At 42.3% G+C, this 288,358-nt stretch overlaps 4 protein-coding genes and 1 pseudogene across 17 annotated transcripts in view; 1 reads left to right on the plus strand and 4 right to left on the minus strand.

Moving 5' to 3' along the window:
* Window positions 1–19,538: 19,538 nt before the first annotated feature.
* On the plus strand, window positions 19,539–125,141 carry YEATS2 (YEATS domain containing 2). 8 transcript variants are annotated; one of them, XM_044383782.3, is made up of 32 exons: window positions 19,544–19,740; window positions 42,951–43,068; window positions 46,790–46,887; window positions 47,591–47,683; window positions 51,250–51,495; window positions 53,440–53,555; window positions 63,855–64,016; window positions 67,487–67,598; window positions 72,292–72,336; window positions 74,725–74,905; window positions 79,986–80,225; window positions 81,625–81,783; window positions 83,209–83,312; window positions 84,890–84,997; window positions 85,505–85,687; window positions 92,862–93,120; window positions 95,459–95,620; window positions 97,031–97,230; window positions 98,020–98,178; window positions 102,063–102,239; window positions 104,404–104,587; window positions 109,512–109,640; window positions 109,911–110,000; window positions 110,131–110,229; window positions 114,712–114,814; window positions 115,630–115,703; window positions 117,024–117,103; window positions 117,777–117,978; window positions 119,629–119,855; window positions 120,720–120,794; window positions 121,762–121,835; window positions 123,387–125,141. In XM_044383782.3, the coding sequence occupies exons 2-32, from the start codon at window positions 42,969–42,971 to the stop codon at window positions 123,493–123,495; spliced, it is 4,350 nt and encodes a 1,449-aa protein (XP_044239717.1). In that variant the 5' UTR covers window positions 19,544–19,740; window positions 42,951–42,968; the 3' UTR covers window positions 123,496–125,141. The 8 variants fall into 8 exon arrangements, with proteins under 8 accessions (XP_026353473.1, XP_044239717.1, XP_044239727.1 ...); XM_044383792.3 differs by having other exon boundaries at window positions 19,733–19,936; XM_044383795.3 differs by lacking the exon at window positions 19,544–19,740 and adding an exon at window positions 29,927–30,238.
* LOC113244229 (40S ribosomal protein S27-like) lies at window positions 38,406–39,421 on the minus strand (annotated as a pseudogene).
* Window positions 125,142–127,906: 2,765 nt separating the features above from the next.
* MAP6D1 (MAP6 domain containing 1) lies at window positions 127,907–134,124 on the minus strand. The gene is made up of 3 exons (XM_026497696.4): window positions 133,717–134,124; window positions 129,478–129,595; window positions 127,907–128,871 (listed from the first exon to the last, which is right to left on the minus strand). Exons 1-3 carry the CDS (start codon window positions 134,091–134,093, stop codon window positions 128,791–128,793), a joined length of 576 nt encoding a protein of 191 aa, XP_026353481.1. The 5' UTR covers window positions 134,094–134,124; the 3' UTR covers window positions 127,907–128,790.
* Window positions 134,125–137,476: 3,352 nt separating this feature from the next.
* On the minus strand, window positions 137,477–186,017 carry PARL (presenilin associated rhomboid like). The gene is made up of 10 exons (XM_026497675.4): window positions 185,850–186,017; window positions 176,002–176,197; window positions 175,161–175,301; window positions 172,789–172,837; window positions 157,140–157,235; window positions 156,396–156,545; window positions 154,453–154,523; window positions 141,877–141,978; window positions 141,649–141,746; window positions 137,477–137,806 (listed from the first exon to the last, which is right to left on the minus strand). The coding sequence occupies exons 1-10, from the start codon at window positions 185,972–185,974 to the stop codon at window positions 137,695–137,697; spliced, it is 1,140 nt and encodes a 379-aa protein (XP_026353460.1). The 5' UTR covers window positions 185,975–186,017; the 3' UTR covers window positions 137,477–137,694.
* Window positions 186,018–200,418: 14,401 nt separating this feature from the next.
* The window catches only part of ABCC5 (ATP binding cassette subfamily C member 5), a 167,328-nt gene continuing 79,388 nt past the window's right edge, over window positions 200,419–288,358 (minus strand). The window contains exons 1-30 of one of the 7 annotated variants that reach the window (XM_026497622.4): window positions 285,675–285,806; window positions 282,066–282,249; window positions 260,515–260,672; window positions 260,177–260,332; window positions 259,358–259,505; window positions 254,235–254,468; window positions 253,909–254,082; window positions 253,138–253,285; window positions 250,898–251,046; window positions 250,150–250,257; window positions 246,469–246,825; window positions 243,495–243,566; window positions 241,196–241,320; window positions 240,999–241,071; window positions 238,891–239,094; window positions 237,881–238,024; window positions 234,744–234,846; window positions 232,191–232,375; window positions 231,648–231,794; window positions 231,246–231,375; window positions 229,687–229,840; window positions 229,474–229,602; window positions 226,260–226,446; window positions 224,836–224,925; window positions 222,701–222,890; window positions 218,423–218,582; window positions 206,735–206,813; window positions 205,622–205,735; window positions 204,857–205,021; window positions 200,419–201,873 (exon numbers count right to left, since the gene is read on the minus strand). In XM_026497622.4, the coding sequence (XP_026353407.1) occupies window positions 201,772–201,873; window positions 204,857–205,021; window positions 205,622–205,735; window positions 206,735–206,813; window positions 218,423–218,582; window positions 222,701–222,890; window positions 224,836–224,925; window positions 226,260–226,446; window positions 229,474–229,602; window positions 229,687–229,840; window positions 231,246–231,375; window positions 231,648–231,794; window positions 232,191–232,375; window positions 234,744–234,846; window positions 237,881–238,024; window positions 238,891–239,094; window positions 240,999–241,071; window positions 241,196–241,320; window positions 243,495–243,566; window positions 246,469–246,825; window positions 250,150–250,257; window positions 250,898–251,046; window positions 253,138–253,285; window positions 253,909–254,082; window positions 254,235–254,468; window positions 259,358–259,505; window positions 260,177–260,332; window positions 260,515–260,672; window positions 282,066–282,194 (4,314 nt within the window). In that variant the 5' untranslated portion in view covers window positions 282,195–282,249; window positions 285,675–285,806 and the 3' untranslated portion in view covers window positions 200,419–201,771. Of the gene's footprint in view, window positions 201,874–204,856; window positions 205,022–205,621; window positions 205,736–206,734; window positions 206,814–218,422; window positions 218,583–222,700; window positions 222,891–224,835; window positions 224,926–226,259; window positions 226,447–229,473; window positions 229,603–229,686; window positions 229,841–231,245; window positions 231,376–231,647; window positions 231,795–232,190; window positions 232,376–234,743; window positions 234,847–237,880; window positions 238,025–238,890; window positions 239,095–240,998; window positions 241,072–241,195; window positions 241,321–243,494; window positions 243,567–246,468; window positions 246,826–250,149; window positions 250,258–250,897; window positions 251,047–253,137; window positions 253,286–253,908; window positions 254,083–254,234; window positions 254,469–255,229; window positions 256,916–259,357; window positions 259,506–260,176; window positions 260,333–260,514; window positions 260,673–282,065; window positions 282,250–283,802; window positions 285,317–285,674; window positions 285,856–288,358 lie in introns of those variants that run through there. The other 6 variants (XM_057306516.1, XM_057306515.1, XM_057306519.1 and 3 more) reach the window with 6 other exon arrangements.

Here is a 288,358-nt window from a genome sequence, read left to right on the forward strand (position 1 = left end):
CATCCATTCTCCTTCATGATTTAGGTATCCGTCCTCCATCTAAACTCTGAATCCCAATTGTGTAGCATTGTAGGGACATCCCTCTACTTCCCTTTCGGATTTTCAACCTCTTTCTCTATGAGTACTCTCCCATAGCATTTAAACATACTCCAGCCCCTCTCATCTTTAATCCTTTCTGCAGCTCTAAGTTCCCTTCTAACGCCACCTTATTTTTAAAAAATCTCTCCCAGGACGCCCGGGTGGCTCCATTGGTTAAGCTTCTGTCTCTTCATTTCAGCTCAGGTCATGATCTCATGGGTTGTGAAATCGAGCCCCGCGGTGGTCTCCAAGCTCAGTGTGGAGTCAGCTTGAAGATTCTCTCCCTCTGCCCCTCCCCCCATTTGTGCACGTGCACTCTCTCTTTCTCTCTCTAAAATAAATAAATAAATCTTTTTAAAAAAATCTCTCCTTGGGTGATGGTATTAAGGAGGGCACTTGTCATGTTGAGCACTGGATGTTATGTGTAAGCGATGAATCACTAAATGCTACTCCTGAAAACAATATTACACTATATGTTAACTAACTAGAATTTAAATAAAATTTTGAAAATAAAACAAAACACCTATGCTTAATAAAAATAAAAATAAATTTAAATAAATTTAAAAATCTCTTCTTTTGGGGTGTCTGCTCAGTTGGTAGAGCATGGGACTCTTGATCTCGGAATGTGAGTTTGAGCCCCACCTTGGGCATAGAGATTACTAAAAAAAAAAAAAAAAAAAAAAAAAAAATCAAATATCTCCTTTGCCTCACTTCTAACTAAAGTGCAATCTGGCTCACATACGCCATTACAGAAATCACACTTGCTAAGAGTGCCGATTGCATCTTTGTTGCTAAATCCAAAGCCCTTATTTTATTCAACTCCCTATAAATTTGATGCTCTTGATTACATTTTTTCTATATTGGCTGTAGTCATACTTTCCCTTTTCTCTTTCATATTTTCTTCCTCCACCTGTGCCCTAAATCCCCAATCAACAGGTTTTCTTTTTACCTTGCAGATACTTATCCTGGGTAATTTTATCTACTTCTGTGGCTCCAGTTATAATTGTATTTGATGACTCCTAAATAAATATTCAGTCAATATACTTGTATCCAAATGTCTTTTAGAAATCTCTTCCTGAGTCTTTACTATGGGACTACTAGCACCTGAAACTCTAGAATCTCTTTCTCCAAAAATACTCACTTACCTTGTATACTCTCTTCTGCAACAAACAGCAACAAAATTGCTTATCAAAGACAGAAATCTAGAAGTATTTTTTTTCTGTTATTCAATCATGCATTCAAATATTTATTGAGTACTTGCCTTGTGCCAGGAACTCTTCCTTTTTGATATCTAAATCTGCCTATCTATCTGTCTGTCCATCTATCTATCTTTCCATCCTCCCTCCCAATGTCTTAGTTCAGGCCTTCATCATCTGTTGTGTGGAAGAGCCTCCCAAATGGTTTGCCTAAGATCAGAGTTGGCACGCAACTGAAACCAAATATATCTGAATAAGGAATTGACTGGAAGGCAGCAAAGGCTCACAGAATTGATGACAGAGCCAAGTATCAGACCTGGAAAACAGGCAGAAACTGGGGCAGCTCCAAAGAGCCATGAAGAAGGACACACAACAGTGATCTTTAAGCAGAAATAATCTGGATAGAACACCCCTGCCAATCTACCATAACTGCTAATGAATTTATCTTTACCTCATTTATTCCTTGATTGAAATCCCTGGTGGAAACAATCAATTGATTGACACTAGTTCATACACCTAGCTGGCTGCTAAGGGCCAGGGAGAGAGATTGGAATTCTTTAGGGAAAGGAAGGCTTTGCTTCTTGCCAAAATAAATACAATATGGAATTCCCCAAATCCTGATGGGGGGGGTCTAGGGGGCTGGAATGCTTCATGGGCTTACGCATCTCTGTGCCATGGCTTTCTTCTTGAATGCCTGGCCTCCAGCCGTCTCTCCCATTCTCTGAAAGAGCTTAGAATTCATTTCCTCAGGGGAACTCCCATGACCACTCTCTTCCCACCCCAGTCTGAGTTAGATGAGCTCTTGCGTATCCCCATTACCCCTTTATATACCTCTGTCATGGTACTTTTCTGTTTATTTGACTCTTCACCTCCTTCTCCCAGGTTATGGACTCTTTCATAGGAACCATTTCTTACTTAGTGAGATCCAAGGATCTAGCCAAGAATCCAGTCCAAGGGAAACGACCAGCTGGAGTAAGATGCCTTAGTGGATAGTATCGGAAAGCCCCAGGTCACTGAAAAGTGAAAAGAGAGAGAAGAGAAGGTAGAGTGCCAGCGACAAATGACCTATTTTGAATTTGCTTAGAATTGGAAAATCTCATCAATATGTGTTAAATTATATTCCTAATGATTTGCTAGCATCTTACATAACAGTGACTTCCCCTGACCTTATCATTAGGTTTTGGGTTTCTGTCTAAATTTAGGTTTAGAGCAACCCTTTCTTTGCTCCTGAGTCCAACTCAAATGCTGCCTGTTCTGTAAAACCTTTCCTGATTTTCCGAATGGATTTATTCTTCACTCCTTGAGGGCAAGGACTAAGTCTGTCTTATTAACCTAACTCTATTCCTAGGACCTGACAAAGTGCCTGGCACAGAGTAGGTAATGAATATTTGTTTGACTGATAATCACTATGGGAAGCATAAGAGGTATGTTGAAAAACAAAGGAATAGGGAAGTTCTAAAGCCTCCAAAACTCTTTAGTGGTCCCTGGTTTGGTTCACAGCTACTGCCCCTCTCTTGCGCTAACTGGAAGTCTTAATTGACTGCTACCCGATTTTCTATTCCTGACTTACTCTGCTACAGCTCTCCCCCCCACCTATTAACCCTACCCCAACAGCTGCAATGATCCTGTTTTTATCAAAATGTTATAAATTACTCCTAGAATAATGGTGTGAAGAGTTTTGTGGACCCACACCCCAGCAAAACGATTGTAACTGGTAAAAATGATTTTAAAAAAGAAAACAAACAAAAAAGCAAACAAACAAAAATCCCCAAAAAAACCCAAAAATAAATAAATAAAAAGAAAAAAGAAAACAAACCTTTTAAAGTCTCTAGAAATTGCCCTAAGGGCCTATAGTAAGTGAAAAGACATTTATTCAAGAAAATCTACTAAAATTTAGTAAGAACAGAGTCTTAAGTAGCACTTAAGCCACTGCACGTTCTCAGCCTCACCCTCCCACGTAACTCAATGTGACAGAAGCTACACTCTAAACCAGCGTGATCAAGAAGGTGATGCCCCAGGGGCGCCTGGGTGGCTCAGTCCTTAAGCATCTGCCTTTGGCTCAGGGCGTGATCCCAGAGTTCTGCTTCTTCCTCTCCCACTCCCCCTGCTGGTGTTCCCTCTCTCACTGGCTGTCTCTCTCTGTCAAATAAATAAATAAAATCTTTTTTAAAAAAAGAGGTGAGGCTCACCCCAGGTGCTAGTCAAGGATATCTCCTTGGAAAGGACAGGCCACTAGCATTCCTTATCCCCCACATCTCTGTGCTGTCTAGGCTAATTTCCAGGTGAGCATCTCTGAGAGATGAAGATACCCTTCCTCCAGCCCCCTTTCCTGCCTTATATGTTAGAAGTTCCACCCCAAAAAAGACAGACCAAGCAGACTAGAGGCTACCACCCCAACCCAGCACTCTGCTTGTAAAGCTGACCGACTTTATTTTAAACAGGTGCGGGGAAGTTCAAGCCTAAGGGAGGTCTTGAAAATAATGGTGGTGGGCCATGGAGAAGGTCCTGTAGCTCCAAGGGACCAACGAACATCGTAGGCAAGCAAGCTTATCGGCGGGAACCAGGGAAAGAAACCAGCTAAGAAGACCCTTCCTAAGATCAGAATAAAGCTCAAAGACTGGCCTCAAAAATTAACCCTGTGGGGGCACCTGGCTGGCTCAATGGGAAGAACATGTGACTCTTGATCTTAGGGTCATGAGTTTGAGCCCTATGTGGGGTGTAGAGATTACTTAAATAAAAAAGCTTAAAAAAGAAAATTAACCCTGCAAAGGAGTAAAAATTAAATTGAGCATCATGAAAATTAAAAACTTCTGTGCTCCAAAGGATACCATCAAGGAATTGAAAAGACAATCCAGAGAATTAGAGAATATATTTTCAAATCATATGATCTGATAAGGGACTTGTATCTAGAATATATAGTGTACTAGTTTCCTAGGGCTGCCACAACAAAGTTCTATGGACTGGGTGGTTTCAACAACAAAAATGTATTGTGCCCCAGTTCGAGAGGTTAGAAGTCTGAGATCAAAGTGTCAGCAGGGTTGGTTTCTTCTGGGTGCTGTGAGGAAGAGTATGTTCCATGCTTCTCTTCTAGCTTCTGGTATTTTCTGGCAATCTCTGGTGTTTCTTAGCTTCTGCTATATCATCCTGATCTCTGCCTTCATTTTCATAATATGATCTACCTGTGTGCATGTCTGTGTCTAGGTTTCCCCCTTTTCATAAGGATACCAGTCATATTGGATTAGGGCCCACCTGAAGACCTCATTTTAACTTGGTTATATCTGTAAAGACCCTATCTCCATAAAGTCACATTCTGAAGCCTTGGGGTTTAGGACTTCATATCTTTGGAGGGAAGGGAGGACACAAGTCAACTCATAACTTATAGAGAATACTTAGAACTAAAACTAAAAATAAAGTAGGGGAGGGGCACCTGGTTGGCTCAGTCAGTACAGCGTGTGTCTCTTGATCTTGGGGTCATGAGTTCCAACCCCACTTTGGGAGTAGAGTTTACTTAAAAAAATAGAATAAAACTAAGAATCACCTGGCAGGCTACATCAATAGAGCATGCAACTCTTGATCTCAGAGTCATGAGTTTGAGCCCCACATTGGGCATGGAACCTACTTATAAATAAATTAAATTAAATTAAAAATAAAATGAAATAACCTAGTTCAAAAATGGACAAAAGATCTGAGTAGACATTTTTCCAAGGAGATATACAAATGGCCAACAAGCACATGAAAAGATGCTCAATATCATTCATTGTCAGGGAAATGCGCATCAAAACTATCATGACGTAACACTTCATACTCACTAGAGTATGACCATAATAAAAAAGATAAGTTCTTTTTAGTTTAAATAAACTGAATTTTTTAAAAAGGCAAATAATGACAAACGTCGGTAAGGATGTGGAAAAAATGGGTGCTGCCAAATATTTAAAATCACGTAGCTCCTTTAGAAAATAGTCCTCAAACACTTAAACTCAGAATTACCACGTGACCCAGCAATTCCACTCCTAGGTATATAACCAGAGAACTGAAAACGTATGTCCACACAAGAACGTATACATCAATGTTTGTAATAGTGTTATTTATAACAGCCAAAGGTGGAAACAACTCAAGTGTCTTATCAACTGATGAATGGAGAAATAAAAAGTGGTGTATCCATATAATGGAATTTTAGTCAGCAATAAAGAGAAAGGAAGCTGATACATGCTACAGCATGGCTGAATTTTTAAAACATTATACCAAGTGAAAGAAGCCAATCACAAAAGGCTACCTATTGTGTAATTCCATTCATGCGAAACATCCAGAATCGACAAATCTACAGAGACAGAGGTAGGTTGGTGGTTGCCTGGAGTTGGGGTGCTGGGGGGAAATGGAGAGTGACTGCTGAAGGGCCTGCAGTTTGTTTTAGGTGATGATATGTTTGAAAATTGAAAATTGATCGTGGTGCGCAGGGCGCCTGGGTGGTTCAGTCGTTAGGCGTCTGCCTTCAGCTCAGGTCATGATCAGGGATTGAGTCCCACATGGAGCCCCGCCTAGAGCCCCGCATTGGGCTCCCTGCTCAGCGGGAATCCTGCTTCTCCCGCTCCCCCTGCTTGTGTTCTCTTTCTCACTGTCTCTCTCTGTTTCAAATAAATAAATAAAATCTTTGAAAAAAAATTGATGGCAGTGATGGTTGCACAGTTCTGTGAATATATTAAAAAACACTGAATTCCGTACTTTAATGGGTTAATGCTGTGGTGTTTGAATTATATCTCAATAAAAATCTGTTAGATTTTTAAAATTCATGTAAACTCTTTCCTTCAAGAAGTCCATCCTAGCCAAAGTTGCTATCAGAACTGGAGTTGACAGTGAGAAAGAACAAAGATTCTTCCTTGTTTTTATCCTTGAAGACCAGAGGCTTTGCCCAGCACAGCATTTCCCTACACGGACAGGGAGCCAGATCTATGGTTAGATCATTAAACGATGCTATGTGCGAAGACCTGTCGTAGGGAAACAATAGGTATAGTACAGCAAGCACAGGGGTTTTCTTAAGTTCTGCTACTACCAACCTCTACTTCCTTTATAAATTGTGGGCAATAATAATGAGCCAAGGGACTCCTGAAGGAATCAAAGGAGATATTGTCATCAAACCATCTATCACAATGCCTAGCATGAGGCCGTGCACAACAGTGCTTCTCACACTTGTTTTGTGCAGGAATCACCTGGGGATCCTGTTAAATTGCAGATTCTGATCCAGTTAGATCTGCGGTAAAGCCTGAGTCTGCATTTCTAACAAACTCCTAGGTGATATCTCTGGTGTTAGTTGAGGACCACAGTTTAAGTAACAAGACTATAAAGTACCCTATGTATGAAGCGCTAAGGAGTATAGAAGAGGAAACAGTAAATTAATTCTTCGAGAGAATGGAAGGTCGGAGCTGGACTTTCCTTGAAGAATTGGTAAGGGAGCTTGCCAGGAATGAGAAGGATGACATGATTCCAGGCAGAGGGAAGAGAATGAGTCCAGACCTTGAGTTTCCATAGAAATGGAATGTGACTTTGGAAATAACTTCAGGAATGTAGGGAGCAGCAGCCAGAAACTGGGAAGATAGATTGTAAATGATCTTAAACCTGATATTAATGAGTTTTAATTTTAGCCTAGGCCAGTGGTTCTCAAAGTATGGTCCCTGATCAGCATCATCCCCAAATTTGACAGAAATGCACATTTTAGGGGACTCCTGGCTGGCTCAGTTGGTAGAGCATATGACTCTTGACCTCAAGGTCATGAGTTTAAGCCCCACGTTGGGCGTGGAGCCTACTTCAAAAAAAAAAAAATGCACATTTTAGGACCCACTCCAGACCTACAGAATCAAAAACATGGGAGGAGGACCCAGGAATCTGTTTGAACAAGTCCTTCAGGTAATGCAGATGCTAAGATTTGAGAACCGCTGGCCCTAGACAATGGGGGTGGGGCACTGGAAGGCATCTTAAATGGCAGAGGTGGTCAGATTTGTGTTGGAGGAAGTTGGCCTGGCAGCTGAGATGCATTAGAAGGCAAGAACAGGAAGGCAACACAACCAGTTAGGAGGTGAGTGAATCCAGGTGTGAGAGAGTGGGCATCTGGCCCAGGGCAATGGCTGAGCGAGGAGAGGAGACAGAGTTGCCTAAGAATTAAGAAGGTAGACTAAGTAACACCTGGAGACCAATTAATTGGATGAGACTTGTGAGGGTAAATGCAGAGTAGAAGATTCCAAAGTTTCTATCTTAGATAACTGAGTGGATGGTGGAACTGCTAACCAAAATAGGTGAGAAAGAAAGAAGAGTAAGCTGTGGATGGGAGAAAAATGAGTTTAACTGCAGATAGGCTGAATTTGCTTCAGGGCCACGCAAGGAGAAATGTCTTAAAGGTACTTAAAAATAGTGGTCCATGGGGCGCCTGGGTGGCTCAGTCGTTAAGCGTCTGCCTTCGGCTCAGGGCGTGATCCCGGCGTTCTGGGATAGAGCCCCACATCGGGCTCCTCTGCTGGGAGCCTGCTTCTTCCTCTCCTACTCCCCCTGCTTGTGTTCCCTCTCTCACTGGCTGTCTCTCTGTCAAATAAATAAATAAAATCTTTTTTAAAAAATAAAATAAAAATAATGGTCCACATTCAGGGTAGAGGCCTAAATTCATGGTCTAGATTGGAAACTCATTGGTATGTAAGGGGCAGTTCAAGTTGTACACCTGGAGAAAATTATTCAAGAAATGAGAACAGAACAATGACAGAAGACATAGAAACCTCAGTATCTAGGCATTGGCAGAGAAAGAGGAGGCTGGGAGAGAGATTGAGAAAGAACCATCAGAGAAGTTGAGGAAAATCAGGAAAGAAACACATTGAAGAAATCTCATGTGTCATACAGGAATGTCCTTGGCTAGAAATAATAGAAAACCTGGCTACAAGTTGTTTAAACAAAGGATATTTTTCTTACATAGCAAGTTGGCGGTCTAGACCTGATACGGAGGCTCAGTACCATCATTACACACCCAGACTCCCACTTTCTTTCTGCACCACTATTTTTAAGGTGTTGGCTTGTAATCTTATTGTTGAAGGATGGCTGCTGGACCTTCAGGAATCACCTCCAAATTCAAGGGGACAGAGGGGCAAAGGCAGGACTAGCTACAACTCTCTTCCTTCTTTGGGAGTTCTTTTCATTCGTTGAACTGTCGTTTCATCTTGGATACTGAGTCACATGTTTACTCCTGGCTGCAGGGGAGGGTAGGAAATTGAGTGTTCAACCATCCAGCTTCTATAGAAGGAGGCAAGGGAGAACAGGTCGGGAACGGATGTGAAGTCTGCCAAGTTGCTGTGCATGCCATGTCTAAAAGGAAAGAGTTCAGGGCGCCTGGGTGGCTCAGTCGGTTGGGTGTCTGCCTTCAGCTCTGGTCATGATCTCAGGGTCCTGGGATAGAAACTCTGCATCAGAGGCACCTGGGTGGCTCAGTCATTAAGTGTCTGCCTTCAGCTCAGGGCGTGATCCCAGGGTGCTGGGATCGAGCCTCACATCGGGCTACTCTGCTGGGAGCCTGCTTCTTCCTCTCCCACTCCCCCTGCTTGTGTTCCCTCTCTCCCTGGCTGTCTCTCTGTCAAATAAATAAATAGAATCTGAATGAAAGAAAGAAAGAAAGAAAGAAAGAAAGAAAGAAAGAAAGGGAAAAGAAAAAAAGAAAAGAAACCCTGGATCAGGCTTTCTGCTCGGCGGGGAGTCTGCTTCTCCCTCTCCCTCTGTGCTTTCCCACTCTCTCTCTTTCTATCAAATAAATAAATAAAATCCTAAAAAAAAAAAAAAAGAAAGAGTTCAAGAAGGAGAGAGACAAGGTGACCTAAGGGGAAGAGGAGAGGCACAGCTACTTATGCCTTCGTTGTTGCATAAATGTCAACATTGGGATGTCTGGGTGGCCCAGTTGGTTAAGTGTCTGACTCTTGATCTCAGCTCAGGTCTTGATCTCAGGGTCATGAGTTCAAGCCCCATGTTGGGCTCCACGCTGGGTGTGGAGCCTACTTAAAGTAAAAAAAAGAAAAAAAAAAAGTTAACATTGTACAAGCAGTATACAGTCACAGAAAAGTTTTCCGAGCTATTATACCCAATATTATGGGGCTTTGTTTCTTGCTTTGTTTTTTTACTTTAAAACAGACTGCCCGCATTTGGAGCCATGAAGACACAGACTCATTCTGTACACAAACTTTGACTGCCCAGATTCTCCACCGGGTCTTATCTGCAATGATTACAATACAAAACAGCAGGGAAAATTCCCGGGCAGTTTCTCCTCCTTTTGTTCCTTTCATAATGTGAACAATTCTTCTCTAGGCACATTTATGACTGTTCTGACATTATCTGCTGCTCAGTTGGGGAACACCAAATCTGGATGAACAAATGAATGAGGCATTTTATAAGCATAGAAGGAGAAACATAATGGTCATACAAAGTATAGGAGTCTCAAGACGTTTGGAGAATAAAAGTTATTACCCATGTGGTTTGACTCTGTGCCAAGGCCAATTTGTAGAAGATTGCTCTTACCAACTACAATCCCCTGCTCACTTGCACTGGAGGAACTGAGATCTGATTACAGGGGCAACATCCCCAAATCTGCCATTGTGAAGGCTGAGTAAGTCTTCCAAAATCAGAGTCAACAGGATAGCACTCTCCGCAGCAACTGATTTTTGAAACCTGATATATGCGACATTCTTTGTTTCGGCTGCCTCCGTTGATGCCCCCAGAGGCCTCTTCCTATATTTGGGAATGAGGGCTATTTACAGTCAGGATTATACCTCTTGAGGAAGGGCATTTGTGGGCATTTCTAGAACAAATGGATCATAAAATAGGAAGCCAGGAAACCATCATGATAAAAACTAGCAGACGATCATACAAGTCAATACCATCAAGGAAATTAAAGGATATTAAAAATTCTGTCAACAAATAAGCTTAGCACTTATATTTCATAACAGAGAGCTGTAGTGTGAAAGTTCAATTGAAAAACAATAAATAAAGAAAACATCTCAGTACTGATTCACTGGACACCTAAAAGCTAACTAAAGATACAGGAAAATGTAACCAAATTAAAACCAGAGGTCAAACAAATAAACAAATCAAAAAATGGGCAGAAGATATGAACAGACACTTTTCCAATGAAGACATACAAATGGCTAACAGACACATGAAAAAATGTTCAAAATCATTAGCCATCAAGGAAATTCAAATCAAAACCACACTGAGATACCACCTTACGCCAGTTAGAATGGCAAAAATAGACAAGGCAAGAAACAACAATTGTTGGAGAGGATGTGGAGAAAGGGGATCCCTCCTACATTGTTGGTGGGAATGCAAGTTGGTACAGCCACTCTGGAAAACAGTGTGGAGGTCCCTTAAAAAGTTAAAAATTGAGCTACCCTATGATCCAGCCATTGCACTACTGGGTATTTACCCCAAAGATACAGACGTAGTGAAGAGAAGGGCCATATGCACCCCAATGTTCATAGCAGCAATGTCCACAATAGCTAAATTGTGGAAGGAGCCGAGATGCCCTTCAACAGATGACTGGATTAAGAAGTTGTGGTCCATATATACAATGGAATATTACTCAGCTATCAGAAAGAACGAGTTCTCAACATTTGCTACAACATGGACAGCACTGGAGGAGATAATGCTAAGTGAAATAAGTCAAGCAGAGAAAGACAACTATCATATGATTTCTCTCATCTATGAAACATAAGAACTAGGATGATCGGTAGGGGAAGAAAGGGATAAAGAAAGGGGGGGTAATCAGAAGGGGGAATGAAACATGAGAGACTATGGACTATGAGAAACAAACTGAGGGCTTCAGAGGGGAGGGGGGTGGGGGAATGGGATAGGCCGGTGATGGGTAGTAAGGAGGGCACGTATTGCATGGTGCACTGGGTGTTATACACAACTAATGAATCATCGAGCCTTACATCGGAAACCGGGGATGTACTGTATGGTGACTAACATAATATAATAAAAAATCATTAAAAAATAAAAAATAAAGGGGCGCCTGGGTGGCACAGCGGTTAAGCATCTGCCTTCGGCTCAGGGCGTGATCCCGGTGTTATGGGATCGAGCCCCACATCAGGCTCTTCCACTATGAGCCTGCTTCTTCCTCTCCCACTCCCCCTGCTTGTGTTCCCTCTCTCGCTGGCTGTCTCTATCTCTGTCGAATAAATAAATAAAATCTTTAAAAAAATAAAAAATAAAAAATAAAAATAAAAAATAAAAAATAAAAAAAATAAAACCAGAGGTCTTCAGGCTTTAAAAACGTGACCCAGAAGTTTAAGTAGAACTGCTTTGTACGTTCCCCTTTTGACATTGTCTAGGTTCCACCAGAACCAACACATATTGATTGGTTGGAAATTTTATATGTATTTTACCTTACCTTTACAAGTAATTTTAGGACATTTTTAGCCTATGTTCAGGGACTTCTTTTCTTCTCTTTTTTTTTCCCCCAGAGACTTCTTTTCTTAAAAATCAACTGCAGGGGCGCCTGGGTGGCACAGCGGTTAAGCGTCTGCCTTCGGCTCAGGGCGTGATCCCGGCGTTCTGGGATCGAGCCCCACATCGGGCTCCTCTGCTATGAGCCTGCTTCTTCCTCTCCCACTCCCCCTGCTTGTGTTCCCTCTCTCGCTGGCTGTCTCTATCTCTGTCAAATAAATAAATAAAATCTTTTTAAAAAAATAAAAATAAAAAAATAAAAATCAACTGCAATTGGGGGATCCCTGGCTGGCTCCGTGGGAAGAGGAGGTGACTCTTAAACTCGGAGTCATGAGTTCAAGCCTCCTGTTGGGTGTAGAGATTGCTAAAAAAATAAATACCCTTAAAAAAAACAACAATACAACAACTTCATTAAGATACACATTTTTGCAATGAACATTTGCATACAAATTTTGTGTAGACATATGCTTTCATTTCTTTCCGGGATTTGCTGGGTCACAGGGTAACTCTGTGTTTAACATTTTGAGCAACCGCCAAGCTGTTTGCCAAAGCGGCTACACCCTTCTACACTCCCATCAGCAATGCATGAGAATTACAATTTCTCCACATCTAAAGGCTTTATTTTTCTATGAAGTAAACACAGAGGACCCCACCAGTTCCAGTCATAGAAAGTTTCCTTTCAGGGCAAATAAATCTTCTCCTTCTTCTTCTTCTTCTTCTTCTTCTTCTTCTTCTTCTTCTTCTTCTTCCTCTTCTTCTTCTTCCTCTTCTTCTTCTTCTTCTTCTTTTTCTTCTTCTTCTCCTTCTTCTTCTTCCTCTTCTTCTTCTTCTTCTTCTTCTTCTTCTTCTTCTTCTTTCTCTTCCTCTTCCTCTTCTGCATGAATGAAAACATGTCTTGCATCATCTTCCCCAATCCCAGAGTTCGTGTTCCGTGGTGACTGCACAATCCACACAGAGTAGAACTAGTAGCGCCTGGCTGGCTCAGTCAGTGGAGCATGCGACTCTTGGTCCCAGGGTTGTGAGTTCAAGCTTCATGTTGGGTATAGACTTTACTTAAAAATAAAATCTTTAAAAAAAAACTGTAGCTGGCTACTTTCAGGTTATGATAGGATCCAGCAAGACCTACAAAGGTGGGATATAGTTTTGCCAAAATTCAGATAGGCCAATCAGACATTTGGTTTCTTGTTTGGAGGTGGTTGGGAATAATCTATTTATTTATTTATTTATTTATTTATGGTTTTTTTAATTCTTTTTTTAAAAGATCTTATTTATTTATCTGAGAGAGATTGAGAGAGGGAAAGCATGAGCTGGGAGGAGAGGAAGAAGCAGGCTCTCAGGGAGCCTGGGGCTGAGAGCCCAATGCAGTGGGACCCCGGGATCAGGATGTGGATCAGGATCTGCGCTGAAGGCAGGTGCTTAACAGACTGGGCCACCCAGGCGCCTCTAAAGGTTTTTTTATTCTTTAAGTACCCTCTACACCCAATGTGGGGCTTGAACTCTCAACCCCAAGACCAAGAGTCGCCCGCTCCACTGACTGAGCCAGCCAGGCACCTCAATAATTACTTATTTTTAACTGCCTGTGTGTAATTCCCAGGCACTAACTACAGTTTGCTTGGGGCTGTAAATAAGTGAGATTCTCATTTAAGAAGTCTAATTAGTATTGCAACCTGATAAGGGCACGTCATTACTTTAAGGGCTCTGAGGTCCCACTCAGGTTAACTTTAAGAAGGGTGGATGGGTTTCCCAGGGAACAGACCAGGACACTTCAATCCCTGGGTCAGAGATTAGCAACAATTTTCCATTTGAACCAGTCTCTGCCTCAGGCAGAACTTTGAGCTCACCATCCTCCTCAGGCTGTCCTAGTTTCCCTGATGGCTGCTTTCAGTTAGCCTGCAGGGCCCCTCACCACTGGAGCTCTGCAAGGAGCTGTTTCGCACAGCTCCCAGAGTGAAGCCTCTCCCAACTACAGACTCCTTTTCCTAGGTCAGGTCAGCATCTCTACTCCTGGAACCTTCTTGACCAATGTTAATGACAGTTGCTTTTTTTTTCCCATTAACATTGTACATTTAACTTCCATATCTGCCTCTTTCCTCCGACACATTTACTAAGGAAGACACTGGTAAGCAATCTAGCCCACCCATCCTGGGGCGCTTGGGTGGCTCAGTCAGATAAGCGTCCGACTCTTGATTTTGGCTCAGGTCATGATCTCAGGGTCGTGGAATCAAGCCCCACATTGGGCTCTGTGCTCAGTGGGGAGTCTGCCCTCTCCATCTCCCTCTGCCCCTCCCCGCACCCCTCTCCGTGCTCTCTTTGGCTCGCAAATAAATAAATACATCTTTAAATCACTCATCCCCCTTTCCCACTTGAGAGGCTATAAGTGATTACGTAAACTATATTTTTTTCCCAAGAGTTGAAACTAAGCATATTGTCAAAATCTCCCTGACCTCAGTCTAAGATCAACCTTATTTAAATAAAACTGTTCCAAATTTAGAAGTTATTTAACATTTTAGTTGCCTTGGCTCTATCATTTTAATCTTACATACTTGGGAATGAGAGACCACCTCAGAAGTATGATTGTATTAGAAGCATGGAAACATAGTTAAGAGTTTCTCATACATATTTAATCTGAATACTAATGTTTTTACTAGTTTTATCTGATCAGATAATGTACAAACAGAAATTTCTCAAATTATTTTAAAATTCTTACCCATAGAAGTTAGACATGTCAATTTAATTTCTTTTTCTTTTTAGAGAGAGAGAGAGTGCACACGAGGGGATTTGGGGGGAGGGGCGGCAGGGAGAGAGAATCTTGAGAATCTCAAGCAAGCTATTGGCCCAGCGCAGAGCCCCACACAGGGCTCAGTCTCACCACCCTGAGATCCTGACGTGAGCCGAAATCAGGAGTGGGACGCTCAAGAACTGAGCCAGCCAGGCGCCCCTCAATTTAGTTTATTTTTAACTTTCTACTTGGTACGGGGAAATAATTCTCCAACGTTGGAAAACAGCAATGTGAGTAAAGCAATACACGGGAACTGCTGCTCTGTATGGAAACGGAGGGGGGCGGAGGACCCCAGGGAGGGGGTGGGGCCACCTGCTGCACGCAGTAGGGCCTCTCGAAATGGGACTGCAGCTTTGCAGCTGCCTCGGTGGTGCGGCCGGAGCTACGACCCTGGTGCCAGCCTGCCCTGCTGTGCGACCCAGCGCCACCACTTCTTGGCTGTCTGACAAGTTCCTCAACCTTTCTGTGCTTTCGTGCTCTCTATCTTAAAGAATAGAGAAGAAAGAAGTTGTTATTTAGATTTAGTTTGTGAAGTGCCTGGAACACTGCCTGATAGGTACGTGGTGTTGGCCAGTATCTAATTATAGCAAGGTGGGTCCCGGTTACCACAGCTTCTGACGTTTCATCGAAGGAGAAATCCAGGTTATAACGTGAAATTTCTCGATGTTTGGAGTGTTGGCTTTTTTTTTTTTTTTAAGATTTTTTAAATTGATTTGAGAGAGAGAAAGAGAGAGCCTGCGGGCCTAGGTGAGCAGGGGGAGGAGCAGAGGAAGAGGGAGAGAGAGAATCTCAAGCAGACTTCTCGCTGAGCCCAGAGCCCAACTCGGGGCTCCGCGTCAGGACCCTGAGATTCCTGACCTGAGCCCAAACCAAAAGCGGACGCTCAGCCTGCTGAGCCACCCAGGCTTCCCGGGAGGGTTGGCTTGTCTAAAGCAAGGTGTGACCTTGGAGGCTGTGGCTCTGAACTGTGCTGTCATTCACTGCAGCCCCGCCGGCTCCCACCGACTGCCTGGGAAAGACACGTTGACAGCGCCACCCACCAGTTCCCCCCTGAGTCCCAGGGTCGTATGGGCAGATGTCTCATACTTAGAATGTCCCAAAGGGGATTCTTGATTCACCCAACCCCCAACACACAAAAATCTGTTCTTCCTTCACACTCCCCCTCTCCCCCCTCAGGAAAGGGCACCACGATCCCCCATTTGCCAGTGCCAGAAACCTGGGGGATCAGCCTCAGTTCTTCTCCCTCCTAATCTTCTCCTCCCAGGCCTACCTCCCCTCACTGTGCGGGTGAATGCTGGCCGAGGAGGCCTGGCTGAGGCCTGAAATCCCCCCTCCGGCCGGGCAGGACTGTGTCTGCTCAAAGGACGGTGATTTTGTCTACATGCATCTCACTTAGCAGGGTCAGTCCCCTCCCAGTTCATTACCAAGTCTCTTGGTATTTTCTCCACAACCCTTGAATCTATCTACTTCCCTCCACCTCCACTGTCCAGGGCAAGCCATCCTCATTTTTCGTCTGGGAGATCAGATTGCTTTCCAACTGTCCGGCTACCGCTTTGTTCACACACCCCTCCAGTCATTCCCCACCCATTCGCCAAGGTAAGCAATCTTTTTAAAAGGGCAAATAAAATACATGACACCCCTGCTCAAAACCCTTTAATGACTTCCTGTTGTTCTTACGGCAAAGATCAAAATCTTAACACCACCTCCATGCGATCTTGCTCCCAGCCTCTTCCCCAGCCACTCTGCTTTCCTGGAAGTTACCCTGGGCTTCTTTTTCACCTTGCCTTAGGCATTATCATGCCCCAGCGGCTTCTACTACCTTCAGGTTTCACTTCATGTTTTTTCAGGGAGGCCTTTTCCACCTCCGTATTAAATGTGCTGGGCTGTCTTTACTCTGCCACAGAGCTTATCTCTGTTATGGAAATGTGCGCACTGTGTGCATATGTGTAAAAATCCGTAGCTATGTTATATCTCATTAAATGAGGCACACTTTTCAGAGGCTCTCATTGCTATCACGGACTGGGCTAAACTCAAACTTGCCAATTAAAGTTACCTGGTCTTAAAAGGTCTCATTTGGGGTAAACATTCAGTCAGTTTAAAGTTACAGTCCTGTCAGTCCTGCCAGAACTCTCCCTTCCCCACCTTGACTTCCCAAGATGGTCTGTGAGGTCAAAGGGAAGCTTAGAGGCAGCGGCCAGAGGGGTCCCAGATCTGTGTGCACAGCTGTGAGCTGCAGTCTGGGTCCTCACTGGCTTCTGCTCCCTAGTCGCTCCTGGTCACCACAGCCCTGCTGGCATCAGCTACTAGGGTTGTTGGCTGGCAGACTCACTATGTTGCTTCAGCACCTTGAGATTCAGATGTCTGACTCTCACTCACCCCCATCCCTCCATCTCTGCTCCTCTCGCCGGCTGACTTGGGAGCACTTTGGCTCTTGCTGGGGGCTTCAGCTCTGTTCATCCTTGGGGTCTTTGTCACATTCTCCAGCCATTCCCTGCCAATCAGTCCACCACTGCCCCTGGTTTAAGATCACCTGGTCCCTGGCACAATACCCATTGTCCCATCCATGGCTCTCAACCGTGCTACTGTGCTGGCAGGCAGCATACAGAGAACTCTGGGTTTCTGGCACACCATCTGTAAGTTGAGGACAACTAGCAGCGGCATCCTCTCTCTCCCCACTGCCACTCTCTGCTCCTGAGCCCTGCTCAGTGTGAGATATCTGCCAGAATTGGGCAGCCAACCAAGCTGGGCTAGAGGAAGTGGGTTTCTAGCCCCACCCCTACTCCCAGTTAGCAGGACACTTCTATGTGGTGTCTGTCCAATCAGATGGGGACCTCCAGATGTGGGGCAATAATCAGGTGGCATGGGCAGTGAAAGGATTCACCTGAGGCAGAACAAAGGAGATAGAATTTTATTGAAAACACTGCAAGGGAGCTGCAGGCGGGACAGCAAAGAACAGGCTGGCTGCCACGAGGCAGTGGGTGGGGACTGTGCTTTTTTTTTTTTTTTTAAGATTTTATATATTTATTTGACAGAGAGACACACAGCGAGAGAAGAAACACAAGCAGGGGGAGTGGGAGAGGAAGAAGCAAGCTTCCCGCTGAGGAGGGAGCCCAATGTGGGGGAGGGCTGTTTTTAAAGAGGGACGGTGAAGAGGTATGGCCACATATGGAATTTTCCCTTTTTTGTTGTTGTGCCTGGTTGTAAGTAGCCCATGAGTCAGTTAAGGCCCAGTGATATTTTGAGATGGGTTGCCTAATGGGCCCATCTGTACTCAGCCAGGTGGTTGCTGTGGGCCCTTTCTTCATTCCATTGCTCAAGCCTGTTTGCCTAAAAGCAGTCTCTACCTCAGCGTTAGATCTCAAAAGTAGGGGAACACTGACACAGTCATGCTGACCTCTTACCCTACCTCTTTCTCCATGAAATTTGTTACCTCCCCAGTTCCTATTCTCTCTTTGGGTCTTAGCTTCAGGATCAGGGAGGACTTTCCTGGCCTTTCAGATCACATTGTCTGTACATTTCACAAGGGCAGGAGCTGTTTTGTTCCTTTCTGATCCTTAGTGCCTAACACAGTGCTTGGCACACAGTGCCAGAACAAAGAACAGAAACGCAATAAAAATTTGCTGAATAAATATTATTAATCTGTCTTTACCCATAATAGACCCTAAGGTCAGGAGGCCTTATATGTGTGTGATATATTATAAATACTTAAATTCCCTTATCATACAGAATTTTAGAGTCAGTTCCTGAGCCCTACCATTCATTCATTCATTCAACAAATACTTTTTTTTTTTAAGATTATTTATTGAGAGAGAGAGCGCAGGTGGGGGGTGGTGGGGGGGGACAGAGTGAAAGGGAGAGAGAATCTCAAGCTGACTCCCTGCTTAGTGGAGCCTGAGGAGGGGCTCCATTCCACACCCTGAGATCAGGACCTGAGTGGAAACCAAGAGTAGGAGGCTCAACCGACTGTGCCACCCAGGTGCTCCCAACAAATGCTTTCTGAGTGCACGTTGTGCAGTACACTGGGCTTTCTGTCGGAGATAAAGATGTAAATGCTTTAAAACATTTTTATTAAACATTAAATACATCCAAAAAATTGATAACATATGTAAAGCATAAAAAATTATGGAGTGAACGCTCTCTAAACCTACTTCTCAGCTCCAGTGGTAAATCTTTGTTTTTGTTTTTTAAAGTTTACTTGTCAGAGAGAGACAGTGAGTACAGGCATGCACACACAAGCAACACAAGCAGGGGGAGCAGCAGGCAGAGGGAGAAGTACACTTCTTACTAAGCAGGGAGCCCGGTGGAGAGCTCAATTCCAGGACCCTAGGATCATGATCAGAGTGGAAGGCAGATGCTTAACCAACTGAGCCACCCAGGCATTCTAGTGTATCTTTACATAGTGAGTTGAACAGAGTGAAGGGGGACAGAAACAGATCCCTGGAGAGCTACAGCAGTTTTGGGCATATAGATGGTAGGGCCTGAGGTACGGTGTTACAGGAAGAAAGAAAGGGGAAGGTGGGCTGAAAAGATATTTAGGAGGTAAATTGCATTTGATGGATTGTCACTCACTAGATGTGAAAACTAGTTAAGCCCCAACCTTTCGGAGCCTCAACTTCTGCATCTGTATATTAGGTTAGTAATAACTACTGTTATATGTACCCCTAGCACCTAACACAACGCTTGGCACAAGATGGTAAACACACAAATCATAACTACTGCTGTTATTACTGTGGAAGCTTCATATATGCTGGCAGAATGAATATTCTCTCAAACTTGAGGCTGGAACTCGCCATTTCTAGGGAGGAAAATGATAAATGACGGTGCCTTTGCCAGAACGGACATCCATACTCCCCAGGCAGTGCGGCAGCACGGGCCGGGATCAGAGTCTGGGCCACCGCCAACCCCAGCTCCAGCCTGGACCGCGCCACAGCACCAGCTGGAGCCCTGGCCCCGCCCACATCCCTGCAAGTCCCGCCCCCGGGGCCGCGCGCGCGGCCGCCGCCGCCGCCGCCGCCGCCGCCGCGCGCGTCCCGCCCCGCCCCTGCTGCTGACGTGCAGGGCAGAAAGGGACGGGCGGGCTCCGCCGAGCCGTGTGCTTCCGCGGGCTCCGGGGTCGCTGGGGCCTCGTGGCGGGGCGGCTCCGCGGGGCTTCGCCTGCTCCCGCACCGCCCTCGTGCCCTCTCGCGGCGCCCGGCGAGCCCTGCGCTTCGGCTGGAGACCCGGGAAAGGGTGAGTGTTGGCGGGAGCGGGATCGGACCGCCCGGGCGCGCGCGCTCCGCTCTCCGGGGCATTGTCTGGGCGGGGGCGGCGCGGGCACGTGCGCTCCCCTCCCCCACCCTGCCAGCAGCGCGGCCCCGGCGGAGCAGAGGGAGGGAGCCGGTGACTGCAGAGAGCAGAGGACCGGGAGGAGGAGGCTGGTTCCGGGGTGAGTGTGTCCGTCGGGGGAGTCTCTGAAGCGGGAGCCTGGAATTTGGGTGTATTGGAGGGTCCTTCTAAGGCGCACAGCGCTCCCTGAGGGGATGGGGGGTCCCTTGAGCCCTAATGGCTGGAGCTTTCATGATGTTAAGCTTGGTGGCCTGTGATGGGATTGGAGACGAGATTTGGCTCCAGCACCAGCAAGTTATGGGTTTACCAACAAGAACCGTGGAATCTGCCTCCAACCTGTCGCCATCCTTATTGTCGCCCTCCCTCGTGAAGGATGAGTGGGATTTAGAAAGGTTGGGGGATATTCCAGGGATATGCCCGAGTTAAAGCACCAGAGGTGTGACACAGTGCGGGGTTAGAGTAGAAAGCTTGGGAAAGTGAGTACTTGGAAGAAAGGCTGGTTTGGTGGGTTGTGGCCAGATTGCAGAAGACAATGAATGAGGTTTATATCATAACCTTTTTTTTCTGTCATGAGTGTAATTAGGTTACAAAATAGAAAGTAGAGGAGGAAAATATGACCAATAATCTCACAGCCCTGACATCTCATTCTTAGAGTGTTTATATGTGTTTGCTAGTATTTTCATCTAAGCTTATAACAGAGTTTACCTACAATTTTCATTCTCTTTTCTTCTTAAGGTGTAAAAATGCGATGTAATATACAGTACTCAGCAATATCCTTTCTTCTTAATAAGCAAGTAGCAAGTATTCATCATAGAAAAATTAAAAAATATAGACCAGCAAAATGAGGAAGAGTATTGTTGTACTGCCTAGAGATATTATGTATTTTTGGTGTCTATATTCTTTTAAAGATAGGAGCAGATGATGCCCTGATTAGGAATTTAGTTTTCATAGGAATCCTTTGAAGGTTTAAAGAAGGCAGGTAGCATAATCTGACAGCTATGTGGAGGAAGGGGTCAAGAGTGGGAGCTGGGAGGTCAGTTAGGATGCTGTTTGCTGTACCTTGGACTAGGTCCATGGCAGTAAAGATCAAGAGTACACAGATTTAAAAATATTTTGGAGGTAGAATGAACAAGACTTGGGAATGGGTTAGTGAGGGAATGGGAGAATTCTTTGCCTTTTTTTTTAATACATATGTATTTTTAGCGATTTATTTATTTTAGAGAGAGAGAAAGAGAGCGCGTGAGCTGGAGCGAGCAGGGGGAGGGGCAGAGGAAGAGAGAATCTCCAGCAGACTCCCTGCTGAGCGCGGAGCTGAAGTGGGGCTCCATCGGATGGCCCTGAGATCATGACCTGAGCTGAAGTCAAAAGTCAGATGTTTAACCTACTCAGCCACCCACGCGCCCCTTAATATATTTTTTTAAATTAAGTTAAACTCTGTGCCCAACGTGGGCCTCGAACTCACGATCCTGAGATGAAGAGTTGCATGCTTTACTGACTGAGCCAGCCAGATGCCCTGAGAATTCTTTGCTTTTTGGTATTTGTTTTGAGCAATTATGAGTAGATTGTGACATTTGCCAAGAGGAAGAAGAAAGGAAGAGAAATTTGAGGTGGGAAAAGTCATGAGTTCTGTTTTGGGTGTATTAAATGTGAGATGCGTATCAGTTATGAAGTTGGTATATTGAGGAGGCAGTTGGATGTACAGGTTTGGAACTCATGGAGGAGAGAGCCAAGAACTATTAGATAAAAATTTGGAGTTCATTCCATAGATAATATTGGAAGGTATGGGACTGTATGAGATCACCAAGGGAGAGTATAGAGAAGTGAAAATTGGTGCTCGGGCACTAATACTTCGAGGTGCAGTATGGGAAGATTGAACACAGGACAGAAGAAACAGCCAGTGAAGTAGGGAAAAAAAGCAGAAGACTGGTGTCATGGAAGCCAAGAAAAATAAGTTCTTGGAGAATAGAGTGTTGGTCCATCCATGCTTCTGAGATGTTTAGTGAGATGCTCAGTTGGGTTTGGAGGTTGTTATAGTTTTGTCATTGGTATTACTATTATTTTTTTTTTAATTTAAAAAATTTTAAGTAATCTCTCAACCCAGTGTGCGGCTTGAACTCACAACTTGGAAATCAAGAGTTGCACGTGCCACCAGCTGAGCCAGCCAGGCACCCCTGATCATTGGTATAATTATCCAGAGTTCTAGAAATGGGAGGTGGAAACCAGATTGGAGTAATTGGTTGGGGCTTGAGGAACTGAAGATAAAGAGTGTGGATTAGAAAAAGCTGGGCCTTTTTTGGGATGTCTGAGTGGCTTAATTGGTTACCTGTCTGCCTTTGGCTCAGGTGGTGATTCCAGGAACCTCGGGTCGAGCCCCACAGCGGGCTCCTTGCTCAGTGGAAATTCTCCTTCTCTCTCTGCCTGCCACTTCCCCTACTTGTGCACTTGCTCGCTCTCTAACAAGTAAATAAAATCTTTAAAAAAAAGAAAAAGGAAAACCTCGGCCTTTTTTGAGATGCCTTATTTCCATTTGCTCCAAAACTAAATTTGGTAGGATAAAAAATGGTGTCTTGTTTAATTTTTCATTCCTTGATTACTAGTGTGTTTGAACATTTTTTCACGTATGTTGGCCATTGGTGAATTTCTGTTTCTGTCCTTTGTATATCTTTTTGTGTTTATCACTTTTGGGAATTGATTGTCAAGAGTTCTTTTAGATATTGAAAACATGTAGCTTGACATAGAGCTTGCATAATTTCCCCCATTAAATATTCTGGGAATAAATGAGTTTATTACATAGGCTCCATCAAGAAGGACATGGTTAATAATGGAAAGGCCATATTTAACATTTAACTCCTACATATGCTTTTTTTCCAATTATAGTAGGATACACCTAAAATTTACCACCTGACCATTTTTAAGTGCGCAGTTCAATGGCGGTAGATATGTTTGTAACATTGTGCAGCCATACCACCGTCCATCTCCATGGCTCTTTCATCTTCTAAAACTGCAAATCTATACCCATTGAGCAACACTCCCATTCCCCCTTTCCCCTAGACCCTGGCGACCTACCATTCTTTCTGTCTCTGTGATTGATTTTGCCTACATTAAGTACCTCATATAAGGAGAATCCTACTGTATTTGTCTTTTTTGGAGGGTTTATTTCACTTAGTATAATGTTTTCAAGGTTCATCCATGTTGTAGCATGTGTCAGAATTTACTTTTTTAAAAAATTTTATTTTTTAAGTTTTTATTTTAATTCCAGTTAGTTAACTTACAGTGTTATATTAGTTTCAGGGGTATGATGTAGTAATTCACCACTTCCATACATTACCCTGTGCTCATCACAAGTGCACTCACCTATTTCACCCATCTCCCCACCTTTCCTCTGGTAACCATCAGTTCGTTCTCTGTATAATTAAGAGTCTGTTTTCTTGGTTTGTCTCTCTTTCCCCCTTTGCTCATTTGTTTCTTAAATTCCACATGTGAGTGAAATCATATGGTATTTGTGTTTCTCTGACCGATTTCACCTAGCGTTATACTCTCTAGCTCCACCCATGTGGTTGCAAATGGTACAATTTCATTCTTTTAAATGGCTGAATAATATTCCATTGTGTATATATTCCACATCTTCTTTATCCATTCATTAATCAGTGGACACTTGGGCTGCTTCCATATCTTGGCTGTTGTAAATAGTGCTGCTATAAACATAGGGGCGCATGTATCCCTTTGAATTAGTGTTTTCGTATTCTTTGAGTAAAGAACTTTCCTTTTTAAGGTTTGTTTGTTTTTTTTTTTTTAAGATTTTATTTATTTATGTGAAAGAGAGACAGCCAGCGAGAGAGGGAACAGAGCAGGCGAGTGAGAGAGGAAGAAGCAGGCTCCTAGCAGAGGAGCCCGATGTGGGACTCGATCCCGGAACGCCGGGATCACGCCCTGAGCCGAAAGCAGACGCTTTAACGACTGCGCTACCCAGGCGCCCCTCCTTTTTAAGGTTGAATAATATTTCAGTGTATGTATATATCACATTTTGTTTACCCATTCATCTGTTGATGAACACTTGGGTTGTTTCCATCTTCTGGCTATTGCAAATAATGCTGCTCAGAACACAGGTGTACAGATATCTCTTCACGTCCCTGCTTTTAGTTCTTTTAGTATGTATATACCCAGAAGTGGAATTGTTAGATCATACAGTAATTCTATTTTTAGTTTTTTGAGGAACTGCCACACTGTTTTCCAGAGTGGATTGCACATATATTCCCTCCCACATTGTCCAGTTTCTTCACATCCTCACGAACACTTGTTTTCTGGTGTTTTTTTGTTTTTTTGGTTTTTTTTTTTTTGATAGCCATCCTAATGGGTGTGAGGTGATAATCTCACTGTGGTTTTGATTTGTATTTCCCTTATATTAGTGATGTTGAGCATCTTTTCAAGTGCTTATTTGGTCATTTGTATACCATTGGAGAAAAGTTTATTCAAATCTTTTGCCTACTTTGAGTCAAGTTTTTTGTTGCTTTGAGTTTTAGAAGTTCTCTCTATATATTCTGGATAGGAATCTCTTATTGGATATATGATTTGCAAATATTTTCTCCTTTTGTGACTTGCCTTTTTACTCTGTTGATAGTGTTTTTTGATGCACAAAGTTTTAAAATTTTCATGAAGTCCAATTTCTTTTTTATTACCTGTGCCTTTGGGGTCATATCTAAGAAATCTTTGCAAATCCAATGTTGTGAAGCTTTTAAGAGTTTAAGTTTACACTTAAGCCTTTGATCCATCTTGAGTTAATGTTGTATATGTTGTTAGGTAAGGGTCCAACTTCATTCTTCTGCACGTAGATACTCAGTTTTTCCAGCACCATTTGTTGAAAAGACTGTCCCTTCCCAGTTGAATGGTCTTGGCATTCTTGTAAAAATTCATCTGACCATATATACAAAGCTTAATTCTGGGTTCTCTATTCTGTTCCATTGGTCTGTATATTTCTGTTTATGGCAATAACCCACTGTTTTGATTACTATAGCTTCTAGTACATTTTGAAATCAGGAGGTGTGAGTCCTTCAGTTTTGTTCTTTTTCAAGATTGTTTTGGTCAGAGTCCCTTGATATTCCATATGACTTTTAGGATGGGTTTTTCTATTTCTACAAAAAAAAGTCATTGGGATTGTGATAGGGATTGCATCAATTTATAGATGGCTTTGGGTAGTACTGATTTTTAAGCAATATTTTCCAATCTGTAAGCATGAGATGTATTTCCATTTAGTTAGCTATATTGTTTTTAATTTCTTTCAGCAGTGTTTTGTAGTTTTCATTGCATAAGTCTTTCACCTCCTTGGTTAAATTAATTCCTAAGTACAGTTGACCTCTGAACCACACAGGTTTGAATTGTGTGGCTCCACTTATATGTGGAGTTTTTTTGATGCAGTACTCTAAATGTGTTTTCTCTTCATGATTTTAATATTTTCTCTAGCTTATTTTATTGTAAGAATACAGTATATAATATAACATACAAAATATTTGTTCATTGTTTGTGTTACTGGTAAGGCTTCTGGTCAACTGTAGCCTATTAGTAGTTAAATTTGGGGGGAGATTTTTGACTGTGTGGGGGTAGTGCCCCCAATCCTTGCATTATTGAAAGGTCAACTGTATTTTATTCATTTCAATGCTATTATAAGTGGAATTGTTTTTGTAATTTCCTTTTCAGATTTTTCACTATGTATAGAAATGTAACTGATTTTTGTGTGTTGACGATCCCGCTACTTTTCTGAATTCATTTATTCTTAGTTTCTTAGGATAGATTCTCAGAGGATTCTCGTTTAACCAGAGATTTTTATCTGAATTTTCATTGCCAATCCTTGAATTGACCCCCATCTCCCTGCCTTTTATCCTGCCCCCCCCTTTTTTTTTTGAGATTTTATTTATTTGACAGAAAGAGAGCCAGCAAGAGAGGGAACACAAGCAGGGGGAGTGGGAGAGGAAGAAGCAGGCTCCCAGCGGAGCAGGGAGCCCGATGCGGGGCTCAATCCCAGGACCCTGGGATCACGCCCTGAGCGGAAGGCAGACGCTTAACAACTGAGCCACCCAGGCGCCCCTGTCTTGCTCCCCTTTTATTCCTGTTTTCTACACTGCTACCAAATAGAGGGTAAGGGTCAGTGCATTTTTCCCTCATAGAAAATAAGACGTAGGAAGCAAATTGTTTCTATAACATCTGTTCTGTAAGTTAGAAAAAAAGTTTTTGCAGACCGGAGTGTACTTTGTGGATGAGTTGGAATTTGATTTGATTCTTGAAAGATGAATAGCATTTCAGGAAGCAAGAGAGAAGGTAGAGGTGAAATATGAATCCATTGAAAGATAATTGTGTTCAGGCATGTGAACTTTGATGACTGCAGACAAAGAGAGATAGAACTAGTTCTCCAGCCAAGAATTGTTTATTCTGTTTACCTGAAGAATGAGCTATAAGGGTGTGTGTGGGGAGACCTGTTATGTGTTGGTAGTGAAGGCTGAGGGTGAGGAGAATGCCAGGGAGTAAAGAGAATGCCAGGTACTTCAGCTTGATTTATATGTTTTTGTTCATTTAGTTATGGACACATTAGTGATTGTTATCTTTTTGTTTCTTAAAAATTAGTTTCAGAGGTGCCTGGCTGGTGCAGTCGGTTAAGCGTCCGACTCTTGGTTTTGGCTCAGGTCATGATCTCAGAGCCCTGGGGTGCAGCCCTGCATCGGGCTTCATGCTCAGCGTGGAGATTGAGATTCTCTCTCCCTCTCCCTCTGCCCCTACCACTCGGGCCATCTCTCTCTTTCTCTCTCTAAAATAAAGAAATAAATTCTTAAAAAAAAAAAAAAAAAGAGCATGCGTACTTTTTTTTTTTTTTTTTTAAGATTTGTGTATTTATTAGAGAGCACTAGAGTGTGTGCGCATGCATGAGCAGTGGGGAGAGAGAGGGAATGAGAAACCCAGGCTGACTCCACACTGAGTGCAGAGCCTGATGCAGGGCTCCATTGCAAGAGCCAGAGTTCATGACCCCAGCAGAAACCAAGAGTCAGATGCCCAAGTGATGCACCACCTAGTGCCACTAGAGTGTGTATACTTTTTTTTTTTTTTTTTTTTTAAGATTTATTTACTGGGGCAACTGGGTGGCTTGGTCGGTTAAACGTCAGCCTTTGGCTAAGGTCATGATCCCAGAGTCCCAGGATTGAGCCCTGTGTCAGGCTCCCTGCTCAGCGGAGAGCCTACTTCTCTCCCTGCCCCTCACCCCTCTCATGCTCTCTCTCTCTCATAAATAAAATTCTTTAAAAATTATTTATTTATTTTAGAGAGAGAGCACATGAGCACAAGCTGAGGGGCAGGGGGCAGAGGGAGAGGGAGAGAGAGTCTCAAGCTGACTCTGCATTGAGTGTGGACCAGCGGTGGGCCTTGAGCTCATGACTGTGAGATCACCACCCCAGCTGAAACCAAGAGTTGAATACTCAACTGCCTGTGCTACCCAGGTGCTCCAAGAGTGTGTATATTTTTTAAAATTGAGATATAATTCACATAATGTAAAGTTCATCTAATGCATAATTTATTGGTTTTTAGTATATTTACAAGGTTATGCAACCATTTCTACCATCTAATTCCAAAATATTTCCGTTACCCCAAAAGGAAACCCCATACCTATTAGCAGGCAGTTCTGATTCCCCCCTCTCCCCACATTTCATGTAAATAGGATCGTATAACATGTGGCCTTTAGTATCTGGCTTCTTTCACTTAGCATGCTGTATTCAGTCCATCTGTGGTGTAGCATGTGTCAGTACCTTATTATTTTTTATTGCTTAATAATATTCTGTGTACATATATACCATTTTGTCTAGTCATCAGTTGATAGATATTTGGGTTGTTCATACTTTTTCACTATTGCGAATAATGCTGTTATGAGCATTTACATGTAGGTTTTTATGTGGACATGTCTTTCAGTTCTCTTGGATATATAACTAGCGACGGAATTGCTAGGTCATATGGTAAATCTGTTTAACTTTTTTTTTTAAGTTGTTTAGTGTTTTGTTTTGTTTTGTTTTGTTTTGTAATATCTCTACACCCAACGTGGAGCTCAAATTCACAACCCTTCTATCAAGAGTTGCAAGCACTTCCAACTGAGCCTGCCAGGCACCCCGATTCTGTTTAACGTTTTAAGGAACTGCCAAACTTTTCCACAGCAGCTGCACCATTTTACATTTTCACCAACAATGTATGAGGTTCCCATTGTGTATTCTTTATATTTTTTTTTGGCAGACTATTCAATAGTTGTGTGTGTCTGTCTGTATGTTGTTTTTGAAGATTTTATTTATTTATTAGCATGCAGGGAGAAGGGGAGAATGGTGGAGGGGGAGGGAGAGGGAAGAGAGAAAGAGGGAGCAAGAGAATCTCCAGCGGACTCCGTGCTGCGGAGCCAATGCTGAGCTCTATCTCACAACCCAAGCCGAAACCAAGAGCTGGATGTTCAAGTCGTGAGCCACCCAGGCACCCCAGTTGTGTGTGTTTGTAAATAGTGTCATCAAGGTACAATTGGCATCCACAAATGCACAAAGCGTGCAATTTAGAAAGTTTCAACAGATTTATACGCCTATGAAACCATCACCACAATCAAGGTAGTAAACATATGTATCATCCCACAAATTTTTCTTATGCCCTTTTATAATCTCTCTCCCCTCTTCCTGTCATTGTCCCTTCCCCTGGCAACCAGTGATGAGCTTTCTGTCACTGCAGACTAGTTTGCATTTTATATAAATGGAATGATTCTAGTATGTACTTTTTCGTAAACTGGCTTCTTTCACTCAGCATCATTTTGAGATTAACTCAGATTAACTTGCTCCATGTATGAGTTCATTCCTTTTTATTGATGAATGATATTCTGTTGTATGGATATATCACAATTTGTTTATCTGTTCACCTATTAAGGGACATTTGGATTGTTTCTAATTTTTGACTCCCGAAAATAAACTTGCTGTGAATATGTGCTTACAAGTTTTTGTGTGGACATATGCTTTTATTTCTCTTGGGTAAACATCTAGGAGTGGAATGGCTGGGTCATGTGGTAGGGTATCTTTAACTTTTTAAGAAACTGCCAAACAGTTTTCCAAAATGGTTGTAGTACTTTACATTCCCGGCAGCAATGAATGAGCGTTCCAGTTGTTCCACACTCTGTAGTTGTGTTCTTTTGAACATTTAGTGAAGAAGAAAACAAAGACATAAAGACCTCTGTATAGGTACCCCTGCTTTCTGAAAGTTCATGTTATGCCACTTGGGTTTTACAAAGAAAGATGGTCATGGCTTTTTTCATAAAAGCAAAAATCCTCTTCTGATTTCTTCCAGTTAAAGAATCAGGTACTGATGTTGGTTTTTGAAAAAGTGAGGTAGTGTAATGTGAACTTCCAGAAAGTGGGGGATACACCATTTTAATTTAGGAAAGGTTTCATAGGAATGCTGCACTTTCAGATAGCAGGGTAAAACTATAATCCATCTCCCAGATTAGTCCTTTGGCCATTTTCCTCCCTAAAGTAATGCATGAACAGAGTTAGAAAATTCAAGTGTTGTAGTCAGGAATAACATAAAAACCAAAATACACTACCCAGGGGCAGCTGTTGTTAATCATTTTTAAATATTTTTAATATTTTCTTCCAGGAAAACCTACACAGGCATATACCAGCATTTTTTTTTAGATCTTTTTTTCTTACCTAGTTTACACAGAAGGAATCAAAGTACACATATTCTTCTTCTTTTTTTTTTTTTTTAAGATTTTATTTATTTATGTGACAGAGAGACAGCCAGCGAGAGAGGGAACACAAGCAGGGGGAGTGGGAGAGGAAGAAGCAGGCTCCCAGCAGAGGAGCCCGACGTGGGACTCGATCCCAGAACGCCGGGATCACGCCCTGAGCCGAAGGCAGACGCTTTAACGACTGCACTACCCAGGCGCCCAAAGTACACATATTATTCTATACCTTGCTTTTTTTCATTTCACAGTGCATTTTGGAGGTACTTCCATATTGGCACATTCTTTTTCATGGCTGCGTTTCAGTCTGTCAGTTTTGCTTTAAGAAAACATGAATTTGCTCCAATGCAATTAATATATTAGGGAACTATTTGAGTATAATGTGAATTTCACATTTGCTTATATGATTTCTTCTGCAAGAAATGCTAGGTGAATGCAGAAAACTGAAGTTTCCTGAACTGAGCCACAGAAGGGACTACACAGCCACACGCAGGCGCAGCCTTGCAGATACCTTCCTGCGACCTCCACTTAACTTCTCTGTTCTGAGCCACATCTGGTGCTGCAGCTTTCTGTTGATTTCAGATTACTTCCTTCTACCACTTCACAGTAACACACAAGCTGTAACCTTTCAGTGCCCACTTCCACAAGCAAACTGATGTCTTTTTCAAGGTGAAGTGCCATATATTGTAGCATTTATGTATTTTGTAACCATTTAATGTGTGAAACTGTGCTACTGTTTTTATTAGATTCCCTTTTTTATGTCACTCATGACATTTTTGAATGTTGTGTCCTTAACCCCATTTTCCCTTGCTTTGTGGTTTTATTGTTTTACACAGCATGGTGATTTTTAGGAATGTTATCTGTCACATTGTAGTGGAACTGATTTATTCCATAGTATGAATGTACATAATTTCTTTTTTTTTTTTTTAGATTTTATTTATTTGAGAGAGAGAGTGAACAATCAGTGGGGGGGGGGAGAAGCAGACTCCCTGCTGAGCAGGGAACCTGATGCAGGGGCTTGATCCCAGGTCCTGGGGCTCAATCCCAGGACCTGGAGGTCATGACCTGAGCTGAAGGCAGACACTTAACCGACTGAGCCACCCAGGCGCCCCTCATTATTTAAGTTTAATTTTTAAAACATCATATATACTAAATAGCATATATAAGGAGGTATTTTTTTTAACATTTTATATATTTGAGAGAGAGAGCATGGGAGAGAGAGCACGAGTTGGGGGGAGGGGCAGAGGGAGAAGGAGAAGCAGACCCCCCCCCCTCACCTGACATGGGGCTCTATCCTGGGACCCTGGGATCGTTACTGAGACATCCAGGCTCTCCAGGAAGTAAAAGAATAATAATGAAGCTGTAAAAACCTGCTTAGCTACCACTCAGCTTAAGAAATAGGAAATTACTTACACTTTTAAATGTTTTCCAGTACTCCCCTCACTGATCATTTTATATTTTTTGAATATCTGAACTATTTTTTGATAAAATCAAATTTAAAAGTATTACCAATCCATGCCCTCCCCACCCCAGACCAGTCTTTCTAATGTTGATTACCCAACTGACTTCTCTGCCCCCTTGCAAATGTACATATAGCGTGCACTCACATTCTTGGGGAGGGACAATGTGTAAATAGATTTGTTTAAGGTTAATGTGTATTGGGTTTATAATTTTTTTTTTTTAATATTTGAGAGAAAGAGAGCACGAGCAGGGGGAGGGGCAGAGGGAGAGAGAGAAGCAGACTCCCTGCTGAGCACAGAGCTGGACATGGGGCTTGATTCCAGGACTCTTGAGATCATGACCTGAGCCAAAGGCAGACACTCAACTGACTGAGCCACCTAAGTGCCCCAGGGTTTATCATTTTTTCTTAATATTTAATTTTTTAAGTAATTTCTACACCCATTGTGGGACTTGAACCTACAACTCGAAGATCAAGAGTTGCACCCTCTGACTCTCGGTTTCAGCTCAGGTTGTGATCTCAGGGTTGTGAGGTTGAGCCCTGCTTTGGACTCTGTGCTCAGCATGGAGTCGGCTTAAGGGTCTCTCTCCCTCTCCTGTGCTTTGCATTCCCCCCGCACCCCCCGCATGCTCTCACTCTTGCAAAATAAATAAATCTTTGGGGGAAAAAAGAGTTGCATGCTCTACCAACTGAGCCAGCCAGGCACCTCTATCATTGTTATTTTTTGTAATGACTTAAAAAAATTTATTGGATGGAAAGGGAGGATATTATGCTAAGCAAAATAAGTCAGAGAAAGACAGTTATCATTTGATTTCACTCATATGTGGAATTTAAGAAATAAAAGAGGGGCATAGTGGAAAGGAGGAAAAAATAAAACAAGATGAAATCAGAGGGGGAGACAAAACATAAGAGATTCTTAATCATAGGAAACAAACAGGGTTGCTGGTGAGGGGGGAGTAGGGAGATGGGGTAATTGGGTGATGGACATTAAGGAGGGCACTTGATGTAATGAGCACTGGGTGTTACATAAGACTGATGAATCACTGAACTCTACCTCTGAAACTAATAATACTCTATATGTTTAATTAATTGTATTTAAACTTAAAAAGGAAAAAATTTATATTAAGTAATCTCTGCACCCAGCGTGGGGCTTGAACTCATGACCCTGAGATCAGGAGTCACATGCTCCTCTGACTAAGCCAGACAGGTGCCCCTATTTTGTCTTTTGAGGTCTAATTCACATACTGTAAAATTCACTCTTTTAAAGTACAAAACTCAGTGTTTTTGTTTTTATTTTAGTAGATTCACAACTTTGTGCAACCATTACTATTCCATCTAATTCCAGAAAATTTTTATCAATAGCTGGTTTTTTAGACTAGGGAGTGTTGATTTAAAGAACAACCAATTTTTTTTTTTTTTAAGATTTTATTTATTTATTTGACAGAGAGAGAGAGAGCCAGTGAGAGAGGGAACACAAGCAGGGGGAGTGAGAGAGGAAGAAGCAGGCTCATAGCGGAGGAGCCTGATCTGGGGCTCGATCCCATAATGCCGGGATCACGCCCTGAGCCAAAGGCAGATGCTTAACCGCTGTGCCACCCAGGCGCCCCAAGAACAACCAATTTTCTAAAAAATGTTTCATGTTCGGGTACCTGGGTGGCCCAATTGGTTGGGCTTCCAGCTCTTGATTTCTGCTTGGGTCCTCATCTCAGGGTTGTGGGATTGAGCCCTGGGTTGGGCTTACAAGCTGGGTGTGGAGGCTGCTTGGGATTCTCTCTTTCTCTCCCTCTGGCGCTCTTTCTCTCTCTCAAAAAAAAGAAAAAGTCTCATGTTTTAAGGTACTTGTTTCCTTTTTAGAATCTCAGCTTCACATAGAAAAGCATGAGGCTTATCCCCATAGAATTTATTGTTCATTTGAAAGCTCCAGCGAAAAATCCCTACTTAGTGAAGTGTGCAAGATTTGGCTCAATTTATATATTCTCAGTGACTGTGTCCAAGAATTTGACACAATCTTGATCTCGTCCAGTTTCTTCCTGTCCCTTTCAACCTGGATTTGTAGACAAGCTTTGTTTTCTTTTGCTTCTCTTGGAAAAAAGACTTCACTCAGTGATCTTTGTCTGAAAGTGCCACCGGGGAAATCACTGGAAGGTTATATGGCCTCCCTTCTTTCTCTCTTTTCTTTTTGTAAAGTTTGCTTATTTATTTATTTATTCATTCATTCAAGCAATCTACACCCAACATGGGGCTTGAACCCATTACCCTGAGATCAAGAGTCACGTGCTCCTTCAACTGAGCCAGCCAGGTGCCTCTATATGTCCTTCCTTCTGTCACCTTCAGATTTTGCCTTAAATATCGCGAAACTCTTAAACATTTCAAATAGCTCACTCTGTTCAGAGAGAAGGTATGTTGAAGTGGTGGGGTAAAGGAAGAGTAAAATTTACCTGAGGCCAGCTGTCTCCAGTTTTTGCACTAATGCATAGAAGCAGTGGCGTGGATAATTTAGAATAGCTGTTTTATTCTAAAGTCTTTTACATGTTGCTTTGCAGATTGGAGGGAAAGTACTGGCCTGAGTGGATTTTGGGGCTGACCTTATATAGCAACTTGTACGGTCTTTAGCAATTTCATTTATAATGGGAAAGTGTGTATTTTTGACCTGGAAATATGTAATACTTAAATCATAACACAATCTTTTTTTTTTTAAGAGAGAGAGAGAGAGAAAGTGGGGGGGAGGGGCAGAGGGCGAGAATGTTCAAGCGGACTCCCCACTGAGCGCTGAGCCCAACCTGGGACTTGATTCCATGATCCATGAGATCATGACATGAACCAGAACCAAGAGTCAGATGCTTAACTGACTAAGCCACCCAGGCACCCCAGTAACACAATTTTTTTGAGCTCAGCTATCTAGTTTTTCTGTTCTGCTCAGCTCTTTACATGTCATACTGGGAATAGCCCACATCAGATGCTAACTACCGTCCTCTGGTCAGCTCCCCACCATTCTGGTCCAGTGTAAAATTGTGAGTATTTTTACTTAAAGGCCTATTTTTTTCCTATACCAGATGAGTTGAAGAAATAGTGATTATGTTGATCAACAAATGAGAGTATATTCAAATGGTTTTGTGTATAAAATCTGGCTTAGAATAATTAGGATACGGAGTTTTTGTCAGTACCAACTTAAAATCAAAACAGAATCTTCTCCCTTTTAGATTTCCCTTGATCTGAATCTTTTGTATAATACCCTACTTGTATTGTGAAAAAAAGCATGATTTGGGGGAGAAAATTACCCGTGTATATTTTCAGTTACCTGTGTCAATGGGAGATGACAGTTCTATGACTAATCTTCAAATAGATGAAAAAATTTAAATTGACATTGAAATATATTTTGATTTTTTTTTTTAAAGTTTTTTTTTTTTTAGTAACCTCTGCACCCAATGTGGGGCTCAAACTCACAACCATGAGATCAAGAGTCACACGACTCTTCCAACTGAGCAAGCCAGCACCCCTATATTTTGATTTTTTTTTGATAGGACTCTTAATGCCAAATGATTTTTCTCAGTATAATATTAAAATGGATGTTTTTTCTTATAATACACATTGGGCAGTCTTCAGGAAGCCTTAGATGGTGTTGGGGTAAAAGCTGCTATTTTAAATTTCCAATATGTAAATTACGAAATGGATCGTATATAGTTGGATTGCTGAAAGTCAGTTGCGTTAATATATTCCTAAAGGTTCAACATTAGACAAGTGCAGTGCAAGTCAGCTTGCTTCTAGATCTCCCTAATACTTTGTTGCTGGTAATAAAAGCTTCTAGTTACTTTTCTATTTTTCTAATACCCTGCTGGATTGGGGGCACTTGGGTGGCTCAGTTGGTTGAACATCTGAGTTTGGCTCAGGTCCTGATCTCAGTGTCTTTGGATCGCCCCATGTGGAGCTTTGCCCTCAGTGGGGTGTCTGCTTCTCCCTTTCCCTCACTCTGCCCCTCCCCCTGCTCATTCTCTCTCTCTCTCCCTCAAATAAATAAATAAAACCTTTAAAAAAATTACGCTGCTGGATTGGATTTGTATCTGTATTCACAAATGAAAACTGGTTTGTCATTTTTCTCTGCCGATGCCTTTGACCACATCTTCATAGGTTTAGAAATAGTGTTCTCTTTGTTGATAATTTTAAAATAGTCTTATTTTAATTTTCTCTTTGAGCCAAGAGTTATTTAGAAATATTTATGGGGCGCCTGGGTGGCGCAGTCGTTAAGCATCTGCCTTCGGCTCAGGGCGTGATCCCAGCATTCTGGGATCGAGCCCCACATCAGGCTCCTCCGCTAGGAGCCTGCTTCTTTCTCTCCCACTCCCCCTGCTTGTGTTCCCTCTCTCGCTGGCTGTCTCTGTTAAATAAATAAATAAAATCTTTAAAAAAAAAAAAAAAAAAGAAATATTTTGTTTTTCATATCAAGGTGAGTTCTTGTTAATGATTTCCTATTTAATTTTATTAGGATCAGATGTTATATGGCCATAACATTTCCATGTTTTGTAATAATCGTGACTTCATATTCCATCTTATGATTTAATTTTTTTTTAAGATTTTATTTTTTTCAGAGAGAGAGAGAGAGAGAGTACAAGCAGGGGGAGCAGCAGAGGGAGAGGGAGAAACAGGCTTACCACTGAGCAGGGAGCCCAATGCGGGGTTCTATCCCAGGACCCTGGGATCATGACCTGAGCTGAAGGCAGACGCTTAACCGACTGAGCCACCCAGGCCCCCTGATTTCATTTTAATGACTTTTATAGATATTTTAAACAGTATTCTCTGTTGCGTTCAGAGAATGCTCTGTTGTATGTAGCTGTCTTTTTTTTAAAATTTTTAAATTTTTTTTAATTGGGCTCCACACCCAATGTGGGGCGTGAACTCACAACCCTGAGTTCAAGAGTCGTGCTCTGTACTGCCTGAGCCAGCCAGGCGCCTCTGTATGTAGCTGTTAAATCTGGCTTGTAAATTGCATTATCTATACTCTCTGTATTTTTATCTGTTGTCTCCTTGATCTTTTAAATTTCTGAGAGACATATGTTCAAATTCCCCTGTAGTGATTGTGATTTCCTTAAATGTTCCTTGTATTTCTGGTTTATTTCTTATGTTTTGACATGTTGTTTGATGTCTAGTTTATGGCATATCTTTGTGTCCTTTAATAGTAACATAATCTTTATTAAATGTGTGTGTGAGATTATCCTATTTGTTATTAATCATACCATGCCAGCTATGTCATCTACATGTAACTGTATATAACAACTTTGCATATCCTGGAGCACCTGGGTGGCTCTTGGGGCACCTGGGTGGCTCAGCCCTTTAAGTGTCTGACTCTTGATTTCAGCTCAGGTCTTGGTCTCAGCGTCATGAGTTCAAGCCCCACGTTGGAATCCACCATGGAACCTACTTAAAAAAATTTTTAAAAACCACAAACTTTGACTATCCCTTTATTTTAAACATTTAGCTATCATACCTTTGAAAATGTAATAATATCAAATAGACTTACAAGTATTAGGAGTGATAAAAGTTACCATAAGCTAGTAGTTATGTTCCCTGTGGGTATTTATATTTTGGCATGTAGTTAAGTTATCCCTTCATTTATTTGTTCAACAAATAATTTTTTGAGAGCTTGCAGGAACATTGGAGGGGAAGATAGGGAAAGCTATGTGGGATAGTATAAACACGGAAGGCCTTCTTTAATAAGGTAGGCATTTGAGCTGTGATCCAGTAACGCTAATCTGGGGAAAGCATTCCAGGTAGAGGGAACCTTAAGTTCAAAAACCCTAAGGAGGGGTGCCTGGTTGGCTCAGGTGGTAGAGCATATGGCTCTTGATCTTGGGATTGTGAGTTCAAGCCCCAAGTTGGGCGTAGAGCTTACTTAAAAACAAACAAAACCAAAACCCTATGGAAAGACTGAGATGTATTTGAGGAAAAGAAAGAAAACCAATGTGTCTGCATTTTAATCGATTAAGGATGGTGAGGAAGGCAGGACCCAATTCAAGTAAGATCTTGTAGGGCATTTTAAAGAGTATGATTTTATTCTTAAGTGTTATGGGAAGCCATGGGCAGATTTTGAGCAGGGGATGACATGATTAGATAAATATCTTTACAGTCCTTATATAAATTGAAATGTACAGATTTTAGCTGTACAGTTGGAAAACTTTCACAATTGCCTATGTGAAATGCACCCTTAAGGTAAAAAGTTTTCTCTCACCCCAGAAAGTTCCTTTATTCTTCTTCCCAGTCTGTCCTCATCACCAGCACCTGAAGTACTATTCTTTTTTCTTTCACCTAATTTGTCTGTTCTAGAACTTCATATAAATGGAATCATTCATGTACATACTCTTGCGTCTGGCTTCTTTTACTTACTAAGATGAGTTGTTTTTTGTTTGTTTTTAAGATTTATTTATTTTAGAGAGAGAGAGGGAAAGAGAGAGCACCCGTGTGTGTGGGGGGGGGGGGCAGATCAATGCCTGCGGGGTTTCCCTGCTGAGTCTGCTTCTCCCTCTGACTCTCCCCCCCCCTCATGTGCACGCGCATGCGCACACGCACGCTCTCTCTCTCTCTCTCATTCTCATTCTCTCTCTCAAATAAATAAATAAAATCTTGGGATGCCTGTGTGGCTCAGGCTGTTAAGCATCTGCCTTCAGCTCAGGTCATGATCCCAGGGTCCTGGGATCAAGTCACACATCGGGCTGCCTGCTCAGCGGGGAGCCTGCTTCGCCCTCTGCCTGCAGTTCTCCCTTCTTGCGCTCTCTCTCTGACAGACAAATAAATAAATAAAATCTCTAAAATAAAAAAAGAAGAGTGGGACTCTTTGAGCCTCCCAGTGCCCCTACAATTGTATTTTTTATTATACAATTTCCTTTTAAAATTATTTTTTTCTTGAGGTTTATTTCAAAGTATAGAACACTACAAGGTTTTGTTTTGCTTTTGGACTTGAACTTTTTTCAAAAACTCTAACTTGTTTATGTTATTTGAATGGGTATGATGGGGTAATTTTGCTTTCTTACATTGTAGGTAGGGGAAACTGTACTTTTTGAGTTTAAATTGACAATATTTGCTTTTTTTTTTAACGTGAGCTCTACATCCAGTATGGGGCTTGAACTGACAACCCCAGGATCATGAGTCACATGCCCTACTGACTGAGCCAGCCAAGTGCTCCCATACTGTTTCGTTTCTTTTCTTCTTTCTTTCTTTCTTTCTTTCTTTCTTTCTTTCTTTCTTTCTCTCTCTCTCTCTTTTTTTTTTTTTTTTGGATCCTTTCTTTCTTTCTTTCTTTCTCTCTCTCTCTCTCTCTTTTTTTTTTTTTTTTGGATCCAAAATGTGTTTATTGGGATAGTTTCCTACTCCTCTTGATTCAGGATGCTTTTAGTGCTGCTTCCATCTGAAGGAACACCGTTCTGTAAGCCTGGTTTTTCTCCCGTAGACTGGCAAAGGACAGTGGAGCAGCCAACACACAAAACTACTCTTTGTGCATGGCTGAACAGGATGGTGATTTTGTAGCATCCTAGGCACCTCACACATCCATGAGGTAGGAGTTGGGGCTCTGCACCAGGCACTTCTTCATGTGCTTCCTCTTCTCCTTTTCCAGGTGAATGGTGGAAGAGGTCCTTCGTGAGGGTATGTTCTTTCTCATGAAGAGGTTATCACCACCGGAAAGCTGTTTACTTTTTTATTTATATATATAAAATATATATAAAGCCCAGTGTGGGGCTTGAACTAACAACCCCAAGATCAAGAGTCACACACTCCATTGACTGAGCCAGCCGGGTGCCCCAAGCCGTTTATTTTTTATAATGAGTCTGTTTAAATGACATAAAAATTTTATTTTTTTTTATTTATTTATGTTTTTAAAAGATTTTATTTATTTATTTGACAGAAATAGAGACAGCCAGCGAGAGAGGGAACACAAGCAGGGGGAGTGGGAGAGGAAGAAGCAGGCTCATAGTGGAGGAGCCTGACATGGGGCTCGATCCCATAACGCCGGGGTCACGCCCGGAGCGGAAGGCAAATGCTTAACCGCTGTGCCACCCAGGCGCCCCAAATGACATAAAAATTTTAAATTAGAGGAATCAGCATTACATATGCTTTTGAATATGGATTTGGTCCCATGGTATGGAGAAAATCCTTTCTTACAGACTAATTATAAACAGTAACAGACTTTTTTTTTTTTTTTAGCCATTTACGTTTACCATCTCTGTGTTCTTTTGTTTCATCTGATTCAAAACCTAAAGAGGATTAATAGGACATTTTGTTTCAAAGTTGAATCTGACAATATCTAGCAACTGTTCATACTTCCTTTTCATAGACCTCAAAGTCAGACAAGAACCTGAAACTTAAAATGACCATGGGTCATTTGTTACACATTCCATTCCCTTACTCATTACGTCATGATGAGAGCATGCCCCAGCAGTTGTTCCTAGCCTTCGCTGGTGTATGCTTGAATGTGGCATGTGTATACTTTAGTGTTCTTGCTAGACTGAAGCAGACCTGAGTTATTACAAAGTGACAGTATAGATCTAAATCTTCCTAAACATGTTTATCAGAAGCTCAATCTATGCCCAAAGATGACAGGAAAAGCTTTATTATAAGGGCTGCATGAATTATGAATGACCTTGGCAGTACAAGTTAACTCATTGGTGGTTTCTTCCTTACCTACCCCAACCCCTCTACAACCAAATTCTTTTTCTTCCCTTCTGTTTGCCTAGTTTTAGAGCAAAAAGAGCAAAAGAGAGTTTTGCTTTATCCCTTAAGTGAGGGTGAAACAAAGTACTCTTTTCTTCAAGGATCCCCAGCCTTCCTGGAGAGGAGCTACCATTACCCTTGGAAGGTAGAAGGAGAATATTCAACTTATGAGGTCCATGGAATGGATGAGTGGAGGTGATGCTGAACTCACTCATCTGTACAGATAATCTCATAAGACTCTGGCAAGCTGTAGGAGCTGGGGGTCACGGAGGAAATGGTGTTGCGCAGAAACAGATTTGGAGATCTGCTAGGATGTGTCTACCTTTGATTCTAGGTTTATTGGAGAATAGGAGGTATGTTTTTTCCCATCTGCATTAAAGAAGGAATGAGGTTTGATTTTTTAAGGAAAGTATTCTTGATGTACTGGCCCAAGATTTTTTCATGTTGTCTAAAACTAGTTGCAGACCAAATGGAGAAGGCAAGACCTTACTCTCACTTTTTTAAAAAAAATTTTATTTTTTATCTATTTTTAGTAAGCTCTACACTCAACATGGGGCTTGAACTCACGACCCTGAGATCAAGAGTTGCATGCTCTACCAGCTGAGCCTGCCAGGTGTCCCATTACTCTCTCTTTTTATAAGCTTTAGAAACAGAAAATAACAGTTGGATTCAGGGCCTCTGTGAAAGTAAAGACTCATTTATATTCTAAATTAGAGCAGGTATGTAATGATGGTGTAGAAACATTTAAATGATTTGATTCTGGATGTTTATAAGTGCTGGAGTTTTTAGAACATTTTTGAGCTTATTACACAGGTAACAGTAATGGGAAAAAATGATCTCTTAGATCTAGGATTTAAGTATATATCACACATAATGGGTCCTTCTCCCAGCTGAATCATGTGAGCTTATCTCAGGGATGGGTGATAGAACTGGACTAAGCCAAGAAACTTGTTATTTCTTTTTTTAACTTTGAATAAAAAATATTTTTGAGTTAACTTTTTTTTTTTTAAAGATTTTATTTATTTATCTGACAGAGAGAGAGATAGCCAGCGAGAGAGGGAACACAAGCAGGGGGAGTGGGAGAGGAAGAAGCAGGCTCCCAGCGGAGGAGCCTGATGTGGGGCTCGATCCCAGGACTCCGGGATCACACCCTGAGCTGAAGGCAGACACTCAACGACGGAGCCACCCAGATGCCCCAAGTTAATGTTTTTTTAATTAATTTTATTTTAAAACTTTTAATTACCTCAGTAAATACATATTGTGTATTTTTGCCTTTGGTTAGATAAATAACCATTAGTGGTAGAATAGAGGTTTGGAAATCAGGGAGCTCTTCTTGTCTTTTCTGTGTCATAGATTAATGCTCTAAGGGATAACTCATATAACTACCCTGAGACTGTCCTCTTATCTGTATATAGTATCAGTAGGCCCTCACTGCCCAGTAAGGGAGTCACTAGCCACAGGTGGTTACTGAGCCTTTGAAGCGTGGCTGGTCCAAATTGAGATGTGCTCTTAAGTGTAAAATACGCACTGGATTTTAAAGACTTAGCCCAGAGATAAGAATGTAAAATATTTTATTGCTTATTTGTTCATATTGATTACATTGTTGGAATGATAATATTTTGGGTACATTGGTTAAGTAAAAATATTATTAAAATTAATCTCACCCATTTCTTTTTCCTTTCTTTTTTTTTTTTTTTAAGTCATCTCTATGCGTGGAGCTCAAGCTCATGACCTTGAGATGAAGAGTCTCATGCTTTACCAACTGAGCCACACAGGTGTCCCTTGTTTTCTTTTTTTTTAATGTGGCTGCTAGAGAATTTTAAATTCCATACATGGGTCACGTTATACGTCTTTTGGACAGTGCTGGTTTGGGAAGCATTTCCTAAACTCATGAAATATTAATAAGTGCTCAATGAAACACAGTTTGGAAGAGCAACAGTGTCCAGTAGAACTTTTTGCAATGATATAAATGTTCTGTATCTGCGCCATCCAATATGGTAGCTACTAGCCACTGATGGCTGTTGAGCACTTGAAATGTGGCTAGTTCTGAAATTGAAAAATTGAAATGTGGGGCACCTGGGTGACTTAGTCGCTTAGGCTTCTGCCTTCTACTCAGGTCATGATTCCAGGGTCCTGGGATCAAGTCCTGCCTGGCCCTCTCTGCTTGGCAGAGGGTCTGCTTCTCCCTCTGCCCAACCCCCTGCTCGTGTGTGCTCGAGCACTCTCTCCTCTCTCTCTTGCAAAAATAAATAAAATTAAAAAAAAGAAAAATTGAAATGTGGAAGAAAGGAACTGAATTTTGAATTAACTTTTTTTATTTTAATTTTTTAATATTTTAATTAAATAGCCACACATGGGTAGTTGCTAATGTATCAGGACAGTACTGATCTAGAAGATTTATAGGATTGTTTTATTCAAGACCTGTATACATAGGACTTGTTTACTATATTGCAAACTTGCTTAATATGTCTGATTTGGGTCTATTATGAGTAATGATAAGTGATCAGTAACAATAATAGTTATTGAGTACCTGTTATGTAGCAGGCACTGTAAGTACCAGAAAGGGGATTTGTATGATAAATTATTTATTAAGAGCTTAGCTATATATATTGCTCATGTTTTGTAATATGCTAGATGCATTGTGAATTCCAAGGTGCTATTTGGGCTTTACCATGTTTTCATCAAGGTCTGGTTTCTTTCCTTTCCTTACGAGTGCCCTTCTGTGAAAGCCTGGCTCCTTTTGAAAAGTCTGAGCGATGTGCTGCCTTGTTAAAGGATTTTTTCTTGAAAGGGAAACCTAACACTTTCTGACAGATGATGATGGTTTTTGTTTTCAGTAAACTTTTTAAAAAAAAATTTATTAATTTATTAGAGAGCGTGTGCACGCATCGGGTGGGAGGTGAGTGATAGAGGGAGAGGGAGAGAATCTCAAGCAGACTCCCCGCTGTGTGGGGAGCCTGATGCCAGGCTCAGTCTCAAGACCCTGAGATCATGACCTGAGCCGAAATCAAGTGTTGGACACTTAACCAACTAAGCCACCCAGGCGCCCCTGTTTTTAGTAAGTTAATGCTTTTCACTTTAACAGGGGTATGAACATGTTTATACGGAGACTTAAGACTTATGTATTATGCAATATTTATTTCTCTTTATGTGTACACATATGTTTATAAGTACTAGCATTGAGCGGTGTGTGTTTGTTTATTTATTTATTTATTTATTACTTCACAGTGAAGAACGAATGTCATCATGTCTGGAATCAAGCGAACAATCAAAGAAACCGACCCTGATTATGAGGATGTATCTGTGGCCCTTCCAAATAAGCGTCATAAAGCAATTGAAAATTCAGGTAAAAATTCACCTACCTTAGGAAATTATTTCTTTGTTGAGATATGCTTCCTTGTAAGATTTATAGGCACTAAAACAAAGTGCATTTCCACTGTTTTGTATAATTTGAAGAGGGGTTAGTTAAGTGCTCTGGTAATAACAGTACACCGTGTGTGGTGAAAAAGGCCAGAAGACAGTTGTGTAGACAGTGAAAGTGTCTGGCTGTAAGTTTTAGCTATCGTAGGTTAGGCATAACCATAAAGTCTTACAATATGTATACTGCAGTTATTAGATATTTCATATGGTTCTCAGATGTGGTGTAGGTAACTTAAAGGTGGTATATGAATGACATAAATTTGGAAAATATTGATTTAGTTTAACCCCTGCACTTAGCCGTTAGTAGTTTAGGCTCAGAGGCACTAAATTACTTGCCCAGGATCATATAATTAGTTGAAGAGCAAATCATCAACTATGTAGCTACCCAGAATATTTTAATCTATCTCAGGAAAAGGTGCTAAATTTGAGTTTTTAAAACAAATTATTGCTGAAATTCACTACCATTAATTTAAATAATAAATCTATGAAAGTTAACACTTACAGCTGGGTAAAGAAGGCAGGCATCCAAGTCATAGAGTGTTGTAGCCCCAACAAAAATTAGTGCCCCTAGAGTTGAAGTGGTGAAAGGAAATTCCTGTCCCTAAATGCAGTCAAGTCATATGTACCCCCCGAAAGTCTTTGTGGACCAGAAATTATCAAATTGAATTCCAAATAATGAAAACATTTCATTGCAACCTTTCCCCTCATTCAGTTATAATTTTATTTATAAGGAAATTACTTCCTTTCAGTAATAAACCAAATAAATGTGAAACTTATATCCATTACTCAAATGCATCAAATGGCATAACTTTTTAAAAGTAAGAGTAGGGTAAACTGATTGTTTTGGTAAACATAATAATTTCAGTTTAAATCTGTAAGTTCCCAGATACTCAGCCTAAGCAAGAACAGTTTTTCCTACTGAGGGATAATTTGTTGTTCTTCCTCTTGGTGTTCATACTGTGCCTAATCCCAAACCATATTTTTATTTTTCAGATATTTGCTCAAAGTAGATTTAGTAAGATGCTTCGTTTTGCTTATATTGTTTTGTTTGTTGTTTTTGTTTTTATTCCATGAAAGATATAAATAATGTAGACGAGTTTCTCTCTAAGGAGCTTATGCTAAAACAGCCTTCAGTGAACATGGTCTTTGACTTCAGTCTCTCCCTATCTCCTGGTTTCTACAGACAAGGATATATATAGTAATCCTAGAAAATACTCTTTTTTTCATTATGACAAAAACCAGTCATTTCCCTCCATGCAGACGTATCCACAAGAACGCTCACTTATACCATTATTGGTTTGAACTTGCCAATTTAATGGCATACTTTACAGGGAGAGAATGACATGGGTCATCAAAAGGTCCAAATTTTCTCTGCAATTTTTCATGTACTCCAAGCATGAGTGACCATCGTTTTTTTCATATTACAAATACAGGATCATTTTGCAAAATTCCAGGTTTTTCTTTTTACTTTTTTAAAGATTTTTAAAAAGATTTTATTTATTTATTTGACAGAGAGCACAAGTAGGGGGAACACCAGGCAGAGGGAGAGGGAGAAGCAGGCTTCCTACTGAGCAGGGAGCCGGGTGCGGGGCTCAATCCCAGGACCCTGGGATCATGACGGGAGAGGAAGGCAGCCGCTTAACCAACCGAGCCACCCAGGCGCCCGTTAAAGATTTTATTTTTAAGTAATCTCTACACCTAATGTGGGGCTTGAACTTAGAACCCCAGGATCAAGAGTCACATGCTCTACTGACTGAGCTGGCCAGATGCCCCTAAATTTCAGGGTTTTCTAGCAGTCATTTGGCTCTTTTTTCCCCCTTGTAGCTAATATCTTAAACTCTGAGTTGCATATTACTTTGAGTAGTCATCATCTGAATTCTGTCACCTTTAGAGGCATTTTCTTTTTTCCCTTTTTTTTTTTTTTTTGGTTTCAAGTTTGTTTTTTTTTTAAGATTTATTTATTTATTTATTTGGTAGGGAGAGAAAGCGTGTAGGGGATGGGGGGAGAGAGGGAGAGAGAATCTCAAGCAGACACTGTGACACCAGGCTCTTCTCATGACCCTAAGATCATGATCTGAGCTGAAACCAAGAGTCAGACGCTTAACCTGACTGTGCCACCCAGGTGTCCCTCTTGAGGTTTTATTTATTTATTTATTTAAAGATTTTATTTATTTATTTGACAGAGAGAGAGAGAGAGACAGCAAGAGAGGGAACACAAGCAGGGGGAGTGGGAGAGGGAGAAGCAGGCTTCTTGCCGAGCAGGGAGCCGGACATGGGGGCTTGATCCCAGGACCCTGGGATCACGACCTGAGCCGAAGGCAGACGCTTAATGACTGAGCCACCCAGGCACCCCTTGAGGTTTTATTTAAATTCTAGTTATCATATAGTATAATACTACTTTCAAGAGTAGAAGCTTTTTTTTTTTTTTTTTTTAGAGCGACAGTGTAGGGAGGGGCAGAGAGAGAGAGAATCCCAAGCAGGCTCCATGTCTAGGGCAGAGCCTGACTTGCAGCTTGATCTCTTGACCCTGAGATCCTGACTTGGGCTAAAGAAATCAAGAGTCAGAAGGACGCTTAACCGACTGTGCCACCCAGGTGCCCCAGAGGCATTTTCTTTACTTCTGAATTCTTTATTTGCTCGTTCCTTTAGGTAGTTGTGATCAAGAACTGCTGAATTACTTCCTAGATTCTTCTCTACAGAAGCAAGCTTCCTGCCTTATGAACTGCTCTTATGTCACAGACTACCTCCCCTCTAGCTAACTCTTTCTTTTCTTTGTCCTTGGGACTGTGGTTTTTCACAGGTCACCAAATATATCTTTCAGAATCTTAATGGATTTCTTTTTCTTTTTCAGGAATTTTATTTTGGTATAATTCCAAACAAAAATTGCAAAAAATACTTGTATGTCTTTTATCCAGATTAATTTGCCAGTTGTTTATATTTTGCCTCATTTGATTTATCAGTCTTTTTCCCTACCCCTAAACACTGTCTCTCTCTCAAATACATGCATGTATGCATGCAGGGTGTATGCACATCATGCTTTTTAAATCGTTGGAAAATAAATTGGATACCTGTAAACACAAGTGTATTTCATAAGGAGATTCTCTTATGTAATCACAGTACTATTATCAGAAGCAAGAAATTTTAACATTCATCCATTACATTATGTAACGTCCAGTCCATATTCAGGTGTTACCAGTTCCTCAGTATTGTGTTTTATAACTATTTCCCCTCTCTAGGCTCCGGTCCAGGATCACACAGTGCATTTTGTTGTCCTATCTCTGTAGTCTCTTTTAAGCTCCTCAACCTTTCTGCCTTTCTTGACTCTAATGTTTGAATCATGAAAGCCAGTTATTTTTAGAATGTCCTTCAGTTTAGGTTTGTTTGATGTTCTCTGTAATTAGATTTAGCATTTTGGCCAGAATGCCTTAGAGTGATGTAGACTTCTCAGTGCATTATGTCAGAAACACATGAAGTCAGTTTGCCCCCATATTAGTGATGTTAACTTTTCATCATTGGTTAAGGTGGAGGCTACTAGGTTTCTCCATGTAGGAGTTACTATTTCCTGGGTTTCTTCTATTGCATACTGACTTAAATCAAGACAGTCACTGAGTAATTAGACTGTGGATTATTTTATGTTCTTTATGCAGCTCGAGATGCTGCTGTGCAGAAGATTGAGACTATTATTAAGGAACAATTTGCACTTGAAATGAAGAATAAGGAACATGAAATTGAAGTCATTGACCAGGTATAATGGTGATAAATTAAAAAAACAACAAAGCTGTTGCAAAAAAGTTAATTGAGATGAATCATGGTTTTTCCCCTTTGCTGTTCTTTTATTTATTTATTAAAGATTTATTTGAGAGCACGTGAGCAGCGGGGAGGGGCAGAGGGAGAGGGAGAAGCAGACTTCCCACTCAGTGGGGAGCCTGATGCAGATGTGCAGCTCAATCCCAGGACCCTGAGATCATGATCTGAAACGAAATCAAGAGTCAGTTGCTTAACTGAGCCATGCAGGTGCCCCCCCGCCCCGCCACTTGCTGTTCTTTTAAAAAAGAGTGTTCTCATTTTGGAAAAAAAAAGGCATGTGCCTTTTTTTATATATATAAATGAAATTGCAGAAAAAATTACTTGAAATTCCATCCCAAAAGATAATTTGTTTTTGCTCTTGTGCCCAGGATCTTTGTGACATTTCTCAATGAATATGCATATATACATATAAATATACATCCTCACATGTCTGTATATTCCTGTAAACATTGGCTTTTGCTGTTTTTTAAAAAAGTCTTTTGCAATTTGACAGGTGGAGATGGTCATTTTTATTTGCCTTTCTTTGATTATTAGAGAATTGAGCTTTTGGTCATTTGTATTTCTTATTTTATGAATTTTTTATAGTATATCTTTTCTGTCATTTCTGTTTTTTAAAGTAACAAGTTAACATTTGTTTTTAGCGACTGATTGAGGCAAGAAGGATGATGGATAAACTTCGTGCCTGCATTGTTGCAAACTACTATGCTTCTGCAGGACTTCTAAAAGTCTCTGAGGTAAGTCTTCCTCATATACAGTCATTCTGGCTATCCATATTTATTGTGTGAAGAGGAGATTAGTGTTGATATGAAATTCCTGCCTTTGAAATGTTTCTTATATTGACCTTTGGAATTCAAGAAGCCTAGCCTGCCTTCCTGGGAAAATACATAAACTGTCAATAATTCTAGGAATCATGTTTCCCTTCTTTATTTTTAATTTTTGAATTTTTTATTTAGAGAGAGCATGCGTGCTTGCGTGTGGGGTGGGCGAGGGGCAGAGGGAGAGGGAGAGAGAGAATCTTAAGCAGGCTCCATGCCCAGCCCAGAGCCTGACACAGGGCTCAGTCTCATGACCCTGAGATCATGACCTGAGCTGAAACCAAGAGTCATATACTTAACTGAATTAGTCATCAGGCACCCCAACATTTTTTCCTTTATATTAAATCCTTCTCCAACTAATATTTAGCATTATTCCTAGGCTTTGTAGATACAAAGTTGAGTGAGACCCTGTTCTAACTTGCCTTATTCTTCCTTTGATTGTGATTGGCTTTGGAATAAGTTATAGATAGATTGATTTTCCTAATGAATAGCAGTTTGTAGTTTCAGTAGATATACCCTATTCAGGAAGCCCTGATTTTTTTCCCTCACTTTCTATGAAAAATTTCAGATACACAGAAAAGATGAAATAAGTACCTGTTTATGCATCACTTAGATTCACCATCTTAACATTTTATCATCTTTGCTTTATCTTATTTTTTTGTAAAACATTTGAAAACAAGTTCCAGGCATCATGACATCTCACCCATAAGTACTTAAATCTTGTATTTCCTAAAGGATATTCTTCTGTGACTTCCTGATATTATTTGATAACCAGTCCATATTCAGATCTTCCCAGTCCTCCCCCAAATATTTTTTAAAGCTGGTTTTTTGACATAGGATCTAATTAATCAAGGTTCATGGACTACATTTGGTTGTTTTGTTTCTCTAGACTCATTTTATCTAAAATAGTTCACCTTCCCCCCCCCCATTATATTGACTTATGTAAAGAGATCAGACCATTTATCTTTATAGAATATCCCACACTTTGGGTTTATTTTTTTTCCCCTTGGGTTATTCCTTCATTCCCTCTCTTTTTCTGCAAACTGGTAGTTGGGTCTAAAGGTCTGATTAAAGTTAGAGGGTTTTGGCAATAATACTTTATAGGTGATGCTGTATGCCTCATATTGTTGCACATCAGGAGACCTAGTAATTAGGTTGTCCTGCTGTTTGGAATATTAAGTTTATTTATTCATTTATTCATTCATTCATTCATTCATTCATTCATTTATTTTAAAGATTTTGTTTATTTATTTGACAGAGCACAAGCAGGGGGAGCAGTAGAAGGAGAGAGAGAAGCAGGCCCGTCACTGAGCAGGGAGCCTGATGCGAGGCTTGATCCCAGGACCCTGGGATCATGATCTGAGCCAAAGGCAGACAGTTAACCATCTGAGCCACCCAGGCGCCCCTGGAATATTAAGTTTAATTACTTAATTAATGTGATTGCCACTGGATTGCTGCAATTATAAAGGAATGGGGATAGGATTAAACTGAAACAGAAGTGTTTCTTCTTGTTTGACATTTTGATAATTTCATATAACTTGTTCATTTTTCATTCTAAAATTTCTTTTTCTTAAGTTTTCTCCATTAGAATTAGATAATTCTCGTGGATAGTACGTGGGTAGTTGAGAGTGGCAGGGCTAGGGAAGGTGTGATGCCATACTGGTTTGCATTGTCCCCCATGGTTTTTACAAATAAGAGATAACCATGTTTTGGCTTTTATGTCATCCTTTGTTGCTTGAGGGTGCCTGGCATTGGTCATACTCCCAGTTGTCTTAGAGAAATCTAATCTTAGATGTTAGATAGTCGTTTTTTCTACTACAGGAGTTTCCATAATACACACTAGAGTCTGAACTATTTTTTAGAGCTCCCATAACAAATTACCACAAGCTTGGTGGCTTAAAACAAGAGGAATTTATTATCTCATGATTCAGGAGGCTAACAGTCCAAAATCAAGGTGTTGCTGGACCATGTTCTCTCTGAAGGCTCTAGGAAAGAATCCTTCCTCACCTTCTCCTACCTTCTGACACTTGCTGGCAAACCTTGGTATTCCTTGGCTTGTGGCCACATCACTCCATTTTCTGCCCCTATCTGCACATGGATGTTTTCCCTCTTGTGTGTCTTCACAGTTTCTCTCTCCCCACATTTCCCTCTTATTAGTTAAGCCCTAATCCAGTATGACATTATCTTAACTTGATTATATCTGCAAAGACCCTATTTCCAAATAAAGTCATATTCACAGGTTCAGGGTGGACATGAAGTTTTGGGAGATACTCTTCAACCCAGGGCAGATTTTACTGTCACCTGTTACATGGCTTGCTATTGATCCAACAAGGTGGACATTGCAAGCTAGCATCTGCATGACATGGGACTTGTAGCTACTCTGTTTGAAGAGCTGGTTGTCCATTTAATGTTTTCCTGTTTTTTAAGATTGATTTATTTGAGAGAGAGAGCGTGTGCGTGAGTGAGCACGGTGGAAATGGGGAACAGAGGGAGAGAGAAACTTAAGCTGACTCCGTGCTGGGTGGGGGCCCGATGTGGGGATTGATCTCCTGACCCTGAGATCACGACCTGAGCTGAAACGAAGAGTTGGATGCTTAACCGACTATGCTACCCAGGCAGCATCCCTCCCCCATTAGCAGTTCTGAACTGTTATTTGGTATTCTAGAAATGCACTGATTTTTTTTTTCCTGTTATACTCTGATTAGAATTTATTCAAGGATATTTAGGTGTATTTTTGTCTATTATGATCTGCCATTTAGTTGTTTTTAGTTTGCTGTAACAAAATACATCACAGCTCTAAAAAATACCCTTTATTATTGAGATGCAATAATTTTGTTGCTTTGAAGTACTAGGCCCTGGCTCCTTTCTTCTCCCTAAATTATGTTAATTGCACAGTTTTTAAAAGCTGGGCTTCCTAGGAACTGTAGAGTGTATCGCATTATAACAGAATGCACTGTATTTTGTATCCAAGTAACAAGATACACAAAAATACTCCAGACTTCAGTACTAGACTGATGACAAATTTTATATGTAAGTATTAATCATTTTAAAGCATTCTATACTACATTTTACTCCTACATGGGAGCCATTTTACGTATACGTTTTTTTAAAATCTTTATATATTTTACAGGAATATTTAGAGCAGTTAATGTGTTCGTGTTAAAGCAGCGTGAGGCTTATTTTTCTTAAGAGTCAAATCTTACTTTCCATATGTTACTATATACTTACTTCTATTTTTCGTTTAGTTTCAGAGAACTTGCACCTTTAGATTTTAGTGTTAGGACCTTCACATAATTATCGCTTTCTAGCTTTTGTTGCTTCAGACCATGTTAAGGAGTTTGGACTTCATTTTATGGGTGTGGGGAGATTTTGAAGGATTTTAAGCATGATCCCTAAATAGATGAGGGTTTTTGGAAAGATTGAAATTTTACCTACTTTTGGTGCATTTGATTAAAAGTTTGTTTTGTTTGCTTTCATTTTTGCAGGGATCAAAGACATGTGATACAATGGTTTTTAATCATCCTGCTATCAAGAAGTTTTTGGAGTCACCATCTAGGTCATCCTCTCCTGCCAATCAGAGATCAGAGACACCATCAGCCAATCATTCAGAAAGTGATTCTTTATCTCAACATAATGACTTCTTATCTGATAAAGACAATAACAGCAATATGGATATAGAAGAAAGACTCTCAAACAACATGGAACAGAGACCAAGCCGAAATACTGGAAGGGTATAGTTCGTTGGGTGGGAGGGAGAGGAGAAGGGAACTAGTATTTATTAAGTATGTACATTTATTCCATTTCACCTTCATAGGAACCCTAGGAAATAGATTAATTATATCCCCTTTGGAGATGGGGAAACTGAGTCTTAGAGAGCTTACAGTTACATTTGTCCACAAGTATCAGAACTGAGAATTAAACTGAATTAAGCTGAGAATTAAACTGAAACAGAACTGTGCATGGCACAACTCCTAGATGCCATCCACATTGATGAGAGAGAAACCTTGAGGAATTGGCAGTTCTATGACCTTATGCAAGGTCTTTCCATTCTGTCATGTTTGTTCTCTCTTCAGCATTTTTCTTTATGAAAGTTTAATGCTTTAATAAGATGCTTTAATAACTAGGGGAAACTTGGCAATAATAATAAATAGAATTAAAAACTGTTTATTCCTCTTTGATCCTGCCATTTTCTTACTTGAGTTTCTACCTCACGCTGCTCTGAACTTCTTGATATAATATTTGGCTATGGAGCCCTTATTGGATGATTTTTCTCAGCCAGGTGTTCTGTGGTAGAGGAAATCTCCAGGTTGCTTTTCACATATTCAGACATCAAAGATTTGATTTATTTTTGATAAAAATCAAATTTAAAAAATTTTCTGATTATAAATTCATATGTGTTCATTGTTGAAAATTTTAAACTACAGGAAAGTAAAAAGGAATAGAAAAGTCATTCACAATGCCACCACCCAAAAATTAAAACTCGTTTGGATTTACTTGTTTCTTACCAGTAATAATGCTTTTTTTTGGCGGGGGGGGTTGTGTTTTAAGATTTTAAAGTAATATCTGCACTCAGTGTGGGGCTCAAACTTAACAGCCCCCGGATCAAGAGGTTGCATGTTCTACCAAAGAAGCCAGCCAGGCACCCGTTTTTGTTTTTGTTTTTAATTAAAAAGAATTTAGGCAATACTGGTCAAAGGATTTAGAAACTTACCATCTTGTGTATAATATGCTCATGTTTATGGAACAAATATTTAGTACTATGTACCAGGCACTTCTCTGAGAACTGTAGAAAATAATCATGTAAAACAGGTACTGTTATCCTTATTTTATTTTTAATTTTTTTTAGAGAAAGTGGCAGAGAGGGGCAGAGGGTGGGGGGGAGAGAGAATCTTAAGCAGGTTTCATTCTCAGTGTGGAGACTGGCGCAGGGCTCAATCCCAGGACCCTGAGATCATGCCCTGAGCTGAAATCAGGAGTCGGATGTTTAACCGACTGAGCTACCCAGGTGCCCCTAGGGTTTTTTTTTAATTTTTAAGTAATCTGTACACCCAAGGTGGGGCTCGAACTCACAACCCAGAGATCAGCTGTCATATGCTCCACCGACAGAGCCAGCCAGATAACAATAATAAAATTGTTATCCTTATTTTATAGATGAGGAAATTGAGACAGAGAAGTCAAGTAATTACACAAAATTTCACATCTAGTAAGTTGAAGAACCAGGATTTAAACCCTGGCAGTCTATCTCCATAGTCAAACTTTAAGTTAATCATTTGTCTACATTACTTCTCATTGAAAAATTTTTAATAATACAGAAGGTTGAAAAGAAGGTAATTCCATTGACCTCTTCCCCCATTCCCATTTCCCAGAGGTTGCTACTGTAATAGTTTCTTGTATATCCTTCCATATCCTATTTGTATCTACAGCACAGATGTGTATGATTGTTAAAAACACATGTATACACGTGGAGTTACAGTGAGTAAACATTTTATGTAAACTAAAGGAAAAGATACAGTAAAATTACTTTTAGGCTCTGAGAGTTGTCACAGAGCCAGAGGATTTTGTAATTAAAAAAAAAAAATCTGAATTGCTCCATTCATACCTTGAATGATTTTGTGGTTTCTGCCTATTGGAAATTGTCCAAATTGAAAGTGAAAATTGATTATGATTTCTTTCAGGACACTGCTAGTATTACTGGCTCTCATAAAACAGAGCAGCGGAATGCTGATCTTGCAGGAGATGAGACTTCACGACTTTTTGTAAAGAAAACAATAGTAGTGGGCAATGTGTCCAAGTGAGTATCCAGTTGAATTCTCTCATTTTCAGTTTTCCATTTATGTTAATACTCTGGCATAGTTTTATTATCGTAGTATTATTGTAGGAAGAGGCCTTAAGGATTTTATCTCTCAAACTCTTAGTTGTTTTAAAAGTAAACTAAGGTCCAGAGACTTGGAACTGCCTCAGTATGTCTGCTAATCTTTGACATAGAGTAAAATTGTGCTTGGTAAAAGTTTCTAAGATATGAGTTTTACAAACAGTATTTTTTTTTTTAAGATTTAGTTTTAAGTAACCTCTATACCCAACATAGGGCTGGAACACAATCAAGAGTCTCGCACAGTCCACTGACTGGCCAGCCAGGCACCCGATATGCAAATGGTGTATTTTGTCAAGCGTATTAGTGTGGATAAGTTTAGAAGAACTTTTGACTTTTTCTGACCTAGGTCTGTCCTTCAGGGCCTTAGCTAATAGCTAAAAAGTGTTTGTTGTCCAAATTGAAATGTTTTAAATTTTTAACAAAAAGGTGCAGGGCATGTCTTGAAGGCAGAATTTCTCCCAGCTGAAGGGCTAGCTCTTTAACGATATGATCTCATGGTGGCTTGTGGGAGCGCCGTCATTTTGCCAAGTATCTAGAAATGGATAAAGATATAAATCTTCCAACTAGCGTTAAGAGTGTTATTTTCTCACAAGGTCTTTATTTGCGTTTCTCCTCCCTCACTGGTATATTTTCTCTGTGCTCTCATCATCTTTATATAGTCATTTCCTGTTTTTATGTATTTTTCCCAAATCACACTGGAATCTCCTTAGGGTAGAAAGTATGTTGTTTGTTTTGTATCTTACAGTAGTTGGTATTCACTAAATATTTGATTGTTGAATATGTGAATATATTTATGAAAATTGTAATTAGATTCAGTTATTGAAAATAAAGGACTGGGGCAGACAGTAATTATTTGAGGGGAAAAATCAGGTTTTGGGGAATCTTCCAAGCCCCAGTTAATGGACCAAAAATAACAAACAAGAAGTACATTTAAAAATCTCAGATAATGAAAGCAAAGATTTCTAATGGTCTGTGTGATAGTATTTAAATGGAAGCATATAAAATGTGATTAAAGCAATTAGATTTCTATTTTATAGATTATTTTAGAGTTAGCATGCATTTAGCTAAGGGGACTGTTAGACCATGTGAAGTATTAAGAGTTGGGGTCTTAACAATAGTATAAAACCTGTCCGCTCAGAAAGTCCAAAACTTGAGGGGCACCTGGGTGGCACAGCGGTTAAGCGTCTGCCTTCAGCTCAGGGCGTGATCCCGGCGTTGTGGGATTGAGCCCCACATCAGGCTCCTCCGCTATGAGCCTGCTTCTTCCTCTCCCACTCCCCCTGCTTGTGTTCCCTCTCTCGCTGGCTGTCTCTATCTCTGTCAAATAAATAAATAAAATCTTTAAAAAAAAAAAAAGAAAGTCCAAAACTTGAAATCTAGATGTATCCACCAGACGACTGGGGAGAAACCGTCATTGACATTTTCAAACAATTATATTTAATTTGTAGGTGTTTGGGTTTTTTGAAGACCAGCTAGAACTAAAATAATGGTTAATCATGGATTTTAGGGAGGGAATGATTGGCATTAGAGTTGTAAAGTCCTTGTTTGTTCTGGAAGAGGGAAAAATTATTGATTTACTTTAGACTTGTTAAGAATGTTAGAGTATCTAAGATAATAAAAGGATAGACCTAGAGATTTAAACTTCAAAAGTAGTAAGAGGAAGGTAGGGAAATTGAATGAAAAAAGGCGAGGGGGGAAACTCTTGATTCCAAAAGAAAGCAAGCAGGGACGGGGGAGGGATGTGAAAAAGAAAAAAAAAACAAGACAAATAGTATAAAATGATTTAGTAACAACAAATCTAAATATATTAATAATCATAAAAGTTGCCTAGGGATTTAGTTAGCTAGTTAAAAGAAATTATTATCTTGAGATAAAATAATCTAAAATTTAGTTCTCTGTTGTTTATCAGTGACACATCTAAATATAGGAAGACTGAAAGCAAGCAAATAAGTGAGATATAGCTGGCAGATACTAACCACCAGAAAACCAGTGTAGCATACTGATAACAGGTAAAATAGAATTTTAAACTAAAAGCATTCATAAAGGAAAAGAGTTACATAAGGTTAAGAAGTTCTGTTCACTGGGGAGAGAGAAAATTTCTAAACTTCTTTGTACTAGATAACACTCTTAAAGTGTCTAAACCAAAATTGACAGTACTGTAGGAGAAATTTCTAAATGCACTAGTAAGTTTACTGAGAGATTTTATGTACCTCAGTAATTGATGGATTAAGCAAAATACCTGTATGAATGTAAAAGATCTGAACATCAATTAACAAAGGTGATCTAATATATACATATAGACTATTAGATGTAATAGTTAAGGATTTTTTTAGAAGATATTATTTAAATTTATTCGAAAGAGAGAGAAAGCAAGAGTGAGTGGGGGGAGGAGAGGAGGGAGAAGCAGAAGCATGCCCAACGCCCGACTTGATCCCACGACCCAGAGATCATGACCTGAGCTGAAGTCAAGAGTCGGATGCTTAACTGACTGAGCCCCCTCAGGTGCCCCAGTTAAACATTTTTAAGCACTGAAGGAACATTTATGAAAATGGACTACACAATAAGCCATAAAGCAAGCTTCAACAAATATCAAAGGACTTCTATCATACAGACTACTTTTTTAAAAATATTGTTAAGCAATCTCTACACCCAACTTGGGCTTGAACCCACAACCCTGAAATCAGGAGTCACACACTCCACTTACTGAGCCAGCCAGGCATTCCCAGACTATGTTTTGTTTTTGCTTTTTTTGTTTTTTTGTTTTTTTGAAGATTGATTTATTTATTTGACAGAGTATACTTGAGTATGTGGGGGAGGGGCAGAGGGAGAGAGAATCTCATGCAGGTTTTGCTCTGAGCACGGAGGCTGATGTGGGGCTCTGTCTCACAACCTTAAGACCATGACCCAAAACCACGAGTTGGATACTCAACCGATGGTGCCACCCAGGCCCTCCCAACCAGACTACTTTTTTGACTACTGTTACAGTAAAGTTAATAATGACAGTGGGAAAACTAGAAAACTTTCTCTTTTTTAAAGATTTTATTTATTTATTTGAGAGAGACAGTGCACAAGTTGGGGGTCGGGGAGGGGGAAAAGCAGACAATGTGGGGCTCGATTCCAGGACCCTGAGATCGTGACCCAAGCCAAAGTTAGGCACTCAACTGACTGAGCCACCCAGGAGCCCCTAGAAAACTTCTTTATGTCTAGAAATTCGAACTACTTCTAAACAATGTGTAAGTCAATGAAAAATCACATTAAAATATCCAAAACTAAATAATAAAATCAAAATTTGAAAGGTAACACAAAAGGGATATTTAAAAGGAAATGTCTACAGTAGAAGAAAAGCTTAAAATTAGTGAACGAAACATCTCAATTAGACAAAATAATTCAGTGGGGGAAGCAAAGGAATTAGGGGAAAAAAGTATACACAAACCTGGTGAAATGAAGGAGAAAAGACAAAAATATTAAAAATGAAAAAAGACGTAGCTACAGATACTGTATTATTAAAGAGATAAAAAAAAATAACATCTTTATGCCAGTACATTTGAAAATTTAGGTGAAATAGTTCCTAGAAAAATACAACTTAGGACTTAAGGAAAAACCTTGAATAGTCTTAGAACTACTAAGTAAGTGTAATTACTGATTTTTAAAACATTGCCATCACAAAACCAAACCAAACTACTAGGCTTAGTTTGCTTTAAAGGCTGAGTGAGCACATAATTTCAGTTGTATACAAAATCTTCTGGGGAGGGGCGCCTTGCTGGCTCAGTTGGTAGAGATTCTTGATCTGGGGGTTGTGAGTTTGAGTCCCACGTTGGGTGTAGAGATTACTTAAAAAAAAAAAAAAAAAGTAACCAAAACCCCCAAAATCTTCTGGAGAAAAAGAGACAACACTTCTCAGTTTATGTTATGAGGGTAGCCTAACTTTTTAAATAAAGCCAGGCAGTTTGTAAGAAAAGGAAAATTGTAGGACATGCACAATTGTGAATATAGGTGCAGAAATACTGAACAAAATCATTAGGAAACTGAATTCATTAAATACAGAAACGATGATACTTCATGACCAAGACATGCAAGTCTGGGTTAACATTAGAAATCAATATAACTTGGCCCACTGCATTATTAAGGGTAACAATAGGTATAGATAAATGTAGAGATGGCCATGACCATATTTTTCAGCAGAATGTAATAAGGAGGCCTCATGAAATAAAGGGAGAGCTAAAGATGCTATTTTTATCATGGTCAGGACTGAAGGGAATGGTTTAGTTTGCTTTTAAAGGGTAAGAGACCAGTTGTAACCTTCCTGTCAGCAGTGGGTAGGAACCAGAAGAGTTCAGAGTTCTAGCACCCTGAAACCTGAATGAAATCAGCCCAAACGCTAGAGTGTCCCTAACCCATTAATATGCCAGTTTATTTCGATCTCATGTATGGCCTTGGAAAAGCAAGGTTGATTTTTTTTTTTAATTGCATTGTGGTAATCAGAAAATAAAACAAACTTTAAGGGAATGTTCCTGGGGGCGCCTGGGTGGCTCAGTCGTTAAGCATCTGCCTTTGGCTCAGGTCATGATCCCAGGGTACTGGGATCGAGCCCCTCATCGGGCTCCCTGCTCATTGGGAAGCCTGCTTCTCCCTCTCCCACTCCGCCTGCTGGTGTTCCCTCTCTCGCTGTGTCTCTCTCTGTCCAATAAATAAATAAAATCTTTAAAAAAAAAAAAGTTTAAAAGGAAAGGGTTAACTGCAAAGACTCACTTTGCTTAGTTAGGTGATAGAGCTGTTAAATCTTGATGAGATTAAATTTTTTAAGTAAAAAATTTTTTAGGGGAGTGGGGTATAAGCTTCCAGTTATGGAATGAATAAGTCATGGGGATGAAAGGGAATATTCTAGTCAGTGGTATTGTAATAGCGTTGTATGGGAACAGATATGATGAGCATAGCATAATGTATTGTTGAATCACTATTGTACATCTGAAACTAATGTAACATTGTGTCAACTATACTTCAATAAAAACCTTTTTCAGCCTTGACATATAATTGACAAAATTAAAAGATTTAAAGTGTATATTATGATTTGATGCATGTGTACATTTTGAAGGGATTCCTGCCATCAAGTTAATTAAGAACACATCCCTTATCACCTCACTTTTTTTAAGATTTTATTTTTAAGTAATCCCTACACCCAGTGTGGGGCTTGAACTCACAGTCCTGAGATCAGGAGTCTCAAGTCCCATCAGTTGAGCCAGCCAGGTGCCCTGTCACCTATTTATCGTGTGTGTGTGTGTGTGTGTGTGTGTGTGTGTGTGTGTGAAGTTCTGTTGTCTCAGCAAATTGTACAGTGTTATCTACTGTAGTCACCATGTTATACATTAGATCCTCAGACGTTATTCATCTCAAAGCTGAAGATTTATACCCTTTACCAACCTCTCTATTTCCCCTACCTCTAGCCTCTGGAAACTGTCTTTCTGCTCGGTTTCTATGAGTTCGACTTTTTTTAATATTTCATGTGTAAGTGATGTCATGTAGTATTTGTCTTTCTCTGTCTGGCTTATTTCACTTAGCATGAAGCCCTCCACATTCATCTATATTCTCACCAATGTCAGAATTTCCTTCTTATGGCTGAAGAATATTCCATTACACACACACACACACCACGCACACACACACTCAGTTGACCTTTGAGCAATCTTGAGCAATGTGAGGGTTAGGGCCACCAACCTCCTGCACAGTTAAAAATCCATGTATGAAGGCACCTGGGTGGCTCAGTTGGTTAAGCATCCAACTCTTTTTTTTTTTTTTTTAAGATTTATTTATTTGAGAGAGAGGGGAGGGGGAGGGACAGTGGGAGAGGGAGAAAGCCAATACTCAAGCAGACTCCCCCACTGAGCATGGAACCTGATGCAGGGCTTAGTCCCAGGACCCCAAGATCATGACCTGAACCAAGATCAAGAGTCAGAGACTTAACTGACTGAGCCACCCAGGCACCCCAGCATCCAACTCTTGATTTCGGCTCAGGTCATGATCTCAGGGTTGTGAGATTGAGCCCCGTGTCAGGCTCTGCACTGAGCATGGAGCCTGCTTAAGATTCTCTCTCTCCCTCTCTCTTTGCCCCCCCCACCTCCACCTCCCACTCACTTGTGTACTCGTTCTCTCTCCTAATAAAAAAAATTACCAAAAAAAAGCCATGTATAACTTTTGACTCCCTAAAAACTTTTTTTTTTTAAAGATTTTATTTATTTATTCGACAGAGATAGAGACAGCCAGCGAGAGAGGGAACACAAGCAGGAGGAGTGGGAGAGGAAGAAGCAGGCTCATAGTGGAAGAGCCTGATGTGGGGCTCGATCCCATAACGCTGGGATCACGCCCTGAGCCGAAGGCAGACACTTAACCGCTGTGCCACCCAGGCGCCCCATCGACTCCCTAAAAACTTAACTACTAATAGCCTACTGTTGACTGGAAGCCTTACCGATAACATTAACAATTGATCAACACATATTTTGTATGTTATATATAATATATAACGTATTCTTACAATGAAGTAAGCTAGAGAAAAGAAAATGTTACTAAGAAAATCATAAGGGGGGGGCTCTTGGCTGGCTCAGTCAGTAGAACATGTGACTCTTGGTCTCAGGGTTGGGGGGTCAAGCCCCACATTGGGTGTAGAGCTTACTTTAAAAAAGAAAAAAAAATTACACAAAAGTGGATCTGCACAGTTCAAAACCATGTTGTGCGAGGGTCAGCTAGATATGTATGTACGTACATCTTTATCCATTCACGTCTTTATTCATTTATCTGTTAATGGACATTTACGTTTCCATATCTTGGCTATTATAATAATGCTGCTGTGAACATGGGAGTGCAGATAGCACTTTGATAACCCATTTTCATTGTCTTTGCCTATATACACAGCAGTAGGGTGATTCTGTTTTTAATTTTTTGAGGAACCTCTTATTTTCTGTAATAGTTGCACCAATTTATGCTCCTACCAGTAGTGCACCAGGGGTTCCTTTTCTCCATGTTCTTGCCACCACTCGTTATCTCATATTTTTGATGATAGCCATTCTCACAGGTGTAAGGTAATACCTCATTGTGGTTTTGATTTGCATTTTTTCTCATTATTAGTAATGTTGACCACCTTTTCATGAACCTGTTGACCATTTGTATGTTTTGTTTGGAAAAATGTATATTTAGTTCCTCTGCCTGTCTTTAAATCAGATTTTTTTTGGCTTGTTTTTTGTTTTGGCTCTTGAACTTTGTGTGAATTCTTTATATATTTTGAATATTAACCTTTTATCTGATACGTGATTTGTAAATATTTTTTCTCATTCCTTAGGTTGCCTTTTCCTTTTGTTGGTGGTGTCCTTTCCTGTGTACTTTTTGGTTTGATGTAAACTCACTTGTTTATTTTTGCTTTTGTTGCCTTTGCTTTTGGTGTGAAATCCAAAAAGTCATTTCCCAGACCGGTGTCATGGAGCTTACCTCTATGTTTTCTTCTAGGAGTTTTATGGTTTCAGGTCTTAAATTTTAAGTCATTCATGTGTTTTGAGTTTATTTTTGTGTGTGGTGTAGGATAGAGGTCTATTTTCATTCTTTTGCACGTAGCTGTTCAGTTTTCCCAAACCATTTATTGAAGAGACCGTCCTTTCCCTATTGTATATCTTAGCTGCTTTGTCATAAATTAATTGATCATATATGTATGGGTTTATTTCTGTGCTCTCTTCTGTTCCGTTGATATTTGTGTCTGTTTTTATGCCAATACCATACTGTTTTATTACTGTAGCTTTGTAATATAGTTTGAAATCAGGAAGTATGATGCCTCCTATGTTGTTTTTTTTTTTTTCTCAAAAAAGAGGTTATATGGGGGTCATTTATGATTCCATACAGATTTTAGGGTTGTTTTTTCTTTTTCTGTGAAAAATGCTGTTAGGATTTTGAAAGGGATTGCACTGAATCTATAGATTGCTTTAGGTAGTATGGACATTTTAACAATATTAATTCTTCCAGTCCATGAGCATGGAATATTTTTTATTTATTTGTGTCTTCTTCGGTTTCTTTCATCAGTATCTTATAGTTTTCAGTGTGCAGGCCTTCCTCTTCCTTGGTTAAGTTTATTGCTAAGTATTTCATTGTTTTTGATGCAATTATAAATGGGATTATTTTCTTAATTTTCTTTCTGATAGCTGTTAGTTTTAGAAACACAGTTCATTTTTTATGTTGACTTTATATCCTGCACTTTTACGGAATTTGTTTATTAGTTTTATTTTCATTTATTTTTTAAAGATTTTATTTATTTATTAGAGAGAGAGTTGGGGGGAAAGGACAGAGGGAGATGGAAAGGGACAAGCAGACTCCCTGCTGAATGTGGAGCCCAACATGGAGCTTGATTTCAGGACCCTGAGATCATGACCTGAGATGAAATTGAGTCAGACACTTAACCAACTGAGCCACCCAAACATTCCTGTTTATTAATTTTAACTGTTTTGGGGTGGAATCTTTAGGATTTTCTTGCTTTGCAATTTGGATACTGTTCATTTCTTTTTCTTGCCTAATTGCTATGGCTAGAATTTCCAGTACTATGTTGAATAAAAGTGGAGAGAGTGAGTATCCTTGTCTTGGTCTTGATCTTAGAGGAAAAGCTTTCAGTTTTTCACCATTAAGATGTTAGCTGTGGGCTTGTCATATATGGCCTTTATTATTTTGAGGTATACCCCCTCTATACCCAGTTTGTTGAGAGCTATCAAGAATAGATGTTGAATTTTGTCAAGTGTCTTTTTCTACATCTGTTGAGATGATCATACAATTTTTATCTTTCATTTTATTGTGATCACACTGATTGTTTTGCAGATGTTGAACCATCCTTGCATACCTGGAGTAACTACTGCCTGATCATTGTATATGATCCTTTTAATGTACTGTTGAATTCTGCTTGCTAATATTTTGTTGGGGATTTTTACATCTATTATAAGTGTTCCCTCCTATTTTTTTTGGATGAGTTTGAGAAAGATTTGTATCAATTCTTCAGATATTTAGTAGAAATCACCCTTTATGCCATCTGATCCTGGAATTTTCTTTGTTGAGAGGTCTTTGATTACTGATTCAGTCTCCTTACTAGTAATAGTTCTGTTCACATTTTCTATTTCTTCATGATGCAGTCTTGGTAGCATGTATGTTTCTAGGAATTTATCCATTTCTTCTAGGTTGTTCACTTTGTTGGCATATAATTATTCATAGTTTTTTTCTTAAGCATTTTACTTATTTATTTTTAAGATTTTATTTATTATTTCTTTTTGAGAGAGCTTTTTTTAAAGGTTTTATTTATTTATTTGACAGAGAGACCAAGAGAGCTCAAACAGGGGGAGCAGCAGAAGGAGAGGGAGAAACAAGCTCTCTGCTGAACAGGGAGCCCCATGCGGGGCTCAATCCCAGGACCCTGGGGTCATGACCTGAGCTGAAAGCAGACGCTTAACCTTCTGAGTCACCCAGGCGCCCCTAAGATTTTATTTTTAAGTAATCTTTATACCCAACATGGGGCTCAAGCTTACAACCCTGAAAAGTGGAGTACATGCTCTACCGACTGAGCCAGCTGGGTGCCTCTATAGTGGTTCATAGTTCTATGATCCTTTGTATTTGTGTGGTGTTAGTTGTAATGTGTCCTCTTTATTTATAATTTTATTACTTGGGTCCTTTCTCTTTTTCCTTGTTAAGTCGAGGCAAAGATTTGTCTGTTTTGCTTATCTTTTCAGCAAAACAGCTCTTTAGTTTCTTCAATCTTTTCTTTTGTCTTTTTGTCTCTATTTCATTTATTTTCACTCTCATCTTTGTTCTTTCCTTTTTTCTACTAATTTTGGGCTTAGTTTGTTCTTTTTCTAGTTCCTTGTGGTATAAAGTTAGATTAAGATCTTAATGTAGGCATTTATTGCTATAAATTTCCTTCTTAAAACCTCTTGCTGTATTCCTTAAGTTTTGGTATGTTGTATTTCTATTTTCACTTATCTTTTTTTTTTTTTTTTCATTTTCACTCATCTTAAGATATTTTTTTATTTCTCTTTGATTTTGTGTTTGACTCATTGGTTGTTTAGTAGTGAGTTGTTTAATCTTCACATATTTGTGAATTCCCAGTTTTCTTGTAATTGATTTTTAATCTTGTTTTAAGTAGGAGTTAATTGTTCTGTTGGGTTTTTGAAGAAAAAAAGAATTCAGGTTTCTTTCTTTTTTCTCCTTTAGGTACATACCTCCTGATAAGAGAGAAGAAAATGACCAGTCAACCCACAAGTGGATGGTATATGTCCGAGGGTCTCGTAGAGAACCCAGCATTAATCATTTTGTCAAGAAAGTTTGGTTCTTTCTTCATCCCAGCTATAAGCCAAATGACCTTGTGGAAGTTAGGTAAGCACGGTTGAGTTATTTGCTTTAAGAAGTATAGATTTACTGAAGTGGAAGAAGAGTGATTTAACTTGAGAACATTCCCTTTAATGATTATATTATTAATAATTTACTTACTAGCTTTGGGTTTGAGTCACAATAGAGTTTTAACTGTGGTTCCCTCTTGCAGATTATTGTCTCCCCTGAAAAGGCAGTATTTTCTCCTGTCAGAATTATATTAGTGGATTTTTCTCCCCCTGGAAATAGCTGAACTTATATATAGATACAGATAAATATAAAAGTGTTCTTATTTTTTATGAATATCAGAACATAGCAGAATTAAACATAGGATTCTAACATTACAGAAATATTTAATGTTGAAAGTTCCCCATGATCTCATCCTCTCAGAAGTAACCCTAGTGATATTTCCCTACGTATATGAACCTAGTTTAGTTGCTGTTTGTTGTTGGTGGTGTTATTATTTCACAAAGATGGAATGATTATATATACTATTCTGAAATTTGTTTTATTCAGGTGTATTCTTTTTTTTAAAAAATTTATTCATTTATTTTAAAGATTTATTTAATTTTACTTTAGAGAGAGAGCAGGAGTGTGCGAGAGCAGGGGGGGGCAAAAGGAGAGGGGGAGAGAGAATCCCTAAGCAGATTTCCCGCTGAGCCTAGAACCCAATGCAGAGCTTGATCCCAAGACCCTGAGACCATAACGGAGCCAAAATCAAGAGTCAGATGCTTAACCAACTGAGCCACCTGGGCACCCCTATTTTATTTATTTATTTGAGAGAGAGAGAGAGAATGTGTGTGTGAGAGTTGGGGGAGGGGCAGAGGGTGAGGATCTCAAGCAGACTCCACACTGAGCATAGAGCTCAGTGCAGGGCTCCGTCTCACTACCAGTGAGATCATGACCTGTGCCACCCACGCATCCCTTATGTGTATTCTTTACATCTTTATATGATGTTACATATCAGATACACATTCATTGTATGAATGTATTGTAGAAGTGGTTTTGGTTTATTATCAGTGAAATTTCCTATATCCTCAGCTCTCTTCAGAGCACTCCCTCCACTCCTGACTCTTAAATAAAACATGGCTGTCTTCTGAGAACACTGCTTCTGAGAACAGCTTTCAAGTGGCAGTTGTTTTTTTCTCTCACACTGTGTGCCATTGGGTCGGGGGTGGGTGTCTTCCTTGCACATATTTGTGGCTTCTAGACCGTCTTTTCCCTTTCTCTGCCTAAAAACCTTTAGCTCCTTTGAAGCATTGTATGACCCTCCTTGTTGCAGACATCTACTAATTTCCTGGTTACTCCCTTCTTTCAAAAACTGTTTTTAGCACCTATTGTCCTGATGTTTCCTCTTGATGTCATTCTTAAGGACTTTGACGTGGATGTAGACAACTCACCCAAAACTCTAATTTCTCAGTTCACTGGTTTCCTCACTTTTATAATGAGGTTATTGTGGTAGTGATACACCATAGAATCTAAGCTAAGGAGAGAAGGAAATTATATAAAGAGCAGTGAGAGATAGTGAAAATTGGTGTGGATAATAAGTGGCATTTCCAGTGGGTCAAAGAATAGTTGGATTAGGAATGGAGCTGGAAAGATAGGAACTGATAGATGGTCTGAAAGTGAAATACTTGGAAATGGGATTTTTTGTCCTCTTCATGTGGATGACAGTTGTCCCAGTATCAGTTTATCAGCTGATCCATCTTTTCCTTATATTCAGTACGCGCTAAAGTACCACATAAATATGGATCAAATGCTAGACTCTGTTAATGTTTATTTATGTACCAGGATTAATACTGTTTTAATTCTTTTGCTTTATAGCGTATTCTGTTTGGCAGGGTATGTTCCCTTGATGATGATGGTGATGATTATTCTAAAAATTTTCTCTTTTTCCAAGCCTTAGATTTTTTTTTTGCTTCCAAAAATATGGTTAGGGAGAAATTTCCTGTTAAAACCATTGTTCTTTTTTCCTGGCCTTTATGCTATTTGTCTTCTCTGGCAGCAGTCCTTCCTGTTCATTCATTAGAGTTTAGCCATTGTACATAAATTGAGGAACACAGCTGATTTACTATATCCATTCTAAGAGAAATCCAGCATACAAATAAGATAATTGATGCATATTGCAGAACGAATGTAGACTCTCTACTTTATTGGAATTTAAATGACCAAATGTGTCATCAGTAGAACTTTAATTATTCTTCTAAAGTTCAGCATGCCTTTAGGCCCCACTGCATGCCTTTTCAAACGGCTATCTCAAGTCGACCTTCTCATTTGACCCTAAGCCTGTCTTTTAATTTCTGTCTAAACCTATACCAGCATCATGGCTCCTTCTCTTACTAACTCAGTCAGTGTTCAGCTGGTTTCTCCCATCCAGGGCACTCTGGTTTTGCTTTCTTTTCTTTCTGGTCTAGAACATAGCTATTGCTTTTTCTCCTTTCCAGCCTACTCTTGTAACTCAGGGATTTTTCCTGGCTTGAGCCTTCCTGGTAGCCTCTGGCTCTGTTCTTGATAATTCAGATCCGTTGTTAGATTCCTCTCAGGTTGTGTTCTTGGACTCTGTCTTTATGAATTCATGTCTTCTCTTTTGCAAAAACACATCCTGCTGAATGTTCCTTCCTCCCTGCCATCTTGGCATCTTCTCTCATTTCAGTAATTCCAAGCCACTGATTCATAATGAACATTTTCATTTTAAAGCATTCTCTCTCCCCCATTAACTTAAACCATATTATTTTTGAGTACATGACGTTCTCTCAGTTAAATTTAAAATGTTTTTATTATGGAAAATTCCAAACATATTCAGAAGTAGAGTAACTTGAACCCTCCTATACCAAACATCATTAACAATTTGCTAGTCTTTTTTTCATCAACTTTCCTTTTTCTTCCCTTCACAAATTATGTTTTGACTGAAAATTCTCTAGTCCAGTTAGCATTCACACACATTCTTCCTTTATCCACTAAAATCATAGTCACTGTTTGGGGAAGATCATATGGTGAACATATGTTCTTTTAAGTCCTGTTGGCGAATAGTTTCAAATAAATTGTCACTTTCAGATTGAGCATTTATGATTTACTCTGTTTTTGCCAGAGTGGAGGAATAAATATGGGTGTCTGGGTAGGGAACATATACCATACAGCCTGTGTCTGTCAAGTAGCAGTCAAGGATTCTGGCTTCTAATATGTGACATCCATCAAATCACCTAAGTTCCCTGCCTGTGAAAATAATTACATTGGATTATATACTATAAGTCTCTTAGCTCTAAGTATTCAGTAACTGAAAGTTTAACGTAGGTTTGAGTTGAATTTTTGTTGTAGCATTTCAGCAAAATTCAGCGTATCGATTGAGCTTCAGTAGAGAAAATGTAAATGATTGTCAGAAGCTGTGAATTTCTCGCTTACCCAGTATGAGAAAACGTTTCCTCTGTAGAATGAGAGTGTGACTGTGGCTTAATGTGTTAATATATGCTTTTCCCTAGAGAGCCTCCTTTTCACCTGACCAGAAGAGGCTGGGGTGAGTTTCCTGTCAGAGTTCAAGTTCATTTTAAGGACAGCCAGAACAAGCGGATAGATATCATACATAATCTGAAGGTATTGTAACAACATGTTGCTACCCCGAAGTGAAGTACCTCTTTTTATCTGGTTACTTAAAGCCGTGGGTTAGGCCTTCTGAGAGAGGTGGCCAGGGACCGTGGAAGCAGGATTAATCTTTTTGATTTTTGATTGTGTTCTGCAGACTGCTACGACACTCTTTTGTTCTCTGAAGGTTGGGGGAAGGGTTGCATTATGGCAGAATGTATATTCTTTAAAAAGATGAACTGGTCAGATTATGGGAAGACTTGAATCTCTGATTAAAGCTCGCTGTTACTGTGTTACCTGAGACTAAGTGACTGAACTTTTAAAAACAAAATCTTACTTTTCTGTAAAATGAGGCAAATAATAAGCCTTGTCTGTTTATCTCATAAGGATATAGATATGTTTATCTTGTAAGGATAAAGACAGAAGTGAACATGTTTTAGGAAATTGAAAGTACTGTACAAAGTTGTAATTCTTTTGATTTGTATTTTAAGACATTCTTCATTGATATATCCACGTCGTTTATTATGTAGCCATAATATGAAGTGTTTTCTGTACATGGGGAAAAACTACCAGCCATAGTAAGTGAAAAGCACAGAGTACAAAACCGTATGTTATAGTATGAAGTCAACTGTGATTTTAAATAGGTGGAGAAAAACACAAAAGAAATACACCAAAATGTTGGAGTAATTAAAGTAATGACATTGTGGGCAATTTCTCCTACTCCTACCCTTGTTGTCTGTTTTTTTTTTTTTCCTTCTAATTTTATATAATAAACATGTTTAACTTTTATAATTGAAAGGCCATTTTTAAAATGTTTTCCTAGTTCCTCTCTAGATAGTCTTATGTAGATCTTATCTACATAAGATAAATTTCTAATATTAAACTTACCCCCAAACACCCTTACTTTGTGGTTTACCACATTGTTCCCATGAATGGCTCCCAAAATTGAACTAAATGAATCTCAGTACATCTGTAGAATTCCCATTTTGTTCCCTTTGTTCTACCAATACAGCCTTTCAACCTTAAGGCTGAAATTTGCCCTCCATTGGTAATAGACGGCGCTGCTCAACTTTGTGTTGAAGTTGTTTTTTTAGAGATTCCTCTAAGACTAGATGGCTTTATGACCTCAGAAAAGAACTGGAACAAACTAAAGAATATGCAGCCACTTTGTTCAGAGGGGCAGGATATGGTCCTGCTTAATTAGAGGAAGGTCTAAAATAATTCGCTTTCCTTTTATCTTATATTAAGCACTGCACATACCATCTTATATCACACTGGGCCCAGCCCTAATTTCTAAAATAAAAGGAATTGTTTACATAGTTCTCATATTATTATTTGTCCATATCACTTAGAGTGCCTGGTGGAAGATTGAGACAGTTTTTTATGTTTTATTTTTTTATTTTTTCAAGTGTATTTATTTAAGCAATCTCTACACCCAGCGTGGGGCTTGAACTCATGATCCTGAGATCAAGAGCCACATGCTCTGCTGGCTGAGCGCGCCAGGCACCCCGAGGCACACTGTTTTAAAAATGACAGTATTTAAGCTTTCTTACTAGCTTTTCTGGAAAACTTAATTTTACTGTTTGTTATGTGTTGGTTGGCCTTGAGGCCTTAGACACCTGTGTTGTACTTATGTGATCTTTGTTGGTACTGGAGTATTCATTTGCCTGTTCTTTCTGTGTTAACTCTGAGAGCCATCTTGGATTCTTGCCTCTTTGTTCTAAATATCTGTTCAGTTGCTGACTATTACTCTTTCTTCATCATCTTCCTTACTCTTTGCCCTTCCCACTCTTGCTTAGGCCATTTATTCCACTGTCTCCTGATGAGCTTCTTTCATTCTAATCTGTCTTCTTTACCCTCAGTCCATTCTGCACACCACCATCCAATTAGTATTCCTGAAATAGAACCATTATGCTGTTCCTCTCTGAGAAACCTTTCTGAATTCCCTTTACTCAAGTTCAGACTTCCCTGCCTACTGTTCAGGGCTTTTCACGGTTTGACTCAACACACTTGCCCTAAATTATCTCGCACTAATCCCCTGCATGAATGTACTACTCCAGCCAGGTCACTTACTCATGTCCCAGAAGTGCTTTGGGCCTTCTTCTCTTGTGTCTTTTTTTTATGCTCTTGCCCTCCTAAAATGCCTGTTTGAATTCTTTCCATTCTTCAAGTTCCTATGTACTTTTCCTGATGATTTAAGCCCATAGTGACCTCTCAGTATTCTGAAATGCTGAAATACTTAATCTGTATTTGATGCTGTATAATTATATTGAATATTGAATACTGAAGTGTTAGAAGTATGTACAATTTAAAGTTCCCAGAATGTATGAAATTCCTACGTCGTGCATTCATGATCAGCCATCACCATGGAGCATAGTAATTCCCAAAACAACCATTTATCTGTTTAGTAAATAAACTTCTGGAAGGTTCTTTAATAAATTTAACTGAAACTGTGCTTTTTTTTTTTTTTTCCTTGATCTTATTTGTGCTAGTTTGATTTCTGGAGTAGCACAGGACAGGACTTTGTTTTGTTTTATAAGAACCCTAAAAATGTTTAATGACAGCCTTCATGTCTTTCCTTAAATCATCTCCAGGCAGAACCTATTCTTGTAAAATTCCTTGTATGCTGTGCTTTCTAATTCCTCTTGCCATTTTGATAACAGTTCTCCTTTATCAATATCTCTCTTAAAGTGTGGTCCCAAGAATGATACGTAAGCCAGTGCACATTACGGAGAGACTATTATTTCCATGCTCTGAAGAGTATGGAAATATAGCCTGAAATTGCCCACATCCTTTTAATAGTCATATTGTTGGCTAAGGTTTAAGTATTAAAACTAGATCTCTTCCACGGAACTAGTATGAATCCCCCTGGCATTGTCTTTCTGTTATGAAGCTAGATCTCATGACTGAGTTGTCATGTCTGTGTTGGCTGCTAAGGAGCTCAGCCAGACTTGAAATCTATTTATTGCAAGTCTTAGAGTTTTCTCTTTACTGATTAGTAAATCATCTTTCCTTTTTACCCAACTTAATAGTTTTTCCCTGTTAATCTTACTGTGTAATGTTTATTTAAAAAAAAAAAGATTTATTTATTTATTTTTGAGAGACGGAGAGGAGGGAGGGAGAAGGGGAGGGAGCATGAGCTGGTGGGGGTGGGGGTGGGGAGAGGGAGAGAGAATTTCAAGCAGACTCCCTGCTGAGCAAGGAGCCAGACTTGAGCTTGATCTCAAGACCCTGAGATCACGAGCTGAGCCAAAATCAAGAGTCCGTTGCTTAACCAGCTGAGCTATCCAGGTGCCCCTGTGTAATGTTTATATTGATAAGCTCCACAGATCCTTTTTTTTTTTCTTTTTGAGAATGGTTTATTGCTTCAAACAAAGCAAAAATGCTGTCAAATAACAAGTTGTTTTCTGTACTTTTCATCCCTGTGACTTATTTATTATATGACTGGAAGTTTGTACCTCTTAATCCCCTTCACTTATTTTGCCCAACACCCTACCCTGTCCTCTCTGGCAGCTACCAGTTCTGTGTGTTTATAGATCTGTTTCTGGTTTTTGTTTGTTCGTGTGTTTTGTTTTTTAGATTCTACATATGAGAATTTGTCTTTTTCTGACTGAATTCAGTTATCACAATAGCCTCTGGCTCCATCCATTGTTGCAAATGGCAAGATTTCATTTTTTTTAAATGGCTGTATATAATTATGTCATCACACTATATGTGTATTTTTATAGCCACTCTCTTTTTTAAAAAAAAAAAAGATTGAAAATTTTTTTTTACTTATTGGAGGTTTTTTTGTTGTTTTTTTGAGAGGGAGAGAGAGAATCTTAGGCAGGCTACGTGCCCAGTGTGGAGCCCGACTCCAGGGCTTGATCTCAAAACCCTGAGATTATGACCTGAGCCAAAATCAAGAGTCGGACGTTTAACTGACTAAGCCACTCAGGTACCCCTAAAAAAAAAAAGATTTCATTTTTTAAAGTAATCTGTCTACCCTACGTGGGGCTCAAACCTACAACCCCAAGATCAAGAGTCATATGTTCTACCGACTGAGCCAGCCAGGTACTATCGTAGCCTGTCTTTTAAAAATATTTTTTACATCGTCTTTGTAAACATTTAAGTGCTTGTGTAATACTTTAAAATTGATGGTTCAAGATTTACTTAAGGGGTGCTTGGGTGGCTCAGTCGGTTAAGTGTCTGCCTTCTACTCAGGTCATGATCTCAGGGTCCTGGGATTGAGCTCCACATTGGGCTCCCTGCTCAGTGGGGAGTCCGCTTCTCTCTCTGTGCTCTCCCTCTCTCTGTCTCTCAAATAAATAAATAAAATCTTAAAAAAAAAAGAAGATTTACTTAAGCAGTCCTCTGTTGCTGGATGTTCACATTTTCAGTTTGTGGCTGTAGATAATGCTGTAGTAAATACCTTTTTGTATAAAACTTCCTCCATTGTTAGATTGTCCTTAGTATGTTTTTAGAACTGTATAGTTTATATTAAAAGTACAATACCTATATATTTGAGGTTGTTTTTATTAATTTTACTCATTCCACCTCAAGTAAGAGGGTTTTTATTTAAGCGATGAATTGATAGTTTATATTATGAAGAAGTGGATTCTATGTTCTGAAGACTTGTGGTTAAAGGGGTTTTAGATGAGATTGTATCCTAAGATTTATAAGTAAGCTCAGTGAAACTTTATTCTCTTCTTTTGTCTTTCAATAGCTGGATAGAACTTACACTGGCTTGCAGACTCTTGGAGCAGAGACGGTAGGTTTTTTCCTCCAGTATTATTTGGGAATAAGTAGAATGAAAATAGATCTTCATTTTTAATTAGGAAAAAAAATGAGTGCTTAATTTTTTTAAAAAGTTTATTTTCCCCTTTTTAATAAAAAAAAAGATAAAATGCACCATTTTATCAATTTACCATTTTAACAATTTTTAATTGTATAGTTAAGAGGTATTGAATATATTCACATTTTTGTGCAGCTATTGCTAGCATCCATCTCTAGAACTTTTTCATCTTGGAAAATTGAAATGGTACCCATTTACAATAACTTCCATTCCCCTCTCCCTTCAGCCCCTGATAGCCACCCTTCTACTTTCTATCTCTATGAATTTTTGACTACTCTAGGTACCATATAAGTAGAATTATACAGTGTGGGGGTTTTTTTGGTGTTGTGGGGTTTTTTTGGGGGGGGGGTTGGTATATTTTGCTTAGCATAATGCTCTCAAGGTTCATCCATGTTGTAGCATGCATCAGAACTTCCTTCCTAAAAAAGGCTGAATAATACTCCATTGTATGTATAGACCACATTTTGTTTATTTATCTGTTAATGAACACTTGAGTTGTTTGCATCTTTTGGCTATTGTGAATAATCCTGCTAACAACATGGATGTACAGGTATCCGTTTGAGTCTGTGTTTTCAGTTCTTTTAGGTGTATACCCAAGAAAGTGGAATTGCTGGATCATACAGTAGCTCTATTTTTTTTTTTTGAAGTAATCTCTACATCCAGTGGGGGGCTTGAACCCACGATCCCAAGATCAAGAGTCGCACACTCTACCAACTAAGCCAGCCAGGTGCCCCATGGTAGCTCTATCTTTAATTTTTGAGGGACTGCCACGCTATTTCCACAGCAGCTGCACCATTTTACATTCCTCCAAACCGTGCACAGGAGTTCCAGTTTCCCCACACCTTTGTCAACACTTACTGTTCTCTATTTTTTTGATAGTAGCCAAACTAATGAGTGTGAGGTGGTATTTCATTGTGGTTTTGGTTATGCATTTCCCTAATGATTATTGATGTCGAGTATCTTTTCATATGTTTATTGGCTGTTTGTGAATCTTCTTTGGAGAAATATCTTGTCATATCCTTTGTCCATCGTGAATCATGTGTTTGGGTTTTTGTTGTTGAGTTTTCGGAGTTCTCTTTATATTCTTGATATTCATCTCTTATCAGATCATTCGTGGGTTGCCTTTTCACTCTGCTGATTATGTCCTTTGATACACAGAAGTTTTTAATTTTGACGTAGTCCAGTTTATGTATTTTTTCTTTGGTTGCCTATGCTTTTAGTGTCGTATCCAAGAAGTCATTGCCAAATTCACCCTCATGAAATTTTGCCCTATATTTCCTTCTAAGAGTTTTATTGTTTTAGGTCTTATGTTTGGGTCTTTGATCCATTTTGAGTTAATTTTTATAAATGGTGTAAGGTAAAGATCCACCTTCATTCTAATGCATGTGGGTACCCAGTTTTCCCCAGCACCATCTGTTGAAAAGACTGCTTTTCCCAGTGGTCCTGGCACCCTGGTCAAAAATAATTTTACCATATACATATTTGAGGGGCTATTTTATTCCAGTAGCCTGTATGTCTTCTCGATGCCAGTGCCACACCATTTTGATTACTATAGTTTTGTAATAATCAGTTTTGAAGTCAGGAAATGAGACCTCCAACTTTGTTTTCCTTCCCCATACTCCTCCTCCCACTTTTTTTTTTTTTTTTTTGTATTCATGATAAATCAGCAATAGCCGTTATAGTGAGAATTAGCTAGTTAAAACTTATTCTGTTTAGGGAAGTATGCTGTGTTGTATCAAAAGATATTTATTGAGCATATACCGTATACTAGACACTGGTCCTGGTACTGGGGATACAGAGATGAATAAGATAGCTATTGCTTTTAAGGAGTTGTATTCTTGGTTGTGTTGAAAATGGGGAGAAAGTATGTAGTAAACAAAAGCAAATGAACAAACTTCACTTAAAATCAGTGCTATAAAGAAGAGAGTAGGTGGGGGACAAGGGAGTTGCCTTAGCTAGGTTGGTTAGAGATGGCGTCTCTGAGAAAGTGACATTTGATTGAGACCTAATGATGAGAAAGAGTCATCCAAAGATTGGGGGGGGGGGGGTAGTGTTCTAAGGCATAGAAGCAGCAGGTGGAAAGGCCCCAGTTATATGATTGGTTTCACTGAGTTATCTATCTGTTAAACCAAACTAGATTACATTCTGGGGTAAATCCTTTAGTTCTTAGATTGAAATTGCCTTTGAAGTATGATTAGAAATCATTTGTCTCATCTCTTGGAGTGCCACGTTCTTGGACAGGTTTGGGGGTTTCTGTGACATGGATGACGGATTCATGAGCCCAATTGTTGCCCGACTGTGTAGGTAGTGGATGTTGAGCTCCACCGACACTCTCTTGGAGAAGACTCCATTCATCCTCAGTCCTCCGAGTCAGACATCTCTGATGCCCCACCATCTTTGCCTTTGACCATTCCAGCCCCAGTGAAAGCTTCCTCACCGATAAAGCAGTCACATGAGCCAGTACCTGATACATGTGTGGAGAAAGGTAATATATTTTTCCTTGTGTGGAAATGAATTTTTCCTTGTACAGAGGAGTCACTCTGGGGCATTCCTTTCTCTCATTTGCATAATATGATTTTGAACTGCTGCCTATAAAGATTGAAGAGTGTATGGAAAATAAATTTTCCATAAGTAGGCATCCTGCCTCTACTATATAGTCCAACTATGAAAGTAGTCAAATCTTTATTCTTCTTAGAAGATTTTTTTCATGACATTCTACTGACATTTTATAGAACATTAAATTCACAAAAAGGCATTAAATGTTTATTTTTTTTGATGATCCTAATGGTTTTTTTTCTAACATGTTACAGGAAGACTTTTTGGTTTGGTCCCTAGTGTGAACAAGAAACTGAATGTAAAGTATCTAATCTTATTTAAAATACAATATAACGACTGACACCACAGAAATACAAAGAATTATGAGAATATTGTGAAAAATTATATGCCAACAAATTGGACAACCTAGACAAAATGGATAAATTCCTAAAAACATATAGCCTCCCAAAACTGAATCAGGAAGAAATAGAAAATTTGAACAGACTGATTACCAGCAATGAAATTGAATCTGTACAAACAAAACTCCTGGGGTGCCTGGGTGCCTCAGTTGGTTGAGCATCTGACTCTTTGTTTTGGCTCAGGTTGTGATCTCAGGGTCGTGGGATCAAGCCCCACATCAGGCACCATGCTCAGCAGGGAGTTTGCTTGAGATTCTCGCTCTCTAAAATAAATAATTAAATCTAAAAAACGAAAACAAAAGCCTCCCAACAAACAAAAGTCCAGGACCAAATGGTTTCACAGGTGGAATTCTACCAAACATTTAAAGAAGAGTTAATACCTATTCTCAAATTATTCTAAAAAAATAGAAGAGGAAGGAATGCTTCCTAATTCATTCTCTGAGGCCAGTGTTACCCTGATATTGAAACCGGATAAAGATACTACAAAAAAAAGGGAACTACAGGCCAATATTTCTGATGAATGTAGATGTAAAAATCCTCAACGAAATAGTAGCTAACTGAATCCAACAATAAATTAAAAAAAAATCACCATGATCAAATGGGATTTATTCCTGGAATGCAAGAATGGTTTGGTATTCAAAAATCAATCAGCATGATAGGTCACATCAATAACAAAGGATAAAAGCCATATGATCATTTCAGTAGATGCAGAAAAAGCACTTGACAAAGTACACCAATCCTGATGAAAACCTTCAACAAAGTAGGTTTAAAGGAATATACCTTGACATAATAAAGGCTATATATGAAAAATTCACAACTAACATCATAATCAGTTTCCCCTAAGGTCAAGAACAAGACAAGGATGTCCACTCTCACCACTTTCATCAACAAAGTACTGGAAGTCCCAGCCAAAGCAGTTAGACAAGAAAAAGAAATAAAAAGCATCCAGATTGGTAAGGAGGAAGTAAAACTGTCACTGTTTGCAGATGACATGATACTATATATAGAAAACTCTAAAAATGCCACCAAAAAACTACTAGAATTGATAAATGAATTTTAGTAATGTCAGGAAATCTGTTGCATTTCTATATACTAATAATGAAGCAGCAGAAAGAGAAATTCAGAAAACAATCACATTTACAGTTGCACCAAAAAGAATAAAATACCTAGGAATAAACTTAATCAAGGAGGTGAAAGACTTATACTCTGAAAACCATAAAACATTGATGAAAGAGATTGAAGGTGACACAAACAAATGGAAAGATATTCCATACTCATGGATTGGAACAACAAATATTGTTAACATGTCCAGGCTACTCAAAGCAATCCACAGATTTAATGCAATCCTTATCAAAATTAAAACAGCATTTTTCACAGACTAGAACAAATGATCTTTAAATTTATATGGAACCACAAATGACCCTAAGGGGCACCAGGTGGTGTAATCGGTTGAGCATCTGACTCTTGGTTTTGGGTTGGGTCGTGGTCTCAGGGTAGTGGGATCAATCCCTATGTCACGCTCCATGCTCAGTAGATCTGCTTGGGATTCTGTCTCCCTCTCCTGTCCTCCTGCTCTCTCTCTCTCTCTCTCTCTCTCTCTGTCTCTCAAGTAAGGTAAATCTTTTCTTTTTTAGACTACCTTATGTCTCCCTTTCCTGTCCTCCTGCTCTCTCTCTCTCTCTAAAATAAGTAAAATAAATCCTGTCTTTTTTAGACTACCTTATTTATTTATTCATTCATTCATTCATTCATTTTAGAGGGGCCTTGTGTGAATGTGAGTCGGGGGAAGGGCGCAGGCAAAGAGAGAATCTCAAGCAGACTCCTCGCTTAGCTCGGAGTCTGATACAGAGCTCGATCCCATGACCCTGAGATCATGACCTGAGCCAAAATCAAGACTCAGGCACTTAACTGACTCAGCCACCCAGGCACTCCATAAATAAGATAAATCTTAAAAAAAAAAAAAAAAAAAAGTAAATAGCCGAAGTCTTGAAAAAGAAAAATAAAACTGGAGGTATCACAATCCCAGATTGTAAGATAATACTACAAAGCTGGAGTAATCAAAGCAGTATGGTATGGTACTGGCACAAAAAAAGACATGTAGATCAATGGAACAGAATAGAAAACCCAAAAATAAACCCATGCTTATATGGTCAATTAATCTTTGGTAAAGGAGGCAGGAAAATGCAATGGGAAAAAGTCTTTTCAGCAAATGGTGTTGGGAAAACGGAACAGCAACATGCGAAAGTATAAAACTGGGCCACTGTCTTACACCATACACAAAAATAAATTCAAAATGGGTTAAGGATCTAAATGTGAAACCTGAACCATAAAAATCCTAGAAGAGATTCCAGGCAATAATTTCTGTGACGTCGACAGTAGCAACACTTTTCTAGATATGTCTCCCAAGGCAAGGGAAACAAAAACAAAAACAAACTCCTGGGACTACAGCAAAACAAAAAGCTTCTGCACAGCAAGGGAAACAATCAACAGAACTAAAAGACAGCCTACTGAATGGGGGAAGATATTTGCAAATGACAGATCCAAAATATATGAAGACCTTCTACAACTCAACACCAAAAAATAAATAATCCAACTAAAAAAATAGGCAGAAGACATGAACAGACATTTCTCTAAAAAAGACATACAGATGGCCAAGAGATGCATGAAAAGTTGTTCCACATCACCCATCATCAGGGAAAGACAAATCAAAACCACAATGAGATATCACCTCACACCTGTCAGAATGGCTAAAATCAGAAACAGAAGGAAGAGCAAGTGTTGATGAGGATGTGGAGAAAAGGGAACCCTTGTGTACTGTGGGTGAGAATGCAAACTGGTGCAGCCACTGTGGAACACAGTGTGCAGATTCCTAAAAAATTAAAAATAGATGTATTACATGTATGATACAGTAATTCTAATACTGGGTATTTACCCAGAGAATACAAAAACATGAATTCGAAAAGGTACACACACCCCTGTGTTCATTGCAGCATTATTTACAATAGCCAAATTGTGGAAGTAGCCCAGGTGTACACTGACAGATGATATATGTGTATACACACACACACGCATACACACACACACAATGGAATATTACTAAGCCACAAAAAATGAATCTTGCCATTTGCAGTAACATGGATGGATCTAGAGAGTATAATTCTAAATGAAATAAGTCAGAAAAAGACAAATACCGTATGATTTTACTCATATGTGGAGTTTACAAATCAAACTAACAAAAGAACAGACTCTTAACTGTAGAGAATAAACTGATGGTTACCAAAGAGGAGGTGGGCAGGGGAATGGGTGAAATAGGTGAAGGGGATTAAGAATACACTTGTGATGAGCATTGAGTCATGTATTAGTTGTTGAATCACTGTGTTATACACCTGAAACTAATACAACACTCTTATGTTAACTGTACTGGAATTAAGAATACAATATAAGGGGCGCCTGGGTTTCTCAGTTTGTTAAGCATCCGACTCTTGATCTCAGCTCAGGTCTTGATCTCAGGGTCCTTGGCTCGAGCCCTTTTTTGGGCTCCACGCTGAGCATGGAACCTACTTTAAAAAAACAACAACAAAACCAAAAAACCAATATAAGGTTCACCATCAGGGCGCCTGGGTGTCTCAGTTGGTTAAGCATCCTGCTCTTGAGTTCCATTTAGGTCATGATCTCACGGTCCTGGGATTGAGCCCCGCATCAGGCTCCTTGTGCTCAGCAGGGAGTCTGCTTGAGATTCCCTCTCTCCCTCTCCTTCTGCCCCTCCCCCCAAATAAATAAATTAATTTAAAAAAGGTTAATCAACAAATGTATTTTGACTATGGCATTTTTTCATTTAGTAAGTATATAAGCGTATAATTAAATCATTTCTGTGACCTATACGTATAAGATATAAAACTCTTTCTAAATGGCATCAATTTAATCTCTAAACCTACCTTTTTATTTTTATTTATTTATTTATGTTTTGAGAGAGAGCGGAGGGAGGGGCAGAGGGGAAGAGAGAGAGAATCTCAAGCAGGTTCCATGTTCAGTGTAGAGCCCAGTGTGAGGCTGTCTTACACAACCCTGAGATCATGACCTGAACCGAAGTCAGCAGTCCGGACACTTAACCAATTGAGCCACCCAGGTGTCCCTCTAAGCCTACATTTTTATGTGATGTTAATATTTTAGTCCTTTTATAAATCTCAATTTTATTCCGCTTTAAATTGCTGTTGTATCTTCTTCATGGGCATTTAATAAAATAGGACATTATTAGATTAAGTGAATGCTTTGAGTTTTTCTTCCTTTCTGATTTAAACAGTTTTTCAATTCAGAACATAATACACTTGTGTACTCTTTATATTGTACATGCTTTATAGTTAATATATTTTCTAATTTTTTGAAAGAAGCATTTTAATAAAATGATTCTAAACATGATTATTTACATTTCACCCAATTATGTATAAAGGGCTTATAAATACTGTCAATTGTATGTGTTTTACTGGGAAGTGGTTTAAATGGTTGTTGAAATGATAAGGGATTTTTATTGTTTCATTCTTTCCCCATGTTGGAAAGGTTTTATTATTTCTAGGTGATTCATGACTTATCATTTACCCTTTTCATTTCAAATAGGCTTCCCAACCAACACTGAAGCTGAGAGACACACTACATTTTATTCTTTGCCATCTTCATTGGAACGAACACCCACCAAAATGACAACATCCCAGAAAGTTACCTTTTGTTCTCATGGCAATTCAGCTTTTCAGCCAATAGCATCAAGCTGCAAAATTGTGCCGCAAAGTCAGGTTCCTAATCCTGAGTCACCTGGAAAATCCTTCCAACCCATCACCATGAGCTGCAAGATTGTTTCAGGTATACAGTTTTAAGTTCCTAAGTATTTTTGTTAAACAAGTAATGACTGTTGATTAGCAAAGCTGTCAACAAAGCAAAACCAGAAGTCATTTCATATGCAGACAGTTTTTGAATAAGAAAAGAAATGAAATTCAAAGCAGTCAAGTTTTTATCTCCAAGAAGTGATGCGGGTAAAATGTTTGCTGGGATGTATGGTTGAACCTAAGGTAGGAATTCAGTTTTTGACTTCTGTATGGCAACCAGAGTGGCTAGTAATAACGTAAACTTGGAGGCCTTTTGGTGTGGAGTTAAAGCTTGAAAGGTGAGAATTGGTTTGGGATTGAACGTCTTTCATACTGACCACGCTAGAAAATTACTCATTCTGTTAACAGTAGGTAGTTCTGAGCCTTCATTTTCACTGGGATTGAATTGTCTACTGTGTCATGACAGTTTCACATTCATGTTAGGTAGACTTCTGGTAGGAATATACTTTATGGTGTAGGTTGCACCACTTCAGAAAAGACTTGAAAGAGAGTCAGTAGAAATATCTAGGCAGTGGGAGGCCTCTATGTATGAAGGGGGGGAGAAAAGGAGTCTTCAGTGCTAAAACTAGACAACTAAGCAGAAATATGATCCAAGTCTTTGAAATGGATGGAAGGTGAGGAACATGTAATTTTACCTCCCAGTTAGAAGCATCGTGGAACTTGCTGATTCATAGGTGAATAGGCTGAACATTACAGATTGGTTGGAAGTTTAGAGAAATTCATGGATGACAAATTTGATCGATAAAAAACCTTTGAGGATGTTGAATGATACATGGGTAATCTTCGAGAGTGTTCTGTGGGAACAGGAACCTCTGGATTGTAGCTGTGACTTAGTATTGACAGACTTTTGTTTTGGGTGGGTGAATTTCATGTTTTCCAAAAGGAAATTAATTGTAAATCAGGACTCCTGGTTTTTAAGTCTATCTGTGCACTTACTGATTTCCTGTAATTTTAGTGTCTTTGAGTTCAACCATTATTACAACAATTTGCCCAAGTTGTGAAGGGTTTGATTTAGGGATTCAGGAGTTCCACGCTGTTATGTAAAGCTCTGCTTTTTTAACTTCAGTGCACTTACGGGATGGGTGTGTGTGGGGGGGATCTTGTTAAAGTACAGATTTATATTTAGTAGGTCTGGGCTAGCACCTCAGAATCTGTTCCTCAAGAGCTCGCTGCTGATGCTGAGATAAGGATGCAGCGAGGGAAGCACACCAGGCCCCGCCTCAGCTACACCGCTGCTGTTGCTCCAGACCCAGAACATAGAGCCCCATTCTCTTTTCCCCATTTGTCATCTTTGTCCTCCAGTACCATCAGCATTTTCTTAGATGGGTTGAGTATATGTCTTTTGTTTACTTTGTTTCTCTTTTTTATTAATAAAGGTTCCCCCATATCAACTCCAAGTCCATCACCACTGCCTCGAACCCCAACTTCCACTCCTGTCCATGTGAAGCAAGGCCCTGCCAGCTCCGTCATTAATAATCCTTATGTTATCCTGGATAAGCCAGGGCAGGTCATTGGAGCCACCACTCCCACTACAGGTATGCATTTGATCAATATTTGTGCGATCCAAAAGGTTTGATCTTTTGTAAAGATGAAATCCTAGTGTGACTTCATAGCCATATAATCTTCATCTCTAAACAAGAGGAGGAGCTCTAAACAGTAAATCCAGTGCTGTTTCTCTGAGAGAAGATGTCCTTATGTAAAAGTTCTATTTTTTAGGAATTTACTTATGTTTTCTTTTTAATTTCTAAAGATTAAAAGTGAGCCATAATTAGTTTTCTTAAAAAAAAAAAGTTGATTTTGTTTTCATTTGGAAGACATTCTTTTTGGGCCTGCAAGCAAGGTGGTTATTTTCCAAATTAAGCTTCAGAACAAGAATACCTTTGTGGCCCACATATGTTTCTCACCAGTCAAATAAAAAAAATGATCTTTGCTTTTCTGTGAATAAAGTAAATTTTTTGTGTGTGGAAGAGAAATTGAACTCTGCAGTTAAAAAAAGGGTCTTGATAGGAAGAATAACAGGATTTATTACGTTTGTCATCATAATTTCCTGTAACTACAGAGTGCTTTTAAAAGGTTTTTCCAAGTATTTTCACTAAATTATTTTATGTATTTATTTCATTTAAACTATGTGAACACATCTAAGTGTAAACTTTTCTGTAGCTCTCACTTCTAATTAAGAGAAATAGTGAAAAGAGAAATGACTATAAGATACTAAGACTGATTTTTTTTTTTAACATAATTAATTTTAACACATGAATGTATGCTGGATTTTTCCAAGTAGCTTTTTGGAAGTTAGGTCCTTCAACAGTGATTATAATTGTGGAACTCCTTTTAAAAATTCTGCTTTCAGAAATTACTTAGTAACCTTTTGAATGCATTTATGGATGTCAAATAGGTTTCCTTTGAGGATGGTTAGTTTTAGGAATTAGTCTTTGCAGGCAAGTTTGGTAAATGGAGCAGGTAATCAAATACCATTTTTGGTCTTGACTTAGTTTTGACTATAGGTGGTGGAACTTATTTTTTATCAGACCCTAAAGGCAGTTATACACATGGAGTAAAAATTGCTTAATGTCAGCAGCACTTTGGAATAGGTATAACCTCCTGGTGAAACTACTTTGAGGGAGTTAGCGTTCACTTAGATTCATACATGTGGTACGTCATTACATAACCAGTACCCTTAGTTCTGGTATCTGTCTGTATACAGGTAGCAGAGTGTGTGATGTCTACGTACTTATTCTTCTGCATGTCCTTACTAGCTTCTTGTCTATTTTTAGGTTAGTGAGGTAGTCAGCTTCGTAGGAGGAATCCTTAAGTATTTTTTCTATAATAATTTCATGATTGTAAGTTTCAACACTTAAAAATGAAAAATAGTGAGGGAAAGGGGAAGCGTGGTGGAAAAGTTCCATTTTGCAAATTTTACTTTGTTTATACTTTATTTTAAAATCTGCCTTTCTTATCAGGAAGTCCTACAAACAAGCTCCCTACTGCCTCCCAGGCCTCCCAAGGAACAGGTTCCCCTATTCCTAAAATTCATGGAAGTAGTTTTGTAACGTCTACTGTCAAGGTAACACTCTTACTGCATTGTTGCACTTTCCTAGTTTGTGAAGACACTAAGTTCAAGCCCAGCAAGAATTTGTCAGTTGATAATGCAAATTTCATTAAGTAGAATCTTCAAGCTAAAAAGTGTCTTGAAGATCATCTACTCCAGACTCCTCTACCTTACTCTTGATCTTTTCCTGGTGTGGAAGATGTTTCTCAACGCTTCCTTAGTTGGACAGTCGGTATCTATTTGAAAACTTACTATGATGAGAAGGCAGCTATTTTTAGAAGCGGGGGGTGGTCAGCTTTGTTACAAATTTTTCCTTATAAAAATATTCATCTGGCAGCATACTTTTCTTCCTATAGTTGCCCTAATAATGAGTAAATATTTATTTATTTATTATTTATTTATATATATATATATATATTTTTTTTTTTTCCCCTCTATGTCAGCCATGTAGTTACTTGAAAATAATTCTTTCCACAATTTTTCTTTTTTTTTTTTTTTTCCTTCAGGGTAAGAAAACCTTTAAAATTAGAACTTCAAATATGATCTGACTTGTTACAGCTAAGAGTGCTAGGTATCTGCTCACTGATCGGCAGTGACAGCCCCTGCTGTTTTGGTTAGTTAGTTAGTTACTTGTCATTGTCATGGCTGCCTAGAGCCTTTGAGGTATAAACCCGTGTGTGAGAACTGAGAATTCAGAAATCATCTCCTACATGACGAGTGCTAATGCATTTCTTACATATAGGTACTTAACAGTGATGATATTGAATAGCTTTCTGGTCCAGGGTGAGGTTTTTCTCTGAGTTCAGTGCTGCCTGTGAGCACCATGTTATATGAATGCCTAAATTGTAATAATTGCCTTGAAGGTCTTAATTCTCTAGTCCGTTTTTAGTGTTTGTTGATCTTTTCGTTATGTGATTAAGCAGTATTAACTTTGTTGCTTGTCCCTATTTTATGGCAAATTGGCTCTGAGATTTACATTTTGTATTTGAGAATTAGAGACAAATGTCAGTAATTTTGAATGTTGACCTTTGTTGGTTTTGCATTTATTGTTTTAAGTTCTTTTTGTTGTTTTGTTCTTTAAATCCTTATTGAAAAACTTCCCTGTGTGTTGGGTATTTATTTGGAGTAAAGATAACAAATCAAGTTGTGTGAATACTATTGAAAGGGTGTATATACTGAAACACTCTAGCTGTTTCATTTATTTATTTAGTGCCTAGGCTCTAGGGATAGAAAATAAGTAAAATACAGAGCCAGGCCTTTAGTGGCTTATCAACAGGCAGGGGACTAGACGTGCAAACCAGTGAGTCAGCCAAATGTTAGAGGTGTGTAATAGTCTTTCCAGCATACACCGGGGCACAGATGAGTAGGTTCTTGCCAGGGTATAGCCTTTCCGTGCATTTGGTTTCTAAAACAGTATTAAGATGCTAGTGAGGGGGGTTGGAAGACTGCAAAGTTTTGAGCTTTCAGTTTTCTTTTGTTTTTCAGTTATGTTGCTAGAGGATATCACAGGTTTATATTAAATATAAGGGCTTAGAATATCTGATGTCAGTTATTTTATCCAAATTGTACACTGTATATTTTTGCATACGCAGCAAGAGGACTCTTTGTTTGCATCTATGCCACCTCTTTGTCCTATTGGGAGTCACCCTAAGGTTCAAAGTCCCAAACCTATAACTGGAGGACTTGGAGCTTTCACAAAAGTGAGTATTTATTAGGGCATTATCCCACAGGTCAATATGGGTTTGTTACCTAATTGTTTCTGTGGCATGTTGGAGTCGATTGACATTACCCCATAACATGTAACTTTTTAGTATGTCTTAATTCTAAGACCAGATCCTATGTCTGCAACATGCTTCCATTTATTTAGTGGTGTCCACAGGGCAGCTGTTGGTAGCCAGCAAGATGGTAACTCCTGAGAGCACAAACTATATGTGTGTTTCTTTCTGCTGCCATATGCCACCAAAATCTAAAACAAATGGACTAGGTCGAGTTTGCAGAAACACAGGATCAAATCCAGATCCTACTTTTGGTCCCTTTGATAGCTGATATGGGCTGTATTTAAGCAGTATTTCTACCCTTCTGGTGGAGTCATTTTTTATAGACCAAGCTTCATTAATTCATTAATTCCTGCAAGCAGAATAGATTCAGATATTAGTGGCTTTTTTCACGGGATGATTATTCAGCATCGTTATCATGTTTGTTGCCAGGTAATCATCAAACAGGAACCTGGTGAAGCCTCTCACGTGCCTGCAACAGGAGCTGCGAGCCAGTCACCTCTCCCTCAGTACGTGACTGTGAAAGGGGGTCACATGATAGCTGTGTCCCCTCAAAAACAGGTCCTAACTGCTGGAGAAGGGACTTCCCAGTCACCAAAGATTCAGCCCTCCAAGGTTTGTGTTGGGTAGGGTTGGGGAGGTCAGTATGTCAGTGAACGTTATTTACCTAAGTAACAGGCAGGTGCTGACAGAATTCACATGACAGGTTGCTGATCCCAGAAAATCCTGTAGATGGAAGCCGTGTTGGAAAGCAAGTTAGTCAGTGTTAAACCCATCTGCTCTTGCAGTAATCATTGACAAGAGCAGGGCCTGTGTTACAGAGGGCCCAGGAACAGTCGAACAGGCAGAGGGACGCTATGTTATCTCTGGCAGTGAAGATGATAGACTTCACGGACACAGCTTCCAGTTGATTCAAGTGTAAAATGGGTAGCTGACAGGACCAAGGTCTGCTGTTTTATTTATTTCTGGTAGGTGAGTGCTGTAGTTTACATCTCTGATGTCCAGGCTGTGTCATCTGTTTACTGATTCTTGACTCTTCAGAGAATTTATTTGCTTTATAATTTGAAAGTGTGGGGAGCTTAATATATCAAGAAAACTGTAAAATGACATATAGGTCCATATTTTCCTGCATCGGTTGTGCTTATGAGTGCGTGTGTCTGTGTTCTGTTTTCATTTACACGCTATCTGTAATCCTCATGTATCCAGCCTTGCATGGTGGATACTCTCAACCCCATTTTACAAATGAGGAAACTGTCCTCCGAGGTCAGGCAACTTCCTTGAGAGCATTTAGCTAATGAGTGACACAGGATTTGAACCCAGGTCTGCTGACTCTACAGAGCTAGTTAAAATTTGTGAGCCATTGTCTGGAGCCTAAGCATACTTTTAGAACCTGCAGAGTTAAATTATCTCATTCGGGGGGCAGATATATTCTAAAGCTATCAAGAATATTATGTGAAGTGTTTGTTTTTCAACTTGAAAGCCAGCGTATCTAGAGATAGATGAATTGCTCTGAGAGGAGTACTTTAAAATAGAAAAATGGTTTTAGATATTTTGGTTTAGGCTAGACAGCTGCACATGGATTGTGACAAAAATTCATATGTTACAGTTCTCAAGTCTGTAAGAGTCCATTAATCACTTTCCCAAACTTAACCTGGTCATGACTCATCTGATGATTAAAAATATATAGATACCGAGACCCCCATCTCACACTTTCTGAATCAGAACCTTCTCGAGCTCCCTGGGAACTGGATTTTTATCAAGCTCTCCTGCCGACTCCTCTGATTTGGCAAATTTAGAAACCACTTAAGCTACAGCATCAAATTTGACTTTGGGGCTTCCTTAGCCCGAATCACTAAGACAGGTACCCCCAACTGCTTCCACATGCTCTCATTATTGTTTTGGCCTTAGGAGTAAGCCTTTGTCAAAGTCCTTCCATAAATCAGTTAATGTTATCTGGACTTCCTACTCAGACACATCATAATTCTTTAGAGTCTATTTTGCTTCACCAAAGATACATGGAATCGCTGATTTGGGTTTTTGAGTCAATATAGCATTGCTGTTTATGCCCAGAAGCTCTGGACAAAATGCAGGTCCCTTTTTTACACTTCGCATTTTGCAAATCCACTCCTCTGTAATGCTGAACAACCATATTGGCTTTCTTGTCACATTGCTACCTACCTCATGGCATTGTAGGACTAAGAAAAAGTGGATGGTTTTGTGCTAGAATGCCCTTAAACTTTATTAAGGGCACCTGAAAAAAGCCTCAGAAGAGTGTGAAAGAAATGTACAGAAGCAGAAGAGCATGAGAAAAGACATTTCCTGTTTATCCAGGAAATTTAGTACATGCTTTGAACTCCAGATAAGGAGCTGTCTGCCAGTACAGACAGTCCCTGGTTACCGCCGAAGTGCATTCCTAGAAACTCTGCCAGAAAACAGAAGGGTGAACAAAACGATACTGTTTTACCTTCCATTCAACTTTGGCTTATCTTTTTTCATGAAAGTAAAGAAGGGGTGCTGCTTTTGCCATAAAATGGGACCTCTGAGCACTTAGTGGATTCAGGGGGGAAGGAAGCAGTGTGGCATAGTAAAAAGAGTGTGAGCTTTGGAATGAGAGCTTGTTACAGATCTCAGCCACTCATTACTTGTGTGACCTGGGCGGGTTTGTCTTTCTGAACCTTGTGTTTTTCCATCTAGTAAAAGGGAATAATACCCTGTCTTTCAGTGCTGTTGGAGAATTAGAAATCATTGGATGGAAAGGACTTAGCACAGAGCAAGTACTCAATAAATGATAGCAGCTAATGTTACACAGCTAAGGACAAGTCCTGTGTAAATATTCAGGGTACCATGATCATTCTTCTCATTGGAATACTAAATTGTAATTGGCTATATTTTTCAGTGTGTGGAGGGAAAATTACATACATAGAATCCTCACTTTCTGGTTGTTAAAGTAAATTCTGACTTGCAGAAGTCTGTACAGGGCACAAACAAAAACAATTGAATCAAAGCGTGAGTCAAAGGGAAGTATTTATACCAATAGAGAACAAAGGGTGTCTGTTTTGTGAAACTAGAAGGAAATTAGGAACGCAGAGAGAAGTGCTATGGAATAGGAAGAGTTCAGGTTCTAGGCTAAAATGTCTTGTTAAAAAAAGAAAAACTAATTTGGGGTTGTAGTGTCCTACTTAAGAGTCTTCCTTATGATGTCCATAGACAGCTGTGCGTAGGATTTTCCCCAGGAGAATGCCAGACTTCCTCATTCTCCCTTTTTTCAAACAGAGGAGGCGGGGGTTAATCTTATGAGTGGTATGCTCTACTGGATAAGCTTTGCTAATAAAAACTGCCCTCCTGTGGCCAACTTGGGTTACCACACCTTATTTAGCTTTCGGAGAGATTAAGTATGTCATATTCTGGAGATTTTGAAGCAGTGGAGTGAGGATAGAGGCTGGTACAAGGTGGAAAAAGCAAGTTAAGGTGCATGAAATTTCAGAAAAGAAAATAGGTCCAATCTGTATGTATTTTCCTTTAAGATTTTTTGCTTTCTTTGTTGGCTTAGGAACATGAAAATAAATTGTATAATTTAGTTTATGCAGTGAATTATTAAGTTTGATATATTTAGGAAATGTGAAGACTGTTGTCTTAGGAAAAAAGTTTGACTACCATAATAGAGAAATCCAAAACCCAAAAAGCTTAAATAAGGTTTTTTCTCACATATAAAAGACCAGTAGGCAGTTCTTGTATGTTGGCTCCACAGTCATCAAGAATCTAGACTGTTACCTTTTGCTCTGCCATTCTCAAAATTTGGTTCTCAGCTTGTGGGCTATGATAGCCATTTCATCTCATGCCACCATGTTCACATTTCTGGCCAGCAGGAAGAAAAAAGGGGTTGTGGGGAGGCATAACCCAAAAGTTGCACTCATCACTTCTCTTCCTATCCTTTTAGCCGGAAGTGAGATGACCGCTGACACTAGGCTGGCAAATGTTCTATGTGGCCATGTCCCTAGCTGGAAACTGGGGGCTCTGTTACCATGAGAGAGAAAACAAGAATGCATATCAGGGTTCAACTGGCACTTTCTGCCATTACCCAAAAAATGTTTTTCTACATTAAGAAACCTTTTTTCCATAAACACATAGAAAAGTTTTTTTGTTTATTTGTTTTACGAGAGGGAGAGAGAGAGAGCAGGGGGTTCGGGAGGGACAGAGGGACAGGGAGAGAGAGAATCTTAAGTAGGCTCCACAGCCAGCAGGGAGCCTGATGCAGGGCAAAGTTCTTGATTAATAATGAGAGTTTCTCTACCTCCACATCTGTGGAGGTGGGTGACTGTGCCTAGCTCTGTGGCCACGGCAGCACTCCATGTCGCCTGCAGAATAAGGCTCATACAGTCAAAATAGAGATTTGGATCATCTGAAGGGATTGTTTTAACCAAGCCAGGAGGTGGGAGGATTTCTTTTCCATTCTAAGTTAACTTGCTTTTTCTCCCATTGGTTCTTTTTTTCTTCTTTCTTTCCCTCCTTCCTTAAACTTACATAAAAGTGAAGAGGCTATTATAATGAATCCTTTATGCCCATTACACAGTTTCAATGATTATCAGCTTTTGCTAATCTTATTTCTCTTCCTAGGGTATTTTAAAGCAGATACCAGATGTTACAGACTTATTTCTCTTTGACTAAATGAATGTAGGATTTACATGAAGGTCCTATGCCCTAGCCGGCCATGGATCCATTTGGCGCGTTCCATCCTTTGAGTCTCCGTGTGGCCTCATAGATGACTATTATTTGGTTAATAATAACAAGTATCGTGGGTAGCAGCAACTGTCATTTACTGTGTACATCCTGTCTTATGAGATAAATAGTATCCGTATTTTGTAGATGAGGTGTCTAAGTCTAAAGCTCAGAAACATTAGATAACTTATCCAGGTATTAACTAGTGGAACAAAACTGGGAAACCAAGTCTGACTGCTTATAAAATGCTGCACTCTGTCTTGTGTGTTACACTGTGGTTTATAACCGTTGGTTAGGGGACTGTTTTCTTTATATCAGCCGTAGTGTCCAAGCACACGGCAAGTGTGTTTTACCGTATTTACATTCTTTGAAAAGAAACCGTGTATGATTTAGTAATTATTTAACTTAAAAGTTCCATTTATCAGTTGCATATGGTTTATCATTTTGTTCTTCTTCTTAGGTAATCCTATTATTATTTATTAATCTTATCATTTTTAATTTAGAGAGATTCTAAAGTAAAATACAGAGAATAATATAATCCATGCCCATATATTCTCCACCCAAAATTAACATGTTCCTATTTATTTCATCTCGTATTTTCCCCAAAGAAAAACATGACAGAGTTGAAGTCCACTTTGTTCTTCCCGAAAGCAACACTATTATGAATTTGGATGTGTAGCTTTCCAGGTCATACTTTTATTGCATAAATCCGTAGCCATAAACAACATGTAATGTTGTGTGTTTTGAAGATTTACATAAAAGATATTTATACTCATATTTTTTTGCAGCTCCCCTTTCAGTATTTGTTTTGTTGTTGCTGATGTATGTAGTTCTGGTTCATTCATTTTTTACAGATGTGTGCTATTCCACTGTCTCGTACCGTTGTTTATCCATTCCTCTACCTGTAGACAGTAAGCATGTTGTTACATGTTATAGGCATTAAGTTTGTAGACAGTTTTTTGTAATTATAAATAGTGCAACCTTGGACATTCTGTATATGTTCCCTTGAGCACATGTCTCAGATTTCTCTAGGATAGGTTTCTAAAAGAGGAATTGTTATAACATGTGATATGTGAATTTTCAATTTTAGTAGGTACGCCATTACCTCTCTGGAGTGGCTATACAAATTTAATTTTCTTTAGCAGTGAACAAATGTTCCTGTTTCCCCATACCTTCCAGCCACTTCTTGGTGTTATCAGACTTTTAAATTTTTGTCTTCAGTCTGATGGGTGAAAAGCGCTGATACTTTATCATTTTCACTTTTAGAAGGTAGATCTTTTGGTGTTCTTTTAATCTTATAAAAGTCTTTTCATCTAGTTTCTAGTGAGAGTTTCTATTTTATGAAATAACTGAGAAGTGGGAAACACTGCCCCAATTTGCCGTTAATTAATTTGTTTCTTCTAATTTAACATCCTACTATTGACTTTTAAAAGAGTTCTATAGTATTTTCTTACTTGAAAGAGTTCACTTTATAATATCTTCAGAACCAGATATTTCCAACTTGAGTAATCTGGATATTGGGGTATTTTTTTTAAAATATTTTTTTAAAATAAAAATTGTATTTCTTTGAGAGAGTGAAAGAAAGCGAGAGCACCAGAGGGCAAAGAGGGTCAGAGGGAGAAGCAGACTCCCTGCTGAGCGGGGAACCTGACGTGGGACTCAATCCCAGGACCATGGGATCATGATCTGAGCTGAAGGCAGATACTTAACCGACTGAGCCACCCAGGTGCCTCCCTCACGCCCGTTTTTTTTAAAGATTTGTTGATTTATTTTAGAGAGAGAGTGCGTGCGTGCACCTGGTGGGGGAGGAGCAGAGGGAGAGAAGCAGACTTGCAGCTGAGCGCAGAGCCCCACGCAGCCTGCACCCATGACCCTGAGATCGTGACCCCAGCCAAAATCAAGGGTCGGCTGCTTAACCGTCTGAGCCACCCAGGCGCCCCTAGACTTCTTTTTTAACCAAATGTTTGCCTTTAAGGAAAGGAAAATTTAGAAGTATATAGAAAAAGATAACTTTTCTTAAAAATCAGTTAGAAGTAGTTCATTTATTACACTACGTAATAAATGATGTGAATCGTTAGGAGTTTCAGAGATGAAGAAATAGGCATTTCAGATGGGGATAATATTGGAGTGGTCACTGAAAGAGGGGATCTTTGAAAGTATGTAGTGGAGTTTCTAGTTCATATATGGGAATGTTTTTTGCAGTTTTTTTTTTTTTTTAAAGATTTTTATCTATTTGAGAGAGAGCATGCACAAACAGGGAAGAGGGGCAGAGGGAGAGGGAGAAGCAGGGAGCCCTGTGTGGGGCTTGATCCCAGGACCTGAGATTGTGACCTGAGCTGAAGGCAGACACTTAACCGACTGAGCTACCCAGGAGTATTGCAGTTTTTCTTAATGTGAAGCTTAAAATGACCTGGGTAGCCACACAGTGGTGAAATGTTTGCATAGATAATGGTATATCTGTTCTAATATATTTGGCCATCTAAAAATGTCTTTGAAAAATAATAATATTGGAAATGCTTGTAATATGATGCTAAATTTAAAAGTTATAAAACTGTACATGCGATCCTAATCTGTGTTTTAAAATGTCTTAAAAAGAATTGGAAGCAAACATATTAAAAATATTAAGAGGTTATTTCTGGGGGTGCCAGTTGGGTGGAGCATGCAACTCTTGATCTTGGGGTCGTGAATTCAAGCCCCACCTTGGGGCTGGAGTTCACTTAAAAAAAAAAAGATAAAACTAAAGAATAAGAGGTAATTTCTGGATAAGTAGAATTTTTTCTTTGTATTTCTGTATTTTCTAAGTTTTTTATTTAAAAAAAACACATAAAATAAGTTTAGATAGTAGCTGGGGTTAAGACAAAAACTATAGCCTTTTGTTGTAATAATATCCAGAATTAAGAAATACTGTTGTTCACATCTATCCTGGGTAGCATTCCTAGGCAGTTAAGTTAGACTCCATGCGTTATACCTAGGGCTTTGGTTTGATCTTTGCTAGAACAGAGTGACTCTTCTGTTCTAAGAGCCCTTGAAAGGACTGAGAAGAAGCACTCGTGGATTCTTCTGTTTTCAACAGGTTGTTGGGGTGCCAGTTGGGTCTACTTTACCTTCAACAGTGAAACAGGCTGTGGCAATCAGTGGTGGCCAAATCCTTGTGGCCAAGGCCAGCTCTTCTGTTGCCAAAGCAGTTGGTCCAAAGCAAGTTGTGACCCAAGGAGTTGCCAAAGCAATTGTGAGCGGAGGTGGAGGAACCATTGTTGCCCAGCCGGTGCAAGCCTTAACCAAGGCTCAGGTCGCTGCTGCCGGCCCTCAGAAGACTGGATCCCAGGGTTCAGGTAACTGATAACTATTTGGGGGCCCTTTCAGCAGCAGCTCTTTCTAGACTGTTCTTTGCTAGTGATTTTATTTGGTATTTCGTTCTGAGAAAACCTATTAGATTGATGCTCTAGCGAGTATATAAAAACCTGTTAATCTTTTTCAGGTAACATTTTACATAGAAGTCTGTAAGTAGTTTACTTTAAGGGGTGTGCGTGTGCGTGTGTGTGTGTGTGTGTGTGTGTGTTTTAGCACGAGTAATACAAATAGAGGGTATTTCTTGATACTGCCCTCTGGTCTGAAGGATAATTTTCATGTGACCTTATCTCTACTTCGGGTTGTATTCAGACTTAAACTCTTGTGATGGCTGACAAATTCAGCATTTTGAGATACTTGACTAATGCATTCTCTACCAAATAGGTTTAAGACCTTGCATGTGTTTGAGGCCTTGCCGTGTTGTTTTGTGAGGGCATGAAAAAATATACCTAAGACATTAGATGCGTTTACTAATTTCTGAAGGTCTTGATGAGGTTAAAGAATTGTTGCAGTGAGTTAGAATGAGAGAAGGTAGCGGATGTCTGAATCGTTGTATCGTACACCTGCTACTCGTGCTATACGTTAATTACACTTGAATAAAAAATTAACAAAGAAAATGTAAAAACTAAACAATAAATTGAAAGAATAACCAAATCAACTTTATATAAAAAATAAAATAGATTCAGAAGAAAAAGAAGGTAGTGGATGTCCAGAGTAAAGATTTCAGAGGTGAGGAATTGTTGGAGATGACAAAGTCCATTTGTGGCGTTAAAAGTGAGTGCTTCAGATGGGTTGGAAGAAGTGGTCTTTGGAATTTAGAAAATGAAGTGCCTGAGAAGCCGGAGAATTAAACAAGTCACTTACAGTGCTGTCACTGAGGATGACCATCGTTGGCATTAGAGCAAGACTGAGTCAGGAGTCAGTCTTCAGCAAGTGAGGGGAAGTGATTGGGAAGGAGTTCAGTAAATGAAAGCAGAGAAGTGAGGGGTAAGGTGGTAGAGCCAAGCATGGGCCTCACAGGAGCCAGCTGGTTTTTTCTTCTGGAATGAGGGGTGATCATGGTCTGAAAGCCACATTGGAGAGCACAAAGACTTCTCCCTTAGTCCTGGCCCTCAGACACTGAGGTAAGATTCAAAAAACAGCTTTTAGCTTAAGGGGGCCACTGGGGAAGTCCTGTATCTTCAGAGGACTCAGTGTTTCATTACCACAAAAAGGGAGAACGTTCAAACAGGTTGAGGTTCTAGAGGGTGTAATGACCAGAGCAGGAATTCCTTGGGGGTGTGGTGAAAGAGCTGCGGGAGGAGGAAGGGCTGAGGAGAGGTGGGTTCAGGTCAGGAACGCAGAGCAGTGTGGTGCTGGGCTCCGGGTGCTGGTGACTGACCAGAGAGGTTTGCTGAGCTGCACAGGGGTGTGAGGTGGGATGAGTCGTGGCAGGAGTGGAGAGGGCTGGCACTCAGTTTTCATGTCAGTCCCTGCTGTCCTGGGGCAGCTTCCGGGGTTCTTGCTTCCCTAGGCTTGCACAGTAAAGTGGTCATAGGAAGAGGACTCGTGCAGCAGGCTGTAGGAGGCTCTCAGAGTCCTTTGCCTGTGGTGACTCACACGGTTCTGTAGGCTTTGTTTCATGGAGATTTGAATTCAGAGTAAGTGCAGAAACTTTGATGTGTAAGTTTTCACTGAAGAGTCACGTGTGCGTTGAGATGTAAATTCTAAGGGATAGGTGAAAGCCCTTTGACATAGGTGAGACTTTAAAAAGGTGAATGATCATTTCATAGCATACATGCCTGTTGTCGACTGTGGCATTTCTTTAGTTCTTAGAAAGTGAGAGAGGTTAGGAGTCTTGTTTCAAATCCGTAGATTCATTCATGACTAGAATTTGATTAAAGGGGCTTTAAACAGATTTCGGAAGGAAATATGTATTCATCCATAGATAAGTTCATTATTTCTTTGATTGTCTAAACCATAGTACTTTTGAGAGTAAAAAGAGTCACTGTTTATAGTGATTTATAGGTATGAACTGGAACTCTTCTGGGCACACTGGGACATATGGTCGTCCTATTGGTGTACAAATATAAACTCCTTTGTAATTTATAGCAAGCTCTTCCAATATGAAAAATTGTTTTTTAATGAGCAAGATATTTAAGAGTATCAGCCTTTTAAGTATTATGTATCTACGAAAACAAACTGTGGAATTTACTGTTAGTGTTTTTTTAGTAAGTATTTTATTCTGTGTTTTTAATTTCAGCAATAGCACTGCCCTCAATTCCAATTTTTCTTACTGTTTTTCCTTTTTTTTTTTTTCCTTTTTTCCCTGTACCATTTTAGTAATGGCAACATTGCAGCTACCAGCCACTAATTTGGCCAACTTGGCAAATTTGCCTCCTGGCACTAAACTCTACCTTACAACGAACAGCAAGAACCCTTCAGGAAAAGGGAAACTGTTGCTGATCCCTCAAGGAGCCATCCTGCGAGCTACCAACAATGCTAGTCAGTCTGTCATTAAATCATTTGGTTCTTGGGTCTCTGGCTATGTTCGTCTCACGCATGTGAGGGACAGCTCTTACCTGTTTCAGGACGTGCTTCCCTAGCTCCGTGTGGCGGTATGACGGTAGTATTTGCCCACATGGATTTAAAACATACATATAACTCAACTAGAAGTGGGTTTAAGTAATCATAGTCATAGGAGGTGACACTCTTATTTTGGGTTTATCCACTCAGAGTTTGGGGTTAGGATCAAATCACACTGGAGAGGGATGGCTACTGAGGCTGTGCTGGGAGAAAGCTGTCCGTGTGAACTATAAATGAAAGAGTTCAGTGGCATCTAAAAACTGGGGATACCTGGGGAGACAGTAGCTGGAAGCCCATGTTCATTTATTTTGGAGGGGATAGGATAGGAGTAGGAGTGGACTCAGGTGTCTCTGCCTGCCGTCTGTTGTGCATCTGAAGTTTGCCAGGTTTGGAGATGGAAATAAAGTACACGGTCAACCTTAGTATATAAGCCTTAAAACCCCAAGGAAATTAGGTGGTTTATCTAGACTTAGAGACTTTTGCTTTGACATATAGAGAAAAACAATCTGGATAGTGTTGGAAAGAAAAGGGTAAAAGGAATTCTTTCCCTTCTGAATCAGAAGTATGATTGGTATAGCAATTAGGTTCACTAGAAATGAGCCGCCCTTGCCAAACGTAGAGTGTGTAAGCTAGTCACCATTTTGTTTACTGACTGTAATGGGTGATTTCTGTTCTCTCACCATAGCATTTTCCCCTCCTCCTTAAGCAGTGGTGTACAAAAGTGAGATATATAAGAAAAGGGCAACGTAAGGATTCCATAATTCACCCAGATTGCCACCCAAGTTTTAGTTTATATACATTATGTCACCAAAAGGGAAGTAAAGAATGTCCAAAGGCTTTAAAATTGAATTAAAAGGGGGGGGGGGATGGGGCTCTGGAGTCATTATAAATATGAGAAAAACACGTTTTTTCCAGGGCAGAGGGAGACAGAAAAGAGGGTACTGTAAAATTACACTAAATTCCAGCAGCGTCACTGAAATTGGCTGAGATGCCAGAATGTTTAGAAGCCCTTCTCTGAGCATGTTTTAGTCAACAACTGGTTAGAAAATGTCAGTAATCAGACTCTTGTTAAAGCTAAGTTCTTCATTGTACAGAGAGCTGACCTCGTCAGCTGCCCTTCAGTTGAAAGGAAATCAGTTTCAGTCCTTAATTCTAGGACATTCTCCTTACTCTTGTCACAGAATAGGTATATTACCATAAAAAAGGGGGGAGAAAATAGGAAAGGGAAGGACTGTTGCTGTAAAGGAAACGTCCCTCTGGGCTCGTCTGTTCTCCAGTAAGCCTCTTACTACTACTGATGATGTTGCTGTCATTCCGTTGTATTTTCAGACCTCCAGTCCGGCTCAGCTGCGGGCGGCGGCAGTGGCGGTGGAAGCGGCGGTGGCGGTGGAGGCGGTGGCGGTGGTGGAGGTGGAGGTGGTGGAGGAGGAGGAGGAACAGGAACAGGAGGGACTCAGAGCCCTGCCGGCCCTGGAGGGATCTCCCAGCACCTGACTTACACATCTTACATCCTGAAGCAGACTCCTCAGGTCTGATCGTTTGTGACTGGTATCCTTCAAATTCTTTCATTATTTAACAACTGCCTTTAATTATAGTAGATTTATCTTTACATCTCGGATCAGGAGTCAGTAGTAACGTTTCAGCCACATTGTAAATCTGTATTATTTGGGGCTTGTTTCGTTTTGAGAGAAGGGGACATAGAGATTCAGAAAGACATAAGTAACGTTTCCAAGATCTCTCTGCTAAGCCGTCCTAGAATCTGGATGTATACCCAGAGCTTTCAGACTCAAAGAAGGATTTTTGCTATGCTGTTGCCTCCCGAATCGATGAGGTAATGAGCAGTATTAATAGGCCGTTGAAAATTCTTTTAGAAGGGAGTACCCAGAGAGCTACTATCAAGTTTTGGTACTTGGAGTGAGATTGGATTCATGGTTAGGAACAACTTTCTACCTTCTTTCCCCTTGTTGCTTTCAGAGTCTTGACTCCTCCCTAAGGAAGGTCGTGGAATTTTGGTCTAGATGTTCGTATTAAGAAGGATGGGTAGTTACCACTCTGAATAATTTAGATTTAAGGACCAGGTTGTCCTTGAGTTTCCAGCAGCCTGCTCCATAACTGCTGTGCCGAGTCTCAGAAGTGGGGGCAGCTCTTGATAGCGACACCACGAGCAGAGCTGTTCTCTTCAGTTATTTTGGCTGAGTTGCAGAATTGAAGGGGGGGCATTGTAGCTTGTTACATGGGACCTTGTGATTTAAAGAGTCAGGGCAAGTCGTTTGAATTTAACAAATTACTGAGTAGGTCTTTATTTGTTTCTAACTTAGGGCACATTTTTAGTTGGTCAGCCATCACCCCAGACATCTGGAAAACAGCTGACTACTGGGTCAGTGGTCCAAGGAACACTAGGAGTCAGCACATCTTCTGCACAAGGACAACAAACATTAAAAGTCATCTCCGGACAGAAAACCACTTTGTTTACCCAGGTAAATACACACATATGCCAGATACAGGCTGATGATGGGATTTATTTAAACGTTTACAGCTTATCTCTTTCCACAAAGAAATTTAGATTGCATGAGAAAATGAACAATAAAGTAGTATAGAAAAATAAGAATAAAATCTTGAGATTTGGGAAAATTATAAGTAGAATGAGAAGATAAGGCCAGAGAGTTCTTAGATAATGCGAACAGTTATGTCCTGTATAATTAATAATTTTTGACAAAGCAAATCGGAAGCATGATCAGTTATGAAATTCACACTGTTTGTGAGAGGCAAAAAAAATACCTACATAATATTTCCTTGAAAGAAACAAAATTTTCTTGATACTTCATTCTAAAATTTCTCTGGAGGAGCTTCATATAGGAGATTCTGAATAGTGTAATATGTGATGACAGCCACATATCCATGTACAGTTGACCCTTGAACAGTGTGGGGGTTAGGGGCGCCAGCCTCTCATGCAGTGGAAAATTTCACGTATAACTGGACTTCCCCCACTATCAATAGCCTACCGTTGACAGGAGCCTTACCAAGAACATGAACAATGAACACACATTTCGTACATTGTATGTATCATATACTCTATTCTGACAATGAAGTAAGCTAGAGAAAAGAAAATGTTAATAAGAAATCATAAGGAAGAAGAAGTATTTACAGAACTATACTGTATTTATTTAAAAACAAAACAAAAGAACCCATCGGGGCACCTGACTGGCTCAGTCAGTGGAGTGTGTGACTCTTGATTATCAGGGTTGTGAGTTCAAGCCCCACATTGGGCATGGAGCCTACTTAAAATAACAATTAAAAAAAAACCCACATATAAGTGGACCTGTGTAGCTCAAACCCCTGTTGTTCGAGGGCCAGCTATAAAAAGTAAATGCTGTAGGGATTCGGTACACATTTCTACCGCATTCTTTAGTATGAGCCAAAAATAACGACGGACTTTTAGCTGGGTGAGGGATGTCATAATCACCTGCAGGAGAATCTGTTGCCGGATCTCAGAAATTTACCAAATGAAGCAGACAAGGTATAGAGGATGTAGCAGTATGACACCGTTTATCAGAAAACAGTGCCTTTTCTCTGTGTGTAAATCACTAGTTCTCAAAGCATGGAATGTGGATATTGGATTTTTGTCCAGTTAAAGTGTTTATTGAGAAGATCATTTGGTTTTTCTTTTTTTGTTAATGTGGTGAATTACATTAATTTTTAAAATGTTAAGCCAAGGGGTCCCCGGCTGGCTCAGTTGGTGGAGCATGTGACTCTTGATCTCAGGGTTATGAGTTTGAGTCCCACATTGGGCACAGAGATTACTTAAAAAACATAATTTTTTTTTAAATTATTAAACCAGCCCTGTACTTCTGGAAAACCCACTTGGTTTTGACAAGTTAGCCTGTTTTAATATATTGTTGGGTTTCATTTGATAAAATTTTGTTTAGAATTTCTGTAAGGATTATTGGTCAGTGGTTTTCTTTGTAATTCTTGTCTGCTTTTGATACCAGTAATGCTGGCCTAAAACGAGTTGGAAACTTTTCTCTCCTGTTTACTTTTTTGTGAAAATTTTATGTGGAATTGGTATTGTTTCTTCCTTAACTGTTTAGAATATACCAGTGAAGTCATAATGGCCTGGAGCTTGTTGATTGGGAAGATTTTTCACTACAGTTTCAATTTATTTACTAGAACTATTCGGGTTATTTGTTTTATCTTGAGGGAGGTTTGGTAAGTTGTCTCTTTAAATGAGTGTGTCCATTTCATCTAAGTGGTTGAATTTACTAGAATAAAATTGTTCATAATTTTCCTTTATTATCCTTTTAATTATTAAATCTTTGGCCCCCTTTTCTTTTTCTTTCTTTCTTTTTTTTTTTTCTTTTTAGAGCAAGAGTGCCTGAGTGGGGATTGGGAGTTGGTGGGGAGGGGCAGAGGGAGAGAGAGAATCTTAAGCAGGCTCCACCCCAGCATGGGGCCTGCTGTGGGGCTTGGTCTCACAACCCTGAGATCATGACCTGAGCTGAAATCAAGAGTCAGATGCTTAACCAACTGAGCCACCCAGGCGCCCCCCCCTTTCATTCTTGATTATGATAGTTACGCATCTTCTCTTTTTTTTCTTGATCATTGATCTTTTCATATTAGTAGTGTTTGGTTTCTTTGAGTACTAATTTCCCTTTGGTCAGATGCAGTTAGTATTTAAACAGATATGAGGCCCCAGAATTCTTCAGGCAGTTCTTTAAAATCTTAGCTTATTTCTTCTTCCCTGCTTATGGTTGCAGCCAGGATAGTGGCGTTCTCCCTGTTCTGCCACAGCAGAACAATTACCATTGCTTTTCAGTAAGTATTATTTACAGAAAACAATGCACAGATCATAAGGGTACTGTTCGATGAGTGTGGACCAATGTATAAACTCATGCAAGCACTGTCCCAGTCAAGACACAGAACATTTCCATCACTCTAAAACATACCCTCATTTCCCTTTCAGTCATCATTTTCCTATTTCTGTCACCGTAGATGAGCTAATCTCTGTCTATTCTTGAACTTCATGTCAGTAAAATTATATAGTATATAGTCTTTCATGTCTAGCTTCTGTTGTTCCAACGTGTTTTTGAGATTTATCCATATGTGTATCGGTAGTTTATTCTTTTTTATTCTTAAGTAGGATTTTGTTGTATGACTTTTATTCTTCTGTTTGTGGACATTTGGATTATTTCCAGTTTTGATTATGAGCCATTCTGTTATGAATATTTTTGTATCGCTCTTTTATACGGTAGGATAGCTAGGTCCTAGGGTAAGTATCTGTGTGTAAGAAAGTTTATAAGAAACTGACAAATGGTTTGCAAAGTGCTTGTACCATTTGACTCTCCCATAAATAATGTGAGAGTTCCAGTTGTCCTACATCCTCCACAACACGGAGGACTGTCTTTTATTTTTAGCCATTTTTGTATGAAGTGATACCTCGTTGTGGTTCTAATTTGCATCAGACTCCAATGCAAACTATGCCATGGCTCCTACTTCTGGATTCTAATCATGGCCCCTCCAGTTACTGTGTGACCCGGGTAAAATTACTGAGCTTAATCTCTTCCTCTGTAAAATGAGACTAAAATCTACCTATAAAGTTTATGAAAAGATTGAATGACCTAAGGTATGTAAAAGTGCTTTCCGCCATTCCTGACACAGTAAGTCCTCGGGGAGTGAAGAATGGTATCTGCTTGTGGGGTGTATTAATTTGGGCACTAAGCAATCGTTTGGACCAGCGGTCCGCACACTATGCCCAAGGCTTCCTATTTTTATAAATAATTTTTTGGCACACAGCCACACCCATTTCATGCTATAATCATAGAGCTGAGGAGTTGAAACAAAGACCATATGGCCTGCATTGCTGTAAATACTTATGCCATTTACAGGATAAGTTTGCTAAACCTTGATTTAACCCACTAAGACTGTAATTTGTTGAATGGGTACTAAATTTATTGAGTGGTAGTAAAATGCTGAGCCGGTACTAGCCTAGAGCACTTAACGTACCCATTTAAGTCTGGCCCATCTTATTTAGATTTTCATGTTGAAAGATTACATGTGCATTTAAGAGCATTTTGGACTCAATTATTTTGATAACACACGACCTGTTATCTTTGAAGTTACTGCTGCCAAATGGTGACTTGCAAATGGATTCATTTACTTGCTCTACGTTAGGGGTAAAGGAACATCTGTACGTAAAAAGTCAAAGTTGAGAGCTTATTGGAAAGGTGCACAAAAACCTCCTATGTTTTTGATTAGCAAGACTTTCTTGGATATGCTCTAATTCTTGGGCCCTGCGTAGGTAAGGAATAAATTGTGCCTATGAACCAGGGGAACATTATTACTTCAACCCATTTTGTTTCTGCAGGCAGCCCCTGGCGGACAAGCATCGCTAATGAAAATATCTGATAGCACATTGAAGTCTGTGCCAGCCACCTCGCAACTCTCAAAGCCTGGAACCACAATGCTGAGAGTGGCAGGAGGGGTTATCACAACCGCCACTTCCCCAGCTGTGGCCCTCTCAGCAAATGGTCCTGCCCAGCCGGTGAGGATAAGGTGACAGTAGAAAATCGTAATGAAACATGAAAGTAATAAAAGCATAAGATCTTTAGCAGGTGTACCAGTGGGTCATAGTTACCTTTTTTTAAAATCTGAAATTCAGTTCACATGCCATGAAATTCTCCATTTTCAAGTGTACAGTTCTGTGGTTTTTATTACAGTCACAAGGTTGTGCAGTCATCACCACTATCTGTTTTAGGATGTTTAATCACTCCTAAAGCAAACTCCATACCCAATAGCGGTCATCACCTGTTCCCTCCTCCACCCCACCCCCCACCCCCGCCCCCCAGTACTAGGCAACCACTGATCTTTGTTGTGTCTGGCCTCTAATATTTTCAGGGTTCATCTGGATTGTAGCATGTATCAGTACTTCTTTATAGCTGAATAGTCAATATCCAATTTTGTGGCCATACCACGTTTTGTTTATGCATTTATTAGTTGACAGATATTTGGATGGTTTCTGCCTTTGGATTATAATGAATAATGCTGCTGTGAACATCTGTGTTCAGGATTTTGTATAATCCTGTGTTTTTGGGTTTTTGGCTGTATACATAAAAAAGGAATTCCTGGATCATATCATAAACTTTCATGTGTTGAGGAACTGACAAACAGTTTTCCCAGACAGCTGCACCATTTTAGACTCCGATCAGCAGAGTATGAGGGCTTCGGTTTTTTCACATCTTGCTGATGCTTGTTCTTGTCCAGTTGGTTGTTGTTGTAGCTATGCCAGTGGGTGTGAAATGGTTTCTCATTTTGGTTTCGATTTTGCGTTTCCCTGATAGCTGATGATACTGAGCATCTTTTCATGTACTTATTGTTCATTTCTGTATCTTCTTGGGAGAAATGTCTCTTCAGATCCTCTGCCCATTACTTAGTTGGGTTATTTATTGTCTTTTTTAGTATTGAGTTAAGTGTTCTTTAGATACTCTAGATACAAGTCTCTCCTGAGATTTGCAAAAATTTTCTCCCACTCTGTGGGCCGTCTGTTCACTTTCTCGGTGGTACTCTTTGAAAACCACAAAACTTTCATTTTGATGAAGTCGTTTATTTTTCTTTTATTGCTTATGCTTTTGATATCATAGCTAAGAAACTATTGCCTAATCCAAAATCACAAAATTTAAGCCAATAGTTTCTTCTAAGAGTTTTATAGTTTTAGCTCTTATATGTAGGTCTTTGATCCATTTTCACTTAATTTTTATATGGTGTAAGGTAGGGGCCAAACTTCATTCTTTTGTATGTAGATAGCCAGTTGGCCCAGCAACATTCGAAGCCTGTTTCCCCCCTGAATTGTCTTGGCACCCTAACGTCTTTTTTGAAGCTGATTTTTCTTGCTTTTCAGGCTTTATCTCCTCCTACTGCCTTTTATATGCCCATCCATACCACTCTACTTTGTAGCTCCTTGAACATACCATGTTCTTTCATGCTTCTCTTTCTACCTACTGTCTTCTGCCAACTTCTGCCAAGAAACATTCTCTCGTCTCCCCCTTTCCTGTCTTAAATCTTGAAGATTCCCCTAAAGTGCCGTATTTGTACATGAAGCTTTTTCCCGTACTATCCCTCCCCATCCCTAGAAAGAAACAGTAATTTTCCTCTCAGTTTTAATAATGCCTTGTACCTGTGCCTCCATGGCACTCATCACAGTCTGCTAGCCCTGTCCTCCTCAAGGGTGGTTGTCTCTGGGCCCTAGCATTTAACACTGCGCCTGCCATGTAGTAGATGTTGGTTGGGTGAATGAGACAACTGTTAAAATATTATAGTGAGTTTTTAATAAAACTCGTTTTATTCCATTTTTATATTCTGAGATTATGTCCTCCTCTTTTTGGTGTTGAAATATCCTTTTATAAAGTGGTATAATAGATGGTGAGGGTGTTGGGGTTTTTTTGGTTGTTGTTATTGTTTTTAATGTGGTAACCCTCTGATACCTCCATGTTTTAAAATTTAAAAATTTTTCTAGTCCGTGAACTCTGAAAGTGTTGGAAACACTGAACGAGAGAGGCAGTCTTTTTAAATGGCATGGCATTTAATAGGTAGGCAAAAATAATAGGTAACAGAGGATATTTATTGAATATACTACATAGCAATCACTGTTCTAAGTAAGTTACACGGCTTTCTTCTTCATTTCCATTCTTTTTGGCCCCGCGTGTGAGCAGTCGGAAGGAACAACTCCCAGCACATCATCTGCTGTAGGTTCTGTAGTGAAAACTTCTGGGCAGCAAGCAGTGTGTGTGAGCCAGGCCCCCATGGGACCCTGCAAGGCCACTGCTCCCTCCGTCATCAGCGCCACGTCCCTGGTGCCCACGCCAAACCCCATCTCCGGGAAGGCTACCGTGTCAGGTCAGTTGTATCATAAGGACATTCTTTCTCTCTCCCTTCTTTGGGTTAGATTCTTTTGGGAAGGTCTTAAATGATATTTTGTATAGGAAGTTGTTAAAAATAATTAACTCAGCAATATTTTCCATAAATCTGCTTTTTTGATAATTTATTCTTAAAATCTACACCTAAATCCTTAAGTCTGAAATGGTTTATGGATGGAATGATAATTTTTAAATGATATAATAAAATTTTAGCCATCTGGAGCTCTGTGAAATATTTTAGCTGCTCTTATCACATAACTTTGTGGAGAACTGGGAGTTTACTCTCCTTACATTACCATTTCCTTTCCTTTTTTTTTTTTTTGTCATCAGTTTTGAATGGAACACATTCTAAAACATACTTTCATAAATAAAGTATATAAAATATCAGCCTTGATGACTCTAAGTCATGATTTTTAACAGTAGTTATTATACTGGGTAGTGTTAGAGTGACAAGCATGTGGTCTGGTAAGATGGATGATATCTCTGCGCCCACACCAAATGGCCCCAGAAGAGTGTGCCTTTCACTTCTTTGGTTAACATACAGCACAAATCATGGAGCCAGACTGCCTTAGTTAAAGTAACTTGCTTCAGTTTCCTTGGCTGTAAAATGAGGTTGATAATAATACCCACCTCATACAGTTGAGAGGATTAAATGAATCGGTATGGAAATGCTTAGACTGCTGTGTGACATGTGGTAGCCATTACATAAATAATTCCCACTGTTAGCATGGTTTAGTCTCCTCGTCCACATTCCCTTGAATTCTAAAGTCCAAAAAAGCTGTGAAAACCAAAGATGTTTGTTTCTTTGTTTGCATAACTAATTTTATTGTGAAATCTGACCTCCATTGGACAGGCTGTTAATATGACTGACTATGAATATTAGTGTTTGGCCACAGAAGTACTGATGTGCTTGATTACAGTGTGCTCCCCAGATGCCAGCGGGCTGATAGAATACACAGCATTGCTTCTCGGACTCGAGAGATCAGTTTTGTTGTTCTGCAGTCCACCACAGACAGATACTCCTGTAAAATCCAATAGAAATGTCACAGCAGTGTCACACTGTTACACACTGTGTTTCTGAACACTCTTAGCTTCTGTATTACCTTGTTGCAGATTGATAACAGCTTACCAGCTGGAGCTGATACAGACAATGACGCTGAGTAGGACTGAGATGGGTGTACACACACGCACATAAACATACGTTGATACACGCACGTGCACCTTAGTACCTTTGGATAAAAGATTGTGGGTATTGTTATTCTTATTGCTGTTATTACTCTATTTCATATGTGTTTCCAAGTCCCCATGTCTTATTTTTTGGGTGGTTTGAGACCAAAGAGTAAGGCTGGTAGTTGTTCTGATGACTTTCACCTACCAGTTACCATTGACCAAGTTCTGATATAGGAGTGCTGTTCTCTGCTAACGGAATGTTCGCAGTCTCTGTGTTAGGACTGGAGTAGAAATTGTAGAGGGGGGCGCCTGGGTGGCACAGCGGTTAAGCGTCTGCCTTCGGCTCAGGGCGTGATCCCAGCGTTACGGGATCAAGCCCCACATCAGGCTCTTCTGCTATGAGCCTCCTTCTTCCTCTCCCACTCCCCCTGCTTGTGCTCCCTCTCTCGGTGGCTGTCTCTATCTCTGTTGAATAAATAAATAAAATCTTTAAAAAAAAGAAAAGAAAAGAAATTGTAGAAATAGAGGATTACTTTATGAGAAATAAATGCCCTCTCCTTTTTTTTTTTAGAGAGAACTTGAGCGGGGGTTGGGGGGAGGGGGAGAGGGAGAGAGAGCATCTCCAGCAGAATCCCCACTGAGCACAGAGCCCGGTGCGGGCTTGATCCCACCACCCAGAGATCATGATCTGAGCCAAAATCAAGACTTGGATGCCTAACCAGCTGAGCCATCCAGACACCCCTGCCTTCCCCTTTTATAATTAAGTTTTTAACATGAAGTAAATAAAGTCTCTTGGCTTTAAGTTCTCATTTCCTGAGATGCTGCTGATGAAACTTTCTGTTATATAATGTTTTCATAGAAAAGCCAAACGATTTTCTGCTGCCCGTTAATTTTGTGTGTATACATCGACTCTATTTTTACAGAGGTATAACCATTAATTTTTTAATCAGATTTTTTGTGTGCGTCATGGAGTATTTTGCACAAAGTTCCTGTTGTGACTGGAGCAGAGTGAACAAGGGAAATAATACTGGGACATAAAGTCACAGAGTGATGGGGGCCAAGTCACAGAGGGTCTTTGTAGGTCATGTTAAGAACTTTGACTGAAAACAGAAGATAGTGGGAAGGAAAGGATCCAAGAAACGAAACAATTTATCTCACAATTGAAGGAACAAACTAGCACAGCGAGTGAAAGACGGCTCACACGCAGGCACAGTTTGTTCATGAAATCAGAACACCAAGGACAAGGACAAGATCTTACAAGCCGTCAGAAGAAGAAACAGGAGGGGCACCTGGGTGGCACAGCGGTTAAGCGTCTGCCTTCGGCTCAGGGCGTGATCCCGGCGTTCTGGGATCGAGCCCCACATCAGGCTCCTCTGCTAGGAGCCTGCTTCTTCCTCTCCCACTCCCCCTGCTTGTGTTCCCTCTCCCGCTGGCTGTCTCTATCTCTGTCAAATGAATAAATAAAATCTTTAAAAAAAAAAAAAGAAGAAGAAGAAACAGGAAAGTTCAGAAATTACATTATCTTTGGGCTTCTCAGCAGTGCTGGAAGCTATGATCCTTCTCTTCAAAATTCTAGGGGAAAAGGACTTCTAGTCAAGAATTCTCTTGTCAGCCAGATCATTCCTGAGAATGAGGATAGAAATATTTTCTAACAGGCAAAGTTCTATTTCTTATGCTCCCTGTCTCGAGACATTGCTAAAATACATATTTTTTACCAGAGTGAAGAGGTATAGAGCAAGAAAGAGGAAGAAACAGGATCCAGTATAGAGGAAGGCAAAGGGAATTTTCAGGGTAATGGTGAAGGATGTCCTAGGACGGCAGTGGGGCCGCAGGCCTAGAAGACAGAGTGGGGCAGATCAGAGAGCTAGGGAAAGTTATCTCTTAGAGTGGAACTGGAAGGTATCTAGGAGAACCGGCTGTAGGGAGAGTTATAGAAAGGGGTGGTGGTTTATAGCGTTTTTGAAGGAAGTGGGAAGACTTGGTAAGATGTTGAAGGAGAACTAAGAACTGAAAAAAAGAGGAAATATTACCTCCAGAGAACACAATGGTGTTACGGTGTTCTTTGGCTCAACAGAGAACAGTACTGGTGGCTTTAAAACGCCTGTCTGCCCCAATAGCAAGTCAGTGTGTACCATCACAACGTTACATCAGAATCAAGGCCTGCAGTATACACAGTCTTTTAAAGTTACGGAGATAAATATTAAAAGAAAGAGCCAAAAGGGTTGAAAGTGAACGCTGCTGAAGAACCACATGAGGACGGAGAGGTGGAGGAAAGGGCTGTATTTAATTAAAAGCCTGTTTAGCACTTTTTTACTTTTCAACTGATAAGCGTGTAATAGTTTAATAAAAACAAGGGTTTAAAAAATATGAAAAACCAAGTCACTGTTGTTGTCTGAGGGCACATCTCGGTAAGAACTTACCAGCTGACTGATTTGACCCTCATCTATTCCAAAGAAAGATTTTCTTTTTTATTTAAGGCTTTGTTTCAGAAAGCATTTAAGATGATTCCTTTCCTTTTACTCACACCCACTGTTTCCCAATGCCTTTAAGTATCTTGAGCCTCGAATCCTGTGTTTTTCTTTGTTTTTTTTTTAGAGAGAGAGCACGCACCTGTGAGCGGTTGGAGGAGGGGGCGGGGCAGATCTTAAGCAGGCTCCCTGCTGAGTGCAGAGCCTGGCGTAGGGCTCGATCTCACCACCCTGAGATCACGACCTGGGCCAAAATCGAGAGTCCGATGCTTAACCCACAGCCACCAGGCGTCCCTTGAATGCTGTTTTTAAGTAGTTGTTATGTGACAGCATGTGTTTATGTTGTGTTTTGTGTGCTGTCTCATAATAGAAGCCCTTTGTCATTTTTTACCTGCCCTCTGAATGCCTCCAGTAATTGTGTAAGGGAAATAGGAATATGGAAGTTACCCCTAAAGGAAAATGGGAGAGGATGACCCTTTCAAGAATGGTAAGGGTGGGGTTGGTGCCTGGCTGGCTTGGGCACTTGAGCATGCCACTCCTGATCTTGGGGTCTTGAGTTTGAGTCCCACATTGTGGGTAGAGTTTACTTTAAAAAAAAAAAAGATAAGTGGGGAATGTCTTATGTTTGGAAAATAAGAGCTGCACAGAGGTAGAAGTTAGAAGGCATGGCGAGTACACAGATTTTCAAAGTATTCGATCTATAGGGATGGTGTGAAGGGGACACAGACAAACTGAGACCAGATTAAAGTGGCCTCTGAATACTTTGAAACTAATTTTGAAAACATTCCCTAGCCAGCCAGGAGCCAAAGAAGATCTTTAAGTAGGAAAATGACAGTTCTCCAAATCAGAATATAAAATTTTACATCCAAGTTGTACCTATCACAGCTGTATACAGAACAAAGAAATTGTCATAGAAAACAAACATGGAGAAAAGAACTATCTTAAAATGTTAATACTGTTGTCTCCACAGTTGGACTTTGGGTGACTTTTTCTCTTTCTCTTTTTTTCTTTTTTCTATTAGTTCTGCTTTTCCAGAAATTTCTGTATTACTTTATGATTGTGGGGCAAAACTCAGTCCTCACTGTCACATCATTGTTCCATTGTGAAATCTGCCACATCCCTTGCCTCATGCTTCCAGCTCTCTGTTTATTGAAGGGGTAAATGTCTAAGACCTTCCTCCCGGGAGAAAATGTGAATGCTCAAGGGGGCTGGACTTGAAGGAGGCATCTGACCTGCAGCTTGGCCTTATCTTCCAACTTGTTTTAGGATTGCTGAAGATTCACTCCAGTCAGTCCAGTCCCCAGCAGGCTGTCCTGACGATCCCCAGCCAGCTCAAGCCACTCAGTGTAAATACATCCGGAGGGGTACAGACTATCCTGATGCCTGTGAATAAAGGTGAGTCCGTCACCGTGGGGCGTGCTGGCCTCCGCGTCCGTGTGGGGCGCGCAGCTGGATTCCGCTGGCAGCCCCTCCCCGTGCGGCCTGCCCTTTGGCCATCCGTTCTCCCTGGCACTTTGGACTCTGGAGCACCGACTCTCGCACTGAACATGAACCCCAGATGACCCATTGGTTTCTAAATAGCTCCCCATTTCTAAAGTTCAGTAGAGGGGGAGCATTTTAGGCATTTATGAGAGTTTCAGGCTAATTGGATTTTTATTTTCTTAGTGAGAAGCCCCATTTCCGCAGTTGAAGATCATAGCTCAGTTACCCTGGTACTGTCAGTAAACAGCCGACCTTGTCATATAACTATATTAAGTAAGGACCTTTTTAATGTTGTACTGAAATTGTTCTTGTGCCATTCGTCTAAAATGAGGCTGTCACCTGGGAGTAATAATTTCTGTATTTCTTACATCCTCTCCTTTTTTTTTTTTTTTAAACCTGTTAGTGGTTCAGTCATTTTCTGCCAACAAATCACCTGCCATTCTGCCCGTGGCCGCCCCAACTCCGATTACCCCCAGCTCTGCTCCAGCAGCTGTTACAAAAGGTAGGTAGTTTCTCGTGGTATTTTGCCTGGAAGTTTTGTGTAAGTCGTTACTGTAATCGGGGTCCCGTGAATCTCAGCCTCTGGGAATCATTCGCTTCAGAAATATTTACCGAGTGTTTATATAGTAGACCTGACACTGAGGGAAACAGAGGTGGATAAAGCATCATTTCTGCCCTCTAAGAACTTGTAATCAGGCTGGAGAGAGTTGTTGTCGACAGCAAGCAGTGACTGGTGAGCGCAGGATAAGTGATCTGGGAAGTGAGTGCTGCGGTATTTCAGTCTAGGATGTCTGGTCAGGGTTGGTGCGGGCATGGAAGGCTTAGGAATTTTTATGGAATATGGATTATAACCTGGACTTGACAAGAGTGAAGCATTTTGAGGGTGCGGTAGAGTGAGAGCCACATTGAGGAGCAGTAGAAACAAAGACTCAGGGCTTGTTTGGGGAAGTAAACCAATTAGGGGAACTTATCTGGGGTGTATAGTTGTGGTAAAGGAGCTGCAGGCAGGGTGAGGTTTTGGCAGGCTGGCAAGGGGGGCGTTTCTGACTACTGAGTAGACGGAGATAGTGCAGTGGGTGAGAGCAGCGCTTGATGTCCGTAACATCCGTAGCGCCCATAGCTGCCATGTGCAGGTGTACCAGGTACCAGGCTAGCTGCTTTATATAGATCACTCATTATCACGGGACCCGCGGATAGCTATTACGCCCATTTTGCTGCTGAGGATACTGAAGTTCGGAGATACTAAGTATCTGCTTCCCAAATCTTGAAAGTTAAAAAGCAGTGCAGTCAGAATTTGAAGTACGTCTGCTTTTCAGGCATGCCGGATCTTTCACAGTAGTCTTGAGAAAAGGTGGATTTGTAACTTACAGCATGACCAATAAAATGGGTTTGCTAATGACAGTCCCTTGCCTGTTCTTTTAAATAAAATTAGTTGGCACCCAGCCATTCCCATTTATTTACATGTTATCTGAGGACGCTCTGCCATGTCGGAGTTGGTAAGTTCCAGTCGAGATCATATGACCAACAGAGACTGAAATATTTACTGATTGGTCCTTTATAAGAAAAGTTCGCCAACCTCTGGTCAGAAGATAGCTGATAAAAAAACCGGTATTAGCCAGGACCAGCATTTCTCCTCAGTGGTAGTTACGTTTCATAGGCCTTCCCCATGCAGATGCGGATTCAGTTAATTTTGGACTGGGGTCAGAGCATCTCTGTTTTTACTTTAATTGTGGTGAAATCTTGTATATTGAAATACAAAGACATACTAAGCATTACCATTTGATGAATTTTTGTTATAAACCCATGTAACCCATTTTCCATTCAAGATACAGAAATTTTCATCACCTTGTGCCCCTTGCAGTCAGTTCCCAGCCCCCATAGGCAGCCACGTTCTGATTCCCCTAAAGTAGATCAGTTGTGTCTATTTTTTTAACTTTATATGAGTGGAAGCACATGCATTCTTATATGTTTGGTTTTATTTATTCACCATAATGTTTTTGGGATTCATACACATTGTACCTGAATAGTATTTCACATTATAAGGAATATACCATCATTTGTTTATCATTTCTTCTATTGGTGGACATTAGGGGTTGTTTCCAATTTGGGTCTGTATGTACAAGTCTTTGAGAGCATATGTTTTCATTTCTCTAGCAGCCTGAATATGCTAATTATATAATTCTGTAGTTGTTTGAGGGCCAGATTAATGTGAGTATACTTGTGCCTAAGAGCTGGAGTATCTGAACGTTTTCTAAGGACTTCTGTTTCTTGAAGTCTTGGAATCACTAGGGATTGGGGGAATATATATTGCTAACTGAAATTAAATTAGCAGGGTCATTAAATACAAGTCAATATATACATATAAATAATTAATTTTTACATAGACATGAAGTGCTAACAACCTACTAAATAGTTCTGAGAGAAATTGGAAAGACCTAAATAAATGGAAGGATATACCATTATAAATATAATAAATTTTAAATACAGTTGACCCTTTAACACAGGTTTGAACTGTGCCTACCAGTCTCCAAGCCCACGTATAATTCACCTTACTCCTACCCTGCCAAGCTGCGGACATAAGATATTTTAAAATCTTTTCTAATATGAGAAAAGATAAATGGTATGTTAAGGTCTTAATTTGTATTCCTTTGAAATCTAGTGAGAATAAATAACTTTTTATTACTTAAACTTACACACAAGATTTTTTCGATACAGTACAGTACTATAAATATATTTTCTCTTTCTGATTTGCTTAATATTTTCTTTTCTCTAACTCTGTTGTAAGAATACAGTACATAATACATATAACATGCAAAATACGTGTTAACCATTTATGTTATCAGTAAGGCTTCCAATCAATAGTATTGCTATTAATAGTTAAGGTTTTGGGGAATCAAAAGTTATGCATGGGTTTTTGGCTGCAGAGATTTGGCACCCCTAACCCTCCAAGTTGTTCAAGGCTCAAGTGTAATTTATTATAAGTATAATAAATTATATATATTATGGAAAGACCTGATGTGTTATCAGCTCTCCCCCCAAAAATGACAAACAGAATCAATATAGTCCCCGCCAAAATGCCTATGGCGTTGTTTTGTGTGTGTGTAGAAATGGACAGGCCAAGTCTAAAATGGATGTGGAAATGCAAAGGCCCAGAACAGCTGAGGCAGTTTTGAAGAACAAAAAGGTGGGGGACTTGGACCACCAGATCTGCATACTGTAATGCGGCAGCATTGAGATAGTGTTGTAGTCAAGGGTAGACAGAATAGTGGAATAGAAAAGAGAGCCCCGAAATAGACTCACACGCTTATGGTCACTTGATTTATGACATTCAGGAGGGAAAGGATGCCCATTTCCATAAGTAGTGCTCGGTTAATTAGATAATATCCATTTGGGAAAACAATGAACCTTACACCGTAAACAAAAATTAATTTGAGTTGGATTATGGACCTAAATGTGAAAGGTAAAATTGTAAAACTTTCTAGAAGAGAAGAGTAGAATATCTTCACAACTTCGGGCAAACATGTTTTAAGAGCAAAAAATGTGAGCAGACACGGCACAGAAGAAGGTATCCAAATAGCTCGTAAAGATGTGAGAAGATGTGCAAACTCATTAGTTATCAAGGAAATGCAATTAAAGCTGTAGCGAGATGCTGTCAGATGACCAAAATTTAAAGCGCTGGCCATGCCGAGCTTGGGCAAGGGTGCGCCGCAGCCGGAACTGTAAGGTGATGCACTAAAGCAGTTCGACGTTGTCTCATAGAGCTAAGCGCACATCTGCCCCACGTTCCAGCAAATACACTTCCAGGAAGTGCACGCGTATGCCCATCTACCAAAAGACGTATGCAAGGATGTCCGCTGCATTGTTATTTTTAACAGCTAAAAAGATGCTGGTGCAAAGGATTGTGTACAGTGTGATTCCAGTTCTGTGAAATCCGTAGTGGGTAAAAGGTGGTTATCATTGGCAGGCACGAACTGCCAAAAGCATAGGCAGCCTGGTTGAGGACTAGGAGTACTCCAACCTTTTTTTTTTTTTTTTTTTTTTTGAGTTTTATTTAAGTAATCTCTGTACCCATTGTGGCATGACCCCGAGATCGAGAGTCTCATGCTCTTCTGAGCCGACCAGGTGCCCCAGAATACTCTCTGTCTTGATCGGAATGGTGTGCGTGAGTGTGTACATAGGCAGTTGAACTGTACACTTGTTATTTGTGCATTTATGCAAGTTATGCCTCAGTTAAATGGGGGAGGACGTATGAGTAGATCTCATTTGTAGACCCTCGTTACATAAGAAAGTGTTGAGGATGTTGACTGTGGAAATGACACAAAAAAGGTAACTTAGGAAAATTTTCTGGTGCTGATGTGCAAGGTGAGTTGTAAGGGGAGCAGATTGAAGGCCAGGACGCTGATGCAGAGGTAGAAAGTGTGTGGTCATGGTCTTTTGATCCAAGAAGACTGCGGAAGTACAGGGAGGCACGTGCACCTGAGCCATTGCTATCTTCATCAGTAGATTGGGGAAGATTTGCTTGGCTGTTTCCAGGCACAGCAGATCTGATTTTTGCTTTCTGCCTTATGTCTCAGAACGCTGAGATAATGCTGAAAGTTGATAAACTTAGCTGGAGAGATGATATTCAAAAGGATACTAGAACTTAGAACAGGCCAGCATTGTATTTTAATGTGTCATGCGTGTGTGGGGGGGATATCACTTAGCAGTGTGGTTGGCCCTTTAAAGAAATACATAAAAAGCCACTTTATTGCCCCGCCTTGTCATGACCCTGGAGTTGCTCCCCCTGAGACCCAGGGTAACAGTTCTTCCCTTATCTGCTGATCCTGTGACGCTGGGCGCCATCTCGGTCCCCCGGCTGTGTCCCTACAGCAGCTGGTGTGGCTGTTTCCTCACTGAGTCAGTGGAAGAGCTTTTGTTTCTGCCTGCACGTGTCCTTCCATCATTGAAGGCTGACAGCTCTCTTCTTGTTGCTCTTCCCTTGTAGTAAAGACTGAACCAGAAGCGCCCGGGCCAGGCTGCCTCCCTCAGGAGGGTCAGACAGCAGTGAAAACAGAAGAAAGTTCTGAGCTGGGAAACTATGTCATTAAGTAATTATTTCAGTCCTTTCTAAGGCAGTTGTGCGTTCGGTGTTGTATATGGTACTTTTTAAAGCCCATACCTGTGACAGCTGAGCGTGTGTCGAGTTGTGTGTGTACAGAAGTAAGCCCCTTGGTGGGCGGAAACCTTCTGCCCACGCGCAGTGAGCAGGTGTGAGCACGTGGTGCACAGCTGATATCACTTCTGTGCGGCCCTGCACTTGTCGCCCCCAGAGCTCCCTCCAGCGGAGCTTGACAGCACTTACTTTCTTTGCTGAATCCGTGGGCGTGAAATTTCTCGTGGTGTAATTCTCAGGTGTATATACATTTTACACCTGAATATCCACGGACCTGCCTAGTCATAAACAGCTGCCTTTTCATGGGCCACACACACACATTCTTCTAGAAGTACTTAATGAGGTTTTCTGATTTCCAAATTGGGAACCCACCTCTGACCATGTATTTTGAAGTATGTCAGATTACTGGGGGCAGTGGAAACTCAGCCACTTTCACATGATTGGTGACAGCATGAGCTGTAATAATCCTAAGAACAGGCATTTGTATATAGAAATGTTCTGCCCTAGTGGCAATCAACTGCAAAAAGATACGTGACTATTTTAATATGTGATAAAATGTGATATTGGCATAATTTGCCATTTAGAAGGCTATCTGTGGAAGGAAAGACATGTCCAGTATACTTGGTTAATTTTAATTCCCTTGGAAAGAAGGGAGTATATACATGAATCACGTGTGTGTGCATACATATATATGTGGCTAGAAACTGCCGTATTTACTACCTTAATATTCTTTTCTTTTATGCCTCTCAGGATAGACCATTTAGAGACTATCCAGCAACTCCTAACAGCAGTAGTAAAGAAGATCCCCTTAATCACTGCAAAAAGTAAGACAATTATTCTGAATATATAGATGCATTTTTAAAGCTGTGAACTACTTGGGATATTGAGTCAGCTTAAATCATTTTGTATTATAAATTAATACAGGTGTGGTAGTTACCTTAGGTGGTTTGAGTTCTAACCATAGCTCATTTGCAGGATTTTAGAGTTCACAATACCTTGGTCAACCAGTTGGTCTTTCACAGTGTTTGATCCATGGAAGGAATTTTTTACATTTATTATTGTATGTAAATTGTAATATATAATTAAAATTGCATTAGTTTTTAATATTTATTAATAAGGAAAGAAATAAGCATTTGCCTACAATGTGCCAGACTCTGCAGTCTCGGCGCTTTGACGGTCTCTTGTGGGATAGGTGGTATCCTCTCCCATTTTGCAGATGAGAAAACGGAGGATAAGCAAGGTTAAGTAACTTGCTCAAGATCGCTAGCTACGGGTGGTGAGGAAGGATACTAACCTAGATCTGTTTGACTCCAGAGCCATTAATCTTCTATCGCTCACTATCCCCCACTTTGTTGAAATGCATGATTATCAAGACTTCCAGCAGTGAAGTCTGCTCTGTCACTGCCCCTGGTCAGCAAGACTGAAACACCTGCTTCTCAGCCCCAGCTGTTCTGACTGAACCAGCCGCCTCCAGGGGGCGGACAGGCCGTTGGCACTCGGGCGGACGCTCTTGAGCAAGACGGCTGCGGCCATTACAGGCAGGGAGGGAACAGGTCACCGCGTCCCATTCACGGGAATATGAACATGATAGGCCAGTGGAGACTACCCTGCTTATTTTTTTCCCTAACAGCAAAGAAATTACCTCTTTTTCCCTTGGTTAAAGTCTGGGGGGTCATTCTGAGGTAGTTCAAAGTCAGCATTCAGGGACATTCGCCTAGCCCAGCAGGAAAAAATTAAAAATCTCTGTGTTTTAAAATTTTAGACACAGAGACAGAATATTAGAGCTGGAAGGCGGGTCAGAAACCGTCTTTCCCAGCAGTCATCTTACAGGTAGGAACACTGAGGCCCAGAGAGGCGCTGTGGGCTGCCCGACAGCACTTAGTGAGCGCAGGGCGAGGGGGGCACCGACGGTCTTCTTCTGCCGGAGGAGCCGGTGTCCGCGGGGCGCTGCTTTGAGCTCCCACGGTGAGTGAGCCGCCTTCCCTTTCAGGCAGAAGGCCTCTGTGTTAGGCCGCAGGGAGCTTGCCCGTAGGAACACCGGTCCCATAAACAGGTCTAGGGGAACTTTCGGACATACCTCCAGCAAGGAAGATTTGATTTCAGTCGTACCGTTATTCAGAGCGTGCTGGGTATGTGCGTTCTAGGTGAAGACGCCAGCTGTTTCTCTGCGAAGTCTGTGGAGCAGTATTATGGCTGGAACATTGGGAAAAGGAGAGCTGCCGAGGTAATCCCAGTTGCTCTGCGGGCTGCCACCGGGAGCCTGGGAAGACAGTAACCAGAATACACGGGCATTCTGGCTGCTTCCATAAACCTTGTCTTATGGAACAGTGATCAGATTTACGGCGTATTTTGTTAAATACTTACTGGTAGAATTTTTTCCTCCATTTAAAATCTCACTCTTCAAACACTTGTAGCTAGCCTTTGAAAGGTCTACTTCTTGTTCCTGCATTGGTAAAAATTTCTAAACGTCTTTTATGATTTCTTTTTCAATATATTAAAATGAAACCAAGTATTTGTTGAGTCCTTACAATGTGGTGGCTACTGTGCCAGACGGTGGGGCTCTAGGAGAAAGTGGCACGTCGGAAGGCATGCTTAGGAAGCTGTGAGAAGGTTAGTGTGATGGGTTCGGAGAAGTTCGGCGGGGAGGGAAGCTGGAGACCACAGGTAGAGACCAGGTGAAAAACCTTCTAGGCCAGACCTAGGAGTTTCAGTGTTATTTCATGAACATCAGGTAAAAGTTACCTTTTGCTTCTTTTTAAAACTTTTTAAAAACACAATCAGATTTAAAAAAAAAAAAATTCTAACAAGTTAGCATGGTCATTTACAGGTTGGGTGATTTATTTGAACACACTGCTAAGTTTGAAATTGATTATGATTCAAAAAAACTTGTTTTTAAGTGGCAAAGAGCAATGACAATGCGAAAAGTCTTACAAGAAATCCTGGAGAAGAATCCAAGATTTCACCACCTGACCCCCCTTAAAACCAAGCACATAGCTCACTGGTGTCGCTGCCATGGCTACACCCCACCTGATCCCGAGACCTTGAGGAGCGACGGTGACTCTATTGAAGATGTGCTGACCCAGATCGACAGCGAACCAGGTACATGTTTGCTGGGGCTCATTGGGCCCCGTCAGTAGCCCGAGAGGTGGTTTCATGGAACGCGCTCTCATCTCTTCAGCTCCCACAGTTCTTGGGCCACTTTAGCCCCAGACGACGTGAGAAGCAGGAGCTTTTGCTCACCTGTAGCCGTGTGTGGTCTCCCTCTGCCCCAGTACAGTCCCTACAGAACTATTTCTGCCCAGGTGTCCCCAGCATTGTGCCCAGCCAGGAATGTTCCAGCCTGTGGCATTCAACAGGCACCCACTGTTTGTTCAGGGGTCCCCCTCCTTAGCATCATTTCTTCTTTGAAGACTTTCCTAATCCCTCTCCTTTCCTCCAGATAGAACTGATTTCTCCTTCCTTTGTGACCCTATGACCTCTCATAGACGAGTCTATCCAATCTCCTTGAAGATGGAGGTGCTGTCTTATCTGTTACTATATCTTCAGACCTATCTAGGAAGTTCAGTGCCCAGTGTTGGAGACACAGATGGAAACAACTAATAATATTGCAGATTAGATGAATTAGAAGCAGTTTCAGAAAAGAGAGCCAGGGAAACAGTTGTGCTGTATGGGGGTGGGAACAGGGCTAAAAAGATACATGGGGAGAATATTTTCAGTTTCACCTTAAAGAATAAGAAGGGTTGTTTTTTCCTCCCAACCCTACTTTTGTAGAAAAGCAGGAGCTCCACCTCCCAGTCTGAGGGAGTCTGGAGCACAAGGAGAGTGGGGGTGTGGTGGGGGGGGTGGTCCTTAAGACTTAGCACAAGTTCCACTTTCTTCATGAAGTTTTCCTGAGAGCCCTAATACAGGATGACCTCTCCTTTCTCTGAAATCCGGCAGCACTTAATATCAGAGCATAGTGGTTTGTCAGAAATAAATATCTAAACTCTTCGGAGGACAGAAAGCATGTTGATTATCTCCGTGCTGCTTTGGTAGCATACGTGAGGCACAGCACGTTACATACACCAGGCTTTCCGTTCCAGTGACTGATTAACTTCGAAGTGCCCAGTGACACACAAGCAGCCAGGAGCTGGACGCCCCGCTGCCAGCCTGCCTGGGTGTCCTTAAGCCCATCTTGAACCTGGTGTGGACCTCACCTCCTCATCCACAAGGGGAAACGGATGCGCTGGAAGATTCCGTGGTCCCTTCTGGCTTCAGAGTTCTAGTGCTCTTTGTTAGACTTTGTGCACATCGGCTTCTTAGAGGCCAGATGCACATTTACTCTAAAATGTTAACAGTACTTATCTGAGCAGTGAGAGGGGCTCACATGGGTGATTTTTATTTTCTTCACTGTGCACTTTAAAATTTTCCAAAGTTAAAATATGAAAATCAGTTTAGTCATTAGTATTTGGGGCATTGGGGATGGCCTAGTTTTTGGTGGCATAAGTCAGAATTACGGACTGTTTTGTCTGAGATTGCAGTCGCAACACGTATATATTAACACAAATCGCCTGTCTCTGTGCTTATCTGTCTCATGAATCACTAGTTGTCACAGTTCTAGAGCTATAGAATTCTAGAACTGGAAAGAAGGTTAGCTCCCTTGATACTTATCCCTTCTTCTCTGGGTCTCGGACTTCCGGTCTCACGGAGATGGGAAGTCCATTCCTGTGGCCAGCACAGCTGTCCTGCCACTGACTGCCTATCATTTAGAGTGCCCGTCATCGTTCTCCTCCGCCGACAACCTCTGCCGGAAACTGGAGGATCTGCAGCAGTTTCAGAAGAGAGAGCCAGAGAAGGAAGAGGAGGTGGACATCCTCAGCCTCCCGGAGCCGTTGAAGAGCCACATCAAAAAAGAACAGGAAGAGAAACAGGAAGAAATGAAGTTCTACCTGCCACCAACACTGGGGTCTGAATTTATCGGTGACATCACTCAGAAGGTAGGGGTTGAGGCCTTTGCTACTTCTCGGTCACAAGCCGTGTGACGTGCTCAGACCTTTGGCCTTATACACAGACACCAGACTTACCTGGTGAAGCGAAGGTGGGAGTTTGTTCTGCCTGACGATCTTGGGCTGTGCTCCCTGGGCAGCCCCTTTCCCACAGCAGGGCAAGAAAACGAATTCCATGTGAAAGGTCGCTTGCCGGCCGTGGAATGGAAGCAGAGGCAGCTAGGGATAGACAGTTTTTTACTGCCATCTTTGTTCTCATCTGCCTCCGTGGAAGCAGCGCTCCCTCATGAGGCACATGTCCTAGTATTGCCAAGTCTTCTGGAGAAACTGAGCCTTCGCTGACATTTTTCTGGCTCCTGGAGGCCCTGCCCGTGGTGTAGGTGCGGGCGACATCTGCCCACCTGTACCCTGTACGGCTGCTTGGGACCCCGAGTGGAAGGCAGTGTTTGTCTCATTTATAGGACAAAATGCGAAATGGGGTGAGCACCATTGCCAGGCGTATCTTCATCACCTTTTGCAGACAGGGCCTGAAATCTGATTCTAGGCTTTGCAGTGTGTCGATCCCACTGTCAGAATTCCTGGCAAATCCTGGCCATGTTCTTCATGAAGGAGCTTTCGGGATAAAAGCAGGATTACAGTAGCATGTTTAACAACCACTCGGAAACCAAGAGAAATAGGATTGTGTGTTCTCCCAGTTGTTATAGTTTGCGTTCTTCCCCCGAGTTTTGTCCAGAATGCTTGTAGAGTCATTCTTTCAAGTGGACATCTCTTTGGGTATCAGAGAAGGGTGCTTGTTTGCAGGGAGGTGGTTTTTAGTATAGAAATAGGAACAGATGCTTTCTTCTGCTTTTCCAGATTGGGGTCACCCTGCAGCCTGTGGCACTTCACAAGAACGTGTATGCATCGGTGGTGGAGGACATGATTTTAAAGGTGGGCGCCTGTTGGCAGCTGCCCCAAGGGGCTGAGGCATTGAGGGGCCAGCAGGCAGGGTGGTCTCGGTCGCAGGCTATTCTGAGTGTAAGGGACAAGGGCAGAAATGGAACAGAGATGATAAGTTTTAAGATTTTCCATCTTAATCAGGCTTAATCAGACTTTTTCTCTTCTGATTTTTAAGTGAACTAAATCATGGGTCTTCTGAGTGTGAGAGCATCTACGAGACTCTCTGTGCTGATGTCACTCTAGCGATACGTGTTAGTGCCTCTCGAAGCAGCCCGAGATGAGAGCGCTCTCATTGCTTTAGGAGGTGACAAAAGTAAAGCCTTGGGTTTTCTCCACATGTCACAGCAACAGAGAAACAGCCACCGTTGTCCTAACCCTGCTCAAGAGGATGACAGACTAGCTTCCTTACCCGGCCTGATCTAGCTTCGCCGCTCCTTTCCTGGTGGGATGTCTCACAGCAGGGATATCTCGCAAATAACCCTCTCCAGTATTCCTTTTTTTCAGATGGAACTACCGCAGATTTTATTTATTTATTTGGGGGGAGAGAGAGAAAGTGCACAAGTGGGGGGAGGGGCAGAGGGACAAGCAGACTTGGTGCTGAGCAGGGAGCCCGAGTGGGGCTCGAGGCCAGAGTCCTGGGCTCACGACCCGAGCCGAAGGCAGATGCCCAACCGACTAAGCCACCTAGGTGCCCCCCCCACACCTGTTTTCCTTAAAAACAATGTCTGATTAATGAATGTTCCCCCCATTCATAATTTCTCAGGATTATGGCCTCTATTTTTGTGACCTAATATTTGTGGTCTATTATTTGAACCTTTAGTGTTTTGTTTTTTTTTAGGACTTTTGATCCTTCGATAGAATTGTTTCCAAAGTTTTGTATATGGGATGGGGTCACATGTGTCCCTTTCACCAGCAGGCATGTGGCCATTTTTGAGAGTAACCCTATCTTCTGTCATAGGCCACGGAGCAGCTGGTGAACGACATCCTGAGACAGGCTTTGGCAGTTGGGTACCAGACAGCATCTCACAACAGGTACTGAGATCGCTTTGGTCCGTGCTGCTCGCTTACAGATAATTCCTGACGGGTTAGTCGCCCATGAAGAGGTTTTATACCTCATCCAGTTGGAGATGGAGGTGTCAGTGCTTGGGACGTTCCCAGAGCCAGACAGACTCAGGGGTTGGCTTGGTCATCGTGGTTGTGAAAGCCCAGCTTTGCCCAGAGGTCTGCATCTTCCTAATCACTCCTTCGACACACTGTTCATTAGGACTCTGTTCTGCTACCAGGGTTGAAGAAATACCAGCTCTTTGCAGTAATATTGTCCATGATGTATCAGATGTTGGGGTCAGACACTGTGTACATTAACTGATTCGTTTTTCGTTGGAGAATTCTACCCCCCCCCTTTTTTTTAGATTTTATTTATTTGTCAGAGAGACAGCACAGCAGGGGGAGCGGCAGGCAGACAGAGAAGCAGACTCCCCGCGGAGCAAGGAGCCCGATGTGGGACTCGGTCCCAGGACCTCAGGGTCATGACCTGAGCCGAAGGCAGGTGTTTAACTGACTGAGCCACCCAGGTGTCCCTCTACCCACCTTCTTAGAAGTCAGGAAACTGGGCTCTGAAAGTTCACGTTACCTGGCTTTCCCAGCACTTGGGTGATAGACCTCATTGGCTCTAAACCCCCGCCGTTCCCCACTGCTTTGCTGCCTCCCTAATTATCACTGACCGGGACACTGAGTTTTGCCTTTTTCCTAGGCCCCAGAGCATGGCAAACAGGCCTTTCTTTGTTCCACATCCTGGCATTCCTTTCAAAGGAAACAAGTATTTTATCCCAGTATACTTAAAGCCTAAGTTCGTAAAACTATCGAAAGCGTCTGAGGACATAAAGAGGCCTACATCAGAGGACTGTTAGGTCAGACTTCACAGGATTAGAATACATCAGGTAGTGTCGAAGAAATCTTTAAGAAAGAAGGCAGGAGAAACAGGAGTTCCAGGAATGTTCCTTGTCCCGCCTAAAACCCAAGAGTGGGCTGCGTGCCTTCTGTGGCCCCTGATCACCTCCATCTCCTCAGCTGTGGCGGTGGAGTAGCTGGGGAGCTCTCGGTAAGAACATTATCGCACTGGCCCGCACGGCTCTGTAGCCTGACTCCCCGACAGACAGAAACACGGTCCTGCAGTTCTGTAGCCCTTTGACTCAGCGCTCAGTCTGCCAAGACTGACTGACGAAAACATCATTCTGTGTTGCTGTCCACTTTCTTCCTCTTTTCTCAATCCTCAAAGGCTTTTTTCTTCATTGTTCAACCAGGTTCTTGAAATCCATCTCATGTCTGTGTCTGGGAAGTCAGATCTGGGCCCTAAGTAGGGCTGCCTGTGAAGGGGGCAGGCCAGTCTTACCAAAACTAAAGAAGTGAATGGGAAAGGAGAGCGAGCAAGCGCGTGCACCTGCCACCCCCATGCCAGGTGGCCCTAAAGTGGGCCTCAGCTCTGTCCCCTTCCAGGAGGCCTGGGGGGGGGGGGCCTTTTGATAAATGGATTAAATTATTGAATTCTTGAGAAAATTGCACCTAATATGCTTTGTTTTTGGACAGGATTCCCAAAGAAATTACCGTGAGTAACATTCACCAGGCCATTTGCAACATTCCTTTTCTGGACTTTCTCACAAATAAACACATGGGGATATTGAATGAAGATCAGTGAATGGGATGAAGATGCCCCTAGAAAAGACGTATCCGAAACTTCGAACTGTGACGACTCTTCTCTTTGGGGAAGGAGGTTATTTTCTATGAGGCTCGGAATATGATGGCTTCCAAACCACTGCCTCCAACTACGTCAGCGTAACACCAGAGTGTTCGGTCCCAAATCAGATCCCTTTAGGACAGAAGTCTCTGAGTCCAGAGTGAAGCCGCGAGTGGATGTGCGCTCTGTCAGCTCGCGTTCGCTCGCTCTCTGGAAAGGCTCCGGGGGAGCCTCCGAGCTGGGCCCGGCCACGTGTATGTAGCAGGTCCTTCGCCTCTGGGTGTCAGGGGGCACCTTGGGCTTGAGTCTCCCCCCACGAGGCAGAAAGTAAGTCTGGCATGAAGGCGGTTCACCCATTCGGGGGTTACAGGAGGCTCTAGCAGTTACCCTGGTGACGTCTGGAGCCCGGCTGCGTGTCCACATGCCACGGGTGGCCGCGGTCAGCTCTAGGAAGCCGTCACGCGCTGCACGAGTCCGAAGAGCCTGGGAGCCCGCACGCCGCGCGGAAGTGTTTCTTCATGGAGCACAGGAACACTACTACAGCCGAGGTCGGGGCATCATCAAGGGATAGGCAGATCCCAGCACAGGTCCGGGAAAGATGTGACTGTAACCAAGCAGCTCTTCACGTGGCAATGGTAGACACCCGCGAATCCCAGCACCTGGCCGACTCGGGCCAGCTTTGTGTGTGCCGGACAGAGAGCTGGATCCGCAGCGTTCGCGGGGTATGCGGGTCACCCTGTGTTGAGTGGCCAGTGGGGAGCAGCCCCTGGGCCAGTCCTCCTGGGATGGTAAGTCCTGTCAGTGGAGTTAGCGTCCTGTCCTTTTCTACTCGGCTTTTCCAAAGAAAAGCGTTTCAAGGAAACACTGTGAGTGCCTTAAAGATAGAGAAATGACTGCCGAAGCCACGAGACAGGAATGTCAGTGCTCAGAAGCAGTGAGAATAGGTTGTGCCCAGATGCGGAGCCCTCTCGGTGGGAGAAGTGAACAGAGGAGGAAGGTCCGCAAGGCCCTGCGTGATGCCCAGTTCCGTTACAGATACTCTGTCCTAATCTTCCTAACATAGTCTGTGTCGAAGGAAAGGAGAGAATTTATTGTCAGGAATCTGCTCAAAAGAAATTTGAAGCCTGTAAATCAGACTTACCCAATCAACATAATTGACATTTTCGTGAGTTCTGTAGACATTTGGGTCAGGAACAGAAGGCAGGGAGGTGACTAAGAGCTCTCCCCTCCTTTATTCAGCATCTGAGGGTTGCAGATGCACCGGGAGATCTGTTGGGTAAGGCATCGGGCATGCCCAGGCTTAGTAAAAAAAAATAGTACATAAAAGCTCAGCTATTCCATCCATTAACTACTGCAAGCGAGGTTCGTGGGCAAGTGCATCGGTTTATTCAGCGGTGGACTGCGACACATCTACAGGGTGAAGGATCGATCCAAACGAGAACAGATTGATTGATTACAGGTATGAAAGCCTAAAGTAATTATCTTTTTGCAAAAGAAATATTAAATCATTTAACAGTTCCCATGTGTTAATGTTTCAGATGTATTTGTACCATAACGTGTAACATAATTGTGTAACAAAAGTCTACAATAAATCTTTTAGTATTTGCGATGGGTTTTTCTGAGTTCAAAGCACTATGCTTTGGAAGCTTCTTCCGTTAGGTCCAAAGTAGCTGGGATGGGGGGCAGAGGTCTAGGTATTTGTGTGTTTACATTAATTCTGCCACTTCTTCCCAAAAAGAATTTACAGCTATGCAAGATAAAGGATTACAGTTACATAAAAGTCTGAAAAAAAAATTTGGAAGATGCACGTTGACCCCGGAAATAAGGATTTCTGACAGCTTGGGGCAAAGGCAAACTGGCTAATGGAGCTCTGAGCCTCCTCCAAGCCAAGGCAAGGAGGGAAACCGCGCCTCTTGTCTTACAAAGCAGCACGCTGATCTGTCCGGAAAGCTGGAATTGGTCTCTGCTGAGTTCTGGAAGAAATTACTCCTGTGACACAGTCCTGCTGTGACCATCTGCTAGCAGAATGGCTAAAAAAATAAAAATAACCGAAGATGCAGAAACATTTCAGAAAGGACCACTTTTTACATCTACCCTTAACAAGACTAAGGGCTTTGAAAGCTTTGGTTCTTCAAAGGCAGGAAGTTCTGCAGGGAAGAGGCATTGTGAGAGAGTCCAAGTCCGTAGCTTTCTTCGGACCAGACTTTGCATCAACCTTCAGGGAACTGAGTGTCCGGAGGAAGGAGAATAGGGGCATTGCTTAGGCTCCTTTCCTGAATGTTGATCTCAGCCACAGTTTTGACGGTGCCACAGGACAGAGGTTCAGGACCCAGGCAGGCTCTCAGCTGGGGACTCCCTCTTACTGACGGAAGCCTGTGTGAACAGGGCTGGCCGACTTGACCCCCCTAAAGGGGAGGTTCCCCCGTCTGCCCGGGGTGGCCTACAGGGTCAAGGTTTTTCAAAAGCTGCTTTTTGGAGTTTGACCTAAAACCCTGGTGTTAGTACAGGTATGAGTGAAAGTATTCCCATTTGACTGGGTTTTCTGAGTTTTGAAGCACCATGGAGCACAGAGGCAGGACCTTGGTCTCAGTGACTTGGGTCTTCGGGGGCGTCCCTCTGCTCGGGCCTCACGGTGCATCCTCAAGGCGGCTGCTGGCAGTGCTAACACTGGTCATGGAATCACTGATACTGAAACGCTTGCTTCTGGCTGAAATTAGCTAACAGATTGAACTTTTTATTTTTAAAAACATTACTCTTTACAGAATTAATACAAAAATGCTTATTACATAGAAACTTTAGCAAATATAGTAAGGTGTAAAAAATTTAAAGTTACCCATAATTCCCCTTCCCAAAGATAACCATTAGTATTCCACTGCATTTTCCTCTCTTTTACATGTGTGTGTGACATGTGGGTTGGTACCACACGCTTGAGACTATTGTGTCATTGCTTTGGAAGGCCACTCCAGTAACATGATGTTACGCCTCCCTACGACCTAGAGTGGGCAGGAGGAAGTTCCTTCTTCAGAACCCCGGTCTCCTAATAATGAAGCCTGGAAGAGAGGATTATTGAGTTGGGGGTTTTATGGAAAGCTGTCTGCTCTGGTGCCTTCCAAAAAGGTCCTTGGGCATGCAGTCCACCTTCAGAGGCAGGCCGGGTGAGGCAGGGGCGCTCCCGCTGCTGCAGGGCCAAGGCTGCCAGGAAAGGGAGGCCTGTGGTAGCTGGGTGAGGTCAGCCTTTCGGTCTGGTCTGCAGCCTCTGGGGGAGAGAAGGGTGACACAGGCAGGCTCTAGGGAAAGGGGCTGTTGTGTCAGTGGCATCAGATGGGCCAAAGCTGCAAAGGAGAATAGAGCCAGCCCCCTGGGGAAGGAGGAGGGGGGCCTGGGCAGGAAAGGACAATTGTCACGTCTGTGCTTTGTGGGCCATTCACTGTTCTAATAAGCACCCTGCCTATAAACAGGAACTGTCTTAGCAAGGTGGGGGTGTTCTTACTCCGCAGATAAGCGGAAGCTGAAACTGCTCACAGCTAGTGAGGAGAGAAGTCAGAAGCCAGGATCTGAGCCCCAGACTAGCTTCAGAGATGGTCTTTTCACCCTAGACTCGGAGGGGCGGTGCACATGAAAGAAGGGAGGATGGTGTGTCCTGTGAACACTGCGAACGACACCACTGTGGCTGGCAGTCCAAAGAGAGAGACCTTAGGATTGGTCAGCCTCCAAGGGGCAGCCAGTAAGAGCCATGATCCGCCAAAGCCCAAGAGGAGGATAAAGATGAATGAGAAGGCGCTCCAGGTTCATAATTAAAGAAATAAGCTAACAAGGAACTGTAACAGTGCACTTTTGCATTTTAGTAAAATCCGAGATTATACAGTTAATCTGTTCATTTCCCAGAGTGCACAGCAGCACTCTCTCCTCTTAGAAACATCTAATATGCCAATGAAGTCTGAAATAATAGAATCCTTTGTGTAAGCATATGGTTTTGGTTCTGCCTTTATAATGATTCAGAGCATTTCCTTTGCTGCACTAAGAGGAAGGCGGTGCCAGCCAGAGCCAGCCCCTCCGAGGGCCCAGTGCCGCCAGTCTGAAGGGCTGGGGAACGGGGGTGCCGGCGCCTGCGACTTCAGGAAATGTTCGCCAGATGCCGTGCGTGAGGGCTGGAAAGGGAGGAAGATCCAAAGGGAAATCCTTGAGTTTCCCTACCAAAAACTGCCCTGAGCCCATGCCTCTCATCTCTAAGAGGGGACAGAAACTCCTTCAAATGTCTGACCGCCGGCTGTGCAAACTGGGCCAGGCTCCCTCCGTGTGGCACGTGGGCTGGGACTTACCGGCAAAGGAGGCAGCTTTCCAAAGCCGACAGCTGCCGCCTCACAGTGCACTCCCCCAACTGTAAGTGAGAGAGCAGGGTGGGAGTCATCTAGGTGTAGATAACGTGTTAAAGTCTTTCAGGGAATGAGGCTAATGCCACTTCGTCCCAAAAAAGCTCCCAGTTCTTTGCCAGTGTGTATGGTGTTCCCTTCTAGTCGTCAACTGTAAGGGAAAAAACTGGAATTAGTAATAAAATGTGGGGCTCAGAAACCTATAAGGTCAATGTCATTCATTACTTCACTCCTCACAAGAAGCCTTTTGTTAAAATATAAGGGTCATCTGGGCCCTACATTATATCTTTGAAAATTGAAACCCTATGATTGAGATACTCTGTTGCTTTTGGAAATGACATCCTAGTTACTCAGCATCACCATGAGTCACGTGCAGGTGATAACCCAAGATTTCTTCAACCCGAACGCGTGGGGCCGTTTGTAGGCATCTCCAAGGAGCTCCCTTGGGTTACCGTAGGTTACGACGTCCTCATGCAGCCTGGAAAACAACCAAGCGGACATTCCTGGTTCTTTCAAGCACGTGTTACGTCCATATTCCTCAGCCTGCACAGACCAATTCAGTTTACAACAGAATTGATCCTTAAGTGCTTCAGATTTAAAAACTGAAGGGTGGCCAAAAGAGGCAATTAAAAAAAGATCTGAAGCCTTCTGTACACTTGTGGAGGGACAGGAGGATGGTTGAGGCCAAAGCCGAGCTGGGTGGTGCCATGTCCGTCTGCGCCTCTGGTCTGCGCCAGGCCCACAGCCCGGGCGGTGCCCTCAGCAAGAGAGACGGGCCCTTCCCCTCAGACAGCAGAGGGCCAGTCCCAAGATCTCACCCCAGTCCCCGAGCGGCTGAGGAGAGCCCCATCTTGGCGGCAGTGGTTCTGATTTCCGCTGTGGCCAGTCACACATTGAGGATCCGGGGAGCTGAAGCCTGAAAGATGGCTGATGGGTTAGGGGTGAACTTCTTCCTCCCCTCAGGGGCCTGAAAAATGAAATGTGGCTCCATATCAGTGTGTCTTTCCCCCAACTTTCCCTCCCCACCACCTCCCACCCCCACCTCCAGGAAGAAAATTCCTGCCTCCTGTCCTCTTTGTCCTCCAAGAGTTGGGACTGCTGACCTGAAGGGTCTGTGGGGGAAACATGCAGGGGACAGGGTCACCACAATAGTGTCACATATGGCACCTGGACCTTCCGTTCTCCCTGAAGTCTCCTTTGGGTGGAATCAAGAAGCTGAACAGTCCCAACCTCTCTTGCATCTTCTCTCTGACATGAATGCCAAGGGCGTGGAAGGCTCATCATTAGTGCTTAACGGTCAAGGGTAAGATTGGGATTTAGGAGGAAAAGGGACACCCTGCTGGCCAGAAAGCTGGCATTAGGGAGATACCCACCTGCCAGGAACAAAGGATCACTCTGGCTCTCTGCTGAGGGAGGACTGGGTGCTCAGACGCTACTGTCCTTGGCCTTAATGCCACTTTGCACCATCAAAATCCAAATCCTAGTCCCTAACCTGGAAAAAGGGCCTCTGTTCCCGCACCGTCTGCAGCGGGGAGCCCAGCCCCTGGCCCTGCCACACCCGTTCCAGTCTGACCTGGAAGCTGCCCCCAGGGCTGCTGTCCCATCCAGAGCTGCGGGTTGTGATGACTGTGGCGGGTCTTGCCTTTGTGGGTCTTGGCGGCTTCACTCCAGTCCAGGCCTGGAACTCCTGTCTGGAATACAGAATACGGTCGCCACCTGGCTCAGGGTCAGTCCTCACTCCTCCTGACTCTAGGGGCCACCGCCACTGTCCCGTGCTTCTCGGAATGTCCTGGCCAGTCCCCACTGCTAAAATCCTGCTCTGGGTCCAGGCGCGAGCACCTGGTATGTGCTGGGCATTGGAAACCAAGTCCCAGCCCTTCCTTCAATGCTCCCTCTTTTGCCTCCAGGCCACTTTAGGGGGGCCCGAGACACCCAGAACCAGTGCAGGTCGGTCAACTCCAGCCCAGGTCATGGTGGCCCTTACCTCCACAGGAGGTGCTGGCCTAGTGCCCAGGACAGCAAAGGTCTGTACCTGGTTACAACTGAGAAGGAAAAATACGGTTCAGTATTAGGTTTACTTTTTAATAACCGGTCTTATTAGCGACTGTCTAACCACCCACAGGCTGGTCCGGCTTCTGCAGGGCACCGTGCACACAGGATGCGGAAGGGGCCGGGGCTGGCGGGCGGGGCTGGCTCCCCAGACAGAAGTGACAAGGCTGGCACAAGTCAGCTCCGTGTTCTTGGAGTACTTTTTTTAGAGACGGAAGGGGCAGAGGGAGAATCTCAAGCCGACTCCCGGCTGAACTCCCCGCTGGACAGGGCCCGGTCTCCCCACCCTGAGATCATGACCTGAGCTGCAATCAAGAGCTGGACACTTAACTAAGCCACCCAGGTGCCCCTCAGAGTACATTTTTTGACAAAGATCTACTTCCTCAATTCCTCTGCACAAAAAAAGACCTATTTTAATTCTATCAACTCCCATGCTAGTGCGCTCAGGAAGGCAGAGACCTGCTGTGTCCATACGAGCACCTGGCCAAGGCAGTGTTCTGTAGAAAGGGTCCAGCTGGCCAGGGGCAGCACCCACATGTGGGCTGGATCCATTCTTGTCCATCCCACCCACGGCCCTGGCTCGGTTTCAGGCCCAGAAGTCAACAAAGCTGCCTTTTCTCCTCGGCAGCAGCACAGCTGGGCACCCCTGGGCCAGCCTCTCGTGTAGGGAGCAGCTGTGTCTGTCCGTGGTTGGCACTCAGGGGTGCCAGGAGGCAAGCTGGGCCAGGGCCCTATCAGCTCACTTTTGCTTCTGAAGCTGCAAGGTTCCAAAGACCAGCTGCCCAAGCCATCTGCCATTCTGTTTCTCCTGGGGAAGCAGGTCCTCCCCTGGGTGTGCCCTTCTGTCCCCAAACTGAGTTGAGCCTTGTGCCTGGCAGCCCAAGCCTGTCACCCCAGGGTGGCTGCAGGGGTCCCAGCACAGAAAACGACCAGAGCCAGGAACTAGAGCAATGCCCCCTGGCTGTTCCTGGGGCAGGGCTGGTGCCAGAGACCAGTGAGGGAAGCTGTCGTGGGGACAGAGAAGGGACCTCAGACCTAGAATCAGCAGGACCCGCTGCCTGCTGGGGAGAGGAGGAGGGCAGATTTATGGCTCTGAGCCAAGTTCAGCAGTGGTCCTGGGTCTAGGCCAGAGTTGGGGGTATGGGGACCCAGGAGTCAAGCTCTGGCTATTTCTGTTTTACAGATGAGGAAAGGGTCAGAGAGGTCAAGTGACTTGCCAAGTTTATACCCCAGGAAACGAGAGCTCCAGTGAGTTCCAACTCCTGGCAGTAGCTTTCCACCACCACAGGCCACAGCTCAAGAAACGAAGGGATTCAGAGCGGCAGCATCTTAGGAAGTGCGGTCTTGGGGAGATGATCTATGGGAAATTCTGAGCCTGGTTTTTGGTACTTGTTAAGCAGAGAATAACAACTTGAAACTTTGATATCACTGGAGCTGGGAGGACCCAGCAAGACGTTCAAACCCACCATCTGCTCAACACAAGTGAGAGGCCGCTTCTAAGAGCCCCGCCTTTGCTTGAATATTACCAATGAGGAGGAGCTCAGCACCCCGAGGCCACTCACTCCATCATCAGTCCATTGGAATTTTAGAAAGCTCTTCCTTCCCTGAGCTGAAGCTAGCTCCCCACCAGCTCTGCCCTGGTCCTGTTCCTGGCCTGGGACATCAGTCATTTGAAGGTGCTGCACACCCAGGCCCTCAGGCCTTGCACACCTCTCACCATTCAGGCCCCTCCAGCTGGCTCACCACCAGCACACAGCAGTCCGAACCCTCCACAGCCTGGCGAGGGCCTGAGCTGGGCTCAGTGTTGGCCCTGCCCCCAACGTTCCCCTGTGCATTTTAGCAGCTCAGCTCGAGTACGCATCAGTGAGCACGAGACCCATCCATCAGGTTCCTGACAAACTGCATGCCCATGAAGGAACCCCTGGGGAGACAGAACCTTCTACACGTCTTGATAATTACTCTATGGAAATTCTACCTTAATACAATTGATTTTAAAAATAATAAAACTGAGGGGGAAAGTTAACACCTTTTTGCTCCTTTAATTCCACAGGTCGTAATTTCTAAAGAAATTGATATGAGCAAAGACAGCTAGCTTTAAGGATGCTCATCACAGAAATTTTTTTCTCTCTAAAAATGGTTTTTTAAAGGTAACACGTGTACAAGTTAAAAAAAAAAAAAACAAAAACAGTTCTTAAGAGGGTGAGAAGTCAGTGCCCTTCCACCCCCAGCAGCATCCCTTCCTCCCCCCACTTCTCTCCCCCAAGGTTCCTGTGTTTCCACACATCCCTCCAGGGATAACCTATGCTTATTTGAGCAGAAACGTGTATATCGGGGCGCCTGGGTAGCGCAGTCGTTAAAGCGTCTGCCTTCGGCTCAGGGCGTGATCCTGGCGTACCGGGATCGAGTCCCACATCGGGCTCCTCTGCTGTGAGCCTGCTTCTTCCTCTCCCACTCCCCCTGCTGTGTTCCCTCTCTCTCTGGCTGTCTCTCTGTCACATAAATAAATAATAAAAAAAATCTTTAAAAAAAAAAAAAAAAAGAAAAAAAAGAAACGTGTATATCAATACCCCTTTTAAAAACACAAATAGCAGACACACTGTTACACATTTTGTTTTCTTGACACGTACCCATCCACCATTCTCCAGCCCTTCTGCTGTCAGCACACGCTAGGCCTGCCAGGAGCCCATCCTGGGGCAGAGCTATAATTAACCAGCTCCATCGGCAGGCGGTAGGGCTGGCTCCACCGTCTGCAGTACAGGGTTGTAACATACCTTCTATTCCTTAGCTCCCACCCCACATTCACGAATACTTGCAAGGAAAACTCCTGGACATGAAGTACTGGATCAAAAGAAATGTTTTTAATGGTCCCTAATTAGATCCTAAATATTCAATGTGGACAGATTAATAATTGGACATATATATTAAAATATGGACAAATGTATATATCCCTAGGATAAAACACTGCACATCTACTAAAATTCGTGTTGTAAAAAAAATACCTAGTAACATTAAGAAATCCAAAATTGATGGAAAAATGTGAACAGAATCTAAACCTATAAGAATTACAAATGGGTATGAACTCAAAGGTTAAGGATTAGAAATCACTACCAGTTTGGATGGGGTTACAGGAATTAATTTGTTGTAATTTCTGTAATTGCCAGTTTTTCTACGGTGAGTTTATATTACTTTTGTAATAGGAGAAAGAAGAAAGCCCTCAGTTGTCCAGGGGCAGAGCTAAGGTGGGGGCAGGGTGGACCCATAGATCTCAGTCACTCAGTGAGATCCCTAGGGGGCCACCTACCGGGAGCCCTGTTTGGTCCTCACCACCAATGCCTCCACAGGGGGCAGGGGGCAGAGGGAGCTCCGGCAGTTGGCCTGCACGCACCCTGCCTATGGCTAGGCCCACCTGGTGGAAGTTAAAGCAGATTTTAACTCAGTTGAAGGCAGGGCTTTCTGATAGGGCTGCCGGAGAGGGAGAGAGGGGAGTGGGCTGTGAGCAAGGTAGTGAGCTCACTGTCAGCAGAGATGCTCGCTCATTCACTCTGAGGCTGGTCAGGGAGCAGCGAAGGTGCGAAGGCGACACCTCGCCCGGGGACCAAAGGGGATGACCTCCGAGGCCGCCTACAGCTCTCCAAGTGGTGTGGGATGCGGGCTCCAGGTGCCTCCTCCCTCCCCACCAAGCTGGTCCTCACGGTTCCCGGCCTCCGTTTCCTCCTACCATGGGATCCGGACTCGACGCGCTCCCCTGCCCGAAGCCCCATACCTGTAAGATGTGGTCACCGCAGCCGAGTCCGTGTCGCCGATGGGGAGCACGTAGACACCCTGGCCAGGGGCTGCCGGGGGCTTGTTCCTGCGGCCGCCCGCACTCGACCCGCGCCCCTGCGGAGCATCTCTGGGCCCCGCGGGCGCCGTCCACACGCCGAAGTCCCGCTGGTACTGAGTGAGTGGCACGTCCCGGCCAGGGTCCCTGGCGCCTGCAGGGGACGGGCCCCTGCGGGAAGCGGCGCCGCCTGGGCCCGGCTCCTCGCTCTCGAGGTCCGAATAGCCGTGCAGGGTGAGCGGCACCGCCACGTCGGAGCGGTCCAGCTGGTTCCAGCGCCGCGCCAGGCAGCAGAGGCGGCTGATACAGGGCCACGCCATGCCGGCCCCGGTGCCCGCCGCTCGGGTCCCCGCGCTCCGGGCCGCACCGCCCCCGCCCGGCGTCCCCGCCCCCGCGGCCCTCCCCGCGCCGCCGCAGCGCCGCCCCCTGGCCTCGGGGAGGCCGGCCGCGGAGGGGGAGGGCTCGGTGACGGCCCGGCTTGGCCCGGGCACGCGCGGGCCACGGAAGAGCGCGGACCGGTGGGCGCAGAGGCGGCGAGGTGGGTATGCGAGGGCGGGGGTGCCCAAAAACGCCTGTAGGCATTCACTAGTGTCTACCGTGAAGGTTTCATAATTTAATCCAAAGTTCCATTAATGCTATTTTCTAAATCGGACCTGGTTTCGCCGAGAGCGAGAGCCAGGTGGCAACGATCCCGTCGCGATCGTCCTGGGCCGGCGCGGGCGCAGTCCGCCGCTGCCAGGGTGTTGGGGCTCGCAGAGCGGCCGGGGCTGCCGCATTTGTGCTAGGCTGCTCCGCGCACAGAGCGGAGGTGCCGCGATGCGGGCATCGCAGGGCAGACGGGGGGCCATGCTTCCAGAGGACACGTGTTTGAATCAGCCAGTGAGTCACTCTTTGCCTTTACGATGCTAAATTTGTAACAGCCAATTCAGTTTTCATTGAGAAGTGGCATTAGCCCTCAACTGACCTTACCCTGGGTTCCAAAATCCCTCATTTTAAAGCATGGCAACAGAAGACTTGGCGTTATAAAGCTGCCTACAAGTCTTTGGCCATTGTATTATAAAAATTCCCTTCCCTACTGTGCACGCATTCTTTTTTTATTGCAAAGTTTGGGGAATCCTCCAGGCTAAAGGTCAGTCTGTTTAATGCATGACAGGGCACCAGAAACAACTCCCTGGCCACACTCAAAAGACTTCCTGAGTATTTGACACATGCCCTCAATGTGCACTGCAGACCAATGACTAATTAATCACACTACTGAAACAGCATTAATTACCCAGAGTTCCATCTCCAGCATATACTTGAACGGTCTCCAGTCTGCATCTTAGAGAAAACTGCAGTGCAGCCCTGACCAGTCAGAATACAGATTCCTCTCCCAAACCATCCCCTCTCAGCTAACCGTCATAGCAAAGTGACAGCTGCCCTGGTCAGCCCATGGCTCAGGAGGCAGCAGGAGAGGAGCACACCGGGAAGACACTGGGAGGTTACACACCTGCTCTCCCTGGGCTGGGCAAGCTGTCTGTGTGACCTCCATGCTCCAGGGCCCTGGGTTAGCCACTTGGGACATTTGGTGACTACAATACTCCATCCTGCAGGAAAAAGAAAAAAAAAAAAAAAAGATAGCTCTTCTTTTTTATCGTCATTAAGCAACAAAGAGCACTTACTGTGTGCCTGGAATAATGCTGGGGGACTCCAGGAGGTTTAGTGTAGTAGGCGACAACAGAACTGGATAAAGTGGAAGGGGTGGGGCTGGTCAGGCTGGTTTCAAATGCAGGGTAGGGGGCTGGATCACGGAGAGCCTCGGGAGCCATACTGAATTTAAAAGTTTAATCATGGAGGACAATAGGGAATGAAAATAGTGTTTTCAGCACTCTGTGGCCGTATGACAACACATAAGGAATTAGAGACCAGCCGGAGAATAGCCTCAACAGTCCAGGTTAGAGACGAGGGGCTGAACTAAGGCACCGGCACGGGGAATGGAAGGGGCACTGGATTCTAGAAATAAGAGAGAAAGGAATCTAGAATGGCTCCCAAGTTTCTGGCTTCCAATTGGTGAGATCACTCCTTAAGCCAGGAGTGATATCTGAGGTGCCTATACAGTGGGGTCCCAGCACCTGAAACCGTACCTGGCATGCAGTAGATAGATGCACGTACTGAGGATGGAGAGGGTCCACGGGCCCAGAGTTCAGAAGACATCCTCATGAAGAACACGAAGCCAGGGCAGGGGGAGTGAGACGAGACAGCTGCATTCCTGGGGCACAGCACTGAACAGGCCCATAGAGGAGGCACAGCCCGAGAGACACACATGGCCTTGGGGTGCTCAAGTGTCAGCAGAGAAGCCACAGTGAGAAAACACCCTAGCAGGCAAAGAGTAGGGACAACCGCCAAAGCTACAGACAGTAAGGCTCGTGCTTCCAGGGCTGGGCTCTGCCCTTCACAAGGCCTCTCACGGGGAGAATGGCGCTTGCCTGTTCAAAGGCGCCAGCAGGAGGGATGTTTCAGGCGGAGCAGTGATTCAGGGACTCGACCTTCTAAATTGCTCCCTCCCTAACCATCACAAAGCAGGAAAACATGTCCTCATGGCCTGTGTTCCTAGTGTGCCCACAGTGAGACATCAGTTTCATTTTGGACTCCATACGGAATGTCCATGTGATCTCAGCCTCCCATCCCATCTCTGAGAAATGCTTCTTGCCTCATCTGTAGATCACAGGGCTGTTAGCGGAGTATGTTCAGAAACGTCACAGCACAGCAGCGTGACCCTGAGCAGCTCCCACACAGAGCCACCCCAATTCCTTACCAGCAAAATGAGGGCTAGGTTAAAAAAACAAAACACCGACCTCCTGGAAGTGACATTAGTTTAGGATAGAATCCTTTCTGCCTGGTAAGAATAACTGGCATTTCACACTAGAGAACAATCTGGGGGGAAAAATATGAATTGTCAAAACCTAGACAATTCCCATGCGTGGGGACATGCTGCCATTCAGCTCAGCACTGTGAGGTAGGCACGACTCCCTCCTTTCCCTAAAGCCCGACCCCCTCCAAGACAGATGGCTGCGCTCCTCTCCAGGTGCAAGAACTGGTATTACCTCCTGAGGCCACCAAAGACTGAACACTCTCCCATAAATGATCTCAACAAATACTACTAAACTCTCAACGTGCATTTCCTGAAATAACTGTCAATCATGAGGGTAAACGAGAAGTCTACTACAGGGGAGCTGTTCTGTGACCACTGTCTGCTATCCCAGTACGACGCTTCGATTCAAAGAATGTACGTTTTCAAATGTAAGATGCAACTAGGCTCAGATTCAAGTGTGAATTTATCCAAGATATTTCCTTCTAACTCTTAATTTAGCTACAGTTTTAATCTAGAAAGCAAAGCCTAAAAATAGCTTGTTGTATATGCCACTCACTGCCAGAAAACATTACCTTTCTTGGGAAAATGTAGAAAATACTACAGCTGTTATTTCAGTTCACACCAGACAGAAGATACTCTTAACTTTTTTTTTTTAACCTGCTGACCAACCAAAGGGGTAGGTGAGTAAGCAGAGATGCAAGAAGGCCGAAGTACAAGAACAAGCATCTCTGAGTCTGAATCAGGTCTTTCCCTGTGCACTCCCGCCAAGTTCACGGCTCAAACTACGTCAAATATACCAACAGCAAGATTCCAGGGCAGCAGTAGTGCTGTTCAAAAGGGACACACACCCTGTTTACAAACTAGAGATATAAACCTTTATTTCACAACTTTGTCATAATTCACTTTCTAATAAGACATGTACTGGAGACAGAGTTTAAAATACTGGGAAGCTAGATGCTGGGTGTCTTCCAGGCAGGAGCAAAGATGTGGTCATCACTCCAGGGCCGACGTGTTCCTGGGGCTCTCCGGGCAGCATGGGCCCCACGCACCAGTAGCGTCCAATCCCAGTTTTACTTAGAGCCGCCGCCTTTTTTGGGGCTGTTAGTCCTCATTTCATGCCAAATTTTCACTAGTGGCTCCCTGTTCTTCCAAATGAGTTCATGACCATAAGTAATATACCATCTGGGGAAAAGAAAAACAAACCAGGTTCAACTCAAACAGTATGACATACAAATGTTAAGTACCATGAGGATATCAAGTTGATATTTAAAAAACTGAATGCCATGGTCATTTACTATCTTGACTATTAAATAGCTGATTATTTGATGTAGATCGATGATTCGCCCTTAAATGGAGTCCAGAAAAGGCCGAAGTGGGATGGGCTACGTGCGGCACACACTACTGCTGACGCACCGCCGCAATCACACACCAGCTCCCAGGAAGACACGAGGAACCCAAGTCTCAGGGAAAGCAATCTGCTCAGGGGCTAACAGCTTCTAAGTGGTCAAAGACTCACCTGAAGGTCAGATTCTAAGCCTGGTCTCCACTACATAAAAGAAATGTCAGCATTCAAGGTCACTAAAGATGGCATCAATAGGTTTTTTGGGGTTTTTTTTAAAGATTTTATTTGATAGAGCACAAATAGGGGGAGGGGCAGAGGGAGGAGGAGACTCCCCGTTGAGCATCCGGGGCTCAGCCCCAGGACCCTGGCTTCAGGACCTAAGCCAAAGGCAGACGTTTAACCAACTGAGCCACCCAGCCACCCTGATGGGCTTCAGTAGTTTAAGTGCTTCTCATCAGCTTCCACCTGGCTACACAAAGGGTCATCTGCTGATCCAAATTCTGCCCATCTTTTAAAATACAGTTCCAATCCCCATTCTGCTATTCAAAACTGCCTAAAAGCAGCCTGAAGCTATGAGCTGAGGAAGCTGAAGCACCGAGAAGTTTAGTAATTTACCCTGCCCAGGCTGCACAACTAGGGTTCGCCAGAAAGGACACCAGAACCTAAATCTGACTCTGAAAGCTGTGCCCTCCCTGCAGCATCTAGCGAGCATCTACTGTAAGGTGAGGAACACACCGCTGAGTGACCAATGAGCGGGGCCTGCCTTTAGAAGCCCATGGGCCTAGGTACAAGACCAGAAGCCAGGGAGGCACAGTCTTAGCATAACTCAGGGGCACATACCTCCTCCTCTCCTGGGCTGGGGAAGGCTGGGAAGGCTTCCTGGAGGAGGTGGGGGTTGATCTGGAATGGCTGTTATTGAAAGCTACTATGACTGAAACCTTTACTTTTGCCCTGGTTTGCCCAAACAGATTTCATGCTGCCTGAGGCAGAGACTAGACTGTGTTAATCTTTGCATCTCCCCAGACACCTGACTGAAAAAAATGCTCTATTTAAATGACTTAGATTAGTATCAGAATATCAGTTTAATGCCTCAATGTTTTTGTTCTGAATATGTTTATTTTAAAGCACTGAATCTTTTAAGTACTTGAATCTTAATATTCACTAAATACAGTTTAAAAATGGTCACGAAAATAGTCACCATTAAAATGTTAAAAAATAATCAGTATATTTACAGAAAGGAAAAAGACACTTAAAAAACATGCAAATTAAAAGGCATGTTACAAAATTCTTTTGGGCTTAGCCAGATTTTGACTAAGTCAGTTTTTTTTTTTTTTTTTTTAAAGATTTTATTTATTTATGAGAGACAGCCAGCGAGAGAGGGAACACAGCAGGGGAGTGGGAGAGGAAGAAGCAGGCTCCCAGCCGAGGAGCCTGATGTGGGACTCGATCCCGGAACGCCGGGATCACGCCCTGAGCTGAAGGCAGACGCTTAACGACTGCGCTACCCAGGCGCCCCTTGACTAAGTCAGTTTTGTTTCTCAGAACAACAGAAAAAGGATCACCTAAGATTCTAATGCAATTGTAAAACTCTTGCAAGAAATGAATCACTTGTCAGGAGCTCTCCATTAATAAAGAGAATCAAACAGTTTAATATTACGGGTAAACTATTCTGACTATACTTGGAAGTTCAAATAGAATTGGTCATTTGGCCAAATTAAAATTAGGAAAACACTTTAAAGTGACCAATTTCTAAGTTTTGATTGGGTGTTTCCGGTTTGCTCCGCAGCAGCCGCACAGCCTAGTGCTTACACTGAAACTCCGCTCTGCAGAGGGCCAGCTGTGTGACTTCCAACGGTTCCCTTTGAAGCAGTTTCTGGGGCGCCTGGGTGGCTCAGTCAGCTAAGCGGCTGACTTCGGCTCAGGTCACGACCTCGGGGTCCTGGGATCGAGCTCCGCATCGGGCTCCCTGCTCGGTGGAGAGTCTGCTTCTCCTTCTCCCTCTGCCCCTCCTTCCCACTCATGCTCTCTCTCTCTCTCTCTCCCTCAAATAAAATCTTTGAAAAAACGAAATAAAATAAAGCAGTTTCTTTTCTGTAAAAATGAATACCTCACAGGATTTAAGAGTATGAAATCAGTCCTCAGCTTGGGCACACAGCAAATACTCAATGTATGTTAGCGATTATTATCGCAAAGGTACAAGGCGAGGGACACAGAGTCAAGGAAATATACAGGAGGATACTAATGGAATCTTTGCCATCAGTACGGATTTCTAATTTTATTAATTAAATTAAAGATGTTGGAAAAGTGGAATTCTGGACGTGACTGAGGTCTAGTAAATGAAAGGAGTTGAAATTAGAAACAGCCAAGAGAAAGGATTCCTCTGCCTTTCAGATCCTGTACTTTAAAATACATTTGATCCAATTATTTTCAGAATGGAAAAGGTCATCTAATTATAGTTCAGAAGAATAAAAACCTGCTGGGGAGAAAATCCTTTAAGTACACAGGGGAGGATCCAGAGAGATAAGTTTAGAGTTCATAAAACAGAACCCTTTTCCTAAGTCTTTATGTTTCTCACATTGTAATATCAGGTCAGTTTCTACTATTTATAATGTGCGGCTGTTAAAGCCAGAACTCACATATGCGATTCTTTAATCATCACTGCAAATTATAAATGGCATAATGGCATTTAGTTCCACCGCCTACTGGGCAAAACTGCTCCACTTAGAATAGATTTTTCTTCTTTTTTTTAATTGAAAAACTTCAGTTTTCCATTGTCATGAAACAAAGTAAAATCCAAGTAAGTGCCACAAAAAGCAACATTTATGAAGGACAAGAGTCCCTCAGGGGATCCAGTACACCAGACAGACAATGACTCTGCCGAAGGGGCGCTCACGGGCAGATGGGCTCCAGAGTCCTGAGGAAGTGCCGGGACAGAGGCGCTCCAGCGCTACCGCATCTCAGGCAAAATTCCATTGTGTGACACACAATGGAAGACCTCGTGTACACTACGCTACTGTATTCAATACGGGGTGACGGAGGTGGGAAGGACTTTGGATCTGGGTTTAAATCTTTGCTCTGCTCCTGTCTGACCTGGGGAAGATCACTTTTGAACCTGTTTCCATCAGGAAAATGAAAGTAATAAGAGAATGGAAACCACCAGCTCAGAGCCCACCACATAACAGATGCCCAGTAATGCTGGTTTAGGATCCCCAGCCTCTACTCGTTCAGATAGCACACACCTGGACACTTGTCACCGGCAGAGTGTCCACTCTGTGTTTGCCCAGCACTGGTGACAGAGCGGTGAGTGGTGGTAGGAGAGGGGAAGCCTGAGAGTAGGGAAAGGAGAGGACAGCGCACACTTGGGATGGGGGACAGTATCCCAAGAGGGGCTAGGAATCCTGAGAGCTCCCGAGCCGGGGTGAGCAGAGGTTAAGGGTGGGGTAAAGGCGCAGTGTCTCTACAAATGACTGAGGCTGGGACAGGACTGCTGCTCTTCCCCTTCCACCTCACACGGTGAAACTGGGCAAGGCCAAAGGAAACCATGTACAAGTTTTCTCACCCTCTCACCCCCATCTGACCCTGCTTCCATCTCAGAGTTAACTGCCTTGCTCTGCCTTCCTAAGGTGGGCGGGGGGAGAGGACCCAAGAAGGCAGTGTAGCAATCAGTTATACTCAAACTTACATTCCAAAGAGAGCTCCCCCAAGATGTGCTGCATGATCAAAAAATTTCCATCCCAGGATCATTCCTGCTGTATCCATGGCAATAATGGCTTTTAGGGCCTGAGAGCAAAAGAGAATAGAACTGGTACAACTTTGATTCCTCCAGCATTGACATTTCTAATTTAAGGGCAAGAATTCAATGTAAAAATATCACCACTGTCCCAGCACTTCCCTTCATAAAAATACTCACATTCCCTGCCGTGAATGTGAACATTGGAAGGAAGATAATGGCGAGCCTCCCTTCTGGAATCTTTGTGCAGACAGCAGCAAGGACGGTCATGATTGCGCCTGACTGCAAGTGAACACATGTGAACATGTGAAATTCTCAATGTGCAACTTTTTAGTGACGACAATATCTAAAGTAGCAATACTTTGTCCACAAAATTGATAAGCCACACATTTCTAGGGTGAGCACAAAGCTTAAAAGCTTTTCGTTATTAACAGAGAAAAATATCAGACAGGGGCGCCTGGGTGGCGCAGTCGTTAAGCGTCTGCCTTCGGCTCAGGGCGTGATCCCAGCGTTCTGGGATCGAGCCCCACATCAGGCTTCTCCACTAGGAGCCTGCTTCTTCCTCTCCCACTCCCCCTGCTTGTGTTCCCTCTCTCGCTGGCTGTCTCTCTCTGTCCAATAAATAAATAAAATCTTAAAAAAAAAAAAAAAGAAAAGAAAAGAAAATATCAGACAAAGGGGCTGCAAGTCCACTGCACGGTAACCGCCTGGAAAGAACGAGATGTCTAATAACCAGCATGTGAGTGCTTAATGAACTTCAGCAATTTCATTTCATGACTAAAATGAAATTCGCAAATTTCCACAAAGCCACTTCACCCAGAGTGTGACATGAATTTGCCCAAAGAAACCCACATGCGTGGATTTCTTCCATGTATAATGTTTTTATCTCAAACAAACAAAAAAAAAAATCACATGTAATTTGCACCCTACTTCATAATAAAACTAAACATTTTCTTTAAAACCTTTGAAGAGATGTTCTGCTCCAGGAAAGCATGCCATGTCTGTCCCATGGCTCTGCCTGAGCCACCCATCACAGCATCCTCCCAGGGACACACATGCATTTGCCTGCCTGAGAAGCACTTCTCCCAAAACCCTCATATTAGAGAATAAAAATCTAAATGTCAGGGTGCCTGGCTGGCTCAGTCAGTAAAGCATGCAACTCTTCATCTCAGGGTCATGAGTTCAAGACCCACGTTGGGCCTAGAGCTTACTTTAAAAAACAAACAAAAACACCACCAAAAAACAAAACCCTAAATGTCACAACCTTATGATCAATAAGTCAACCATTTCTTGTTATAAGTTGAAGTTCTTGTTGTAGTTGAAATTATAATAGCTGTATTTTTTTAATCGTGTGTTTCTCCAGGTTGCTACATAACCTTCATAATTTAAATGTATAATGGCTATGAAATATCTTCTGGATAAATGCTAATTTAAACTCTTAATGTTAGACATGTTCCCACTTCCTCTAAATGGTAGAATACTTGAGAAATTAGGTCATAATTCCTAGTTCACGTTAAATCTCACAATAATCATTCATCCAAATACTCGAGGCCTACTTCATATCAGGCACTATGCTAGATGGTGGGGGTACGGAGGGAAACCAAACCAGCAGTCCCTTCCTTATCGGAGCTTACAGAGGGGCAGAAGTAAAAACGACAAAACATGATCAGCTATGATGGGGAAGCGGGGCATACTATGGCAGCACATGGAAGGGAGAGCACATGGAAGGGGTCGTAAGTGACATCAAGTTTTGCATGGAAGGGTCACCAGGCATTGGCCAATCTTTAAAAGGGGAGGAGATGAGAAGAGTGTTCCAGGCAGAAAACCAGCCTGGAGATCAGAGAGTATAGTGAGGGGGGAAAAATGCAAAGAAGCTCAGTGCAGCTTCAGACCAGGGGAGAGCAAAGGGAGGCCAGCACTTTAACTTCATTCGTCTTCTGCCAAAATTCTCAGTTCCAGTCGCTTATTAAAAATAATAAGCCTTATTAAAAATAATAACTGAGCCTGGTGGCGCAGTTGTTAAGCGTCTGCCTTTGGCCTGGGGCATGATCCCAGGGTCCTGGGATCGAGCCCCACATCAGGGTCCTCTGCTGGGAGCCTGCTTCTTCCTCTCCCACTCCCCCTGCCTGTGTTCCCTCTCTCGCTGGCTGTGTCTCTCTCTGTCAAATTAATAAATAAAATCTTTAAAATATAATAATAATAAAAATTTAAAAAATTAAAATAAAAATAATAAAACTCCGGGACATCTTGCTGGCTCAGCTGGTAGAGCAGGTGATTCAATCTTAGGGTTGAGTTCAAGCCCCACAATGGGTGTAGAGATTTCTTAAAAATCTTTTTTAAAAAAATTATATATATATAGTATGTATATATGAAAATAATAATAATAAATTTCCATGTTCCATGAGGGACATTCTATAAAACATATTCCCACTATTCTTCAAAAGTATCAAGGTCACGAAAGACAAGGAAAAACCGAGAAACCATCACAGCCTGGAGGATACTAAAAAGACATGATAATTATATGCAATGCAGTATCCTGGAACAACAACAAAAAAAAACATCGTGGAAAATTCAAATCCAAATATAGTCTGCAGTTTAACAATGCTCTACCAATGTTAATTTTTTAGTTTGGTAAGTTATGGTTATAGACGATGTCAACACTAGGGAAAGCTAATGAGATGTACACCTTTACCCTCGTAACACCATCACTGCAAAAACGGATTCCAGCCAGAGTAAGCACTGGACGCTATTTCAGGGGCGTGAGGAGGCTGACAAACAAGAGCTCCTGATACCTGCATAAATCCCAAGGCATCTTCTCACAAATTACACACTGGCTTTCAAAGGTAAAGGAAACCAGTAACTTTACAGTAGAGAACCAGCAGGATAACAACCAGTCAACGGATGGACTGTAAGGGGCAAACGGGCGTTCTGTGCCTCCAGCTGTGCTGAGGACGTAACACCACTCGTGTAGCATTCCAACCAAAACACACGATCAGCATCTCATCATGAGGAAACAGACAAACCCAACTGGTGGACATTCTATTAAATAACTGACCTGTATTGTTCAAAACTGCTAATGACGTGGGGAAGAAAAAAAAAAAGGCTGACCTAAAGCAACAAGTAGGACTACATCAAACCCAAAAGCTTCTGCACAGCAAAGGAAACCATCAACAAAATGAAAAGGCAACCTTCCAAATGGGAGAAAATATTTGCAAATTATATCTGGTAAGGGATTAATTTCTGAAACATATAAAGAACTCACATAACTCAACAGCCAAAAAACACGATCCAATTTAAAATGGGCAGAAAATCTGCAGACATCTTTCCAAGGAAGACATTCAGATGGCCAGCAGACACATGAAAAAGGTGCTCAACATCACTAATCATCAGAGAAATGCAAATCAAAACCTCAATGAGATTATCACCTCACACCTGTTAGAATGGCTATTATCAAAAAGAAAATAACAAGTGTTGGCAAGGATGTGGAGAAAAAGGAGCCCTCATGCACCACTGATGGGACTGTAAATTGGTGCAGCCACTATGGAAAACAGCATGGGAGTTCCTAAAAAAATTAAAGACAGACGAGCACCTGGGTGGCTCAGTCCGCTGGGAATCCGACTCTTAATTTCTGCTTAGGTCATGATCTCTGGGTTGGGAGACCAAGCCCCGTGTCAGGCTCCGTGCTTAACAGACTCTGCTTAAGATGCTCTCTCTCTCCCTCTCCCTTTGCTCCTCCCCTCGCCCGTGCACTCTCTCAATAAATTAAATCTTTAAAAAAATGTTTAAAAAAATTAAAAACAGAATTATTCCACTTCTGGGTATTTATCCAAAGACACTAACTCAAAAAGGTATATGCACCCTCATGTTCATACTAGAGTTATTTACAATAGCTAAGTAGGGAAACAACCTAAGTGTCCATCGATGGATGAGCAGATAAAGAAAACATGGTGTACACACACACAAATATTATTCCACCATTAAAAAGGAGGAAATCTTGGGGCACCTGGGTGGCTCGATTAGTTGGGCGTCTGACTCATGATTTTGGCTTGGGTCATCATCTCAGGGTTGTGAGACTGAGCCCCATGCTGGGCTCTGGGCTCAGCATGGAATCTACATGGGATTCTCTCACTCTCCCTCTGCTCTGCCCCTTCCCTGCACACTCTCTCTAACATATTAAGTAAAATCTTAAACAAATAAAAGAAGGAAATCTTGCCATTTGTGACAACATGGACTGACCTTGAGGGCATTAGGAGAAATAAGTGGAATAAGCCAGAGAAAGGCAAATACTGTATGATTTCACTTACGTATGGAATCTTAAAACAAAAAGCCAGCCCAGGATATATGGAGAGAACAGACTGGTGGCTGCCAGAGTTGGGGGTGGAGAGGGCCAAAATGGGTGAAGAGGGTCAAAAGGTACAAACTTCCAATTATAAAATAGATAAGTCACGGAGATGTCAAGAACAGCATGGCAACCACAGTTAATACTACTGTGTTGCATATTTGAAAGTTGCTGACAGAACAGCTCTTGAAAGTTATCACAAGGAAAAAAATGTGTAACTATAAATGGTAACAGACTTACTCAACTATGTTAACCAGACTTACTATGGTGATCATTTTGCAATATATATAAATATCAAATCATTGTTATACACTGAAACTAATATGTCAACTATACCTCAATTAAAAAAAAAAAAAAAGCTGCAGAAGGAAATGTTCCAGCTTTTAGGAGACCAGAGAGACATAACCACTAAATGCAATACATGATCTTAGAGTGGGGAAAATAGCTACAAAAGACATTATTGGGACAACTTACAAAACTGGAATATGTTCTATAAATGAAGTTAAAGTATTATATCAATATTAATTTCCTGAATTTGATAACTGAACTGTGGAAAGATACAAGAATATTCATAATCTTAGAAATATACACTGAAGTATTCATGGGTAAAAGGGCATGATATATGCAACTTACTTGCAAGTAGTTCAGAAACAATAGTATGTATATAGAGAGAAAATGGTAAGTGAAATGTGGCAAAACGTTAAAAACTGTTGTCTGTGTTAAAAACTGGTGACTGTGGTTCAAGAGCCTTTTGCAGTTCTTTCAAAGTGAAACACAGACTTAAATGTAAAACGTAAGATAAAAACCTTTAAAGAAAAGACAGGAGAAAACTCCTTGTGACCATAAGTTAGGCAAATATTTCATAATTATGAGAACAAAAAGCATGATCCTTAAGAAAAAACAAATTAGTAAATCAGACTACATATAAACTAAAAACTTATACTCTTCAAATGACACTCTTAAGAAAAGGCAAGATATAGGCTAAAAGAGAATACTGGCATATCAGAAATCTGGTAAAGGACTTGTATCCAGAATCCAGAACATATAAAGGAAAGCAATTTAGTTGGGCAAAACATTTGAACACTTCAGAGAAGATATATGGATAGCAAACAAGCACATGAAAAGTTGATCAACATCATTAATCATTAAAGAAATAAAAATTAAAACCACATAGGTATCACTGTATACTTATTACAAATTAAAAAGACTGACCATATACCAAGTGTTGGTGAGGATGTGAAGAAACTGAAAATCTCACACGCTGCTGGTGAGAAAGTAAAATATTATAACCACTCTGGAGGACTATCTGGAAGGTCCTTAAAAGTTAAATACTTACTTACCATATGATCTGGCCACTCCACTTCCAGATATTAGCCCAAGAGAAATGAAAGCACACATCCATACAAAGAGTATACACTAATATTCACAGCAGCTTCTCTGCAAGAGCTAGAACTAGAAACAACCCAAATGTCCATCACGTGAATGGATATACATATTCCGGCATATTCAGACAATGGAACATTAGTCACCCATTCAAAGGAGTAAACTGATACACACAACTTCATGGGTGAATTTCAAAGTAACTACAGAGTAACAGAAGCAAGAACAACAAAAAGGAGTATATGCTGGATGATTCCATTAATATTAAACAGTAGAAAGTAAGTACAAATGAAACTCATGACAGAAAGTAGAGAAAGTGCCAGGAATGGGGAGAGAAGCAGAAAGGAAGGGCTAGAGAGGAGCACTGGGAAACTCAGGGATGATGAGTATGCTCATTATCTTGATTCTGGCAATGCTTCCATGGGTGTCCACATGGCTGACCTTACCAATATATATACTTTATATGTCCAGGTTTTTATATGTCAATTATACCTCATTAAACCCGTTACTTTTCTTTCTTTTTTAAAAGACTTAGAAGTCCTTTGTACTGTAACTTTTCTGTAAGATTTAATTATTTCTAAATAGGATATTTTAAAAAAACAACAGTGATTTTTTATAAAAGGTGCTCCTATAATTGACAGGAAAACTAGCTCAAGCTGCAGTCCCAGAAATGGGTTGGGTTGGGGTAACTGCAGGATGGAAGGACAGTGCAAATAACCCCTGGAAGGAGAACCAAAGACCTGAGTGAAGGTTAAGTGGACAAAAAAATCTCCAGTGCTTAGGCTGAAAAAGTGCAAAGAACAACAAGGAAACAATAACCTCAACCGCCTATTAAAGGCACAGGTGAGGGGTGCCTGGGTGGCTCAGTTGTTAAGCATCAGCCTTCGGCTCAGGGCGTGATCCCAGAGTCCTGGGATCGAGTCCCGCATCAGGCTCCTCTGCTGGGAGCCTGCTTCTTCCTCTCCCACTCCCCCTGCTTGTGTTCCCTCTCTCGCTGGCTGTCTCTCTCTGTCAAATAAATAAATAAAATCTTAATAAATAAATAAAAAATAAATTAAAAAATAAAGGTACAGGTGAGTGTTGGTGGAGCTTGCAATTACACAGTGGAGGTCAGGAGCCAGAATTCTGGCTTCTATATTTAAGATCAATTGTCTGCTCTTGTATACTGACCAAACTGGCTTCTGTGTAAGTCTGACTAACACACAAGGTTCTTCTAAAACCCTGACTTCCCTTAACAGGGAGATCACTGGTTGTGTGGAAACACACATATGCACACACGACCTCCATCATTTGTTCACTTTTCCCTGGTTCCCTATTCCAGGTCCTAAATGGGTCATAGCAAATTTCAAGGATATCAGAACCACCTCACAAGACTGATGACATATCTTCCCATAAAACTTGCTCGGTCATGGTGCAACATGTTATATGGACATATTTATATTTATTCGAAAAGATCTGTTCTGCCTGGAACTTCAAAATCTGCCCCCAAAATCTATCAGCACATACTGTATTATGCAGAGTAGATGTCAATGTCACTAAGAATTGGAAAGTTAGAGTGAACAGTGGCTCATCACCTTCCAGGCTTTATAGCATATGAGCAACTCTAGTATCCCAGGTTTACTTTTAAACAAACCTAAAAAAGTCAACTCAACAAAACCCAAAATCAAGTTGAAACCTTATTTTCTGAGAGGACAAAAAACAATAAAATCATACTTTCCTCCAAATGAAGCCAACAGAATTTGATTACCTGATACAAAAGAACATAAGAATTTTGTTAGGTGGCTCTAGATTACTTCTCCACAGATGATTACGTTCTCCATCTAAAGTGCTCATTACAGATATTTTAAAATGAAAGAAAATTCTCATTACTGTGCATTTCTACATAAAGCCAGTTTTTCTGTGACTATATCTTATTGTACTTATTATAAATTATTTTAAAGATAGAGGGCAACTCCACTGTCCTTCTAGAATTTTCTCAAAGTGTCCTTTACCTACACAAACGTAAACATTTATGTGTCTAAATCTCAACTTGCTTTTTTGACAAATGTCTAGGCCTACCCCAAGCACAGGGGCTTTTAAGAATATAATGAAAATGGACCCTTTCTCCTCAGAAAAACTTCACATTCATATATATCTTAGATACAACTCCAGGGAGTCGTAAACCCAATTCAACTCCAGCCATCTGCCTCCATGGTTAGAGATGAAGATCTTTTATTCTCCACAATTTATGTACACTGGTTATGTACTTGCAATTAATATGTGCATATAATTTTGTTTCATAAGTAAATTTTCATAAACAGTTCTTTATATAATCTTCAAATCATATCATTGTTCACATGTGTGATTTTTTTGCACGATGAATTTTAAATGAATTTGCTCTAAGGGGCTTCGTGTTTCCACAAGCTAGGAAGTACAGATAACAACCCTGGCATTACATGTAAAACAAACATAAGAAGACTCTGAAAGGCTGAAAGAGGAAAGCTGACCAGCAAGGAATCCTGGGATCTAAGGAATGACACAATGGTGAGTCCCCTGGGTTTTCCTTTGGCTTCATATAACTCAGACTTGGCTCTGGAGAAGCTCATCACCTGGAAACACCAGAGAACTCAGATAAAATGGGTCCATCCCCACACCCTAAAATGCTCTCTGTAGCCAAAGGACCAAGAAAGCGTAGCCTAGCAAGACGATCAACTTTTAGATGATAGCCACTCTACTCCAGCCAAACAGAAGAACAAGCTGTGGCCCAATCCCCATCAACAAAGGCTGAGTGGAGGGCCTAGACTTCTACCCTTGCAGACTGCAACCCAGCATCCCAGTACTGTTGACAGGGTAGTGTCAGTGAAGGTCATGTGGGCAGCAGTAACAAGGCACCTTGGTCCTCCTAGCCAGGAGAGGTCTACAAAGGAGACTGAGCTCCCGAACTCCCAGTCCTGCCCTTTAGTAACAAGAGCCCTGGTGCCCTAGGTGTCAAAGGAGTAGGAAACCTGGACTTCCACCTCACCAGACACTAATGGTCAACACACCCCTTCCCCTCCTCAGAGTTAGGAGGCAGCCTCATAAACAGTAGAATTAGATTCAAAGTCTCATAATATCCAAAATGTTCAGGTTTCATTTAAAAATCATTCACCATACCAAGAACCAGAAAAATCTCAACCTGAATGAGAAAAAACAATAGACCCCAACAAGATGACACAGATATTAAAACTGTCTGACATTTTATTTTTCTTAAGATTTTATTTATTTGAGAGAGAGTGCAAACGTGCAAGCAGGGGGGAGGGGCAAAGGGAGAGGATCTCAAGCAGGCGCCCCACTGAGCGCAGAGCCTACCCAGGGCTTGATCCCATGGCGCATGAGATCATGACCTGAGCCAAAACCAAGACTCAGACACCCAACTGACTGAGCCACCTGGGCACCCTGTCTGACGAGCATTTTAAAACAGCAATTATAAAAATACTTTAAAGAGCAATTACAAACATGTGAAAAATAGCACAGAAATAGAAAAGCTCAAAGAAACGGAAGACACCATGAACAATGTAAACTTTAGAACTGAAAAATATAGTATCCTAGATAAAAACACTCAATAAATGGGCTGAGGCAGAATGGAAAGGAAAAAGAAAACAGTGACCTTGAAACAGAATAGCAATGACCCAGTCTGGACAACAGAAAGACAAGACTGAAAAAAATTAACCAAATTTCAGGGACCCATGAGATTATAAGTAATCTAACATCATGTCATCAGAGTTCCAGAGGAGGGAGAAAGGGTGAGGCTTTATTTAAAGTAGTAATGGCTGAAAATTTCCCAAAAGACAAACTTTAGATTCAAGCAGCTAAGCAAACCCCAAACAAGATCAACACAAAGATATCCATGAGGAGACAGGTCAAACTTCTGAAAACTAAAGACAAAAAAATCTTCAAAGAGAGCAGCAACACCTTATATAGGCAAAAAGCTATTTGAACAACAAAGGATTTCTCTTCAGAGACTACGGAGGCCAAAACGAAGGGGCACAACATTTTTCATGTGCCAAAAGAAATGTGAGCCAAGGATTTTTTATCCAGTGAAAATATCCTTCAGAAATGAAGGGGCAGAAAACCTAAGAGAATTTGTCATTAGCAGACCTACCTAAAAGAATGACTAAAGAAAATTCCTTCAATAAAAGGAAAATGATAGATGGAAGAAATCTTGAAACATCAGGGAACAGAGCAATGGAAAAATAAAAATTATGCATAAATACAATAGTTTCCTCCTCCTTGGAATTTTCTAAATGATGCTTAGTGGTTGAAGCACGTATAATAACAACAGTGGCCAATATTCTAAATGTATACGGAGGAAATACTTAAAACAATTGTAATTTGAGGAAGATAACAGGGATGAAAATGGAGGCAAGGTTCACCTCACTCAACCACCACCAGCAGACTGTGGTAAGTGGTGCATATATATATTGTCATAACTAGAGCAACCACGAAGAAAGTTATACAAAGAATACACTCCAAACACTACAGATAAATCAAAATGGAATTCCAAATGAAATCTGTTCTAGTGACCATTTTATTTTACTTGCAACCCTGTAGGAAGAGCCTAAAGATACTTTCCTAATTTAGCAGAGAATTCGCTTTACATACAGATTAAATCGGTGATACTTAAATCAATGAAGTTACAGCAAGTTATCATAATGTTAGTGAGCACATTGGCCTATGATAAATTACAGCATGAAGTGAAAAAAGTTCTCTAACATTTTAACAAATGCTGTTTCCTATAACAAATATTTTATTGATCTTTGCCATCTCAAGATTAAGGGTCACATTTCACAGACAATAAACTTTTGAAAAGCAGGCTAAAGAAAAGCTTCCTACCAATAATTACTAAAAAACAATTTTTAAGTGAGATTCAGAACACACAGAGCTCTAACTAAACAAAACCCTTACCAAAATCCAGTCAGTATTCTTGCTCCCTAGTGCCAACATGTTAATTGACAAATATTCTTTAATAGTCCCTTTCATCCTTTATCAAAGGATTATGATGAAGCCAGTAAGACTAATACTTCATATTTTCTAACACAACTTTGTCAATAGTATTTTTTTTCCAGCTTTCTCACTAAAAATGCCATTATTTCTGGTGATTTTGTTTTAATTATTGGGGACAATAATTTTATCCTGACATGGCTCTACGGAATTTTGATGACTGAACAGGAACTCCCACTACCACATTTCTTAGTATATGCTCCTTATTACGCTACGCATTCTAAAGACACTTGCACTGCAGACCTGAAAGAGAGGTGTTATCCCCATTTTATACAGAGAAACTGAAGTTCAGAGAGGTTCGGTAATATGTTCTAGAAATCACAGGTAAGTGACAGAGCTGGAATTCAAACCTAATCTAATTCCAAATAGCATGTGCCACACTCTTTTCATCCTGGACTTGTTTCTTATCTGTAAAATGAGAATACTACTTGTCTGAAGACACATCACAATGCCCTCCCAGGGGCACCTGAGGGGCTCAGTTAGTTGGGCACCCAACTCTTGATTTCAGCTCAGGTCATGGTCTTGGGGTTGTGGGATCAAGCCCCATGTTGGGCTCTGCACTCAATGCAAAATCTGCCTGAGGATTCTCTCTCCTTCTGCCCCTCCCTCCACTCCTGCTCTCTCTTTCCAAAGTAAATAAATTTTAAAAAGCCCTTCCACATCCCCTCAGTTAATGAGAAATATTTCCTTACTCTCAGGATACCCAAAGTTCTCTAGAGAACACTTGGCCCGTTTAGTGTATATCACATACGTGTGTGATGTTTTTTCCCCAACTAAAGTCAGAGTCCATTTCTGATTCATCCCAGTGGTCTTCGCTGCCTTCACATAACAGGTGCTTAGTTGGTGAATGAGGTAAAGGATAGGATTTGAAATACGCAAATCATATCGGATCCAAATTTTGTATATAAAACATTCCATGAAGGGAAAAAGGAGGGCTTAAGAAATCAAGTAGGTGATAGGATAAGATATAGGTCTCATTAGGAAATTAAGTACACACAAATCTGAGGATCACACACATTATGGGATGATTACATAAGAATTATTTTTCTAAAAATGAACCTTCAAGAAGTTTCTTTAAATATGAAATCCCCTATTTGAATGCATTTAATGATTTGCATTTAAATATGTACAAAATGAATGTGTAGTCTTTAGAGAAATGTTATGCAAAGATTTCCATGTGCCTAGAAATCTGCCATTAAACTCAAAAGAAAACACATTTGCGTTTTTTGGTTTTTTGTGTTTTTGTTTTTAAGCATCCAGAACTTAACTCCTAAGACAGGAACTGTGATCATCTTGCTCACTGGCTGTAGTACAGTGCCTACTAGTCTAATCTGCGTAGCAGACACTCAAATAGTGACTAAACAGAACGATATAGTACCAGAATGAAAACTGTAATTATTTTCAATTTTCCAATGCTAGATCAGGCTCCCTGGTTTTGGAGATTGGACACCCACTGTTCTGACTACTCTTCTTGATTTGTACTCTCCCAATAAGTATATATATATATTTTTTTAATTTTTATTTATTTATTTGGAATAGGAAGTATTTTTTTTTTAAGATTTTATTTATTTATTTGACAGAGAGAGACAGCGAGAGAGGGAACACAAGCAAGGGGAGTGGGAGAGGGAGAAGCAGGCTTCCCGCCGAGCGGGGAGCCCGATGTGGGGCTTGATCCCAGGACCCTGGGATCATGACCTGAGCCAAAGGCACACACTTAAGTGCTGAGCCACCCAGGCACCTCCCAGTAAGTATATATAAATGACCAATAGTTAAAAGCTATAGCCTGAAGTTTACAAGGCTCTACAAACCTACGAATTCTAAATTAGATACAGATTAGTTAGCAGCATTGCTTCAAATGTTAATTTCCTGGCTTTGATAATCGTACTGTGGTTCTGTATGTAACAGCAGGGTAAAGGGTATATAGAAGTCATTGTAATAATTATGCAACTTTTCTGTAAGCCTAAAATTATGTCAAAATGAAGTTAAAAACTATGAAAATTTACATTAGAAATACTTACTGCACCAAGTGATGGTCCATATCTCCCTGTAGCGACTTTACACACATAACTGACAAAATTGGAAATAACACCTGGGAAACAAATCACATTTTGATAATTTTAATGAAGTATAAAAATGGTTTCCATTTCTGATCTCCACCCCACAGAGACTAACTAACAGCGTCGGATTTCTACCTGGGTCAGTACAAGGTGCAGGCATGAATACTTAACACTCTCACTTCAGGTATTTATAAGAAAAGTCTGGCCAACTGCACAACTTACTGAGTGACACAGGGTCATTCACTTTACTTCTCAGTTCTCACTTTTCTCATCTATAACACGAAAGAGACTAGTTCCAAACTCACCAACTGTCTGGGAATCCTCTGGGCTGCACTCCAAACGCTAAATCAGATTCTCTGGAGCGGGACCAGGGAATCTATATTTTACTCAGCTTGCCAAACGACTCTGCCGCAGATCTAGACTAGATGATCTTTTACAAGTCCCTTTGGCTCCAGTGTCATCTAAGCGGAATGTGGCTCATTTTTAAAAACAACTTCCTAGAGAGCAGGAATTAATGGCACCTGAAACAGACCCGTTTACACCTACAACAATACAACTAGTGCCTGCGGAAAGAACTACACACTTCTGTCACAGGCCAAAGGTGTTGCTCGGGTTCTAGTGCATGGATATTTAATTAAAACTGATTAGGTACCCATTCTGGGCCTTGTGGTAGATGTTTCTATTTAATCCTTTCTACAACCCCATCATAAAAGTATCATTATCCTCAGAGAGGTGTATAGTCTTTTCTGCAACATCACACAGTAAGTAGCAGAAATAGATCTAATAAAACTCGGTCTTCTGACTTCAAGTTCTCAAGTGCTTTTTTTCACACTACAGTATGATTCCCAGATATACTGTTTTTTATTATACTTATTTTTTTAAAGATTTTTATTTATTTGTGAGGGAGAAAGAGAATGAGTAGGGGAGAGAGCATGGGTGGGGCTGGGTGGTGGGAGGCAAAGAGGGAGAGGGAGGCAGACTCCCCACCACAGGGCTTAATCCCAGGACTCCAGAATCATGACCTAAGCTGAAGGCAGATGCTTAACTGACTGAGCCATCCAGGTGCCCCAATATACTGTCTTTAAATGAAGGGATTTCAGGGGTGCCTAGCTGGCTCAGCTGGAAGAGCATGTGACTCTTGATCTCAGGGTTGTGAGTTCAAGCCCCCTGCTGCATATAGAGATTATTTAAAAAAATAAACATAAAGATTTTTTAATTAAAAGAATGGATTTCAGAAATGAATTTTTATGCTGTGTGGTTTTTAAATAAGTATTTTGCAGACAGAGAGGTAAAATTTAACTGACTTCTTGCCAGTTCAGTAGCATCTAGGAACCTGGAGTCCACTACTACCATTTCCTAGTTGAAATAAGGAAATGATGTTATCTCCAGGACTGACTGGAGTGGTTCCAGACTAAGATATATGCTTGCAGCAAAGATAAACTCATTCTTGACAATGTTATATACAAAGTTCTGATGTAAAACTCTCTGGAAACTGAACACACCGTGGTAAATAAGCTTAAGGTTATTTAACAAAGATCCAGATGATTGAGACAGCCAGGAAGTCTGGGAAGCACCTATTTATAAAATGGTGGACCTGAGCTAAAGAAACGAAGGCCTAATGAGATAAAAATGACATTCTTAAATTCTACACTAAACCTTAACTCCTGTCTATCCTGATTCAAAACTAAACATACCTAAATAATCTAAGAAGAAACCAGCAAAAGGAGAAGCAGAAAAGATAACAACCCCACTGGTCTGTGGTATCCTCCTCTATAAACAGTTTGTACAACTCTCTATATACAATCTTCATGTGGAGAATATGGCTACACTCATTCCCTTCCTTCCTTCTTCGGGTAGGTGGAAGTGCTTATAATCGGAAAGATCCCCAGATTGAAGCTTATTACCTGCAGATAAGTAAACTGCCATGAACTGCTCTTGACCCAGAATGTTCACTATGCTGGAGGAGAAGCTCCACAAAACATACATATTTGCAGCCATGTGAAACAAGGAGAAATGACTGAATGTTGACAGCAACATTGGAGAACAAAGGACCTCTACAAGAGAAAGAAAAATAGTCTGGTAATCATAGGACACACAGCCATGATCTAAAAATCATCTGTTTTAGATTTTTTCGATTTTTTTCATTACTATTACGAAAAACTCAAAATAGGAAACAAAAATAGAGCCAATTAAAAAGTTTAAATAAGATGGTTTACCATAGTATTTTTCAAGGTGGTAAAAAGCTATCTTAAATTTCTTCTACTTAGTAAGCAACCAGTAACAATTCTCAGTTCAATGAAAGCAACTTGTCGTCCTTATGGCAAAAGTTACTTAGAAAAAAGAAATTATTTCAATTACAGATATGAAGTTGTGTATAACAGTATCCTCCAAGAGTAAACTTGTAGTGACTATGGATCTTGCGTCATTAAAAAGTACATATCTACTATGTGCAAGGCACATATTAGGTACCTGGGACATAAGACGAAGAGAGATGAGGTCCCTTTCCTCACGGAGCTTACAGTCTATCTTCTGGATTTTGCTTATAATTGTTGACAAGTAACTCATCCTTTTTATAGCATTTCAATTAACATAAGGCATATTTCTTTCATATCACCTCTACCTCAAAATAAAGTCATAAGCAGACTTACTTGAGGCTGGGTTGGATGTGAAATATCTGATCATTGTCCGCTGTAGAGAAGGTACTCTCCATAAACAGAATACAAAAACATTTGCTGCTATGATACCTACAAAATAAAGATATATAACTTAGGGAGGTTAAAAACAGGAACAAAGAAGTGTGATTTCAAAGTCCACCTGAATAAGATTTTCTACCACAATTATTTAAAAGTATTATATACTTGGGGTGGTGGTGAGGGAGAGCAAGCTAAGGAAAGTAAGTGAAATCAATGTTTTTTAAGTATCAAACTATATGCACTGGTACAGTCAGAAAATTCCTGGGAAACCTCAAATGCTCTAGAAGCTGACTTCCGTCATTCAGATCCATATTTTACTTCTACAGAACAGTTTACTCTTCTCGAAAAACAATAATCAGATCTATAATTATTGTTTGAAAAAGGCCATGCCAGAGACAAGTAATGTACAGAACCGGGTTCTCTGGCCAAGACCAGAAAAGCTATATTATATAACATGCTTGTTTTTCCACAGGGAATAATATACTTCTTAAACTTATAGAAACATCTATGTATCATCTGGGTAAATGAAGATCCACTTGTCTGAGAAAAATGCTTGTTAGATAAGAATTCAGGAACAATCTGGAAGAATTTTCCAACTGCTTTTGAAACTGTTTACATGTGGGAGTTAAGTGACTATTTCATTTTTCTGCAAGAACTAATGTTGCTAGAACTACCACTAAATTGAGTACGTTTTTTATTTAATGACAGAATTAACTATTCAGTCACATTTTCGTGAAAAATTAAGTTTTTCTTAAAAGTATAAACCTTAAAAAACACGTTAATTTTAAAGTACCACAACTCCTTGCCCATGTAGTAGGCACTCATCTACTTGAATTAAAGGAATTTAAACATTTATTCATTCCTCCAGTTTCTTTCATCAATAGGCAATTAGCCCTTTCAGCTTCTTCAATGACTGTAAGCACTGAATCCAGCAACGTTCCGGTAAGAGATTTATTTTAGAAGAGATTCACTGTAGAATCCACTGGCTGCTACACCTCGCAGTTACCTTTGGCTTCTATATTTGCTCACTCTGTGAGGCTCTCAGCTGTACCTTGGCATTACCAGTCTCTCCAGTTCTTGCTCTCCCATTTGAGCAATAGGTAGGAGAGGAAGCTACCATTTTTCACAGATTTTAAGACACTGTCTCCATTTTAGTATCTGTAATCAGGATGCATCTTACAACTGGTGGTGTGTCAGAACACTTTCAAAGATGGTGAGGACGACAGTATTCACGAAAGGATGGGGAAAAGAGGTCACCAGCAAGGCAAGTAAGAGTACTATGTACACCTCGCAATGAGGAGCCTGAAACCCTGGGCAGGGAGGGTGGGCAGAGGAAAGGTGGAGCCTCCTCAGATGGAGGAACAGACCTCAGAGGGCTCATCCTAAGGAAGTGAGCAATGATTAGTGTTGCTCTGGTTTGCTTAGTTTCTTTGAGAAGAGTTACACATCTTTATTACCCAGAGAATTCTCTGAGGTCTAGGTTTTTGTACACAGTGACTGGTAACTTGGCATAAAGAAGCCCTGAGAATAGTCTGGCCCCAGGCTTCCATGATCACAAAGATAATCAGGGCTATACAGTTTGCTCCTCTTGCAGTACAATGCAAAGAAAGCAAGGTGGGGTCCCTGAACCTGCCTGCTAGGCTGGAAAATGGCAACAACTACCCTGTGTGTTCCGTAGGCTACTTTCTGAAACCAGTGACATACAGCACAGACTTCTGGAAACTGCAAGCACCACAGCACTGCACAGAAGTAGACAGTGTCTCTGGCTGAAGAGATTACAACTAGGGAAAAGACTTGAAAAAGGGGAAGATAACCAAAGAGATCAAGGTTAACAGTAACCAAAGAGTTAACATCGCCAAGTTTTCAATCAAAATGTTAAGAGGCCTTTTTCAGTAAATCATGACAGAATATTGGCAATGGAACACATTGCGGTTAAACCCCTCCCTCTATAGACCTGTGGTTTATGGTTAAGAATCCCATCAGTGAACAACTGAACATACATACCCAAATTATGCACACAAATCATTGTCATACACTCACAAATTAAAAAGAAATTACAAGAGTAAGATGCAGTTATTTTCCTCCACGCATATCCCATTTTGAAGGTCATTTATAGATGAGAAAACTGAGGCTCTAAGAGATACAAATTTTCAGAGAGCCAAATTCAGTGGCCAAGCCAGAATTCCCAATCTAGGGCTCTTTCTACCATACACAAAGACATGGATAGCCAACAGGATTTCTTTTGACCTTGGTCACTCTAGGACTTCAGACCAGACAAGGGGCCCCTTATCTAGGAAACAGCATGGTTGGTCCCCAGAAGCCAGTGAACAGGAGAGGATATGTGGTAATCCTAGCCCGGAAGCAGCACTGCACATTGTCTAAAGGTATGGGTAAAGGAGCCCAGCAGAACTGACTCTGTCCTACTTATACTATAATCCAGGCAAGAAGCCTAACCTCTCAACCTTAGTTTCCTCTTCTGTAAAATAGGGGTAATAAAATCTACCTTAAAGAGCTGAGTGCTGATTAAATGAGAAAGCACAATTAAATGCAGCAGTCACACAGTGAAACCCCATAGATGAAAAATAAAGTAGAAAGGGAATGGCCTTTTCTGGTCTGAATCCTAGGTATGCCACTTAGTAGCTTTGTGGTTTGCAGGATTTCATCCCCTTCACTTTAGTTACCTCATTTGTAAAACGAAGCTAATACTTCCTGTATCTTATAAAAGTTGTAGTGAGGCTTAAACAAAATACTACATGCACCTAGTATGCAGAAACTCAAATAATGATTCCCTCCTCCTCCTTTTCCTTTGAGAAGTAGAACTGCTTAAGGTCTTTGCTTCTATCTCCATTTAGAAGGAGTGTTACTCACCTCCTCCTGACTCAGTAAACTCTTAGACAAGCTTGACACTGCTGATTTGGGAAGTTTGCTGCTGCCTCAACACCTACCTTTACCAAAAGGGATGCAATGGATTACATTAGTGAGAATAATGAAGCAAGGACCTTGAAAAATTCTCTCCTTCACAAAGCAATGAAAAAATTGGCAAAAATGTCAGAATCAACTTTTTCAGAACTCTGGAAACTAGCTAAAGGCTTGCAGCAACTCAGCATTTAAGAAAATGGTGAATCTCAAAAGGAACAACAAATTGGGGGCATTTTAACTTGCCCTGGTCCCATCCCTTACTTGCCAGCTACAAGCTGAAGCTATAAACTATGAAAACAATACATATTTCCCCTGCCGTCTCACAACCACGAAAGGTAGCACAGGGAGCTAGAACTCTTTCAAAGCCTTATTCCCAAAGAATTGTTATCATCTGACCTATCTGATAATAGTTCCCTGCAAGACCCCAGCTGCAAGGCTGTCTATATTTGACTTGACTGGAACCTCAAGTGCAAAATTCCTTTCCCCAGAGGGCATCTGTCAAAAACAATTACAGGCTTGTGTTTTAAGTTCATGGCTGCCTAAGGGGGTGGATAATATTTGGAGTAAACAAGAGACCAAAAATCTTAAAAGGAAAAGCTGAAGAATGAGATGTCCATAGGAACTTATAATACCTCAATATATTCCTGGGATCTTGTACACCATAAGCATAACAAGAAAAAATAGACTTTAAAGACAGATTTGTTAATAGACACAAAGAAGGACATTATATAATGATAAAAGAAGATAGAACATCTTCTTGATATATCAATATAGCTATTATAAACATACATGCTCCTAACAATAGAATCCCAAAATATATAAAGCAAAAATTGAACTAAAGAGAGAAATACACAGCTCAACAATAGTTAGAGAGGTCAATACCTTATTTGCAATTATAGATTAGATGATCAGCAACACTATAAACCAACTAGGCCTGACAGACATCTATAAAACACTCAACAGGGGCACCTGGATGGCTCAGTCGCTTAAGCATCTGACTCTTGATCTCAGAATGCTGAGTTCAAGCCCCGTGAAGCCTACTTAGAAAAACAAAACCCTCAACAACAAGACAGTACATTCTTGGGACACCTGGGTGGCTCTGTCAGTAAAGAATGAGACTCTTGATCTTGGGTTTGTGGGTTTGGGTGACACGTTGGGTGTGGAGATTACTCAAAAATAAAATCTTAAGTGGCGTCTGGGTGGCTCAGCTGGTTAAGCATCTGCCTTCGGCTCAGGTCGTGATCTCTGGGTCTGGGGCTCAAGCCATGCGTTGGGCAGGGAGTCTGCTTCTCCCTCTCCCTCTTCCCCCACTCGTGTTTCCTTTCTCTCTCTCAAGTGAGTAAATAAAATCTTTTTAAAAACCAGAAACAATAAATTCTTTTCAAGTGTACACGTAACATTACCCAAGATAGACCATATGTTCAGCAACAAAGCAAGTCTCAAAAAATTTTAAAACACTGAAATTATATAAAGTATGTTCTCTGACCACAATGGAATGAAATTATAAACCCATAATACATTAGAAGTCATAAATATGTGGAAATTAACACACTCCTAAATAACCAATACATAGCTGCTATGGAATTATGTTCCACTAAGATTCATATCTTTAAGCCCTAACGTGATGGTTTTTGGGGATGGAGCCTTTGGGAGGTAACTGGATTTAGATGAGGTCATGAGAGTGGGGACCCCATGATGGGATCAGTTTCTGTATAAGAGAGATAAGAAAGAGCTTGCTCTTGCTCTCTCCCCCTGCCATATGACACAGCAAGAAGGTGGCAGAAGAGAGTTCTCACCAAAATCCAACCATGATGGCAAACTGATCTTGGACTTCTATCCTCCCAAATTTTGAGAAAATAATTTTCTGTTGTTTAAGTCACCCAGACTATGGCATCTTGTTATGACAACCCAAGCTGCTAAAACAATACTAACACTTACAGAGTACAGCAAAAGTAGTGCTGTGAATGCTACATTAAAAAAGAATAACGATTTCAAATCAATAATCTAACCTTCCACCTTAAGAAACTAGAAAAATAAAAAGAGCAAACACAAAGCAAGCAAACAGTTTGGATGAATGAAGGAATAAAAAAAAATTTTTTTTAATTAATGAAACCAAAAGTTGGTTATTTGAAATGACCAAAATTAACAAACCTTTAGGGAGAGTGACAAAGGAAACAAACAAACAAACAAACAAACAAAAACACCTCGAGTTAACTAGAATTAGGAATGAAAGCAGAATGTTAAAAGGATTATAAGACAATACTATGAACAACTGTATACCAACAAAGGAGAACTTATATGAAATTGACAACTTCCTAGAAATACACAAACTATTGAAACTGACTCAAGAAAAAACAAGTCTGAACAGGCCTATAAGAAACAGAGATTGAATTTATTTAACAAAAAAAAGCTTCTCACAAAGAAAAGCCCAGGACTAGATGGCTTTACCAGTTCATTATTTTCCTAGGGCTGCTACAGTAAATTACCACAGATTTGGTGACTTAAAACCACAGAAATGCATTCTCTTGAAGTTCTGGAGGCTCGACATCTGAAATCAAGTTGTTGCTAGGTCATGCTTCTTTCTGAAGACTCTAGGAAAGACTCCTTCCTTCCCTCTTCCTAGCTTCTGGTGGCTTTTGGCTATTCTTGGCATTACTTAGCTTATTGCTGCATCACTCCAACCTTTGCCTCCATCTCTTCACATGACCTTCTTTTCTGTAGGTCTTTTAGTCTTCTCTTGTTATAAGGACACAAATAATTAGGTTTAGGACCCATCTTAATTTAGTATGATCTCACTGTTATCAGTTACATCTGCAAAGACCCTATTTCAAATAAAAGAACACTGAATTTCTGGGTGGACAAGAATTTTGTGGGGACACTGTTCAATTTATTACAACTGGCAAATTCTAGCAAAGATAAATGAGAATTAACACCAGTCCTTTTCAAATGCTTCCAAAAAAGAGAAGAGGAAAAAACATTTCCCAACTCATTCTATGCAGCCAGTATTACCTTGATATCAAAACCAAAGACATCACGAAAAAAACTACCAATATCTTTTATGAACATGGATAGAAAAATTCCTATGAAAATAGTAGCAAACCAAATCCAGCAGCATATAAAGAGGATTACAAACGATGACCAAGTACAGTTTATCCCAAGAACACAAAACTGATTCAACATATGATAGTCAATGTAACAGTCCCTTATGAACACAGATGGAAAAACCCTCAGGAAAAACTAACAAACCAAACCTAGCAGCATAAAGAAAGGATTATAAATCATAAACAAGTGGAATTTATCTCAAGAATGCAAAATTGGTTCAACATACAGCCACTGTAATACTCCGTTATTAGTAAAGACTCACTATCCCCAGTTTGAAAACTTATGACACAAAGCTATGGTAATCAAGACAGTATGGCATAAGAATAGACATACAGATCAATGGAACAGAACTGAGAGCCCAGAAGTACATCCATACATTTATGATCAATTGTTTTTTTACTGTGGTCCCAAGACAAATCAATAGGGAAAGAACAGTCTTCTCAGCAAATGGTGCTGGGACAAGTGGATATCCAACCACAAAAAAATGAATTTGGGTCCCTACCTTAAACCAATTACAAACATTAACTCAAAATGAACCAAAGGCCTAAAGGTAAGAGCTGAAACTACAAAACACTCTGAAGAAAACACAGGTACAAATTCTTGTGATGCTGGATTAGGCCACTATTTTCTTGATGTGACATTTAAAGCACAAAATAAAAAAATACATGAAATGGACTTCATCAACATTAAAAACATTTGTCATAGCATAAGGTATAGAGTTGTCAAATCACTATGCTGTATACCTAAAACTAATGTAATATTGTATCAACTATATTTTGATTAAAAATAAACTTAAAAACATTTGTGCTTCAAAGAACACTATTAATAAAGTGATAAGACAACTCACAATATAGGAAAAAATATTTGCAAATCATACACCTAATAAGGATCTAGAATCCAGAATATATAAAGAACTCTCATAACTCAATAAAAGGACAACTCAAAAAATAGGCAAAGGATTTAAACAGACATTTCTCCAAATAAGACTGAATGGACAGAGGCGCCTGGGTGGCTTAGTCAGTTAAGCATCCAGACTCGATTTCAGCTCAGGTCATGATCTCAAGGTCGTGAAACTGATTCCCGCATCAGGCTCCATGGAGCCTGCTTAAGATTCTCTCTCTCCCTCCACCCTCCCCTCCTGCTCTCTCAAAAAAAGAATCAATAGACAACTGCACACTAAAAGATGCTTAGCATTACTAGTCACTAGGGAAATGCACACCAAAACCATGAGATACCACTTGACACACATTAGGATGGCTTTAAAAAAAAGGAAATCAGAATTGGCAAGAATATGATGAAGAAACTGAAACTCCTGTGCCTTGCTGGTAAGAATGTAAAATGGTACAGCCACTCTAAAAAACAGTTTGGCAGTTCCTCAAAAATTAAACATAGAATTACTGTATGATCCAACAATTCCACCTCTAATTACATACACAAAAGAACTGAAAGGGACTCAAAACAGAGACTTGTACATGAATGTCTGTAGGAGCATAATTCATAATAGTCAGAGATTGAAATAACCCGAATATCCATTGACAGACAGATGAACAAAATGTGAACACATACAACGCAAAATGATTAAGGCTTAAAAAAATTAAAAAAGAAATTCTGATACATGCTACAATATGGACAAACCTTAAAAACAGTATGCTAAGCAAAAGAAGCCAGACACAAAAAATCTATTTTATAATTCCACTTAAATGAGGTATAGGCAAATTCAGAGACAGAAATAGAATAGTGGTCACCAGGGGTTAAGGGGAAGGGGAAACGGGAAATTATTTAATGGGTACAGTGTTTCTATTTGGGATGATGAAAAACTTCTGGAAATGGATGGTGGCAATGGCTGCACAACATTGTGAATGTACTTAATGCCACTAAATTGCACACCTACCAGCTAATATGATTATTTTTATGTTTTGTATACTTTACCACAATATAATGCAAAAAAAATACATAGTCACTGATATATTAGGGGAAAAAAAAAGACAATAAATGGAATCCTCATACAGTTCTTGAGGGAACGTAAAATGGTGCAGCCACATTAGAAAACGATTTGGCAATTCTTCAAAAAGAAAACATGGGGAAAAGTAGATATCCACATGCAAAAGAATGAACTTGGACTCTTACACCATATACAAAAACTAACTAAAAATGGATTAAAGTCCTAAATGTGAATGCAAAAACTACACAACTCCTAAGAAAACGGGGGAAATGCCTCGTAACACTGAACTTGGCAATGATTTTTTCGATATGACACCAAAAGCATGGGCGACACAAGCAAAAATAGACAAATAGAACATCAGACCTAAAAACTTCTGTCCAGGGGCGCCTCAGTGGCTCAGCTCGTTGAGCGTCTGACTCTTGATTTTGGCTCAGGTCATGATCTCAGGGTACTGAGATGTGGGGCTCCTTGCTGAGCATGGAGCCTGCTTGGGATTCTCTCTCTCTCTGTCCCTCGACTCCCCCCTCCCGCCCCACCTTCTCTGAAAAAATAAAAAACCAAAAACAAACCCACAACAAACTTTTTTAAGATTTTATTTATGTGACAGAGAGACAGCCAGCGAGAGAGGGAACACAAGCAGGAGGAGTGGGAGAGGAAGAAGCAGGCTCATAGCGGAGGAGCCCGATGTGGGGCTCGATCCCGGAAGGCCGGGATCACACCCTGAGCCGAAGGCGGACGCTTAACAACTGCGCTACCCAGGCGCCCCAACCCACAACAAACTTTTGCCCAAGGTACACAATCAACACAGTGAAAAGGCAATCTACAGAATGAGAGAAAATATTTGCAAATCACTTATCTGATAAAGGGTTAATATCCAGAATATATTTAAAAACAAAAACAAAAACAAAAAACTCCAACAATCAACAAAAACGTCAAAAACCTGATTAAAATAGGCGAAGGACCAGAACAGACATTTATCCAAAGATGACAGTCAAATGGCCAACAGGCATCTGAAGAGATGTGCAACATCACTAATCACCAAAGAAATGCAAATCAGAACCACAATGTGTCACCACACCCCCAACAGGATGGCTACTATCAAAAAAACAGAGAAGGAAATAACAAGCACAGTGCTGCCAAGGATGTGAAGAAATTAGAACTCTCGTGCACTGCTGGTGGCATTGTAAAATGTGCACCCACAGGGCGCCTGGCTGACTCAGTCAGCAGAGCATGTGACTCCTGATGTCGAGGTTGTAAATTCAAGCCCCACACCGGATGTAGAGATTACTTAAAAATAAAATCTTTAAAAATAAAATAAAATGGTACAACCACTGTGGAAAACAGTATGGAAATTCCTCAAAAAATTAAAAACAGAACTACCACATAACCCAGCAATCTCACTTCTGAGTATATATCCAAAAGAACTGAAAGGAGGATCTCAAAGATATTTGCACATCCGTGTTCATAGCAGCACTCTTCTCAATAGCCAAGAGGTAGAAGCAACTCAAATGTGTCTATCGATGAATGAATGCATGAACGAATGTAGTATATACACACAATGGAATAAATTATTTAGCCTTAAAAAGGAAGCAAATCTTATCACATGCTACAACATGGATGAACCCTGAGGACATTATGCTGAGGGAAATAAGCCAGTCACAAAAGATAAGTACTGTCTGATTCCACTTACATAAGGTATACAGTCAAATTTACAGAAATGAAGTGGCACGGTGGTTACCAGGAGCTGAGGGGGAAAGTCAAAATTGTGCATAGAGTTTCAGCTTTACAAGACAAAAGAGAATTCTATAGATGTTTCTTAACAATGTAAACGTACTTAACACTACTGAACTGCAAACTTAAAAATGGCTAACATAATACATTTTATGTTTTTGCCACAATTTTAAAAAGTTAAACAAGAGTACCATATGACCCAACAATTCAACTCGAGGTATATATTAGGAAAAGAAATGAAAACATGTCTACATGAAAATGTAGACAAAAAAGTCCACCACTGTATCGTAATAACCAAAAAATGGAAGTAACTCAAATGTCCATCAACAGATGAGTAAACAAAATGTAATATCCATATAATGGAATATTATTCGACCATAAAAAGAAATGAAGTACTGACACATGCCACAACATAGGTGAACCATGAAAACATGACACTAAATGAATGAAGTGGACACAAAAGGCCAGTAGGTGATTCCATTTAAATGAAATGTCCAGAACTGACCAATCCATAAAGAAAGAAAATAGATAACAGGCTGTTTAGGGCTAAGGGGAGGAGGGGAATGGGGAGTGACTATTAATAGGTATGGAGTTTCTTTTTGGGATAAAGAAAATGTTCTGGGATTGGATGATGATAGTTGCACAACCCTGTGACTACAATTAAAAACCACTGAACTGCATACTTTTAAATGGCAAATTTTAAGATCTGTGAATAATATCTTGAGTAAAAGAAATATACACCAATTTAGGAATCACTGCTTGGTTCAGTAATCTCGGTCTATTTTCCTCCTTAGCCCAAGAAAGGCAGTACAACCCCTTTTTCTCTTCTTCTGAAAAAGGACCCACTATCCCCACCTGGAGTCCAGTAGCTAAGAACAAGATCCCCCCTGCTGATGTGGTAGGCCAGCTCACCCCTCCATAGCTTCTCTACCTGGTCAGTCCAGACACTGACCAGTATATACATCCATGACAAGCAAAGAACTGAGCTCAAGTGGTCCCTACCTCAGGTTCCCTGGGAGCCAGGACTATAGGCACAGGGATTATCCTCATACAGGGCTGGCCTCTTACAGTAACTACAATTTCTCTTCTTGGGCAGTATCAACAAAACCAGTTAAAGACTGGTCTCACAGCTTCCTGGAATCAAGAGGAAATTCAGAAAGACCATCCATCTTTAATCCTCCAACTAGGATGCAGACAGTTAGAAACTGATAAGGGTAGATGGAAAGAATGGGGCAAATTCACAGTAGACAAAGACCTTTACAAACTAACCACAGAAGGGGTTATTCCTCTGCACCTTCCCTGCAGATGAGAATATGTAACCTCCCCTGTGAGCGACTTTTAGAAATAAATGACTTAAATAAATGATTTAAACTTAAAGGATGTTTAAATTGGTATACGACTTATTTTAAGACAACCTGACAACATATAAAATTTTAAATTTCCTTTACCCAGCAAGTCTATTTCCAGTGACTCAACCTAAAACTATGCTTGCAAAAGGGTGCAAATATCTCTATATAAGGATATTCACTGCATATTAGTTATAGAAGACTACAACCAACCCAAATATCCATTAAGAGAAGCCTTGCTACATTGTATTCATTGGCATGAACTACTACAATGCTATCAAAAAGAATATTCTGGGCCCAAGGTGCTGGTAATTTCCATTTCTTGCTCTGGGTGCTAATTACATGGATGTGCTCAGTTTGTGAAAATCGTACATCTGACCTGTGCATATTCTTTGTATATTATACTTCAATAAACAGAATGTAATAGACCTATTTGTACTGATACAATGTCTTCTAAAACATTAAGAGAGTAAAAAATAATAATAATAATCAAGGTGCAAAGAAGTATAAATGCCTACATACAAATGTTTTGGAAGAACACACAAGTGTAACTGAAAAGGCAGTGGTTATTAGAAGTCTATAGTTACAGAGATTTTTCACTTTACATATTCTTTAACACTATTTTAACCTGTTACAGTGCACATTTATTCATTTTACAATGACAGAGACTAACCTAAGTAGACAAAAAGGGCTCCCTTTCATCCCTGAGTGCCAGCCTGCTGTCATGGGACAAGTCACTACAATTTGGGCTGTCGATAAACACCCAGATACCTTGGGTTGGGAGCAGGCAGGGTAGTTTACCAGAAAGGTAATTTAGTGGTGATCTGCTATAGTAGAAAGTAAAAAGATACATTAAAAAGTATATTATTTAAATTAAGAACGGAGTTTGAAAAGAAAAAAGTGTATTCCCCATCTCTAGTCTTTCTGTGTGAGCTCAGACAAGTTATTTTACCTCTCTGAGCCTCAGTTACCCCATCTGAACAATCAGAATACCACTAACAGGGTTCTTACAATAAGGATAGTAGTATGTATGGAAAGTACCTACCCTAGTACTTGAAGCCTAGTTGGCACTCAAGCATTCGTTTTGTTTTTCTTTACCCAGAAATAAGTTGTCTGAAAACTGAGAAGCCAAGAATTTCAGGCAAAACAGTGACAAATTCAAAGGTTAAGATTAGCAAGATCCAGTGAGCGTTGCCTTACCAGAAACTTCAGGAACAGGAAAGTAGACCTTTGTCTAGGAGGTTTAGCTCAAAATCTTTGAATGTATAAGGCAAAAAAAAATTGAAACTAGGGGCATCTGGCTGGCTCAGTTGGTAGAGCATGCAACTCTTGATGCTGGGGTTGTGAGTTCAAGCCCCACATTGAGTGTAGAGACTATTTAAAAATAAAATCTTAAAAAAATAATAAGAAATTAACTTCAGAGGTTGGAGCAGAAGGGGCAAGGCCCTAGGGTGTAGTGGTGACTAACTTTGGAGCTGACAAAAGATATGGACTAGTAGAGAAAATGGGGCAATGTTTTCTTGAGATTTCTCTTCCCACCTCCTCCTCCCAACTCCTCCATTAGATACAGTATTTTAGCAGGTTCCTCTCTTAGCTTTACCTGAATCCCAACATAGTAAAGTCAGCATTCTGCTGAGCTAATAGAAAACCTGGCAGGTATCTCTCAGGCATACCTGAAAGCTAGAAAGGTAGGGGAAATACTCTCCTTGGGGGTTGCCTAGGGACCTCCAGTACAGGATTAAAACCCTTGCAGATTAAGGCAACAGAACAGGAGACTAGCTGAAGTGTAAAAGGACCAGGCACAATCTAACTTGAAGAATGCTACCGGATGCTCCCACAAATACCCAGTGAACATATAAAGACTTTTTCTCAAAACAATGTGAAGTTTGGGGAGATATTTCTGTGTAATAATTAAGATTAATACCAGAAAAAAAAAATCCCCAAACCAACCAAAGGGCGGGGCGGGGGCTAAAAAAGGATCAAGACCAGTTCTCTAGTACCTTTGAAAAACTGATTCCCAGGGACGGCATCTCCTCAGCCTTTAGAAGTCACTTAGATAACCTCGCAATAAGGATTTAGTATGACTGTTCATGTTTCTGTGGTTCAAAGCACTTTACACTCAAGCTGCTAGTTAGATCAAAACGTCTGTCTCTCCCTACTGCTATGTCCTATGTGCCAAATTACTGATTTGACTAAGAGAAAAGCAAATGACTAGGGGAAAGAATTCTGATTATCAGTGGTCTCCAAATACCAACTTCTTTGAATAAATTATTTACTGGCATGAGAAATGTTTAAATTCTGATCCCAGGTTTCTTCAAATATTTAATGGCATAAAATCTTTACCAACTTCAAAAAATACTAGGTATCAACTAATTATGAGATACTTTGAAAATATCAAAGGAAATAAAAACTTTGTTACCCTAAGGAAATAACGTTAAGTTTGGTTACTCTCAGAAAACAAGCAAACAAACCAAAAGCCCCCTGTTAATCCCAATGAAAACAGATGTGCTATTATAGAGTTATCTTTGAAGGTATCATATTTATTAAGACCTTGCTGACTAATCAATTCTACAGTATGACAATATACCTTTGAAAAAAATCTCAATCCTTTGATTCCAGAGCCCATTCAATACTCATTCACTTAACAGATCTTAAGTGCCTTTAGTGTGTGCAAGACATGTGCTACTTGCTGTAACAAAATGAAAACTCTCATCGTCTTCAAGGATGCTGCCTGTACAATTACATTAGGCAGGCTGTGTTATAAATGATTAAGAAGTGTGGGCCACCTGGATGGTTCAGTTGGTTAAGTGTCTGACTCTTGATTTCAGCTTAGGTCATGATCTTGAGGTCCTGGAATGGAGCCCCATGTCAGGAGTCCACACTCAGCGGAGAGTCTGCTTAAGGATTCTCTCCCTCTCCCTCTGCTCCTCCCTCCATTTATGCATGCACACTCTCCCTCTGAAGAAAATATATTTTTTAAGATTTTATTTATTTATTTATTTATTTTAGGGAGACAGAGAGAATGAGACAGCACGAGCAGGGGGAGCGGCAGGCAGAGGGAGAGGCAGGCTCCCTGCTGAGCAAGGGGTCCCACGCATAACTCAATCCCAGGACCCTGGGATCATGACCAGAGCTGAAGGCAGATGTGTAGCACCCAGGTGCCTCTAAAGTAGATAAAATCTTAAAAAATAAAAAATGAATGACTGAAAAGTACAATGAGTCCAGAAAAATTAAAGCACTTCTGTTACTGGCAAGACTCCCTGACCCAGTGAACTCGGGAAACTCCCAGAAGCTTCTGCCTGTCACTTTCATCTTTTAGAAACTAATGAACTGCTGTAACAGGAAAAGAAACATTTGGGGAAGAAGACTGTGCAGATGAATCAGCAAGTGCCTGTTACCTCAGCTTCATTATAATATTAAAATCTTTTACCCTTCTGAATATTCATCCCAAGCCCTGCTAAAAGGAGCCTGCTTTCCCCTGTTCAGGGAGTCATGGCTTTGGAAATTATTCCCCATGGTCTCCTTATTTGTACAAATAAATTGAGCCAACTCCACCTGGTGTAGTCTCTGTCTATAGTTCACCAAGGAACAGACTCACTTTGGTCTGGTAACACTTCCTGCAGGAAGCAATGTCCAAACCATAAGCTTGAAGATCAGTTCAGGTTCCAACAAGGAGACAGAAAAGGTAAACCTTCCAGACAAAGGAAAAAGCCCAAAGGAAGAAAGTTAAGCACCGTTTCTCCTCTTAGGTAGGTAAAGAAAATTAAGAGTACCATTAAGTCTAACCATATTTAAGAAAAAGCAGTATTTTGCTATTATTTCTCTAGATTTTTTCCTATCTGCACAATTGTTAAACTTTCAAATCCATTTCCCCGAATTTCTCAAATAACTAAGTCCATAAAATATTGTACAAGTGTTACCTTGAAGAGCCAGATTTATCTTTCCATAAAAATTACAAAGAACAAAAATTAAATTATCATGGTGACATGCATGGCATGCTTACATTTATTTAATAAACGAAGACTTTAAAAACAGCATGGTGCAGTAAAGAGAAAATTAGCTTTAGAATGAGACAGACCTGGGTTTCAAAACTTAGCTCTACTACTTACTAGCAGTGTGACCTTTGAAAAGTTCCTTCTCTGAAAGCCAGTTTCCTTATTGGTAAAAAGGGAGATAACTACCCGGTAAGCAACCCTGTGAGGTAGGGAGAGAATGTGTATAAAGCATTCTGCATAAAGAAGGTACTTAATCAATGTCCCCTTTAATTTCTTTAATGAGGATAATAATTACTCATAACCTATTTCACAAGCTAGGATTCTACGACAAAGACAGATTATTTGATCAGTAACATACTAGAGCAAATTCAGAAAACAAGTGACCCACGGCATCACATACACCTTCATGCCACACTACTTTGTATACTATCACATTAGCCTGAAGGTACAGAGACTGTCCTCTAAACCACTGGTGAGCAGGGTACAAAAGCCATTGACTGTGACATACTGTACCTTTTGGTTTGATTTCTCTTCCCTTGAATGGCTAAAACGTGTAAGCTAACACAAACCTGTCACAGTCCGCTGGCCATCACTTAGGTTATTCCACCACTTGTTAATCTAAAACAGAAGGAAAATTGCCTATCACCATATGGTAAACACTTTCAGACTAGGAAAATGAAAAGCCAGAGAGAAAATGATTTGTGCATAAAAAGAGTCCTCATGTGCAAAAATTACCAATAAACAGACATAACAGATATGTGGCAAAATAGAAATACAGGTGCTTTATAGTCTATTCTCCACACAGAGTCACTGTTTAGCTCTGTGACCTCAGACAAATTACTTCTAAATTTCAGTTTTCTGAAATATAAAATAGAGACAGTAGATACCTAGTAATAGTTGTGAGGAATATTAATAATAAAGCACCTAGCACACTATCAGATACACACAGGTATCAAGCTTAAGTGATTTATTCACCAAGGTCCAATCTAGTTTTAAAATTCTCACCAAAAATACTTTCTAAAACTACATTTTAAGGTATAATAATAATTTGAGGTTCAGAAAAAGAGATAACCCTAATCTTTCAGAAACACACTGAAATATGCCTAGGATTTGCCTCACAGTAATCAGTGGCAGCGAGGGAAAGGAAACAAAGTTGGCCTTGTGTCAATAATCGTTGAAGGCGGATGATAGGGGTTCATTATACTTTTTTCTTTAGTTTTACGTTTGTTTGAAATTTTTTCATGATTAAAGTTTTAAAATAAAAAATATATTCTAACTATGATATTGAACCACACTTTATATACTAACACAGAAAGAAATCCAAGGTTAAAAAAAAAGTTACAGATCAACATGTATACTGATCCATATACAATCATTCCGTTTTTGTATTTATAATTTGTGTCTGAGCTTTCAGACCTTCCTCCCCACATATGTAGCGGTATGGCAGGGGTTCCCAGGGCTTTCATTTCCCACGTTGTATTTATATATTGTTTTAATTTTCTTTAATGGGCACGGATTTTATATTTTATAACCTATCATATAGCTATAAACCAATCCATCTTTGGATAAAGATTATATCTATTGCTTGTGTCACTTTTCACTATCCTAAAGAACCATTTGAACCATCAAAATTTCATAATATAGGGCACCTGGGTGGCTCAGCTGGTTAAGTGTCCAACTCTTGGTTTCAGCTCAGGTCATGGTCTCACGGTGGTGAGACTGAGCCCCACATCAGGCTCCACGCTCAGGGTGGAATCTGCTTGAGATTCTCTGCCTCTCCCTCTCCATCCGCCCCTCCCCTACTCAAACATGCACATGTACTCGCACTCATGCTCACACTCTCTCTCATTCAGCTCTCTAAAATAAATAAGATCTTCAAAAAAATACTTTATAATATAGACACGCTGGAAACCTGTAGCTTTCTAAGGAATCAAGGATTACGGAACAGGTCAGTGTTACTATCTTCTCAAACATATTTTTCTGAATAAATCACTGTTAGCTATCTTAGCTTTCACCTGCAAATAATTACACCCATTGTCCTGACACAAAGCCTCTGTAAAACAGGTAAGGTTCAGGCTTCTCGCATATGTCTATGGGGAAATGAAGAATAAATACTTCTTTGTACTTCGAAGAACCTTGAATTATCATTAGGAGAAAATTAAGAGGACATCAACCTTCTCTCAAGTGGAGAGGCATGTGTCAACAAAACAACAAGAAAACAAATAAAAACAAACTCAAAACAAACAAAAAACAAAGGTGCTTGAAAACCAAATGAATCTGATCCACATATTAACTTAGGGCTTCAGTGCTCAGTAAGTATTGTCAAGTGAAATAAATGTTTTATCTTAAAGGCAGTATTTGTAAAAAATCAGTTAAGAAATCGAAAGAGGGTCACCAACTTGCATGTGAAATAACGAAAAGCTCTAAAAGCTCTACGTTTGTACCCTTTTCTTGCATCCTCATCCTGTGAGCAGTTACAAATATTCCACAGTGGTATTTATCAGAGGTATGTAAACATCATTCACAGAGAAGCTTTTTAAAATCCACAGAATATCTCTACACCAAAGGCATAGATGCTTTGAAAACTGCCTGTGTTTCTACTACGTACTCTAAAATATTCCAGCAAGGTAATGCAAAACAGCAGCCCTTAAACTTAAGTAGGGCTGAGAGACCCCAACACGTTAATTTTTAGCAACTATCCACAGCTATTTTTGATACGTGTGGGTAGAGCCACAAGCTTCTTAGAACACCATCAAGTACAATATTGCCAGACTTCAAAACACTGATACTGACTGCAATGAAATGACTCTGAAGAAGATTAAGTTCCGTAACTTCGTATCTACTGATGTAAATGTTATCAATCACTAAAAACACTTCACCAACTAACCAGACTTCAACACTTGTGATCAACTAGAACAAAGAAAGCCATGTTTATCCTTACCTCCTTTCTGAAGTCTCCTTCCTTTTGTGGTCTTATGCTATCCAGCCAATCAGCTTTTATACCATCAAAGTAACTCTGGACCCTGGATTTCAGTGATTCATACTGCCAAATAGCAGCTGATCCAAATGCACAGCCTGTAAACTACGTAAAATCAATATGTCACAAAATAAGGTCAAAAGAGAAAGAGAACACATAGTTCCAAGGACAGTATTCCATCTTCATTGCTTCTTACAACACCAAGAGAAGGAACAGGAACATCTGGCATAGTGTAACTTTATTAGGTGAAAAGAATACTTAACTGTTACCCCCATTTTATTAACTTTACCGTACCCTCAGGCCTATTTACAGCTAGAAATTTTCAAATAAAATTCAAAAATTTCAAATAAAACTCAAAATATCACATGAAATGCTATCCCAAATAAGAGGCCTGTAAGTTTCTTCTCCAGGGCATACATAAGCGAACCAGATTCTAACAGCAATTATTAGAGGCACCTGAGTGGCTCAGTCAGCTAAGCTTCTGACTCTTGATTTCCACTCAAGTCATGATCTCAGGGTCATGAGATCAAGCCTTGTGACCGGCTCCACGCTGGGCATGGAGGCTGCTTAAGATTCTCTCCCTCTACCCCTCCCCACCTTGCACAAGTGCATATGCGCTTTCTCTAAAAAATAACAATAACAGTAATTATTAAATTCATGTTCTCCTGTCATCATTCATGACCCCAGATACCCAGATCCTTTAAATCCCCCTCCACTTGTCTTTAAGGGAGCCCAAATAAGACAAACAGTATTTCACTGCTACAGCATCAGCAGGTAGGTAACTCCTGGTGACATAAGCACTTACCCCAACAGTAAAAAACAAGGGCTTTACAAGGGTCCTTATAGGATAGGGAGAAGGATAAAAGACTGTTTCTTCTACAGGAGGAATCAAAGCACTTCTCTTGTATGCTTCACCACTCGTTCCTGTGTCTGATCTTCGAGGTTCAACCTTCCTGGGTGCTTTTCTGAATCCACATTTTTGCTGAATAAAAAAGTTAAACCTTTAAGGGGAAAATAAGAGATTAGCAACAGCTGCATCTTGCAAACATCAAGCTCCATGAGCCTCACCCTTTAGCCTACATCATCAACATCTCAGTTTATTCTCACTCTGTGCCCCCAAAGAAGCCAACATGCCTACTCCCAGCTAGGGTTCTAAGTCAAAACACTGAACTGCGCCCTTCTGGAAAAGGGGACAGGGACACACAAACTACAGCAACTTTAAAGGGAACTGTTCGGGCTGTTAACTATGTACCAATCAGCAAAATCATTTGTATCCCTCCTCCACACACAGTGTGCAGTCTGGTAAAAAGCTGGAGAACTCCAAGCTGTCAATTTGAATTTGCAGAGAATGGCTTTGTTACTTTGTTTGAAGTTTGGTCAAGTTCCAGAACAAACATTTAAAGGTAAGTATCATCCTCAAAGTCACTCCAAATTCAAATAACTGCTTTCTTTTATAGAAGTACTAATCATTCTAAGTTGTTGGATTTTCCCTACTTCTCCCCCTATTTATTTCACTCCATTCTGGGGACACCCACCAAATATTTTGTAAAGGGTTTTATTGCTTCGAACCCTTGAACTGGACCTTAAAACATTTGACACTACTGATCACACTTACCACTCCTACTTAGTTCCTGTAAGATTGCATTCCCTATTCTTCAAATTCACTTTCCTGATGGCTTCTCCCCCTTTCTCCTATCCTTTAGTGACAGATACACTCAAGGGCGCCAATAGTTCCTTTACATGCTCTCCATTCAAACTCAACCCATACAAATTCACGAAATCTTTTTCTTTTGTAAAGCTTTCCCTAAACTGACAAAGTAGAGACCCTTTCCTGTTTGTTCTCATCATACTCTAAACATACCATCCTCCTACACTCAAAGCTCCTTGAAAGCAGAAATCAGACAGGTCTTCCGACACTTTGGCTGAATAAAAGAATAAATGTATTTTCTGTGGCCTGTATGACTCCTAAGTAAATGATTCAAATATATTTCTTTAGGGGAACCTGGGTGGCTCAGCCGTTAAGCGTCTGCCTTCCGCTCAGGTCATGGTCCCAGGGTCCTGGGATCGAGCCCCACATTGGGCTCCCTGCTCGGCGGGAAGCCTGCTTCTCCCTCTCACACTCCCCTTGCTTGTGTTCCCTCTCTCACTCTCTCTCTCAAATAAATAAATAAATAAAATCTTAAAAAAAAAAAAATATATATATATATATATATATATATTTCTTTAGTCCTAACCTCAATCTTCTGGTCTTGTATTTCTAACTATATATAGAATATTTCCATTTGGATATGCTCTCAATTACTTTAAAACCAATACATTCAAAAGGAAAGTCCTCCCCTAAGAACAGCTCCATTTTCTGACTTCCTCAGTCTTTCAGAGGGACCACAGTTTCTCAATCACTGAGGTTAAAAATCTAGATGTCATTTTGGTGTCCTCTCCTTTATTCTTACCATCCAATTAAAAACCAACTCTGTCAAATAAAAATATTTTTTTCTTTCCTAGTCCTTCACTTCATGCCTGGATTACAGCAACAGCTCACCTAACTCCAAACATTTTAACGTGTTGTATGTTGTTCTTATATCACTTTTCCTCAAACATTTAGTAGTTCCTCAAACGCCTTCTCAGAGGGCCAAAAATCTCTCCCAAATTCCCCTACAACTCAGCTCACCCCTTCTAACCTGGAATACTCTACTTTTTCCTAACATACTTCATCGATTCCAATATTGCCCCACTCCAATTCATCCTCCACATTTTATTAAACACAAATGAAGTATCATTCCACTGCTTTAAACCCCACAATAATTTTTCATCCTATCAACTCAGCAATGCTACTCCCTTGTTCTGGTACATCCCTTTGTTCACACTCTTGTGCCCCTGAGAATTCAATTCATTTCTCTCCACCTCCAGGAAGCCTTCATTAACGAGGATGGGTGTCTCCTTTGTACTCCTAGAGTCCCAAAGCATCCTGCATAGACTTTTTTACTTATGTCAATTATTGCCTGTACCACAACAAAACAATTACTTTTATATTCACCGTATCTCTATCACCAAGCCCAGCCCCTAATAAAGAAAAGGTCAATAATTATCTGTTAGAAAAAAGAAGGGGGTCCAGAATGATTGTTAGTTCTATTTTGAGTAACTGAAAGGAAGGTGGTACTATTCACCAGGACAAGGGAAATCAGAGGCACCAAAATAGGAAATTGGAAGATAAGACATGAAGAATTCCATCTTGGGCAGTGTTTCAAATGCTTGTGGTCATGGCAGCTCTATTCTAATAGCTAAAACACCAGAACTTCAATTCCCGTCAAAAGGGGAAAGGACAAACTGTGGTATCTTCATACAATGGAGTACTACTCAGCAAAAAAAAAAAAAACCAAACTACTGATCACACATCATGGATGAAGTTCAAAAACACTGTTGAGCAAAACAATGTTTATCTTTAGGTGATGGTTCCACAGGTGTATACATTCATCAGAATCCGCTGCTATACACTTAATAGTTATATAAAATAAAGTATTGTTAGCATTTGTAGGATACCCAGGTGGTGTCTAGTAGGCATCTGGAAAAAACTGAAACTCAGAAAAATGGCATAGCAACTATTATTACTATTACTTGCCTAGTATGCTCTTTCTCCAACACTGAGTCCACGCACAGTTCAACTTCTCAGAAGTCACATGGTGAGGATGGGTGATGGCGATAAAGTAATTTGCCTTGAAACTTTAATAATCCACAATTTATACTCATAAATAAGTACTATTCCTTTCAAGGAAATCTATTTTGAAAAGTGATGCACTTATTCAAACAAAGCCAATGTTGCTGTGAATGACTCTGAACTTCCTTCATAGCCCTGTTACCAGTATTATAAATATCCTATAGTTACAGTTAAACAGCTAATCCCAAATCTCTATTTCTTTTTCTCTTGCCTTTTTCTGCAGAGGCTAGATAAGGTAAGTGTCCTCGCTTTTCCAACCTCCTTTATGGCATACGGTGGCCATATTTCAGAGTTCTGACAAAATGAGAGACTTAAGAACTTCTATGTACCTCTCTGAAAGATTTGCTTATCTATAAAAATGGGACATATCAGCAATGTCATATCCCCCACTTATTTTGCCTTCAATAAGGAATGTAATGCCTAGATTTTGGGCAGTCATCCTGAATGCCAAAAGAAGCCCAAGGGATTCAAATACTAACTTGATATTTTTTAGCTACTGAGCAAAGATAGTAGCCACTTACCTCCATCATCCTATGCTAACTCTCCCCCCTTATTTATTTAAACAGTAAATGTACTTACAGCCAAATGCATTACTAACTGATAACACCTTTAAAGTGGCAAATGTTAATCCTTTACAATTGGATTTAATTTTTATGTATTTATTTTTGGAGGGGATTTAATTTTTATTAAACAATTCAAAGTAACATAGAGCTAGGTTAGTAAATAAAGTAACACCACTTTGGGCCAAAAAACAAAGGTATGACATAAAGTAACAGGAATATGTTCCCTTTATTTTTAAGATTTTATTCATTTGTCAGAAAGAGAGAGAGAGAGCACAAGCAGGGGGAGCAGCAGGGAGAGGGAGAAGCAGACTCTCCGCTGACCAGGACCCTAGGATCATGACCTGAGCCGAAGGGAGATGCTTAACCGACTGACCCACCAGGTGTCCTGAATATGTTTTATTTAAAGACTACAATTTGTAACTAAGTGTCGTTTTCTGGCTTTTTTTTTTTCTTATTAGACCAAGAAATGTGAAGGATGAGACTACTTTATATTGCCCATAGTGTAATAACAGAAGACAAGTACTCAATCGGTTCTAATGAAAGATTACTTCTACAGCTCATCAACTCATTTAAAATTCAGAAGTGCAATGTTTGAAAAGGAACATAAACACACCAGCAGTTTGGGAATCTAAACTTGAAGCAAAGCCAGACCTTTTGCCTAGAATAATATTTACCTTAGAAATAAGTGTGGGGCCAAGGACACTGAGAATATATTACACAAGTTGGCCCCAGGGTTAAGGTCAGATGCAGAATACCTATATTAAGAATATATACATATAAAATATATATATATATACATATTGGGAATTACAGTTGGACACACAGAACTCGTTCGATAGAACTAAGTTACAATATATTGGTTCACTGAACAACTATTCCTATTACCTAGCACACATTCATATGCGGCAGGGGCTGGAAAGCTAAGAACTATTTCCCAGGTAGTCTTTCAGTGTTACACTGGTTCAATACCTGAAGACAGAACTGAGTTAAGTAAGAAGGCAAAACATAATGCATTAATTTGCAAGGGAAGATAATGGTGAAGGCAGCATAGTTCTTACTATGGTCAGCAGATCCTGACTTGGCAGAAGCTTCCCCAGTTGTCTCATTTATTATTGCATAACAAACCACCCCAAAACTTAACTGTCCTGAGACCATAATTATTTCTCAAGACTTTGTAAGGTAGGCACCCTCAACTGGGCAGTCCTTCTGGTCTCACCTGGGGTCACTCACACAGCCAGTCATTTGAGTGCTCAATGGGAGCTGGGCAGTCGAAGCTGGCTTCACTCCCACGCCGGGAGCCCGGACTGGTTGTCAGCGGGCCATCTCCTACCGAATGCTCTCTCAGTAATCAACAGGCTAGCAGGGGCTTCTATCATGGCAGTGGGAGTAGCACTCCAGGAAGGAAAAAGGTGAAAGCTGCAAGCCTCTCGAGGCCCAGACTCTGGACCTTGCACATTATTTCCGCCACGTGCTACTGATCAAAGCAAATCCCAGGACCGACCCGGCTTCAGAGAACAGGGGAATCGAAAGCAACTCTGGATGAGAGGAGCTGTGATTACTGTGACCACGTATTTAAGCTACCATGTCAGTTGCAGCAGAGACAGTTGTGACTGTCACAAGCTTGGTGTTAGAACAGTAATTCTCAATGCTGGTTCCTGAAGAGCAGCAGAACATGACACCCCGAAACATGCCACTTTGCCGTAAGGACTGTCTTGGGCTGAGGGCAAGTGAGAAGCAGATATAATTAAAACTCTCTGCCCTGCCCCCATTTGCCTAAAAGCAGGATATAAATTTGTGAAGGTATACCCACTACCCTCTACCAGGAAAAATAGAATTAGGAGACAACTCTAGACTCTTATGTGCTCAGAGAAGGCACCAGAAAAATCTAACTAGCCCTTATATCCATTAGCTCCCTCATATATCACCTCCCCAGTTTGCTGCCCTAGAAAAAAAAGTCCTTTTCCTTTCTCTTGTCATTTCTCTAAAACTTTGTTTTGTTAAAAATCGAAATAAGCCCAAATTCTAACCACCATTTGTGTTATTCTCCAGTGAGTACTGCCACGTGTATGTGCAATGCACATGTTCATAAGCTTGTTTTTCTCTTGCTAATCCATCTTTTCTCAGTCTAATTTAAAGGGCCGCAACCAACAAACCTAAGACTGGTAGAGGGAAAACAGCTTTTCTTTCCCTATACTACACATTAGAAGTGGCTAGTGAGCTCTTAAAAATACTGTACTATGGCTCCACTTCACACCAATTAGTCTCCAGAGGTGGAACGAAGGCATCACTATTTTTTAAAGAGCTACCCAGGTGATTTTCATATTCAGCCAGGGTTGATCTACCACAGATTTAGGGAAAAACTTTAGTATACATACAAAACACTTGGGGATCTTGTTAATATCAGACTCTAAATCAGTAAGTCTGGGGTGGGGAAAATGTGAAATTGTGCATTTCTAAACAAGCTCACAAACTGACAAACTTGGGCCCGCAGGGTGGATTCAGCCTGCCAGCTAAGAATGGTTTTTGAATTTTTAAAGAGTTATTTAAAGTAAAAGAGTATGTGACAGAGACCATACGTGTCCCTGTCATTTTCTATCTGGCCTTTCACAAAATAAGTTTGCCACTTCTATCCCAGATGATGCCCAAACTGCTAGTTCACAAACCACTTTTGAGCAAGAAGCTAGAACCTAATCCTTAACAAAATTTCTACTTAAATTAGAATGGTTATCTACAGGGTAATCCTACCTAACCAGGACTAACAAGAATTCAGATTTGTAACAAATAATTCCAACACAAAAGTTTCATTAGGGCTGACAATAGTGACAGTTTCTCGCCCTTTTCCCCCTCTCCTAACAGTACACTGTAATTTCCAGCCATTGGTTGCGGGAGGCACACCAAGCTCCTGACTGGCTTTAGTCAACCTACAGACCCACTCCCGCCAACTTCAAGGGATTCAAGGATGGACAAGTATCCCAAATCAGGCCAATCTGGTCCAATGAATTTTAAAATTTTGTTTGTAGTACTGGGAAACTTTTTCTGCTAGACATGAACCTAGAAGTATATAGCCCCAAGAGCTACTGACAGCCATCTTACGACAGGAAGAGAGCGCTGAGAGAGTAAAGTCAACGTTTAGGAAGCAGAGCCAAGCCATGGAGAAAAACGGAATCCTGGTGACAATCTGAAACACCAAATCTTGCCTCATTAGAAGCCACTCCTACTTCTGGACTTTTTAACTGCATAAACGAATAAATTTTCCTAATTGCTTCGGTTGGTTGGAGTTGGGTTTTCTGTTACTACAAAAATGCTCTTAGATGAAGTACTTCATCACACATTATATATGACAAGATACGTTCTGTCCTTATGGGGCTTTTGCTTTAAATTTCTTAAAATGCAAAAACAAGGAAAAGCATGATAAACGTTTAACTGCAAATGTTTGAGAACATATTTATGTTCTTTATAAGAACAAGAGAACATATGAGAACATATTATATGAGAACATATTTAGGTTCTTTAGCTCTGCTCATTCACATCAGTGCAAAAGATGGATAAATGACTCAGGGGCGCCTGGGTGGCTCATCGGTTAAGCGTCTGCCTTCAGCTCAGGTCATGATCCCAGGGTCCTGGGATAGAGCCCCTAGCAGGGCTCCCTGCTGGGCGGACAGTCTGGTTCTCCCTCTGCCCCTCACCCTGCCTCTCTCCCTCCCTCCCTCTCTCAAATAAATACATAAAAATCTTAAAAAAAAAAAAAAAAAAAAAAGACTTAATAAATCACTTACCTGAAATAAGTCCAGAAAACAAGGAGAAACAACGTGATAAAATGGATGGTGCAAGCAGAGAGTGGAATGGGAGGAGAGGGTCATTAGAGGTATATACCACTCATGAAGACAGGCCTGCCTCTTAGCTCTGCCGCTTTGGTCCTTTCGCCAATAACCCGTCTTTTTGTGAAAGCAGTCTAATGTGCTCAAAGTGAGATCTCATAAATACCTGAGTTACTACCAGCCGTACAATTGTTATAGTTCAGTTCTTTAGCATGATTCCATAACTTTTAAATAGAAAAAGTCATATCTATGTATTAGTTCAATTAATAGTGAATGAAAACATAGTCTTGTGAATTTTTAACAGTGCAACTTAGATATATGTACAAGTCAGCAGTAATGTCTATGTTTCTGAAGATTTTCATGAATAAACTGAGTAGAGATGGCTTAATGTTCAAATGGAGACAACATGTGTGCAAGCATACACACAACAGAGTCACTCCACCTAAAAAGAGAAGTTTTGAGGGAGAGGGGACTTCTACACAAACACTTGCATGACAAAATTTTCTTAAAACCCTTCTGGAGTCAATAGATGGTAAATTAAACAGGGAAAATAGTTGAACCACCAACTACTCTCTTAGTTCCATACAACTGAAATTATGCAGGCTTCTTTTAAGCCTAAACCATTTCTTAGAAGTGCCGCCAGAAATTTGATAATGGTAAAGCTTCTGAAGAGCCTGAGATTTTTTCCTTTTTCTGTAAAGGGACAGACAGTAAATATTTTAGTTTTTATGAAGAACACATATGTCACATATTGTTTTGCTTTACAACCCTTTAAAAATGTAGAAACCATTTTTAGCTGGTGGGCTGCATTGGGCCTGCCATAGTTTACAGAACTCTTGTGTCATTACCTGTACAGCAAATTCTCAGCCACGCTTCAGGCCTATCACATCAGAATCACAAGGATTGGGCCCAGAACTCTGCTTTTTAACCTTTTCTCTAACCTTATTCTTCTGTATACTAATCTTAGAACCACAGGAAATCAAAGCAAACCAAATAAAGTTACATACATACAAAGTAATTCATTCTTCCTATTAACTTCAAGTGCTTATTTCCAGAGGTGAGCAGGCATATACACTCTACTTCAGGCTTACTTACATTCTCTTGTAATGCACATTTTTCTATGCAACCATAAAAATGTCATTTTCAAATTCTGCAAATAAACAGCAAACTTAAAAAAAAAAATAGGTGCTAATCGCTAACATCACACCTTCATTTTTTTTTTCAAATGGTCTCCAATTTTTACTGAAGGTTCTTCATTAGTAAGTTATTTTTCGTTTGCTTTCCCTTCCTAACAAATATTTTTATTATTATCACACCTGTTGCTTCCTGAGAGCCATATTCACTTTTCCTCCCCCTCAAACCATGCAATTTTGACTGGGATTTGGAATAAATTATGGGATCTGGGCCGCTGAAATCTATCACTACCTCCACCTGACCTCCTCATTCTCCATCTCCCCAGGAGTTTAAGATTAGTGCCTGAATCTCCAAGTTAAGGTGTTGCGTGAAGTTAAACTACAATGTATGCAAATTTTCACAAACCCCTAATCGAATTCACCTGGAGTGCTTGCAAGACCTACAGGTTCTTCCACTCCCCTCGCCCCACAACTTCTGTGTTGACAGAACTTGGGTGGGGCCTGGGAAATATATTCTACAAACACTCCAGGTGATTCTTAAAATTAAGCAATGGCTCCCCATATGGGAGCCTCAACTATTTGCCACTGGCTAGCCCCTCTGTTGAACACTCTAAACTTGCTACCATCAATCAGATGGGATTTCAGGCATCTGGAACCAACTCAGAAACCGGGAAGGTTGAAACTCTGGATTAAAGAGCAGGAACAAATTTCAAGTCAAATACACATCAAAATCTTGGACAGCTAAGGGATTTCTCTTCTCTTTAGAACTGAATTAACAAAAGCAGCAAATACTGAGAGTATTCTCCTCATACAGCTTCTACTTGGGAATACTTGGGAAAACCAGTACTGTAGTTTTCCTTCCAAATCATCTGTAAACTAAATATTTCATGGTCTCCCTTCTTCAACAGAAAAGCCTCTCCCTACGACTTTGAAGGTGGCAAATGCCCTTTGACTCTGTCTTCCCTTAGTTCTCTAAACGCTAAAGAAGGTAACTTGTAGAACACAGGTTTATACTTGTAGAACACAGAGAATCAGGTCTGCCATTCTATCATCGTGTAACTGCTTCGCTTAAAAAAATAGGTCCAATACCTTCTTCGCGGGATTATGAGGCGTGGCACGTAATGAGCCCTCAGAGACTAGTTCCCCTTCCCCGCACGTCCTTCCGGATGGGAAAGGGGCAGACGGCGCGGGCTCACGGAAAGCTGCGCCGGGGTCGGTCACTGGGCACCCCGGCTCGGGGCACGGTGGCACGGCGAGAAGCGAGGGCTGGCGAGGCGAGAGGGGAAAGCGGGACGGAGAGAGGAAGGGACGGGTGAGGGCAGGGGTGAGAGAAGGCAGCCCCACAGGCCCGCACGGCCTGGGCCCCCGAGGATGCTGGCCGGAGCGGAGGGTTCGAGGGGAAAGAAGCCCGGAGCGGCGGTCATTACCTGCGTCCAAGCAGTCGCGGCGGGGCCAGGGCCGCAGTGAGCTCCTCGCAGCTGCGGCCGCCCGCCGGCTGAGCCCAAGCCTGGCCACAGCCCCAGCCTCTCTGTGCCCAGCCTCGCCACGCCATCTTCCCAACCTCTGCCCCACCATGGCCCGACCTTACCAACCCCTGCCGCGGAACCACTTCCGGGGCGAAGGGGCGGGGGGGGGGGGAAGCCATAGAGCGCCGAGGTGCAGCCTAGAGCGCCCCCACGCCCAGCCGACCCGAAGCTCCACACTCCCGAGGGCTCCGCGGGCGCCGCGCAATTCCCCCCGCCCGGCTAAGCCTGGACCTGGGACGCACGCGGGAGAGCGCCCAGGCCTCCACGCGGTTTGCGGATGAGGTCCGGAGGAAAAAGAGAAGGGAAAACTAGCATTTATGGAGTAATGGCACGTATCGGGCACTTTACCCAAGTTATTGCATTTAATCCTCACGAAACTTGAGGCGGATAGTATCACCACTGGCCTACAGAGGCTCAGAGAGGAGTGAGTGGAGGAAACACCATTGCATCATTGTTCCTGTATTCTTTCTCTTTTTTTCTGCATCTCACCATTTCATGTTATTACTTTTTTTTTTTGAGAGAGATAAACAGCTGGGGGGGGGGGGGGGGACCGGCGCGGGAGGGAGAGGGAGGGAGAGAATCCAAGCCAGCGAGCTCCAGGCCCAGGGCCCAGCAGCCCCTTCTCGGGGCTGGGTTTCAGGACCCTGAGATCATGACCTGAACAAAATCAAGAGTGCCATACTTAACGGACTGAGCCACCCAGGTGCCCCTCACCATTTCATATTATGACACACTTAAGAGGATGTGTCTCTGATCTTTAACTAAAGTCCAAACCCGAAATGAAAATCTGGATTCTAGATGATATACAAACTTAATCATTCAGCCCTTGCCTACCTGTCAGGCAAGCCTTATTTCCTGCCACTGCAACCCACCGCCCTCCCACCTGAGCTGCAGCCAGACTGTATGATTTGCAGTTTCTTAAAGACACCTGCTTTTCCGAGTTCATATACCATTCTCACCGTCTGAAACACCCTTCCCTTCCCTCACTACTGAACCTACCTAACCAACTTGTCCTTCAGACCAACCTCAATTGTCCTCTTTTCTAGGAGGCTGTAGGGGAGGAAAAAGTTTTCCTCAATGTCTTGGGGATCCCTAGCCAGGTCTGAGAATTATACTGACAAAGATTAACAGCAGAAAAAGCATACGAATATTTTTTACAAGATATTTATTTATTTGAGAGAGCACGTGAGCAGGGGAGGGGCAGAGGGAGAGAAGAATCTCAAGCAGGCCCCCCCACCAGTGTGGAGCCTGATGTGAGGCTCCATCTTGCAGCCTTGAGATCACGACCTGAGCCAAAATCAAGAGTCAAGGGGCGCCTGGGTGGCTCAGTCATTAAGCGACTGCCTTCGGCTCGGGGCATGATCCCGGCGTTCTGGAATCGGGCCCCACATCAGGCTCCTCTGCTGTGAGCCTGCTTCTTCCTCTCCCACTCCCCCTGCTTGTGTTCCCTCTCTCGCTGGCTGTCTCTATCTCTGACAAATGAATAAATAAAATCTTTAAAAAAAAATCAAGAGTCAAACACTGAACCGACTGAGCCACCCAGGCGTCCCGAAAAAGCATACAAATTTTATTTTATTTTTACATGTACGTGGGAGTCTTCACAAGAGAACAAAGACATGAAGAAGAGACCAGAGTAGGAAGGTTTTATATCTTTTAGATAATTTGTGAAGAATTGACAGTGAGGTTCAGGTTAGGGTTAGTCCAACTAGGGCTAGGTAGTCCTTATCTTCCTTAAAGAGAAAGGTAGGGTTAATTTAACAAAGTTTGTTTGCAGATTCCCCTGGTGCCTGGTCTCTGGTCTTTGGGCTGTTGAGAATCTGTCTCTAGGAAAGGAGGTATTTCCTGCCTTTAGGATTTACTGCTTCTTAATTGCCTTCAGCTCAAAATAATTTTTATGCCAAAGAGGCATATTTTGGGGTGACATATTCTGGTTTCCATCAAGGCCTTTCCCAGACCTCCAGTCTGATATAGATGACCTCCATTTATGCTTTTATACTGCTTTATGCTTATCACTATGATAGTACTGTATTCATCCCATAAATATTTATGAAGCACCTTTAGTATGCCAGGCGATGTACTAGGATGTATTTTGGATAACACTATCTCTTTCTTCACAGAGATTCTGCTCTACTGGGGGAGAAGGGTGTAAGTAAATAAACAGGCAATTACAACACGCTGTGAGAAGTGCTATGAGCCAAGGAACAGAAGGCTCTGTGGGAGTTTAGAAGAGGGGAAGGGGTGCCTGGATGATTCAGTCGGTTGAGTGTCTGCCTTTGCCTCCTGTAGTGATCCTGGAGTCCTGGCATCTGGCCCTGTGTCTGGCTCCCTGCTCTGTGGGGAGCCTGCTTCTCCCTCTCCCTCTGCCTGCTGCTCTCCCTGCTTGTGTGCTCTGTCTTTGTCAAATAAATAAATATTTTAATTAAAAAAAAAAGAGGGGGAAATACCACAGTTGAGGGTTGGGGAACAGGAGGCAGAGGAGAAGGCTTCCTAGAGAAACTGATGGAGGTGACCAAAAGAAGAGAAGGGCTGAAATGTTCTAGGCAGAGAGAATAGTATTTGTGATGTCTTTCAGGCGATGACTTGTTTGAGAAACTAAAATAAATTCACTTTGGCTATGTCATAGGTGTCAAGTCTGCGATTTCATTTTACCCCATTGACAAGCTAATGAGTTTTGGTTGCTGGCAGAAAACAGGGGACTCCTGGGATGCCTGGGTGGCTCAGTTGGTTAAGCGTCTGCCTTCGGCTCAGGTCATGATCCCAGAGTCCTGGGATTGAGTCCCGCTTCAGGGTTCTTGCTCGATGGGGAGCCTGCTTCTCTCTCTGCCTGCCGCTCCCTCTGCTTGTGCTTGGGCTCTCTCTCTGACAAAGAAATAAGTAAAATCAGAAAGAAGAAAGAAAGAAAGAAAGAAAGAAAGAAAGAAAGAAAGAAAGAAAGAAGAAGAAAACAGAGACAACAGACTATTACCCACAGCACAAACAAGCAGCATGAGCATTATGTTTGCAAGGGTTCCCCCTTTTTCTCCAGCTCCCACAATGGCAATGCCATGGGCCAGATGGAGGCTTACTGATACTCTGTCACTTTGATTCCTATAAATTCAGATAATAACATCTACCTTGTCACTTTGAGGATTAAATGATTTTGTATATGTCAAGTACCCCGTTGCTGATGGTTGACACTCAGTGAATAGTAGCTATCATCATATCATTATGAGGTAATAATTAGAAACCGACATAGAAGCCCATCCACAGGAGAAGGCTTCCTCTCGTCATCATCATTTTATTTTATGACCATGAACAAAGGTACAAAGTGCTTATATGCGTGTATGGGAGAAAGAGATTTCCCACCAGCATGTACTGAACACTTATCATATGCCAGGCTCTGTGCTGAGCATTGCACACAACAATCCTAAGGGAAAAATTCCTATTGGCATCCCATTTGACAGATGAGGAAACCAAGGCACACAAAATTTGGGTTATTAAGAGCCATACTGGGATTTCAACCAAGGTCCAAGCCCATGTGAGAGAAAGCTTCCTAGAGGAGTTTGCCTTTGAATGGAGTAACAAGCAGGAAGCCAGGCAGGATGACAGACAGGAGGCTGGACGATGGTAGGGGTGGGCGATAGAGGGTGTTGCAAGCTTCAGACAGAGGCTCTGGGGTGTATTTTTCAATACCATCAAGCAATCAGCTCGATTCTGAAACCTGGAGATAGTGTCAGATTTCCGCAGGTTAAGAGCTCAGTCCCAAAGGACTGCCCCCATGCCCCACTTCAGACGTCAGTCACAAGTTCAGGTCATTACCTGTGCTTTTGACCAACTGGCTATAGATCAGACGTTCCCCCAACTCTCTGCTTGAGTTCAATTAACTTGCTAGAGTGGCTCACAGAACTTTTAGAGAAACATTTACTTACGTTTACCAGTTTATTATAAAAGATAATACAAAGGATATAGACGGAAAGCAAGATAGAGAGGTACGCAGGGTGAGCTCTGGAAGGGCCCCCTGCATAGGAACTTCTGTGTTCATGGAACTGGGATGTGCCCCCTCCCAGCAAGTGGATGTATTCACTAACGTGGAAACTCACCAAATCTCATAGTTTGAGTTTTTATAGATTTAATCTGCAGCCTCCTCCCCTCCTTCCCAGAGGCTCGGTGGGTAGGGCTGAAAATTCCAACCCTCTAATCTCTTGGTCTTTCTGGTGACCAGCCCCATCCTGATGCTGTCCAGCACCCCCCAAATCACCTCATTAGAATAAACTCAAAAGGGCTTCTTATGAATGACAAAAGATGCTCTTGTCACTCGGAGATTCCAAGGGTTTGAGAAGCTTTTGCCAGGAACAAAACCTAAATATATTTCTTATTTTACCAGAGAAACTCTAACAGGGCCGAGAACTGAGAGAAGCTTAGGAGAGGAAGTCAAAAAGCAGGTGCATTAGGCTGCTGTGTTTTCTCCACCCTATAGCCTGCATGAACCACAAACAGGTGCCAGCCTTGGGGAGGGTTTGGGGGAGAATCTCCCAGGCAAGAGAACCCCAGTCTTTCTGGGGCTTTCTGGGACCCAACTTGCTCAGTGGGTCCCAGTCTGAACTCTCTGGGCCATAGGTATGGTTCCACACAGAAAATGAGTTGTCTGTGAGAGAGCTTCAAGATTTCATAAAGTCTAGAGGAACTGGTAAGCTTGCCTGCAAAAAAGCCAGAGGCTAATTAATCCATCAAGAATTCCCATTCTAATGGGAATTCTGCCAGCTCAGTGCAGCAGCAATGATTGATATCCTACTAACTGAAATGTTGGTGTATTCCCATGTACATCTTTTAAATAACTCAAAGGAGAAAGGTAAGACATGCCTTTCTTAGGGGTGTCTGGCTGGCTCAGTTGGTAGAGCATGTGACCATTGATCTTGGGTTCAGGAGTTTGAGTCCCATGAGTTTGAGCCCCACGCTGGGTGTGGAGCTTACTTTAAAAAAAATTAAATATTTTTAAAAAGGACCTGCCTTTCTTAGAAGTCAAATCTATTGAGATATGATTTATATACAATAAAATTCATTGTTAAGTGTATAGTTCCATGATTTTTGACAAACATACTTCGTTGTATAGCCATCACCAGTTATCAGACAGAACATTTCTATCACCCCAGAAAGTTCCCTTATGTCCCTCTATAGTCAATCCATAACCCTACTCTCAGACCCTAGCAACCACTTATCTGCTTTATGTCCCTGTAGTTTTGCCTTTCAAATACCTTAGAAATAGAATCATATAGTATGTCTTGGTGTTAACATGTACTTTCATTTCTGTTGGGTGAATACCCAGGAGTGCGATGGCTGTGTTTTTGGGGTTTGGGGTTTTTTTTGTCTGTTTGTTTTGATTTTTTTTTTTAAGATTTTATTTATTTCTTTGAATAAGAGAGTGCAAACACAAGCAGGGAGGAGAGGCAGAGGGAGAAACAGACTCCCTGCTGAGCAGGGAGCCCTATGCCAGGCTTGATTCCAGGACCCCAGGATCATGACCCAAGCTGAAGGCAGACATCCAACCGACTGAGCACACCAGGGGCCCCTGCATAGTGTAACGTTTAATTGTATAAGAGGTTGCCAAACTGTTTTCCAGTGTGGTTGTACCATTCATTCCCACCAGCAGAGTCTGAGGGTTTCAGTTGCTCTGCACCTTTCCAGTACTTGGGATTGTCACGGTTTTGTTTTTAGCAATTCTAAAAGATGAGCAGTGGTATCTCATTTTGATTTTGATTTAATGTAAGTCAATCTTTTTAGAATAAACAAGCCTTGTCTGGAGACACAATGTGTCAAAACTTGGGGATCTTGGCAGTGGCTGAGCTGCGGTGGGGGAGAAGTAAAGGGAGTGATTGGTAGATAATTTGTTGAAAACAGTTGCCTTGGCTGCTGGTTTTGCCTGGTAACAGACTGGGGACAATCTTTCCCATGCTGTCGGCAGCGGCCTGCACTTCTTCCCTTTGGTCAGGAGAGGGCAGGAGAGGGCAGAAAATAAACTGCCCAGTTTGGGGCTTTTTAGGTGCCAGCATCAGTATTATTCAGGGGCAGTTATTATACTGACAGTTTTTCTCAAACGTCTTTCCCTCTGAACCTATTTAGCTGCTACAGTAGGAGGCTTGACACAAGTTAATCTTGTGAAATGATTCAATGCCAACCTTTAAGTGACCTTGTAAAATCCTTTCCTGCCAGAGCATAACTAACCTAAGAACTGAGCTACTCGTGTAGAATCCTCATTAAGTCTCCTCCCTAATGTCCCTGCACAGAGCCTGTATTAGGGGGACCCATGAGTAGCTGAGTTGGGGAAAACCCTGTTCTTCTTCTATAACTTTGAGGGAGCTGAGACTGAGGAAGGACTTTGTGGGGGACAGGTCTCCAGATCCTCCCCCCCCACCCCAGGACCTAGGCTGGAGCAACTCAGATGGGGCACTGCACAGATCTTCTGGGGCTGGGGCTGCCAAGTGTCCCAAATGTATTGTAGCCTGAGTCCTAGGCTCCCCTCCGGCAGTTGGAACCAAAAGGTCCCCAGGTGGGTGGGAAACATGAGGAAGAGCCCCATCCAAGCCTGCTGGGCCCTGGCATACTCAATGCCCTGGAAGCAGAGGGAAAGGTTAGATGGTGGCAGCTGTCTCTGTGCCTGTCTCAGCACACACCCCCTACCTACCACGCATAATCCAATGCTTTGTCTGGTATCTGCAGAGAATGGCAGGAAAGCCTCGTGGACCAGGAAGTTTCCATCCTTGGCCAAAAAGTGGCCTGGGTTGAACTGTTGGGCGGTCTCCCAACACTCAGGATCGAAAAGCACAGAGGCCAGGTTGGGCAAGACCATGGTACCCTGCAAAGAGAAGCTGGTGTGGCTCCAGGAGTCTCAGCTGACCAAGCACCTAGCCCTGACAGTGGGCTAAAGTGAGTTCTGAGAACACCCAGTGTGCTGGTGACAGTGGCCCAGGGGCAGGTGGCCTCCAGAAGATTCAGCAGGCGGCTCACCCTGGGCTCCTTTTGTCTAGGCTCACATCAGCGAAGTTGCTGAGCATTACACTTTCCTGGCTAAGGGCCACCCACATTCATCCTGAAGACTCCCAGCCCAGGTCTGGAGACACAGCTGCTGCCACTCATGGAGAAGGCCAGCAGCTGATAGGCATGACTGAAGAGGACCAGGTTCTGCACAGGGCAACAAATATGGCGGGGTGGGGGGGTTGAGGCAGAAGAAACGGAATGACAGAGAAAGACTGAGTGATGAGGCAGAGAGAAGGGGAGAAGACAAAAACCTTCCCTCTTTAGGACTGGGGGTAGGAGAACTTGAACTCTAACCAGCCCTAGCCCCAACCCTAACCCTCTTTAGGACTGGGGAGAGGAGAACTTGAACCCCAGCCCTAGCCCTCACTCTAACCTCAAAGAAGAAGTCAGAGATTAGACAGAGAATCAGCCTGATTAGGTGGGAGCAGAAAGGAGCCAAAGGCCCCTACAGTGTGGGGGCTCCTTACCATGTGGCCTCACGCTAAAAGAAAGTCAAAGTGGAGCCAGGATGGGGTTGGTTCTGGACCCAGGACACTCAGCTCCAGGGGTTCTGAGGAAGGCTTCATACCTCATGCCTCATTTAACAAACACCACAGAATTAAATCAGTCACTCCTGTGGGGACGAGAGGACTGGCAACAGGATTTTTGGTTTCAAGAAAGGTATCTTGAAATTGAAAACAAACAAACAAACAAAAAACTTGGCAAGGTTTGAAGCCTGCGTCCTAAACAGAAGCAAATGAAGAAAGCAGACAGTCAGCCGATGTAAATACTTTCAGAAGGCACTTTCCTTTCCTTTCTTTTTGTTTCTTAAGTTTTATTTTTTTAAGTAATCAATGTGGGGCTTGAACTTACAACCCTGAGATCAAGAATCCCATATTCTACTAACTGAGCCAGCCAGGTGCCCTTTCTTTTCTTTATTTTTTAGTTGCACTACTGCAGGCTTACAGAGGGGCGTGATCTGGACCCACAGTCACCCAGAGCTGGTCACTCCATGGCTTTAAGCGGAGGGCTTGGGAGGCACATGTCCTTGCTGCTGCCTGCGTAAGCTGTAGATTTCCTAATTACAGTCCTGGGAGTTTCCCCCCGTTTTCCCTACCTGGGATGAAGAAACCTCTGCATTACAACATCGATTAATAATCATCTTCAGATGCAGAGGGCCTTGAGGAAGATGCTCTTTTCCCTCCAGAATTATTTATTTCCTGTTCTGGGTGACATTCTGGATTCCTTGCAAGGTGACTGACTGGTCTTAGTGCATGGAACAGCCTCAGAGGATAGCCTATCCAGTACACAAACAGGGCAACCCCGCCTCTTCCCCAAATTACAGAGCCATCTGCCCCCTGGGTGCCCCCTGGGGACTCTATGCCAGCCTCTTCCCAGGAAACGGCAGTTTGGAGCTCACAAATAGAATGAGAAGACAGGTTTGAAGTGCCATCACTGTGCTAGGGATCGTTGCTGTTGTTGTTCTAACTCGACTTGATGGAATGTTTAGGAACAGTTTACCTGGAACATTTCCTGACCTGCTGGCGAGCTTTGAGTCCTCTTTCAGGAAACATCTCCCACCCAACTTGCAATAACTCAGTATTGATTCCAGGCTATTAATGGCCCCCTGGAGCTCTTATCACAGAACAATTCCTAGGATCAAATTGACAGAAATGCGCTCTTAATAAGGAAGTTTTCTGATCCCAAATGGCATAAAACAGAACTGAACTCTGATTCCCTCCTTTCTTTCTTTTCTTTTTTTTTTTTTTTTTAAGATTTTATTTATTTGACAGAGAGAGGGAGACAGTGAGAGAGGGAACACAAGGCGGGGGGGGGGGGGGGGAATGAGAGAGGGAGAAGCAGGTTTCCTGCCAAGCAGGGAGCCCAACACAGGGCTTGATCCCAGGACCCCTGGCATCATGGCCTGAGCTAAAATCAAGAGTCAAACACTCAACCAACTGAGCCACCCAGCTGCCCCTTTTTTAACTTGACCTAATTTGACACAGCTTTTAGACCCTCAGGGCTCAGGGCCTCCTGCTGTGCCAGCAGACCGAGGAGCTGATGACAAGGTCGTGGTCTTATAGTTACTTCCTAAAAGACATTTGCCAAACCTATAAACTTGCTGGCTCAGCCCTTGTCAGGCTCCTTTCAGCCTCTGCCTGGGAGTCTTAGCGACTACATGGGTCGGCCCAGTAAGGGATGGGGGGCAGCCCCTGGAGTGGTGTTGTCTCCCCTCAAGATACACTACTCCTACTCAGTATGACGAAAGCCGAGCTCATGTTTCCTGCTGTCCTCTGTCCAAGCACTAAACAGCCTCCCCGGAGGTCTCACCAGCATTCCAGTCACTGTCCTCCACCCACCTCCAAGCTCGGGTCAGGCTCAGACACTTCACTGGCCTCAGGTCCCCATGTTTGTCTGTAGTCAATTTCTGGAGCCTTTGCTTTGTTTCAATTGTCCAAGAGCCAGACTGCTGGGTCTAGATCCTAGCTCTTCTCTTACCAGGTGAGCGACCCCTGGCAAGTCATTCAGCCTCCACTTACCTCAGTTTTCTCATTTGGGCAACTGAGAAAGCCACCTGCTCCACAGAACACTATACCCGTACCAGGGCCGGCGGGAGGTAGATGGTGAGCTCAAGCTGAGTAAATTGAGGGTAGTTTAATAAAGACATGGTTTACAAAGGTGTGTGTGGGCAGTGATTAGGGGAACCACAAAGCATAGTGCAGTGGTCAAGGTTAGCCGTGGTGGGGAGCCTCTTCCACTCAAGGCTTAAAGAGTCAGGGAACATTGTTTAATGCGTACGGAGTTTCAGTTTGGGCAGATAGGAAAGTTCTGGAGATTGTTGCTGGTGACAACAATGTGAATGTACTTAATGCCACTTGAACTGTACCCATGAAAATAGTTAAAATGGTCAATTTTATGTTGTGTATATTTTACTACATTTTTTTTACAAAGTCAAAGGGCAGGGATGTTGGAAGAACCTGGAGCCCCTCGCTGGGTGGAGAGGGTCACGGGCAAGAGCTCTGGCCTTTGGTAGTGGGATGCAGCTGGTTTATGGCAATTCTGCAAGGATGAAGACCCCATCCTCCCTCTCCTTCACTCTCTGATCTCTGTCAGTGCCTCCTACTGGTCTAATCCAATTAGCAGCTGGAGGGTAAGAGATGCTGTAGAGAATGTAAAATGGTGGGGCTCCTTTGGAAGCAGGTCCTCAAATGATTAATTATAGAGTTAACATATGACCCAGCAATTCCACTGCTAGGTATACACTGGAAGGAAATGAGAATATGTGTTCACTCAGAAACTTGTACACATATGTTTATAGCAGCATTATTCATAACGTCCAAAAAGTGGAAACAACACAAGTGTCTATCAACTGATGAATGTCCAAATAAAATGTGGTGTAATCATGTAGTGGAATGTTATTGGCAACAACAAAGAAGGAGATACTGGTATATGCTCTGACATGGACGAACCTGAACACATTATGCTAAGTGACGAAGCCAAACACAAAGAACATATTGCATGATTCCATTTATAGGCAAATCTACGGAGGCAGGAAGTAAATCAGTGGTTGCCTAGCACTGGGGAGAAGGGGGGGATTAGACAACACTCCACGGAAGTACTGTGGGTAATGTTCCATGCTTGCAACAGTATTTGTGACTGCTGCCATTCCCACAAAACTGCTTCCTGTTGGTTAGAAGTTGCCTTCCTCTCTCCTACAGATCACGTTCCCCCTTCCTCATAACATTGTTTCAGAAAAGTCACCCCTCCAAGAGCTTCCCTAGTCAACCCCACCAATCCCTCACCACTTCCTCCCAACATGCCAGCCGTCTCCCACAGTGGTCCTTGCCTTATTCCGGGTTGATTCCTTGGCTCTGTTGTCTACGTTTCGCGTCTACACCATCTTTTCCACAATATGACAAGCGCCTACAGGCTGGCACCAGGCCTGCCTTTTTTTGGGTTTCTCCAGCTGTGTCACTCAATTGCTCAGAGTCCTGCGTTGCTGTTGAGTGATGCGGGCTCACTGACAGAAGGACTTGGTGGCTTGCAGGATCCAGTCCCACAGTGCACACCCTTCCTCTGTGTGAGCACACCAGTGGCCCGCTTACCAGAGCTTCTACGTAGGGCTCCCTGTTTTCTCTTTTTAACTCTAGGCTAAGGATGGACAAAACTCAGACCCCTTTCTCTGGGTCCTCTAGGAACAACTCAAATCAATAAGATGTCTTGGCTAAGCACCTTCCCTGCATGAGGTCATTTTCACATCAAATTTCTAAACCAGGCCTCTCTACGATACTGTGAAGAAAGTCATTGCTTCCACTTGACGGATGAAGAAAGCGAGGCTCAGAAGGGTGAGCTCATCTGTTTATTAATCCAGGTCTTCTGTCTCCACATTGAGTTTTCTCATTCCATAGCTGCCTCCCAGCTGGGACAGGCCAGCATACTCAAAAAGAAGTTTGCTAAAGGCTAAGAGAAAACAGGTGTGAGACATTCACAGTCTTGCTTCCAGAGGTTCTGATGAAGCCGTAGAGGCCTCCTGCGCAAGGCCTTACCCGGCCCCGGGAGTCCCTTTGCATCCTACCTGATGCTGCACCCAGAAACCCCTTCTACAGAGCGGAGATGCCCTTTCCTCCCCTCCTCCCTTCTCTACCCCCAGGTCACCATCCAGACCCCCTTCTGTGGCCCTTGGAGAAACAGTCGATAAGGACTGCATATCACAGCCTCGGCCCTGGGGAGCTGTGCCCCAGGTGGGAGCCATTTCCCTTAACCACCTGCCCCCCACTGTAGATCGCTCAACTCCCCCCAATAGATGGGCTCCAAGGGTTTTTCCCACCTCGAGATCTACCCAAATCCAGTGCCAAATCCAAGTTCAGTGCCTGAAGGGTGTTCCATCCCAGCCCCCACATCTCCATCCACTACGAACGGGAGAGAAGTATCAGGAGACATAAAAGCCACTAGATAGAAGAAATGAGAGATGAGGCAGGAGAGGTTCCAAAACTTATCTCCATACACTTGAACAAAGAGGGGCTTTTCTTTCTTATGTCTGTGTTTAACTTGCACCGTGTGCCCTGTGCCTCCTGGGAGTGACTGGAAACAAATACGGGTGACCTGACTGCCTCTGGACGGCAAATTCAAGTTCCCAAGGGACTGTAGCTCTTACTAAAGAGGACTGGGAAACCCAGGGATCCCTAACCAAGGGAGGGCTTGTAGACTCAGACACCATATCCAGGCAACTGGGGCAAGGGCCAGCGCTAGATGGCACTGTTTTAGCACATTTTATTATTAATTGTGCCTTTCTCACTCTTGCAAGCGTCCCAGTTTGACTGCTCCCCATAAACACTCTACAACTGCTGACTCTAGTCTCCAGGCTTTGTAGAAGGGGAAATGATGATGTGACATCTGACAGTTTGCAATGAACTTGGCCTCCAGAATTCTGCCGAGTGTTCAGTGGGGTTCCCACAGGGAGCTGCTTTCTTTCGGCCTCCGCTTTTAAGGGGGGAGGGGCAGCATGATTCAAGACTCAGCTGAGTAGCATGATACTTAGGAAGCACCTAATATACGTAAAACATAGTATTCAAGCCAGGAATGATAAGGTATACAAAAATAAGATGATTTAATGCCTTTAAAGGAGTTTATATTCATTCGATCAGTTATAACATGCATAGAAAAAGGAAATCAAGACAGAAAAAAGTAAAAATAACAAAAAAATAGGAAGCAAAGGGTTGTAGGAACCTAGAGGAACCTGAAGAGAAAGGCTTGTAGAGGAGATAATAGTTGACTTGAGTTTAAAAAAACATGGCTTGCTTATTTATTTATTTACTTACTTAAAGTGTGCTCTATGCCCAATGTGGGGGTGAACTCATGACCCCAAGGTCAAGTCACACACTCTACTGACTGAGCCAGCCAGGAGCCCCCCAAAACATGGCTTTTTTAAACAAGAGAGGATTGGGGCACCTGGGTGGTGCAGTCGGTTAGGCGTCTATTAGTTTCAGCCCAGGTCATGATCTCAAGGTTCTGAGATCAAGCCCTGCATCCGGCTCTACTTGGTGCCTGCTTATAATTCTCTCTTTCCCTCTGCCCCTCCCCTGCTCTCACACAAACAAACAAACAAGAGAGAATCAAGGGATTCCAGGCTAATAGCAAAGACTTACAGGTGTGAAAATAGTAGCCTATTTTTAGGAATACTGAGTGGAAATGGAGGATTGGAGCCAGAGAATGGACACCCTAAATGCCAAGCTAAAGAACATGGGCCCCTTTCCAGGCAGCTGTCCCCTGAAGATTTTTGGTGGAAAGCATTTGGCCAGCATTCCAACAGTGGTTTATACAATGCATTTATACAATGGTCTGGAGAAGGACGCTGAGGCAGGGACACTGGTTATGAGCTGCAGCTACAATATGAAAAAAAGAAGGGAGGTGGGCCTTCACTAGGGCAGAGAGAGAGAACTGAAACAATTCGAGGCTTCTAGCCTGGAAGACTAAGGAGGCCACGGGACTGCTCACTAAGGAAAGGAGCTCTGTTAGACTTTCGAGAGGCTGTCTGAGGCACCTGGAAGATGCCAGGAGAGGCGTTCAGCACTTAGGAGACAGGCCAAGCCCACAGCTGATTTGTCACTGTGCCTGCAGGAGTGAAAGATCCATGCAGGAGAGAAAAGGCCAGGAGCAGAAGGCAGGAAATACCTCCGTTTAAGGGGCAAAGCAGGGTGAGAGAGGTAAGGGAGACCGAGAGATAGGACCCTGTTACCTTCTTGGAAGGTAAACCTGGGAATCAAAAAAAGCAGCTGTTTACCTTAGTGCTATCCAACAGAACATTCTGCAATGATGCAAATGTTCCATTCCTGCACCACCCAGGACGGTAGCCACAGGTCACATGTGCCCACCAGGCACGTGGCATGTGACAAGAAGGAACTGAACTTTAACTTTAGAGCCAGCCCCTTGAATTCTTAAGACGGTAGTTCACAAAAATGGCTAGGTTTAAGATACGATTTCTGCCGATGGTGGGCAGAACCAATACAAATAGCTTAAAAGCTTTCTTGGCTGCATTCAACACAATATATTGAGAAACTTTAGAACGATTGCCTTTGGAATGGTACTTAAGTCTCAATGAGTTCATCTGAATGAATTGGCTGAAAGGGCAACTGCATTGTTTGAATTGCTGAGAATTCTTAACAACCTGCTCATGTGAACTATATTTCACAATTGCCCGCCTCCCCACAACCACTCACCCTTCCCACCTCGCCGCTTATGAGCAGTACGGGGGCTTTGTCCAGTGACCGTGCCCAGGAACACAGGCTGAAGGGACTAAAGCCCACCACGAGGACTCCAGGCACGCTGGGCCCCACCCCCCTTGCCACCAATCAGCTCTGTCACTGGTCTTACCAGCATGTAAGTCTGTCGTTGGATCTTCAGAGCCAAGGCTCTTGTACCCCAAAGCCATTCACAGAGACACCTTGCTCCCTTCCCAGAGTACAGTTTTATACACCAAGAATTTTACAAAATCCAAAATAATTTTATTCACTTTTTCAGATTTTTGCTTCCACGAGGTGTTCAGCAAACATGCTAAGGCGACAGAATGTCTAGTTGGTCACGACATGCAACGCTGACCATTCCGTTGATGACAGCAGCGACCACGCCCACCTGAGCTACTGGTCCCACAGCACAAAGGGGGTTTGCGGGAACACACGGAACCACACAGCAATCAGCAACCTGAGGTAGGTCTCTTTACAGTACAAAAAACTTCTACACCAGTGTGAGACACTGATTAGCAAGAGCTGCTTAAAGTCGCAGACTTTGGAGAGAGACAGACTGTGTGACAACGGCAATGAGAGAGAACAGACCCACAAACTCCTGAACCCTGTCACTGAACCGTGGAGGCGTGGGACCAGGCAAATGACAAAGTACCACTGACGAAAGCAGCAGCTGGCCCCGGGGTGTGGGGCCAGCAGGTGTAGGAGCTGGACAGCTCTGTGCAGTGGCCAGCGTTTAGGAACCTGAGGCAGTGGGACACTCTGTGAATAGACTTGATTCTGGTTAAGAAACAACAGCAAAAAGAGGAAGGCAGGAAAGAGACTCCCCCATCCGAGGAATGTTCTTCTGTGATTCTCATTCCTGACGGAGGGAGTGAAAAGGGGGCTGGGGCTGTGCCCCACTGCTCTCCTGACAAACAGTGAATGACAACAGGACAGAAAGCAGGAGCCCTGAGAATTCACGGCGCTCTGCATGGCCTCTGGCGGCCCCCTCCACGCCGTCCCCCAGGTGTGGCTGTGAGAAGGCGCAGAGGGGGCTGCCGGAGGGCCCGCTCTTGCCACACATCTTTCTTTTGGACATCCAGAGAACCCGGCACCGTGAAACCACCAGCCGAAGAAGAACAGTATGCTACCCTCCCTACGATCTAATAGCAAAATCAGATCTCTAGTACAGCAAACTGTACAAAAATGATAGAAAGGAATTTGCACTGTTATCAGGACAGTGCTTATTTTAATATAAAATAAACGGCTTACATTTTCACTGTAAATATAGGCTATGTACAGAATTATATATAGATATAGCTACACGTATAAAGCTTCATTATAGGCCTCTGATACATTTATAATAACGGTTCCCTGAACCTTTTAGAGTGCAATTAAGAACAAAAACTAAATTTTGTTTACATGAATATGGAATAAATACAATAATCAAAATATGACTCTCCCTAAAATTGAAACACACAAGCCAATCCTGAACTGCTGTGCGAAAGATAAAATTGGGAAAGGCAAGGTTTCGGCAGGAGGACGCGATGAAGGGCCCGCCCTAGGCAGGGAATGGCAATGCTCCAAGGAAAAGAGACGGTGGCGGGGAGGAGTTAGCCCTTGACAGCGACCTTGTTCTCCACAGCGGCAAACATGGCATAGAACCGGGAGCTGTCATTGGACAGAAGGACTGATGGGGTGTCGAACTCCACCACCTGCAAAGGAAGGAGACACGTCATGTGGGGTCATCCAGAGGACCAATGCCAGGAAGGGGGCAAACCCCAAAGCCCCCTCAGGTTGGAATTGCAGTGACAATGCCATGAGTCCTGCCATGCCTAAATGGGTTCCACTTTTGGGTTTTTGTTTCTTCCAACCAGGGTGAGGGAAATGTTAGGGACAAAGACTTCCAGACCTCCTTCACATAATCTCAGGGGGAAAAAAATTGCAGCTCAAGTCGAGGGCATAGTAGGCAAATGTCATCTTGTTGTACAAACTGATCCTAACCTATACATGGAAAGAGGACAGCTCAAAATACCCAGTTGGCAGAATTAAAAAGGAAGAAAGGGATCCATTCCTGTGATAGACTTCTGTGCAGTCACTGAAAGTCCTACTGCAGCAAAAAGCTGAACGATATGCTGGCAGAACCTGCCCTCCACAATAGAGGCAGAAAACGTCACCTACGCTCTTTCCCACCCTTTCCTGTTATAGGACCAAGGCATGGGCCACAGCCTTGACCGAGGAGAAGTCTCTGGGGTGCTTCTAGGAAAGGCTGTTCTGCCCGGTAGATGTAAGCAGAGGACAAAGTACGCTTCCCCAGGCCTGCCTGCGTGAGGCTATGACGGGGGTGCCAGCGCAGACATCCTGCACCATGATGGGCAGGGAGGGTGAGTACTGGCTAGAAGCTGCTGAAGAACCAACCCTCTGGCCTCCCGACACCGGCTGCCAGACTCTTACTGTCCAAGCCTCTTGCATTCTGGTATTGTGTGTCTGCGTCAGAGCACATCCTATCCACTAGAGTCTGTGTGTACAGATGCATGAAAAATGCTGGCAGGGGGCAAATGAATGTATTAATGATGCTTATCCCTGGGAGGTAAATGACTTGTTTTTCCCTTTATGCTTTTTTCATGTTTTTCAGGCTTTCCTAAAATTACAAGGAAATTTTAATTTACAAGAAACAAAACCGAAGGGAAGGGAAGGATAGAGTTCCTCATAAAGAGCCAATCGATCCCCATTCCAAAACATTGAGCCACTCATGGAAACAAAGTGGTCTAGGGGCGCCTGGGTGGCTCAGTCGTTGTGTGTCTTGCCTTCGGCTTGGGTCATGATCCCAGGGTCCTGGGATCGAGCCCCACATCAGGCTCCCTGCTTGGTGGGAAGCCTGCTTCTCCCTCTCACACTCCTCTTGCTTGTGTTCCCTCTTTTGCTGTCTCTGTGTCAAATAAATAAATAAAATCTTAAAAAAAAAAAAGAAAAGAAAAGAAACAAAGTAGTCTAGATGTATGTCTTTAAGAAAGAATTTCCCAGAAGGTGTTCTTGGTCCCCTCAGCTTTATTTTATGATATTCTTTTTTTTTTTAAGATTTTATTTATTTATTTGACACAGAGAGAGAGACAGCCAGCGAGAGAGGGAACACAAGCAGGGGGAGTGGGAGAGGAAGAAGCAGGCTCCCAGTGGAGGAGCCTGATGTGGGGTTCGATCCCAGAATGCCGGGATCACACCCTAAGCTGAAGGCAGACGCTTAATGACTGAGCCACCCAGGCGCCCTATTTTAATGATATTCTTCTACGTAATACCTATGTAAAGAGTAGTAGCTCTGTGTATCGAATGTGTAATAGAATCTCAGTATACATTTAGGATAATGCAAACAAAAACAGTAACAAAAACCACTAATGTTAACATAATTGCAAGATGAGCAGAAAAATCATTAACTCCTGTGTTCTCTCAAACTCAGCTCTGAAGCACAGCCTACATCTGTTGTAGTAAATGTTTTCCTTGGGACTTCTCCACAAATAGAGGGACGGGGGTCTGGCTGCATGAAGTGCTGGCTTTGGCATCGCCGGCCTAGCCCAGCTCCAGCTCACTCCCTTCCTGTGGACTGGAGATAGTTTAAGTTCCCTGAGCCCATCTGCTCTTCTGGAAGGCAGGGTTCACACCTCTGCATCTTTCTCGGTGGTTGTGATGACTAATTACATGTTGAGAGACTGTAGTAAAGCCCTTAGCACGGTGCCTGACATACAGTAAGCATTCAGTGAAAGTGGCTTTTATGGGGGCCATTATTAGTACTCACACAAGACAAGTTACACATTGCAACTGGCTCGTTATTTCTGCCAAACCATTAATTTACTGCCATCCCAGGTGCACACAAAGGAGATATCTGTCCAACATAAATTTACTTAACATCTTAAGTGATGTACTTAACATCTTAAGTGATGTACTTAACATCTACCATGTGCAAAGAACGTAGCATGGAGCCCCTGCCAGGGACCCAAAGATGAACAAGGCATGACCCCTGCCCTTACAGAGTTTACAGTCTGATGGGGAGAGAGGGCCTTAGCCAGTTACCATCAGAGGAGGCAGAAGAGCCACACGAGAGCTACACAGAAAGTTTCAGGCAGCAGAGGCCATCAGGGCATGTAAACTGTGTCTTTCAGAGGGACAGACAGGCTGCAAGCAGACAGATGTGGGGATGTGGCCAAGGGAACGAGAAGAAAAGGCATTGGAGGTACATGGAACTGAGTGAGGAAAGACACAGAGGGGAGCCAGTTTGGGGAAGCAAGATTGTTTATGGCCACCGGCACCTGCAAGGAGTGAGTGGGAAATGAAGGCGGCTGGACTGGGCCAGATGGTGGGAAGGCTTAGAATAGCAGGTGGCTGGTCTCACTATGCCTTGGGCAATTCTTGTATATGAGTTAATTAGTAAGTACACGAGCTCTCTGACCTAAGTCGAAGTGTCACTTTTACAGGCAACAAAAAACCAGGTACTAAAGCAAAATGAGAACCGGTAAGAGTATTCCTACTCAGTCTCCGGCTTGGGAGGGCTGTATCCCTCCCGGCGGCCGCCAGATTAGAGTTGTTCAGGCTGCTTATCTGAAAGCTAAGGATCGCATGAAGATGGCAATCAGCCCAATCCTGCCAGGGGCCAGTTTTCCTCCCAGACGAGGCCACTTGCCAAGCCATGGTCCCTCCGGGGCTCGGTACCTGTCCCTGGGCCAGCACCATAATCCTATCAGAGCCTAGGACTGTATGTAGGCGATGGGCAATCGTCAGCATGGTGCAGTCAGCAAAGGCTTCTCGGATGGTCTCTTGGATTAGTAAGTCTGTCTCCGTGTCCATGGCAGCTGTGGCTTCATCTAGAATCAAAATCTGCCACAAAAGAGGAGAAAGAGAGATCCCACCAATCCCCTACACATTCTTCTTAATCTAGGTTTCACTAAAATGTATTTCATTATTTACATTTTACACCATAAACTGTTTTTCCTAAGTAGGGACACACATATGTAAAGGGCCATTTTGCTTAGAACTGATACAGCTTCAAACCCACGTGTCTGCCTTCATTTCCACAAACAAAAGGATATACATGTCATACTGATGAACAACATGGTTGCCCCTGCTTGCTCTACGACCCTGAGCATGAATAGTAATCTTTCTGGATCTTCCTTTTCCAGTTACAAAACAAGGGGACTGGATTTGATAGCCTGGAGGTCTCGAAGTCTATGGTTTCCAACAGTACTACAACTACTCACTGGCCAGAAACAGAAGTCACCCTTGGAAATTAAAGGCTCAGGGAAGTCTGAAGGCTCAAAAACACCTGTATACCCAGATCGTGTCAAGGTAAATTTAGAAACATCTCTGCGGATGCTCCTAAAAAGCTCCAGTGGGCTTGGAGCCAGGAATGCCTTTGGGCCACATGACACAGGGCAAGGCCGCTCTTCCCCTTCCCTGCCGCTCCGCAGACCGCCTTACCTTACAGTGACGGAGCAGGGCTCTGGCTATGCACAGGAGCTGCCGCTCCCCCACCGAGAAGTTATCCCCATTCTCCATCACTTCAGATTCAAGTTTCAGAGGTAGCTGAGCAATCTAGGGAGAGAGGAAGCAGAGACTAGAAGAGCCAAAAAGCAAATTTTAGGGGGGGGGGGAAGGGAACTAAATTTTGTCCAGAATCCAGTGGCAGAAATAAATTATTCTGAAACAGATGCCACAATTACTAGCCAAGAATCTGGCTCATCTAGAAAGAAGGTAAGGGGTGATGATCACATGTACTAGGACCCTCATTTTCTAGGACATTCCATGTTTCAAATACCCTATTCTGTTAGTCTCGTACCATTAAAAGGTCTTAGAAATTCCAGTATTTTCATATCCCCAAATCCTGTGAGATCGTGGCCCTAATTTTTGGTTCTGAAAATATGGACATGCCATAGGAGATGGGGAAGGTGAGCTCACTCTTTCTGATTTCTAAGGCTATAGGTTCATGGCTGTCAAACTTGCCTTTATAATAAGCTATGAGCCTATCCTTGTAGGTATTGGTTTGAGAAAGCCCAATATCAAAATGATAAAGGCCGAGCTGACCCAGCTGAATCCGGGCAGGGGATCCTGAGCTCGACTCAGCTCAGGGGCATGAGAGATCCTACTCCCGGTCAGAGGTATCAGTCTGTCGACCGTGGCCTCGGGAGGGTACGTGCTGAGTTATCCCAAGAGGTCAATGACCCCATATGCAGGCTGCATGCTTTCTGCAGACTCAATACATATCCACATGCTACAAAAGCATGCATACCGTTATGATGAATAAAACAGAAATTAATTTAAAAGCATTACGGAATTCTGATTGTCATTAATATCTTGGTTAATCAATGGATAGCAAAAGGGCAATATGGCCATGGTTGAGAGATATCAACTTTTATGCCCTTTCTGAAATGCCTGGGAAGCCTTATCTAAAGTGACCCTACACAGATATCCTGGAAATAAAGGGACAGGTCAGGTTGGACAGAGGCAGCTGGAGCAGGCTGGGGAGTGACCACAGCATCATTATGTTTCCACCCTTGAAATTCCAGCAAGGCCCTCCCTCGGGGCTTTACTTACACATTCTTTCATGTGTGTCCTTTCTAGGGCATCCCAGATCTGGTCTTCAGTGTACTGGTTGAAGGGATCCAAATTTGACCTAGAGAGAGGCACAGGAGGATTTCTCAGTGATCCAACATCTCAGTGACCCTACTGCAAAGGCTGTCTGTGGTAAGAGTTTAAACACACACGGGAAAAGGAGGGGTCAACCTCCTCAAGGTCACAGATGACTTGCTCCCCAAGCAGTGTTAGGGAACAGTTAGAAGTGCTGCTGCCTCAGCCAAGGAAACAGTCAGAAAAACTAAGAGTCAGCCCACGGAATGGGAGAATATATTTGCAAATGACACTACAGATAAAGGACTGGTATCCAAGATTTACAAAGAACTTCTCAAACTCAATACACGAGAAACAAATAAACAAACCAAAAAATGGGCAGAAGATATGAACAGACACTTTTCCAATGAAGACATACAAATGGCTAACAGACACATGAAAAAATGTTCAAAATCATTAGCCATCAAGGAAATTCAAATCAAAACCACACTGAGATACCACCTCACGCCAGTTAGAATGGCAAAAATAGACAAGGCAAGAGACAACAATTGTTGGAGAGGATGTGGAGAAAGGGGATCCCTCCTACATTGTTGGTGGGAATGCAAGTTGGTACAGCCACTCTGGAAAACAGTGTGGAGGTCCCTTAAAAAGTTAAAAATAGAGCTACCCTATGATCCAGCCATTGCATTACTGGGTGTTTACCCCAAAGATACAGACGTAGTGAAGAGAAGGGCCATATGCACCCCAATGTTCATAGCAGCAATGTCCACAATAGCTAAATCGTGGAAGGAGCCGAGATGCCCTTCAACAGATGACTGGATTAAGAAGTTGTGGTCCATATATACAATGGAATATTACTCAGCTATCAGAAAGAACGAGTTCTCAACATTTGCTACAACATGGACGGCACTGGAGGAGATAATGCTAAGTGAAATAAGTCAAGCAGAGAAAGACAACTATCATATGATTTCTCTCATCTATGGAACATAAGAACTAGGATGATCGGTAGGGGAAGAAAGGGATAAAGAAAGGGGGGGAATCAGAAGGGGGAATGAAACATGAGAGACTATGGACTATGAGAAACAAACTGAGGGCCTCAGAGGGGAGGGGGGGTGGGAGAATGGGATAGGCTGGTGATGGGTAGTAAGGAGGGCACGTATTGCATGGTGCACTGGGTGTTATACACAACTAATGAATCATCGAGCCTTACATCGGAAACCGGGGATGTACTGTATGGTGACTAACATAATATAATAAAAAATCATTAAAAAAAAAAAAAAGAAGAAGAAGTGCTGCTGCCTGCCTATCACAGGAATGTATCTGAGAACAGTCTGGGCCTCTCCGTCTTCCTTATAACACTTCATTTATTTTAACCCGTATTATTTTTATTATGTAAATACAGGTTAGTTACAGAAAAATTAAGAAATACAGATATGTGACACATAAAACCAAAACTAATGATGTTTTAATCACCTCTGATCAGACCCTTGGAAGCAAACACTGTTACCATTTTGGCATATACATGTTGGAATACATCTCTCTGTGTGTACAATCTTAGAAAAACAGCCTCTTTCTTCCTGATGCACTGCAGGTGAGAGCCTGTCAGTGAGCAGGGACTCGAGGGTGGCTGGTTGACCAGGAGGAGGAGCCAATCCAGCAGAGAAAAAGGAGAGCATGAAGAGCAACTCAAGAGGAAGGAATTTACTGGTACAGAAAACCAGTTTGGGGACTATACTTGCTTACTGTACCAATAGTAGCTATCTCGAGAACATCAAGGATGATACCAAAAGAATAGGTCTAGGCATTTCTGGAAATGTTAAAGACAGGGGAAACAGCTTTTTGTCATGGAGGATGAAGGTGGAGAGGTGGCGGTGGAACAGACAATTGGTGGAAATTGGGAGGTCGCATTCATTTTGGGGTGTCTTATCTCTGTCTAAACATGACATTTACAAGTCTAGCAACCTGAAAGGTATTAAGTGAATTTGCTTTGCTCATAAACTTACATTTCACATATGGGAAATAGGAAAGTCTTTGGGAGAATTTTAGCTCCATGTCTCACTTGTCTCCATGTCTGGGGTTACTAACTCAAGGCATGCAAATGCGAGCAGGACATTACCCCAGAACTCCACCAAGCACAGGGTGGCACCTGCCTCACTCATCCCTTTGGGCCACCTCTGGACTCTCCAGGGAGACTCTAACTGGCTCCACTCCCTTGTGCCTCTTGTCTTTTGCACATGGAATATGTGCGCCTCTCCCCACACTTTGGCTTGAGGGACACTGATAAGGGCAAGGGCTCTGGGGACAGACTTATGGATTCCTACACAGTTTCTATCAATACATTGCGACTATGTGACCCTGACCAAGTTAGCCTAACTTCTCTATGCCTCAGTGACCTCACGTGTAAGACAGGGGTCAAAAAGCACCTCCTCAAAAGGTTGTGACGGCTGCATTTCACGTGTTCATGGTTAGCACTGTGCATGCGGGAGCTACGATTATGATGATGTCATTATTGTCATTGCTGTTACTCCTTGGCTAGGATTCCTTCTTGTCCTTCAGGTCACAACTTAGATGCAGAAAGCATCTCCCGACCCTTCAAGCCTGACTTAGGTGTCCTCACGCTGACCCTCATTATGGCACTTGTCACTCTGTTCATGTGTCTCTGCCCCCACTGCATCAGGATCCTTGTCTGGATCTTCTTCAATGTTGAATCCCATGTACACTGTCTAATATTTGTTGTAAGAATAAAAGAACACATTGGGGCGCCTGGGTGGCATAGCGGTTAGGCGTCTGCCTTCGGCTCAGGGCGTGATCCCGGCGTTGTGGGATCGAGCCCCACAACAGGCTTTTCCGCTATGAGCCTGCTTCTTCCTCTCCCACTCCCCCTGCTTGTGTTCCCTCTCTCACTGCCTGTCTCTATCTCTGTCGAATAAATAAATAAAATCTTAAAAAAAAAAAAAAAAAAAAAGAATAAAAGAACACATAGCCTTACTTGGCTTCCCGATAAGAGGCATCAGTATGTGACAATTTAAGCGTTTTCTGTCATGACAGAGGCAAAGAACAGTGCGGTGGAGGGACTGTGTGCACACGTAGACCCAGGCAGACGGGGCTCAAATCCCCACTCTGCTTCTAATTGTCTGCATGACCTTGGGCAAACCACTCCTCATTCACCACCTCTATAAAATGGGGATATAGTGACATGACTCAGTGGGTTGCTGTAAACATTAGAGATGGTACATACAGTGCCTGGAACATAGCAAACATGCACTCTGTGGCAGCTGTTAAATTTACAAGGTACGTGTGGACACGTTAGCTGCCTGGATTCAATGCCTGGTGGTTTTCTGATTTATATTCAATGCACTTTCCAAGTGGACACAATAATCCCAGGATCCTGAATACCAGGCTCAGAAAGAGTTCTGATAAAGTCCTATGTGTGCAAAGTCTGGATGGGGGAACCAATCTTCTATAGGCATACCATCTAGTATCTAATATTTCTGTAGGCATATCTCTTAAACAAGAAGGTGGTCCAATTTGCTGATAATCTAAACTATGAAATGGCAGACCACGGGCTAAGTCTAAGAAGTGTACCTGTTTCTAATCACACTGGAAGCCCCTGACCCTCCCTGTCTCTCTAACACTCCAGAGTCTGCACACACATCTGGGTTGATGAGATCGGTGTTTATTATTCTGGGGTGTTTTTTTTTGTGTTTTCTTTTTTAAGATTTTAACTACTTATTTGAGAGAGAGAGAGAGAGTAAGAGAGAGAGAAAGCATGAGTGGGGCTGGTGGGAGGGTCAGAGGAAGAGGGAGAAGCAGATTCTCTGCTGAGCAGGGAGCCAGATGTGGGCCTCGATCCCAGGACCCTGGGATCATGACCTGAGCCGAAGGCAGCTGCTTGACCAAATAAGCCACCCAGGGGCCCTATTGTTCTGGAGCTTTTTTGCTGCCTCTTAGGAGAATCTTCTACACTTCCATACCACCAGGTTAGGGACTGACTGAAACCCACGTTCATTATCCCAAGTCTGAAGGATAAACGATTAATCAACTATCATATGAGTTCTCTCATCTATGGAACATAAGAACTAGGAAGATCGGTAGGAGAAGAAAGGGATAAAGAAAGGGGGGTAATCAGAAGGGGGAATAAAACATGAGAGACTATGGACTATGAGAAACAAACTGAGGGCCTCAGAGGGGAGGGGGTGGGGGAATGGGATAGACCGGTGATGGGTAGTAAGGAGGGCACGTATTGCATGGTGCACTGGGTGTTATATGCAACTAATGTATCATCGAGCCTTACATCGGAAACCAGGGATGTACTGTATGGTGACTAACATAATATAATAAAAAATCATTTAAAAAAACAGTAATTATGGATAAAAAAAAGAGATTAATCACACTCTTGCCTAGTTCAACAACGACTGACTGCTGGGAATTCCCATGGGGCAAAGTTAGCAAGACACTCCTCCGAGTGACCTTTATCTAGGTGGCAATGCAAGTTTTCACAATAAATCTCTCTCCTACTTGTGTGGTCTCATATGGACCATCTCATGTTTTACAGCAGAATTCTCAACCTTTGGGGTCACAACAGAGGTTCTCATTTTGAACCATAAACTTCAGAGCTCTTTAAAAAAATCACTTTATTTATTAACTTATCATTATTATTGTTATTATTATTTTGCCTTTTTTTTTTTTAAACAAGTTCCTCAGAGCTCTTTACAAGAGCCCTTTGGAAGTCCTTATCAAACCTAGAAAAAAGGGCACGCCACCCATGGGAAATCATGACTGGTTACAAATAGGGGTCATGCTCTACTTTGCCTGGTTTCCTGCTCATAACCCCCACCATGGTCTATCTGCAGCCAAGCCACAAGACTCCATGCTGAAGAGTCACCTTTGCCCTTTACGGGGAGTCCACTCTGAACTTAGGCTGTAAGAACTGCAGTCAGAATCAATCTGTGCTTTAGTGCCGGGCTGCCCTAGATCTGCATTCTGCCCTGACTACAGGGCTCCCACGTACCCGAGTTCCCATCCTGACAGCCTGCTCAGGCTCCCAAGGCCTGGGGCCCCACCTTGCTCTGGTTCTACCCCTGAACTCTCTGGTTATGAACATCTGCCTTCTCTGGTCTGTGATTGCTGCTCAGTTCCCACTGCCGAGGTATATTTGCCTGTGGAAAATCCATGTTACCGAAGGCTGGAATTTCCAGCCCCGGTAACTTGATAAATTGCCACCTATGGTTAAACATTTCGCTTTCTGGATTTCTAGTTAGCCCATCACCTACTGCTTAAATGTGCCCCTTCTTTACCTATTTCTGGCAGGATTGTTTAATTGGACGTTCTGGATTTGACCACTCATTCAGGTTCCTCCTACCTCTGCTGAGTTGAGTCCTTTGCACAGAGGAAGTCTTCAATAAATATATGCTCAAGACTGAAGGAGTCTATAAGGCTGGTTTTCCAGGCTAGGAACATGTGGCTTATTCCCCTAGACTTAGTCTAGGAGGTGTTCTTTAAAATTGTACTCTGATGCCTATTGTTATGAGTTGAAGTATGTCCTCCTCAAAAACATATGTTGAAATCCTAACCCCCAGTATTGAAGAATATAATCGTATTTGGAAGTAGGGTCACTGCAGGTGTAATTAGTTAAAATGAGGTCATTCTGGAGTAGTGGAGTAGAGTGGGCCCTTAATCCAATATGACTGGTGTCTTTTTTTTTTTTTTAAGATTTTATTTATTTATTTGACAGAGATAGAGACAGCCAGCGAGAAAGGGAACACAAGCAGGGGGAGTGGGAGAGGAAGAGGCAGGCTCCCAGGGGAGGAGCCTGATGTGGGGCTCGATCCCAGAACGCTGGGATCACGCCCTGAGCCGAAGGCAGACGCTTAACCGCTGTGCCACCCAGGTGCCCCGACTGGTGTCCTTTTAAGAGAGGGTCATGTGAAGGCAGAGACATAAAGGGAGAAGGGCATGTGACAATGGGGGCAGAGATTGGAATGATGCACCTACAAGCCCAGCAGCAGCAAAGACCGCGGGCAGGCCGCTAGAGGGGAGATGAGGCAAGGGAAGGATCCTCCCCTCCAGGTCTCAGAGGGAGCATGATCCTGCTGATACCTTGATTTCAGGCTTCTGGCCTCCAGAACCGTGAGAGAATAAATTCCTGCTCTTTTAAGCCATCCAGTTTGTGGCACTTTGTTGTGACTTCCCTAGGAAAGGAATACACCTAGGAAGCCCGTCACATACCTCTTACCAGACGCAGAGTACGCACGTAAGCGTGCCGCTGCCTGCTCGCTGAGGAGCCGGCCCCATCAGATTCTCTGTGGGTGTAGACTCAGCAGACACGTGGGTAGGCCTGACATTCCACCCTCCTAGGCCCATCACGCCAGCTGAGGGAGCCTCCAAAAACTAGGCTATGGGTTCCAGATATATAAGGAATATTTACATACACCAGGAGGTGGTGTACATACACATTAAGGCACACCAGACTGATCTCAACAGGGAGCTCAGTCAGGAATAGAAGAAAATACACCCTCATTAGAGAAGCCAGATGGCCCTGAGTCTGATCCACAAACAGAAGTGAAAGCAAAGTTATGCATCCATATCAGAAGTTCTGTCTGGGTGGACGGATAGAGAAAGATGGCATCTAAACAGGAAGGCACCTATTTTTAGTGGTCAGAACTCCTGGGGTCCTAACGTTGCCAGAAATGCATTTTCATCTTTGGTCCTTCATATTTTATTTTTAGCAGTATTCTAAGCTTGCCTCTTGGCCACCGCTAAAAGAGGCTGAGAATCTCTCCAAGAGTGTGAGAGGACACAGGAGTGCCTCCCTGACCCGTGGGAAAATACTGCAGCACCACATCACGCCATCACAATGGGGGCCTTGGAGCAGGAGACCCAGGACCCACAGACTTTCACGCTCGGGGGGCTAAAGAAGAGTTCTAAATAGTTATTCAGAAAGAGGGACTGGTTTTGACCTTTAGTGGTTAAGCGTAAAATCAGGTAGACAAAAGGCTAGAGGTGGGAAAAGGGACACACGGGCAGTAGAGTAAATGAGAAAGACTCGAGAGAGCAGCAGAGAGTGTGTGACATTTCTTTTTCAAGAGAAGGGAGGCCTGTGCAAATCTGGAAGCAGATGAGATTCTGAAGATGCCGGAAAAAGAAAGGTAACTAAAAGTCAAGGCCCCCAGGGAAGTAGGCTCAACCCTGGTTTTCGGAAAATACCTCCCAAGGTCCCAGTGGAGAGTGCGAGTCGTGAGAACGCCAGGAGGTGACGGAGTGAGTGGGGTGTGCAGGAGCCCCCACACCCAGGGTTCAAATGCCTATCTTTGGGCAAATTATCTCACCTCTCTGGGTTTCCATTTCTTCATCTATAAAAGCGGCACAATAACAGTACCAACTTCCTGGGGTTTTGAGATTTTGACGAATTCATACAATTAAAATGCTTAGGACAACATCTGCCACATACTAAGTTCTCAGTAAGCTTAGTGACTTCCATTATTGTTCTTTAGAAGAACAGCAGCGTCTGACACAGAATGACCTTTTCCTTTTTTTTTTTTTTTTTAAAGCCAATTTAGGTTCATAGCAAAACCGAGAGGAAGGTAAAGATTTCCCATCTATCTTGCCCAGGATGACTTCAGCAAATGTTGGATAACACCTAGTATTCTTGATACAATTATTCTAGACTTCACATTACTTTCTGGTAGTGACACTAAGAAGATTTTGGGAAATTCCAAGTTCCACAGAAACTAAGACTAAAAAGAAAGAATGAAAGAAAGAAAAGGAGAGGGGCGCCTGGGTGGCACAGTGGTTAAGCGTCTGCCTTCGGCTCAGGGAGTGATCCCGGCATTATGGGATCAAGCCCCACATCAGGCTCCTCCGCTAGGAGCCTGCTTCTTCCTCTCCCACTTCCCCTGCTTGTGTTCCCTCTCACGCTGGCTGTCTCTATCTCTGTCGAATAAATAAATAAAATCTTTAAAAAAAAAAAAAAAAAAGAAAGAAGAGAAAGAGAGAAAGAAATAAGAAAGGGGGCCCCCTTCAACAACAGAATAATTCAGAGACAGCGATAAGACCTTGAGATTCTAAGAAAGAAGCTGCTTCAAAGTTAGAACAGCTTCCATTCCCTCTGGAGGCTAACTGCTTCTGTCTGAAGGGGTATGGGCCCAGAATGAACCAAAGCAGAATGGGTCAACTGTGCTCAGTAATGTTTGCTGTGATTTTGAGTTGGGGACCAAAAATATTCCTCAAAAGTAAAAAAACATAATGGGCAGATTGAAAGGGAGTGAGGGCATGTGAACAGGAAGAAATGAGAACCCTGCCTCTTGCTGATGAATGACCACCAAGCAGAGATGCTCCAGGTGATGAGACAATGTCTGGTCCCCACAATCAGAATGAGACTCACAGACAGACTGCAGTGACAGCTGAGGATGACTAGTCTTACTGAGAGGCAGACTAACCACCAGCCAAACTGAGCCATAGACTGTCCCCACAGATGGAAGGCACTCCAGCAGGGGCTGGTGAGGGCAGAGGAGAAAGATCTCAGGAAGCACAGGGTCCTCTGGGGAAGGGAAAGGAAGGTACTGCCAAGGCCATGAAAGAGGAAAGGTTGGTAAAAATGTTTAGGGTCGGCCACAATAGCCAAACTATGGAAAGAGCCCATATGTCCATCGACAGATGAATGGATAAAGAAGATGTGGCATATATATATATATATATATATATATATATATATGGGCTGCAATATTATGCAGCCATAAAAAATGAAATCTTGCCATTTGCAATGACGTGGATGGAACTAGAGGGTATTATACTAAGTGAAATAAGTCAATCAGAGAAAGACGATTATCATATGATCTCACTGATATGTGGAATTTAAGAAACAAGGCAGAGGATCATAGGGGAAGACAGGAAAAAATGAAACAAGATGAAACCAGAGAGGGAGAAAAACCATAAGAGTCTCTTAATCTCAGGAAACAAAGTGAGGGTTGCTAGAGGGGAGGGGGGTGGGGGGATGGGGTAACTGGGTGACGGACATTGGGAGGGTATGTGTTGTGGTGAGCGCTGTGTATTGTGTAAGACTGATGAATCACAGACCTGAACCCTGAAACAAATAGTACCTTATATGTTAATAAAAAAGTTAAAATATATATATATATATATAAGTGCTTAGGGTCGGGATAAGAAGAAACCTCTTGTCTTAGAGCTAGCTATCAGGGCAAAAGGCATAGGAAAGGGACTAGCCACAGAAACAAGAAACACAAAGGGAGGGCTGGATGCAGCTATCGGAATGGACGGAGAGTCCAGATAATCTAGGGAGCAGTGTGGCCCCAAATGATCTGGTCTGTGATTTAGATTATATTTGAATGAGAACAATTCAGACATTTTTATCTCATCGCCTTAAGTTTTATTTGATTTTGGTTTTACCTTGCTATCACTCTGAGAGTTCCTTATGGTGTTTTGTTTTGTTTTTTAAGATTTCTTTATTTGTGAGAGTGAGAGAGAGTGAGAATGAGTGGGAGGGGCAGACAGAGAGAGAATTCCAAGCAGACTCTGCGATGAGCGCAGAGCCAGCTGTGGGGCTCGATCCCACGACCCTGAGATCACAACCTGAGGGGAAGCCAAGAGTTAGACGCTCAGCTGACTGTGCCACCCAGGTGCCCAAGAGTTCCTTACGTTTAACTGCATGTTGGTATCTCAAGAAGATGTGTCCACCCTCACTGCTGGTTAACAGCAGTGAAGATAGTTTCCAAGTTCAGGGTCTCCAGGGGACCTCTGAGAAACAGCCCATCTATCCTGCCCTTGCCTTGGGAAACTCATTAGAGGCTTTCTAATTTTCTAAGAAAAGCAAAAGAATACTGAAAGCTGAATGTTTTCTGGGATTTGTACAAGACCTGAGAGAATAAAAGGAGGAAGATAGTAGGTCTGGGATTTAATTTGTCCTCAGGCTTCACTACTGACTTAAAAAGCCAAAATTACAGCTGACAGAACATGAAACTTTCATGATTTCCTAAATTTGTACAGCTGATTGCCCAAATAGCACTCTGAGCTCAGTAACGAAAAACTCAGGGCAGCAGCACACCAATTATAGGCCTGTCCATCAAGCAGCATCACGTCTCTAGAGCCAATACAAATGGCCCCACCTCCCATAATTCTGTGAGGTTCTACCAACAGCAGCTGCACAGCCAGCAGGTCAACCCTTAACCATTAATTCTAGTATATAAAGAAGCACTTAACCATTCACTCTAGAAGCCCCTGATTCACAGCCTCGAGCGGAGTGCTGTAAAATTTACAAATGAAAAGTGAGGCTTCTTGGTGGCAATGTATTTAAGAGAGTCAAGTTTAACACACTGTGTTTCTTAATTCTTTTCCAAATGATGACTAAAAATGTTTCTTTTGTCCTAAGCCAAAAATTATAAGGCCAATTATATTCTCAAAGGCATTCTTGTGGCATCTAAAACTAGGGATTTATGGGAGGGAAGAGCAGATTTGGCAACACGTCTTGATTTCTTAATTTTAGACCCAAGTCTTCAATAAATTCTAATTCTCTTCTGACATTTGTTTGACCTTGTTATCTCAGGACCCAAAGAGAATGACTGAGCATCATCGACAGATCTAATCTATACACCCAAATCCATTAGTGTTTAGAGAAAATGTCAAAATAAATATACCCACGAGTGTTGACCCTACATGTGGGTAGGTGAGAATTCGCCCTATCTACCGAACCTCCTTGAATCAATGAGTTCAGGTGCCGTTTCCAAAGAAAGGAAGGGGACCTAATTTTAAAGAAAGTCCATGGTTATTTGAAATTAAGTTGGTACCAATTTTTTTGAAGACTGATAAAAATTAAATTTAATTTCATTTAAAAAAAAGTCCAATCTAGGTCAGCTATATAGTTAAAGCTATTTTTAGTTCAAAGGAGAAGCAACTTGAACAGGCATGAATTTGAATTTTAGAAACCCTTTGTTATAAGGAAGCAAAAGCTTACTGCTAAGGGTGAGGGTAGGATAAAGTATAGGGAAAGCCAAAGGGAGTAAATATATTTCCTTCTTAGTTACTATTTTAACAGGTCAAGAGGAGGAATTTTATCTTAGGCACCCTTGCAGATTTCAGACAGTGAGAGACATCATTTCAATGTCAGAATCAAAGGTGGGGGGAACATACTAGCAAATGAAAACACATGAGTGATAACAGTGCCTGAAAACCACCATGAGAACTGCGAGCTGGAGCGCACATAGGACAGATGGCCACACGGAGTAGGAGGAAGATGAAGGGTGATGGGATGAGGCTGACGAGCTGCTACTGGTCACTGAATGCTCACCATGTGCCAGGCTCGGTGCGTGCATAATTTGTATGAACTCATTCCATCTCCACGACAGCTCTTAATAATATCCCCATCTTACAGATGAGGGAAAGAGCTTAGGCGTGGTCAGGTAACGTGTCTGAAGTCACAGAGCAGAGTTCTGAGCCCAGATCTCTCTGACTTCTTCACCACACGCCGCAAGACCCTCAGCCCCCATTATGTGAAGCTGCCCCTTACTTCTGCAGCAAGAAGCACACGGTGGTGGGAAAAGCACTAGACAAGAGGTCCCTCGATCTCAGGCCCACATGGAGGCTCTAACATGCCCATCTAGCCTCGAAAGGCAGCACGGAGCACATGGACGCTCGGGTCCTCACCTGACGGTACCACTGAACAGCACTGGCTCTTGGGGAATAATGGACAGCTTGCTTCGGAGGTCAGCAAGGCCAATATCACTGATTCTCACTCCATCGATCTTGATGCAGCCTCCAGATAACTCCACCAGACGGAAGAGGGCCATCCCCAGTGAGGACTTCCCTGAGGAGTCAAAAGACATGCAGAAAAGTAGCTCAATTAGCAAATTTTGTGAAGACAAAAACTAGTTTAATTTCCTACCCCAGGCAAAATCATCTATTTTTCTAGTTCTATTCAATTATTATTTCATCTGATGAACTAAGATACTATAGAAAGTGACAGTCAGAAACAGAAAAAAATGCACTTTCCTGAGCTACCAAGTGTATAGATTTAAATCACACAGCTTCTGCCCGAGAAGGAGTTTGAGGTACTACCATACTTTCATGAGAGTAAATTGGAAAAATGCCTGCTTTTCACCTTAGGAGTGGGTACACAGGCTTTAATGCATCTCAGGCAAAGTGAGGAGAACAGAGTTCTTACAGCAAGAAGCTAGGGGCAAACCAGAGGACAAGATGTTCTTTCTCTTCTATCCCCTTGTCATAGGTGAGAGAGAAACAAAACAAGACCTCCCACCATTCTGGGGTAAACACACAGGGAAGGAGTAAATAAGTGGCTGTAGAGGACTCTATCCTGATAAGGAACTGTGATAGAAAAGCAGGTCTGAGGGGTGGTTGGTGGCCCAGTTGGTTAAGCATCTGCCTTCAGTTCAGGTCATGATGTTGGGGTCCTGGGATCGAGCCCCACACCAGGCTCCCTGCTCAGTGGGGAGTCTTCTTCTCCCTCTGCCTGCCACTCCCCCTACTTTTGCACATGCTCTCTCTCTCTCAAATAAATAAATAAAACCTTAAAAAAAAAAAAAAAAAGCAGGTCTGAGGGAGAAACCGATGAGGGCAGTGTTAGGGTGATGAACAGAATAGCTTTTCTTAACAGAATCTTCATTTTAAAAGTTTATAAATAATCCAAGAAGTTGATGTCAATCTCCCATAATCTCACTACTGTTACTTTTGATACATTTCTTTTCAGTCTTTTCTCAGAATTGAGATCACACCAGAGATACAATATTATAATTGCCTTTTTTCACTTAACATTATACAAAAAGCACTCAAAATTTTTCAAAGTAAAGTGGCTGCAATATATCCCATGGTGGGGATGTGCTCTTACTTATTTGCCCAGTCCTCTAATGTTGGACACATAGTTTATTTCATACTACAATCACGTTACGGCATACACATTAGTACTCAAACTGTGCTCCTGCCTCAGATGATTTCCTTGAAATAGATTCTCAGAACTGAGATTGCTATGGCCAAGGATTTAAACATTAAAAAAAAAAAAAGACCTCCAGGTTTTTAGCTGTTAGACAACTTTTCCTTAGCCAGATGCCTGGTTCTCAACCCCCTACTCTTCTGCCTGCATGTTCCGTAGTCTTCTCGTAAGAGCCTCAGGACTTTGTCTAGTCAGCATCTATTCAAATATCCTGCCTTGCCTTCACTGTCCGCAGCCCTACTTCCACTGTCGGGATTTGTTCCCTGGGCAGAACCCTGTGAAACAACTAATTGGGACCCTGAGAAATGTCCACCTTCCTAAAGCAGCAATCCTTGTAACCATCTACTGGAAATGAGCTGAGAAACCGAGTCCATGCAGCAGGATTCTTGTTTGTTTGTTTTAGATTTATTTATTTATCAGAGAGAGAGAGAGAGGGAGAGAGCATGCACAGGGGTGAGTGGGGGAGGAGCAGAGGGAAAGAGTCTGCTTGAGAACCCTCTGCAGGGCTTGATCCCAGGACTCTGAGATCATAACCTAAGCCAAATTCAAGAGTCAGACACTTAACTGACCGAGCTACCCACACACCCTGCTCTTAATGAGGCCCTCTCCTCCTACAAGTGAATGGCTTTATTCAGAATTGGGGGGGGGGGGTCTAGTTAGTGGCCCCATACCCTCATACAAAGGACGCAGGGAGACTCCCCCAGTGCCAAGGCAGTGCTTTGTTTTAAGATCTAAACTAAGGAAGGAATTGTCCTCAAATAAACAGATCAAGCTGGGGACGCTCGGTGGCTTGGTCGGTTAAGCAGCTGCCTTTGGCTTTGGTGTGATCTCAGGGTCCTGGGATTGAGCCCCACATCGGGCTCCCTGCTCAGTGGGGAGTCTGCTTCTCCCTCCGCCTCTCCCCCCTGCTTATGCTCTCTCTCTCTCTCAAATAAATAAATAAAATCTTTTAAAAAAATAGATCAAATTGTTCCACTTTAACAAAAGATGCTACCTGGGCTGGAAGATTCTATAGTTCTCTGGATCGAGACTCCCTTCGCGTTGATGGCATGTGCTAGTAAAAGAGGCCATGAAGTCTTCTCAGTGGCATGACTACAGCCTTGACTACAGCCATGGCAGAGCAGGGTCTAAGCATCTCTGAAGAAGCTTGTCAGGATTAGTTTAGACTTTGTAAGTCAGGCTATTTATAATTACTTTATTTTTTCTTACTTTTCTCCTGTCACTACTTATGGTTTAATAGTTATCTATCTATCTATCTATCTATCTATCTATCTATCTATTTATTTGATATAGAGAGAGAGTGTGTGAGAGGGGGAAGGAGGAGAGGGACAGAGGCACAAGCAGACTCTGCACTGGGCATGGACACGGGGCTCGATCTCAAGACCCTGAGATCATGACCTGAGCCAAAACCAAGAGTTGGGAGCTCAACTGACTGAGCCACCCAGGTGCCCCTGCTTTAATAAAGTCTTAATGAATAGTTCAGTCTGTCTTACCTGTGTTAAGGGGAATCACAGGAGGGGGACATCAGTCAGAGCTTTTAGGAGAGCAGTGTACCCCTGGGAGCCAATATAGCAGAGGGAATTTGAGGGAGAAAGTGAAGGAAGAACTTTGGGGACAGCCACCCTCCTTGGTAGAACATTCTCCTTGCAGTGTAAAAACCTACAGATAGTGTACTGTTCTGACATGAAATAATTCCTTCAAACAGGAAGCAGGAAATGGCTTTTTCTTCTCTTCCTAGCAGGTTCTTTAAAGCAAAGGGGCCAGAAAAGACACAAGGTTTGTTTGGTTTTTTTTAATGGAAAGAAACAAAGCCAAGAGTTTTGATGCCAAGGAAGCATGGAGCCCCAAACGCTGATGAGAAGTGAACCAGACAGACTTCTTATACCAGGTAAGCCAGTTAGTGAGCGAAAACAAGCCTCAATCTTTGAAATGTTATTCAGGAAGGAAAGAGGGAAAGAAATGAATTACTCAAGTCTTGACCCGAGAAATCTAAAGGGTATAGAAGTAATATGATTCTAAGTGTGAAGTAAAATGCCTAAAATGAGAGCCAATTTTCTACTTCTTTGCAACTGATGTCAGATCAAGAAAATAATTTTTGTCTTCAAAGAACACAAGTTCCTTATTTAGAGTCACATCAGAGTCTGATAAATACAAGGTAACACTGGCATTATGTCACAGACAACTTAAATTTTTTGTGTGTTTTGACCTCACAGAAATAAGGATGTTCACTGCACTGCTAATCATAATAGTGAAAAACTGACAACAACCTCAATGTCCTACAATTGGAGACTGGTTAAATATAAATTATGGTACATCCATAAAATGGAGTTTTATATCCTGCTGCATAAAATTCATGTCACAGGCTATTAATTGACATGGAAAAATATTTGGTAGATTTAAAGTCAGGCCATAAGACAGTGTATGTAAAATGTCCCCATTTTTGTAAACATATTTGTTGATAGAAAAGGCCTGACAAGGGGATGCCTGTGTGGCTCAGTCAGCTGGGTGGTTGCCTTCGGCTCAGGTCGTGATCTCAGGGTCCTGAGGATATCAGCAGGGAGTCTGCTTCTCCCTCTCCCTCTGCCCCCCCCCCCCCCGCTTGTGCTCTGTCTCTCTCTTGCAAATAAATAAATGAAATCTTAAAAAAAAAAAAAAAAAAAAAAGCCTGACAAGATACCCACCAAAATATGAACGGTAATTATCTCTGGGTAGTGGAGTTATGGGTGCTTTTCCCCTTCTGTACTTTGCTATATACTCCAATTGTTCTGCATTGAGAATGTATACTTTCACGATCAGAAAAAGCAGGGTTGAGAATACACTGAGAAAATTGGCTTCTGGCTTCAGAGAGACCTTACTTATAACTCATTCATATGGAGCTGGTTTGAAGAGGTGGGAGTGATATTCGATAAACAGGAAATCATGGGCCCCACACTTAGATAGGTTCAAATGTTTCTCCAGAGGCCTTTGCTGCCTCTTACCTGATCCGGTCCGCCCCACGATGCCAATCTTCTCCTTGGGTTTGATGGTGAAGGACACCTTCTTCAGAACCAGAGGCAGATTTTCTTGGTACCTCATCTCTGCATTCTCAAAGGTCACCTCACCTTCCTGGGGCCAGTCAGGGGAGGGAGCCTTGTTCTTAATTCTGGCAGGTGCTTCCAAAGACAGAGTCTGGGGAGACAGAGTGGCTGGGTCAGACTGACCAGATTCTGTGGGAGCTGCAAGGCTTTCGAAGAGAATGTAAAACCCAGACAGCCACAGCAGCCATACAGAAGCAGCTGCTGCCCTCTTCCCTTCCCATGGAAGATGCCCTTGACAGTAAAGGCTTATTACCATTAAACTAGACAGAGTACGATGGTGACTAACTTTACACTTAGCAGTTTACAGTGGCCACTAAGCAGCATCTTGGGGAGGGCAGTGGCTTTCCAACTCTTTCTGGAATTTCTCCACAAAACTGTCTTAGAGGCCAAGGGTGGGGCATGAAGCCTTCCATGGCTCTTCAAACACAGCACTTTTTATTGGAATTCTTTCAAAATATTCTACTTGAAACAAGATTCCACCATTTGAAAGCCATGGCCTAAACTCAAAGGAAGGAAACTACCATTTACTAAACATTTCATCAGATCCTGGCATTCTGACATATCAGTCACCCCAGAAGACATGGGCTTGAAGCCCAATTTACCACCAATCGCTGTGTGACCCGGATATATCACTTCTTCACTCTGGGTCTTAGTTTCCCATCTGCAAATCGTGGGTGGGGACTGGATTAGAGAACTGTGGAAATCCATTCAGCTTTAAAATGCTGTGTAACTGCTTGGATAATTTTTGTTACCAACAGTCCCACCCTGTAATATTTGAAAATTCTCTGGCAACTAGTCACGGGGCTTTATAGCCTCACAGGGAAGTGAAAGCCAATGGCTGTGGAGCTCTGGGCAGGGGTGGGGGTGGGAGGGTGGGTGGAGACTGACGTCTTGAACTCCAGGCTGGCAGAGGCATCCAGGTTGGGTCCGGCAGTGGGAGTCAGTCCTCAGAAATGTAACTGGTTTGTGCCAGCTCCACTCTACTATGGCTGACCATCACCCTGACCTCTTCAGCAAGAGACTCTCACCAACAGCAATATTAAACCAAACACTACACACCCACATACACACCCACATATTGCCCACAGACATGAGCACTGGGCAAAGAAGCCGATGGATAAATAAAAGGAACAGCTATTAGCAGATACCTATGTGCCATAGATAGCTATCTGCCATTCTTTCTGAGAATGATAATTTGTAAGCTTAAGAAATATCTTACAATTAGTGAGGTTCACTGTCAAAACAATTCAGGGAAGCATGTCTGCTGGAAAATGCAGTTTACATAATATGCTAGTTCTCAACTGAAAGGGTAGTTTGTCAAAACTATGTTTCTAAGTCAATTATTTGGAAATTGGGATATATATTCTTCCCACGTAAACCATGATATAAATGCTGATAAAGTCTCTGGGCAGTTCACAAGGCAGGTAACTCCTCTGAGCTGAGGTAAATTTGAGAAGCTTAACTACTCGTGACTCTGCTTCTCTCTGCTTTCAGCGCCCCAGCTATAGGACACGCCCTGGCCGCAAGACGGGGCCCCAGGGTAGCACTGCGAGGGGTTACTGAGGGAAGGCGGGAAGATTCAGTTCATGAGAGGATCAACGAAATTAACTGGTTTCTGAACTAGGAATGCAGTTTAGAATTAGCCATGGAGCTTCTAAACCTCAGAAGCCTGGGTCTCACTCCAGACCGACTGTATCAGAATCTCCAGAGATGAGCCCCACGTCTGTCTCTGCCTAAAGCTCAGCGGGGGATACCGATGGCCATCCCTGGTGAAGGACATGTGAACTAGAATAAGATTTAAAACACTCCAGGGTTTTAAATGGCGTAAGGAAAATGACCTACGCTCTTCATCAGACACAATTCATAAAAATATTTGGAAACTCTTAGGATAATCTCTTCTCCATTCCACACATGCTGAAGAGACTGCCGGTCCTCGCCTGTGAGAAAACAAGCATCTTCCTTGCACGTCCACCTGAGGCAGCAAAAGGGTTGTGAAAGGACCCCATGATGGGTCAGAAAGACTTTCGCATCCTGACCTTGATGTAGTGGTTGATCCTCTCCACTGAGGTGAAGCGGGCTTCTGTTTCGGATGCCAGTCTGACGGTGAACTGGAACAGCCCCGTTAACTGATAATGGAAAGCAAAATCCAAGAAAGAATTCATTATGGATACATGTCAGGCCAACACTAGAAAACCTCTTCCACCTAGGAGATCACAGCTCGATAGACCAACGAGCTGGGCATCTGCAGCCGCTGATTTTACCGACCCAGTCATTCTCTAAATGTTTAACACAATGCCTATTCTCCCCCAACCAACTGCGATTCTCAACAAAGGCAGGTGGCATTGTGTGACTGCGGGCACTGACTCCCCTGCATCCAAAAGCTTTCCATCCATCTCTACGTTTGCAGTACACATATCTGCAGCTGAGTAACTTCTGGGCTTCCTTCCGAGCAGCCTGCACCTGTTCCGGTAGTCACAACAAATGGAGATGTACATCGACCTGTGAGCAACTAGTGAGAATGCAGAGCTCCTGGGCACCGAGGACCGAGGACCCCAAGCTCCAGTACTTAGAACGGGTATTCTTCCTCTTCCAATGAGCAAGTAAGTCCCTCTAACATGGACAGACAGCTTTGGGAATCTGTGAAGATACACTAGCTCTTCTTGGTTTTCTGTGCTTACTTATTTGTTTTGATCTTTCCAATATGGAAAAATGTCAAACATATACAAGAGTAGAAAGGGCAGTATCATGAACTCCCATGTCCTTAAAAACCTGTCAACTTATAGACAATATTGTTTCATCTATACCACACCACCCCTCTGCTTTATCTGAAAGCAAATCCCAGACATCCTATCTTTTCATCCTTAAATATTTTAGCTTGCATCTCTCTAACATATAAAGACTCTTAAAAAACACAATATCATTGTGCAATACCATCATGACATCTAAAAAATTAATAATTCCTTAACATCTTTAAATACTTAGTGCTCAAGTTCCCAATTGTTCTCTGAGATATTTAAAGACCTTAAACCATCCCTAGGGGCCGGGTCTACGTATGAAACAGTTTTGGGAAAATCAGGGGCCTGGAAATAAAATGCACATAAGAAGCATACTGAGGACACAGTATTACTTAGGAGACCAGGAAGGTGCCCAAGATGAGAGGATGGTGAACACAGAAAACTGTAATTAAGAAACTATTTTCAAAATCGTGTTTATTTATTAATAAATTGCATCTATTTCTTAAACATGTGCAACAGACTTAAATTCCTTTGTTCCTATATACCACTTGTACCTCTCTTCCACCCTCCCTGCCCCAGCCAAGTCCAGGCTGTTACTAAGAAAGTAGTGAGCAGAAGCTCTCGGAGTCTCAAAGGCTGAGGGAGAGCCCCCTACCTAACATGCCTCTCCTAGGCCAACACAGGACTCAAGTGAGCCAAGGTAATGCCCCATCCCAGAGACTGACCTGGACGGCATAGGAGATGGCAAGACCCGAATAGGCAGGGGGAATCTGCCCATGCATGAGAACGATCATCAGCCCGGTGGTGGTGATGAGGGCAATGCTGATGAGGTCCAGCCGCACAGCCAGCCAGCGCATTGCACACGTGAACAAGAAGAAAGGACCTTGGTTGTTATCCAGGAGCTCCTGGTACCTGCGAGGGCGACAGAACACCTAATAGGCAAACAAAGTACCACACCACCCTGAGAGTGGATGATGTAAGAGCTCTGCTGAATTATGGATGGAGGACTAACTTTTAAGTACTTCCTGTTTGTCACTCGGAGAAGGATATGGAAACCTAAGGACTGCAGAATATTCCAGGCTCCGCACACAGGATGACCTGAGGTTTTCTAGTTTTACTCTTTCAAAGACACATGTTCAAGATGTTAGGGAAAAATACGTTAACAGCAGAACGAATGCACAGGGAAAGGAGATCAAATAATGAGGCTGGCTAAGCTTTAGAAAAATGTCTTAGGTCAGGGGTCATTTCCTCAAGGAGGCTACATAGGCAAACTGCAGAAATGCTCTAAGACCTGGAAAGACAGACTTGCAGACTGAAAGTGGGAAAGTGGAAAATGTCTGCTGACACACTGCTGTTGGGCAAAATGGTCCTCGTTTCCAAGGCCAGTTAGCACAGAACCAGGAACTAAACCAGAGCAAAAGAGACCCAGATGACCTTTGCCACTAAAGGAGGAGACACTACTGTCACCAGGGGTCCTAGAGAGCAGATCAGACCCCATCCAAAGGCTCAGGTGTCACATACACATGCAACGAGAGCTCCCGAGCAGGAAGTCTTACCAGACAAATGTGCTTTGGTTAAAAAAAAAAAAATCACTTTTCCTCCTCTTTATAGAAGATATTTGGAGAAAGTTTAGGAAATGCAGTAAAGAGGAAAATCCAGTATTCTCACCACTCAGTTAAAACCAGGGTTAATAGTCTGTTGTATCTTCTCCCAGCATTTTTTCCAATACACTTAAATGTATGTGTGCATGTATATACACATGCATGGAGCATATGTTACTGTTCTTCTCTTAAAGTGAGGATTATTTTTCTGAGTTGTTTAACCTAAACTTTCTTTCTTTTTTTTTTTAATTCAATTAATTAACACATAATGTATTATATGTTTCAGAAGTAGAGGTCAGTGATTCATCAGTCTTCTATAATACCCAGTGCTCATTACATCACGTGTCCTCCTTAATCACATCACGTGTCCATCACCCAGTTACCCCATCCCTCCACCCACTTCCCCTCCAGCAAACCTCAGTTTGTTTCCTATAGGTTAAGAGTCTCTTGCAGTTTGTCTCCCTCTCTGATTTTGTCTTGTTTTATTTTTTCCTCTCTTCCCCTATGATCCTCTGTTTTGTTTCTTAAATTCTGCATGCATGAGATCAGATAATTGTCTTTCTCTGATTAACTTATTTCACTTAGCATAATACCCTCTAGTTCCATCCATGTCATTGCAAATGGCAAGATTTCATTTTTTTGATGGCTGAGTAATATTCCATTGTATATATATATACACACACCACATCTTCTCGATCCGTTCATCTGTTGATGGACATCTGGGCTTTTTCCATAGTTTGGCTATTGTGGATACTGCTGCTATAAACATTGGGGTGCATGTGCCCTTTTGGGTCACTACATTTGTATCTTTGGGGTAAATACCCAGTAAAGCAATTGATGCATCGTGGGGTAGTTCTATTTTCAACTTTTTTAGGCTTTTTTTTTTTTTTTTTTTTTTTTTTTTTTTTTTTTTTTTTGAGAAGGGGAGGGAGAGAGAGAATCCCAAGCAGGCTCCAGGCCTAGCACAGAGCCAAACTCGGGGGGGCTTGGGCTCAAGATCATGACCTGAACCAAAATCAAGAGTCAGACACTCAACCAACCGAGCCACCCAGGCACCCCTAAACTAAACTTTCTATTCTAGATTTTCTTTTTAAAATTAATTACTGGGGCGCCTGGGTGGCACAGCGGTTAAGCGTCTGCCTTCGGCTCAGGGCGTGATCCCAGCGTTCTGGGATCGAGCCCCACATCAGGCTCCTCCGCTATGAGCCTGCTTCTTCCTCTCTCACTCCCCTTGCTTGTGCTCCCTCTCTCGCTGGCTGTCTCTATCTCTGTCAAATAAATAAATAAAATCTTTAAAAAAAAAAAAAAAAATAAATAAATAAATAAATAAAATTAATTACTTAATTTTTGGAATAGACATTAGTTTTTGGAATAGACAATATATGCACAGGATAGAATATTTAGATGGCATAAAAAGTTTTAACGTGAGAAGTCAGTTTTTCTCCTGCCTATCCTTCAGCTACCCAGTTCCCCTTTCCAGTGGCAACTAGTACTTCCTTGTGTATCCTTTCAGAGATATTCTAAATGTTACACATACAAACACATACCTAAAAGGGAGCATACCATACATGCACATCTGTACCTTGCTCTTTCACTAATGTATTTTAAGACATCATTCCATATCAGTACCTATAGAACTTTCTCACTTCTTTAAAAGATTTATTTATTTATTTGAGAAGGAGAGAGAGAGCACGCATGGTGGGGAGGGGAGAGAGAATCTCCAGCAGACTCCCCTTTGAGCACAGAGCCCAGTGCAGGGCTTGATCTCATGAACCTGAGATCATGACCTGAGCCGAAATCAAGAGTCGGATGCTAAACCAACTGAGGCACCCAGGTGCCCCTGCCTCATTCTATTTAAGGGCCACATAATATTCTATATGGGTATACCATAGCTTATTTAACCAGCTCTCTCTTGAAGGACATTTAAGTTAGTTCCAATCTCCTGTTAATACAAATCTCCACAATCACTGTCTATGTACATAAATTTCTCATCTAAACAATATTCAACAGCTAAAATAAAATATGTCCAATGTCAATGACCACCGCTGTTCAAAAAAAAGACAAAACAAAAGAAAGAAAAGAAAAAAGAAAAACTCCTTCAAATATAGCTATTTAGAGTCCAAAGCCAATAGACTCCAAACCTGTATTTTTGTCTTCTCATTTGCTTAGAAAGGAGTTCCAGCAAATGAATGAATTTTAATCAGAGACCATTACATCACTAATACTCTTGGTAATGAGCTTTACAATCCCCAACTCTGGCCTTAAAGGGCCGCTTAGACTTAGGAAATGCTGGTATGTTGACTCCCCTTTGAGCCATCCGGCCACCATCAGCACTGACCTGTGCAGAAATTCCTGCCCTTTGTTGTAGGCGTGGATGGTGGCAAGGCCCTGTATGCTGGATGTGATGTGGGAGAGGAAAGGTGACTGTGTGATATTGTCCAGACGCTTCAGCTCTCGAATCAGGACCCTAGAGACAGAATGAGTTCTGTGTCACAGCAGTAAACAAACAACCCTGGCTTCATCCCTGGGAGACGTGAACACTTCTTGTTACCTGGAGACAATGTGCAGAACTGAAAAAAGGATGAAGAGGGGCCCCACTGCCACCAGGAACCATGGGAAAACTCCGCCGATCATTCCAACACAGAAGAACACCAGGATGACATTTTGGATGAACATCTCGGCCTGGAATGGCAGGCGCACATCGACTGGGGAAACCACAACGGAACAAGTGTCAGACTGCTGGGATCCACAAACAGGGAAAACGCGACCAAACATTTTTAAAAAACACAAAGAGGTTCCACAAATTCTCCATCTGAAATGTGTGTGTTATCTTTTAAATCAAAGAAAAATCTAGAAACCTGGTTGATCTAGTTTTTCTTGTCCCAAGGAAATCTAAGTGATCTTTCTCCCCCAGGCCCTCTCCTGGGTTTACTAGGCTACCCAACCCCTTGAAACAATTTTCCGTTTAAAAGTAATATATGTTTGTTGTAAAATATTTGGAAAATAAATATGCAAGAAGGGAACATAATCCTTAGTCTTACCAATACCAATAAACTGCTGCTTACAATTGGGAAATTTTTTATTATGGAAAAATTTAAACATACACAAAAATCAAAAGAGTGTAGAACCTTCAAAAGTTATCACCATTTCCTTCGTCTCCTCTGGGCTACCTCCTCCCTTTTTTTTTTTTTTTTTTTTGGCTTGTTTCATAAAAATCCCAGACATGTTGATATCACTGATTTTTTTCTTCCCACCTCTTCTCCTTTTGCGTGTATGTGTGTGTGTGTGTGTGTAGCAGAAACGGAATCGTGGCACACATCAGTTCTGTGTATCAGTGATGGTTCTGATCCCTTGTTACCTCCGGCCATGGCTTTACACTGCCTTTATCAACGTCTGAAACAAACGGCTGTGGAGGCAGCACAGGGTGAGAGTTAAAAGCATTAGCTCTACGCTGAAAAGATCTGGGCTCAATTCCCAGTGTTGTTATCTAATAGCTGTGTAATCTTGGGCAAGTTATTTAACCTTTCTAGACATCAGCTCTCCCATGTATTCAGTGGGTGAAGCAATACCCGTCCCATAGGGCTCCTATGAGGATGAAGATAATGTATCTAGAACATTCCGCACACTGCTGGTCACACAGTAAGCCCTCAATAAATGTCAGGTGCCATTACTACCATTCTGGGCTGTGAGAAGTATTTAAGTTCTGGTGCGGACACAGCCCACGCAGCATCCAGAAAACCTGCCAGAGGTTGTAAATGTCCAGGAACCAACACACTACCCTCAAAGTAAACATGTTTTGGAATCTCAGATGCTCCCGTCCAAAGTTATTTATGCCAACTCAATCCTCTGAACTTGTTTTCAGGTTAAATGAGATCAGATGAGAACTTAGAGGACAGGTGAAAAAACCAGATGGGTCCTTAGCTCAAGTACCAGTTGCAACCTGGAAAAAGTCCAAAACTAAACTGTTCGTGGTGTGGACATGAGCAGCCACTGCACCCTCAAAATGTAAGGATGGATAGATGGGCACACCTGGCGAGTAATCTAGAAGGCCACGGAGCACAGGGAGCTAAAGCTTGTGGTCCAGAGCATAAAAGAAGCAGTGAGAAATACCTTCATCCATGTCTTTGGAAAACCTGTTGAGAATCCTCCCCGTGGGGGTGGTATCAAAAAACTTCATAGGGCTTCGAAGGATCCTTCGGAAAAGTTCGTCATGGAGCCGGGAGGAGGCTCGCAAAGTGCCCTAAGGAGCAGAGGACAAAGTGGTCAGGGCCCAGAGACCCAGGGACTCAGGCAGACTCAGTTCCTATTTATCCAGGTCATAGCTCCAGAGGATATCCACTTGTAAAGCTGGAGAAGGGCAAATGGTCATGGAAGAAAGAGGTGGGTACTCAGAAAAGACTGAGGCTAATGGGATACAGGTCATTTCAGCCAAGGCCATCCTCCTTCAGAGCCCGAGAGAGGCTGACCACATGGTCAGTAGGGAAAGGAGGGACAGAAGCCACCACTGCGTACCTTGACAAAGACGACTCCTCGAATGGCTTTCAGGATCAGCATGACTGCCATGGAGAGGGCGTAGATGCTGGCATAGTACTGCATGAGAGGATTGTCCTTCATGCTGTTGCTCACGGAGGTCTTGTTCCCTTGCATCACTGTGGCGTTCTGTTTGGAGGCAAGGCTCTGTAAGGCAAGACTCCTAAGGACGGCCAAGAACTCCTACTCACGGCCATTCTCAGCTCAGAGGAAGGGGCAGGATAATGACTCGGGGGCCTGGTTACGGCGAACACAAGGGAGGCTTTGCCCCCCTCCCACCACTTCTCTCTTTTCTAGTGGAGGAGGGCAGACAGCCTTCAGGTGTCCTGCTGCTAACGTGAGTTGGCCAGGGAGCAACGATCCTGTGAGGCCACATTAGGGGCTCATCTTTTTCATCCTGGGTAATCCTTGTTCACCAGTTCTTTCAATAGAAAACTTGAGCAGTTTCCCCAAGATTAGCCAGAGAATACAAAGACACACCCACATTCTGAAACATATACTTTCCCCATTAATGAGGAACCTTACCCCACTTCCTTGCTTGATCCAGTAACTCAACCACCAATTGCTAAAGGCGGTGCTGCCCACATTCAGCATGAAAAGGGATATAATGACCAGGAAAGCCAAGGGGCCCCCCGCGGCCTGGATGTAGACACCATATACTGACCAGGGCACTGAGCCCTGCCCTTTTTCTTCCAGTTGCACCAGCTGCCCTAGGTAAGAAAAAAACAAAACAAAAACACATGAACTCAGCAGGAAAAAACTACTTTTCAAAAACTAAGTCACCTATAAAAGTGCAGAATCAAATAAAACCTGTAGTTTCACATGGCTCTAGATTAGAATTCTTTCATCCTTACTAGAATATTGTTTCACTGAACACTTACTAAGCACCACTATGAACCGGGCCCAGGATGAGGCCTTGGAGCAGTAAAGACAATTAAGCCCACATCCCTGCCCTTGAGATCTGGTGGAGGATCCTTCCATAGTCTGGTAGGACAGACACATAAAATAAACACATAATGGTAATAAAATATGCTAAATGCAATGCTAGAGATATATGCAGGGCAGCATGGGAACATTCAAGTGTACCTAACCTCCCTGGGGGAGCGGTTTCAGGGAAGACTTTCAGCTTTCTGTATGGTCTCAGTTTGACCAGGTGGGGGAAAGGCGGGCACTGGCCCAGAGGTGGGAAAACAGCACAGCAGTGTGTACAGACAGCCCATTCAGCAAGGCTAGACCATTCCGTGCACCTAACAAATGGCAGGAGATAAGACTGATTACAGAGACCATGGTCAAGAGGATAAAGGCATCTAAACTTCATCCTTCAGACAAGAACTTCTTAAAAGAATGGGCTCCAGATTTGACTCCCAGGCTCTGGATGGCCAGATCAGCCACCATCAGCAGCGAGCAGCCTTGTCCATGCATCCAGTGTCCCATACGAATGATGGCATTCTCTATGTGTGCCCTATCAGGACCAAGATGCGAAAACACTGCTTTGAAATGGGAGGCCCACCGAAAGACTTCCTGCAGGGAAGTGAGTTGGTTGGTCTCCCGTTTTTAACTAGACCTCTCAGCTGTCTGCATGGGGGACAGATTTAAAAGGAAGCAGCTGTAACATTCTAGGTGCACGATGATGGGGCAAGAACCAGGGTCAAGGCAATGGGGTTGGAGGTTCAGGAGGTAAATTCAGTGGGCCATGGTGATTGGCCGAGGAGGAGAGAAAGGCTCAAGGGTACCTCCGGGGGGGGCTCCCTGGGATGCTCAAGTGGCTGATGCTGAGGCACTAATACAGAGAAACAGCCCTGCAAAAAGCCAGTGCCTCCATATCACAGGCAACGTGTAATTATCTTGGAACAAGCCTCCTGTGCCTGGAGTACTGAAGAGTTGCCGGTATCCAGGTCAGGGGCTCTGGAGATGAGAACAAACGTTCCCTCAGGGTTTTGATACTGCCTGTGCCAGGAACTGACAGATGACTCAGACTTCTGTGCCGTGTTTTCTGTGTGTACAGGTATCTTAAATCGCCCCCAATCAAAGCCTCCTGCCTGGTTTACGGAAAGAAAAGCGGCAGGGTGTGCTCCATCAGGATGCTGAACTCCTAACACCAAACATCTGTGCAGTTTTAAGAACAAGGAAGTGAAAACAGGCCCAGGGCCAAAGTGCTGGATTCGTACCTGGAGGTGACCCGGTGACATAACAAAAGAGAGCTTAAAACAGGGCTGCCTTCTTTGTTCCTTCTCTCTGGTAAACTGAGACACAGCTTAAAATTCACAAAGGTGAAAATGCTGGAGGCATTATAAATAGTTTTCCTAACTCTCAATATTTGTTTTAGTTGATAAGATAAAGGATTTAAGAAACCGGAGCCGGAGCCAGGACTCTGGCCGGGGAAAGTCCAGCAGGAAAAACCGGCGCTGTAAGTCTGCCGCCGGCCCTGCCGTAGCCTCATCAGAAAAAGCCGGGAAGGCACCATTCTAACAAGACGGAAGATGTAGGCACTGCTGGTGCTGGGACATCTCTGCCTAGACAGGCACTGACTCTCAAAGAGCAGAGGGGCGCCTGCGTGGTTCAGGCGGGTAAGTGTCTGCCTTCGGCTTGGCTCATGATTCCAGAGTCCTGGGATCGAGCCCCCGCCTTGAGCCCCTGCATCAGGCTCCCTGCTCAGCGGGGAGCCTGCTTCTCCCTCTGCCCCCCACACCCCTGCCCCACCCATGCTTGCTCTCTCTCTGAAATAAAGTCTTTAAAAAAAAAAAAAAAAGAGCAGAGGTGAATCACAGGAGGAAGGGTGTACCAATACCCATCATTCCATTTCTCCTTACTCAAGATGACTCAGCTGTGATTACATACACCTGACCCACAGTGCGTAGAGAAGGCAGAGGACTAAAGGTCCTTCTTACTGCTCTGGACTGTTTAAGCAAACAGAAGGCGCCTCATGGTCTCCCAATATTATACAAGAATTTGTTATTCCAGAAATATAAGGCCAGAGACTCTACAACACACAATGCTGTCACACATTATGAATTACCACTTGGCATACTTTCTGATAAACTTTAATGACAAATCTAAAATCTCAAAAAAGGTCATTACCTTCCTCTGGCTTCACTGCTTTCTCCTTCTTTACTGATCCTGTTTTAGGGCCTTTGTCTTGTGATTTCTTCTGTGAACCGCTGGTTTCTTTTTTCGAATTAATCTAATAGTTTAAAAAAAAAAAGTGCCTCCGGTTACAATACGGCCATTCAGACAAATGTCCACAGGTCATACTGGAGAGTGATCTGTCAAGCTGCTGCTATTCTTGACAAGAGATACATCCAAGCTCTTAAAAGGGCCACCTTCTTGTGCTTCCTCAACTCTTTCAGTCTTTGAGATCTGGGTTCCTCTGCTATTATTCCACTGACATTGCTCTCCCCATGTTCTCATCCACTCCAACTTGCCCAAAGTATTAGGGCTGAGACCATTTCCATTCCTCTCATCTCTGATCTCCACATCACTAAACCCAGTCATAGATCTGATCATTTCCCACTGCTACCACAGGATACGCTCAGACTCAGACTGGTTTTGCAAAACCTCCACATTCAGGCCCTAGCCTAACTCTACATGTTCTTCTCCCATGCCCCTGGCTTCTACTCTCCAGCCGCACTGGATTTCACACCATTCCTCATACCACACTGCCATTCCCCACTTCTGGACCTTTGTCCACACCAGTTCTTCACTTGGAATGCCCCTCCCCTCACCCCAACTCAGTTATAGTTGTCCCCATTCGGAGGGATTCAAATCTTAAATCCTCCCTGAGGCAGCTTAGATTCCTCTAGGATAGAGCTCACCCCTTCCCCATTCTCCCAGGCACTCGGTTAGAACTCTACGATGGCATGTTGCTGCAAATGTGACCCGGTGTTACAGTTCCCCGTAAGGGTGTAAGAGCATTGGTCCGGCCTAGGAGATTGTGAGTCCCTCAAGGATGAGATGATGCCTGACTCATGGTGGTAACCTATACCAGGCCTAGCACCAAGCACTGCCCATAATAGGGCACAAAGGGACTTAATAAACATTCATCAGATTGAACCTGAGATAACAGAGGCTACTTAATACTCCCCTTTTGAAGTTTCTCTTATCTTTGTATAGAAAATTCCCTTAATATAGTTTACTACATTTACTTTTTAAAAGATTTGACTTTTAAGTAATCTCTATGCCCAACGTGGGGCTCAAACCTATAACCCCAAGGTGCCTGGGTGGCACAGTTGATTGAACATCTGACTCTAGGTTTCCACTTAGGTCATGATCTCAGGGTCATGGGATCGAGCCCCAAGCTGGGCTCTGTGCTCAGTGGGGAGTCTCTTTGGGATTCTCTCTCCCTTTCCCCTGTGTGCTCTCTCTCAAGTAAATAAATAAATAAATAAATCTTTAAAAAAACAAAACAAGCCTACAACCTCGAGATCAACAGTCCCATGCTCTACTGACTACGCCAGCCAGGCACCCTGAGTTTGCTACATTTAATTCTATGCTACATGTCAGCCTCATGACCCCCCACTTTGCTCTCCAACTAGACTTTTTTTTTAATTAATTAATTTTTTTAAAAGATTTTATTTATTTATGTGACAGAGAGACAGCCAGCGAGAGAGGGAACACAGCAGGGGGAGTGGGAGAGGAAGAAGCAGGCTCCCAGCGGAGGAGCCCGATGTGGGACTCGATCCCAGAACGCCAGGATCACGCCCTGAGCCGAAGGCAGACGCTTGACGACTGCGCTACCCAGGTGCCCCTCCAACTAGACTTTTTAAACTGACAGTGAAAAAAAACAGAAAATAAAATTTAAAGCCATGACAGAACACAAGATGGGGCTCTAAATTTTATATTTACTACTGTGTATGAATAAATGCACTAAAGAGAAAATGACCATTTGCTGACCATTCACTAAGGTAAGATTACCTATTATTTCATTTACTTGATGCAACAACTCTAAGAGGCAGGTGTCATCCCCATCTTTAAGATGAGGAAACCAAAACTCAGGAAAGTTCAGTGACATTCCTAAGGTGTGTTCTCTCTGCTGCCGCCGACTCTCAACATTCTTTTGCTCCTCAGACATTCCCTATTTTAACTGTTCTCCCTCTCATTTCCCCCTCCATGTCCACAGTGAGGAGGAAAACTTCTGATGAGTCCAAAGTACCCTGAGAGTCAGAGGGAATGATCACAAAATCCACATCTGGATTCGGGTGTCTCTATGGAAGTTCCTGGTGACACTCTGGAATGCCTGTTATTCCCAGAGGCCTAAAACACATCGGTCACGAACAGTTAGTTGTACCGTTGATTAAATCAAACAGGATGACACCCAAAGACTGAAGCAGGGCTCCCAGAAAAGGTCCCACTCACTCTGCTTTTATCCTGTGCAGCCATCAAATGATCTGGTAGCTAAGAAGTAGCTTTTAGCCTGGCCTGAGTGCAGGAGTGCACCCCTACCATCCAGGGTAACCACAGAATAAGGAGTTCAAAATGAGAGCACGTCGGCAAGAAGGAAAAACAACTTCTTTGGCTAGCTCTAACTAAATACCCCCTGTTTTTGCTTAACTTGGAGCCCAGGGTAAAGCCATGGAAAGCTGCCATCTTTCTGTGCTGCCACAGAAGGCAGGGTAGAGAGGCAGAGGGAGCACGGTGGCATCGAACTGTAAGGTTTCTGATCTTCCATACCCTCAGCTATAAAAGTGGGGGTAATCCTACTTTCCCACAGAGCTCTGTTTAAATGACTGCATGGGATGACATCTACGACACGTCTAACCCAATAAATGGGACACAGTAGGTGTCAGTGCCAAGCAAGCAGCCAAAGCACCAGGGATCGTTTTCAAATGTACACAATATTTAATTTCTCTTCCCTCACTCCTGCTCACTTGTTTATTTAAAAAGGAGCTTCATCATGCTTCAGTCAGGAATGACAGAGTTTAGGAAGCTCAGTTACGACTGAACAACAGCACATGCTGAGCCCAAGTCCTTCTCCCTGTCACTGCCTTATTAATAGTTCTCAGTGGCAGAAGACATCAGCCCACCAGCCCCATAATCCTGGTCTCGTAGAGCAGCACCAGTATGTGAACTAAAGCACGGCAGTCTGGTCACCAGAAAACAGGGCCCCTGCCAACAAGACACAGACACTGAGTTCAGCTGAGTTCCCTCCATTACTCGCCACGGTCACGTCTCCCTTGCTAGGAAAGAGGAGATGCCCACAAACGCCATTCGAATCTTACCTCAACCGGGGGTGTCTCTCCCAGCAACAAGTTATTAAAAATGGTGGCATAGTCACCATTTAAATTCATCAGTTCCTCGTGGGTGCCTCTTTCTGTAATACAGCCCTCTTTCATGAAGATCACTTCATCACAATCAGCCAGGTACTGGAGAGAAAGGCAAGGACAACACAGTGTTGCTGACATTTGTGCAAATACATTCAATACCCACACCTTCCTTCAGGGGTTCTCATCTGGAGGCAATTGAGCCTCCCAGGGGACATCTGGCACTCTCTGGAGCCCTTTTCAGTGGGAATGGGTATGTGGTCATCTCGTGGATAGAGGCTGGAGATGCACAGAACAGCCCCCCACAACAAAGAGCTATCTGGCCCAAATGTCAATAGTGCCAAGAGTGAGAGAACTCCTGCTTTAGTTTACTGTGCCTTGTGATGTGGTTCAAAGAGCATCACCTCTAGTTTTTGACACAGATCTGTTGATGGAGCCACACGAGCCTTGCATTAAACTTCACACCCCTTTGCCGCACCCAGAAACACACAATTACAGACTTTCTGCGGCAGAAGGGGGGATGAGCCCCCTAAACCTGACAACATATGCAAAGCAGATGGCAACATCCTGGAGCTGCTCTCCGAAGTGGCTGCTTGTCTTGGCATGGCAGCGGGAGAAGAGCTTATTTTCCTTAAACAGTTCCCACTTGCATACAGATATTAACACGATGCTTTCCAAACTATCTCATACCCAAACTCCAGTTGCAGTCTACTCCTCTCAGCCCTTTTCCTTACTGATTTATATGCAAAAGCTAACAGGCTCCAAGGATCTCTAATTCAGATGGCCATCTGGTACATCGGTACGATGAGCTTTATTGGTACAATGGGCCGGGCTATTTGCTGAGGAAATAAACACTGAGGATTCCAGGGACCTCTAAGGAGTTCCATGGAGGGACCTGTACCAAGCCCACCTCCCTGTTTCTGATTTCCCAAGCCAACGCGGGCAGCCTGGGGAAGAATGCCTCATACCTGTAACTGGTGGGTAACAAACAGAACTGTCTTGGACTTGAGGTGCTTCTGGATAGCACTGTTGAAGATGTGGTTGCCCACGTGGGCATCTAAGGCACTGAGGGGGTCATCCAGGATGTAGATGTCCCGGTCACTGTACAAGGCCCGGGCCAGGCTGATCCTTTGGCGCTGCCCACCACTCAGGTTTGCTCCTCGCTCACCAATCTACAGGAGTCCAGACAGCACAGTGAAGCCTCCAGTTCAAGTCCAGTACCATGCTCAGTGACACATGGTCTGAGACCCTCCGCCCGGGTCACTGCTCCTAGGCTCCACCCAAACCCACTCCTACTGAATTCCCCACCTGGAGGAACTGCCACTCTGATCCTCCAGGGCCCACACTGGAACTGGGGGAGCCAGCCCAGAGGAAGACAATTCTTCCTCTCCCATAACTCCCCCTTGACATACCACTCCAATCCATTCTCTGTGGGCAGAAAGATCTTTCCAAAACACAAAGTTGACCATATCCCACCCTTGCTTAAAACTCTCTTTCAAGAGCCCTAAAGAATAAAATCTAAGCCAACAAGTCACAGAACGCAGGCCCTTTGCCACCTGGCTCTGCGGCAGCTCTCAGCCTCCACTGCCAACCAACCTCTCTCCCACTCCCTGGCATCTAAGCCCTTTTAAATCGTGTGTGCATTATGAACCTCGCCCTACGGTCATGCCTTTTCTGTACTGTTCCTGCTCAGTTCCGGCACCCTCTCCTCTGTGAAACCTCCCCCACCTTCTTCTCTACTACTGCCCAAAAGAAAGGGGACTTTTTTTTTTATATTTAAGTTTTGAAAGGTTTTATCAGCTTATTTTGCACTTATTTGTTTGGGTATCTCATCCTCTCAACTGTAAGCTTTTTGAGAGCACAGATCATTATCCTATTCCTTTATATTCCCAGTGCCCAGCAGTTTCTGCACATGGAGCTGGCACATAACAAGCATCTGGTAAATGTTACTAAATGAACACATGAATAAATCAGTTGTCAAATGGTAACTGGCTCTGTAATTCAAAAACAAACAAACTGTCTTTAAAAAAAAAAAAACATGCATTGAATTCAGAGATTTCAAATTTGAGCATGTATCAGAATTACCTGCAGGGCTTGTTGAAACAGATGGTGGGCCCTGCCCCTAGAGTTTCTGATTCAGTAGGTGTGGGGTGAGGCCCAAGAATCTGCATTGCTAACCAGTTCCCAATAATACTGTTACTGCTGATTCAGTATGGGTCCAGGGACTAAGATCTGAGAACCAGTGAACTAGTGAAACCATTCACCAAATCTGGTTTGAAGGATTTAACTGAAGTCAGCTGAATACAAGTGCCGGCTCCAGAGACCTTCAGGGCAGGTCATGGGAAACAAGTATCAACACCAAAGATCACAGGCCAGTTCCAAAGACACACCTCTGCAAACTGCTCCAGGGCGGAGAGCCAAAGAAAGATGGGTCTGTGCAAAGGCCTCTCTCTTTCTAATTGAAGAGGGCTCTCTACAGACTGTATATGAATAAGGAAGTTGGCTGGCAGAATGAAGGTCAGAGAAGAACCTCAACAAGCACATGCTTGACTTATGGTTTTTAAAATGAATAGTGCAGGAAACACTAACTCTGAACCAATGATGGGATTTTGTTTAAAATCCACGACATATGTGGCGCCTGGGTGGCTCAGACAGTTAAGTGTCCAACTCTGGATTTCGGCTCAGGTCATGATCTCGGGGTCGTGAGGTCGAGCCCCGCGTCGGGCTTTGCGCTGAGCGTGGAGCCTGCTTAAGATTCTCTCTCTCCCTCTCCCTCCATCCCTCTTCCCCACCGCTGTGCACGCACACACTCATGCATTCTCTCTCTCTCTCAAAAAAACAAAATCCACATGACATATGAAATACTTATATCCTCAAAACAAGTAGCGTTGACAACCCTGCCCTAAGGAACAAGTGCTTTCCAAACATGAAGTCCCAATGAAAGCCAAACTCCCTGTGTAGGCGCTCCCACATTTGAGATACATTACTAGGAAGTGGCTCTGGCACCACCCTGCCACCCATTTCCAGAATCCTCTCTGCTCAACATACTGTCCCATCAGGGGCAGAAGGTCTGTACCTCAGTCAGGTCGCTGTTGGGAAGAATGGCCAGGTCAGGCCTCAGACAGCAGCTGTTCAGCACAGAGTTGTATCTGAAGGACACAAAGATACTTAGCATCAGCAGGGACATGGCTGGAGTAGGGCCTGCTGACGTGGGCTGCCTTGCGTCTCACATGGCCAAGACGGAAAGCATGACAGAAACCAAACATTCCTTGCCTTTCTTCATCAAATTCCTTCCCAAAGAGGATGTTGTCTCTCAGAGTGGCATTGAGGATCCAGGCCTGCTGGGCCACATAAGCGAAGGTTCCACTGACTGCAATGCTGCCCTCTAGAAGTGTCATCTAGGGAGACAGACACCATCCGATGGCATCATGATGCAAAATCACCACCCTAAGCCAACAGAGCCCCCCACAGTTCCACAATGGAGTTCAGTTTGGGCAATTTCCTTGGATGCTTTTTGGACCCGAATCCAGACCTCGCCTTTGTTCCACAGAGAGCTATAGGAGCAAAGAAAATAAAAGGTCGCCTTGCTTACATGTGATGGGAACCCCGTATAATCTATGACTTGGTGAACAAACACTTCATTCAGCAACCCATAAGCTACTCTGTATCTTTTCTTCCTAATTGTAAACTCTTTCAACCAAGGGAGGGGCTAGAGCGGAAGGCTCTTTCAGAAGTTCCCTGGGGAGGGTGCTGCAAGGATTTAGAGCTAGTTCCTGCCTCAATTCATTTATAGAATTAATTAATCCAGGCTGTTGGCTAACGCAGCTGCTTCTGTAAAATGAGGACCAAAGGGAAAAAAAATCGTTAGACATCAACTAGTATTACAGAGTATCCATTTAATGAGGATGGACCTCTCATTCAACATGAAGACACTGTGTGATGAGCCATGCGGTTCGAATTGTGTTTTCAGCCACAGTGATTGATATGATTTATCCATTTTGTCCTCTTTCGGGGTTCCTTTTGGGACTGACAGACACCTGTCTTGGGTTAGGGACGTTATAGCTTGAAACAAAATTTTGTTACCCATCCTGCACATCCAAGCTTGTCCTCTCAAACACCGGTAACGCACAGTATACGTACACAGGTGCACCCACCACACACCATTACAGCGGTACCAACTGCTCACAAACTGGTAGGCCCCCTGCTCTGCGCCCACAGTGTTCAGAAGCCCACAGAGGGTCTACTGCAGAAACTCAACTCTTCCGGCTGCCGCGGCACGAACGCCCACACTGCAGACTGCCAACGCAGAGTGAAACTCCCGAGTAGCCAGGCCAACCAGCATTTCCCACCTCCCTGTTCAAGAGATCGCTGTCAGGATATGTCCTAGAAGCAAAGCCCCCCTCGTTTTCACCCTAACCATCACCCACTCAATACCACCTCCCCTTTCATTTCCCTTGTGTCTCTCATCACTGACCCTTAAATCTGACCCTGAAATGATCAGAACACCTAGGAGGTTTTGGCAGTTTACAAAAATCAAGGGCTGAGCCCAACCAATGAAGAGTCTCACAAAGCAGTGGGGGAGCGGGGGGTGCTGTCGCTCTAGGTGATTTGGCTGCAGCCTTCCTCAGACCACACTGGGGATCACTGCTCTCGAGGAAAGCCACAGCCTACCAACTGTAACAGTGACACCGAACAAGACAAAATATTCCATAACCGGGATACTACAAAACACCCTTCTCCAGCTCCATCTTGCATGGGTTTAATTTCCTCCATATGGAGAAATGACTCATTGGACCTTATCCATAGGCAGGTAAGAATAAGCTTAAGTTTATCCTCATCTCAGCCATTGAAGTCAAGCTGGTTTGATTCAAGATTAAAATCAGGTGGAAGTACCTGGTTTATTTTCCCTATTATTTGGTTTTAAAACATAGGAAACGGCGATTTGTCTTAGCAGGATGACCCTTGCCCCCGCCCCCACTCTAAATGCTGACAGCCCTCTGCTGGGCCCTCTGTAAACCTTTCACTCTCTGCCTTGTGCTATTTTTTGTGTGTCTAGAAGGCACAGCTCCCCAGCTAGACCATCAGCTCCCAAGGGCACAATTCTTTCAATGGTTAGGTTGTAAACGGAGTGGGGCTTTGCTTCCAGATCACATCCCAACAGCGATCTCTCGGACAGGGAGGCTGGTAATGCTGGCCGCCCCGGCTACTGCCCTTTGCTGTCAGTCTACAGTTTGTTCATGTCTTATCTCCGACATTTCCCAACACACTGTCTGGCATACGTATGGCACTCAATAAATACATGCTGAATAAAGGAAGGCAGGAGAAATGGATGGCTCTAGCTAGGTATCAATCAGTCACTCCTCAGGCATCCACTAAGCTCACTCGCAGACACAAGGCTGATAAGGGGTGGGGACGTGGGGGTGGGGGCAGGGGCATAGCACAGACCATGGGTTCATTTTGCTTCTGCCCTTCCTGACTCTCTTTGGGAAGTAAGTTCATTCTTCCCAAGACTCTTGTGAGACAGATTCCAGAGAAAGAAGCAGAAAAGGCTAAGCACAAACAAAATTATTACCTGGCCTAAAATGGCTGAAATGAGAGACGTTTTTCCGCTTCCCACACTGCCACAGATTCCAACCAGTTTGCCCTGCACAAAGCACACAGAGAAAGGAAGGTCATTAAAGGGCCACTGACCACTCATCTCTGGGGACTGCGGACGGCTCTGAGGAAAAGCACACCAATGACAGTCCATCAATAGGGGAATGACCAACCTGATGACCCTGCAAGTCACTTACCTGTCTCCTCCCTGTCGGCCACCTACTTCAGAGGGCTTCTGCGGGGGTCCGTGGGAGGTAACGGATGTGTTAGCCTCTTAGAAAACTTAAGCCACACGCACGACAGTATCCCACATCACTTTTTAGAAAGTCCCAGCCTCTTTCTTACTTTTTTGGCAACCCATGTTTTGTGATTATTTGTTTATTTTTGTTGTTTTTGGAAATGAGGGCGGGACTCTTGAAAATTATTTTGTTGATTTTCGTTTCATTTTATATGATGTTTTCCTCTACAGTCTATAAATTATTTTCAATAAAAACTATGTGCACTGTTGTTTCCATTTTTCTACAAAACATTTCCAAGAATCTGAAGACTATTGATATCATCAATCGCCCTTAAAAGCCGGGGGGTGGGGGGGGGAAGCCTGTGATTAACTGAATATCTCCAGGCAAAATAATGAGTTCTCAACAGGTGGTGTTCAAAGTTTCCAAGGACGGGCTGGTGATTTCAAAAGAGCCAATTGTTTAGCAACCCTGCATTGGCTCAAGTCTCACAGCAAAGGAAGGGAGAGTGGTGTGCAGAAGAGCGTGGACTGTGGAGGCGGCCAGGTCTTGATTTGAACCCCAGCGCCACTAGCCCCTGCCAACTGTGTGCTCGTGGTCTGGTTACTTACACTGTCTGTCTCTTACTGGGCTTTGAGAAACTTGAGGGAAGTAGTGATCTTTGTAGAACAAAGTACAGTGTCTTGGACAAAGTATGTTGGACAAAGTTTCTGACATGGTCCCAGAGTTTGAAAGATTTCAGCCTGGTGGTAATGAGGAGACCAAGTCAAAGGTTCAATCTTCACTCAGGTCAGTTAGGTTTGCACAGAGAAAATTCTGTTCTCATGACTCCATGGTGACTAACAGAGATACCAACAATGAAGTGCCCCAGGCACAGAGGAGCTCAGGCAAACATTAACTTCCCTTCCCCGCCCTGAAGAGGGGGGCCGGAAGAATTAAGGTACCCATCTCTAAGTAGCTAAAGGTCTGTCATGTGAATGTGGGCTCTAAAGGGTAGGATGAGGATCAAATGACAGAAAGCAGAAGAGTACATTTCAGTGGAATATGAGGATTAAGCCTCTAATCGGGCTGATGAGAAATGTAATAGAGCTGCCTCAATAATCAAGAAAATCATTATTAAATAAGAAGCCTGTGGTTAAGAGCTCACTGAAATAAACTGGTGTGCGTGGTGGCCAATGATGAGCTACACTCGTGGTTGCAGGTGTTGTCACGAAGGACCACCTCCTGCCCTTGTGGACAGCTTTCAAGAGCTGGGAGCTGCATGTTCTCTCTTCAGCTTGGCTCTGGATCCACGTAACACGCCTGGGTCAGCTGCGGTACTGATGTACACTGCATTGAAACCCACTACCCCCTAGCTCCGGTTGTGCAGATAAACATGGCTCACCACCCGCCTTGGTCCAAGACATGCTTCTCCTGGGTTTCACTGCTCTCCTTCCTTGTTCCCCTCCATACTTTTCTGAATCCAGAAGCTAGAATGTTTCTCTTCATACATAAGTCAGATCATGTCATTCTTCTCCAAACCCTCCCTTGGCTTCTCTTCCCACTCAGAGTAAAGGCAACGCCACCCCCAGGAGACTCTGGCACCCCAACCGCCTCTCTGCTCTTCTCTCCCATGCTCACTCTGCTTGGGAATAGGCACACTGCAGACTCAGGGCCTCTGTGCTTCTGTTCCTTCTGCCTGGAATGCTCTTCTTCCTCCAGATACCCGTATGGCTCACCCCTCACCTCCGTCTGGCCTTTGCTCAAATATCACTTTTTAAATGAGGCCTTGCCTCAGGCAGCCTATTTAAATTGCAACCACACCTGCTCTGGGCCCCAGCACTCTCGTCCTCAGGGCCCTTATCACCATCTGACATACCACATACTGTACTTTTTTACTATCTATCTTTGCCCACTAAAACAGATGCTACAGGAGCACAGAGGTTTTTGTCCGTTTCGTTTCCTACGGCTATACCCCAGGCCCACAATGGTGCCTGGCATAAAGCTGACACTCAGAAAACAGCCGATGAACAAACAGATAAACATATACATCTCCGCCCCTCTGAATGGTGCAGCTGGTTTCCAGTCACAGACGTATCTGCAAAGCCCTGAACTGGAGTCTGCTCGAGCCACTCTGCACAGGAGCTCCTCAGAGAGACTCTAGTCTCTACCCAGGCTGTGGACATACCCAGGGCATAAAATATGTCCTTCATTTATATGAAAAATCAGCAATTATAGAATCAATATGTTGTACACCTGGAACTAATATAACATTGGCTGTTATTATGCTTCAAAATATATATATAAGAGATTTGTCAGTAAGAGCAGCCCTGAGCGTTCTTACAGGGACCAGGGTCTGGGCTCCGCACAGCCTACTGGTAACGAAAAGCTCACCCAGAGTTATAATAACCAGAAATAATTTTTACAGCTCACATACAACTGTAACAATCAGAATCTATTCAGGGCCAAGTCTTGGAAACTCCACTTGAATGCTTCATTTCCTTGCTTATAAAATGAGCATCTCATGAGATAAGTTGGTATTAAGTTCTACCGTTAGATGCCTAAATATTCCTTCATGAAGTTGGAGCCGGCTAGATTTGCTTTTTAGCTCCAGACCAGTCCCAGCCACAAGGTACTCCGTTGTAAGGAAGGCAGCCGCCCGCTCTTGCCGGAGAGACGCCCCAGATCCCTGCAGACAGCGGGGTGCGGGTGGGCAGTGGGCGGCGCAGGGCTTACCTCCTCGACTTCCAAGTCGATGCTGTACAGTGTCCTTTGCAGACGCAGGCTCCCCAGCTGGATGTGCTTGCCCTCGTCCTCCTCGGGACTGGGCCGCTCGTCACTGTCCAGGAGGAGGTGGCCTTTCTGCTCTGCCAGCACGGCCTGCTGCTCAGCGCGCTGCAGCTGTCTCACTTTCTCTCTCTTGCCCCTGGCAGCCCTCTTGTCTTTTTTCGTTTTGGGGGTCAGCTTGGGTGAGTTCTGGATACTGGAGTGGGAGGAGTCCCATGCCAAGGTGGCATTTTTCACCTCTATCTTGATGTGAGGGCTGGCGGGTTTTTTCTTTATCATGTGAACCTCTTCCATCAGAAACAAACTCTGATAGGAGTTGTGAGAGAGGTGCAAAGATGAGACACTGGATCAAGACCAGGGGGACAAGCCTAGGGCGCACACTCACGTGGCAAAACACATCAGGCTATACAGTGGAAGGAAGCTGAAGGGCAAAAGGTAGCTCATTAGTGTAGCCCAGCCTCAGGCCCAGAAAGAGGTCACGGGGGTGTGGGGACACCCTCAGGAGGGACAGGGGCCTTCTCAGTGGTCCAACGCTCTACCCTGCCAATCACATCCTAACCTACCTTTTCCTTTCTACCGATCTAGTGTGGCCAAAGCGCATTGAACGAACCCATTTGCAGCCCCTCGTTCTCACCCATGACTTGGTGAAGAGCAGGTAGTAAAATTCAAGCAAAAAAACCAAAGGGCATGCTGCTCTCCTAGACGGACCCTCATCACTCCGTTTCCCTTCCAGAACACTCCTGCGGAACCTCAAAGCCTGTGCGCGTCCCTCACCAAACACATGGCACATGTGTGTGGGGAGAGGCGAGCTGAGATGGTGACCACACCTAGGTTGCTTGGGTTTATCGCTGTCAGAGTGCCTCTTCTTGCCAAGCCCTCATGTCTTCAAAGTTCTGCCTTGAAGCTTGTGAGGAGTCCAACGACCAAAGGAATGGACTTGGGAGGAAGTGAAGGGTATCTCTCTCAGAAATATCCCTTGGGAATACAACAGGACTTTCCTCCCAGTCATTCCCAGAGTCCCCCTGAGCTATGTTAGGGAAGAAAAGTGGAATGAATGAAAAGCTAAGTATTTCTGAAATGAGATTTGAAACACTGACCATAATAAACCCTATTATAGGTGCCCGTTATCTTGAACCCCCTTCTGACAGCTCTCTTAAACTGCAGATCTCCATAGAACGCTATTCCAGTTGGATTCCCAATATGGTAAGAAAAAATTTTTTTAATAAAAAAAATTTAAACATTAGAAAGACTTAAGATAAATGGTGACTTTCAGGGTCAGGACTCTGCTTATTTACTGAGAACCCCCAACTATTTTAAAGTTGCAGGTGTTATTAAATGTAATATATAATCTCCCTCCCCTAGAGCAAGCCCTTTCTTCTAGATCATAAACTCCAAGCTTTGATTGCCACATCTCCTATCTGTTCCTACTCTCCAATCTTTCCAGAAGTGTCATGGTTCTAAATACCCTCGATAACCCTTACTCTTCACCAACCTTAGGTTTAATTTTCCAAAAACAGCTGTTGGTTTCATTTGTTCAGAGCCTTCTGGAGAGACTGAGCTAAGACTAACATGCCAAATATTTTGACCACATTCACAGAGTAAAACCATACGCTAACTGAATTCCCATCATTTCTTTCCTCTAAGGAATTATTAAAGGGATCTTTCAGGCCTCATGGACTATTAAAAAAATAAGCCCATGCTCCAGTTTGCCCAGCTCCTTCCCCACATTTCCTTCCCATGGGCTCCCTGCAGCCTGTCCTCCTCTTGAGACATGCAGAGGCACACAAGGGACCCACAACACTTGAATTTATATCTATTTGGACTGGCACCTGCCACAAAAACAGAAAACAGAGGTACATAAACCATAAACCTCAACTTTACCATAGCACACCAACTACCAAAACAGAACTCTCATTCACTCAGAATGTGTCTGTTGAGCAAAAGAGGGGACAGAAGGTTGCCAGATAAAATACAGGACATCTAGTTAGATTCTGATTCTAGATAAACAATGAATAATTTGGTAGTATATCTCATGTGGTTATTAACTAACTGGGGGTCCTGTCTATTTATTTGCTAAAACTGGCAACCCTATACTGACAAAAATCTTAGAAAAGTCACAAGGTGGCTTCTTATTGCCCTTCTACCTGTTATCATCCTCCTGAAAGGTGAAGAAAGAGAAGGAAGGGTAAGGTGAAGTGAAGGAGGAGGGAGAGGAGGGGCAGGAAGAGCCTGCCAAGAAGAATAAGACAGAATGGAACTGAAGTCTCAAGGGGCATATAATACAGCTGTGGGTGATTTTGCTTCTATTATTAACTCTGAAGTTCCCTGGATAGAGGAAGGAGTTGTGGTGCAAAAAACCACCTGCTAATGCAAGTCCTCACCAGTAAATGGAAGAGAAGAAAGCCCTTGAGAAATATAGGGTGAACAAACCCATACTATCAACTCTTATTCTTTCATCCAAAATGCTACCAAATCCATTCACTAACAAGGACAGGGGGACAAACTTATGGTCAAAACATATGCTTTCTTCCATGACTAGGTATCGTAGAGTCCACAAAATAAAGCTCTGATTACAATTAGACCATTTCTTTGATATGGCTCTGGCTCTTAGCCTTCTAGCAGCCAGGCTGGAGGGAAGGAGGGCACAGAGCTGGGGATGCATTCTTGAGGACTGGCTTTCTTGCCCAAACAGAATTCACCTTGTTAACTGTAAACAAGTAGAATATAAATAAATCTTGGAAAGCTCTTCTCCATTCTTCATATTCTCCATGAGCCTCAGTTTGTTTTCTCCCGAACATCTAAGGTGATGATATGAATGCCTCAAACACCTGAGCCGCAAGCCTTCAAGCAACTAGCGTTGCCTTTGCCTTGTTCTCAAAAGCCAACAAGGCTTGGCAGGAGTGCAGGAGCTACTCCCTGTAGGGGCGTTGTCAAGGAAATCCAACCCGCACAGGTGCTGCTCCTTTTTAAAAAGTATTAACCACTTTCAAATATCCCCCCACAACCCCGCTGAATCTATCGACCTCTTGTATCGTCTATTTGTGCTATTCTCAAGGCATAAAGAACAGTTGAAGCATGATCAACTAACCACCTCCAGAAAAAACCTGATATTTCCTTAGCTGCACTTTGCAACATGATCTCATTGTATGACTATTCCCATGTCACTGCGTTCCCTGCATCATGAGTGGCGACTACAGGGTAGGAAAAAGAAAGTATCAAAAAGGGTGTAGTAGAATATTGACCAACCAAAATGACGACAGCATTTTGGTAGAGGTCGATGGTAGACTGAGGTGAAGAAAAGCTGACAGTCAAGGCCCAGGAAGTTAGGACATATACCCAAGGCAGGCCAGGGAAGAAGGGACTCGCTCTGAAGGGGAACGAAATCCTTGGAGCCCAGAACTAGATGGGCTGTCGACAAAAGGTCAAATTTCACATTCACTTGAAAAGGTAACTAGTCCCATCCCTTAATTCACTCTCCTCTACTACTCCCTTTCTTGCCAACTTGACAAAAGGCTAAAGGTGAACAAAAACCAAGTATGGCCAGCCTCGTGTGGCCCATTGGGATAAAGGCAGCTGTTGGCTTTGCTAGGGATGGCTCCTGACATGGAGGAGGGGAAGGGAGCCACTTACCTTAAATCTGTCAACAGCAACCGATGCTTCCGAGAGGGATTTTACAGAGAATGGTGTTACTTTCAAAGCAAAAGTCATGGAATTGAAGACAGTCACCACTGTGAAAGCCTGAAAACAGGAAAAGAAAAGAAACTGAGCTTGATTAGAGTCTGCAATAAAAATAACAAGACATGGATTTCCTTTCAGATGTAAGGAAGGCAGCAACTTGACTGTCAACCCAGTATGAGTCACATATGCTTTTTTTTAAGATTCATTTATTTATTGCAGAGAGAGAGAGAGAATGTGGGGGGGGGGCAAAAAGGAGGGAAAGAAAGAATTCCACGTAGACTCCCCTCTGGGTGCGGAGCCCAATGCAGGACTTGATCCCATGACCCTAAGATCATTAACTGAGCCAAAATCAAGAATTAGATGCTTAACTGACTGAGCCACCCGGGTGCCCCCCATATGCTTTTTTTTTTTTTAAAGGTAGTGTTTTTATGAGACCTTCAATTAAAATTCTCAGTAAATCTGAACCAAAGGATGATCTGTATTTTTAGAATTAAATCCAAAGGTGGGTTGACTTAAAATAATCCATACATTATGTGTGCTTAGGGCTGAATCTCCACTCTTCTACTTCTCGGCTTAATCACGTGAAAGAAAAAATACCTTCTGATTACTGGGGGCACCTCCAAATCCAGAAACAAGGGGCCCAGAGCATCTTTATTTGTGGTATTTCTAAAATCTTCCCAAGCCTTGAGGGCTCACTGACCTGTGCTGCTGTGAGATCAAAGCCAAGGGTCATGTGAACAGAGAAGGTCACCACACTGGCAATCACCATCACAATGGGAGCCACACCAACAGTAATACTCTGAAAGTACCCAGCTTTTTCCAACATCCGACGTTCCTCCTCTCGGATTTCTAAGAATAAAAAGCAAGCCAACTGCTGAAAAGCAAGCCAATTTTAAAGCAAGTCAAAAGAAACCATGAGATATTGGTCCTCTGTCACCAAAGAAGACTTGGTAGGTCTTCAGGCACACAGTTTTCCGAACAACTCTTTAATACCCATGATGCAAAACCTAGGTCGACATGACTATCAGTTATTACTATTAATGCTGGTACATAAGGCTGAGGTTTGAACTGGAACCAAGTCACAGGATGAATCCCTACGTATCAGTTCAATGAGCATCTTCTGCCTTCGTCTGATTTTTCTTGCAAACGTCTTACACGTAGAAGGAATGAACACAGTAATTGTATCTGCAAATGGCAGTTTTGTTTGCTTACCTGGTCGTTGTTTATTTCCGGTAAGCAACAGAAAAGACTACACCACGGTAATGGAGAATTTAAAAAGAACTCAGATTTACTACAGTGCCCACTGTATGTCAGTGCTGGGTAGAGGCTTTCACAGAAAAAGCAGTGAGGATGATTGACAGAAGGTGAGTGAAATACAATTTTTGTAGGCAGCATGATTTTTCTTAAATATTTGCAAAATGGAGACCCTTATTAACAGAGCAATCCTAGAGTACTAAAGACCATGGAGTAGAAAGAATGCCAATAAAGTGGCAAGCTTTGTGTGTGTGTGTTTTTTTTTTAAGTTTTAAACATAAAACCAATCCTTCTGAGAAACTTTGTAATGACCTTAAAGGTATTACCTTGCCCAAGACATCGGGAACTATCTTCAGAGCTAGCTCATAAGTCATATTTTAAAAAATCTAACTCATTGCTTTCACTTTTACTATATACCTTACCTACGTCCATAATGAGAAAGAACACTCTTTTCAAGCCAATATACACAGGTAAAGATACCAAAATCAGAGGCTGAAGGATGAGTGGGCTCTCAGAAAAAAAATTATAAAACCATAGAATGAGAGAGGCAGAAAGGACCATCAGCAGTCACCCCGCCGGCAACATGCTTGGCAGATATCCAATTAGCATCCATTGGTTCCATTCCACTGGCAATGAATTCACTACTTAACAAAGTTGCCTAACTCACTGCCGGACACCTCTGAGTGGCCACCTCCTCCTGACGACCACTGGTAAATAAAGTTTATGAACTGGACACAATGTTCCTGAAGGTTTAATCGACAGACAAATCTAGCAGTTAAAACAGCTTCCTTGATCTGAACGCTGGATTTCTATTCAACTTAAAACTGCATTAACTTTTGTAACTGCAACGTACTCAGGCTAGCTCACTATGAGGTGATGGTCAATGAACAGCCCACATCTTTTATACTTCAAGTAAGTTTAAATGGAAACATGTCTTCTTTTTTCAACTCTAAAGCGCCTTTAAATCTGTCCCTCTTAAATGTCACCTTTTTTAAGGCCCACCATTCCAACTTTTGTTGAGACCTTTTAGAATGTCCAGTCTATGCTAATGATTCCTCCAAGCGTTCTGGCATTTACATATTAGACATGTTAATGTCTGCAATGAATTTGCTCATCAGGATAAGCAGGGTAGGGCCAGGATGGGGCCTTGTTTGTCAACATAATTGTTTGAAATGATAAAAATAAAACAACAAACCAAAAAACCCAATGACTGAGCAGATGACATAGGCCCGGAGTCCAGCTGTCCTGACCCTCAGCTTGGCCCTTCTCCCGCTCCCCAAGGATCTCACACCTCATACATCTCACACCTGTGTACACATGTACCTGTGGCAGGCAGGGAAGGGGGGAGCTCTCAGAAGCCACTTGATATTGTTTTCTGTGATGTCTTCATAGCCAGGCCACAAAATTATGGGTAGGATGACAGTGTAGATAGGGGGGGTTGAAACTGAATGAATTGCTTTAACTAGCTTAGTTATCTTGGGGGGGGAAAATCACAATTTTCTGGTCTTAATTTCATCCTATGTGAGATGAGATTATGAGTTCGAGTCCCTAAGATGCCTTTCAATACAAAGATCATAAGATATTATAAGAAGATATTATGATCCTATGACATTAGGATTCCTAGCAGCTAATGTGCTCAGGAAGCAGACCTTCTACCACATGCACATATGAAATCTGTAAACTCACTTTGAACAATCTGAGAAAATGCTTTGACCCAGGCATACATTTTAATAAATTTAATGTAAGTGAGGACTTCATTCATCTTCTGGACACGTTCATCCGTGATGGTCACACATTTTCTCCTGAAATATGCAGTGATCCGTGATACAAACATCTGAAAGGAAAAGTGATGTCATGCCAAGTCAGGGCTTATTCAAACTTAAAAACTGTCTAGTCTTTCTGGGAAACAAATCTGCTTAAGATTATTATAAATAAAATGAGTATCATGTAAGTTGCAATGCCTTTTAATAAAAGTAGCCTACTAAATTATAATAAAATATTATTTAATCCTTATCTTTTTGTAAGGAAGTTAAGACACGTAAAGTATTTCTTCTCATGGTAATTACGGTTATTGATTGCTACCAAAGGGAAGCAGAAGAGCCACATCGTTAGCATCAAATTGAGACAAAGAAACTCAGACAATCCCGTGTTCTTAAGGGCAGAGTTCACTTGCCAGCCTCCTCCTTCACTCAGACTCTCTTTTAAAAATCTCATTAAGAGTCATGGCCTTTATTCATGGGATACCTTACTTCCACTCCAGACAAAATTCTGCCTGAAGGGACTGAACACTGTCTAGCTCTTTCCAGACTTTTCCAAACCAGGTACGTGCTCTGAGGAAATTTCCAATCAGAGAAGTGACACCTCAGCAGTGCCTACTATATAAAACCTAGTGGAGAGGTTTAAGGAGAAGCTCATTTAAGGAGAAGCTGCTATGATACAGCAAAGAGGCTTACTCACCATTGCTGGATAAAAGAGGATAAAAACAGCTGATCCTAGGAAGCCTGTTGGTCCTAGAATAATTACGTTATAAATCATGCCTAAGATGGCAACAATGGGTCCTCCAGCCAACAAGCTGCCAACGGCGGCTGCTTCGAACATCCTCTGCCCGTCGTTGGAACACAGGTTGATGAGCTACGAGACACAAAGGGCAGTGAGCGGACCCTGCAAGGACGCTGGCCGCTTGCCTCAGGAGGAAGATGAAGGACAAAGCAGAGATCCAACGGAAAGGGAGAGCTCAGGCTGGGAGCTTTCTCTCTGCCCTGAAGCAAACACCCCTCACTCACCTCACCCACAGACTTCTCTTTAATGTTCTTCAGCTTAAGGATCTTCTTAAATGCCATGGTTAGGATGGCCCCCCGCAAGCGGACGCCAGTTCGGTAATTCAATGCCCAAGTCAGCGCGAGTGACCACGAGCGCACGACTTCCGTCAGGAGAAGGCCCAGGACTAACAGCAAGCTGTACTTGAGGTTAGAATCTGTGACCTGGGTGTATTCCAAGAGGTGTTTCACCACGAAGGCCTACAGGGAGAAACACACAGCGCTGTCAACATCTCCACGGCACCCACACACCACGCCACAGTTTTATGTTAAGTTAGAAAGAGGAGGCAGCTTCACTGCACAGTGCTACATACATAAGCAGAGGAAGACCTCGAAGGACCAAATATGGCTGACCACTCGCCTGCGGATATTGACTCAAGGCGTTTCGCAGGCGGCAGGCCTCATCTGAATTTTTTTCTTCCTTAAGGACACCACCAAAACCGTTACTCTTTCTAATGTAACATAAACCTGTCCATGAGCTGAAATTAATTCTAAACACACGATCATTAAAAAGTATATATTTGACCTTATTCCAGTATCTCCACACATTGATACATGTCTTTAAATGAAATTAAGACCTTTTTTTTTTTTTTGGATCGTTTCAAACGTGCTTATTTGATAAAAAGGAACAGTGTACCTACAGTTGGACTGGGGAAGAGTGAGAAGTGCATTTGCAAAACATTCCTGAAAATAAACATCGGCAGTTTAATAGTACAGAAGAGAGCAAACAAAGCAGACTATCCAAAATCCAGAAACCCTCCCGTGGGCCCTCCCCACTCCCCACTCCCTCCCAAAAACAAAAACATGTTACCTCAGGTAGCATATGTCTAACACCACCTGCAGTGAGGAAGGCAGCCAGCCCCCAAGAACCACCGAGTGCCACCTCCAGCTCTGAGGTCCTGCAACGCCGGAGCACACACTCACACAAGGCACATTCAGCAACAGGATTAAATACCAGGAAGTGGGAGGTAATGTACTTTTATTGAAAATGAAAAAAAAAATAAAAGTACCATCTTCAAAGAGCATCTCACAGACACTGTACAACAGAAGGAGCATTGCGGTAACATACATGGGAACATACAGAGTCGAGTTTTTACAAGGCTAGCCATCTAACAGGTCATCTGGCCTCCGACTGTTGTTTTAGCTACACACAGTGGAAATACAGAATAGAACCCACAGCTGTTTCCAGAGTCCGGAGCAGTACATCAAGCTGACAGCACTTAATCGATTAAGGCTCTCGAAGCTGCAGTGAGTCTGCAATGGAGTGGATTCTCCAGGAATAAGACCTTGCTGCTAAGGAAAGAGAATTAAAAAAAAACAAAACAAAACAAAACTAAAAACTCCCCCAAAGAGGGAACTCTGCTTAAAAATCCCTGGGTGCTACTGGTTCAGCAGGCTGTGACGGATGACTTCTGTTCAGGACAGAATACAAAAATCTAGGCCTCAAGGAAAAACAGGGCGGCATCCTTCAGAGTCTTTTTTTCAAGTCCTTGCAGCTAAAATTGATCTTGCCGAAAATGAGATAAAAAACCGCAACAAAAGAAAGTCAAACCGATCCCCCACCCTGAAGGAAGGAAAAAAAAAAAAAAAAAAAAAGAACGAGAAACCCATCCACCCAACTACCCTGGATCCTTATAGCACAGGGTACTTGTAGATGGAAGCCAGCTCTGAACGACAGACAAAAATGGAGGCCAGACACAATTGTCCTGAGGCGGCTAAGGTTGAATTCCAGAACCCAGACGCTCTCTGGGTTAACTAGCATTGCTCATTTTTCCTGAAAGGAAATTAATACCAGATGTCCACTAGATCCTAAGAGATCCCCACCAATCAGATTTCTGTCAAGTGTCAGTAAGTAACCTGATCAAATAAATAAGAGATTTCAGATCCCGAGAACTATTGTATTCCACCTCTCCCCTCCCTCAGATTTTTAGGTTTATATCCATTGTTTGGGTCACCACTGCATACAGCTGGGTTGTTGGTTTACTAGCAAGAAGATTGGCTTCTTTTCCAGTATGCAATCCAAAATGTGGAACTGAGTCACTGAGTGGCAGGGTCAAAACCCCTTTTTTCCTCACGTGAAGCAACTCAGTAAGATGGCAGTGCCGTAAAGCATTTTCTCGCACACCTCGGCACCGATGGAACAGTCTCCAGAGGAAGGCGTGAAAGGACAGCAGGTTGTAGTTTGGGGTTCCTTCCTTCCCATACCTTTACAGTGCCATTTTTCAGCACTGGGTAATAGCATTAGTACCTCCCGGAGGTGGGGAGCCAGGGGAAGGTAAAAGACATAATGAAGCTTACATTATGTAAAACTTTCGGAGGAGGGGAAAAGAGGAAACAGCAGATTAAAGAATTTCCAACACATAGGGTTCTTAAAAAAACAATTACATTTCAAACCATTTTGTATGTATGGGATAAAGAAAAAAAGGTTTTCATGAAAAAATCCAACCAAAATTTAGTTTTAAAAAGTTACAAACTTATCATTTAAACGTAAACAAACTGGGAGAAAACTCGAGAGATTGTCAGCATAGCTGTCTGGCTGTGGAAGCATTCCCAGTGAATAAACATTACCTTACCTGAACTCTTGGCGAGAGATTCTGCCCAGCTTGACTCTCTCATTCTGACCGCAGAATACAGCCATCCTGAAAATTCTAAAGAACAGCTTCTGTCACTGGTTCTACTACAGAGAGACTCCCCCCAAAACCAGATCCTGACAGCATCAAGCAAGCTGCAGCTGGGGAGAGGTTGGGAGGGTGGGAAACTTACCTCTCTAGAGGCTATTCACTGCCCTTTCCCCCAAAAGGCCCTTGAGCAGAGTTAGCATTCACCAAGATACAGCACTGCAGGAGGTAGCCTTCTCTTGCAGCTCTACAGGGTGGATGCTAATTCTTTACACAAAAATCATAGGTCAGGCCTGGTCTTTTTAAACTGTTCAAATCCAAGAAGGCCACATATCATCTCTGTAATTTTAGCAAGTCTGGCCACTCATCTTAGGTCAGGACCATACCCTTATTCTTTCTGGTACTCCGTTAACACTATTGTGACCTCTGGACACTCTGCACAGAGCTCTGGTCCACTGGCATCACTGAAACCTTGGATCGTCCTGATGTATAGATGTCCGGCCAGTTAAAAAAACATACATACACACGAACTAGGTTGTTTCGTATATTCTGCATATGGCTACCAAGGTTCAGCAATGCCTGAGGGGAGAAAAGAAATATCCCCATATTTGGGGAGTCGGTTCTTACACACATTTCTGTAAGAACAGACTAAGCCAGTTTGGAAATTGTGTCGTATTAGAAAATGTGCAAAAATCTAAAATGAATGTTCCTTGAAAGGATTTAAATCCACAGAACAGAAGGTATGCTCATTGCTAGCACTAATCTCAAAACCAGGCTGATTCTTCAATGCCCAATTAAAAAGAAATTTATTAGAATTGGTACTCCAAAAAAATAAGTTTGCTTTACTTATAGTTTTAAATCTTTTTTTCATTTAGAGAGACTATGGATGGGACCATTGCTTTCTCAATTGTTCTAGGATGGAATCTTCTGAAATAACACAGGCCTTAAGTTGCTCTTCCCCAAGAAGGTAGAGAGAAGGAAAAGCATGCTGCTGTTTTCCTGTGAAAGGAAGGCTCTCGGTGTTCCCTGGCATCTAGAAGAGTTTGCTAGAGTTAGCATTCCAGGATGCTGTACCTTGAGAGAGAGAGAAAGGGATATGCAGATGCTCAAGGGAGTAACCAAACTGAACATGCACAGGGAGCTTTGTTCTCCCACATAAAAAATTAAAATCTCAAGAATCTATGGTATTTCTTCCCTTTTTTTTACTTTTGGTTTTTATTTTATTTTTTGTTGGTTTTTCTTTTCTTTTCTTTTTTTTTTCATGGGGGGAGCCAATGAACTTCTTACGCTGGCCAAATGGAATCAAGAAAGCCTATATACTGTACTACCCAGCTCAACGAAGTCTACAGAAGATCCAGAGCTGCCACCAGCCCTGTAGTGAAACAATGACAGAAGCTCTTCTTGGGGGAAGCTGGTCCTATGAAAATGTTTGCCATTTTGGTCAGTAACATAATATTCACTTACATGGTCTCTCTTACTTAAAACTTATACAAAAGTGTGTTAGTTGGTCAATTAAAATAGAAACCTAATACCAGAAAAGTAGTGTTCTCTGCTTCAGAAAAGAGATCAGAACTTTTAAAAAGGCATCAAACATTTAAAAAAACAAACAAACAAACAACAACAACAAAAATAAAACAGAAAAACTGCAAATTAGTTTTACCTAATCACCATGCATCTTAGGCATATACTTACCAAAACCATGAACCTCCAGCTTACCCACACACGGAAAATGCACAGTATAAGTAGTACTACTGCTCCGATGCCTCAAGGCAAATATGCAGAGAATAGATTTAATCAAAGTCTCAAGTGTCAGGCAGCACAGCAGGTGTAAGAAACAGGTGTCCAGAAAACAGTGTGAACATCACTCTCTTACCTACTCTCCTTCAGTACACACTAGGAAAAGACCACGGCTGCCACCCCGACACCTGCCACACCATTTACACTATAAACCAAAAACTTAAAATAGACTCCAGGTTGGACTCTAAAAACACCCTCACACTCCTCGGGTTTCTTCGGGCTCATTTGCCACAGAACCGCCGAACATGTGACAACTCTGCCTCCAGGCGTGCGGTGCGTCACCAGCACTAGCTCAGCGGCCTACGCCACACCACACTGCTCTCGCCCACTCACAGCACCGCGAGACACCTCTCCCCAAACCAAGACTGTCGTTTCATGTCAACACACAGCAAAAAAGCACCGTCCTGCGCGGAGCCAGAATCACTCGTCTTCACCCGCCCCAGGAAAGCGAGCCGGTTCCGGCTCTTCTCTGGCAACACGGCCCCTCATCCTTCCAGCGGCCGACAAGCCACCATTCACTCCAAAATCAATTGTTCCCTTTCAGCCAACCTAGAGGCATCTCTAAGGCTGCTAACTAGCCCAACGGTGAGCACAACCCCTGCAACAGAACAAGAGTGTTAGAGCTGGCCATGGCCGGGTCCCTGGAGACTGTCAGAAAGGATGGTTAGAACTTACTGGTCCACTGAAGCCAGCCAGCTGCGTGATCATCAGGCACACGATGGAGAGGATGAGCCTGGTGCGGCAGAAGATCCACACAACCCTTCGGAGGGAAGCAGCGTCTGGCCCAACTTCATTCAGCTCTTCTTGCCACAGTCTCTCTAGTCTTAACAAGGGCACATGTCCTCCGTTACACGTCCGCCCAGGTGAACAGACACCCTACATTCCCTCCTGCCATTGCTTTCTGTCTCCAGGCTTTGACACCACTCCCACGAGCCTCTTCTTTAAGCTATGTACATGGACTTCACCTTCTGGGAAAAAAATACCCTTTCTGGGCAAATTCATATCTACCCTGTATAGGGAGCCTCTCGGGATACGGAAAATGATGAGAACCAAAGTCCTTCCTTCCACCCAGAAAAATTATCCCTGAATAGAATTCGTTTCTGGCTAAGAACTTCCTTTCTCAAGGGCCCCCAACCCTTTCTGAAGGATCCTGTGGTCATATGTAAAGGTGCGAACTAGATTTTAATGATAATCAGCTACCACAAAAATGTATTCTGTCACAAGGCAGCAACATAATTCCCCTGTAGACTCAGGAAGAGAAGCGGGGCTGAGAGAGAGAGAGAAAGCCCGTGGTTAAAACAGGATTAAAGGTGAAATAGGAGATAAAGCAGAAGAGCAAAGAGAAAGTCATCCCCAGGCTACCCTCCCTCCACAGGACAGCACAGATCCTAAAAGAACACAGAGCTGAGGGCGTCACCCTGCTGGATCCCCCCTCCTAGCTCAGGCCCTATGCACCCAGTATATGGGAGATGAGGGTGGACCAGAGAAGCCTACCTTCTGCAGTTCACATCGGAAGACTCGTACTTGGACAAAGACCACACGTCCTCCATTGAGAGCTCCCCCTTCCTGTGGGCCATGCGGGCCAGAGGAGAAAGCCAAGAAAAAGTCATGCAGGAAAAGAGCCCAGCATTGTCCACTGGGTGCTGGTGTCTAAGGAGAGAAAACCCAAAGCACAAAATTGTAAATGTACACAGAGAGGCTAGCCAGCACTGTTTTGTAACCAGAGCTCCTGACTAAAAACGGATCTTCCCAAATCATCTAATCTTAGCCCGAATTTTCAAAAATGCTTTTGGTGCTTCACAGACAAGTCATTAGCCGGCAGAGCCTCTTACTTGGAAGTGGTCCGGATAGGTTTCAGAGCACTTAAGCTATGATGGTACTTTCCCTTGGGATGTTCCTCATCCAGGATTCTGAGCTGAGAATGCATGGAGGCATCCAGGGAAAGGCCCTCAGCTCGGGCTGCTGTTTCCAAGGCATCTTGGCAATCCAACTGTTTCAACAGAGAGAGAGGGGAGGCAAAACCCAGTTAATGAACATCAGAAAAACAGAGGGGCAATCTACCTGACATAACAGCTCGAACTGCAAACCAGATTCGTCCTGCGAAATCCCAAGGGTCAGGGTTAAACACGAACTTGTATGATATGAACTTGCTTAAGGAACATTCAACCAGTTACTTGAAACTTCTAAACTCTTGAGCACTTTTAGGTTCAGAAAAATTGAACAAAAAGTAGAGAGCTCCCACATACCTCCTCATCTCCCCATCTCTTCCCCATCTGTTTCCCCTATTAGTGACATCTTGCATTAGGGTGGGACATTTGTTACAGTTGATGAGCCAATATTGATATGTTACTATTGATTAAAATCCACAGTTTACATTATATAAAATACATAGTTCACTCTTTGTGTTGTACATTCTAAAACTTACGTTTCTATCACCAAAAGGTTTTATCTTTCATTTCTCAATGTGGACTCAGAGTCAATCATTTCACTACTAATTGCAAATTCTATTGACCATTCTCTATGACAAATACTTCACAATCACCCCCCAATTAAAGAGCTCTGTCAGGCAGAAAAGGCAGTATGTACACACGTCTCCCCGCTCTCGCCCTTATCAGCAACAGGGACAGCAGAACAGGGGCTCTCACCCTGGCTGCACAGCTAAAGAGCTCCAGTACCCAGATGTCTGCAGCATGAAGCACAGGGTCTCATGAATTGAAATACAGAGTTAACCATATTTACCATCAAGCTTATAAATACCAATTAATCACATTAACAAAAAGGCATATCACTCAAAGGCTAACTGAGGCATTAGAGGGTTGGCCAAGGATCTGAACACCTCTACCCTTGTTTACTCTAAAAGTAATTCAAAGTTTATCCCTTCCTGTTGTGGAAGCAGAGGCATTGTTTTCCTAGGATAAGGGTAATAAGTACGTTATCCTTTTCTCACACTATCACAAAGATTTCCAGTAATGACAATGAAACAGCAAGAAAGAATAGATCCTTAAATCAAGAAAAAGTTAAGTGGTGCAGCACCTTCCACACTGTGTCTTACGCAAGGCAGAGTCTCTGTTTTTATGCACCATCTCATTTCCGCACAGAACAGAAGCCACTCAAATATTAGCGGAAATGAATTTGTCCATGGAGGTACCTGGATGTCTAGGCGGCTCTCTTCAAATACAATAGCTCTAGTTCACAACAGAGTTATGCATCTTCAGATAAGATAAGGTACTGCTTAGTATCCGGAAAGTACACAGGCTTGGCAACTGGGAAACACATTCTTGTCCTTTTGACAAAGGCAAGGTAGACCAGTTTCAAGAGAATAAGAACACAACACGACAAAGGAGTCAATACCAAGAATTAATTCTTACATAAAGTCCTTAGGTATAAGGTGAACACTTATTCATGGTTAGGGACTGTGGTATGTAATAATGAACTAAAACGGCTGCTGAGAGTCAAGTACACAACAAAGGAAGGTTTTTTGTTTTTTGTTTTTGTTTGGTTTTTGAACCTAAAAGCTGCCTGTAACCGCAAGGAGAAGAAAACCAATGGGTTAAGAATGGAGAAAAATACAGTAAAAATACAAACATACTTACTATAAGGAAGTAGAAACTGGGAATACGTACAGAGTAGGTAAAGAATGTTGTAAGGACCAGCCTTATTTGGATATCCAAAGCTTCAGAAGAAGACAAAAGTTAAAATAATACCACTCAAGTACACATTGGATATCTGCCAAAATGGACTATATGCTGGGCCTTAAAGCAAACCTCAACAAATTTCAAAAGACTGACATCACATGGTATATATACCCTGATCACTTAGGAATTCAATTCAAATTCAGTAACAAAGATAACAAGAAAATCTCCAAAAATTTAGAAATTATGAGGGGGTGTCTGGGTGGCTCAGTCGTTTGGGCGTTTGGCTCTTGATTTCTGCTCAGGTCATGATCTCGGGGTCCTGGGATCAAGCCCTGTCAGGCTCCATGCTTGGCAGGGAGTTGGCTTGAGGATTCTCTCTCTCCCTCTCCCTCTGCCCTCCCCCACCCCCGTGCTCACTCTCTCAAATGAATAATCTTTTTAAAAAATTATGCAACACACTTATAAATAACATGAGTTAAAGATGTCAAATGGAAATTAGCAAACATTCTGAACTAAATGGTAAGAATTCTAGCACATCAAAGTTTGTGGGATAAGGCTAAAGCAGAACACAGAATGAGATTGTGAACTCTTTAAAATCATATATTAGAAAGGAAGAAAAAGTTTTTTGAAAAAAATCAATGCTCTAAGCTAGGGGTTGGCAAAATTTTCTGTAAAGGACCAGACAGTAAATATTTTAGGCTTTGTGGGCCAAGAGGCAAAATTGAGGATATTATATAGGTACTTATATTACAAAAGAAAACTAATTTTCACAAAATGTTTATTAACAAAATTCAAAATATAGTAATAATTGAGTACATTTTTTGGTAATACAGATCTACTAATGAGAAGAATGGAGGTATAACATTTCACTTAACTGGGGTCTAAAGTAGTTTTTCCTTGAATTGAAATTGATCAAAATCTTCATCTCTTAATGGCTGATTTGTAATGAGCTTTTACAATTTCATCTTTGAAAATGTGTTTTCACACGGACAGTTGCCACTAAATACTGAAAATCAATCCACGAGTGTATGATTTTAGCTGAGCATATTTGTCTTTTGGAAGGCAGAATTCCATTAGACTTTTCTCTTGACACTTGCTTTTACTATGTCATTACATTCAGATTAATCACTTTTAATTGAAAGTTAGGTAGAAGCTTCTACAAGATGTAATTAAATGGATTTGTTTATTGTGGTAAAATACAAATAAAAACTGCCATTTTGACCACTTTTAAGTGTACAATTCAGGGGCATTAATTATATCCACAATGTTGGACAACCAGCGTCACTATCTCTAACATAAATGGATCTTGAAATACGGAAATTTCCTTTGTCTTTCATTGAGGATATGAACACACTGCTACAACTGTAACTTAAACTTGGAAAATACATCCACGACAGATCTGTAATGGAATGGAGATCTCATTTCTTATTTTAACTTTGAAAGCATGAGAAGTATATAAAGCAGCTTGACATTATTTATGATTCAAACATTAGTTGTCATTGAAATTACTTTATCGCAGTATCATTTTACATTCTCACTCCCAACGTATGAGAGATCCAGTTTCTCCACATGCTCACCATCAGCTGGTATTACCATTATTTTTTTATTTTAGCCACTCAATTAGGTGTGATTTGGTATCTCATTTTGATTTTGATTTGCACTACCCTAATGGTTAATGATGTGGAACATCTTTTCCTGTGCTTATCTGCCACCTACACTTCTTTTTTGGTGAAGTGTCTGTTTGTCTTTTGTCCACTGTCTAAGTGGATTGCTTTCTTAGTGTTGAGTTTAGAGAATTTTTTATCTACTATGGACTCAAGTCTTTTGTCAGATGATTCACATATATTTTCTCTCTTAATAGGGCCATTTACAGAACACAAGTTTTAAATGTTGATCACAATTGGAGGCCACCGTGAAGTACAGTGATTCTGAATATGGATTTTAGAAGACAGACAACATGGGTTCACGTGCTGATTCTGCCACCAACCTTCAGCATGTTACCTAGCCGCCTTAAGCTCTGTTTACTCATTTTTACAAGGGTGCATGCACCTATCACATAGTGTGGAGAGGAACTAATGGGATAATGAAAAGTGCTTAGCAAAGTATGGGCATGTAATAAACATTTGATATGTATTAACTATATTACCAATTTATTCATCTGATAAATCTTACAGCCTATCTCAAATATTTCCTTTTTCCTTTAACTTTCCCTGACTTTTATTTATTTATTTTTGCAGTTGTTATTCTTCTTTCTTTTTATAAACCCTTGTGTCAAGTGCTAACTCTTTATACATACCAGCAAGGGAGGTGCTCAGCTGAGTACAAACCCAGACTCAGAAGCAGCTTGTCTATGAATGGTTTAGTACCAGGTTCCCCACCAATGTGCCTCCAGGGTGAGGAGGTGGGCCCCTTTTCTGGCCCCACCTGTTTCCCCTGAGGAGGGGCAGTCCCCATGGACCAGTCCCAAAACCCAGCGGACCATGGCAAGCTGAGTGGTTGGGTGGCCCTCCTGCAGGGATGGTGGGAAACCAGCTACCCCAGTCCAACCAAGGCCCAGCGGTGCTGTTGATCCTTTCACCTGAGCCAGATCCTAACTTAGAGACATTCGGTCATAATCTCCTGGCTCTTTTAGGATCAGAAAATTTATTTCCTCCTATGTCTTCCCTGCACCTGTACCACTGCAATGGGCTGCTTCTGGTAACAGCTCCTGGAGTGGAGGCTCCAGCAGAGTAAGACATTACTCTTGTTTGTATCTCTTTGTCCCTGACACAGTATAGAGCTTGGGACCTATTCTTCAAATGTCAGTTAAGGAGCATCTGGGTGACTCAGTCAGTTAAGCATCCAACTCTTGATTTCGTCTCAGATCATGATCTCAGGGTTGTGAAATCAAGCCCTGTGTGGGGCTCCCAACTGAGCGTGGAGCCTGCTTAAGATTCTCTCTCTCCCTCTCCCTTTGCCCCTCTCCCCATATGCCCGCTTACATGCATGCACTCTCTCTATATATATTAAAAAAGCCCAATTACAATGTCTTCATGTTGGCTCACAATCTGCATTATTATCATTTAATGCTCTGGACAACTGAGGAATCTTCTCAACCATTCTATTTCTGTTAGATTCTCCACTGTTTTGCTTATTATCAACAGTATAACAAGTAATTACAATTTATTTTTTTCTTTCTGGATTACTTAGGATAAATTCCTAAATAAGGGGGGATTATAGGATTAAAGAGTGTAGTTCCTAGCAATTAGCCATCTACCCAGTTTGCTCAATTAACCTTATTATAGAATATGAACTCCAATATTATTGCAAAAGAGAACTGCTGCTTTGCAAACTGGTCCCTATACATGCAGGGCAAGGTGAGCCTGAAGAAAGAGGCAGACTACTCCAGACTGGTAAGTGGCAAGTTTAATATGCAAGGGAATTTACATGAGGCTTATCTTAGGCAGACACAAGACGACCTCTGTGCCTGTCCACCAAATCGTAAGAGTTTATGCAGAGGCCTTAACTGGGTTTAGTCACCTAAACCATCCAATGGTCTCAACACCACACGACTATCTCACAGCTGTGTCCTGGGGACAGCTTTCTGGAGTGAGGAAGGCAGGCAGAAGCTACATTCCAAGGACAGGGAAGAAGGTCAGGGGACTGTGATGACCTACGTCAAGCTCACAGGTTAGCCGGCAATCGTATCCTCCTGATCTCCTTCCCCAGTACTCCGGCCTTCATGACCAGCTCTTACAATCTCACATTCCCCCTTCCATAACATGCCCTGAGTAGTCAGCAAGGAGTTTCCCTCGCATGGAGGTAGCCCTTTGGCGGCCCTCTGGCTGCCCTGGAGGCAGATGCCACGGCAATAACACAAGCACATAAAAGAGAAAACACAGATTAAGATAATGATTCCCAAAATCAGTGCTAACTTTTCCACCAAGAGCCCCATGTTGCGAGCTACTGATTTATTAAGTCCCCTAGGCTGGGGGTCGGATCACTAAGGGCATTTACTTGTGCCCTCGTGTGATTTAATAAAAATGATACATTAGAGACACATCAGGTATGAACACACAGCATTCTGTTTGGATGATGGCACAGGTGCCTCCTGGCAAGGCAGTAATAACGTCCAAGGCCATTCTATTTTTGAAGGACAGTTTTTCTCATTAGAGACATTCAGTGTTCAGTAAGGACAGGCATTGTCGGCTATCATTTCTGTACTGTCCTCCAGGCCAAGAGAGGGAACAAAGAAGGTGGCCAAATGATTGTATCAGTGGAAAACAGAACCCCCCCACCCAGCCTTGAGGAGAGGGAGGCTGGCAGCTTTGGGAGCTTGACCTGGTTGTACACACCATACATACTGCTAGGGAGGCAGCACTGTTAGGCATGAGGGCATGGACCGGGGGTGGGATATGCCAGACCAGGACGCCCACCTTTTCCCCTCTTTCAATGGCACATGTTCCATTCCAGGCATAGTAGGTTTCAACAACAGGATCGCAGTGGAGACAGAATAGCTCGTCATCGTCACAATCATCATTATGAACTAACTCACCAATTCAGGTGGGACATCTCATTGCAAATTCCAGTAGATGACACCTTTCCAGGCATGATGGGGCTTGGTGTTCTCAGCAGCATAGCAATGTTGATCCATGGTGAAAGTTGGGACAATGGCTATTTACCATGCCATCTGCGCCTTTACAATGCTGGATAACTCAGCAGGGGTCCCCAGTCTGGCATATGGGACAAGAGGCCCAACTGGCTGATCATACAAATGTATTAAAGCCTGGGACAGTACCTGAGTCCACCTGGCCAAGGTGGTTTTGTCTATTAAATCTGCTGCTTTAAGATTTCATTTTTCTTTTCTACCAACCCTGCTACTTGCAGGTTATAGCGGCAATGGAACCTCCATTCAATGTCATGTTCTTTTGCCCAGTCTTAAACATCATGACCTTTGGCATGTGACCCCTGATCACTGTCTAGTTGATTGAGGGTATCTGCACATGGTACTCAGCTTCTCTAATTCCCTCATGGTGGCAGCCCAGTTTGCATGGCAACAGGGGAAAGCTTGGGTTAGGCCAGATGCAGTGTTCACATAAACCAAGGTATATTTAGAACCCTCATCCTGACAGCGGGGGCCAATATGATCAATTTGCCAATCTCTCACAAGCTGGGAACTGCAGTGGATGGCCCCAGATTCCTTTGGCGATTGCCTTGGGTATTGTTTTGGAACACAGAGAACATGCTGTTCCTACATTAACAAAGCCCTGTACTTCAAGGGCAATCTGGCATCCGCAGCAATACACCATCCCACCTGGGCACAACGGCAGCTGCTTTTCCTATGCCCTCGGTCTGCTCTATCTACTGAAGGACTCATACCTGAGTTAGGGCATCAGCCTCATAATTGTCAGGGGAATGTCAGTACCTTATAAGCTGGAAGACATTGAGGACTGCCTCAGGCTCTTGCAGGTGAACCCAAATGTCCCCCTGCACATCCTGACCACACAAAGGCCCAATGATAATCATCCACTTCTCAGCTTCCCATTTCCAAACCACAGGGTTAATTCCCAACTGTTGATGCAAAGGGTTAACAGCTAGGACTCATGATTGATCACCAACCAAACCACTCTGAGTTCATCCCACTGGCTGTTATACCGGCTGCTGCCTGAGAGGCTCTACCTGGAGGAGTGCTCAATGCACTGCTAGAAACTATTGGCGTATGGGGTTATAGCAGGTTCCTGCTCCCTCACACAGCTGGGACTGCAATCCTAGGGGTACTCCCTCCTTCTGTTCTCTGCCACAGCACCTGACCCATATCTTCCAGAGTCACAGACACATCTAACTCAGATGGCAGTCCTGTTTGGGAGATGCCCAGAGCTTTAATCTACTTCACTAGATTTATGTCTTCTCAAAGGAGGCCACCTGCTCTGATGCCCAGTCCCACATATAACCTTTCTTTACCAGGTGGCATAAGGGGTGGAGGCACTGTGTCAGGTGGCGAATAAAAGTCATCCAAAACTCCCAAACCTCTGCAAAGGCTTGTAGCTCTTTCACATTCTTAGGGGATGGACAGACTTACACCTTATCAATACAGTTGCTGGGATAATGCCCATCTTGACTCCCAAAAACTTCACAGCAGTGCCTGGGCCTTACATGTTCTGTGGACACACTCCTATCCTCTCCCTCACAGGTGTTCCAGCAAAATCTACAGCGTGTGTCCTGCAGCAGTGGCAAGTCTTCACATGGTAACACTGTGTCATCAATGTAATGGGTCCATTTTACTGAAGTGGAGAAGGAGAATGGGAACAGATCTCAGGCTACCATCCCATGACATATTGTGGAACTGTGTGTAGCCTTGGGGAAGCACATGAAAGGTCCATTATTGCCCCTCCCACATGAAGGCAAACTGATCTTAGTTATCAGAAACCTGTACTTGTCAGAGTCTTTTCCATGAATCTCTTCGAAGATGAAGCACTTTTGCAGGAACATTTTTGCAAAAGCATCAGAATAAAATAATAAATGTCTGTAAATGACAGAAGACTTAAAAATGACCATGGTTAAAGATCTGATGAAAGTTCATTACAACACTATTGACAAAGAAATTTGGTTATTTCTGTGGCATCCTTTTTAAAATAACTAGAATTATGACTGAACATTTACCAGGACATATCTGATTTTTAGGAATTTTGTAAAATTTCTGGAACAATGTAAAGAAAATTTAGCATCACTTTTTATTTGACAATGCTTCCCATGAAATTTAACATGCCAAATAAGCCTACTTAGTTCAATGTCTTCCTTTCACAAGGACAGAGAACACATCTTTTGAGATGTTCCAGGGACCCTCTGAAAAATCACAAAGTTAGTTCAAAGTCAACAAGACTTCATTAGAATTTGATTTATGGGAAGTTTGTCAAAAATATCAAAAGGCTTGGGGTGCCTGAGTGGCACAGTCGTTAAGCGTCTGCCTTCGGCTCAGGGCGTGATCCCGGCGTTATGGGATCGAGCCCCACATCAGGCTCCTCCGCTGTGAGCCTGCTTCTTCCTCTCCCACTCCCCCTGCTTGTGTTCCCTCTCTCGCTGGCTGTCTCTATCTCAACAACACATTACTATCTCAAGGCTGTGTCCCTGGGACAGCTTCTGGGAGAGGGGAAGGCAAGTGGCAGCCACATTCCAAGAACAGGCGTGGGGGGGTGAGGAGCTTACCATTGTAAGGGTCCAGCTCACGGGTCAATTGGTAATTGCATCCTCTTGATGACCTTCCCCCAATGACTATTAGCTTTAGTACTTTCAGTTTTATTTTGTTGACCTGAAGCTGCCTCTATCCCACCTACCCTAGGGCTTTAGCAAGAAATAGAGGAAGCTAGGGCAATCTTCCTTATTTGTAGCCAGATCTCATGACTAGCATGTATCTGTAAAGGCAACTGCTTACTCGAAGATGACAGGACTATTTGGGCAAATTAATTTATAACAAACCAACACAGCATTTACTATGTGCCAAGCATTGTGTCAAGTACTTTATAGATACTAACTTATTTGAATCCTCATAACAACCCTAGGAGGTAGGTACTATTATTTCTCCTATTTTACAGCTCAGGAAAGGGATGCACTTAAATGTTAGTAGCAGCAGGGATTTGAATCCAGGCTCCAGAGACGAGGCTCTTAATCATTATGCTACATTCCTTTCAAAGAAAAAAACAAGCAAATAAGCCATCACTGTACAAGATGACCTCAAATGTACCTTTGTAGACAGCTCTCCTCTTCTCCCCAGGATGAGTATCAGATTAAAATAAACTATGACTCTCTAACTAATCTCATGATAAGCAAATAGTAGTTTCCAAAGTCAAAGTCACAAGGACATGATTAGAACACTAGAATGTAAATAAACTTTTATCTAATTGTAAAAATGTACTTCCTGATTATTTTTAAATCAAAGGTAAACAGATGTTGAAAGATAGATACATTATAGACTTATACTGGAACATAAAATAAAACTATCTTTATACCACCCTGCCAGTAACCGCACAGATGTCTCATCCTTCTAACTATTCTACGGGAGGCCTAACTTCTTCTCTCCAGGTTTCCTAAAAAAAGCTTACCTGACTTCACATGCCAGGGGGAAAAAAAGTACGTCTGTTCAAAGGTAAAAATAAACTGAAACTACCACATTAACATTATGTAAAGTGAGTTTATCAACATTCTGAGATTGAATGGACTAAAAATGGAATTACAGAAAGAGAAAAGACGTAATATATTCAAACCATAAGGGCTTACTATATGAAAGTGTAAACAATATAACAGGGTAGAGAAACATGATTCAGTGAATATCGTTGGGACAAACAACAGATTAAAGATGAATTAATTGAGATCCAGGTTTCACACTGTGGTACTGTGATTTATAAGAAATGTGTATTTGGTGACTCAGATAACCAAAATATATTTTCATATATATTTGGTCTTCATCCACAGTTATCGGATCATGGCTCCAAAACCCCTTAGAATTTCCTAAGTGCTAAGAGTGATAAAGGTGTCTCTTATTGTCTTAATGAAAGTGACTCTTGGACCCCATCCAAGGTTGGGGGCTGAATTCTGGGAGGACCATGTTAAAGAGTTGAAACTTTCAATCTCACCCCACCATGGGGCTGCAGGCTGAATCACCCAATGGCCAGTAACTTAGTCAATAATGACTATGTAATGAAATCTCCATAAAAAGTCAAAAAGACTAGGTTTGGAGAACTTTCAGGATGGTGAACACATGGAGATTTAAAGAGACTGGCGCACCTGGAGGTCCATGCCCTTTCCCCCTTTCTTGCCCTGTGTTTCTCTTCATCTGGCTGTTCATATCTTTTATCATCTCCTTTAATAAACTGATAAATGTAAGTAAGTGTCTCCCTGAGTTCTGTGAGATGCTGTAGCAAATTAAAAGAACTTTAAGGAGGAGGTTGTTGGAACCTCCCATCTGTAGCCAGTCGGTCAGAAATACAGGTAACAAACAACCTGGGGCTTGCAACTGGCGTCCGAAGTTGTGAGGTGGAGGGTAGTCTTATAGGACCGAGCCCTTAACCTGTAGAATCTGATGCTGTCTCAGGATAGTGTCATAATTGAGTTGAACCCTCAGACGGCCTGCTGGTGTCCAAGAATTGCTTGGTGTTGTGTGTAGGGGATGACCCCCACATTGGGAACTGGGAACACCAACATCTAAAAGACACACCATACATTAATCTGCCTGGGAGTACCCCCAAAAAGTTACATTAAAAAGATGAAATAAGTAGAAGAAAGAGAATTAAATAGCTTATTTAGCTGAGCTATGGAAGGGAGAGAGTCTCCTTTTTCCCCCAAAGCCAGAAACGTATCAAGGCAAGATGGATGGTTTTAAATATAAAAAGGAAAACTTTTGAAACATGCAGATATCAAAACATTTTTTTTCTTTTTTTTTTTTAGCATTAAAAAAAAAAGGAAAACTTTTGCATAATGAAATTAACATTAAGGGGAAGGGGAATAAAGATACAGAAGTGACAAGGTCACTAATATATTTGAACAGCCAGCTTTTACTGAAAAATATATGATTTTTTAATCCATTCATTCAACAAGAATTTATTGAAAGGCCTACTATGTGCCAGGCACTGCTCTAGGTGCTGGGGATGCAGGAGTGAACAGACAGACCTCACAACTCTATATCACTACCTTCATGCAGGTTACAGTCTAGTATTTAAAAAAGCTAAAATCCAGAATAATTTACTAACTTGGTTCAAAAGCTTCTATCAGTTTCTAAATTCAATGTCACCAATTGAAAAATATAAACTTTAAGATACAACTCTATATACCTCCAACATAAGGAGGGAAGTGTTAAGGCAAACATACATCGTCTGAACATTGAACTGATTTTTAATATGCCGCTGGCGGGTACTCAGGAGAGCAAACTGGTAATATGTAACACTCTACATGCTCTTTGTCTTTATAATAGTAATGTACGAAGGAAAATTTTCCAAAGAAAAAAATAATTCAAATCCTATGGTTTATTAGGAACTAAATACCTAATACAAAATTAACGGCTAAACTACATTAGATCAAGTACATCAGCTCAGTGCTGTCCAACAGAAATATAATGCAAGCAATACACGTAATTTAAATTTTTCTAGTAGCCACATTTTTAAAAAGGTGAAATTAATTTTCATAAAATATTTAATCCAATAGGTACAAAATATTATCTTTTTAATAGGTAATCAATAAAACTGTAATAATGTAAAATTATTTACATTTTAATGTAATATATGTAATAAATAGTACATTAATTATGTAAATGAAATGAAATATAATAAGGATGAAAATGTAATAAGGAAAATTATTAATGAGACGTCTTAACACTCCTTTTTTTGTACCAAATCCTTGAAACCCACTGTGTATTTTATATACCTAGTGCATCTCAACTCAGACCGCACATATTTCAAACGTTCAGCCACACATGGCTACAGCATTACAGTGCATGTAATCCCTTGGTTCTCAAGTGAGCGTGATTTTGCTGGCCCCGGGGGCATTTGGCAACGTTTGGAGACATTTCTGGTTGTCACAACTGTGCACCCAGTGGGTAGAGGCCAGGGATGCTGCTGAACATCTACGATGAACAGAACACCCCCCACAACAAAGAATTCTCTGGCCCCAAAACGTCGGTAGTGCTAGGGTAGCCCTAGATGGCTAACCAGCTCACATAGTTAGGATTTCATATATGCTGATCTGGGGGGATGTATCTTATGAGGCCTACTTGTTTTTTATGTTACAGCATTTGAAATCCTTTTTAGACGTAACTTTTTAAAGTTTCTCCTGAGATGGGATAAGGCACCCATTTCTCTTTATTTCTCTTAACACGCACTGCAGGCTGACAGGCTCTCCACGGCCGGAGGACTCGGCCAGAGAAAGGCATCTGCAGCAGTTGATTCATTCCAAGGGGAAAAATACTGCTTAATCCAGGAGTTGAGAAAACATGAAACAAGGAAATACTACTGCCACTATATCTTCCTGAGGATTATGGAGCTAGGAGACGCTGAGCATTTTTTGCCCTACTAAGGCGATGCTGGTGGGGCACAGTGCTGGGGGGGTATTGGGGAGCTAAAAGGGGCCCATGAAATCCAGGTTCTGCTACAGTTCAATTAAAGGTCAGGGAAACACACGGTCATATTCATGTCCATCTGGTGAGGGAAACAAAGACAGTTTGACCCATAAGCAAACGGAGATACTTGCATAAGAGACTTCCCCTCCGCGGTGCACACTAGCACCATGCCCATGGCTGTGATAATTGGCACACCTATCACGCAGCATGGCTGCCGCTTAACTAGTTTGTCCCATCTCATTTTAACAGGCTGCCAGAGCGGAATGTCTGCTGACAGGGCAACCATGGGCTTTTCCCTGCATGGAGGCCTCTGGGACAAGATACCAGGGGCCAGAATTCATTCCCCAGGCTGAACAATCCCTTCCTGACAGCAGGACAACAGCGGGGCAGCCATCCTAAGCCCGGGGGCTGAGGATTCATCCAAGTTGTTCCTGAATGCAGGGAGGGCAGGAATCAACTGGCAGCGCAGAGGCGCCTCTCGGCTTCCGAGGGCATTAAAGGCTGCAACACTCCTGTCTGGCACACTCCACAAAAAAAGCGGTATTTGGGGCACCATCAGAACGGACTGGCCTCAGATCCTACAGCACATTCTCCCCCTCCTCTCCTTAATTCACAAGATCTTAACACAGACTCAGAATGTGTAGCCTCTTATAAACCTTTCTGGCCCAAGTAAAAGCTTTTATGCTCTGTAGCTGCCTTTATGACAACATCTAGACAGACAAACTTATTAAGGGGAACTCTTACATGATCAAGAGACTCAAAATATTAAAAATTAAATTAAAAAGAAATTAAAATTTTCTTTTAAATTAGAAAAGAAATTAAAAAGGTGATACTCTCCCAAGACCAGCTGACTTCAGGCATTCCCATCCTCCCTACCTCCAACAAGGCAAAGAGAACTACAAAAGACATTTCCTCTCCCAGTTCTCATCCCATCCTTACTCCAATGGATTAGGACATGATCTTGACTATCTCAAGTTCTTCCCTTAAGAACTTCTAAATTAGTGGTCACTTTAGTCCAGAGGGATAGCAAAATTCTAGAAGGCAACCTTCATGAGTTCATCCATAAGACCAATGGATAGAACTTAAACACCGACATCATGGTGAACAGGTGTTTTTCTACAGTAATCTAGCATCTTCCAGTAATCAGCAGGAATTTGAGGGCTTTCACTTGTTTCATAAGCTAAATTTCAAGGAACTTATTCAAAGTTCCTATTACGCAGGGGTGTAAGAGTCACATTGTTATTACAAGGATAAGGTTCAAAGGATTTAACTGAAAATGAATCAGAGGAGAAAAAAAGACTTACAGGAAATACCTGGAGCCCCACTGGTTGAGGAGTTAAGAAGAAACTTTATTCCATGAGATCTAAAGCAGAAGTTCTCTGTGCTGGCTACACATTAGGATCACGAGTCCAGCTTTAAAACAACACAGATGCCTGAGTGCTACTCCAGAGACTGGTTTAATTGGTCTGGGATAGGGCCCTGCATAGGCATTGTTTTTAATGTTGTTCAAGTGATTTTAATATGCAGCCTAGACTGAGATTTAGATTTAGATAGCAGAATTTTGCTCTTTTGCATTTGACAAAATCTCTTCAACACTGTCAGGCTTTAGCTTTTAAAAAAAAATTTCAAAAGATAATTTGTACGTAAAACTTCCTTCAGCGCCTAGCACCATGCACACACCCACGTCAGATGCTTAGTATAAGACATTAGTGGTTCTGTCACGTGTCCCCATACTGCAGAGCAGGCTGCAACCACTGACCAGGGTGAGTAGCAAACACGAAAGTGAAGATTTGGGCATCTTGGTCATTTTTCTACTGTAAGAGTACAACATTTAAGAAAACCAAGTGTCTGTTCAACACCATATCTGCTTTTGTAAACAGAAGTTCTCATCCGATGTCTAATAAGAATTAAGTTGATTCCTTGAACTGCTAATTTACAAAATAATCTTGAATAATTAAAACATAAGATCTAATTACCTAAATAAGCTAACTCCCTAAAAAGAGGATAAGAAGGGAAGGGACAGACAAGCTTAATTCTGCTTATTAGTGAATTTCAGTGTACCAAATTAACTTCACATTAATCTGTAATTTTGATATTGACAGATTTGATCATTGCAAAGACTTCTGGAAGCCCTGTTTCCTGTTCCTGACGTTGACCTTTTTATTTTTGATTAAGAGAAAGGGAAAAAACGATGAGACATTAGAGAAAGCATGAGCAGAAGGCTACCTAAAAGCAGAACCAAGAATTCATCGAACAAGTTTTCATTAACCATTTGTAACATCCCAATTATACATCCTAACAAAATAAAGACGCAGGTATTTAAAGCTGCTTAAAATACAGGAAGCTGTTCCAATACTTTTCTTCCCTTTTGAGAGAAAGCTCCTTTAACTCAGGCCAACAGGCTATATTTATTTCCCTTAAGCAGCATTTCCTAGGAAAGCAGCAGCAGCCCTACTGCAGACAGCAGAACAGAGCTGATGATCACGGCAGCAGGCCAACCTCAGGAGACCCACGGCACTGTGGATTCATTTCAACACGCAGGAAAGCCACTTGGGCTCTGCACCAATAACAGAGCTGTTGTCATCTCCGCCAGAGGACTCTGGGCTGCTATTGGAAACCGACACCTGGCACCAAGCCAGATAACCGTATCACACCCGTACTGAGCTTTATAAAGCTTTATAGATGCCTACAGGGAAAAGAAGAAGAAGAAAAAAAAAAAAAGCAGGTGCTCTTACTCATCCTATCACTGACTGTCCAGAAAATCTGCTAAGTCACTGAGTACCAATCAAGAGAAAAATAATGCAGAGACCACAAATACTAATCTCCTTCATCCTGCTCTTCTTCTTAATAGCAAGTGGACTCACAGGTAATATTCTTAACTCTGAAAACACAAGGGCATAGACAAATTCACATACCCTTAGTCCATACAGAAAAGCTGTCAGAGTTCAAATCTCTGCAACTGGAATGTACTAGACAAAGCTATTTTATAACAGTAGTTGTTGCTAGGTAGAGGAGTTAAGGGTGATCTATATTTTCTGCTATAATCTTCTACAAGTTGCACAGTTTCTATATTGGGACCATAATTCTTTCCTAATAATATGTCTTAGAATCATATTTCTTGGTAAGAGATTACACTCACATCTTTGAGCCCTGGGATATAACTAGAGATCACCAAAATACTTCAAATCGTTAATGATGAAAACTCCAACCAAGGCTAGAGGGTCAGTCCAACACAGAACTACAGGAAACACAAGTGAAGGTCACAGGACTTTATGAATACTTGCTTTGTTACCTTTTCTACAGGCAGAATATTCTAACTTGGTAGAAAATTTCACCATTGGTGCACTTTTGAGAGAAGGGAAAAAAAGAGCGAGCAGTCACAATGGCACAGAAGTTAACTTCCGCTTATTTCCATTCTTCCTCTTCTCCTAGATTAGACGTGCTTGTGAAAAACAAGTCACCCTTGGCCTGAGAGCAGCAAGCAAAAACAACTACCACAATAAAAAACCTTATAGAAGTATCAAATAGCTTTGTCTTGCTTCTGCTTACATTTTAAGTTAAAGCAACTAAAATCCAAACTCTTTGGCCCGTTATTCGAGAACACACGTTATCTGAAGCCCGCTGACCTATCCCTCTACATCTGTGACTCCACACTTCATGCATAAAGCCAACAGGGCCAACTCCTCCCTATCCACAGCAATTTCCTCTGCCAGTTCTTCATTCCTCCACCTTCTACCTATGCCTCAAGTCTCCAATCAATGCTACCTCCTCCTGAAGTCTTCCCTGATCTCAAAGACTGAAGCATTCGTTCCTTCTTGTTAATTTTCACAGCACCTAAATTACAGTCATTTACGTATATGCCTATGAGTCTCAGGTTCTACATCAGGACAGGCAGGCTCCCCCATCAGTTTCTCTTCATTTGCACCAGTCCACTTTGTTCAGGGCTGTGTGTGCCGCTTGGAGACCGCTGAATAAAAAGATGAATAAACATCACACCCTAAAACAAAGCAGGGCTTGTGGTGTGAGTGATCTACACGTGCTTGTGAAAACACTGAATGCAACGGTAAGAAAAGGAGCTAGGAGACTCATGCTTCAGACACAGTCAATATTCAGGAGCAGTCTAGACATGAATCTTCATGTGGGTTCAAATAATGCCAGCCTAATGCCAAGCTTAGTCCTTGGGCTTAAAAAACTAACAGCAGCAGAAGCCAGTGCCATACGCACCTCAGGATTCAAGGATGTCTGCGAAGCATCAAATCGTGCACGGCCGCAAGCATTAACTCAACAGTCCTACACAAGGGCTAAGTGTGAAGATGACTGATTTTTACCTTAATTATCTCTAAGCTGATGGGACACAACTATTTGAAGATGTGACTGATGACAGTAATTTTCCCAAAGGGTATCCCAAAAGAAAGATTTGGTCACGACACTAAGAAATAGGCAAACCATGTACTCTGCAACTTTGCTCACAGCTTGAGAAAAAAAAAAAAAACACTGGCCTGTTCAAAATCAGAATTTGTTTCTTGGCGCTTTGCTTCTGACTTATGATTTGACACAGTTTCATGTTTCCATGTCAACTGAACCCATGAAAGACTAATGGGGGTGAATAAAACCTTGTTTGTCAATTAAGAGGCACAGATGTATCCTTATCTTTCGTTACCTGGAGATGCTGTTTTTTTATTTCTGATGGATACCTGCCATCTGAGAGGTCCTGTCCCAGATTTCCGCCTTAGCAACTAATATAGAAATGATAGTTACAATCATGTGACATGAAATGGTCATCTCTAACCAATTAGCTGCTTACATTTTTTAAAAATATATGTTTATACAGCCATTCTGCTTCCCAACTATTTAAATTATCCATTTTTATACCATCTCTGAACCAGAAATTTTTTATCATCTTGCTGGTTCTGTCAGCAAACTGCTAACATATGAGACAAGTTCAAGATAAACGTGTCTAAGAAATTTGGGGTTTTGACAGGTAATACTCAAGAAGATTCTAGGTGGTATGTGAACGTTTAAAAACATTCGATAATTATGCATTCTTTTTAATGTATGTAAAAACCAGGCTGCATAAACCTATGATTTTATTGCTCTGGTCAAGGCTGAGCAAAAAGAAGAAACCTGGTAGATTAAAAAAAAAATACTTTTTTAAAAAAAAATCTTACTTGTTTATTTGACAGAGAGAGAGACAGCGAGAGAGGGAACACAAGCAGGGGCAGAGGGAGAGGGAGAAACAGGCTTCACACTGAGCAGGGAGCCTGATGTAGGGCTCGATCCCAGGACCCCGGGATCATGACCTGAGCTGAAGGCACACACTTATTGACTGAGCCACCCAGGTGCCCCAAAAGAAATACTTTAACTAAAAAAAAGTTCAGAGGATACAAGGATAAGATAAAAATCATGAAAACAGTACTCAAATTTAAAAGTCTGGGAAACATGCAAGGCTAATGAAAATGAAATTCATGTGACCTCCTGAAATTTTATCGAAGTGGTATTAGCCTTCCTGTTTCAAGATAAGACTCGATCACATGAAGGAAACCTGCTGTCTGGCAGCTGACTTAATAATTTAGGGGACAAAAGCACAACAGTGTCTCTATTTCCAGTTCTTCTCCACTGCAGAGGAAAAGCTGGGCTGCCCCTGCACATCCTAATGTCAATTTTATTCTAACCAACTGGATAGGGACCCTGGCCCCAGAAATTTCACCAGACCACACAGTACCTTCCCAGGTTCTACCTCTTTCTGCTCTCAGCCATCCGTGGGCAAGCTTGCTCACTCCCAAGGCTTCATCTACATGGATGCACTAATGACTTCAAATTTTTTCCCCTGACTCCACTTTTTGCCGGTGCTCTAACTACCTACTGATCATTTTATCTGGACGTGCTCAAATTAAACATGTTCAAAGCAAACTCATTTCTTATCCCCTGAATCTTCTCTTCCCATACGTTAGTTTGGGGATTCATAGTTTTAAATTCTTACCACCAATCTCATATCCCCCAATACTTACCTCTCCTTCCAGAGACGCCCATAAGTATCGCCTCTCTTCCATCCTCCCTATTATGTTTGGACACAGACCCCTGGCCTCTCTCATGTGGATTGGCATAGGAGCCTCCTGACTGCTCCCTGTATTTTGTCTCTCCCTCCTATACAGGTTTTTTCCACACTGTCTCAAAACTAATCTTCCTAAGATAAAAATCAAGTCTTAAAAGCCCTTCTCAGCTCAGTATCATTAGCCATTGGGTAACACAAATGGAAACTACAATGAGATATCAGGCATACCTATCAGAATGGCTAAAATAACATAATGATAACACCAAATACTGGCAAGAATGCCGAGAAACAGGATCGCTCATATGTTGTTGGTGGGAATGTAAAAGTGTATATAGCCACTCTGGAAAAGAGTATTGAAGTTTCTTATACAAATAAACAGGCATTTACCATATGACCCAGCAACTGCATTCCTGGGCATTTATCCAGACAAATGAAAGCTTATTCACACAAAATCCTATACACAAATGTTTAAGACAGCTTTATTTGTAACAGCTATGCACTAGAAAGAACCCAGAATGTCCTTCAACAAATGAATGGTTAAACAGACTATGGTTCCTCTGTAACATGGAATAGTACTCCCAGTTAAAAGGAAAGAACTATCTATAACATGGAAGGCTACTCACAAAAAGAAAGTACTGTTACACGCAACAAAGTAGAGGGATCTCAAGGAAATTATGCACAGTGAAAAAAGCCTCCAAAGTTACATACTATGTGATTCATTTATATAGCATTCTTAAAATGACAAAATTACTGAGGTGGGGAGCAAATTAGAGGTTGCCTGAGCCTGGGGGAGAAGGGAAGGGAGGTGGCTGTGGCTGTGAGGAAGGTGAGGGTAGCATGAGAGATCCCTGGGATGGTACTGTTGTGTGTTTTGACTGTGGTGGGGGTCACACAAATCTACGCATGTGAAAAAAACTGCATAGACTATACACACACAAACCAGTGCCCACAAAACTGTAAAACCAGTAAAGTCTTTTTTTTTTAAAGATTTTATTTATTTATATTGGGGAGAGAGAGAGAGCACAAGCGGGGGGTGAGGGAGGCGCAGAGAGAGAGGGAGCCTGATGCAGGATTTGACCCCAGGACCCTGGAATCATGACCTGAGCTGAAGGCAGATGATTTACTGACTGAGCCACCCAGGCGCCCAAAACCAGTTAAGTTTCAGTGAGGTGGATGATTGTATCAATGTTGAAATACTGTACTACAGTGATGCAAGGAGTTACCGTTGGGAGAAGCTGGATATAGTGTATATGGAATCTCTTTGGATTATTTTTTGCAACTGCATATGGATCTACAGTTATCTCAAAATAAAAAGGGGTGGGGGAACCCTCCTCAATAACTTCCAAGAGCTCCCCAGTGGCCATAGTAAAAGATTCCTCAGCATGGCATGCAGAATTTTCTTTCACATCCTAAGCTCTAGACAACTAGCTCTAAGATCTAACATTTACTGAGCACAGGCTATGTGGCATTTTGTATGTATCATCTCATTTAATCCTCAGTGATCCCATGAGTTAGGTTCTATCATCAATACCACTTTATTCATAAGCCACTAAAGCACAGATGACAAAGTAGCTTGAAAGCATCCCCACCCAATCATCCTTCGAAGCCTGGCTCCAATGCTACCTTTGTGACCCTTTCCAGAGTTAAGTGCTATACTAACAGTGACTAGCACTCAATAAATGTTTAACATAAGGCCCAGACAAATGATACAAATCAGTTACAAAACTGGTGCCCTAAGGTCCTGATATTGATTACATTGACTACGTATCTCCAAAGTTAAGCTTGAATGGGAAACTACTGTATAATACACAGTGCGGACAGAAAACATCTATTAGTGAGAAGATGTTGATTAATAAGGCAACGGCTTTCACATAGCAAAGAAGGACAGGTAACGTCAGGCTAATAAACTCCAGTGTCAACTGCAAAGTTTACATGATTCTCAAGTTTGCACATACAAATACATGAACACAAACCTCACCTTCCTAAACCCAATCACCCCCATTCTTCCTTATTAGTTACTTTTGCAATTGAAGAAAATGTATAATTTTTTTTCAAAAGAAAGATATTTCTTCTAGTTTAAAATGTATATGTCATCATTTCCCTGGGAGAAAACTAGATTCTTATCCAAAGGCTCCTTTGCATTCATGGATTTCCTCGGAAAACTTAAGGATTATACTACAATAATCTCGAATTGTTCCAATACTCTGAAATCTGAATGAGTCCCTCCAAAGGATTCACATTTTAAACCCAGACAACAGAGGTAGGGGAATAAAAACAATTTTAAGTACACACATGAAGTTGAATGCTTCATATTCCCTCTGCTCCCTCCCCAGCACCCCCACCCCCAACCCCACAAGCCGACTTCTCTTAAGCAAAGCCTTTTCAGAAGGCACCAAAGGGCAGTATAAGACAGAGAGAGGAGAACTCAGAGCGAGAAATAGGTGGGAGGCCGAAGCAACCTCTCATCCTTCACGTGCACCTGTAAATTCTTACCAGTGACCTAAAGCCCACAACAAAAACGAAACTTCTTTTTAATAATGCATTACATGAAAAAAGAAGGTGTGGTCTAGTGCAGCAAGCAGGTAAGAAAAGGGATTCAGGAAAGGAAATACTGACCGGTCGAGTTCTCTTATATTTGGAGTCCTCTCGGTCTCTGTGCTGCCCAGAAGTGCTGGTTCTCTCCCTCACATTTCTATAACCAGGACTGGGGATGATATACTCTTTTCCTATGTCGATATCCTTCATCTTCTCTGAGTGGAGGTGCCAGGGCTCACAGACTTTTGGTTTCACTTGAGAATTTCTGAAATTAAAAATACATCGTGGAAGAACACTGCAGGTCAATTATACCAGAACTTTAAAAACAATTTCAAAAACTTTTTAAAATTTCATCAAGGAAAGGTATTTCCTAAATTGTGCTTAAGCATTTGCAAAAGTACTTTAAAATAGGAAGAAAGGGGGGTGCCTGACTGGCTCAGTTGGAGGAGCACGTGACCCTTAATCTCAGGGTCATGAATTCCAGCCCCACACTGGGTGTAGAGATTAAATAAATAACTTAAAAAAATAAAATAAAATAAAATGGGAAAAAAGGACAAAAGCATTAAAGTTTTCTTAGCATTATATCCTCAAAAAATAATTTTCAGAAATTTTTCAAGTGCCATTTCATTTTTCAAAGAAAAAAAATTCAGTGTAGTACAATCAAGAATTACTTCCCACCTCTAAGGGGGGAAAACAGATTAGAAAAAAAAAAAAAAAAAAACACATCAGTAAAGAGATACTACCCCCTTCAACTAAGCTCAAACCAAATCCCAATGTATAGAGCATTTAGATAAGTCTTTAAAAAAAAAAAAAAAAGGCTTTTAAGTCTGTTCCAAGCATTACAAACTCCACAATTTTAAAATGGATATCATGCCTCCTACTAAATGTTACTAAATGAAAACTTACAAAGCACTTATTCCACTAATGATATATCCCAGCTTTGCATTTTTATAGTCAAGTAATAGATTAGTTGACGTTATTTTAAAGCTCCATGAAGTTACATGGATAAAATACAAACCAATATTGCACCTTAACTTTACAAACAAATTCCCCTTGGGGTAATGCAAGTGTTCTAAAATTAGACAGTGGTGATGGTTGCACGACTCTGTGAATGTGTTACCCAAACACTGAGTTGTATACTTTATAGGGGTGCCTTTCATGGTATATCAATCATATCTCAACAAAACTGTTAATCAATTACAATAATGAAAACAAATTTCCCATCCGGTCCTGCAAAATCTTACCTCGTATCTACCTAAAACTCTGTTCTAAACCCCTGCTTGCCTGCCTACCTTTAATCAATATCCTGTATCAACTCTGGCTACTTCTGAGAAAATAAAACACATACATCTCCCTTGAAAACATTTTTCCCACTCTGAGATGGTTCAAAGTTTCCCAGATACAAGCTGAGAAAACACCTTTCACACCAGTCTCACTAACAATTAAAGAAGTGTAGCTGTGCTGCCTTTTGGATTCCATAAATTCCTACCTATCACAGTGTCTTAAAAGTACTACTTTGCAGACAAAATTCTGACAGCTACAACTCATTTTTTAAGATATCAGAGAAAAGGAGAATACTTAATAAATAAAAAAGGACTAAATCTCCTCCATACAGACGTGCTTCCAGCACACAAAAAACTTGACTTCTGGCCTTTCAGAAGTACCCTGAGTTGATACTGCTAAATTACTTATCTTAAAAAAAAAAAAAAAAAGTCACCTTGTCCAAGGACAAACGACACTATTAAGAACACCAGCTTACAACCAAGAGCACAGCAATCACGTCACTGAGACCTCATTAAGCCTAAACTATAAACAGACCTGGCATTTGCCTGTGTCCCCAATGTTGGGATGCAGCTGCAGATCAGAGTAATCCTTCTTGCTAGAAGGATCACAGAAGTCCAACCTTCCTCTCAAAAGGTTCCCTAATGTAGCTGATTATGTGGAAGCTGAAAAAATTAGTCCTCCTCTGAAAAAAAGGCAAGAGGAGGGAAGTGAGTTTGAAAGGGACACAGCCAAACTAATTCACGATACCAAAGGCCAGGTCAACAAGAACATAAAGCACATCTCAATTGTCTAAGAACTCACAATAACCAAAGTTTGTTCCACTTTATTTCAAGTTATTCTATGTGTAAAGGGGGTGGGGAGCGGTTTTCCATTACCTCTGACACTCTTGTTTCTTTAATTTCCTGGGAAAAGAGGCATAGCCATGAGAGTAAGCAGGCCTTGAGTAGGCACAAAGTTACTATCTCTTGGCTTTGAACATAAGGAGGAGTCCATCTTCTGTGTCTCAGGGTTGTAAGACAGGGCACCCCACATGGAGGCCACCCAAGGGCTAGGAATCCCTATAGGCTGTAGAAAGCAACCGAGAAAGGAGCACTAGGCTTGACTCTTTGTGAATTCTGCGTGTATGTACCTATGTTTCTCTGTTCTCCCTCACGGTTGCTCAAAAGTTGTTTTTAAATGCTAACTTGCCTCAGTTATCAAGAAAGAGAAAAAAAAGGAAAGGTTTTTTGTTTTTTGTTTTTTATGTTTGAGTCAGAGCTCTACAATGGCACTAGCAGAATAACCAAAGTGGGAGAACCCCAAAGAAGTGCCCAGAGTCAAAATCAATAGAGCTGGGGCCATTGGGTCAGCCGCCTTGTTTATCAAGGCTCTCCTTCCAGTGGTAAAGTGTAGACATTCTCCCTGCACAATGATGCAGGAGAAACTGCATAGGGGGAGGGGGGCTCCACAGGATTACAAGAACTGTAACTAGCCAGACTGGTGTCTCCAAATTGCCTTCATTACCACATTCCTTAGGTATCCAACTTCAGGAATCCCATTCAGGCCCATAAGCCGCACAAGACCCGAAGCGATTTGCCACCCTCTTGTAATGCACTTGTGCTTCCAACCTTCCGCACCATTCACTTGGGCGCAAGACCCCATTATAACCTATCCATCTCGCCCTTCAAAACCTTCTGAAACTTTGCCAATCATTCCCGTGCCCAGCTGCCTCCTGCCTCGCCACGGCTGTGCAGAAGCCAGATGACCCCCGTGCAATAAACACAAAGCAACATGCAGCTTTGTGGGGTGGAAGTGGAAAGGCACTGATGACAGCCAGGATATTTTGGATTTCATTCCGGGCTCTGCCCTGGGTTTGCTGTGCGTACTTCTGTCATGAACGTCCATTTATCCATTTGCAAAAAAACACGAGAGGATGACTTCGAAGGTCGCTGGCGGCTCAGAATCGCCGGTGCGCGGCTTGAGCTGAGATGCCCCAGGACGCCCTCCCCACAGGCATGAGGATGGGGGCTTCTCCCGGGCCAGCCTCGCCCGGCATGCCCTGACCCTAGGGCGTTCCCACAGCCAGTAAGGGCCTGAGGAGGCCACCGCGACCCACACCCACGGGCCGCGGGCGCAGCACCCCCTGGTGGCCGCAGCCGGGAATGTAGCCAGCACTCCCGACCACTCATCCCACCCTACCTGCCTTCCGGCGCCAGTACCTCACCACGAGCCCTCGGGGGTTGCGTCCCGAGAAGGTGGCGGCGGGACACTAGAAGGAGGGCAGGTTGCCCTTATCAGGTCTCCGGTTTCCCCCGAACTGCTCTTTTATGCCCGATCCGAGTCCGCCACCCCCGGAGGGAACACACAGAGGTGACCCCCGTGACAACCAAGGGAGAAGGAAGGGGTGCGGCGGTAGCAGCCACCTACCTGTGCCCCGGCTCCAAGGCGGCCGCACCGGCCACTCGACCACGCTCCCGAGCATCAGCCCCGGAGCAAAACAAGCCTTTATAGCGGCATTGGCCGCCAGACTGCGCAGGCGTGCTGCACAAAGACTCCCCAAGACTGAAGGGAATTGTAGTCCCCCTTCCAGGAGCCCGAAGCTCGACACACGGTAAAAGACTATATTTCCCAGAAGCGCCACGGAAGCCCTGGAGGAGGTGTAGGCTGCTCCTCCTTTCCACCGCGCTCCTGGCGCTGCACCATCCTTCTCAGAGCTTCTGCGAGCCTGTCTGGAATCTTCTTTGAGGCCCTGTGCCCCAGTGGGTGGCCGGGAGGGTTGACAGTACCTGTGTGTGGGCGGGCAGCTCGGTGTTTGTAGGCAGGGCGGGCGCGACGGTGTGCGACCGTACATGCACCAGAAAACACCGTGAAGGTCATCAGTGATCAACTAGCCCCAAATCTTATCTCTTATGGCACTTAACATTTTACGATTGTTTGCTCAGGATTCAACCCTGCATTCTGCACTCACCTTTCTCACTTTTATCCCATTGCCCTTCACATAATCTAGTGCCATCTGGTTTTGAGGATCACGGTTTCTAGGGTAATAAGAGCCTTAGATACAGTGTGCCAACTCCTTTTGGAAATCAAACTGAGGTTCCCAAAGACCTTGATTACAGTATTTCTCTTTGTGTTTCATCTGTACCTTCAACAGGATCATAACATCACTACTCTCTGCTGAGTGCCTACCTACTCTGTATGTGGTGCTTTACGTGAAATTCTTGTTTCTTTTGATCTCCATAACAACACTATGTGTAGGTATATATTTTACATTTCAGAGATTTACAAAAAAAGGAAAGTGACTTGTCCATCTTTATACAACTAGCTAGTGTGGACACTAAGGTATCATAAAGCTGAATTAATTAACACTGTGTTCCTGCATAAGGATGGATTAATAGGCCAATGCAACAGAACAAAGAGGCTAGAAACAGACTCATGCAGATATGTAAACATGAACTGTGACCGGGAGAACATTACAGATCAACAGGGAAAGGAAGAAGTTTGGATAAATAGTGTTGGGACAATTGCTTATCTGTATTTTTTAAAACTCAGGGAATTACTATATCAGCCCACACAGAAGAATCAATTTCAAATAGATCGAAAGGCTACCTACAAAACGGAAAACTTTAAAATGTTTAGAAGAAAATGTGAAATATCTTAATGAAGTTGGGAGTAGAGAAGAACTTCCAAAACAAGTTGCAAAAACAAATAATGAAGGAAATATTGATACATTTTTACTACAGTAAAATTTAAACTTCTGTACAAGAGTCATAAAGTGAAAAGTGAAACCACAAGTTACAACTGACAAAGTTTCTTGATACAAAATGTACAGATAATTTCTACAACTCAGTAAGAAATGACAAATAACCGAGTACAAAAATAGGCAAGTCATATGAACAGATAGTCCACACACAGTAAAGGAGACCTCGGCGGCCATTCAAACTGAAAAAACACCCAATCAGGAAAATAATCAGGGAAATTGTAGTTAAAATACCAATGAGGTACCATTTTATGCCCATCTCATGGGAAAATGTAAACACCTGACAACATCAACTGTTTTCAAGGATCTGGAAAAAAAGGATATTTCACACGTTGCTGGCAGAGTCTCAATCGATAAAACCACGTTAAAGAGCAATCTGGCCATATTTAGTAGATTGGAAATGGGCTAGAAGGTTACATCGATTAGACCCCTAGCAGACCCCTAAAATGTAGCGATTGAAGACAAGAAGTTTATTTCTCTCATAAGAAAAAGGCTTGGGTAAGTATACCAGATCAATAGTGTAGTCCTGCTCCATGCAGGCGGTCAGGGACCCAGGGTGATGGTGGCTCTGTCAGGTTCAACATATAGCTCCCAAAGTTGTTCTACTCATTGCCACCACCAGTCACCCAGGTGGAAGGAAGGAAAAAGAGAATATGGAGAAACGTGACCTGGTGTTGAGGCACCAGCAGGGAAGCAACATACATCATTTCCATTCACATTCTATTAGTGACTATTTAGTCATATGGGCACATCTAAGTGAGAGGGAAACTGGGAAATGCAATCCTCAGTCAGGCAGCTATGAGCCATCTACAATTCCATTACATTGGAAGAAGGAAAGAATAGATTTTAGTGGAAACTAATGATTTCTGGCTCATGTGCCTATCCTTGAACCCAGCAATGCTGTGTCTACATATATACTTTAGGGTAGTCTTTCTCAATGGAGGCTGCTGCAAGTGAAGTAAGCCCTAAACAAAATGACTATTTTCTCAATTCTCCCAAAGATAACACATATCTAGTATCATTCTAGATGTCCAAGAGAGAAGTTAATTCATTCCACACAGTGAATGCCTTAGGGCATCAGGGCTTAATGCTATTAGCTGAGAAAAGCTGCCCTAAAGGGCCTCTCTCTCTCTCTCTCTCTCTCTCCCTCTCACACACACACACACACACACACATACACAAGGAGATATATTCATTGTGCATTGTTTGTAGTAGTGAAAATAATCTAACTCCCATTAACAAGAGAACAGATAACTAGATTATGGAAGGTACTATATAGCAGTTAAATAACATGGGCTATAATGTATCAGTATGTATAAGTCTCAAAAACAATGTTGAACCAAAATAAGTTACA

The sequence above is a fragment of the Ursus arctos genome, unplaced genomic scaffold, assembly GCF_023065955.2.
Source record: "Ursus arctos isolate Adak ecotype North America unplaced genomic scaffold, UrsArc2.0 scaffold_4, whole genome shotgun sequence".
Lineage (NCBI taxonomy): Eukaryota > Metazoa > Chordata > Mammalia > Carnivora > Ursidae > Ursus > Ursus arctos.

Bases quoted from the DNA above. Each gene is read 5' to 3' on its own strand.
- YEATS2 (XM_044383782.3), top strand. From the start codon at position 42,969: ATGTCTGGAATCAAGCGAACAATCAAAGAAACCGACCCTGATTATGAG. The intron at 43,069-46,789 runs GTAAAAATTCAC...TTCTTTATGCAG, and splicing joins TAAAGCAATTGAAAATTCAG to CTCGAGATGCTGCTGTGCAG. The intron at 80,226-81,624 runs GTATACAGTTTT...TTATTAATAAAG, and splicing joins GAGCTGCAAGATTGTTTCAG to GTTCCCCCATATCAACTCCA.
- MAP6D1 (XM_026497696.4), bottom strand. From the start codon at position 134,093: ATGGCGTGGCCCTGTATCAGCCGCCTCTGCTGCCTGGCGCGGCGCTGG. The intron at 129,596-133,716 runs GTATGGGGCTTC...TCTGTATTCCAG, and splicing joins GCGGTGACCACATCTTACAG to ACAGGAGTTCCAGGCCTGGA. The intron at 128,872-129,477 runs GTCAGACTGGAA...TTCATTTTTCAG, and splicing joins GCCCTGGGGGCAGCTTCCAG to GCCCCTGAGGGGAGGAAGAA.
- PARL (XM_026497675.4), bottom strand. From the start codon at position 185,974: ATGGCGTGGCGAGGCTGGGCACAGAGAGGCTGGGGCTGTGGCCAGGCT. The intron at 154,524-156,395 runs GTAATAAGCTTC...TTTGTTTCCCAG, and splicing joins GGCAGTTTACTTATCTGCAG to GTGTTATTTCCAATTTTGTC. The intron at 141,979-154,452 runs GTAAGTATTTCT...GTTCACTTGCAG, and splicing joins ATGGACCATCACTTGGTGCA to TCAGGCGCAATCATGACCGT.